At 52.9% G+C, this 243634-nt stretch overlaps 61 protein-coding genes across 61 annotated transcripts, besides 1 other annotated feature; 36 read left to right on the top strand and 25 right to left on the bottom strand.

The window, feature by feature from the left end:
- Nucleotides 1-12635: 12635 nt before the first annotated feature.
- PODANS_1_2440 (uncharacterized protein) lies at nt 12636-14012 on the bottom strand (the record flags this gene model as incomplete). The annotated part of the gene is made up of 1 exon (XM_001912404.1): nt 12636-14012. The coding sequence occupies one exon, from the start codon at nt 14010-14012 to the stop codon at nt 12636-12638; it is 1377 nt and encodes a 458-aa protein (XP_001912439.1).
- Nucleotides 14013-15106: 1094 nt separating this feature from the next.
- Nucleotides 15107-17488, top strand: PODANS_1_2430 (uncharacterized protein; the record flags this gene model as incomplete). The annotated part of the gene is made up of 1 exon (XM_001912403.1): nt 15107-17488. The coding sequence occupies one exon, from the start codon at nt 15107-15109 to the stop codon at nt 17486-17488; it is 2382 nt and encodes a 793-aa protein (XP_001912438.1).
- Nucleotides 17489-18177: 689 nt separating this feature from the next.
- On the bottom strand, nt 18178-21928 carry PODANS_1_2420 (uncharacterized protein; the record flags this gene model as incomplete). The annotated part of the gene is made up of 2 exons (XM_001912402.1): nt 18178-21447; nt 21566-21928. The coding sequence occupies 2 exons, from the start codon at nt 21926-21928 to the stop codon at nt 18178-18180; spliced, it is 3633 nt and encodes a 1210-aa protein (XP_001912437.1).
- A 3325-nt stretch (nt 21929-25253) lies between these two features.
- Nucleotides 25254-27119, top strand: PODANS_1_2410 (uncharacterized protein; the record flags this gene model as incomplete). Its single annotated transcript, XM_001912401.1, has 4 exons — nt 25254-25357; nt 25456-25710; nt 25763-26172; nt 26224-27119. 4 exons carry the CDS (start codon nt 25254-25256, stop codon nt 27117-27119), a joined length of 1665 nt encoding a protein of 554 aa, XP_001912436.1.
- Nucleotides 27120-27975: 856 nt separating this feature from the next.
- On the bottom strand, nt 27976-31608 carry PODANS_1_2400 (uncharacterized protein; the record flags this gene model as incomplete). The annotated part of the gene is made up of 2 exons (XM_001912400.1): nt 27976-30017; nt 30084-31608. 2 exons carry the CDS (start codon nt 31606-31608, stop codon nt 27976-27978), a joined length of 3567 nt encoding a protein of 1188 aa, XP_001912435.1.
- An 856-nt stretch (nt 31609-32464) lies between these two features.
- PODANS_1_2390 (uncharacterized protein) lies at nt 32465-34644 on the bottom strand (the record flags this gene model as incomplete). Its single annotated transcript, XM_001912399.1, has 5 exons — nt 32465-32895; nt 32939-33446; nt 33502-33760; nt 33820-34479; nt 34544-34644. Coding segments are annotated over 5 exons (1959 nt in total), but the record flags the coding sequence as incomplete, so codon positions are not given.
- A 1414-nt stretch (nt 34645-36058) lies between these two features.
- Nucleotides 36059-36542, top strand: PODANS_1_2380 (uncharacterized protein; the record flags this gene model as incomplete). Its single annotated transcript, XM_001912398.1, has 3 exons — nt 36059-36180; nt 36232-36450; nt 36512-36542. 3 exons carry the CDS (start codon nt 36059-36061, stop codon nt 36540-36542), a joined length of 372 nt encoding a protein of 123 aa, XP_001912433.1.
- A 1332-nt stretch (nt 36543-37874) lies between these two features.
- Nucleotides 37875-39885, top strand: PODANS_1_2370 (uncharacterized protein; the record flags this gene model as incomplete). The annotated part of the gene is made up of 3 exons (XM_001912397.1): nt 37875-37994; nt 38140-39716; nt 39777-39885. The coding sequence occupies 3 exons, from the start codon at nt 37875-37877 to the stop codon at nt 39883-39885; spliced, it is 1806 nt and encodes a 601-aa protein (XP_001912432.1).
- An 873-nt stretch (nt 39886-40758) lies between these two features.
- On the bottom strand, nt 40759-41697 carry PODANS_1_2360 (uncharacterized protein; the record flags this gene model as incomplete). The annotated part of the gene is made up of 1 exon (XM_001912396.1): nt 40759-41697. One exon carries the CDS (start codon nt 41695-41697, stop codon nt 40759-40761), a length of 939 nt encoding a protein of 312 aa, XP_001912431.1.
- Nucleotides 41698-43110: 1413 nt separating this feature from the next.
- PODANS_1_2350 (uncharacterized protein) lies at nt 43111-44541 on the top strand (the record flags this gene model as incomplete). Its single annotated transcript, XM_001912395.1, has 1 exon — nt 43111-44541. A coding segment is annotated over one exon (1431 nt), but the record flags the coding sequence as incomplete, so codon positions are not given.
- A 4190-nt stretch (nt 44542-48731) lies between these two features.
- On the bottom strand, nt 48732-50155 carry PODANS_1_2340 (uncharacterized protein; the record flags this gene model as incomplete). Its single annotated transcript, XM_001912394.1, has 2 exons — nt 48732-49590; nt 49662-50155. The coding sequence occupies 2 exons, from the start codon at nt 50153-50155 to the stop codon at nt 48732-48734; spliced, it is 1353 nt and encodes a 450-aa protein (XP_001912429.1).
- Nucleotides 50156-54673: 4518 nt separating this feature from the next.
- PODANS_1_2330 (uncharacterized protein) lies at nt 54674-57367 on the bottom strand (the record flags this gene model as incomplete). The annotated part of the gene is made up of 2 exons (XM_001912393.1): nt 54674-56283; nt 56344-57367. The coding sequence occupies 2 exons, from the start codon at nt 57365-57367 to the stop codon at nt 54674-54676; spliced, it is 2634 nt and encodes an 877-aa protein (XP_001912428.1).
- A 731-nt stretch (nt 57368-58098) lies between these two features.
- On the top strand, nt 58099-59602 carry PODANS_1_2320 (uncharacterized protein; the record flags this gene model as incomplete). Its single annotated transcript, XM_001912392.1, has 2 exons — nt 58099-59411; nt 59464-59602. 2 exons carry the CDS (start codon nt 58099-58101, stop codon nt 59600-59602), a joined length of 1452 nt encoding a protein of 483 aa, XP_001912427.1.
- A 1997-nt stretch (nt 59603-61599) lies between these two features.
- PODANS_1_2310 (uncharacterized protein) lies at nt 61600-62950 on the top strand (the record flags this gene model as incomplete). The annotated part of the gene is made up of 3 exons (XM_001912391.1): nt 61600-62059; nt 62112-62429; nt 62487-62950. 3 exons carry the CDS (start codon nt 61600-61602, stop codon nt 62948-62950), a joined length of 1242 nt encoding a protein of 413 aa, XP_001912426.1.
- A 5409-nt stretch (nt 62951-68359) lies between these two features.
- Nucleotides 68360-69941, top strand: PODANS_1_2300 (uncharacterized protein; the record flags this gene model as incomplete). Its single annotated transcript, XM_001912390.1, has 8 exons — nt 68360-68397; nt 68454-68562; nt 68626-68774; nt 68836-68892; nt 68947-69093; nt 69143-69568; nt 69628-69654; nt 69884-69941. The coding sequence occupies 8 exons, from the start codon at nt 68360-68362 to the stop codon at nt 69939-69941; spliced, it is 1011 nt and encodes a 336-aa protein (XP_001912425.1).
- A 3105-nt stretch (nt 69942-73046) lies between these two features.
- Nucleotides 73047-74030, bottom strand: PODANS_1_2290 (uncharacterized protein; the record flags this gene model as incomplete). Its single annotated transcript, XM_001912389.1, has 1 exon — nt 73047-74030. The coding sequence occupies one exon, from the start codon at nt 74028-74030 to the stop codon at nt 73047-73049; it is 984 nt and encodes a 327-aa protein (XP_001912424.1).
- An 837-nt stretch (nt 74031-74867) lies between these two features.
- PODANS_1_2280 (uncharacterized protein) lies at nt 74868-76359 on the top strand (the record flags this gene model as incomplete). The annotated part of the gene is made up of 2 exons (XM_001912388.1): nt 74868-76247; nt 76303-76359. The coding sequence occupies 2 exons, from the start codon at nt 74868-74870 to the stop codon at nt 76357-76359; spliced, it is 1437 nt and encodes a 478-aa protein (XP_001912423.1).
- Nucleotides 76360-77418: 1059 nt separating this feature from the next.
- Nucleotides 77419-78167, top strand: PODANS_1_2270 (uncharacterized protein; the record flags this gene model as incomplete). Its single annotated transcript, XM_001912387.1, has 2 exons — nt 77419-77472; nt 77529-78167. Coding segments are annotated over 2 exons (693 nt in total), but the record flags the coding sequence as incomplete, so codon positions are not given.
- A 261-nt stretch (nt 78168-78428) lies between these two features.
- PODANS_1_2260 (uncharacterized protein) lies at nt 78429-79850 on the bottom strand (the record flags this gene model as incomplete). Its single annotated transcript, XM_001912386.1, has 2 exons — nt 78429-79340; nt 79392-79850. Coding segments are annotated over 2 exons (1371 nt in total), but the record flags the coding sequence as incomplete, so codon positions are not given.
- A 3902-nt stretch (nt 79851-83752) lies between these two features.
- PODANS_1_2250 (uncharacterized protein) lies at nt 83753-85127 on the top strand (the record flags this gene model as incomplete). Its single annotated transcript, XM_001912385.1, has 4 exons — nt 83753-84007; nt 84065-84296; nt 84410-84978; nt 85038-85127. Coding segments are annotated over 4 exons (1146 nt in total), but the record flags the coding sequence as incomplete, so codon positions are not given.
- Nucleotides 85128-89991: 4864 nt separating this feature from the next.
- On the top strand, nt 89992-91208 carry PODANS_1_2240 (uncharacterized protein; the record flags this gene model as incomplete). The annotated part of the gene is made up of 2 exons (XM_001912384.1): nt 89992-90121; nt 90178-91208. 2 exons carry the CDS (start codon nt 89992-89994, stop codon nt 91206-91208), a joined length of 1161 nt encoding a protein of 386 aa, XP_001912419.1.
- Nucleotides 91209-92193: 985 nt separating this feature from the next.
- On the top strand, nt 92194-94327 carry PODANS_1_2230 (uncharacterized protein; the record flags this gene model as incomplete). Its single annotated transcript, XM_001912383.1, has 3 exons — nt 92194-92414; nt 92491-92602; nt 92678-94327. 3 exons carry the CDS (start codon nt 92194-92196, stop codon nt 94325-94327), a joined length of 1983 nt encoding a protein of 660 aa, XP_001912418.1.
- A 1757-nt stretch (nt 94328-96084) lies between these two features.
- Nucleotides 96085-98022, bottom strand: PODANS_1_2220 (uncharacterized protein; the record flags this gene model as incomplete). Its single annotated transcript, XM_001912382.1, has 2 exons — nt 96085-96557; nt 96612-98022. 2 exons carry the CDS (start codon nt 98020-98022, stop codon nt 96085-96087), a joined length of 1884 nt encoding a protein of 627 aa, XP_001912417.1.
- Nucleotides 98023-101133: 3111 nt separating this feature from the next.
- Nucleotides 101134-102048, bottom strand: PODANS_1_2210 (uncharacterized protein; the record flags this gene model as incomplete). The annotated part of the gene is made up of 3 exons (XM_001912381.1): nt 101134-101547; nt 101609-101766; nt 101832-102048. Coding segments are annotated over 3 exons (789 nt in total), but the record flags the coding sequence as incomplete, so codon positions are not given.
- A 351-nt stretch (nt 102049-102399) lies between these two features.
- On the top strand, nt 102400-103779 carry PODANS_1_2205 (uncharacterized protein; the record flags this gene model as incomplete). The annotated part of the gene is made up of 1 exon (XM_001912380.1): nt 102400-103779. The coding sequence occupies one exon, from the start codon at nt 102400-102402 to the stop codon at nt 103777-103779; it is 1380 nt and encodes a 459-aa protein (XP_001912415.1).
- Nucleotides 103780-104084: 305 nt separating this feature from the next.
- On the bottom strand, nt 104085-110588 carry PODANS_1_2200 (uncharacterized protein; the record flags this gene model as incomplete). Its single annotated transcript, XM_001912379.1, has 2 exons — nt 104085-104352; nt 104419-110588. The coding sequence occupies 2 exons, from the start codon at nt 110586-110588 to the stop codon at nt 104085-104087; spliced, it is 6438 nt and encodes a 2145-aa protein (XP_001912414.1).
- Nucleotides 110589-111428: 840 nt separating this feature from the next.
- PODANS_1_2190 (uncharacterized protein) lies at nt 111429-111699 on the bottom strand (the record flags this gene model as incomplete). The annotated part of the gene is made up of 3 exons (XM_001912378.1): nt 111429-111482; nt 111544-111592; nt 111659-111699. The coding sequence occupies 3 exons, from the start codon at nt 111697-111699 to the stop codon at nt 111429-111431; spliced, it is 144 nt and encodes a 47-aa protein (XP_001912413.1).
- Nucleotides 111700-112383: 684 nt separating this feature from the next.
- Nucleotides 112384-112995, top strand: PODANS_1_2180 (uncharacterized protein; the record flags this gene model as incomplete). Its single annotated transcript, XM_001912377.1, has 1 exon — nt 112384-112995. The coding sequence occupies one exon, from the start codon at nt 112384-112386 to the stop codon at nt 112993-112995; it is 612 nt and encodes a 203-aa protein (XP_001912412.1).
- A 467-nt stretch (nt 112996-113462) lies between these two features.
- Nucleotides 113463-114992, bottom strand: PODANS_1_2170 (uncharacterized protein; the record flags this gene model as incomplete). Its single annotated transcript, XM_001912376.1, has 1 exon — nt 113463-114992. The coding sequence occupies one exon, from the start codon at nt 114990-114992 to the stop codon at nt 113463-113465; it is 1530 nt and encodes a 509-aa protein (XP_001912411.1).
- Nucleotides 114993-115392: 400 nt separating this feature from the next.
- PODANS_1_2160 (uncharacterized protein) lies at nt 115393-116049 on the bottom strand (the record flags this gene model as incomplete). Its single annotated transcript, XM_001912375.1, has 1 exon — nt 115393-116049. The coding sequence occupies one exon, from the start codon at nt 116047-116049 to the stop codon at nt 115393-115395; it is 657 nt and encodes a 218-aa protein (XP_001912410.1).
- Nucleotides 116050-116426: 377 nt separating this feature from the next.
- Nucleotides 116427-118191, top strand: PODANS_1_2150 (uncharacterized protein; the record flags this gene model as incomplete). The annotated part of the gene is made up of 2 exons (XM_001912374.1): nt 116427-117460; nt 117516-118191. The coding sequence occupies 2 exons, from the start codon at nt 116427-116429 to the stop codon at nt 118189-118191; spliced, it is 1710 nt and encodes a 569-aa protein (XP_001912409.1).
- Nucleotides 118192-120103: 1912 nt separating this feature from the next.
- PODANS_1_2140 (uncharacterized protein) lies at nt 120104-123079 on the bottom strand (the record flags this gene model as incomplete). Its single annotated transcript, XM_001912373.1, has 3 exons — nt 120104-120500; nt 120557-122193; nt 122249-123079. The coding sequence occupies 3 exons, from the start codon at nt 123077-123079 to the stop codon at nt 120104-120106; spliced, it is 2865 nt and encodes a 954-aa protein (XP_001912408.1).
- A 4624-nt stretch (nt 123080-127703) lies between these two features.
- On the bottom strand, nt 127704-131198 carry PODANS_1_2130 (uncharacterized protein; the record flags this gene model as incomplete). The annotated part of the gene is made up of 1 exon (XM_001912372.1): nt 127704-131198. The coding sequence occupies one exon, from the start codon at nt 131196-131198 to the stop codon at nt 127704-127706; it is 3495 nt and encodes a 1164-aa protein (XP_001912407.1).
- Nucleotides 131199-132041: 843 nt separating this feature from the next.
- Nucleotides 132042-133081, bottom strand: PODANS_1_2120 (uncharacterized protein; the record flags this gene model as incomplete). Its single annotated transcript, XM_001912371.1, has 4 exons — nt 132042-132281; nt 132341-132628; nt 132687-132885; nt 132948-133081. 4 exons carry the CDS (start codon nt 133079-133081, stop codon nt 132042-132044), a joined length of 861 nt encoding a protein of 286 aa, XP_001912406.1.
- A 2501-nt stretch (nt 133082-135582) lies between these two features.
- PODANS_1_2110 (uncharacterized protein) lies at nt 135583-136281 on the top strand (the record flags this gene model as incomplete). The annotated part of the gene is made up of 3 exons (XM_001912370.1): nt 135583-135682; nt 135742-135830; nt 135889-136281. The coding sequence occupies 3 exons, from the start codon at nt 135583-135585 to the stop codon at nt 136279-136281; spliced, it is 582 nt and encodes a 193-aa protein (XP_001912405.1).
- Nucleotides 136282-137458: 1177 nt separating this feature from the next.
- On the top strand, nt 137459-138974 carry PODANS_1_2100 (uncharacterized protein; the record flags this gene model as incomplete). The annotated part of the gene is made up of 4 exons (XM_001912369.1): nt 137459-137477; nt 137600-137709; nt 137763-137888; nt 137943-138974. 4 exons carry the CDS (start codon nt 137459-137461, stop codon nt 138972-138974), a joined length of 1287 nt encoding a protein of 428 aa, XP_001912404.1.
- An 873-nt stretch (nt 138975-139847) lies between these two features.
- Nucleotides 139848-141042, top strand: PODANS_1_2090 (uncharacterized protein; the record flags this gene model as incomplete). Its single annotated transcript, XM_001912368.1, has 2 exons — nt 139848-140476; nt 140571-141042. The coding sequence occupies 2 exons, from the start codon at nt 139848-139850 to the stop codon at nt 141040-141042; spliced, it is 1101 nt and encodes a 366-aa protein (XP_001912403.1).
- A 1374-nt stretch (nt 141043-142416) lies between these two features.
- On the top strand, nt 142417-143181 carry PODANS_1_2080 (uncharacterized protein; the record flags this gene model as incomplete). Its single annotated transcript, XM_001912367.1, has 1 exon — nt 142417-143181. The coding sequence occupies one exon, from the start codon at nt 142417-142419 to the stop codon at nt 143179-143181; it is 765 nt and encodes a 254-aa protein (XP_001912402.1).
- A 3123-nt stretch (nt 143182-146304) lies between these two features.
- Nucleotides 146305-147342: a sequence feature (transposase pseudogene).
- A 288-nt stretch (nt 147343-147630) lies between these two features.
- Nucleotides 147631-150467, top strand: PODANS_1_2070 (uncharacterized protein; the record flags this gene model as incomplete). The annotated part of the gene is made up of 8 exons (XM_001912366.1): nt 147631-147690; nt 147767-147853; nt 147939-148023; nt 148078-148154; nt 148220-148353; nt 148414-148772; nt 148831-148921; nt 148976-150467. 8 exons carry the CDS (start codon nt 147631-147633, stop codon nt 150465-150467), a joined length of 2385 nt encoding a protein of 794 aa, XP_001912401.1.
- A 1408-nt stretch (nt 150468-151875) lies between these two features.
- PODANS_1_2060 (uncharacterized protein) lies at nt 151876-153343 on the top strand (the record flags this gene model as incomplete). The annotated part of the gene is made up of 3 exons (XM_001912365.1): nt 151876-152134; nt 152196-152454; nt 152512-153343. The coding sequence occupies 3 exons, from the start codon at nt 151876-151878 to the stop codon at nt 153341-153343; spliced, it is 1350 nt and encodes a 449-aa protein (XP_001912400.1).
- A 1587-nt stretch (nt 153344-154930) lies between these two features.
- On the top strand, nt 154931-157179 carry PODANS_1_2050 (uncharacterized protein; the record flags this gene model as incomplete). Its single annotated transcript, XM_001912364.1, has 3 exons — nt 154931-155133; nt 155200-155859; nt 155916-157179. 3 exons carry the CDS (start codon nt 154931-154933, stop codon nt 157177-157179), a joined length of 2127 nt encoding a protein of 708 aa, XP_001912399.1.
- A 1047-nt stretch (nt 157180-158226) lies between these two features.
- Nucleotides 158227-158676, top strand: PODANS_1_2045 (uncharacterized protein; the record flags this gene model as incomplete). Its single annotated transcript, XM_001912363.1, has 1 exon — nt 158227-158676. The coding sequence occupies one exon, from the start codon at nt 158227-158229 to the stop codon at nt 158674-158676; it is 450 nt and encodes a 149-aa protein (XP_001912398.1).
- A 2741-nt stretch (nt 158677-161417) lies between these two features.
- Nucleotides 161418-162941, top strand: PODANS_1_2040 (uncharacterized protein; the record flags this gene model as incomplete). The annotated part of the gene is made up of 2 exons (XM_001912362.1): nt 161418-161908; nt 161987-162941. 2 exons carry the CDS (start codon nt 161418-161420, stop codon nt 162939-162941), a joined length of 1446 nt encoding a protein of 481 aa, XP_001912397.1.
- Nucleotides 162942-163414: 473 nt separating this feature from the next.
- On the top strand, nt 163415-163651 carry PODANS_1_2030 (uncharacterized protein; the record flags this gene model as incomplete). Its single annotated transcript, XM_001912361.1, has 1 exon — nt 163415-163651. The coding sequence occupies one exon, from the start codon at nt 163415-163417 to the stop codon at nt 163649-163651; it is 237 nt and encodes a 78-aa protein (XP_001912396.1).
- Nucleotides 163652-164734: 1083 nt separating this feature from the next.
- PODANS_1_2020 (uncharacterized protein) lies at nt 164735-167196 on the bottom strand (the record flags this gene model as incomplete). Its single annotated transcript, XM_001912360.1, has 3 exons — nt 164735-166717; nt 166777-166933; nt 166979-167196. 3 exons carry the CDS (start codon nt 167194-167196, stop codon nt 164735-164737), a joined length of 2358 nt encoding a protein of 785 aa, XP_001912395.1.
- Nucleotides 167197-177207: 10011 nt separating this feature from the next.
- Nucleotides 177208-179192, top strand: PODANS_1_2010 (uncharacterized protein; the record flags this gene model as incomplete). Its single annotated transcript, XM_001912359.1, has 3 exons — nt 177208-177479; nt 177546-177741; nt 177798-179192. 3 exons carry the CDS (start codon nt 177208-177210, stop codon nt 179190-179192), a joined length of 1863 nt encoding a protein of 620 aa, XP_001912394.1.
- A 1597-nt stretch (nt 179193-180789) lies between these two features.
- On the bottom strand, nt 180790-185466 carry PODANS_1_2000 (uncharacterized protein; the record flags this gene model as incomplete). The annotated part of the gene is made up of 2 exons (XM_001912358.1): nt 180790-180885; nt 180958-185466. 2 exons carry the CDS (start codon nt 185464-185466, stop codon nt 180790-180792), a joined length of 4605 nt encoding a protein of 1534 aa, XP_001912393.1.
- A 3223-nt stretch (nt 185467-188689) lies between these two features.
- PODANS_1_1990 (uncharacterized protein) lies at nt 188690-189716 on the top strand (the record flags this gene model as incomplete). Its single annotated transcript, XM_001912357.1, has 3 exons — nt 188690-188934; nt 188994-189290; nt 189350-189716. The coding sequence occupies 3 exons, from the start codon at nt 188690-188692 to the stop codon at nt 189714-189716; spliced, it is 909 nt and encodes a 302-aa protein (XP_001912392.1).
- Nucleotides 189717-190073: 357 nt separating this feature from the next.
- PODANS_1_1980 (uncharacterized protein) lies at nt 190074-191709 on the bottom strand (the record flags this gene model as incomplete). Its single annotated transcript, XM_001912356.1, has 2 exons — nt 190074-191549; nt 191599-191709. The coding sequence occupies 2 exons, from the start codon at nt 191707-191709 to the stop codon at nt 190074-190076; spliced, it is 1587 nt and encodes a 528-aa protein (XP_001912391.1).
- Nucleotides 191710-192907: 1198 nt separating this feature from the next.
- On the top strand, nt 192908-194664 carry PODANS_1_1970 (uncharacterized protein; the record flags this gene model as incomplete). The annotated part of the gene is made up of 3 exons (XM_001912355.1): nt 192908-193701; nt 193771-194059; nt 194110-194664. 3 exons carry the CDS (start codon nt 192908-192910, stop codon nt 194662-194664), a joined length of 1638 nt encoding a protein of 545 aa, XP_001912390.1.
- A 3092-nt stretch (nt 194665-197756) lies between these two features.
- Nucleotides 197757-198506, top strand: PODANS_1_1960 (uncharacterized protein; the record flags this gene model as incomplete). Its single annotated transcript, XM_001912354.1, has 1 exon — nt 197757-198506. The coding sequence occupies one exon, from the start codon at nt 197757-197759 to the stop codon at nt 198504-198506; it is 750 nt and encodes a 249-aa protein (XP_001912389.1).
- Nucleotides 198507-202231: 3725 nt separating this feature from the next.
- PODANS_1_1950 (uncharacterized protein) lies at nt 202232-204745 on the top strand (the record flags this gene model as incomplete). Its single annotated transcript, XM_001912353.1, has 1 exon — nt 202232-204745. The coding sequence occupies one exon, from the start codon at nt 202232-202234 to the stop codon at nt 204743-204745; it is 2514 nt and encodes an 837-aa protein (XP_001912388.1).
- A 2398-nt stretch (nt 204746-207143) lies between these two features.
- On the bottom strand, nt 207144-212601 carry PODANS_1_1940 (uncharacterized protein; the record flags this gene model as incomplete). Its single annotated transcript, XM_001912352.1, has 4 exons — nt 207144-208776; nt 208833-210255; nt 210336-211885; nt 211937-212601. 4 exons carry the CDS (start codon nt 212599-212601, stop codon nt 207144-207146), a joined length of 5271 nt encoding a protein of 1756 aa, XP_001912387.1.
- Nucleotides 212602-214679: 2078 nt separating this feature from the next.
- Nucleotides 214680-217375, top strand: PODANS_1_1930 (uncharacterized protein; the record flags this gene model as incomplete). Its single annotated transcript, XM_001912351.1, has 2 exons — nt 214680-216403; nt 216460-217375. 2 exons carry the CDS (start codon nt 214680-214682, stop codon nt 217373-217375), a joined length of 2640 nt encoding a protein of 879 aa, XP_001912386.1.
- Nucleotides 217376-217701: 326 nt separating this feature from the next.
- PODANS_1_1920 (uncharacterized protein) lies at nt 217702-219324 on the bottom strand (the record flags this gene model as incomplete). The annotated part of the gene is made up of 2 exons (XM_001912350.1): nt 217702-218991; nt 219052-219324. 2 exons carry the CDS (start codon nt 219322-219324, stop codon nt 217702-217704), a joined length of 1563 nt encoding a protein of 520 aa, XP_001912385.1.
- Nucleotides 219325-220145: 821 nt separating this feature from the next.
- Nucleotides 220146-222023, top strand: PODANS_1_1910 (uncharacterized protein; the record flags this gene model as incomplete). Its single annotated transcript, XM_001912349.1, has 2 exons — nt 220146-220211; nt 220392-222023. 2 exons carry the CDS (start codon nt 220146-220148, stop codon nt 222021-222023), a joined length of 1698 nt encoding a protein of 565 aa, XP_001912384.1.
- A 723-nt stretch (nt 222024-222746) lies between these two features.
- On the top strand, nt 222747-225965 carry PODANS_1_1900 (uncharacterized protein; the record flags this gene model as incomplete). The annotated part of the gene is made up of 3 exons (XM_001912348.1): nt 222747-222955; nt 223056-223143; nt 223245-225965. 3 exons carry the CDS (start codon nt 222747-222749, stop codon nt 225963-225965), a joined length of 3018 nt encoding a protein of 1005 aa, XP_001912383.1.
- Nucleotides 225966-226481: 516 nt separating this feature from the next.
- On the top strand, nt 226482-227130 carry PODANS_1_1890 (uncharacterized protein; the record flags this gene model as incomplete). The annotated part of the gene is made up of 2 exons (XM_001912347.1): nt 226482-226769; nt 226825-227130. 2 exons carry the CDS (start codon nt 226482-226484, stop codon nt 227128-227130), a joined length of 594 nt encoding a protein of 197 aa, XP_001912382.1.
- A 635-nt stretch (nt 227131-227765) lies between these two features.
- PODANS_1_1880 (uncharacterized protein) lies at nt 227766-231794 on the bottom strand (the record flags this gene model as incomplete). The annotated part of the gene is made up of 2 exons (XM_001912346.1): nt 227766-231605; nt 231672-231794. The coding sequence occupies 2 exons, from the start codon at nt 231792-231794 to the stop codon at nt 227766-227768; spliced, it is 3963 nt and encodes a 1320-aa protein (XP_001912381.1).
- Nucleotides 231795-233764: 1970 nt separating this feature from the next.
- Nucleotides 233765-235162, top strand: PODANS_1_1870 (uncharacterized protein; the record flags this gene model as incomplete). The annotated part of the gene is made up of 1 exon (XM_001912345.1): nt 233765-235162. The coding sequence occupies one exon, from the start codon at nt 233765-233767 to the stop codon at nt 235160-235162; it is 1398 nt and encodes a 465-aa protein (XP_001912380.1).
- Nucleotides 235163-237444: 2282 nt separating this feature from the next.
- On the bottom strand, nt 237445-242189 carry PODANS_1_1860 (uncharacterized protein; the record flags this gene model as incomplete). Its single annotated transcript, XM_001912344.1, has 3 exons — nt 237445-239508; nt 239568-240161; nt 240225-242189. The coding sequence occupies 3 exons, from the start codon at nt 242187-242189 to the stop codon at nt 237445-237447; spliced, it is 4623 nt and encodes a 1540-aa protein (XP_001912379.1).
- Between the last annotated feature and the right edge of the window lie 1445 nt (nt 242190-243634).

Here is a 243634-nt window from a genome sequence, read left to right as displayed (position 1 = left end):
TGGCAGAAACGCTGCAGTTGCAAATGAAAGCAACAAGCCCAAACCGCAGCATGCGAGCCACGAACTCCAGCAACCAGCCGGTGGTCGCCGTTTACCAGTTACGGATAATCGTTACCTTTTTAGCTGCCCGGGGCCTCCGTTGAGTCCGGTATCGAGAAACCAAGTTGGTGTCAGCACGGCGGCCAAGACTTCCCAAGTCAGGCAAGGTTCTCGTTAATGAATTACATACGACACTGCACCGTTTGAAGGGAGACGGAGCAACTGTGCCGGTATCAGGAAATCTCGAAAAGAATCTTTGTCATTTTTGATAGAAATAAAGACTTGTTTTCGCCGAGGCCGATTCTCACGTTTTCAAGATTCGAGCCTCTGTCCTGTTTGTTTGTTACTCTTTTTGACATTGGATGGCCGCTCGTTCAGGCCTCCTGATCGCCCAGATTTCAAGTCTACGGGGCGGCGCCGAACTGCCACCAAAACGCCATACAGCAAAGCCTCTTGAGCCCGTTCTTTCTTTTTTTCCCTACCTGCCCTCCCTCATGGCTGCAAAACCGAGACAGCCGGGTCGCTGACCCTGGTGAAGATACGGAACAAGGACGGTGCTTGGTGGAGAGACATGGAAGTGCATGTTGAGAGGTTGAGAGAGTGGGGGTTTGCATAAACCAACCTCTAAAACTTTGAACACAAGCACGATGCAAGAGACACAAAGATCGAATACAAGGACAAACACAAGCACATGTCGACTTTTGGAAGTGCTCTGTATACTTCGTAACTGTCGGTGATTCTTTTCTTGTGCTCAACATGCCGAATCTGCGCCAATGCATTATCCACATAAAACCAGCTCCAAAAGTGAGCAGGTGGGGCTTGGGGGGCTTACGTCAGGAGGGGGTGTTCGGGAACCACTCTGATGGAACGTCCTTCAAGATCGTGGCTCTTGGATATCACTACAAAACGGCGGAAACCTTTTGGACGGTTTTTTCTTGATAGGACACCTAACCACTAATAAGGCGTACACTATAGACCCTTCAGATCAGAAGACGAGCTCAGATAGAAATCATTCCGCCAGCTTAGAATACCTAGCTATACCCAGGAGAGTGGTGAGGCACAGCCGCGTGGAGAAGGGAACATTGTTCATTCACCTCGGCCATTATCCAATGCCATTGTTTCCACAAGGTCTGGCCTTACGGAGTCCGTTTCTGGAAGGAACTTCTTTGATGTTGCTCTCCCTACACACAGCCTGCTCTTCTGTGTTTCTTGGGGCCTTGTTTCCTAGTTTATCAGCCGCTAATGCGGGCAGCATCACGTCTTTCGGGCACACCAACACCATCGCAGCCAACGACCTGAGCAGATGCATCTCGCGGTTCCAAGATTTGGTTTTCTGCTTGCTGCGCGTATTCATTGAAGCTTGGCGTGTTCGCGTTTAATGGACAAAGTGGTTGCCGGCCAATGGGACGGTATCAGGGACGACTGCCCCCGCCCGAAGGAGTTGAAGAGGCGGGCAGCTGCAAAACGCAGGTCAGGAACCGGCAGCAGCTCGGAGATTCAATAGCCAGGGGCTAAAGTGGCATCAGCATCAACCTCATCTCGAACATCATCCTCGAGATATCGATAGCAGCAGAAGCGCCCAACAGTCCGGGTCTGCAATATCGAGGCCGTGGATGCAGCCCATAGCAGCTGCCAGTTGAGGTCTGACAATGCAGAGTTTCCAGACGTCAGGGCCGTGGTGTTCCTTGCACAATGCATATCTCTTGGGAAATGGCGGGCCGGCAGCCAATCAGGAGCCCGTAACGCGGTTCTGCACGACGTGGGAGATCCAATTTAATTCATGCGTGTCATGGCGAGCCCAATCCACCACAGGCTCCAGACTGCTTCCAAAACATTCACTGCCCATTCTTCAGAAACACAGCTGTCAACTGTAACCGGGACATGACAGGTAAGCGCGCGGAGCTTGGTCTGCCCCGTGTTGCGGCCGGCCTTCCCGAGTGGCCCGGGAAGGCTCACGATGCCCGAATGATCTCTTGGCCCCGAGCATTCTCAAGCCCAAGGCCGTTTTCGTCGACCGCAGGTGTGTCGCCATCGCATCTCACCTCTCCCAGTCGGTCTGTTTACCCAGTCTCATGTGCCATGGCGGCAGAAACAACAAAGACGCACGACACGCTTTGGGTGACCACCATCGACCACACCGCCGACCCCTCTACTCGATCGATCAGACAAATGCCACTCGCCCAGCTTCTGCTACAACAAGAGTGTCTGCCAAAGTGCCAGACAGCTAGCCAGCCGGACCTTGCCAACGGCGGGCACACCCGAGCCTCAACACGACAGAACTCCTTCTAACGACTCGCCACCATATGTCGTGTCACCGAGGTCCAGTGAGGTTGTGAATGTTCAACCCGCCTTGTGTTTGGCCAGATTGATTGCCGCTGCATTTCCGTGGTACAACGGGCGCTTTGACGATGGGCGGGTGCACTTGTACAAGTCCTCGTCTCTTTGATACCATGATACCGACAACTGGACTTGGGTTTTTTATTGTCAAGAGACAAACACCCACCCCGCAATATCCAATCCCGTCGCCCCTCGCCTACAATCTAATCCCGCATACGGGAAGCTATCACAGCCATCACAGCCGGCATCAGATTAATGTTGCTTGTGGAGCTAGCTGCTGGCCAGCAGTACCGTCCACACGCGTGTAAGACATGCTGACGCTTGACTCACTGCCGGACAGAAACATTGGCATCAGAGGTAATCCCAGAAAAGAACTCTTGGTGTATTGTGTCGCAAAGCCACGAGATTGAGGGTTTGCTTACGTACCTGGAACCTGTCCTGCCTTCTTAATATTGCTGCTATTATTTTGTTTGTGCCAGGGCCACGCCTCTTGACGACAATAGCGGAGCGGGTTTTATAGTGTCAACCCCCAGATTTCTCGACGGCACGGGACGGATACATCCATCTTTATCCCTCCATCTACCCAATTCACTGCTCGGGATTCTTCCCGCCATCTGTCTAGGTACGGGTGGGCAGCTTTCGTAATGGTTGCCATACTTACCGTGAAACCGGAAGTTGATTATCAAGAGGGTTTTGGATTCCTCGTATCTGCATCTCCTTTTCTTGCCTCTTTTGTCCCTCTTCCATACCAGGATCGCATGGTGAACAAGATTCGGAAATGTTCAGCAGTCCAAAGCAGCAGATGATCTTCGATCTATGGCTGGCTGGCTGAGGAGCTATCGACTGCAACAAATGAACAAAGCACGTTTCACCACAGGCAGCACCCACCTCGAAGAGCAAGGCTCCAAAGGAGAAGCGAGCTTATGCATGGGTTCGGTGATAGAGCCCGTCTGTCGGTACACAGCCCAAATGGTTGCCTCTTGATTGCGCAGAATGCTAAGCAGCTGCAAAAATGAGAGATCACTTTTAACCGTCAGGGAGTCCGAGAAAAGGCCGTGGCCGTTATCGTGTCCGTGCGTCTGTCTGGCAACAACAAACAAAACATCCAACCGACAAACCTGATTTCTTAAAGGGCTTTCATCAAAGATAATCACGATGGCGACCAACAACAAAAACAAGCACTCGGACACCAATCGCCCGTCATCTACAAAGATGACATGAAACTCGAAAATCGAGCTCCTGCCAGCACACCAAGGAGGGGTAATCTGAGCTGTGTATTGCGATTGGCCGTACCAACAAACTGGACGAAGACCCTCAGCTCGGCCTCTGCCGATTGTGTTGATAAGTTTACCAGTCGGAGGGTGAGACAAGCTCTCTTATCAAACTTCACGGCCGGGCGGGCAGCTGAGTCTTCGATTATGGTATCATCACCAACTGCAGTGAGCTTACGGTCTGTGACAGTTGCGTCATTGGTCGAACGACTTTACAATTAAGCCCCCTGCACCCACACAAGCCTCGATCACTAAACAATGGATTCTCTTGTGGTTTGGCGTTCGGCATCGCCCGAGCCCCCCCTCCGCTTTGAAGATGCAAATGTCATGATCTCGATTCACTGATGTAGGTTTTCCAACTTTCCAACCTCACTTGTTGTTCCCGACTATTGACTCCAGGATCGTCAATAATACCGTGATGGCGGGTTGCAGACCGCAAGTTGCTCCTACATCAAACCCCTGGCTTTGGGATCTTCAAGGAAGCTGGGCGATGCCCTCTCTCCAGGCAGAAACGGGGGTCTATTCGTCATCTGATTATCCCGATCTGGATCTAGATCTTTACCAACAAACCTCGCTGGCGATCTTCTGATTTGGTTCTCTCCGCCTTCCCCATGATTGGAAGTGACAACGAAGCCGCCATCAAACCACCCCCCGCGGCATCGCTTGCCAGTTTCCCCGCGGATCCGGCGTGTGGATCTGCCGCCCACCGGACCGCGACTAACCCAACCCAACCTCTCTGACCGTACGGACCGCCGTTCCCGAGGCGGTGAATGCCATTTTTCTGAACACAGCAAAAACAGCCCATGTCCTTGTTGCTTGCTTGTGCATGCTTGTGATTTTTTTGATTTTTTTTTTTTGCTATGGAGTATTCCCTCACTTTTCCGAAAAGAGAAGGACAACTGTTCGCTACTCCACAACAGAGGTGGCCGGGATCGGTGGAGATTTTGTCGGCAACGGGTTTGGGTTTTGCGGGCGGGGAACTGTCATCCGAGAAAGGGAAAAGAAAAAAAACTGAAGATATATATTCATGCAATCACCAACCCCCGAACCTAGTTGTTCTCTGGAGTTTTTGCTCTCTTCTCCAATCAAAACTTTGCCAAAGGATGGAAATCTCGGTCATTCTTGACTCACTGACTTGCAGGTAGGAGGGGGGCAACTGGTGGGTAGTATGATGAACTTTCGTTCGCATGCAGAGCAGATTTTAGCCTTGCATATCGACGTTGTTTCTTTTCAATGGCCCCCTCCCCCCCGGCAAAGAATAGACACATGGCTGTCGTTGAGTTGATGACGCCCTGCCTAGACGAGACCTAGGAATGCAACCTGGAATTTCTACACCGCAATTGTTCAGCAGTGGTCCTATTTCCAGCTCACCAAGAGGCTGCGGAAGGAAGCAGTGAGGACTCGACCACATGTCGAATCTCTCACGAGACCTTTGAAACGAATCTTCAAAACGGAGAAGAAAGTTAACGGTCCGAGCGGGCCCCCACAGGAGAGGAAACGAACTCGGCAAACTGTGGGGTTGAAGCCTCGCTCACACCAATGGAAACGTTGAGTTTGAGGGGTAAGTGGGAATGTGGCTTCTAGAAGGTCGGTGGAAGGAAATTGCCTGCAGCTGCACAGCAGTGGTAAGGCTGAGCTAGCCAGATGGCAGGAAAAAGCTTTGACCAATGAGGCTGAAGCACACACACACTTCTGTGCACAGAGTTCATCGTGCACAAAAGCAGGACTTGTGAACTGTGTGGGGTTGTGGCTCAAATTGCTCGGGGTTCCACAGGAACTTTGTGTTTCCTTGCTTTCCGTTTTGCTGGCAAGCTCTGATTCTTGCTTTTGAAGAAGCTTAGCGGCCAAGTTTATCAATTATTGTCCAAGAGACTATTAGCAACTGATTGCTTTATGGTGAATTTGGACTTTTCTCCCTCTCTTCTTGGGGCTTTTAACGATCAACCCTCTAAAATCTTCGATCCATATATCCACCACCACCGTTATTTCATGTAGGTGACACCGGTGTAGAGAGAGAGACATTACGGTTCGGGTTCCTACAAAAAGAAAAACTATCTCGAAGAGGTCTGAGAGCTTTGACAGGAGGACACGCAACTCACACACGAGAGAGCAAAACAGAAGCTTATTCACAGTATCACCAGCCGTTGGAACAAACATTGTCTCGAACATGGTGCGACGTTGATAAACTCTAGAAGAGGGGAAGCCTGGTCGACGATCAGAACAGAGAATCAACGATACTATCACCGGTATTATTACCAAGTCTTTTCTTTTACCCGTTTTTGCGATTAGAGCCCGTTTCACCACCAACCCGTCCTTTCCGTACCGCTGCCAAAAGACCTGGCTTTTCTTTTTTTTTTTTTTTCCATGCCGCAGCACGTGTCTGTTCCTCCCCGATCTTTCGATTTCCCGGCTCTGAAGGCATAACACGGAGACAGGTATACCTGGGCACAGAGGGCAAACAACGGGAACAAGGACGAGGGTCACTTTCCATGCCAATTGATCAATCAACATCGAGAGAGAGTTTTCATATCAGGTGCCTCTATTGGATATGGGGACCGGTACTTGGACCCCCTCTCATCATCAAATTTACCAGCTTTTCGGTTATGGAGCTCAGACTGCTTTGCTTACTGCACTTCGGTCTGGAGATGCAGCAGCTCGGAAAGTTTTTTTTAAGTTTTTTTTCCTCTCTTGCGTTTTGCATCAAGCAACAGCGGCAAAGCAAGCACGCACACCGACACGGGAAGAGGGTAGCAAAAAAGGAAGTGATAGTGTTGAAGCCTCAATTAGGACACAAATCAGCACACGCGCGTCTTCGTCTCGGGACTTGCAAAAGAGTAAGAAAGGTTTCATTGCAGACTTGCTGTGCGGAGGGACCTGCCTGCCTCTCGGCCGCCGTTGCATCTCACCCGACATGTACACACATGGGGGAAGCCCAAAGCGCTTGCATCCTCAACATGGGGATCCATGGATCGATCTGGCGGATATCCAACATTCCGTCTTCTTATTACCCCGCGACCTTCAACCTCTTGGCCGGAGGAAAACGGCTGACTACTTTGGGAGATGTGATATTTTTCCGGTGCAAGTGGGGCGGGCAGCACGGAGATCGCAGGGCTGTTGGTTGAGGGAGAGTGGTGCCATTAGTCTGGCGGTATGTTGCGTGTTGCCGGCGGCGTTTCACTCAAGTTGAGTGGCGTTGGATAGGGTAGCCTGCTGTTTTTTGTTGTGAATCATCACGGTCACATTTGATGATTCTTACACACTCTTTCTCCCTTGCGCCAAGCCAGCCACTCCGGGACCTTGCGGCAACCGCCCGGCCCTGGTTCCGGAGGGGGTTCTCTCCACTTCTCCGGAGAAACACTCGGGCACCGGACCGGAGACAGGCCCGAGCGCGGGGACCCCAAAGGTTTGCCCTGCAGATGGCGGTTTTTTGCTCTCTCTTGACACCGAAGCCTAGTGGTGTTTTCTCACGTCAACTTTCTCGTCCTCGTTGATACCAACAGCGGTTCAGCAAAGGGAAAATGTATCCGAATTCATAACGGCACGGCCTGGCTTATAGCCGTGAAGCTGGCTGCCTCTTCCGGATCCAAAGTTCTCGGTCAAGAAAAGACTGATACGGACATCTGCCCGGTGAATTCGACGATTTGACAACAAGCGGGCGCTCGGACGGTGGGGAAATAAATCATCACGATACATACTCATCCAACCCGTGTGATGGGTTCATAAATTCATCAACATCTTTCCAATTGGCGGGGTTGTTGATTCGAAAAACCACTTTAAAGGTTGTTTTTTTTGGACATGGGGGTTGGACGCGCGACGACGCGCATGTGCACGTGAGCTGCATTTAGAATGACGCGTTTGTGCAGGAAGCTTTTTTCTCTCCGGAACAGAGGAACGCGAAGCGAGTGGTGGTGGGTGAACTTTCGGCGTGTTCCTGCTTGAAGCCAAGCCCTCCGCCGTGGGAGGTCGTCTCGGGGCTGTCCAATTGCGACTTTGGAGGAGGTTGGGGTTTGGGGGATGGGATGGTTGCAAGGGACGGTTCGGGTTGTCTTTTTTTTTTTTTTTCCATTTTTCATTTGTTTTTTTTTTTCAAAAGAGGGATTGATCTTGGGCTATCAGACCGAACTGGGAAGATGTTCGTGGGGAGAAAGATCAAAGAGTGTGTCAAACTACGACCAACAATGTTTGACGATTGGTGATTTGCCATCGAGGCGGGGGGGCTTGCAGAGGGGTGAACGAGGCATCTCATGACTTCTGTACCGTATCCTGGGGATCGTCAAGCACAAGCCGAGGCTTTCTGAAGCGGCGAACGTGAGATGTCGAGCTTCGATCACGAGACGGAGTCATCACTCGGTTGCTGACCCGTTTGAGAGGCATACCAGGGCACAGTCCGTTGTCGACACCACATCGCCGCACATCTTATCGTATGTAGGATTTACCAGGCGCCTGTCCGGGCGTTCGCAAATCCCATCACAAACCCTTCCCGACGCGACAGTGGAAGACATTATCTCGAGATGTTTACACAACAACAACAACACCAACAACAACCTGCCGTTTACGAACATGTGTGTTTTATTTCCCGGGACAGTGGCTTGCTGCTTGCCGGGGAGGCGCCAGGAACCAAGTTTTTGGTCCACGGTGTGTTGCGTTCGCAAAGCACAGCACTCCGAGATATTGAAGTTTCAAGATTCAAGACCCTCTCCCCCCCCCCCCCCAATTGAAACCTACTCCCCCCGCGGATGGGCTTGGCTTTTTTCTCTTTTGGAGCAAATGCCCCGCCATTGAGGGGTCGGATCTTCAGCTCTTGTCGAGACTTTCAATGCCTCTAGATGCACGTTCAGCCTGCGTTTTGGGACTGCTTGGGATAACTAATGTAGGTAGTGAGACGCAAGCATATGCCCATACAGGGACACGCCGCAGAGTAGCATCCAGGGCCAAACATCGAGATCTGGGGATCAACCCAAGCGGATGGACGGTGGCCAATTGGTGGTTTTGAAAGGGGGAAGGATTCAGGAGTTCGAGAACCCCGCCGGCAAGCTGCCTCCGAGGGGGCGTTGTGGTTTACGAAGTTTACTGTCTGACTTACATATGGACCCCGCCGATGGATTGCTTCGACGGAGATGAGAATTGGGAGAAGAATTGGCCGTGCAGATACGATGATGACGATGGGCGTCATCTCTTCTCGAGGCCATTAGCGGAGACCAATGGTCAAGATAAACGCTTCCAACTTCCAACATTAACAACCTCATGAAGATATCAACCGACTGGCTCAGCTAACCGCTATCCAACAACATGCAAACAAAACCCAGCCCCTCGGAACCACCCACTCGACAAGTCGTGATCAACAGCGAGGCAGGTAAGGCTGAATCTTGTTTTCTCAAGGTGTGTTAGCATGCACGACAGGAGGAATTCCCGCTTTGGGTGTCAAATCTCGAAATGTTGGATTGGGGGGGAACCAATCAGCGCCGTTGAGTAGATTGGCTCGGTGTAAGTTGTGAGGCACTTTACGCGTGAGAGAGGGAGAGATGGGTGCGCGTTGTATCGCGACAGACAGACGCCGCTTTATTGCATTCGGATGGCTTGATGGGAGACATATCGGTGTCCAGTCAGCGTTTGAGGTTTGGTTGATTTTGCTTGGTGTTACGTTGACAAGGGAGGGGGGGTTATTTACGGAAAGCTCACACTGCATTTTGTATCTGTAGGCGAGAGCGAGAAAAAACGGGGGGGGGGGGGGGTGGGATCCGGAGTGGTGGGTTTGAGGAGCATCATCAACCACTTCAAACCTTGGGCTTGGGGATGATGATCTTGAAGACGAAGCGAGACGATGGTGAATTGCAGTGAAACACCACCTTCACCGGTATCATGACCGTCTTCACGACGCAATACCTTCATCTTGATGCTCCCATACCATCTTCCTGATCATGGATACTGTCATCTCCGGATTCCTGCACCCAAGACAAGACAAGCAAATTCTCCGACTGGCAACTGGACGCTTTTGGATGGCCAAATTTTATCAACACGACAACGCCCGCATTCGCATCCCTTTCCATCCACTCCCCAGCACCGGAAACCTGGAACGGATCTTTGGGCACGTTTTGTCAATGTTTCTTTTGAGGCACGGGGCATGCCCATCTTGCAATCTCGGCTGTTCTTGAAGCTGTTCGCGGAACGGCGGGTGGTGGAGATCGATCATGTTAGTTTGCGCGGGGGGGGTGGTTTCCGGCGTACCGTTTTCTGGGGTTAATCTCAACAATCAAGCAACAGACAGAAGCGTTGAACCTCGAAATCGCAGATGCGTTTTATAGATTCTACCCAAAGAAGAAAAATAAGAAGTATCAATTGTCGGGTAGACGCACATTCTCAAACTTGTCCAGACACCGCCTCATCATCTCATGAAAGAACCGCATTGCTTGGATGAGATTAGACACCAAAAACGGGCCCCTTTGCCCCTCTTCTTGGTTGGGACGGACAGACGGACGGCGGTCGGTCTGGGGTTCAGCTCCCCACACCGTATCAGAAAGCAGTTGTCATCTCGAGCGCCTAGATCGACCGACCAACAAACTTGTGCATTGACCTTCATCTCATCTTTTCCCATCCCTGGCTTGGCTTCGAGAAGGTTCAGGAGGTTCGATAGGATCGGCTTGGCAAATCTTTGGGCTTATCAGGGGGTTTTTCGTGATGTCGACGTTGAGGCGTTTGGCAAAAGGTAAAAAGTGAGGCTGGATACTTGCCTCGATGTCTTGGAGTGGTAATCCGTGGTCCACAACCTAACCGCCTCGTTCCCAAGTAATATATATATATATAAAAAACATTTGTGATCCCCCCAAAAGTTTAAACCCACCATATTCCTAGAGTCAGTTTCTCCTGGGAAAGGGTTCACAACCCACTGGGCTGAACTCAACCGAGTGGATGACCGCCTGCCTGCCTGCCCGCCCACATTGTCTCAGAGCCATCGTAGATACTGTATGTACGGACGAGGATCTACCAAACGCCCCAAAGCCACATGTTTCTGTATGTTCCGGCCCGGCTAGCAGCATGCGCAGCTTTTACGTCAGCGGTTCGTGGGACACTTATGAACCCCTATTATTTCTGAACCTCCTCCCTCACGTCGGTGTTGTATGTAAGCTAGGCCTTGCTTCGGGATTTTCTCCGCTTCAATGGAGATGGAGCATCCTTGAAACCAGATGAGGTGCTACGGGCGTCAAGGTGGGCGGCTGTCCAGTTGTCGTGGAAGGCATCTGTAAGGAGATGTGATGGATGTTATGCTGCCTTCCGACCTGCTGTGTAGTGTGTCTTTGAAGTCTTTTCTTCAGCTGAGAATGTCAGGTCAGCTCCGATACTTCTTTCAGCTTTCCGTTATCAACCTCCAGGGTTGAGGGATCTAGGAGACTTGCATCAGCTGCATATTATGCTGTCCCAAGCTCGAGGTTCTATGGTTCTGGGAGCTTGACGTCTGTGAGAGGTTCAAGTTCAGATGTGTGATATGCAGCCTCCCGTTGTCCGTTATCCCGAGCCCGAAGGCTTTTCCCGTTGCCATCTGGCCGGCCCGACCCCGAACTGTTCAAATGGGACGGGCGGGAGGGATCGGAAGATGCATGTTTGGGTCAGGTGGAGCTGAGAGGTGGTGATTCCGTGGTTGAAAGAGGGGGGAGGCGGGAAAGGGGTGATGAAGGAAACGGACATGAAAATGCAGCTACGCAAACCCTACGGACGAACGAGCTAGGTCGAGGGAAGGAGTATGTAGATACCCGCTGAGGCAAGTCGATCATGACGCCGAGAGAGGTTCAATGTTGTCTGGTGTGGCTTCACACTGGTGTAAATACAAGGTCTCGAGCTCGGAACACATATGGCAATGCTCGAGCTTTGAACCAGTGCCAATATAGCTAACCAAATATTTGCCCCTTCATATCTCTCTATGAGGTATCAAAGTATACAGCGTCGTTTGGCGTACTCGAGCATATCGTTCCCTCGGCCTGCATAAACAAAACAGACCCGGCATGAACCCGCTGGAGTTCAGCGGCTGATAACAGCTGAACGGCACGAACAGGCTGGCTAGTCGACGCCTTCAACGGGTCTAAGCAGGTGTGAACTGGTTTGCAGTCTGTTCGAACACGTTTGCCGGTTACTTGCGCCTATCGTTCGATCTCCTCGGCCGTGGCCTGAACGTTGAGCGATGTGCATCGACGGCCACCTAGTAGCCAAATTTTAACGGTTTGATGGACTCGAAAGGACGGTTTCAGCCATGCATGCTCTGGTGTTTAGGTACCGCTTGATGGTAGGTATGGCGTCGCTGTCCTCAGAATGGTAGCTTGGACTCTCCACCTCATGATATGTACAATCCGAATGACAATATGAGCGATTCAAGTAGGAAGTCGAAAGTCTTGCCTGTTAGCTTGCCCCTTCCATCTCTATCTACCCGCCTTCTGTTCCTTCCCTGTATCCGCAACCTGCCTTTGCTCCTACTCCTTCCCTCTAAAGTGCCCTTACCTGGCGCTCCTTCCCTTTGTCCTCTTCTCCTTCCTCAACTAGATGGGGTTTTTTGGTCGAGGGAAGGAACAAAGCTCTAAAAATGGAAGGAGGTGACCCAAAAGTTGGGAGGGCTGAAAGGGGGATTTGGTAATGTGTAAATGTGTAAATGTGTTAAAGGGGAAATGTGGTAAAGGGTGGAAAACCTGGTCATTGTGGACATTTTGACTACGGATCGTATTCACTTGGCTGTTTGTTTGCCAGAGTCAAGTGCAGACAATGTGGCTTATCCCAGGTTAAATATCCACTCATGGAAGCCTTGACCTTGAGTTGGACTGTCATGGAAGACTTGATGAGTATCTCGCAAAGGCATGTAGAGGGAAATGTGTTTCGAGAATTTGCTTGGTGCCGTCCCCCTCTAATACCGGGTTGTTTCTCTTGTCATTAAGAGTGAAAAGGGTAAATTATCCAAAGATGGATGTATTCTTCCAGATGTATTGCTTTCTTTCCGAAATCTATATATGCTCATGTATCATCCTCCTGCTTTGCCAGCACTTTCCTCCTCCGTATCAGCTCAGCAAGTGGTACATCATCATCATCATCATCACCATCTCCCACTACCCTCTCTCTTGCAACATAGTCATCTTCCACATCCTCATCAACTCCATAGTCCCACAGCCTATCTCCATCACTGTTCTTCCACCCCGTCTTCCCAGTCCACTCCCTCTCGTCTTCATCCTCTTCCAACTCTCTTATTACCCCCGACTGCCCTTGAAGTTGCTGTATCCTCCGCCTCCTTGCAAAATCCTCCTGCTGTCTCCTCTCAAAAGCAGCCTTGATATCCTCCCCACCATAATAGTAATCATCAGGCATTTCTTGTTGTCCCTGCTTCTTATACGCCCACCCACCCTGCTTAGCTCTCCTCTCCTTCTCCATATCGGGTGGCGGCCACATCCCCTCCCAGTCATTAAACCCATTCTCCTCATACTCCCACCCCAGCCCTCCCTTCTTTTGATCAGCCAACTTCGGACCACCGCCACCAACAGGCAAAAACCACCTGAGAAAATTCGCAGTCCCCATCGCCTGGCTCATATTGCTGAAAAATCCCAAGTCGTAAGGGAACTCGATCCGGGACAGCGAGGCAGGATCGAAGTCGTCAGTCCAATAGTCATTGCTCGACGAGGACGATATCTTGGATATCAGAGCATTGTGACGGTCGAGCTCCCACATTTCGATCAAGGTGATATTCATGACCCATGATTTGAGGGTTGTGACGAGGAGGATGAACAGCGCGAAGAAGGTGCCAAAGTTGGCGAGACAGAGGAGGGTTATCGAGATGAGGCTGAAGAGGGAGGGGCCGAGGTAGGAGGGGAGGTGGCGGTCGGACCAGATGACGCTGATGCGGGTGTAGAGGAGACTCGAGAGGTATACGAGGGCGATGTTGGTGTAGAGGAGGAACCGGAGGAAGTAAGGGAAGGTGGTGAGAGAGACACAGTTGTTGGTCCAGGGGCAGTGGTGGTCCATACGGGGGATGCAGCGGGCGCAGTGGCGGCAGTGGTGGGCTCGGGGAGGTTTAAAGGCCTGGCATTTCTTGCAGAAGCGTTTATTCTGGGTTGGCTTTTGGTCGTCTTTGTCCTCCTCCTTCTTGTCCGAGGAGGGGGAGAAGACGAAGCGGCCTGGGTCGACTGTGCAGGCTTTGTAGTATGTCCACCAGAGGCAGAGAAGGAGAGCATTGAAAGTTACATTCTCTCGAAAGGTGAGAGGTCCGGGACGTAGATCGGGGGAGGTGTTGAAGAGGTACTGGGAGAAGTACCCCTGGAAGGTTATAAGAGCGACGACGGAGGGGACGTAGAGGAGGTGCAAGCCCGGGGTCTGCGGACCGGCGAGGGGATGTGTTATCATGGTCGAGAGCTTTTAGTTTCTTCCATTAGCGACACTTCTTTCAGGCTGAGGTGACAAGTATATTCGTTTGGTGGTGTTGTTGCCTTGCCCTTAAGAGCGAGCTTGGAAGCATCGGATGTTGTACGAAGGCATCAAACCAACGCGCTGGGAGACGCGCATTCCCAAAAAAAAAGTGTTGGCCAACGTCACTTGCCAAGAAAAACGTTGTTACTAAAATACGCTGGATAGCCGCTAAAATAGGTGTCTCTTGAGGTACCCTTTTAGCGCCTTTCAGGGGCTAATTACCAGTGCACCAGAAATATGGACCCGTTGGTTAACGTCCTGAACAGGGGTCGGTACACTTAACTGTCAAGACATCATGCCAATCTGACATTTGCATTTCATATTGAATTTCAGGTGGACTTACACATTCATAGTCGCTCCTTTGACCAGTTTCACACTGATTCGACATTTTTCAGTTCACTCAATGGGTGATCTCGGGCGATAACACCTGGTCATTATGTCGAGCCAGTTGGCGGCCTTGTGGTATAGAAACCATTTACACAACACAACACTTTCGCGGTTTTGAATGAGTTCACAAGCTAACCATCTCATCATCTCATGACAGCGCCGTTACCTCCTTCCTTTGGCTCATCAACAGCGTGGAGGATCATCAAATCATCGGTAACTAAGTCTTTCATCCCAAAATCGTTCAACCATTCACTGACAAAAGACCAGAACAACCCCGCCTCTCATCAACCCTCATCCTCCTCATCGCCTCCCTCACCTCCTACGCCATAAGCCACTTCTCCGGCTGGCTCCCAGGGGCCAACGGCCGCTTCGATGATGAACTCAGCCTCTCCTCCACCGGCAACAAAACCAGGCCAATATCCCAACGAAACTTCCCCAAGAAACCACGACGGTACTTTGTCCTCATCCTGATCGTCTGCATCATCCTCCGACTGGAATCCTTCCACCGAGTCACCGCCGACTTGCAATGTTCCAAGCCCGGGCTGGAAGCCTTTCTTCCGGTTCTCATTCTTGCTTATCAGCTGTACTCTTCTCCTCGCCGACCACGCACCTTTGACGAGGAAAGGGATGACTTCACAAGGACAATGTATGAGGCCATTCCCGATTTTTTGGCGAGGTCGTTGTACATCCTTGTTCCTTCTACGCTCTTGATTTCGTTTGGAGCGTACCTGGCTTTGATCTCGGAGCCTAGGTCGACGCTGTTTTGCTCGCCACAGCACGACTGGGCGAGGTTTGTGGTTCTGGTTCAGTGGGCGGGGGTTGTTCTTGATGCGGCGATAGTTATTATTGCCTGGAGAATTCTGGCCTGGGCTAGAACCACCAAGTCGAGATTGAGGACGTTGGCGGGAATCTTGCTCGTGTCTGGCCTAGGAGCTGGCATTTTTTGGGGGTTGAGTGGCGATGGAGTTGGGAGTGATACCCTGTTTTGGTTCGATGTCGTTATTGATGGGTTGACGCTTGCAACTTTGCTGGTATCCAGCAGTCTTCTTGCACCCGAGGGCGGGGCCGTGCTAGGTTTCGCCGGAGTTGTCACCTTCATCACTGGGTTTCTCATATCAGTCCAGCGGGTCTGGACATTAGGGAGCTGGGAAAATGTTTCTGGCTGGCAAACATGGGGAGCGGTGGTGGGCATGTCAGCTGGGTTCACATTTTTCTTGCACGCGACTGATATCAAAAAGGTGATGTTCATTCACAGGGCGTTTGTTATCATGGCTTTGATGGCCGTGGTGATCGCCGTGAGCATCTTCACCCCCATCAAGATGAGCAAGGGCATGGATAGCCATCCTTTGGGCAAGCTCATCTACGATTCAAGAGTGGAGTCGGACAGGTGGTTGATTCACGCAAGTTACAGCGATTCACTGCCATCGGCGGTACGGGAGTATGGGGAAAGACATTATGGGAGAGATCCGCCAAAGGGGTTCGACAGGTGGTGGGAGTTTGCAAAGCAAAAGAAGTCCCCAATCATCGACCACTTCAAGCAGATGGGTGACGATATCCTACCTTTTTGGGGGGTGCCACCGGCGAAGCTGAGAGAAGACACAAGAAAAGCAGCCAAAGAGATTGATATGGCGCTGCTTCAAATACAGAACGGGACGGCGAGGCACAACCTCCCTACCGAGAATCCATATCAAACCATCATGGATGAGCTGGTCGACTTGATCAAAGATTTCGTGGAACATTTACCAGACCTCGAGATGGCAATCAATCTCAACGAGCGGCCGAGGGTGCTGGCACCTTGGGATCAGATTCAACGGCTAGCCGCTGCTGGGATGAAGAGAAAGAAGGCCTCGAGCCTATTGCCAGGCGGCAGCTCGGGAGGCAGCGAATACGGAAAGAAAGATATGCCCAAGCCCAGGCTGACCGAGGCTGTTGATAAGGACGAGCTGCTCAAGAACACCATGTCACCGAAAGCCCTTCGAGAACTGACATCCTTAAGCTGTCCCACTGGTACCAAGGTCAAATCAGGAGTTCACTGGGACATCCGCGATTTCTGCTCCTCCTGCGCCAAACCCCAATCCAACGGCCAATTCCTTACCAATTTTGGCCTCTCCCTCGAACTCTGCCACCAATCCGACCTCATGAGACTACACAGCTTCTACATGACCCCCGCCGAAGTCCCCCCCACCACCTCTCTCCTCCCCATCTTCAGTCGGTCCAAAACAGACAACTACGCCGACATCCTCCTCCCCTTATCACACCCTCCTCAAACCACCCCCCTTACACCCCCCAAGACCCCCCAACCCTGGTCCAAAAACCACCAGAAACTGTATTATCGCGGCTCCATCTCCCGCCCCTATTCCGACAAACCCCTCCTCCGCGGCGGCCAAGAGGAACGCCTAGTCCACCTCACCAACCTCCCCCCTTCCTCCCCTTCCACCACCACCACCCGCCTCATCCTCCCCAACCAATCCCGCTCCCGCGCCCACTACCGCTCCGTCTCCACCCCCCACCTCAACACCCTCCTCCCCTTCGACACAGCCTTCACCTCCTACTCCCCCTGCCAACAAACCCCCTCATCCTGCCCCCTCGACTTCCACCACCTCACCTCCTCTTCTTCCCCCCCTGATCCCTTTTCTAGTCAATACATCCTCACCCTTGACTCCTCCACCTCCCCATCCCCATTATTCCTCCCCACCCTCTCCTCCCCCTCCAACGTCCCCTTTTTGTCGACAATCTTCAAGGAGTGGTACACCGACCGTGTCCTGCCCTGGGTTCACTTCGTCCCGGTAGACATCCGCTTTCACGGCCTGCACTCCACGCTCGCGTATTTCACCGGGATTCAAGGCCAGACTAAAGAGCATGGGTCGACAGACGGGAAGTGGATCGCCGAGCAGGGTGCTAAATGGGCTGCTAGGGCATTGCGAAGGGAAGACAGGCAGGTGTATCTGTTTAGGTTGCTGCTCGAATGGGGAAGGTTGGTGGATGATGGACGGGATGAAGGGGGATTCAAGATTTCGTCGTCGTAAGGGTTAGATTAGCGGACGGTATGGTATATACACAGGTACAACGATGTAAATAGACAGATCACAAAAAAAAAAAAAGCCTGTATAGAAAAAAAAGTCTTCTATTCTGAATCAAATTCACCCTCTTCTCCTCCTGCTTTCACGAACAACCTCCACGAAAACAGTTTTCGCTACCCACACCAAAACCATAAAGAACAAAAAGTGTATAAACATTACGAAACCCCTCCTCTCCTCCTCTCTCACCAATCATCATCATCATCCTTCTTAGCCATGGCCTGCTTCCTAGCCAACAACGCCTCCGCCAACCCCCCGGCCAAACTGGGAGTCGGCGTGTTACTCCTGCTCGCCGAGCTGCTCCCCCCTTCACTTCCATTCAGACTCATCCCGCTATCCCTCGCCTGCAATCCAACCGGCTTCCTGCTAGCAACCGGTCTCTTCGCCGGAGGCTGAGGAGCGCCCGGTCTAGCCGGGGGAGGAGGGGGTGGTCTGGGAGCCGCAACGGGGGGAGGTGCCTGCTCCTCGACATAAGCGGCGGGAACCCACGCTTGCCCCGCGTCTGTCTTTGCTAGCCACCAGCCTGGACACAATAAGTTAGTATGACGCCAGAGGCGGGAAAGAAAGACGGGGAAAAAAACTAACCATTATTCTCCTTTTGCACAATCTCAATGAGTTGCCCGGTAACGATCGACATCTCATTTTCCTTGGTCCCGGCAAAGTCGTACAGGACCTTGGCCATAATCTTGGGCTTTGCAGCAGGCGGGGCAGGCGGTGGAGGAGGCGGAGCGCGGGTAGCAGACGAGTTGGACTGGTTGCGGGTATGGGTAGGCAGACTGACCGCAGCTTGAGCGGCCGCAGTGTGTTGGTACCGGCCGTGGTGTCGGCACCGGTCTAGAAGTAGCAGCGGGAGTAGCCGCCGGAGTGGCAGCAGCAGAAGCACCTGGCCGAGGCACAGGTCTGCGGTTGTTGTTGGTGACTCTCGATGGTCTGCCTCCTGGTCCGCCGGGCCTGATGAGCTTGCCCTTGGTGATTGGCTTGGGAGGGACAGGCTTGCCCTTGGGCGTCGGCCGCGAGACAGAGTTGGCAGGCTCTCCTTGCGAGGTGTGCACAGTGCCGCTCTTGTAAAAGTCAGCCTGGGTGGGTGCGTCCTTGAGCACCTTGACCAGCTGCATCTTTCCTGGCTTCTTGGCGTACTCGATCGTGTCGGCAATCTTGAGGTTGAAGCCAGCAGGCATCACTCTCTTCATCTGCGTAAACATCTCGGTCTTGAGAACACAGTTGAGAAGAGGATCCGCGTCTTGCTGGGAGCCAACGCCCAGAGAGAACCAGTCGTCCCGGGCTGTTGAGGCACCAATGAACTTGATGGCGCCCAATGGGAATGACTTTTCTACCACAATCTGGGGCTGGTTCTGAACAAGCATCTGGGCAACAACATAATATTTGCTGTTGGTGACGATGATGATTCTCGGGCTGGCCTTGCTGGATCGACCAAACTTGGCCTCCAGTATCTCTCCGCGGCAAGAAAACACGACCTTTTCGTTGCTAGAGAGGTTGATCGACTTTCGGATGTGAGCTCCAGGTCCATTGCTGGCGTTGATACCCAGATAATCACCCAAGAACCGTCTGGAGCCCAGGATGCTCATTCTTCTCCGTTCCTTTCGACCTTGCAGAACCCTGTGGCCTTCATCCCGGAGCTGCAGATATTCGGCACCGACCCGCTTCTTTCTCCAGAATCGCTGGATACGGGTAGCAGCCTCTGCCCTGTATGCCAGATATGCACGCCACATGCGCTGGATACGGGTTGCCATGTTGTGCCAGTACCGATCGCGCATATGTTCGAGGGCAAAGAGAGTCTCGGGGGACTTGATAAAGGCCTTTGTGACACCAAGCTGCCATTCCTCCTGCGGAATACTAGTGTCCTTCAGGATCTGTTTGGTCGCCGCTTCATATGAGCCCTCCCACGTGTACTCGCCAGCGTACGAGGTGGCAGGCGACAGCAGGAAGAATCGATCCACAAACTTTTCAAAAGACTGACGGTATGCAAAACCAGCACGACGAATTCGTACGTTCTCCTGCAAACCAAGGTACTTGATCTGATGCAAAACATTGGGGACGGTGTACTCGGTGGGCGATTTGTTCTCGTTGGGCTTGATAGTGCGGATGTACGATGGCTGACATTTCATGAGCGTATCCACCAAGGCGTTGGCCGAAGTCTTGATCCTATCACCGGCTGTTGGGGGTTGCTTTCTGTTGTCTTGGTCAACCTGGTTGGGGAAGAGCTCGTGTACAAAACGATTCTGACTGGCTTGGAACATGTTCAGGAGGCCCTTGAGAAGGAGATCCTTGTTCTTGTCAGTGATGCCGTCCACGGTATACGTCACATCACCAGCATAGTGCTTGATGATGAAGTTGCCCTGGCGAGGAGTGAGATGGGCATTCGACATGCCGTTGATGCTCTGCATGAAGGTGCGATCGCAAGCGGCAGGGTCGGCGTGAGCAGTCTTGGTGGCGTCCTTCATGGCAGAAAAGATGCCCGGAGGCCTGACAGACTCGATGAGATCGCACACAATCTTGTTGTCAAAATACTTGATGGGTGTCCACTTGATCTGCTCTCTCGCGTACTCTTCCTGCTCGGCCTTGAGTGTGAGCTGAATGAAGATCTGTTGTAGCTTTTCGTTGACGTAGTTGATGCAAAGTTGTTCGAAACTGTTCTTCTCAAAGATTTCGAACCCATAAATATCGAGAATGCCAATGGAGTTGGAAGTAGCTTGTCTCGCTTTCAGAGACTGATTAATCCGTTCCACGATCCAGTCAAACAAGTTGTTGTAAATGGCCTTGGCCAAGGCATCTCTGGTAGCCGTTGCCTGGGCCACGTTCGAAGGCGATTCGATTACTTCACCGTTCCGTGGTGTCAGAATGCGAATGGTGATGGCGTGTACAAGTTTCGCCGGATCAACTTCGAGGAGATAGGCCAAAAAGTCCACCACAGACTGGTCAGAGACAGTCGCATAGCCATCATCACCTTCCCGGAACACCAGGTTGCCCGTCCACAAAATGGCGGCCAACATGCGGAAAATGTTGTCCTGTTCTGCTTGGGAAAGGCCAATTATTTTCATGGCGTTGAGCGTATCCTGGTACTCGGCCAAATCATCGATTCCGTCCACATTGAAGCACTTTGATTTGCTGGTGTAGAGGTATGTTTCTGGCTTTTGGATGCCAAACATTTGGCGGTAGTTCTCAGAGGCGCCCTTGGTGAACTGGTAGAAAATGTGAAAGTTGCGCTCGTTGGTAATCTGACCCACGACGCGCGACTTCTCGAGGAGGTAGTTGGTGATGTCGGCGCCAACTGGTTCACCCTGTGCGTTGAAATGGATTTGCAAGTACTTTCCGAACCGAGAAGAGTTGTTGTTCCGCAATGTCTTTGCGTTACCAAACGATTCGAGCAAAGGATTGGTAGCCAAAACCATGTCCTTGATCTGTTGAATATCTCCTCCTGCCTCACCCCCCGAGACGTTCGCGATGTACTGCATGATGCGCTTGGCCGCCTCTGTCTTGCCAGCACCAGATTCACCCGAGATAATCACACACTGGTTCTCCTTGTAGGCCTTCATGTTGTAGTAGGCAGATTCGGCAATAGCGAACACATGTGGTGGCATCTCCAGTCTGTTTTTTCCCCGATAGCTGTTGAGGACCTGGTCGGTGTAGATACCGAGATCCCGAAAGGGGTTGACGGATACCAACACATGGCCAATGTAGGTGTAGATCTGACCGCCCTCGAATCGTTGCTTGAGATTGTCGTTGATGGCCTCGTTCGACACGGTACGCAGCAGGGTCAAGTCGGAGACACCAATTTCCTTCTTCTTGGTGGTGTCGTACGTCGCCTTCTTTGGCTTGGCCGAGCTGGAGGCTCCGCCAGCAGAGCGCTCGGCCCGCGCAGCCTTGTCTTTCGCGCGTCTCGTTATACCCTGGAACGACGGGCGTGGTTAGTGAAGCTATTCACGAGTTTGGACGGGGCAGAAGCATGCCGGCGCCGGCTCCGAAAGCGCAAGCTCTGAAGGCCGTGCTCGTGGTTGCTGGTGCTCACCATGGTGGGCGTATCATGCAGATGCGACTCGAAACGCCAGGAGACGGGGTTGGATTGTAAGAATGATCACGGTTGCGGGCCGTCAGGGCAGGGCCGCAAGATGCGCGGACAACAGATAGGTACTCAGTAATAGGGGCAATGGGCGAGTCCCGTAGTGGCTTGGAAGATGTTGCAAAGGAAGTGGTGGTGTTTGGAAAGTAGTTAGCAGCTGCTTTCCAAGTGCCTTGTCTCCTTTTCCCAAAGTCCGAGGATCCTTGACAGTGTGCAGTGGTGCCTGACAGTGACGAAAGCCCGCCAGAAATTGGTGGGGTTGTTGCTGTTGGCGGGCAGTGGAGGGGAGCTGCCCAATCACAGCAGCCCATTTCAGTAATAAGCCCCGCCACAGCACTCGTGTCGCGATATGCTCAGCCACACCACACACCTCAGTTCAGCAGGTTTGCGTGGAATCTCCATTCTCACCAGAAACTGCCACGCAAGCCGAGCCATGCCAATGCAGGCTCTTTATCTCTCACCGCGCGCGACCTGCCAGACGCCGCTCCTCACCGTTGATAGCGACCTGGGGAGAGAGACTATGGCACGTCGATTCTACACTACCACATGCCCCATCATAGCCTCTGAGACTACGAAACTGTACCCCACGAGAAGCCCATAGTACAGTACTAAGCAGAGTCCACTGCCATAATTGCTAATCTCTCAGACCTTCTTTCATCTGAAGAGGTTCACCATGACACAGGTGCGCCCTGCAGAACTACTCAAGATCCTCTCCACTTCGTTTGCAGGCTGACTCTGGATTTATTCGGCGGTGTCAATCCACGAAACCTGGATCCAGAAAACCGTCAGAACAAGAACTCGATAATGGACGAGGACGAGGAGACTCACTCTTATACCCAGCAGCTGTCCCGAGGGTCTGGCTCAGTGCCTCTCGGTGCTGTCTGGCGTTCAAAAAAATCGTACGATTCCCCACGTGCGGCAGGACCCGGATCCTCTCGAGGCGCCCTCCAAGGCCAGGATAAGATGGTGTGCACCTGGCATGCCACGCGTTTGCAAACAAGCTTAAAAATGTGGATTGTCTTTTGAAGATCTTGATGTCTCAAAGAACATCCATAGATGCTTTCTTCAGCATCGCCGAGGGATATGCTGGTGTTGTTGTTGACTCGGATGAAGTGGCTGAAGAAAAAGGGTGAAGCCCCCCTCGACGACCAACACTCCTCACGTCTCCCACACCACACAACACCAACCAAACGCCCCCGGAAATATCTTTACTTTCTCCGAAGCTTTCTCTCTCCTTTTCTTCAGGCTTGTATCATTGCTTGAAGCGGGTGCCGGTACTGCGTAGCGGGACTAGGCCAGGGCATGTTTCAAGGTCTTGGGCTTGACGGCCATCCCTTTTCGATGCCGCAACCTTCCATCCGATTACGCCTGCATCTCGGTGTCGCAGAGCTGTCCGAGCTCTTGATGTGCAATCCCTCCCTGCACCTGTTCGTTTGAGGCTGTCGGCTAGCAGGGAGTTCTAAATGCATATCCGGTATTGGTGAGGCACCACAAGTCTGAAGCGCTCGTTCGAAGGAAGCGCCTTGTTAGAAACCAGAAATCCCATCCAAGATCGGCATGGGATTCTGTGCTACGTGAACATGGCGTTTGCCGCAGCTGGGCTTTTTGCAACATCCAACAAGCTCTTGATGATTGGCCACACGAGTATGGAATCAGCATTCAACAAGCATGGGCTATGGTCTGTATCTCGGGCCTGCTCGTGCCTCTCTCTAGGTCCCATGATGATCAGCCCGGACATGACAGCGACCTGGTATGGTGGTACATTTACAATCCACACTCCTTCAAGGACACATGCCTGGTCGACGTATCTGAACGAGGCCCCAATGTGCTCACTTATATTTAGACCTTTCTAGCCGGACAGGGAATCTGGACAACACGGTGTGGAACTTTATTCACTTCGGATGATAACTCACGGCCAAGATGTGATGTGATGGGGTTGATAACTGCTAGTCTTTCCTATGACCTAAGCATACATATCCGCTCAAAGCATGTGTAACCATTCAGGAGACGGCGGAATGGAGCACCTACATACCTCGGTGCGAAGATTATCGATGCAGAAATGCAAGTTCTGCAAGTCACAGAATGTGATGTCAAAGACACAGAAGCTCGCTGATTGGTGATTTGGATTCGGCAACATGCGACGGCCTGGAGTGCTCGCAACGTGCCACACCCCAAAGCTGCCTAGCGGCCCGTGGCATCTCTCTCGGAACAAATCGAATTCGATGCTCTCGTTCGAGATCCCAGCCGTTTAAGCGCCCGCGAGGTCTTGGTATCAGAATGCCCATGCCTAAGAATAGGTTGCGGCCGCCGCCGCCTTCAACATTGTCTCTCGTCTTCTTTTTGTGATTTACTCTTTCAATTTCCGTCAACAACATCTGTTCTCTGGAGTTTCTCGACAAATTTGAACACTTTCAACATCGACATTTCTTCAACCGTCCAAACGAACCAACAGCTCGCCAAGCCCAGTGCGGTGACCCCTTTCTCGCCCTTGGCAACAGGACGTTCTCGACACCCCCTGTCAAAACCGAAACATCAGGGTCGCCTCCAAGCTCACCCCCGGTCAAAGCGCCTCTAACAGCTTTCGTCTCAACTTCTGCGCGCCTACCGCCACCAACTCCTTGCCATCTGATAGCAGGCCTCCCCAGAATCTCAGAACCTGACACAGCTCGGGCAACCGCGAAACCATCTCCTACGTCTGATCTCCAAGCATCTTCCCCAACTACGCTGCCGTCTTGCCCTCGCCGCCGACCCATTGCTGCCGCCTTCAACAGCCTGTCTTCTGGCCCCACTACGCGCCTGTCGTTGTACGCTGCTGCCCCCTTCAAAGACAGTTTAGGAGAATTCATCTGGAGGAGGCGAACGAGGTTGCCAGAACCAGTCTAGACGTTTCAGACTTTAACGCCTCTGCTGCTGGAGGAAGTGACTTGTGAGAAGGGCACGGCTTTGGTTGTTGCCGTGACCTCGCCAGGCCCCCTACCCTTGCCCGCCCTCCACTCTGCCTCCACCCTCACCAAGTGGCCCCCTGCTGGACCGCCTGGTGTTTGTGTCCGTGTGCGCTGTGGTGGTAAAGGGTAGTGTTACATCACGTCTTGGTTCCTTCTTTTTTTCCTTCCCCCTGTTTCCTGGGACCGTCTTTTATGACCTTCCCACCACCCACGTATCACCTGTTTCTTCCCCTTCTCTCCCCCTCTCCTTCGTCGTCTCCCTCATTCGACGAGGTAAAAGAAACGAGCCCTCCTCCGCGAGCGACTCCCGTTACTGTCCTTCCTTTCACTTCAGCTGCTGGCTCAGAATCGCTCTTTTATTCCTTTTTTTTTTTTCATATAGCAGACTTTTAGTGTTTGTCTTTATTTGTTCTATTACCGCCGCACTATCGGGTCTCCTAGTTGGTGGATATACATACACATCACACGATTTGGGAGGTGTTAATAATCAAGAGGAAGGAATAGAGGAGAATATCAAGGGTGTGATTTGGACTCGAAAACCACAGCCGCGCCTCATTCCGCTGCCAGACACATACCGAAGGCTACAGAGCCCATAGTCGACGTCACCACGGTCGCAGGTCGACATCACAACAGATCCTATACCTTGAGTGTGTCCTTGTAATAGGTCAAGAGGGGGAAACCAGTCGTCAAAATGGGCGGGCTAGTTCCACTGCTGAAGAAGCAGCTCACGGGGTCGAAGATTCTCTTTCACATCCTCTTCTGGACGTTCCATTGGGGCATCTTTGCCTATGGATGGTATGCTTTTTCAGATTTGTTCTCGGGAGGTGTTGGTCGAGTGGAAAGGGGTTGAGGAAATGGTGGGAGGATACTGAGCTAACGGTTGTGCTGTTTAGGTGGAAACAAGCAGCTGATGCCCGTTTGGCGGGTCTCAACACGCTGCAATACTCTGTCTGGCTTTCTCGTGGTGCTGGTCTAGTATTGAGTGTGGACGGTATGCTTATTCTGCTGCCCGTCTGCAGAACTATCATGCGTTTCATCAGGCCAAAGATCAAGTTCATCCCACTCGATGAGAATATCTGGATGCACAGGCAGCTTGCCTACTCTATGCTGTTGTTCACCATCATCCACACAGCTGCCCATTACGTCAAGTGAGTCTGTCATAAATTGCGAATAAGAGGGTTTTGAGCTGACAGTGTACAGCTTCTACAATGTCGAGAAGACCCAGATTCGTCCTGTAACCGCTGTGCAGATTCACTACGTTCAGCCCGGTGGTGCCACTGGCCACGTTATGCTTCTCTGCATGCTCCTGATGTACACAACCGCCCATCACCGCATCAGACAACAGTCTTTCGAGACCTTCTGGTACACTCACCATCTGTTCATCCCATTTTTCCTCGGTCTGTACACCCACACCGTCGGGTGCTTCGTCCGTGACACAGCCGACGCCATTTCGCCATTTGCCGGTGATGAGTACTGGGAGCACTGCATTGGTTATCTTGGCTGGAGATGGGAGCTCTGGACCGGTGGCTTCTACCTCATTGAGCGGTTGTACCGTGAGATTCGTGCCATCCGTGAGACCAAGATTACCCGTGTTGTCAAACATCCGTATGGTGAGTAACAACTCTGTCCTGATATTGAGAATCTGACTAACAATCGTCAAGACGTCGTGGAGATTCAGTTCAACAAGCCTTCCTTCAAGTACAAGGCTGGCCAGTGGCTCTTCCTCCAGGTTCCTTCCGTCTCCAAGTATCAGTGGCATCCGTTTACCATCACCTCCTGCCCATACGACCCCTATGTCTCTGTTCACATCAGACAGGTTGGTGACTTCACTCGCGAGCTCGGCAACGCTGTCGGCGCTGGCGGCATCCACGCCAAGCTGTATGAGGGTGTCGACCCCTTGGGAATGTACGACGTCGCTCTTGCCAACGGCCAGAAGATGCCCGCTCTCCGCATCGACGGCCCCTACGGTGCCCCCGCCGAGGACGTCTTCGAGAACGAAATCGCCGTTTTGATCGGTACCGGTATCGGTGTCACCCCCTGGGCCTCCATCCTCAAGAACATCTGGCACTTGCGCAACGGCCCCAACCCCCCCACCCGTCTCCGCCGTGTCGAGTTCATCTGGGTCTGCAAGGACACCAGCTCCTTCGAGTGGTTCCAGACCCTCCTCCTCTCCCTCGAGGAGCAATCCGCCGAGGCCGCCCGCGTCCCCGGTTCCAGCGGCGTCGAGTTCCTCAAGATCCACACCTATCTCACCCAGAAGCTCGACATGGACACCACCCAGAACATTGTGCTCAACTCGGTCGGCAGCTCGGTTGATCCCCTGACTGAGCTCAAGGCGCGGACAAACTTTGGTCGTCCCAACTTTGGCCGCATCTTCCAGAGCATGAGCGAGGGTATCCAGAACCGGACTTATCTCAACGGCCTCGAGGGCAACATGAGGACGACGGTCGGTGTTTATTTCTGCGGTCCCTCGGCTGCTGCTCGTGACATCAAGAAGGCGGCCAAGGCTGCCAGCAGCAGTGAGGTGCGCTTCCGGTTCTGGAAGGAGCACTTCTAAATGTACATTGACATTGACCTGACACATATCAATAATACGGAATTTTTCACACCGACACGTCGGCGTACGGTTGTACGATCAGGGTTTCTGGATGGGATTTTGGTGACTGGGCTTTCAGGCGGCAAGACTATGCTGTCCTCGTGCCGAGGAAAAAGATACACCAAGTCACACGAGAAACCAAAACTCAAGAAGGGCTACGACATCACTCACCAAAGATAACGTCTTCCCTTTTTATGTCTATGGAATTAGGGGATGGGAACAGAGATGATGAAGATGGTTAATTTTAGCGGGCACCTTTATGTGGATTTTTTTTTATATCTGTTTGTTTTTTTATTCTTCCCATGGCGGATCTTTGTTGGATATACCTTGTCAAAATGAAAGTATATATCACACATACATGACTGAATTGCAAAGCCAATTTTGCATACCATACATGAAAGAAAACAGCGTCTCTGTACAACTTTGCTAATGATGAACATGACATGTCCAAGACGAAACAAAACGGCCAAGACATAGCCGCGTGGTTCGACACTTGAAGCACAAAGTGTCACAGAACAGACCCACGTTATCGCTGCTGGGTTTACATAATTGGCCGAGGACAAGATGGGACGATAGACTGACAGCGGCGGGTAGCTAGGACACCGGATGGTCATTTCGCCGAACACGCAAAGCATGACAAATGGCTGGTTGGCCGGCTCCTTTGATATATTCCATAATGTCATCGTGGGCAAAACAGCAACGTCAGAATGAACGGTAACATTCGAACAAACAAAAAAAATAGATTTAAACGATATAGCAAACAAAAAAACCAAGACAACAACTACTATCCAATAAACGCCTTTTTGCCTTTCCCACCCTAAAGCTCCTCCGGTTCCCCTTCTTGATCACCCCCAAACGACTGCTTGATAGCAGGATAATAAATCGTTTTATCAATATGATAGGGTTGCCAAGCCACCCCCAAGCCCCCAGTCGTTGACTGCCACCACTTCTTGAGAGTCTCCTTCAAACCCGACCTAACCTTGGCCGGCGCCTTGGGATCCTTTCTATGTCTGGCAATCTCCAACTCCAGCTCCCTCTCCTTCCTCTGGATCTCCTCCAGTTCCTTCTTCTCCCTTGCCTTGGCTTCTCTCAGCTTCTTTTCCCTAGCCTCTTCCCTCTCCCTCTTTCTCCTCTCTTTCCTGGTCTCCTGCTCCCGTCTGGCAGACTCTTGGGCTGCCTCGAAAGCCAACCTCTCCTCTTCTCGTTGACGGAGTTCCTCTTCGGTAGCACCGCCAAACCAGCCATACCAATTCGGCTTGACGTACTTCTTCCACTCTTCCCCTTCCTTGACCTCCGCTTCAACGCCTTCCCGTTTGGCCTTTTCCTTGTCACCCTTAAAGACAGGCAGCTCCTTGGCCTTCTCGGTAAGCAGCTCAAAGTAACCAGGCGTGTGCTCCTCCCAAACCTCCGGGCCTGGCTCTTCTCCCGCACGAGTCCACGACCTCTTAAGCGTCATCCTCCTACCGTTGGGGCCCAGAGGAGCAGGAGTGATAGGGCCGGGGAAGATCTTGTCAATAACCTTTGTAACTTCGATATCATCCGCATCCTCTTCCAGCTCCTTCTCCTTCTCCTTCTCCAGCTCCCTTGCTCGTCGCCTAGCCCGCTCCCTAGCCTTCTCCTTCTCCGCCTCAAGCTCCTTGTGCCTCTTCTCATAGTCACCCCCGCCGCCAAACCAAGGCACGGTGTACGAATGCCCCTCGAAACTTGGGACCGTAATCTTTTGTGTGTAAACTGTCCCCTCGTAACCAGAGTGTCCAATCACCCAGGGTTCCGACGGCTGCAACGATGGGAACTTGAAGCCCAGCGCCCCCAAGATGGTGTACCAAACCGCGGACAACAAGTACATGACAGCCTTTGCAACATTTGATGCCGCGGTTAGGAGCCAAATGATGACGTCGAGGATGAGAATAGCCACAAGTTTAGCCAAGGCTAGACCCAACTGGGGGATGATCCAAAGGACGGGCGCAAAACGAGACAGGAGGTACAGCACGAGGAGGGAGACGCCCAGCTTGACGAAGCGATCCCACCACTTCTTGAACCAAAGGGCGTCCTTGTATCGGAGCCATTCGAGAAGGGTGGGAGTGCCCTCGGCGCCCAGACCGCGCGGATCAGTGCGGCCCTGGTAGTACACCACCTGACTCTTGAGCAGCGTAGAGATGGACTCTCCCTCCGTGCTCGTCTTCAGCCTCGGGTCGATTTCGCCCATCAGCCCGTACCTCTCGCACTTGGGCCAGACAACAATTTGCACCTTGGCCAGGTACGGCGGCGACCTCCACACGATGTCTCCCAGGCCGGGCTTGGAGTCCCAGGTTGGGAACCCGCCGTACTTCTCCACCTTCTTGTACAACAAGCTGGGGAAGAAACCGAGCACGGCCCAAAGAACACCCCAGAATCCTAGCTGCTTGGTCTTCTCCCACAACGCATACGTAGGGCGGTAGTTTGCTGGGTCTGACTCGTAAATCAGATTCTCTTTTGCCCATTTTTGCTTCTCCATCCCTTCGAGGCGGGCAACGGCGAGTGAGGACTCGTGATAGACTCTATCGTCGACATTGTTTTGGTCAATGGCCCACGTCTGACCCAGGAATGGGGCAGTAATCCGGAAGATACTCTTCGAGTGAGCCATATGCAATGACAAGAACCCGGCTTCGGAGACAATGTCGTGGATCTTTTGATGAAATCCCCAAAGAGACTTGACCCGACTGTTGTTAAAGTTCCGGTCCATCAGCTTCAACAGCGGGAGCAACAAAGTTGTGATTTGAATGCTGAGTTGGTCAACATGTTCCCAGAACTTGGGAGTGAGCTCCTGGTTACGCATATACATGTCGATGCATTCCGACCGAAGCCTTGTGCGCCGGTAGCCTAAGTTATGTCATGTCATGTCAGTCATGTCCCCCCCTTGATTTTAAAAAAAAAAAGGCAACTCACCTTCACCCAACTCCAAAGCCTTATCAGATGCCTCCAACATCGCTCTCGATTGCTCATCAGCACCAAACAACAAATCATCAAACACCTGCCGCTCCAAAATCTTCCCAATCACCCCCGCGACAACCAACTTCCTCTGCACCGCCTTGGATAGCATCACATCCCACCCCCCCTCAAACCCATTATCCTGCCTAGCCACCTGACTAATAAACCAAACCAGATTCTTCGTGCTCCCCACCCCGCCCGTAGTCCACACCTTATCAATCATCTTCACATCCAGTATATTCCCCCCATTCGGCACCTCCTCCCCAAACCCCAGCCCCTCCCCAAAGTACTCCTCCGCAAAGTGCGACGCCTTGAGGTACAAATCCTGCCACACAGCCCCAAACCACTCATTCCCCGTCTCGGTCCCATCCTGCGGCATAGGGAAATTAAACCTCAACCTCGTCGGCGCCCAAGCCCCCAACAACTCCCTCCCCACATCCCTCCCGCACGGCCGAACCCTCACCTGCCCCTCGACAACCTCCTCCAACCAACTCCTCACCCCATCCAACACCCTCCCATCCTTGGCCGCATCCGCCGGGTCCCGCTGCGGATCCCCATGCACCTTGACAAGCGGCTCATGAATAGCAAGCTTCTCCGCCCTCTGGTTCAGCACAACCGGGTCAGCGTCATTGTTCCGAAACACCTTCTTCTGGCTCTCCGAAAGCTTAGGCTTGACGCTCGTCTCGAGGTCGCCGAGTTTGAACCGGAGCCGGTCAGGGATGTGGTATTTACTCTCGAGGATAGCCTGCTGGGCGGCCCGGTGGGCGTTCCAGTCGGCTGTGGTCATCTTGCCGGTGGTTCTTTTGCCGGTCGGGTCAGAAAAGCCACGCCTGCCTTGGGAGGGGGAGCGCCGGCGGCTTGAGCTGTCTGTCGAGCCTGCAAAGGTGATTCTGGCTCCTTCGGGGAAGGTTTGGTTTTGGGGAGTGGCACGCTGAGGGTTTGAGGGGGTGCGGCGGCGCTCGGGGGTTTTGCCTCCGCGGAGGTGGGGGGATTCTGGTGAGTCGTCCATGGCGGCGGCGGTTCTCAAACGAGGTTGTTGCAAGAATCGTCGTGATGATGATGTAGAGAGTGCGAGGCTGGGTTGTGCTTCTTTGATCTCTGGTTCAGGCTCAAGTCCCGAGACGTGCTGTTCGTCTTCAAGCGGTGATAGATGTCTTTCCGAGGGTGATGAAGAAGCAGGATAAACACTGGCCGCCTCTGGGTCCTCGTCTTCTTCCCCTTCCCAGCTGTTGTTGCCGTCTCGTCTTCTTTCCCCAGCAGACTCTAATCCCACCTCTTCTTCTTCTTCTTCTTCTTCTTCTTCTTCTTCTTCTTCTTCTTCTTCTTCTTCTTCTTCTTTCTCTTGGCTTTCAAGATGATGATGATGATGATGATGATGATGATGCTTCCTCTCCACGTTTTCTCTCGACGCAAGCCTAGTCGATCTTCTCCTCGGTGCAGGATCAACACCGGCAGAAACCAATTTGGCCGACCGTCGAGGCATTGTAAGAGATTTTTAGAAAACAAAACCAAACCGCAACGAATGGCCTCTTGTTTAGCCTTCAAAGAAAAATACACATGTAGCTCGAGGGAGCAAGTAGCTCAAAACGGTGGACACCATACATTGAACAAAGAAGCCAATTGTAATGATAAGAAGACTTGTTCATCCGGAGTAGGAAATAAAGGGGCCAGCGCGTGCAGCCGCGTGCTTTGTTGTGTCGAGGAATGCGGACTCCATTCCAAGGGGTTGAGTGCGTGTGTGCCATGGCTTCAAAGGGTGGCCGCGTTCGGAATACTCGTAAACAATTGAATGACATGCACAAAAGGGAGACAATGGGCGACCCTCATTTTGTTCTCCTGTACCGAGGGCGGGTACCTGTGACGATTGTAAGCCAAGGGCAAAAAGAAAATGGCATGGGAAGTGCTTACTAGCTTCAACCTAGACTTTGCTTGCCGGGGAATCGAGCATAGATAATCCTTCTAGACAGAGGTGTTCATTGACAACAGCCTGTAGTAAATTCCATCGGTCTTCAACAAGCCTCAGAATATGAGAGTCCAGCTCCCAAAACAAATCAAGCTTGAAAAATTTTTCCGCTGATTCTCCGTTGCGCGCGATGACCTATATCAATACATATACACAGAAAGAAGCCCAAGTGTTATAATAATACCACGCTGATTTGCCCTGTCGTACTGAAGCAGTGCCTAAACGCTCCGTCCAGAAACACCACCGAAACTGAAGCCATAGATTGATCCGCCCACCCATTTCCTTTTCCCACAAATAGACAAGGAACCAGAAACAGAATAAATCGCCACCGCCCAGATACATGCCTTGACGCCAAAATAACGACTCCTTGAAGATTCTAGTAGACTCTCGTGAGGTGGACATTCATGGTCAGCCTCTCTACCTCGGCGCTCGCTCCATTTTCCAGCTTTTGACCCTTCGGCAGTGATGCCACGACTGTAACGACAATCATGTTCGTGCCCAGAGTTAAACCCAAGTCAAACACCATGGCGTTTAGTGGCAGCGGATCATCAGGTGCAGGAATCGGGGTGGCTCTGCCCACCATCTGTCCATTGATCTGAACGATGAGCTTGTACTGACGTCCCTGTTGTTCAAAGGGCGCCAACCGGGGAACCAACTGCAGTCTGCTGTGGCTAGCCGGCAAGTGGAAAGTGACACTCTGCTGAGCCAGCTTTGGGTCTGCTGGAAGTTCCATCCGAAATCGGCGGTCCCCTGGAACTGTTGGATGTGTCCGGACAAGAACACTGGGCAACAAAGAGTCGGCAATACCTGTTCTCCAATTAGCAGTGTGCTCATCGAGCCAAAATAACACATCGAAACTCACCTCTACCAGGAGCGCGAACCAAGTTGTCCCACAGAGGAGGTGGCGGTGCAGGCGCAGGTGCTGGTGCAGGAGGCAGATGGCCATTTTGAAGTGCTTGATGCGACCCTGGGTAACCGTGCTGCCCATTCATCATCATCATGGGACTCGGAACATGTCCATTCGGCCGTGGAACCATACTTGGTGGCCCAGGAGCGATGACAGGGGGGCTCGGGGACCCTCCAGCTGAGGGTAAACTCATAGGTTTGTCCAGCTGGAAGCTGGCAGCGGTTGTAAATGACGCCTGGGGTGGAATAGGGCCGGATTCGCTAGAGCGGTTGGTCGGTGGTGCTGGTGACCCTGTTGCGCTGCCTTTAGACCCGCCGACATGGATCGTGATCTTTTTGGCACCCAGTACCGGAGTATCCTGACCCGAACCAACCTTGAGCTTAATCTTGGGCTGCTGAGGTGGTTCCGGGACTACTGCCTTCGCCGCGTTGAGCTCATCATAAAAGGCTTGCTGTAAGGTCATGGGTTAGCACTGCTAGCTGGCAGACCGTCTTCAATCTTCATACCTTCAACTCTGTGGCTAGGGTGTGGATTTCACTGCCATCCTCATTGTAGAAATGAGCGTTGGTCCAAAGAAGGCTGGCCTTTTCCTCAAAAGCTGCCCAGCTCTTGAAGTCGCTGATACCAGTGGCAGCTTGTCGACCATGAATGCCCTTGACGAGTTTTTGAAGCCCCTTTAACGACAACGGAGAGGTAATGACGGCAAAATAATCCTTGAAGCTGCGTGGTGGGAGATTGATAAAGTCCAAGAAATGAGGGCCACCGCTGTAGGAGCAGAGTTAGCAAGGCTCGGTGCACAGAGTCGCATGACAGGTGTTGCTTACTCTTCGTCTGGCTTTCGAATAAGCTCCTCCACGATTTTCTCCTGCGCGTGTTGGAAGTTCAGTCCCTTGTACGGGACGCCCTCGAACTCATGGTCTGCCTTGGCCCTCCCACTTCTGTCACGTCTCCGCACCGAGTCGGGCCCACGTTTAACGCCGTTGTTGGAATCCCTTCGCTTCAGGATGATTTTTCTCGGGTTTCCGTCGTCCTCGTCGTCCTGTTCGTCTTCCTCGTCGTCTTCACCCGCGTCCTCGTCTTCCTCGCCTTCGGCATCATCTTCGCCAGCCGCGTCCTCCTCGCCACCCCCTGCGTCTTCATCCATGAAATCCGTCGACTGCAAATCATCAGGTATAGGCGCAGCAGTGCAACTATAGCCCTGTACCAACTTGTAGGCCGGGTTCGTCTTGGTCATGTAGTTGCTCAGCGCTTTTCTGACACGCTCGGCGTCCTCGAAAATCTCGGAATTCTTGGGATAATACTCCTTCGCATTGGTGACCATTCGCTTGAAGTAGCTTTCGAGTTCAGACATGTTGGCAAAGTCCTGGTTGTGGAGTTTGCGCTCAATTATTTTCAGGGAGATGGGCATGCGAATGCGCGCATAGTAGTCCTTGTTCTTCTCACGGGGGAGGAGATTCTCAAAGTAGCTAGCCACAAGTCGTCCGCTGCGAAGCCATTGTTGTTAGATGTCATATATCCCTAGACCCGGGAAGACAAGCCTATACTAACCTCTTGTCCTTCGTTCTGCGGATGGTTTCCAAGAAAACAAGGCCGTAGGCGGAGGTCGACTCGGGGCTTTCGCCCTTCAGCAGGTCGTACTCTTGTGGAGGCTGTCCCCATGGTTAGTTAATGGCCGTGTTGACATTGCATCCCAAGTTCCAAGGTGTGGCAGATGTGCGCCACGAGCAACGGGAAACTCTTGGAGAAAGACGTACCCTTGGGACCTTGCGTCGTTTGGCAGCTCGGTCGTCATTCTCGGCGGCGCCCGTCGGGCCCGCTTTCCGTTTGTTGTCCATTGCGCGGTGGTGCAGCGGATCAGATTTGGCAAAAAACAGATCAACTCGATGGCAGCTGTCGCGATGGACGTGGTGCAGGCGCCTCAATGGGCGACTTGTGACGGAGGGCGGCGCGCAAGCTGTTGCTCTGCGGCTGTGGGAGACGCGTAGCAATTGTGCGGGTGCAGGTGCGGGTGCGGTGCCGTCTCGTCTCTTTGGGTGGGCGCAGCGCAGTCAAGTCAGGAGTCCCGCAGCCCAGCCAGCCCCCTGCGATGGATATACCTAGGTATGGATGACTTAGGTGATGGACGGGGTGCAAGTCGTGTCGTGTCTGCGAACTGTAGGGAACGAATCACTGCAGTCCAGGCAGCTGTCCAGGAGCGGTGCAATTTTGGCGCTCCAAAGGGCTGGGAATTCAGAGTTTTGCATACAGTTCAACCTCCAACTGTCAGCAGGCGCTCCTGTCCCAAAAGTGTACCTGGCTTCGGGGAAGGTACCACTGAGCAGGGGCCCACACGCGCATGGACCGGGGCTTCCCTTGTTCCTCGCCTGATATGTTAGGCATCTTGAGTTGAGTTGCTTATGTCATCCGGCACTTTGCACCTTTGAACAATGCGACAACGAGAAACAGCCCACAGGATGGAAGGGACGGGGCAAGAGCAACCCTTGGATGCTTCTTCAAATACCTATCTATTATTCAGAGTCTAGAGTAAGCCTATTGTTTGCGAGAGATGTCAAGCTATCACCATGCCACTTTCTCTACCTTGTGGCCCGTGCCAAGCTGCCAGTGGGCCGGAAGGGTCAAAATTTTAGCGTATGGCAAGTGCGGCAGGGCCCTTCCAAACACATGAACCGATTTGTTTACGTTCGGCCTCTTTCTGTTCCCCTCCTCCACCAGCGAAGTCGCACGCGTCAACACCGACACTCAACGCGCAAAACGACAGCTGTTTTTTCACCCGAGCTAGCAGACGCTCCCCCTTACTTCTTCCGGTCGCATTACCAACTTTGAATTCTAGAGGACCACTTTGCCTAGCCCATCTCCAGTTGTCGGCCTCCTCGATTTGGCCCGATATTACCCCACGTACCCAAAGTGCAGGGCTAGACACGACTATCGCGCGACCTTGATACTTTTTCAACCCAACATCACTGCGCCCTTTTTCCTCAGGACGCCCTTTCGATTCTCGAATATCTTCTCGCGACATATATTTGATTTTTAAACTTCCCGGCTATCCCGACATCAACCTTCAAAATGGCGACACTAGATGAGATGGGCATTGACACCTCCCGTCGCAACCCAAGCCCACGCCCGCTGTCAGACAGCGAGCGGGCACGTCTGGAGGAGTTTATTGAGGCGATCCACTACTCTACACGGTAAGTAGCGCCGCTGGATGTCAACCGCGCCATATTGTCGGTTCGATCAAGCCTAACATCTGCTAGCTACAATGACAACGAATACGAATACCGCCACGTGCAGCTTCCCAAGGCTATGCTCAAGGCCATTCCCAAAGACTATCATGACCAGTCCAAGGGCACTCTGAAGCTCCTGTGGGAGGAAGAATGGCGGGCGATGGGTATCACACAGAGTCTTGGGTGGGAGCACTACGAAGTACACGAGCCAGAGCCTCATATTCTCCTCTTCAAGTGAGCACTCCTGCAACCATGAGTCTCATGCCAAGGACTACAGGCTAACATTTGGTTCCAGGCGCCCACTGAACTACCAACCTCCGCAGTGAGGAGCTACGAGGTCACAAAGTAATAGTAGGGGACAGCTGTACGATTAGCGCTCGGGGCCAGGCCCACAACCAGACACCGATCATCACCTTATTAACTGGAGAGGCAAATGCTGCCCGCTGATGTGAGGGCAGCAAGGCTTCTGGCTATCATGTCTCGGGACACGTACCTGGGCGTTGACAGTCGACTTTCGATCTTGAGGCGCCACATCTGCGAAGAATTTACGAACATTGATAGGCTCTGGAATATGGAGGAGATGAGCGCATGGGTTGAGCCGCGATACAGGAGCAAGATTTTGGACGGCCATTGGAGGGCCGAGGCAGAAGTGGCTGGTGGACATTGGCCAGGGGGCGACGAAATAATGAAAACCGGGACAAAGCTGTCCGGACATGCAGATGATGGATTGTTGGTTATGTAGCGATGAATTAAGAAGAATAATCAAACTTTCAGGCCCGTATGGGAAGTTTCATCGAGACAGGCGTCATGAGTTATATACACCCTTGATTAGATGCCCCCCCAGTTGGTGATTGATCGCGGGGTTGAGGCGATCTATCAAAGTACGGTTACATCCCGTTCCAATGCGCCACGCTGGCAGTTTTGGGAACTGAATAAGGAAAAGGCAGGACAATGAACACTCTTGCATATCGCGTACGAGCAAGCGCCGGGCCACAGTCCGTACTCAGAAGGATGCACTGATACGCTGCCAGTGCTCTCCTCAGATCCGGGAACCAAAGAAGGCAACAAGTGTCAGCCGGTTTTCGTGATTTGCAAGCAATCCGATCGTTCGTCGGCAGATCGACATCTGCTGATTTTCATTCTGGCCACATTTCCTCTCGCAACCCCCCCCCCCCCCCCAGCCACTACGGGCAAATTCCTGTTGGCCATATCTTCTAAAAGAACAACATATTATCCCACTGACCACCTGGTCTTTACCACTTTCTGCATTTACTTCGTAGCTGCTGCCACAGGATCACATCATTCCTGTCCACTTCTTCTGCGCATCCCTTCTGTAATCTTTCCAGAAAACGCCAAGCGCACCGTCGATCGCCCTTCCCGCTCGGCCACAACGGCCTCCCGATAAGACCTCTTATCGCCAATTGCCATCTCGGGACGCTGACGTCGGACCACATATCATATAAAACGTCCACGTTTCAGGCCCGGGTCTCTGGACAGCATACCAGACCACCAAGACAAAGACCGTTCGGTTACACCCACATAGAAATTACGGATCACGAATATTCTCATTCGATAGCAGCAACATCCAGCCGACCATTCTGCCCAGACCGTCCCATTTGTTTCGAGGCCTTCCACAGGTTCCCCCCTCCTCCTTCACCATGAAGACGGCCGCCCGTCTCTTTTATCTTTCAGTCTTTGCGCTCTGGAGCCCAGAAGTGCAATGCCAAAACTCACAACCTTCGGCATCACCACCAGCGCCACCTCAAGATGCTTGCGCGGTACGCTTTTCTTATCAGCCCTTGCCCCTTTCTTTTCTGCCGTGCAGATGCATTAGCCCCACCATCTAGATCCAGTTGCGCTACTGCCGCTGTTGCAACGGCGGCTGATCTTCATGTATATCATTCTAACGGTTCCCTCTGGCAGATATCGCCAAAAGCTATCGTGAGCGACGCCTGTGCCTCGTACTCGACGCTCGAGCGGCTCAATCGCAATGTCAAGCCGGCCCTTGACGAGCTCACCCAGACGACGGACTTCTTCAGTCACTACCGGGTGAATTTATTTCACAAGAAGTGCCCGTTTTGGAATGACGAGAATGGCATGTGCGGGAACATTGCCTGCGCGGTAGAGACGCTGGATAACGAGGAGGATATCCCGCCAGTGTGGAGGGCTAAAGAGCTCGGAAAGCTCGAGGGCCCGAGGGCGCAACATCCTGGCAAGGCGGTTCAAAAACAAGAGCCAGTACGACCGCTGAAGGGGAAGTTGGGTGAGGGGGTTGGGGAGAGTTGTGTGGTTGAATACGACGACGAGTGTGACGACAGAGATTACTGCGTTCCCGAAGACGAGAGCGCTACGTCCAAGGGGGATTATGTGAGCTTGCTGCGGAATCCCGAGAGGTTTACTGGGTATGCTGGCGATGGCGCCAAGCAGGTGTGGGATGCGGTATACCGAGAGAACTGCTTCCAGAGAAGCTCTTTTCCCCATTATGCGGCGCTTGGAAAGGATACCTCGGCTCGTGGACCAGCGGCGATGGATTTCAAGGCTGTTCTTGACGCTGCTGGGCGCCAGCATGTTCTTGAGCAAACCAGGGAGCACAACCCCCTCACCCCGTTCGTTGCCAACACCGGTCTCGAAGCCGAGGACGAATGTCTCGAGAAGCGTGTCTTTTACAGAGTCATGTCTGGCATGCACGCGAGTATCTCGACCCATCTCTGCTGGGACTTTCTCAACCAAACCACCGGTCAATGGCAACCCAATCTCGCCTGCTACAAGGCTCGTTTACACCAGTTCCCGGACCGCATCAGCAATCTCTATTTTAACTACGCCCTCCTTTCCCGCGCCATCGCCAAACTCGGCCCCTATCTCACCGCCGAGCAGGGCTACACCTTTTGCACGGGCGAACCGGCTCAGGACGCCGAGACGCGTGAGAAGGTCTTGGCTGTCACCACCAAGGCCGCGAGCGTGCCTCAAATCTTTGACGAGAGCCTCATGTTCAAGAATGGAGAAGGCCCTTCGCTCAAAGAGGACTTCCGCAACCGCTTCAGGAATGTCAGCCGCCTGATGGACTGTGTCGGGTGCGACAAGTGCCGACTGTGGGGCAAGCTGCAGACGGCTGGGTACGGAACTGCGCTGAAGGTGTTGTTCGAGTTTGACAATAACGACCACCCGCAGGTTCCGGTGTTGAAGCGGACGGAATTGGTGGCGCTTTTCAACACGTATGCCAGGTTGAGCAGCTCGATGAGCGCTATTCAAAAGTTTAGAGGGATGGTTGAGGCAGAGGATAACAAGGGGGCTAAGAAGGTGGTTGTGAACAAGATTCTGAGTGTGGGCCCTATCAAGAAGGCGCTGGATGAGCAGGATGTGGATGAGGTGGAGACCAAGAGAGAGGAGAGGATCCGCCGGGAGCCAAAGTCGAGTTCGGAGGCCATGGCGGAGGAGTGGGAGAATATCAAGAAGGTGACGATGTTTGTGTTAAAGGGGTGGATCAGTTTCCCTGCCAAGGCGTAAGTTTTTTTTGTTTTCTTTTTTTTTCTGTTTGAAAACCAATGCTAACGGTTCTCTAGTTGGGTTGTCCTTTCTCAAGAGGCTGCGCGCTTTTTGCAGTTTTTCCTGGGCTTGCCGGTGACTCCAAGGACGTGGACGTTGGAATTCCCTAGAGTGGACGAGCTCTAGAATGGCTGTGATAGCGGTGGTCTAGTGAGTCATTTTTATCATGCGTTGGGGTATGGTATGGCTGTAGCTATATACAAGTGGCATGCCTCACTCTGGCGTAAGATGCTGGAGATGGGCCCGGACTATTTCTTGGTTGGCTGCGGGATAGCTGGCTGCCTGTGTTATTGGGTTGTGACGTCTTGAATGGAGCCTGGGAGTTGATGAATCGTTATTGGCATGGCAGCAATTGGGTGGGCGTTTGTTAGTATATATTTTTGGGCAGCGTTTGTAACTAGCAGGTGAAAATTCAGTTTGTACCGAAGATGTGATGATTATATTTGACTTGTGGTGCAACCAAGCAGGAACTGAAGAGAGCGCAAGTCTTCCATCCCTTCCCTTCAACATGAGTATGTCCTAACAAATACAGGCCAGCTCCAACCATGCCTTCAATATGAAGATGCTCCCAAGAACAAACTACCAATCCCACTGCCCGCCCCAAAGCAAGCCCTCCATCCCGGCAGACACAAGCTGCTCGTCCAACTCCCCTAGGTTATTATCACCCCTTTTTCCGGCTCACCCTTCATGACCTCTTGCAAAAACTCCCAAGCCTATTTCTGCTCGGTTGTTTTCTCGTCTAGATCATTTACTTAGTCCTACATCCCCCAAACAACCTGAAATCACTTCTCACCTTCTCACCTTCAAGAGGTCATTTCTAGGAAACTTGTGATGTGATGGCAATCAAGAAGAACGTCAGTATAATGTGGTTTATGAATTGATCGCTTATTAATCTTCTACTAGCTATCCCGGCGTCTAGCATTTGTGATCCAACCTGCTCCCTGACACTTCCCATCACCGCCTCGATACATCTGCCGAGCGAAATCATACCCCGTATCATCATAACCCAAGCAAAGCACTGTGCTTCCTCTCCCTCCTCTCCTCATCCTCCTTCCTCAGCGGAATATTCGTCACCACATTCCCAATCTTGACCTTGATGCTGTGGATGGTCAATTTACCCATTCCGATGACAGTCCGGATCTCGGGTTTTGCAAAAACCTCTTTTGTGATACGCTCGAGATGATCCGACGGCTTACCCAGACACCAAGCAATCGAAAAGTGAAAGGCGTCCGCAACATCCTTCCCCTCTGCAGCCGAGGCCCACGAATAGAGCTGGGGCTGGCCGTATATATTAGCAAGCTCGTTAATCTTGGACAAAAGGTACACGAGCTCATTATTTCGAGACGGGCAGACCACTCTCAGCACCAGAAACGCCCGTCCGCTCTCCGAGGTAAAATGCCATTCCACCCTCCCGAGCCGTATCTCGAACGGCTGGTCTCCAGCGAGTATCTTTTGAAGATCGGACAGAAACTGGTCTTTCTGGAACGTGCTGAGATTAAGAGGACGGGAGAGGCTGATGTGCAACGGTAACGGCACGCCTAGGTCACTCTCCAGAAAGCTGGTTATTTCTACTTCGGGGTCTATCTTGCGAATCTGTGATCGGACTGAGTATATTAGGCCTGATAGCATGCGCTTGAACTCTGGCGGTGGATGCCATTCAATGTAAACATGGCTGGGCCAGTTCCCAGGGATGTGTGGTGTTTGTCTGGTTCGACCTTGGTGGAGGGAAGGGTCATCAAAGGTGCGGGCTGTGGAGGCGTAGAGGTCGTGGAATGATGCCGGGAGAGGAGGCAGATCCGGAGACGGGCCGCTAGATAGGGCCGTAGCCGTTCCGGTGCCAGATGCACCTAGTCTTGGCTTTTTGGCTGGCGGAGGAGCTGGGTTGGCCGTGTCGGCGTCCGAGTCCGAATCGGATCCGTAATCCACCAGCGGCGGCATGGCAGGTGACGCGGCTAGCTAGGCACCGGCGGTGGCTGGGGTCTTCAAATGGGCAAGAATGCAGCATATGGAGATGAGGCCGGTGTGAGAGGTTGGTCAGACTCTGACAGACCCAAGGCCGTGTTTCGATATCGATGCTGCAAAGGCCCAGGCTGTGTGAGACCTATACGGACTGGAAGGTAGCGGACGGCAGCCAATAACGGCCCGGTGTTTGGACTTATTCCTGCAGGGACCTGGGACCTGACTGTTTGAACTCTATGGAACACTTGTCGGGGAACCGGCGGAGGCAGCGACCATCTGGCGGATTTTGTCTCCGGATTCCATTGGCCAGTGCGTCTACAGTTTGACTCCCCCAACCAATCACAGTCTCAAACCAACTGCCTTTGGCATATTCAAGGGCGTCACCACTCGTCGACGGGTAGTATGAAAGACCTATGTATAGGTGGGCTGACCGGCATGAAGAGTTTGATAACGGGCCATATCACGCATAATATGGGAGATGGTGCAGAAGTCTGGGTAAGGTTGAAGAATAGCTCGTTGCCTATCCCGGGCATCACGCTGACGATCCCTTGGCTTGGACCAGTCTGGAGCTCAGGTCTGGACCACCTGTTCGTTGCATCCCCTGGCTAATTAAGTCTGGTGACGTCTACTACCAAAGGCGAGGTCCTTCTTCTGCAGCAGAATCCAGAGGTTACACATAACTGTTTTGAGTCTGGAACTACTGCAGGAGGGAGAGGCCCCGCGCGCCGTTTCTCCTGCCGAAGAAGGCCGCTTTGGAAAAATGATCATAAGGACACCTGGTCGCACAGCGTCGTCTGCAATTTTCCTCTTGTTCTTTGTGTGTATCTAGGAATCTGGTCGATATAAGACTCTCATTGTGTGTTTTACATCATTCCACTGTTCTTCTTTGTTCTTTGGTTCACATCTCGACCCAATCTGGAAATATATTCACCTCCCACTTACACGGACCCAAGACCCCACTGAAACAGCTCCCAAGACCCGCCTACCAGCTTTGCGCCCTTGCCGCTAAAATGCCAGCTGGGAAGACGCTGGACGAATTTGGCAGGGATGAATATGGCCTGCCAGGAGACAAGCAATGGGTAAGCTTGTTTTTAGATGTTCAGTTCGTTTCCGTCTGCGAGATGAGTGGGTAAACCCTCCGGAAGCTCGGGGGTTTTGGTCTTATACGTGAGGTCTTTTCATAGGATGGCGTCAGCGGCAGCTGCTGTGCTGGCGGCTTGGTTTTCGTGGACGGTGACGATCCTGACCTACACTTGCGTCACTCCCGGGATTCCTTGGCATCACTTCCAAGTTCCTTGATACCAACTCCGGGCCCTAATAAATAGCTTCAACACGAGATTTCGACCTTTGAACAAAATCTTGAACAGAATACTGAATAGAAGAGTTACATAGGCTTCAAAATATCTCTTAGAGCCACTATATGAGCCTGAACCAAGCCAGGTTTGCGCAACAAGATTTACACCCCTGCCACCATCGCCACCAGCTTCAACAAAGTCGCCAACAACACCAACCCGCTCGGCAGTTGGCAGCATCCGACGAAAGTTTCAGCACACCAGGAACGTATCTTATACCGAAGGTGACGAAGAAGAACAGCCTTTTCTCCGTCGTCTCCTGAGCAGAACAAGCAGCATCCGAAGCACCCGCAGCAGTCTCAGTCTGAACAGGCAACTCCCGCCCTCACCACCAGGAGTAGACCGCACCCTATCCACCCGCTCAGCCATTCCACTCAGACCAAGCCACAACCGCAACTGGTCCCAAGGCACAATCCTCTCCCGCGCCAACAGCGTAGCAACTTCTACACCAACATCCCCCAGACCCCCCAGCAAAATGTCCAACCAGTTCTTCCCCTCCACCACCACCACCACCACCCGCAACCGCTCCTCCTCCCTCAACCACCCCCCACCACCCCCATCAGACGAATCCTTCCCCATCCGCCGCGGCAACTCCCTCCGCCTCAAAGACCGCTACCCAGGAGACCAATCCCACCGTCCCCTAGCTATGCTCTCCTCCTCCCACCGCGCCGCCAACCGCCACGTCCGCCCCACCTCTTCCCACGCCCGTCCCTTTGCCGACCCAATAGACCAGCTGGACCAGTCCTCCCCCTTTTCCCCCTACCACCACCCTGGCCCGTATGACCCCACGCTGATCCCGTACAACACCAACAAGAAGTACTCTCCCCTGGAGGCGGTCAAATCCTCCAACGAGGAGGCGATCAAGGCTACGCCGGTGGAGTATGTAAAGGACAGCTTGACGAAGCATGTGCCGCTGCAGGGGACGGCGGTCGTGCCGCCTGGGGAGAGGGATGTTATGACGGGGAGGAGGATGGGGGAGTATCAAGAGGGGGCTGATTTGATGAGGGAACAAAGTGCGGGCGGGGGCGCGTATAAGAGGTGGCCTGGGGTGGAGTACAGGGAGGGGGATTTGAAGGGGAAGGGGGAGGGTTGGTATTCTGGGGTTGGGGCTGCTGAGGAGGATGAAAGGAGGCGGGTGGCTAAAAAGAGGGGGGGGTATTTGGCTAGGAGTATTAGTGGGGATGGGAAGGGGGGTGCTTATGAGATGCAGCAGCCTTCTCAGAGGGGTTTGATGGCTAGTGGGAGTGAGGAGAAGGATGGGGGGGTGAGGCGGAGGCAGAGGGTGGTTGATAATGAGGAGGGGACGGCCATGTTGCCGGAGCAGGTTGTTGGGGAGGGGTCGTATCGGGGGGGGTTGGAGAGGAGTAAAAGTGGGAGGGCGAGCGGGGGGTTGGGGGAGAAGTTGAAGAGGAAGATTGGGAGTTTGAGGGGAAGGAAGGAGAGGAGGGTTGGTGATGGGGATTATTACTGATGGTTTTGATCTGGTGAGGATTTCCTTTGCTATGGTGTCTCGGGTATGGGTTTTAATATTTGGATTCTTTTTGGGTAAAGAGAACTGGGAATACACAGGGATATATGGAGAGAGATTTCTTTTACGCGTCAACTTATTGAGGAGTTACGAAGGCGATGTATTTATGTAGAATATTTTACATATCATTGTTCCTTTCATCACCCTTTGTTCGTCGTGATTCAACCTGTAACCAACATTCAAGATGCACTGTGGAATCACCGTTGGATGATATGATCTGACACCTAGAAGTTCATTTAAGAATCGTTGACTTGCTTCTTACAATAGCATTTCGGTGGGAACGGAAGAAAAGTTTGAAAGAGTGAGCAAACCTAGGTGGGTACCTCATCCAGATATGTACCACAGCATGATCAAGCAAAGGGGACTGCTCAAAACGTACTTTACTCGCTCCCTTTATCCTCAAGACACAGCATGCAGAATTGAACCGAAGCTTCTTGCTAATATCAGCTATCTGTTCACTGTCCGTGTGGGCATTTTTAAGCCAGTCAGTGGTCCGGTCCCTCTGTCCGTCTCCGCTTGCCGGTGTCTCGAGAAGAGTCCAGGGTCTTGCCAAAGTCTTCGTATATGGATAGCAGTGCGGACTTCTCCTCCTCCAAAAGCCTTGATTGTATCCAACAGCTGGGTTTCCTTCTCCTTGTGACACTTCAATTCCTCCTTCACCTTTCTCAACATCCTCATTGGCCACCCTAACCTTTTCCCTAGCCTCCTTCTCAGCACGCTTCAGCTCCATAACTTTCTCCTCGCCGACTCTAATCTCCTTCTTCAAGGAACAAAAGTCGGTCTGGTTTTCTAACAGTTTCCGTACCAAGACTTCCAACTCATCTATTATTTTAATTTTTGTCTCGAGCTGATGCTTCCTCCAAGACATCTCACAAGATATCTCATGACTCATGGCGTCAATCCTTGCCTGGAGCTCTCTTTCACGCTGTTTTGCAAACTCCAGTTCTTGGAACACCTTCAGCCGGTCCGATGGGCCAGGCGGGCTGTTAGTTAACCCCATCGGCATGCTGCGCCGTTTTACTTACTTCCTCAGGGGGTCGGGCAACCCAGTGTAAATACTCATTAAATGGCAGGTCTTTCTTCTTGCAGCGCTCTCTTTCGAGGAGTTTTCTGAGGTCATTGTTTGGAAGGTCTGCTTCCCGTTCTCGTGACTCGTCCCCCGTCTGCGCAAAAAGCATAGTCTGTTTTTCCATTCAGGAGCAGGTATCGGAATGGGACACTCGTACCACCAGTCATTGCCACACTGTGCGAAAAGGCACTTCCTAGCATGGTTTCTGCCTGTCATAATCGTCATCTATCAACAGCTTGTCTCAAATTCATTGACGGCATATCCTTTCCAAGAACCTTTCAAGGTGCCCAGCTACGCGACATCAAGACCAACAGGCCGGCTTGTGTGCTGGCGATGAGTGTGTACAAACAAAGAAATATGAAAGATGAGAACAACCTACATGCCCAGTAGACTTCGAGTGCATCATTATCATCAGGGTAGCGGTTCACGACTAATAGCCATTTTCCGTAACTCTCTCCAGGTGAATGTTTATGATTTTTGGTTTGTCGGGTATCCGGTTGCGAAGGCGGCGCACTGACGACGTTTGCGTCGGCTTCGGCTGAATTCTGCTGAATAGAAGATTAGCTGAGTCCAGTTATTCACATTCCCTTCGAAGAATAGGCTTTGGTTTTGTAAATTAGAAAGTAACACGAGTCGGGGGCGAAGTTCTTGTCGTTGTGAATTGGGAAGGCATCACCACAATTGGACGTCTGGCTCTGGATGACGCATGATAACAACACAAGGCCACTGGCCCGTAGGTCAAAATGACGCCATGATCAAAATGTTCGTTTGAAAGGCCGGATGCGTCGAGAGTCAGGAAGACACGTACCTGCTGCTTCATATTGTCTTCAGCAAGAGGGAAAGACGACAGAGAAGGGAGTGCCTCCCCGCCCGGGTGCAAGACGACGGTAAGAATAAGAGAAAAGAAGAGAAAGAGGAAGAAGGAGATTCCTCCATGGCCGGAGATTCGATCCGAATTCACGAGATTCCCGTTTTGCTGTGGTCTGAGCTGATGTCAGGAGGTGTCAAGCCACAGACGTAGTCCTGGGGAAAGAAGCTTGGGACAGGTGGGTTTGGAGCAAGTAACTCTCGAACCTTTCAAACTTTCCAGTGAATAATGAGATTCGGACACACATCTCAATGGCCAGCCAAGCCGCCTGACCCATCACGGCATAGGAGACCCAAGGTTGGTGGTGTAAGCCATCACTAAGGTACCAAGCACAACTCCGAAGTAGACCTGACTCGTGCTAACAAGCCACAAGTCATAAAAGTCACTTGGCAATTGATATCCATCCCTCAGTTCTTAGCTGGTGGAGAATTCTCTGAACAGCAGCAACACTTGCGCGACCCGGTCGTTAAACATTTCCCCCAAACATCATGACCATACATACTCGCTAGCCCTTGAAGGGTTACAAAAAGCTGCTACATGAGCATAGTCTTCTCGAAACATGGCAGCCCAAACAGATTGTCCATCTAACTAAATACCTGTTGTTACATCCTAGAACGGTCTTTTGCTTGGAGCTGTCGATATATCTTCACAGCTCACATAGGTAACGGGTCTAGAAAGACACTTAAAACTTACCTAACCGTCCGGATGACTTTTTGAACCCTTCTTCGTTGGTAGTACTAAACAACCTCCCTCAGCTTCCCTATCTTGCCCACAACTCTTCCACAATTTTCCATTAAGTAGGAGGCAGATAATATCAAAGAAAAAGCCCCAATGGTCCATAAACTCTTACAAAAAACACCTCTCCAGATAAAGCCACTGTCCACATGGAAGCTCAGGTGCCTATACCCACACCCATTGACATCCTGAACCGGAAGAGACCTTCCATAATCATACTCTATCACTTCAACCTCGCTAATCTCCTCAACTCATCCTCACTCACCCACTCTCTCACCACCCACGCGGGCATGCCTCACAAGCGTGGGGGTCACCGGTTCCACAACAGAACCCATCTAAATGATCGTCCTCGCTTCAATCTATCACTTCATTTGCGAGATAGGTAGATAGGTAAGATACCCAGCCTCGAAAGCCATCAGTATCTTGATCCTAGCCGGCAGCAGCCAAGTTGAATTGACACTTGTTCCTCAACGGCCATTGGCAACGGTTGAAAATGCCTGAGCGTTTTGCCCCACCCCCCTTTTCCCCAAAAAGGGGTCAATTCTTGGCTCAGGTTTTTTGTCGAGTCAGCTTCGAAGACATACAAACTCTATAGACAATCGGGCAGATCACTGTAATCCCGCAAAAATGTAGGCAGCAGCATGCAACATCTATTCATTGCTTCTCTTCTCTTCCCCCAAGTATGCACACAATCATCACCACCTCCATCAACCGCTTTTGTTTTGGCCTTCCCAGTAGTGGTAGTTCGTTCTCCTTTGCTCTCCATGTTATTCCCATTTCCATCCCATAAAATTCCCAAGCAGCCCGCCACGACTCCATGTTATATTCCCCTCAACTCAATCATTCAACCTTCATTCATGCAACACATGACATAAGTGTAAAAACAAACAAACAAAAACAAAAAACCAGCTCAAAATTATGTTTCTCTCTGTCCCCTTTAAAACCCCCCCCACCCCCCCCCCCCAAAAAAAAAAAAAAAAAAAAATAGAAAAAAAAAGACGCCGCTACCACACAGTCAAATACCAACACTTTGCTGAGGGTATATATATATAAAGAGGTAGTTGGTTCCCAAATAATTTCCCACACACCTTTCCCTTTCCACCCACCCACGCCTATACTGCCTGAAGCGCCGACACGCCTGCTGTTTGCTACTTGGATTATTCAAACAAGACCGATGGATGACTGATGAATGTGATAAAACAAAAGGAAAATGGTTATGTGTATTGTTGTAAATACTTCGTTGACCGCGGAGGGTCTGTCGTGACGTTATGAAATTAGTTCGCCTTGGTGTGGCGCAATGACGATTCGAACAATTCATTGACGTGCAAGCTCGACAAGATTGCTAGCCCGAGAACGGTGGGTATCATGCTGCAGAAAGCGGCGAAATCCGTCCTCGGTCCGCGCTTCTTGTTTTGCCGAGTAAATGGTTGGTGTGTTTGGAAGAACAAAACCCATGATGGATTAAGGGAACCGTGGTCCTTGGTTATGTGGCGGTTGGAACCGTTGGTTTTGTTGATTTCGTTGCCCGTTTTCTCCGCGAGCAGCCACCCACTCGGCATTTCCACTTTGGCGGACAGGTAAGTCAGCGGAGACAGGCACCTTGGTATCGTCGTTGGTCGGGGTTCCTCGCTGGCTGCTGGTATTGACTTGTCCTGGGACAAGCTCGGTCACCGCCTGTGTGATGGACGCCACCACATAGCTCCGCAATTCGCGGTCCTCCCTCGAGTCCTCCTTTTCCAGCCGGAACCGATCCTCTTTGGGCATGTTGGCCCGCCTCAGGTGCTTGATTTCTTGTAATATATATAGCAAGACCTCTTCTGGGCATCGGCTGCGGTCGTTGTAGCATTCCATCTTTCGCACGTAGCGTCTCGTAACATCGGTGGCACCGTCGATGGAGAAGGCGATGCAGTAGGACATCTTCTTGCCCCAGCCCTCCGTGTAAAGTCGTGGGTTGTCCCAAGACTCCTCGCACGCATCCACATGAACCCACCGCTTCTGATGCTCCGAGTATACCTCGGTCCATACGTGGTCCTCGGCATTCCATACCCAGCGTACTCGCCCACCGACTGCCCGGCAAAGCATGCTGAAGCAGTTAGCCCACTCACCGCAACGTCCGCGTCTTGTCTGCAGCAAGCGCCACACGTCGCTGTACCGGGGAAACCTCTCATATGCTCCACAATGCTGGCTGGCACACTGGTAGAGCTCTACGCGCAAAGCGCCACAAGCTTTCTCCTCCGGCATGGGTGGGGTCATACCCTTGGCAACTGTTGGTGAAAGGCAGATGGGACATGGAGGATTGTTGACCCATGTGAAGAACTGTCTCTTGAACCATCTAGAAGATAGCGTTAGCGATTATTTGGGGCAGGGACCTAGAACATGTCCGAGACGTACCTGAGAAGTGCGCGAATGACGCAATCTTGATAGCCCCATTCTGGTTTCCTCCCATCGCCCATGCTCTCAGCCTGCGCTTGCAATACTTGAGTCTCTTCTTCCGCCTCGCCGTATATTCTATCCAATGGAATGACTTGAAGGGCCTCGTCGAGCAGACCCGGGTTTTCATATTTGGTGGGGGTCGCTGAAAGCGAGATAAGCAAGTTTCTAAACTTAATGGATGCTGCGTCGTTGGGCGCTGGTGCTCGAGGAACCTTGGGAAGGTTTCGGACGGCGGAGTATGATGGTGGAGGTGCTTGTGAGGAGCCCGAGGCATAGGTACCGTCGGGGCCAACGGATGAAGCCCTAGATGAGGATTCGGACCGCGATGATGTTTGAAGTTCGTTCAGGCGCTTCGTCCGCAATAGTTGCTCGAATTGAACTCTGAGGTCGTGAGCCCATTCCTCCCCAAACTGGCCCGAGCCCGGAGGGGCACTTCCCCGGTCGGCAGCCATGATGTAGTCTCGGCGACGGAGGTGTGTCGCAGCCGTTGTGCAAAGATGCGTTTGACAGTGCAATAGCTGTAGTTTGGTTATAAGCAGCGCCCAATGTGCGAATGACGGTTATAACGAGTGCGCAGCAATCAAGGGGGTAGTGTTGACTACTATCCACTTTCAGGCTCCCAGCAACGTCAGCAGCCCGCAATCGTTTGCTGAAGCGTCGTCCAAATATCGCCACGCTTTCGTGGACCAGTCGTACACACGGCACGCGTCTCTGTCTCGTTGCCCGTTCCTCGTCTCGGGCGTACGTCGTAGCAAACGTTGTCGTCGTGAAGAGGTAGAGAATTCGATGATTGCCGGTGGTGTTGGTCTTTCCTTCCCGGCGCCTAATTGCGGATTGCGAATTGTCGCTACGTATTAATGTCGTCCTCCTTTCTTTACCCACTATAGTCGACCTTTAGACCTCGCTGTTTGACAAGCAGGCGACTCCTTGTCGGAACAGGAGCGGATGCGGTGTCGTGGTTTGAGCAGTTCGAGGAACAGGCCTCGCAGGCTCTGGGAGTGACGAGGAGATGTGTAGGGTAGGTACGGATTGGTTTGAAGATGGCGGAGGGCCAGGCAGACAAAAGACAGGGTTGCGGGAGCCAGAGGGTGGCCCGGAGGAGACAAGGGGGGATAAAGCTGAGGTGCAGATGGGGGGTGGGGATGGAGACAGTGTGTGTGTGTGTGGTGTGTGTGTGTGTGGTGTGTGTGTGTGTGTGTGTGTGTGTGTGTGTGTAATGGATGGCTGGCATACGTATGGCCCTCCTAATCGCACACTCCGAGTGTTGCGTGGCAGTACATAAACGATTTTGTTTCCCCTTTCGGGCCGCCTGGTCTGGTTCTGTTCAGATCAGAGGATTGTCTTTTCTACACTACTACGAAGACTGCAGTACGTATGCTCAAGAGTCAAATGTCTTCTGCCGAGGGGGTGTCGATGCATCTGGCATCTGCGCTAGGGAACAAACAGCAAGTGAGGGAGGAGGGGGACGCACGGAGAAGAGGCGTCTTGGGTGCCAGACTGGACTGGACGCGCGTTCTCACCCACGCCCGGGCCAATCAACGGCCGTTGCCAGATCCCTCCGCCCCCAAAGACGTCTTGCACACGCATCGGCCTCCGCCTCAAGCATCACCCAAGAGAACACCAAAACGCTGCCAGATATCAGGGTCCATCCATTCGGAACGGAGTCATTTTTCGTTACGATTTCCCCGTTCCTATATATCTACACTTTCCCTCTCGAAATCCTCCGGAAAACTGAACAACAGATGATCGCCTCGCTTGTCGCTGGGTTGCAGTCAGACACTGAAGATGATCCACAGTCTAGGATGACGAGGCGTGGCTTATTAGCCTCTACCCACTTCCCGATTGTGGCTGGGAGATCTAGCCCAGCCAATCACGGTCCTTCCAACTCTTTCTTCCTTCTCATCATGCAGCTGTAGATTCCAGAATGGTCATCTTCGAATCCGAATGCCATTGTCCATTGTGTGTGCAGGTGTCCAACATTACACAACCGAATCGGTCCCGTGCTATTAATACCGCCAAGCACTCTGTGATATCCTCACTGACCATTTACTGTTGGGCGGTTGAAGCAACAGGCAAAAAGGCGTCAACACTTTTAGCAACCGTTTGGCTTTGCTGCCTCCACTACCTAACAAGAGCCGCTTCCCGGCACACTGTGCCAACCAGGATCATGAGTGTACAATGTGATATCCAACATTTGATCTTTTCCACCTCCTCGACGCTATAGTTCATCTGTTCTCGACTCGCGACTGCTGACACGGCGATTCAACATGAGCTGACGCCTTGTTGCCACTCACCAAAACTTCCTTCCCCAAACGGGATGAAGAAAGCCATCGAATGACCTCCTCGAGGTTACTCAAGCATGGACCAGCACTGACGACTTCCAGTGCCCCCGAACCAGTCCGGTCATCAATCAGTCAGGAGACGGCGAGAAACGAAAGACATTAGCAGCCTGGATCAACCGTTCTTGTGCTCCACAGGTCGCAATGAGGCCTACACGAATACGTTGATCTCCAACATAACTTGGGGCAGCAGAGCATGAGAGGATCATACTGGTCAGCGCTCACTTGGAACCAAGTCGTCAACACAGTGTAAGAAAGAAGGCTCAGCCAGCCGGGAACACTGTGGCTAGAGAGGGGTGTGTCTGCAGTGGCGTTCAGGGCAGCGATTACGCGGCGCCTTGACCCTCTTCATCTGACTTTTGCAGATGGCCGCCACGCCGTTTACTCCCCAGACAGCCAGACAACATGATGAATCAACCATCTCGTCAGCCTTCTGGTCTGCCAGCCTGCCAGCCTTCTACGCCTTCCAGACCACTGCACGTCGCTCATTCGTTGCCGAGGTCGTCTAGGGCCACAACAACCTGTTTGTGTCAGCCATCTCCTGTTATCTTTCTCTTGCTTCGGATGTCTTGATAACCCCCTCTGCTCTCGAAAATCCGGGCAGACGATGGGTAGGTGCTGCAGAATCCAGATTGATTAGTCTCGGTCTTGGCACTTTGTCACTTTATAAGAAGCCGTTCGATGGCCCACGCACCCGGCAGACTCGACCGCTCCCCTTTAGGAGCACGCTTGTAACCATGTGTCTTACGTGGACGACCTCTTGCAACCTGACACATGATTTGGGGCAGGGACCATATCCCAAACCTCCCCGAATAGCACAGGAAGGTATCAGGATGATTATATTGTTCGTGGGGTACACGGGAGCGGTAGTCTCCTGGCTTTGGGGTTGATATGACTGGCATGCAGATTGCCCGGTGTCATCTCATAATGGTGAGCGTAGAGCTGTCGGTCCAGTTTCGGTATGAACGGCTCGTCCGTCTCCTTTAACATCCCGTGCTCCCGTTCGGGCCGCTATACCACGTCTTCCCGTCTCAATCTCGGTCATATCAAGGTTCATACGTGGAAGGTTAATCATTCATGTCGAGCTCGGTCATCCAGATGCTCCTTTCGGCCACCACTTGCTGTCGAGGGCTTCAGAAGGACCTGAACCCCAAAGCAGCACCAACATGATCAAAGACACCGCCCGAAGCTCTACCTGGCTTCTCAGTAACACACCAAGATCAAGACTTGAGAACTCAACACCGCTCCTTGTACGCAACTCTCCCCCAACAACCAAACTCGCTCCTAACCTCTTCTTGGCTCCAACATTCCCCACCAGGCCGCAACCCCAAACTGGATCAAGAAGCCATCAAGCAAACCCACATTCAGTGAACAAGCAATGGCCAGGACAGGACGCGCGTCTCTCTGAAATTTCTTCCCAGCCCACCCGACCCAGCCAGCCAACCAACCAACCAACTCGTTTGGCTCAAGAGCCTCCTCCCCCCTCGTCGTGGCACTAAGACCGGAAAAGGAACATCTTACATACCCGGTCCTGCTGCTTGCTTGTTCGGATGTGAGCCTCCCCGCTCCGGCCTGACCCGGTCAGGGAGTATGGATAGGTTTATGAAAGATGGTCTATTCACCTGCTTGAGGGATACTCTCAGGATGGAGATCAAACCCACGGACCCTGGAGACGGCGAATTCAGGTCAAGTAGCTTGTTCACCCGGCCGAGATGATGTCTACTGTACTGAATAAAAATGTCTCGGACAAGCCGGCAAATACCTACGCAACGTAGACATACAAACTAGTGACACCACCTCGACCGTTGTCGTAATACGTGGAAGATGATTGAATGATGATGCCCCATTATCAGCAGACAACCAACCTGCAGTACACGGTGATACTACTGCTTTTATCCTTTGACACCACCGCCCCACCTCCCTCCCTACCTTGCTCTGGTTGTTCTAGACCTACCTAGTCCACTTGATGAAGCGGGTATACTTTTCCCTAGGTTGCTCAAGTTCGAACCGAGAGATGCTGTGATACATACCTACCTCTCTCCATCTACGACTAGTAGGAAAGAAAAAAGGCCGAGGGGGATGTTGATGGTCCGGCTCCCCGACGGCTACAAGGTACCTAGGCAGTGTGGGGGTTGGAAATGTGAGGTTGAGGAGGTATTAGAGTAGTTCAGAGGATGGAAGTGGTGGAGGAGGGAGATACCACTAATGTTTGTCCTGCCCCCCCCCGCCGGTCCCCCCCCAGGGATAAGGTAGATGGGTAGTTGATTTGTGTGCTTGACTTGAGGTCAGACAGACAAATCAACAGAACTTGAAGATGTGACTGACTGGCAGTATCATCAAGATTGAATGAAATACCTGCATCAAAGCATACCAACACGCCATCTTCTACATCACGCACACCAAACAGATACCATCTAACCAGCTCGATTATTCCATTACCTAAAACTCCCATCTTTTTAGAAACTCGGAAAGCCATTTATTTACAGAAACCATCTACATCTCTTGTGCAATCCCACACACTGTCCTCTGACCGTAAAGGCAACCTATCGCAATGCCTTCACCAGATCTGGACAATCCACCCGGCTCATGTCCAAGACTACCCCCTCAACGTCGTCGTAAGCCTCCTCACATTCACCTCTCCCACTCCCCCTCCCCAAAATACCTCTCCTTACCCCCATCCGCCTCCACCGGCCTCTCCACAACAGCAATCTCACTCTCCTCCTCCCCAAGCCCGACAACCCCCAATATCGGCCTAAATTGATACGTAAACCACCACCTCGCCTTCTTGTCCTTTTCCGCAACCGCCACAGTCCCATTAGCCCCCTCCTCCTCCTCATGTTCCTCCTCCCCCTGTCTCAACTTCATCAGCTCACCCCCTTCCTCCTCATCATCCTCAAACTCACTCCCCCCAGCTGTACTCGCCCAGTCATCCTCCCCATCCAGCTCCATCTCCTCCCACCTCGTCTCCCCATCCTCCCCCTGCACCATCTTCTTCACCACCTGCGGCCCAATCACCTCCCTCCCTTCCATCTTCCCCCCCGCACCGCTCCCGTCAACCCTCTTCCTCTTCTTGGACCTGTCCTTCTTCCCCTTGACAACAGTCGCACCCTCGGCAAACTCCAAATCTCTAGACAAGTCCAGCATGAACAAGCTGCTCACACCCCAAAGCCAGATCCTCTCCCCTTGCCAGACAACGCCCTTCATGACGTCCCTCGTAATCCTGAACCGCTCGGGGAGCTTGGGGTACGCGTTCCTCCTCGACCACTCGGACAGCACCCCCTGGAGGGCGCTGAACACAAGGACCTGCTTCTGGATGGTCACCACCAATAGGGAGTAATCATCCCTCGGAGAAAACGACAACACCACAGGGGCAGAGGAGAGCTTGGGAAGGAGACGGGCGTTAGGGCTGCGGGTCCAGCGCTCCGCGTTGGGGTCCGCCGAGGACTCAGAAGAGGACTCGTCTGACGAAGAGTCATCGGATGAGGCCTCGTCATCAGAGTGGTGGGCCGTCGTCGTGCCGTTGGTCAAAGGGGCGTCCCCGGGGACGCGTAATACCCAGGTGTCCATGTACCCGGCCAAGTCGGCAGCGGCGAGCATTTTGCTGTTGGGGGAAAAGGTGAGTTGGGTGATGTTCCTGTTGTAGTTGCCGAGCCCACCAAGAAGGAGGTTCTTGGAGATCTGACGTCTAAGACGGGCGAGTTTTGAAGGAGACGAGATGGTGTAGCTGCCGTCTTCGGTAGGTTGAACCTTGGCGATCATGACCTTGCTTCCATCCTCAACCCACGAGATCCATTGCTTGTTGGGCGCAATCTGGACCTTGGACGCGCCTTGGCCAGAAGTATCAAGATCGATCTTCTTGATCTCGAGTGGCTGGCCAGTGGCGTAATTGAGCTGGAAGACTTTGATGTCTGTAGAGGTGGCGGCAGCGAGGAGCTTACCATCTTCGCTGATGGTGGCGGATGAAATATGAGATTCGCCCCTGACCAAGATCTTGGCGAGAAGCTTGCGGTTCTTGCGCAGGCTCTGCGAGGTGAAGTTTTGTGTGGCGGACGCGTCGTGGAGGATTTGCTGGGCTGGGCTGGGCAGGTGCCAGAGTCGGACTTCGTTCCCCCACCAGCTGAGCATGAAGCGTGCCTTAGGAGCACTCTCCACGGCAGATGCTTGTGGAAGATTAGGCAATGTTCTATGGTTCTCGTTTCCGGCCATGCGCAAGGGCATCACCACGGGGTTGCCGTCGGGACCTGTTATCATGAACTTGTCAGTTTGCAATTCGGGGCAACGGTTATCCGATCAAAACATACCGCCAGATACCAGCACGCTCATGCCCTTGCCCTCGAAAGAAGCCATCGCCTTGACATCATGCGTGTGATATCTCCTGTGATACTTTTTGCTCCACCGGCGGTTTTGCCCAGGAACCTGGATGAACACCGAGGTCTTTCTGTCCATGCCGCCAGAGAAGATCTTGGATCCATCAGAGGCAACAGCCAAGCTCAGGACATCCTGGCTGTGACTCTGGATTCTTTGCGCCTGAGTATAGGTCTTGCCATCGTAGATGCGCACCTGGCCGGTCGAGTCGCCTGAGACGATGTCGCCATTGGGAAGGCACTTCACAGCCCAGACAATGATACTCTTAGGACCTCCCGAAAGATCTGCGCCCAGGGACATCTGTCTCACCAGCTCCCCGTTCCGGATGTCATATGCGCATATTGTGCTGTTGGAGCAGCCGACGACGACGACGTTTCGGTTTTGGAAGGTGATGCTGACAAACTTGACCTTCTTGGAAGGTGTTCTGATCAAGCTCTTCTCGAACTTGAGATCGCCGTCCTCGATCGAGTAGAGAACCAGGTTGCCATCAGCGGTGCCTGCGACAAGCTTCCGGCTGGTGTTGACAGTCGCCTTGTTGGGGAGTGGCTGGACACCCAGACACCAGATGTCGCCGTGCTGCCCGCTCGCGTGTACCTTGGCTCTGGCCTTTTCCAGATCCCATTCGGTGATCTCGTTGCTGTACCCAATGCTGAACAATCTCGATTTGCCGTAGATGATCTTGCCATCAGTCATCTCCTCATCAGGATCCGTAACCCAGACTAAGCCATCGACGCTGCGGTCTTCACCCCCAGGAATCACGAGTTCTTGATGCCACACGCCATTAGCGGGGTTCCAGATCTCAATGTCGCCATTTGCCCTTCCTATGGCCAGCCGGACCTGGACATGTTTCTGTAGATATTTCTTGCCGGCGCTGGTCGAGGGAAGCGAGGAATGTGTAAAGGCGACGGAATTGATGGCTTGGGGAGGATATTGCACAAAACGGCACCGGTGGATATCCATTTTTCCGACTTGGTCGTCGGCCTCGGGCGTCGGCGAGGGGAAAGGTAAGAAAAAAAGGGGTATATCTCGGCGCGCGCAGCTGGTTGAGTTGGTTGACAATTCTGCTTTTCTTGGGTTACTGCTATTTGGCGGGGCGCTTTCCTCTGTCGCGACCAGTGAAGCTGCCTGTGAACTTTTTTTTTTCTGCCGCTTCAATCCGTTAGCCAAGCTCCCAGTCGGTGAAGTCGGTCAGTCAATTAAGCTGTGGTTCGTGCACTCCAAGTGGGCCTTTCAACACCACCGACCCTGCTACAGAAAACATGGATCACAAAGGTGACACTCGTGCCAGTAAATTGTTCGGAAAACATGCCATGCCCACCAACCCCACGCTGCAATCGCTCCCGTTTGGAGGGGTTGTGTCATCGTCCACACACCGAGGCATTCCGTCGAGAGGTTGGAGAGAAACGGAGGTTGAGAGGCAGCCAAACAACCTAGAGATTGCTAGTTCTCTTACTTTTCCCTTCTGTCCTTCTGAAATCATTGTCAATTTCACCAAGCCACCCAACGCCTCCTAGAGCCAACACGTTTCAAAAGCCAAGAGGCGCCGCATATTTCAGTCTCCCTTGAACGGTCACCTGCCTGTGGACCTACCTACCTTCTTACCTAGGAAGCTTGTTTTTGAAGCACACAATTTTCCACCAGAACCCAACCTATCTCAGTCTTTCCTGTAGCAACAAAAGTCATCATACACTATGATTAACTTCAACAGCGGTTCACCCTACCCAGAGGGTGTCATCTCTTTTCTGGATACAGATTTGTACAAGCTGACGATGCAATGCGCCGTCCTCAAGCATTACAGAGATGTACCAGTCACCTATGCTTTTACCAATCGGACCCCCGAGAAGAAGCTCTCACGGAAGGCTTTCAACTGGCTCGAGGAGCAGATCAGGAAGCTTGGCAATATTTCCTTGTCAGCTGAGGAGCTCCAGTACCTCAAGCAGCACTGCCCATATTTCACCCCTGAATATCTTGAGTTTCTCTCGGAATTCCGCCTCCGGCCGAGGGAGCAAGTAACAACCACCTTCTCGCCAGGTAGCGAGGACACTGGTTCCGAGGACGATATGGGAGAGTTGGACATCAAGATCAGCGGTACCTGGCTGGAAACGATTCTGTACGAAATCCCTCTGTTGGCATTGACCTCTGAAGCCTATTTCAAGTTTATGGATACCGATTGGACGTATGATGGGCAAGAGGAGCAGGCTTTTGAGAAGGGTATGCGCCTGCTCGGGGCCGGTTGTGTGTTTTCAGAATTCGGCACCCGTCGACGGAGAGACTATCACACCCAGGCTTTGGTTTTCAGAGGCCTGACCAAGGCCAGCAAGGAAGCGGGAAAGAAGGGCTGGTCTGGAAAGCTGTCAGGGACCAGCAACGTTCACCTTGCCATGCGCTTTGGCATCCCCCCGGTGGGCACCGTCGCTCACGAATGGTTCATGGGTACTGCTGCTATCGTCGGTGATTACACACTTTCTACCGAGGAGGCTCTCTACCGCTGGGTTGAATGCTTCGGTGAGGGTGTTCTCGGCATTGCTTTGACCGACACCTTTGGTACCCCCGAGTTCCTCAAGGCTTTCAGCAAACCCGTCAGACATCTCGGAGAGCCGGCTCCCCAGCACACGGACCGCAAGCCCAGTGTTGCTGATTCTTTCATCTCGGCGGTGACCTCGGCCACCAAGCCGGCCAAGACCGAAAAGACATACGCCGATGTTTTCACTGGTGTCCGACAGGACTCAGGAGACCCCAAGACTTTCGTCAAGGTTATGCGCAAGTTTTATGATGAGCAGGGAATTCATGACAAGAAGGTCATTGTCTTTTCCGACTCTCTCAACATTGACCGGTGCTTGGAGTACAAGCAAGTATCAGAGGAAGCGGGTTTCCAGCCCACATTTGGTGTTGGGACATTCCTGACCAACGATTTCGTTCACACAACGACCGGAAAGAAGTCGACCCCTCTCAACATTGTCATCAAGCTGAGCTCAGCGGCAGGTAGGCCCGCCATCAAGATCAGGTCAGTATCAGTCTTGGAGGCCCAATGAAATGTGGCTAACAGGAACATTTAGTGACAACGTTGGCAAAAATACTGGCGACAAGGAGACCGTCCAGCAGGTGAAGCGCCAACTTGGCTATGTCGAAAAAGAATGGCAAGAGGGCGATGAGTCGGCGAGATGGGGCCGCGAAGACGACAGCACCAAGCAGTGATTTTTCTGCTTTCCAATTCTGCTGTGGGCGGTCGTGCATGGGCATGCATTTTCCAGGGTTAATGGTCGGTATCGATATGGGAGGTTATCTGCTTTTTTATTAGTATGGTTAGTAGGCTTATACCTGGGATAGAGCGGAAGAGCTACCGAAGAACTCTACAGACATTTCCATTGCAAGTTCATCCATTCTCGTCTCCGCGGAAACCTTCTTCGCAGCAAGCTTTGTCGCCGTTGTCGAACAACTAGTACCCCACGTTTGGCAGCCGTTATCTATGACGTGCAGTAGTTTGTCCGGAACGGCGCAAATGAGTGCTGGAGACAGTGTCCCAAATGTGAGAGGAACACTGCTGACTTATAAATTCGATACAGTCTTGCAATAGCAGTGGTGATTGGAAGGTCCAGTCTGATAAAGGTTTATGCAATGGCACCCTGCCCCAGCTGTGCCATTGCCACAACGGGATGTGGGGAAGCAGACAACTTCATGGTTCATATTCCTTCTAGGTGAAGTACGGATAATTTTATGACATTAACATACTAGGTACGGAAGCCAGTTAATACCAATGGCTCCGGTCCAGCTTTACTTCCTGCTCTTCGGGTCTTCACAGCCAATATCGTAGGTACACATTCAACAACCAATTGATCCTCGCGTTGTGGATTGAAGATGCATATCTGGATGATTGGTTACACAAACTGCAGGGACGCATCATCCCACCTCACTGATACACAGATGCCGCACTCGAACCGTTACAGCATCAATCGGGTCATTATCATACATTCCTTCAGACACAATTACTCGGCTGTTTTATGTGATTGCACCTGTCATACAGCCAATGAATGGCTTTACCATGAAAGCAACATCTCCCACTCAATCCCATCTCAGAACATACTCGGGCGGACCGACCCTCAACATTGACAACTCTCAGCCTCAAGTTACATATTACCCCACGCCCATGAGGCTTTCCCCAGGGACAATGAGCAATCCGCCGATAAATGACGAGAACCAAAGAGCTACATCCGATAACGCAACCACCCAATAGGCTCATCCCCGGCCTACCTCCGAACCCATGCCGTTGGCTGCAAGCTACATGCAGCACAGCTTGCCTGAGGCGCTTTCGAACCACCACTCACATCTAAGAGGGAGAACCCTATGTCACCATCACTGTTACGGCATTTTAGATCCTTCGACATTTCTTATCAACACCCATTTTTGGGCGCTTGTTATCTATCTGCCTGCCATATGGCTTTTGGTTCAACCAATGGATTGCGGGTAGAGAGTTACGGTGCTTGTGATTTGGCCACTATCTCTCTACCATGGAGGGAGAGAGGTTTTCGTTTGTGATTTTGTGATTTCATCACATTTTGGCATTGTTGGCTGCGGGTGTTTGCAAAGTATTGATAAGTATTCAAAAGTTTCCCGTTTGGTGGTTTACTTTATGGTACATAGTTGAAGACGATATCTCAGTTTTACACCATGGCCGACCCAAACAGTGAACCACTACCCAAGAAGAACGGATTAGATGGCGGATCAGAGGACGAGACGGTGGCTGCGGTTGAGAATGGAGTTGTTGTCAATCATTCCGGGTACAGAGATCAGTTGAAGAGGCAGTACAGCCTTTTGGGGTTGGCAGGGATCGCAGTAACGGTTGACAATGCCTGGGTAGCGTTGGGGTCATCCATCTCGGTCTCTATACGTATGTCCTCATCATGACCAACTCAAATGCAATAAACTAACATTGTCTCAGTAAACGGCGGCCCACCAGGTCTCATTTTCGGGCTGATCGTAGCCCTCTTCTACTACACTTTCATCGGCCTAGGACTAGCAGAGGTATTCCCCCTTTTCTTCCGCCATAACCTCCAAGACAGCACTCTAACATCCCCCAGCTCGCCTCCTCCGTCCCAACAGCAGGAGGCGTCTACCACTGGGCCACCATCGCCGGCGGCCCCAAGCACGGCCGCTTCCTCGGCTTCCTCACCGGCTGGATCAACTTTTACGGCTGGATGTTCGACCTCGCCGCCCTGGTCCAGATCACGGCCAACATCACCGTCAGCATGTACGTCATCTACCACCGCGACACCTACTCCTTCGAGCCCTGGCACGTCTACGTCGCCTACCTCCTCGTTCTCTGGATTTGCATCTTGACCGTCATCTTTGGCAACAAGCTCCTGCCGTACACCCAGAACGCGGGCATGTTCTTTGTGATTGTGGGCGGGATCGTCACGATTATCGTCTTGGCCGCCATGCCGAAGCAGCGGGCGAGTAACTATTTCGTCTGGGGGAGTTTTGACGAGAACAACCTGACGGGTTGGCAGGGAGGGGTGGCGTTTTTGCTGGGGGTGCTTAATGGGGCTTTTACGGTGGGAACGCCAGATGCGATTACGCATATGGCTGAGGAGCTGCCGCATCCGAGGAGGGATTTGCCCATTGCTATCGCTTTGCAGATTGGGTTGGGGTTTTTGTGTGCGTTTTTCTGAGACGTTTGTTTTGTGATGGAGGCTGACTGATCAAACAGATGCCTTTTGCTTTGCGATTGCGCTTTGTTACGCCATTACCGACCTTGGGATCCTTCAAGGGGGGATTAACACCTACCCGCTGGTGGATATTTACCTTCAGGCGACTGCTGATGGGGAAGGGAACCAGAATCTGGGGGCAACGTTCGGGTTGCTGTTCATCATCTGGTGTGCCTCGATGCTTTGCTGCATTGGCACGACCTTGACCAATTCTCGGATCTACTGGGCTCTGGCTCGGGATAATGCTGTGCCCTTGTCGTCACTGTTCAGCAAGGTCAACGAAAGGCTCAGCTGCCCGGTGCCGGCGACGTTGTTTGTTGGTAAGTTCTCTCTATCACATCCCTTTTTTCCACCGTCCACTAGGTAACCCCCCACAGCCATAATAGCCACAGGCATAGGCGCCATCCCCCTCGGCTCGGAAGTGGCCTTCCTGAACCTAGCCGGCTCCTTCATAATCCTCACCACCGTCTCCTACGCCATCCCTTTTGCAGCCAACGTCTTGACGGGTCGGAAACACTTCCCCAAGGGCCCCTTCCACCTCGGCAATTCCGGCTTCGTCATCAACATCCTAGCCGTGCTGTTCATCACTCTGTTCGACACCTTCTACTGCTTCCCCTACGCCCTCCCCACCAACGCCGAGATTATGAACTACAACTCTGTTATCCTTGCTGGGGTGGTGGTTATCACAATGGCTTGGTGGGTCGTCCACGCAAGGAGGAGTTATCCGGGGCCGAAGGTGATGGGCCTGTACGTGGTTCATGATGATCAAGTGCTGCACGGGGCGGCACCTGGTGGTGGGCAGGAAGCAGAGGGTTTTGGGGAGAAGAAGGGGAAGGAGTAGGAGGTGTACCTGTGAAAGAGTAGAGGTTATGCAGGTCACCTTGTATAGCAGCTGAGAACAAGTGCATGGTTTGTGTTGAGACACAATTTTGACGAAGTAGAAAGATGTCTATCCATATCAAAGTTTGGATGCCGCGTTCTGCCTATGAGTGAGGTCAGATGCCACTTTTGTATTCTTGTTCTAAAACATTGCGGAAGTTGATCACGCTCTTTATCTCGAAGTGGGAGAGTGACTATGAATGTCTGGCGATTACAAGCTGCTTCCATTCTCGATAACAACAAAGTTGTTTACTTGTCAAGTTCCAGAGTCAATGGATTGGAAAACTAGTGAGTCCAGGAAGGGCCATTACGTCAGTAGAAAACAGCAGGTGGCTGGGGAAAGAGCACCTCAAGTGCCTGCCCTGAGTTACACCCCGGTTACCAAACTGAGGAAGGAGCAAGCGATGGAGAACGGAACAGCATAGAAAGAAGTAAATCAACGAGGAAAGAACGCACAAACAATTTATACCTACCTAATCATATGATAACCTCTTCCCGATCACCGCTAATATCTACATTTCTCGAGATCGCCGCTAATTAGACAAACGTTGTTACTTCTAGTTTTCAAACCAGGGATAGCCACAAGCCTAAGGCAAACTCAACGTCTTCCCAAGGCTATGGTATTATGGTACCCCAGTTTCGACATTTGAGTCATCTATGGCATGTGATCAGTATGATCTTCCCACTCCAAAAAACAAATCCAATCGAAAGTCTCAAATCACAACATGTATCGGCCCGTCAAGGTCGATCCATAAAGAGCGAGCGTCTCGACTCCCAACTGAACATGAAGCCAAACATCGCGTCAAGTTAATCAGACTGTGAAGGGCTGGGCTCAATCTTTCCCCGAATGACGACCGATCTGGCAGCTCAACCGCCGCAAAACCTGCAGAGAAAAACCGGCCCGAGGCCTGTGAGCCTCACATCAAAACTCTCACCGGCTGGTTGCCCCCGACGTGCTTACTGGTGCGACACCACCTGTCATTCATTCTTCAACTTCCGGTTTCCCCGGTAGGTATCACAAGAAAAAGAAGGTCAGAGTGAGACAGACAAAGGGCCGTCCAAGCCAGCAAAGGCCGCAACTACACCGCATATTATGAATAAGGTATGTGACCATCCGTCCAAGTCACTCGCTCACTCCTCGTCCTCTTTATTTCTTTCTGGCCAAAACAAAGAGCTAGAGCAACAGGCCCTCCAGTGCCTCACCGAGGCGAGGCTGGTCTTAGCTTGCTCCTTTGCCGGCCGAGTCACGTCCACACAAGATGTGGTCACATACATCCCGTACAGTATGGGGAATACATTGACCTCGTAGCTACCCGTCACAACGCCTCGAAACCTTACAAGGCTCTGTGGCACGTCGGCAACCGCACAACCTTCGTCATGCCCGCCCCTCGTACTTTCCAGTAACGAGTGTCACCTCTCACAGTGTACAGCGCAAGTCCAGGCAGCCTCCCATCCCATCCGAGTGGCCGTCGATATTCCGAGAAGGGCAAAGAAAGTACCGCAAAGTACTTTGCATACCGGTATGTCAGTAACACTGTGTACCTACCTTGGGCTCGAGCTTCCCCCCTAAACTGAAATAGAGCACAGTGTTAGTCCCAGCCTGGACCATCCTACCCTACCCTACCCACAAGGAGCCTCCCCCAAAGCAGAATCGCTGAATCTACTGGCTCAACTGCTGATGCAGACTCCACCACACCATCCATCGCCAGAAGATAGCTTCCCACCCTACCACACCACCCTCCTGTGTTACAGCATGGAGAGGGGGGAGAGCAGGGGGGGAGGAGAAGACGCTGTTGTGCCCCAATCTGGCATAACGGCGGGCAATCTAACCACCCAGACTACTGGGACCGGCCCCCAACACCACTTCACCGGGCATGTCCTGCTGGTTACCCGTGCCAGTCCATTATTTCCCTACTCGCTGAATCGCCAAATCAACAGGTTTAGTCAACCATGCCGCCACTAGTTCCACGGTTCGAGAACCAACAGGTGGCAATGTGAGTCTGGTGACGGCACCGCGCCGCCATGTCATGCGGGCATGACTAGTAGGTTGATGTTCCAAGATGTCGACCTCGAGATAGAGATATGACCCGGTGGAGCGGTCGACCCCCGGCAAGGTGTGATGGCTTGGGAGACCGGCATAAACTGGGTGTGGGAAGAGGCCCCGAAGGCAGGCGACGTCTCGGCCCGGGGTTGCCTCTGTGGACGCATTCTCTGGCATCTGGTTAGTTGTTCAGCTTTTATGGAGGGTGACTGCCACACCTCACCTACCGTGTTTGCTATTCTTGGTGCAGTAGTCTTGTCATCACGTCGCGCAGAATTGGTGGACAAGCATCTCTCATACTTTCATACTTGTCGTCTGATGGATAGGAGCCGCGAAATGTGGAGCCGAGCCAGTGGAAACACCGCTGAAAGGAGCTTCCAGGCCAAGCCCAGGGGTATGTCCACCCAAGCTGATTCGTCATTTTCTCTATGCCGAAAAGTTTCGGGGCGATGGTACAACACGCTCGGCAGGTTTGGTTACGAGACGACGCTGTTGAATTGAGAACAAGGTCTACACCCCCCGAAGGGCCTCGCTTCACCCTGCAGCTGCAAGTAATAGAAAAGGCGGTCAGCATAGCAAAACACATGCCGAACTTGCACATATACAAGATGCAGGACTCCCCCACTCTTTCGTGCTCTTCTGACCATCCTGGGCTGCCAGCGCCGCCTCTAGTGTAGGCTCGGCCGGTGAGAAGTGAGGGGCTCATCAGACTAAGCAGGTTTATTACGACGCAATGAATCTCCTGCCCTGACGCCGCTTAGTTAGCCAATGCTAATTGGTTCGGGACCGAGAGGTGAGGGCATACCAGGTTACAGGTAGCCCAGTGGACAAACCTCAGAGCGCACAGCTTTCGGAGACAATTCCGACGGAATCCGCGGGTCGTCGGTGAAGCGTGCCAGTCCGTGATTCAGGGTTCACGGGTCTACGACATCCACCGAGTGGGAAGCAAATCGACTGGGCTGGGTGCTTGAGACAGAGAGAGAGGTCAGGGAGCCATTCCCATGCCACTCATGTCTCGCTGTTGGAGGAGAGGGAAGAAAAAGTGGGACGACCCGACAGGTCGGTAACCAATCAGAAGAAGAGGTTGGTTGCGCAGGCAGCTAGGGTCAAGGGGCGACGCTGGCCGCTTGGCAGGAGCCCAGCAGGTGGAGTAGGGAAAAAACAATCGGTGCCCCCAACCGCTGGAAACGCCAACTTCGGAGCGAGCAACGTTGGACAAAAGCGGCCCTGGACAGCTGACCGGGCCTTGATTCCCTTTGAGGACCTTCAACTCCCACCGTCTGGGCTTCGGTGAGACTGGGGGCAACCCTCTTCAGGGCATCGGATGAGAGAAGGCCAAGGGAAAAAGGCAGCTGAAACAAGGGATGGAGCGGAGATGTCGAGGACGACTTGAAACAGGCTGGCATGTGGTGAGAAACATGCAGGTGTGTACCTGCTTTTGCAGCCTCGCAGGCTTGCTTCCGAAATGGCGCGAAGAAGCGGCATCGGAAATTTGGCCGCGATGATCTGAGTGGGTGAGTGGTGAGGAGCTGGAACGCATCATGATGGCATGGTTCCAGCCCACGTTGCATGCAACTCTGTTTTGGAAACCTGATTAAACTGCGCACCTGGCCAGCCAGCAGCTTCCCAACTTCGTTACGCGCTTTTTCTCAGAAGTGCAGAAGTGAGTGCGTTTATCCGAGATAAGGAAACCGCAACACGTCAATCTGTCATCTTGGAAACAGCGCCATCCGCAAGCGGCGGCCCGGTGAACTGATCATGGTGGTGGGCGACCAAGTTGTGGTTTCGGATCTGGGAACTTTTGAGCCGTCTTTGTTACAACTCGTTCAAAGTTCTCGGATGGCCTGACCCGACAGGCTGGAGCCGACGTTCTTTGTTCATCTTGATGGCGATAGTCTTGTGGGATATGGATACAAGAATCTTGGAGCCTTGCTTTGTTGGTTGCCAGCCGCTCCACCTCGGGTCTGCTGGTGAAGCGCCATGCACATGCTTGGCGATGTCACTCGGTTGGTCGAGTCGCTGAAACAAAATGAAGAAAGAAGCGGAGGTGCCGCCGGCACGTCAGCGGGCATTGGTGAAATCAAGGAGGTGTCTACGCACATTGGAACTTGGAGTGCCGGATACGGGAGCGGGAGCGATGGAGACGCCCGCAAGAGGGGCTACTTCCAAACCCGAACCGCTGGAACGGTGCAGCAGAAAACGTGAACGATGGAGAGAGGTGGCAACTTTGACAGTGCGCATCTCGTAGGTATTCTCCAAGAATCATCACAACAGGACCTCAGGTACCTTGACGGGAAGCAAACATAGGTAGAAATAATACTCCGTACCTAGGTAGGCAGGGTATTAATATGGCCTCGGGACCTTCTACCTGGGAGCTTGCAACCCCACACCCTTACTTTTACCACCTAACCCACCCGGCCCCCGACACACCCCTCCGGGCAGCTCCTGCAACCGAGCTAGGTGTTCCCGCGATACCCTGATCCCCCGGAAAAAGCAGACGAGTAGAATTTGGAAGGAAACAACAAAGCAGACATAATGACAAGATCATCAAGGCCGAGTTCCATTCTATGTACCCGACGGTTCTGTCATTGTTTTTTTGGCTCCCCTGCTCCATGCCCTGCGCAGGCAGTGCATCCTGTCCGTCAGCCCCCCCGGCTCCCGCACCACCCACTGCGACGTAGCGCCTTCTGGTTGCTTTGCTTAGGTTAATAAGGCACGCGCCCCCTGCCACCGGTCCAAGAGCTTCTTCCTTCCATTCTATTTGCTCCACCCACCCTCTTGAACAGTCGGGTGTCATCCGCAACAACTGCAATCTCAAATCGTCGAGCAGTGCCACGGCTCCTGCAACCGCGCGCTGGTCTCAGCTAATTTACCGCTCTTTATCATCTTATATCGCATTCCCTTTCAGCTTAAAAAACCACACACACATCGCTCACCGTACCACTTGCTACCGGCACCACGGCGAATGTTGGCTTCAAAAAGATCATTTGCTACTGGTGAGTTGTCCCATCTTCTTAGCCGCCAGTGACTGCATAGGAATTGTGGCGGGCCCGTGTCTGAGAAGCTTCCACGAGATATGCCCTCGTCCCTCACGCGTGCTCGTGTCCACGATAAAGTTCAGCTAATCCAGCCAGTGGCCCCTCCGATTCCGTATGGATCGCTGTGCTCGGCGGTTTTAAATCTCTTGTGTCTGGTCTTCTAACCTCATTTTTCCAGCTCTGGCACACTTCCAACATTTCAAATAGCAACCATATACTCATATTCACGACCTACCGCCCGTTTTCTCTTTGATCATTCGGAAGCTGTTGGATTGGGCTGATTCACAGCGGGATGGCGATGGAGTCCCAGCCATCAAGGTCCTTCTATAAGTGAGTTTCCTGTGTGCGTCTGATGACCAAGCCGGCCCGACTAACACCGCCCGCAGTGGCACCGGCTCATCACAACAACATGAGCAAAACACACAAGTGTACCAGGAAAATGGACGATGGTATGGCACCAACAAAAAGGGTGCTTACATGTTCCCCGTTGATGCGGTAAGCTGAGAGGTCCCAAGTTCGCGTCCATCCGTTCACATGATTGACTAACCACTCGACGTGAAGGATGAGCAAGACCGCCTAGACATATTTCACAAGTTTTGCTTGGTTGCTCGCAAGGAACTCCTGCACAAAGCCCCGGTCGCGGTAGAAGAACCATCAATTCTTGATCTCGGCTGTGGCACGGGCATCTGGACCATCGAGATGGCCGAGTAAGTTGCTCACATCTCATGGTCACCTCATTTATGCTTCAATACTAATTTCGTGATGAAGCAAATACCCGCGTGGCAGACACGTTGGCATGGATCTGAACTTGATCCAACCCGAATTGTGAGTTTATGCTGTCTTCCCCTACCCAAGTCATCCACACTAACAGATCGTTAGCATTCCCTCCAATCTCACCTTCTTACAAAGGGATATTGAATCAGAGTGGCCCCAAGAGCTGAAAGCAGGTACTTGGGATCTTATCCATATGCGCACGCTCAATGGCAGCATTGCAAGCTGGCCGCGGTTGTACGCCGAAGCCTACAGGTGAGTCTGCAACAGCAAGTTGTATCAAGTCTCTGCTAACCGCTTCCAGGCATCTCAAACCATATTATGGGCACATCGAGCAAGTTGAAATCGACTTCACGCCACGTAGTGATGATCCCGGACTTGTCAATGGCTCCTTGATTTCGCAGTGGACAGGAGAGCTCCTGACTGTCATGGACAACTTTGGCCGATCCATGCGTCTCGACAGCAACGTGACCACGCAGCGGCTGGCCGAGGTAGGGTTCGTTGACATCAAAGAGGAGGTCATCCGGATTCCTTTCAACCCATGGCCGACAGACACATATTCTCGGGACATTGGCCGTTGGTTTAACTTGGTTATGAAGCAGGGATTCCAACCTCTGTGTCTGGCGCCCTTTGCGAGAGGACTCAACAAGTCGTTTTCCGAGATTAACGACTTTGTTGAAGAGGTCAAGGCGGAGGTGAGTAAGAAGGAGAAGCGTGTGTTTTGCACAATGTGAGTTTCATTAATGACCCAGACGCGAGTCGACGGCAATATGTCTAACAGCTCCCTAGGCACATCTTCACAGCGAGAAGACCACAGTGAGTCTCGCTCGTTTGCTTGTTTCTACCACCTCCCTCAAACCACTCGGGTACAACAAGAGCACCCCTGTGGGATAACCCACCCGCTTACCTCGGCCTTGCTGCACCTTCGGTCGTACCTACATTCAACCCGACGGGAGCGCCAGGGCCGGAGTAATGCGATAAATGAACCACGTTCTCCCCTCCCAGTTGACCATTCAATGACGTGTGGCATTCTAAAACATTACAGGGGGGACAACCCAGCTTCCTCTTCCCAGACCTCCAGGTCGCGAGCCCGCCAGCACTAAGGCACATGTTGGCCCACCCATCTTACACCCGCCAGCAACCAGCATTTTCACTCGAAAGCAGCTCTCTAACTCGCCGATTCCGTATGCACGTCGACCCACGGGGTGTCACATTTACGCACCGCCATTCATATTACGACACACTACCGTGTATATATATCTATACATGATCTGGCCTTTTGCGGCCAATCCTTTCAGCTCCTTTCCTCGCCGACTTGACGAGCAGCAGTGCTTTTGGGAACCTTGTGCGATTTCGAGGTGAAAATGGCCAGCACGTTGCGTTCTTCTCCAACCCTGCCCAGTCGCACGTTATGGGACTCTACTCGCTTATCTACTGAGCTTGACATTGATGGGAGTTGCCGAATGGGTGGCTCGAAGGCCCACCATTGGTTCAGATTTGTCGAGGTTCTTCGATCGGCCTCACAAGCGCTTTGTCTTTCCACTGTTCAGCGTTGCTTTCAGCCAAAGGCGTTTAGGGAGTTATAGGGGATAGGAAAGCATAATGGAGGGCTCGAGGATGGAACAACAGGGGGGGTGTGGTACGTGGCAGGTCGGCATGTGTGGGACATCCCATGTCTGTTGGTTGGCTACAGAATGGATGTTTGCCATGTATCATCGAAGGTCTGTTCACTTTTCGTCACCCTTGGGGCAGCAGCGCGATTGGATGTCGCGTATATCCAGGTTACACAACAGACTTGAAGAAAAGCGATTTGTTACTGTAGCGACTATGGCAAGACTTACACCGAATTCGCCAAGCACTGGAGTCCAGGAGCCCTATCCTTTACGTGAAGCATGCCTGTCTATCATGGCCGACGCTCCTTGACAGCACCTATCTAGCCAACTTCCATAACCATGAGATGACCTGTTTTGCCCCAGCCACCCTCGATGTTACTCTGCTAGTTGTTGACAATCTGACAGGCAGATACGAAGGGGACATTGGCGATCTCGACGACGGTGTTTGAGTATGCACGACCCCCTCCTCGACGACCAATCGTCATGGTTGGTGTTTGGAAATGGTGGGTCGGCTCACACGCTCTTTGGTTGTTGGTTGGGCTTGTTGAACCCGACAGACTGGTTCCAGCGTTCTATTACTGTGTATTGCTGACTTGCCAAGATCGGGTGAGAAGCTGAGGACGGTGAGGATGGTGGGGGGGGGGGGAGAGTCAACCAGCCCGGGACAAGGTTGGATGGTATGCGAGGGTGGAATAGGACGGCAATTCATGATAGGACACGGCTTTTGTGATGCAGCGGACGGGGGAGGGGGGAGGAGTGGGTCGATGCCTGTGTACCACACACGCATCTTCGTCCCCACACACACAGCCTGAAGGGACGGAGGATGGGGGGGCGGGGTGGGATATACCCGGGCCAGTTAGGCGGGTGGTGAGAGTGAGATGGTTATCTAGATAGATGATGGTTAGGTACGAAAGTTATATATCGGGGTTGTCCAAATTCCTGATCTAACGGCCAAACATATAAACAACGCCCTGTCTGAACAAACCTTTCCCCCCCTTTTCTCACTCATTTTGTTTTCTCTTTTGTTTCCCCACGTCTCTCTCTCTCTTTTCGCGCCCAAATATAGCCTAGCTTTGTCCTTGGTTGCTCATCCGCATGCTACCCGATTTTTGCATCTTTGACAGTGCGGAGAGGAATACAGTTGACACCGTCTCCAATTTTTGAAACGAGATCAGATAATTTGGACAGCTCATCAGCCAAACCAAACTAGATCAGGCCGGGCAGCCGAGCCTAGTAAGCCCTGGGTTTTTCTTTTCTTGGATTATGTTACCATCTGTGCCAGACAAAGTGTAGTTGTGGAGGAGGAGCCTGGAGGGGGGCAATGTTATTGGGTGTTCCTAAAAGGGTTATAAGTTTCGAGGCGACTGGAGCTAGAGGGGTGGTTGAGATTTTGGAGTTTGGATAACACATTGCTGGGGGTGTAGCGTCGTTCTTGCGGGTTCAGTAGTCGTCGAAGCGCGCTTGATTAGAAGGGTTTCCGGGAGAGAGGAATATCGCAAGGTCAGATAAGGGGGAAGGAGAGAGATCGGTACAGCCAAAAGGGGCAAGGCGAGATCTGCGGAGCCAACTGCACTTGGGATATGTGGACGCTGCCGAGGTAGGTACGGATGCTAGATAGTTGATCGTGAGATAGCCTCATATATACTCAGAATCAAGATCTCCGTACGCCTCGCTACCTTGACGTTCATAAGTTCGACATGTGTATCCTGGTTACTTTCGACAAAACCAACCAGACCTCTAATTGCGTGGAGGATATGGGATTTAATAAGCCTTGTGATATTTTAACCAGAGCGGTCGGTGGTGCAAGATATCTCTAAGGTGCATGACTAGGCTCTCTCTCAAGTAGGTGAGTATTCCCCCAGACACAACGCACCTAGAGAGCCATTAACATCATGTTTTACAGGAAAGTACCTAGCCATAAATCAACCAACTCTCCACGTTGTTGATAAAACCTCTGGGTCGCAGGGCGAAGAGGGCATCAAAGTTCGGCTCTATCATAACAAAACAAGACAGCCACAGTCGAGACCACCAGGAGGATGATGGCTTCAACAAGCAAACCACTGCTAGAATTCGTTATTTCTGCGTCACGAGGAAGGAGCAACCTGTCCTGGATGGGACGAGCAACAACAACATCACCTGGTCGCTCCTTCCCTGTCGCTCCTTCCCTGTCGCTCCTTCCCTGTCGCTCCTTCCCTGTCGCTCCTTCCCTCCATGGGATATAAGTTCCGACTTTGAGAGAGCAATCGCAGACCAGGACGTGCCTGGTGGGGGAGGCGAAGTGGCCCAGCGGTATGAGGAGACGTCCAGATTACCCTGACCCATGAGGAACCGGATAGAGATTAGGCAGCGCTGTGGATGACTCAACTTGCGGGTTCGAGACCGGAGGCGGGCGCGAACTTTTTTGACCCTTTTTTTATACCAAAAAGCCGAACTCTCGATATTGTTGAAAGCTTGAAATTAATTCGGGTGCAATGATGCCTGCTAAAAAGTCGCGAAATGATTAAACCTTTCCATTATCATTGCCCAGAGCCCAGAGCCCTGATGCCCCTTCCAACCATTCCGTCTCGTCGCCTGTATCGTCGTCGACTGTCCTTTTTATGATTCCTGCTTGACCTCTGCATCATCAACCTGCCCTATACCCTCACCACCATCTTCACCACCATCCGTTCCACTCCCAACCCCCTTCTCCTCCTCCCTCTCCCTCCTCCTCTTAACAACCCACTCCCCCAACTCCCCAAAAATCTCCTCCTTCTCCCTCGGCTTCAACGTAGCCGCCAACCCACTAGTACTACAAGCAACAAACACCCTCGCCCCATTCCACTCCCCCCCCCCCTCCACCTTTCCCATATCCTCCCCCCGCTCCTGCCACCCATACCTAAACTCCTCCTTCTTGATCCCCCTCCCATGCCTCACCCTCCACACGCTCTCCCAAATGCTCTTCCCAACAATACACACCACCTCCGGCTTAAACTTCCTGATTTTCTCTTCCAGGACCGCAACGCCAGCATCCATCTCCTTCTTTGAAAGCTCTGCCCCGTTCCGTGTCGGTCGGGGGACAATGTTGGTGAGCCCGAGGGAGAAGAGGGAGGGGAGGAGCCGGTCTTCTTGTGGCGCGCAGAGGCGGGGGGTGATGCCGGATGAGTGGAGGAGGCGCCAGAAGAGATTTGTCGGGTGGGCGTAGGCGTGGCCGGTGGAGGAGGTTAGCAGGCCGGGATTCAGTCCGACGAAGAGGAGGATGAGGTTGGGAGCGATGGCGTCTGGGAGGAGGGGGAGCGGGCCGGGTGGGGTGGGGAGGGGTTTGGGGCGTTTGCGTTTTGAAGGGGAGGATATTGATGATGGTGGTTCCGAGGGGGAGCGTTTGAGGGGGGATGGTATGGATGGGGAGGGTTGGAGGAGTGGTGTTGATGAGGAGGAGGTTGATGTGAGAAGCCGGGGGCTTTTACGGAGGGGTTGTTGGAGAGGCATGGATTTCTTTTGCTCAGGGGTGAAGATGAATTCCGAGAGTTTGAGACGGCCGGCGAAGGTCGGGGTGGGGAGGTTGTCGGTTGCTTCTTCTTGGGGTGATGATGTTTCGGACATTTTCTATGGTGAGTATGGATTAAAAGGTGCGCTTCGGAGGCGGGATATCAGTCACTGAGTTTGAGGGAGGAAGGCACAATCGGTCTCTTGGCGTGAAATTTCGGAGATTGATTGAGTTGAGTGAGTTTGGATGAGATTATCAGAGTATCCTGTAGATGGTTTGATGAGCATGGAGGTTAGGTAAAGGAGAGCTCTGAATGGCCACCACCCCGAGGCAGCAACGCCACCTATTCAACCAGGGCCTTGACTACTCATCTGCCAGATGATCTACATGCCCTCACAACACACTGCAGACACAAACATGACATGCCGTTCTCTTCTCAGTTTTCGCTGCCGTGGCACTTGTCACAGAGTCGTCTGAAGCCATTCTCGTGTTCAACATCGTGTTGAGTGTTTGACTGCGGATCCGGACCAAAAAAGAAGCCGGGGGAAGCTGTCGCCCAGCAAGGACGAGAACGGGAAGCATGCCGCGAAATAATCAGCCAATCACATATCGCCCTGCCACCACAAGCCCCTGGATTTGGGGCGGTGTGTCGATTGTTCGCGGCGGGGTGCTGTGGCGTCACACTGTCTCGGAGCTGACAGCGGGGCAGGAGCTACCCAACAGCTGAGGAAGAGCGCGGCGGGGTCCTGTCGTTGCTGGCGGGTTGCCAGGAGGTCGAAGCCCCTTTCGGACTTGTTTTCTTGCTTCGCCCTCTTGGAATAAAAAGCACCCCCTTCCCTCAGAGGCTTCTTTCTTACTTTGGACACTTTTAAACTACTGCAGCCGCTTACCAACTCTATTCTTACTTCTCCACCGTTAACTAAGCTCGACTGCACAGACCTTTGACCACAGCAATGTCGGCCCAAGAACCAACACCGGAGCAGGTCTCGCAGCTCAAGGCAAAGTACGAGCTCGCTGCCCAGGATCAGGTCTTTACCTTTTGGGATTCGCTCTCGACTACCGAAAAGGCCTCGCTTTTCCAGCAATTGTCCCTTTTCGACCCTACATACATCAACACCATCTTCGCCAAGACCCTTGCACCCCTAGCAGAGGATGGGAAGCCAGCGTCTCTGGAGCCCCTCCCCGAGGCTGCCCGGGCCAGCATTCTCGACTCAGACCCGGCCGATATCGAAAGATGGTACAGATCCGGTCTCGATCTGATCGCCACAAACAAGGTGGCCGTGGTTCTCATGGCCGGTGGGCAAGGCACACGGTTGGGCAGCTCTGCGCCCAAGGGCTGCTTCGACATTGGCCTACCCTCCCACAAGTCTCTGTTCCAGATCCAAGCCGAGCGTATTCGCAAGATTGAGGAGCTTGCCCAGAAGAAGTCCGGCAGCAAGGTCACGGTCCCGTGGTACGTCATGACCTCCGGGCCAACCCGGGGTCCTACCGAGCAGTTCTTCAAGGAAAAGGGGTACTTTGGCCTCAGCCCCGAAAACGTCTTCATTTTCGAGCAGGGAGTTCTCCCCTGCATCTCCAACGATGGAAAGATTCTGTTGGAAAGTAAGAGCAAGGTTGCCGTTGCCCCTGATGGGAACGGCGGTATCTACAATGCATTGGTGGAATCTAAGGTGCTGGACGACATGAAGAAGCGCGGCATTGAGCACATTCACGCTTACTGCGTGGATAACTGCCTTGTCAAGGTGGCCGACCCTGTCTTCATTGGCTTTTCGGCGAGTAAGAACGTCGACATTGCCACCAAGGTCGTGCGCAAGCGCAATGCCACTGAAAGCGTTGGGTTGATTGTACAGAAGAATGGCAAGCCGGACGTGGTTGAGTACAGCGAGATTGATCCCCAAATCGCCGCCGAGGAGGACCCAGAGCAACCCGGTGTGCTCAAGTTCCGTGCCGCCAACATTGTCAACCACTACTACTCGTTCCGCTTCCTCGAGAGCATTCCCGAGTGGGCCAAGAGCCTGCCACACCACGTTGCCCGCAAGAAGATTCCCTATGCGGACATCGAGTCGGGCGAGCAAGTCAAGCCCACCAAGCCAAACGGTATCAAGCTGGAGCAGTTTGTCTTTGATGTGTTCCCCATGCTCGAGCTTAGCAAGTTTGCTTGCTTGGAGGTGCGCCGCGAGGACGAGTTCAGCCCGCTCAAGAATGCCGCGGGCACCGGCGAGGATGACCCGGATACTAGCAGGGCTGATATTACTGCCCAAGGCAGAAGGTGGCTTGAGGCTGCTGGTGCCAAGGTTGCGGGTGGTGTTGAGGTTAGCCCATTGTTGAGCTATGTAAGTTGTTGCCACCAAAGTCCTACAAGAAAAGCATTGACTGACTACAGCACAGGGTGGTGAGGGTCTTGAAAAGTACAGCGGCCAGGAGGTCAAGGATATGCTGCAATAGAGCGGCTCTTGGATTTCTGGAGGTCGACTGAGCGTGGATATTAATGGCTGACCGGGCGTTGGAAGACTGGAAAGGGAAGGATTATTATTTGGAAAAATTAGCACTATGTGAAACCGATCATACAGCAAGCGTGTTCTTGTTTAATAGCCCATCCAGGATAATGGACATCTGTGGCGCCATTTTGCGCATGGGCAACAAAGTTGGGATGATGGTGTCGGCCGTTGCTCATCGATGATCCCGGTGGGAGCATGAACACAAGTTCATGGAGCCCATTCTGGACCAAGCATGGCTTAACACAGCCCAGCTTGAGAATTGATTTCTTGGTCCATAGTGGCGGGTAAAAAGATTCATCTGGACATGGTGTTGTTACCGCAAGGCTGGGTTTGGATGTCCTATACCACGAGGTCCAGAAATCTTGTAAGCCCCCACACCCAAGACCCTAGGTCTCGCCGCCGCCGGGGATGTGCCGAAAGACGCGGATGCCCCTGGCGGGATGCTGTCGGAGTAACTAGATTGGGCTGTGGTGGCCCATTTTTCAGCAGGTCTCGTGGGCGGTTTGTAGTGCTTTTTTGACTGGTGAGCCAACGGTGATCATCTCGACCGAGAATGCGTGGGGATGGGAGATTCCTGGCAGGGCGTTGGGAGTTTTTCTGCCCTTGCTGATCATTGGGGCTTGGGGTTTCTTAAATACTTGAATCTATCTCTCTCAGAGCTGCCTATAGCTCTGCTGTTCAACCAACGTTGCACTGGTTTTGTCCTTGATATCGCAACCCAACCGCGGGGCAGTTCTGTTCAGACAGCTTGGATCTTCACCAGCATCATCTGAATACTACAGGGACGGTTCATCTGATATCGACAAATCACCTGGATTTTACAGCAATTTGTCCTTTACTTATTGACTACTGATACACGATTTTTTTCAATCTGCATTTTGTTGTTGTTGTATTTCCTGGTCGAAATCTCACCCCTCCGCCAAGAAAGATCTACAATCACCAAATCTGTGCCTCGCTCACTTATCTTCCTCAACTTCAACCTCACCTCTTACCCTCACTCCGATAACACCCATCCCCCCCCCCACCTTTCCCTCCTCCAAACCGCCAAAATGCTCGCCTGGTATGTCCTCCTTCCACCCACCCTCCCAAAAAACAAAAACTAACCCAACTCAAAAGGTATCAAGCCCGCCTCGCCTCCCGCCCCCTCCTAACCCAATCCCTCACCACCTCCCTCCTCTTCGGCATAGGCGACATCACCGCCCAGCAACTCATCGAGCACCGCGGCCTCGCAAACCACGACCTCCTCCGCACAGCCCGAATGGCCTCCTACGGCGGTCTAGTCTTCGGCCCAGCAGCAACAACCTGGTTCCGCCTCCTCCAGTCCCACGTCAGGTTCCCCTCCTCCCCAAACCGCACCATCCTCGCCCGCGTGGCCGCCGACCAGGGCCTCTTCGCCCCGACCTTCATCGGCATCTTCCTCTCCTCCATGGCCGTCCTCGAAGGGGGGTCCGTGACCGAAAAGCTCTCGTCTTCGTACTGGCCCGCCCTGTCGGCAAACTACCTTATCTGGCCGTTCGTCCAGCTTGTCAACTTCAAGTTTGTCCCGCTCCAGCACAGGGTCCTGTTTGTCAATGTCATCAGCATAGGGTGGAACTGCTATCTCAGTTTTCTCAACAGCTCCGCGGGGACGGAGGCGGTGCCGCCGCAGGAGGAGGCGGTCAAGATGGCGTAGAGGGATTGTTTGGGGAGACAAAGGAAAAAGCAGGCAGGGCGTTAGGGATGGATCACAAAGCAGAATATTTAGTTACATCATGATTTACAACAAATGATTTGGCCAAAGTGTAATGTCAATTGTCTTTACATTAAAAAACTTGTCATCTTTGCCGATACTACCTCGAAACGCGCTTCCATTCATGACTGCCCGAGGCTTCACTCCAGCTCAGAATTACTGCTTCGCTTTCTGGCTAAAGATGTGCTGCTCTCAAACCCGAATGCTATCACATCAGAAGCACGACGGCCTACATAATCTTCTCAATAAAATAATGGTACGGGTTGGTTTCGTTCCGGCTACCCCAATTACGGCCCACTGAGCAAATGCTCAATAGCACCCTGAACACTGCCGCCACTCCTGCGCAAGGCTGCCACGTTTCTGTCAAAGTCAAAAAATCCCATGTCGTTCAGCTGCCGCAGTTGCTCAGCATATCTCTCCTCAGGTGGTCTGTTATCAACAGATGCTGGTGGCGCGCCAAATGCACCCAGCCCGCCCAATCCGCCCAATCCGCCCAAACCTCCCAGCCCTTGGAGGGCTTGTCTCATCTGAGCGAGCTCTTCGGCAGACATGCCGAATGGGTTGGCAGCACCCGCACCAGCACCCCCCGCTCCCGCTCCCGCTGCCGGAGCGCCGAACAGAGCAGCAAAGGGGTTGACCGGCGGCGCCTGAGCACCCTGCGCTTGGCCGTCTGGAGAGGCCCCCGCCGCGGCCCCAGCAGCTGGTGACGCCGGGTTCGCCTGACCAGCACTCTGAGTCGAGGGCGTTGCCCCTGCAGGAGGTGCACCCCAGGGACTCATACCGCCAAACAGGGCAGCAAAAGGATCGTTTCCAGAAGCACCAACGGCGCCAGGGAGATTGTTAAAGAGGCCAGGAAAAGCACCAAACGGATTCTGGGCGGCATTCGCACCCTCACTACCTGCCGCACCAGCCGGTGTTGTGTCGGTGACACCGGGCGCTGGGAAAGCCGCAGGCCCTTGACCTCCGGCTAGTCTCCGCATCCTGGCCGCCATTCGGATTGCTTCGGGGTTTGTCATCATCTGTCGGAAGGCCGGCGACTGGAGCAACTCGCGCGCATTGGGCACATTGGCCAACATTGGGTTCGACTGGATCATGTGGTCAACAAAGGCTGGGTTGTTGAGGGCTTCGTTCATGCTCTGTGCGATGGCTGGGTTGGATAGCATGTCGGCCATTTGGTCTTCGCTGGGAGGCGCACCCATCTATTACACGCTGTTAGCCACGCCTGGCAAAAGATTTAGAGGGAAACTTACACCACCGTCAGCCCCGAAGAGATCCCGATTCGGCAGAGGGGCATGGCCAGCAAATCTGGCGCCTGTGAGTCCGGCGAGAATGTTGCTGGCTGGAGTTCCGGCAGCCATATTCTGGGGAACGGCTGGTGGTGTTGGTGTCGACGTCGACGCAGAGGACGAGGCAGCGGCATTGCTTTGTGCCGACTTGACTAAATGGATCGTGTTAAGATTCTTGATCTTGTAGACGCTCAGGGCATCCGCATCCTTGAGGATACGCCCGGAGTAGATAAGGCGCTGGTTGGCGGCTGGGATGTTTTCGAAGTCGGGGCTGGCTAGCTTTGTCTTGAGGTCTAACACGGTGGCCGACTCGGACATGGTGATGGTGTGCATTTTGTCGTTGGACGCCTTGACCTTGAAGGTGATCTGGGCGTCGCTGCCCGCCTCGGTGTTGTCGGCCATGGGCGAAGGTGAGGATGTGTGTCACTAAGTGATGGGATGTGGTCGTTCGTTCGGGGTAAAGGGCGCTTGTCGCGATGACGCCTGATAACGGATTGTAGCTCGGAGCGGGGTTGGATCCGGAGCGGAGGTGAGTCTTTCGAGTGCGATCCGAAATTAAATTGTATGGATGGTGTTGATCAAAGTCGTAAATGACACTCGCTGTCGTTGTTGAGGAAAGGGACAAAAGTACGGAGTAGAGCTGGCAAGAGCTAGGAGGTGTTGAGGCGCCAAGGTTGATCATGAGGGATGGAGGTGCTTGCCTCCCCGGCCGCGACTTGCGACAGCCCACCCACCAGTGGCGTCCACGCCAGCGCTATCGGGATATCGCCAGGCTGCCGAGCGCACCTGCCTCGGCGCGCCTATCAGCACGCGGGACGGAGGTGGTGATAACCCCACCACCATGTGGCTCAGCAAGCGGGAGCTTTCTTTGACGTTCTGTCCAACCGCTTATATGGCTTTGGGCATCACGTGAATTCTCTTTTATATATGCTTCTCAGCTGATTATACTATCCTTCGACAGTGATATCCAGACCAGACAGGTTATTAATCTCAGCTGGTATCAATTAATCCGTTGAAACAGATCGAACTAGCGGGATATGTGGGGTTCATATTAAAGCGGGGTTTTACAGACTGTAGGTTTCCTACTTTCAAAGCTCCACGTTACTTGTTTCAACCCAACACACTACACTTCATACAGACATTCTGATTCTGAAATATCCAGACCATGTGAAGCACTAGAGTGAAAAGAACTAGGCGGATCAGCCAAGTGGCAGCTTGACCTTTCATCCTCCATCGGACCGAGAAGTTCAACTTAAGCCACCCAGACACGCCGTCTTGTTTTGAAACGCTCAGCCTTACCATTCATTTTGATTTGAATTTGAGAACCTGAGATGGCATGGCTTGCTTGACACAAACTAGGCACCCCTTATCGGCCCTTGAGGTGGTACTTCCTCGTACACAACACTCGGTCGGGTCCTACTATCGGTGCTGATGCACCTGTCGGTGGAGCTCTCGGTGTAACACTCGGCCGCCATACGAGCACAGGGCTAGGCGGTTTGTGCACTTTCCTCCCCGGTTGGGAATGTCACGGCGCCGGCGAGGGCACGGCCCGGTCGGTACAGACCGTGGGGTGTATTTTCACGTGGTTGATCCCAAAGCGCCGTACAAGAGTTGTGAATCAGGACTGGGATTAGCTGAAACACGATCGGTGATGATAGACATATATGGACTGTGTTGTGCACCTGGACTGACGCTGAGGGCAAATGTTCGACTCGGCATAGTTGAGTGGCTAAGTACTCTTCGGTACGACAGATATGGCCCTTCGGAACGGCCCAGAGCTCAAAATGTGTTTCCGTCCGGATTCTAGCTGGTTTTGATGGGCGTGATCTTGGAAGCATGTGCTTACCCGAGCATCCAAGTGCTGTGGCATCGTCAAAAGGCACTCTGCATTCCCCTTCTATGGTTATGTTTTGGTTGATGTGGCTCTGACTCTCTCTATTTCTCCGAATCCAGCCTCACTCTGAGTTGTCTTGAATAGACATCTTGAATTCGGGATGGCAAACGAGAAAACATCAACCCCCTGAACACGTGGAGCACTGAGGGTGCAGGTGACCGGCACTTTACCCTTCACCGGCGTGCATCACAGCTGAGGAAGGGTGTGGGAGAGCCTGATCGTTTATGCAAGGAGCGTGCCCTGTCTTTCTGCGTGAAACTATACTTGGGAGCCGGCCGGCTGCAGAAGACGACATGTACCTCGAGATATCAGAAGCCTCACCGGCCATCTGGGCATGTGGATGCCCAGCAGCCACAAAAAGAAGCCGACAACTTTTTCGTGCTGACATCACCGCTTGTGGGAGGGCGCCAAGGGCCATCGATGCCCTATTCCAATCTTTTGGCTGAACTGGTCACACTCTCTGCTGCAGGTCAGCCATCGGAACAACTTCCACGACGTGGTTGAAGTCATCCAGGGCCCAAGCGCGGGGCAGGTGAAATATTCCCCACCCTATCACTCAGCATCTGACCCCTGCGCCTGGGTATGACTTGCAGCAGTCCTAGCAGGGCTGGGTTCGACCTGTTACACATTGCAGTTGGTACATATACAGTTGGGCTGGACGAAGAGCTGGCACATACAGAAGAGGTCTGTTGGTGCGAACACCTGATTGGGCTGACCCACAGTCAATACAGCCCTCAATTGAGCAAAAGTTGAAATTTTCACCGTCAGGTCTGTGAGGTGAAGAGGCTGTGTTGGGGTTTGGGTTACGGGTGCTGGAGAGAGCGGGGGTTGGAAAGCTACTCCGTAAAAAACCTTCGTTAGGCAAAAGATATGGAAGTCTTCTGGAAGCCCGCCAAATTGATTGCGCAGGTGATGACTAACAGGGATTTAGGTTTTCGACCAACTTCACTTTTGGCACACCTCGAAGGCAGGATCTCACCCACAGCCACAGCAATCCAATCCTTTTTCTCCTGTCTTGACTCCTCCAGGGACATCTTTTTCTATTATTCATCAAAAGATACAGGATAACCCCCGCGCCTTGCTTTGGCCCAATATCAGACTTGCATAGGCACACACACGCGTTTGGTCGAAGATGCCCGAGCAAGACAGACAGGACGACATGCCACTCCGGAGACGTCTGAATTGAAACAATTGACGACTCGGTGACTGGCCAGAGACCTCATTCTTCCTCTCCTCACTCGTCGATGGTGCATGGTGGGCCATGGTCAGAGCCAAGACAGCTACTTATCGTCATGTCTCTAGGTCTAGGGTTTAGGTTTTGCACCATGCGTACCTAGTTGCAACCAAGATGTCGATACTACCATGTGCGGCACATGGAAGAGACGAGCGAACCGTTGTATTCTGCTAGCGATTCCACGAGCCCTAATCCCCCGGCATCCCGGTCCGCCGTTGAGGTGAGCCTCGGGAGACGACAGAACAACGGCGAAAATCCTAGGCGAGATGGAGTCGAACGGTGCCAAGGGCTCAACTCACCAAGACCCCATTCTCGACCATCTTCTCACCGACATGTCTCTCTCTCTCTCTCTCACTCTCACGTGTCCTCTTGACCTCAAGCAAGAATTGCCATTTATAGCACCCAGTTCGCGCTTGTTTACACCAGCCGTGCTTTTGCTCGGCTGGTCGTGTGCGCTCACCGCCGACTAACGAGATGATTGGATGGCCAGCGTTGGAGCTACAGGAAGCCGTGAAAACGGCAGCCAGCGTGATTATCCGTACGGAAATCGGCAGCCAGAGCCCATGGTGGATTCGGAGCGAGTACTCCTTGGTGAATCTCCAACTGCCGCTAAGAGGGCTCCTCGTTGCTACCATCCGGCAAGAAACACCAAGGTCAAGCTCAAGTGGCATGGACCCGCGGAACCGTGGACGGAGCAGGAAAATCATCATGTTACATCTCAGTCTCTTTTTTTCTCCTTCACATCCCGCGCTGGATCGTCTCAGCTGGTACTCGTCACCAGAGATTCAACACCCGCCTTTCATATCCCTGCTGCATTACTGCCACAAGCTGTGGTCTTGTTCCGACAGATGGCCCATTGTATCCTTGATCGCCCGGTCATCGACCAGCCTCCCCCCAGCAAATTATGTCATGCAGCTTCCCTTTTCTCAACTCAATCTTCGATAGCCCTGTATGGCTCCACCGAGCTTGGGTAGGCAGGCAGGCGACTCACCTCGAGCTGCTTTCCCACTCGTCCCATCAGCCATGTAGCTAGGTATAAGAATAAACTCCGGGAAAGTCGTCGTCCACCCCCTTGATGCCCGACCGCAGCTCCCGACACCTCAGAGGTCAAAATGAGCTGGCAGAAGTCTCTGTCTCAGAAACGCGGATATTTCCTTGTTCACCTGGTTCTTAAAGAGTAGACATCTCTGTGGTTGATTTCCCTCTTTGCTGTCCACGCACCAAGCACTACTACTACACTTTCAGACTTACAAACTCGATCAGCAACAGAACATCATGTCTTCCTCCCGAAAGTCTCGCATAACAAATGCCTCCAATGTCATGTACACCAATGCCGTGTATTGGCCGAACAATAGGCTTTACAAAGGAGACACCCCCGGCGCCCTGAACTACGGATGCATCAACAGAGTCTACTACGCTTTCGCCAACGTGACAGCTGACGGAGGAGTTTTTGTAAGTTCATCCTCCTCGAGTGTACAAAGACAGACAGGCTGACACAGGGTTTACCAGCTCAGTGACGAGTGGGCAGATGCTCGAGCACCTTGCGATGGTGTTCAGGGTGCTCTGGGATCGTTGATGCATCTGAAGCAAAGATATCCTCACTTACAAGTTATTTTGTCTATTGGCGGAGGAGCTTCAGCTGAGACATTTCCCATTGTGGCGTCAAGCACTATACTCCGTGACAACTTTGCCCGCTCGGCCCGAGGGCTGGTGGAAGCATCAGGCCTTGACGGCATTGACAGTACGTGACCCCCAACCTTTCCTGCACACAAACTTACAGCTTCACCGCTGCTCGCCTCTAGCGGTCAATGATGACCTCATTTTATCCCGCGTTCTTGTAGCTAACCAACCTAGTTGTCTGGGAATATCCTTGCAATCCGCAGCAAGGCAATGACTTCCTCGCCCTCATGGCAGCAATTCGACTCCATCTACCCGAGGACCATTATCTGCTTACCGCTGCCCTGCCTGCAGCCCGAGCTGTCCTTCAGAACATCGACCATGGGCGAGCATCCGAGTACCTTGATGCAATCAACCTCGTTGCCTACGATTTCTTCGGTACATGGACTCCCAAAGGTGGCCACCATGCCCAGCTGTATTCGATGAGCAAGGATGAAGAATCGGGGGCGTCCGGTGTCCAGTTTCTGATGGCTTCGGGAGTTCCTGCGAACAAGATCCTTCTGGGCATTCCATGCTTTGGGCGAAGCTTTCTCAACGTCACAGGCCCGGGGCACAAGAATAGGGGTGCTGGGGGTGAAGATGGATCCTTTGACTACAGTCAGCTTCCCAGGAAAGGCACCAAAGAGCAGGTGGACAAGCGTGCCGTGGCAGCACAATGTGTTGGTGGTGATGGCGGGTTCGTTACCTACGACAATCCGGACACGGTGAAGATCAAAGCTACATTTTGCAAGCAGAAAGGTCTCGGAGTAAGCCTATAGCCAACACTCTCTCCCCTGGTGAAACATAACTGACCGACTTTACGCAGGGACTCTTCTACTGGAGCGCACCCTCGGACTCCAAAGACAGCAAGAGGAGCTTGATCACAGCCGGGTTTAGGACGCTTCACAGTTCTTGAGGTTCCGCGGAGGTCGGTGAAGACACCACCAGTGGCAGCTGCAATCAATGCAGAGAACCACTACGACATCGCTTCTTACCGCCCGCGACTACGGCATTGGACAGAGCCGCGGGCGTTTGATAGGCCGGGTTTCATTGGTTATCTTGGGCGGAGGCGTACGACACGACTCCTGCCATGGCATCTTTTTTGGGATCTGTGCAGGAGGGCTGCATGGTTGCTGACGGTTCTGATGTTTGTTTTCTTTTGTTTTTCTTTTCAGGGGGCTTGGACTTGGCGTTTACATCCCGGGATGATTGATGTCTTGCATATTCTGGCTTGCGCGAATTTTGTGTTTGGACAGGTAACCACAGGGCGTCTTTGGAACCTTGACAAAATGGAGGGTCAGGAGAGAATGGCATTGGGTCGGGCTGTACGATGTAGATAGTTTCTTTTTTTGGGGTTGTCTAGATGGACGGTTCGGTCACGATAGAGGAAAAGGGGGCTTCTGACGCTGGCGTCTTCACAGACAATCGGATAGACAGGCGGGGGGGAAAATTCACATGGGCTTTTTGGCAACCTCGTATTTCTCGGGATTTCTCCGTGGTTCGTCTCTTCGGCTACATTGTTGAAGCGTAGGGCTGTTATCGCTGATATGGACTACCTATAGGCCATCAACGCCACATATGCAACCTCTAAACGGGCAGTCTCCCGACTGGCAGATATTATGCTGGGCGACAGAGTCCGCACAGCTGGTATGGGATCGGAAACCGGAAAGACGGTTTCTTTCCAATCGCTTCTCAGCCACCAACCATGATCTCACCAACAACGGGTTGCGCCCTATGGGTCTTTGTGTGTGTCAGGTACCTACCACCTTCTCAGCTGTGCCTGCTTTTACGGACACATGCATTTCAACCCGATGACCGCGACCTGGCTCACGGGATCGGTTTTCCTTTTTAGCGTTGCATGATTTCCCCCCACGAAATCTAACAGCCGAGTCGGGTTCTCCGCGCCAACCTTTTTTCTTGATGATGATGTCTGTCTCGCCTTGTTCTTTTCTCCTGCAGACCACACACACACACACGTCTCTGTCTGTATGTTTCACAACGCAACAAGAAGTTAACCAAACCCGAGTCCGCGGGCCATATTTACCGTTTCCTCTTTTCCATTTTGGCCCTATCAATCAATCAACAACAGCCGACGCAGCAGACCGGTAACTCTACCAATTGGCAGAGCAGGTACGTGGCAAACGTTGGAGACCTTGTATGTTTTGAAGAAGGAATCGCACCCCCCTCGTATAAGGTCTCTGACGATAACAATCGCCAACCATCGCCAACCATCAAATCGATTTCACGAGGTTATGGTTTGGATAACCAGGGTTGTGGTGAGAGTTGAAGCTGGGTTGGGCATCATGTTGTGCAGTTTTCTTTACTTTGACATTGTCATCCAGTCCCGTGAGGGAAAGCTGACTTGAGACTTTTGGGTCGTCATTTTACACTCGGATAGGCAGGTAGCTGTCATCCACTGGCTGCCCGGCTTACCTGCGTCATCTCGTATCACGCTTGCTACACAAACACGTACCTCACTTTGGAACCACCTGGGTTAGCTATAGTTCTGGTCAGGAACCCGAAGTGATGGAGACCTTGCCACGATACCTGTCTGGTGGTTTGTGAAAGCGGGCGTAACTCCAGGGCCAACAACATCCGAAATCGAACGCTCGAGACCTTTTTGTTCAACAAAAGCTGAGATCTGATGATTTATCGGGGAAGTCTACCCGGAATAATCAACAGCACAGCCGCTTCGTATCCTGATGATGATGACGACGAGGACGACCCAAAGGTGCACTTTCTGGGTGATCTGTTCCTGACTTTCTTTCGGCAACTGCTTTTACGGGGGATGCCAACTGCCGAAGGTTGGACAGGCCAAAACGTGCGTCATGGAGGAAGCCGGTCATTCTTGAGAGAGAGGAGTAGGTGTGCCACTCGATTCTGACTGCGTAAGTCTCCTTGGCTAGACGACTATTGTGTCTGTCTTGCCTGTCTTGATGATGGGGCGGGAGTAACAATGTTACTCCTCCGGAGACTTGGCATCATGGAGCTTGGACTGAAAAGGGGGGAGAGTGACCCCTGAATTGGGGGGAAGGGGTGTGGACCCTAACCCTGGTTGGCCTCAGAGTGAGTGCTTGAGGTAGGGAGGTGGGTTGACTCAGGTCAGTCATCATTTAGGAGAATAATGTATCATAGTAGTTGGGAATATTGTTGGTGTCGTCTAAAGGGGCTTATTACATTTAAGTCAGATGGCTAGGTAGATAGCCCCGAGGTTGATGCTGCAATGACGAGCCATAAACAGCCAATCTTTCGGTGACCTGAAGACTTCAAGTTGTTGTAAGGGTTCTAGTCATAAATCACATTCAATCTGTGCTGGGCATGACAAACTGATTGACAACCTGGCACTGTTATGACGTGACAGAGACTCATTTCTAACCTGACCTCTGGCTTGATCCAGAGGAAGATATCAAGATAAATGTGAGAAGCCTGTTGCTGTAGCAGAGTGTAAAACTTGTCAAAATAGATCGTCATCATTGTTTTTTTGACTGCCATTCTCAATACTACTACTCGGCATATACATTTGACACCCTAGGCTCTTCTGAACACTGTTCCTCAAAGATCGCAGAGCTCAGTAATAAAAAGGTTTCGCAGTTTACCCACAGCCCCAGATCACCCCACGAGGTTTTCGAGATCTTGGTGTCATGGTCAACCAGAGAGGCAATCGAGGATGTACGAATCCACCTTAGGCCTCCTCTCTGCTCTATATATCGATGAAACCATCTCAGCCTTTTGACAACAGCCTGCCCAGGCGTTCCTACCTTTCTTACAGAATCTCGATGATGCCTTGATCAGTGTATCTATACGGACCGCTACCTAGGCATGCCGTCTTCATCATCAATAATGAAATTCTATTGTTATTCCCATGTATGAGTAAACCCTCTTTCTTCTTTCAACCTCACATCCTCCCTCATCATACACATCACCACATCACATCTCCAACATCTGCCTCTCTCTCACCACCAATCCCTCTCCTAACAACAACGGTGGCCTGGCCCTGTCTCGCCTCCCACATGCAGAAAATCGACTGCTGGGAGCCATTCGGCGACGCGACGAAGGATGTCCCCCGAGCCCCGCCGTTTGTGAAGAAAGGCGTCCATCACTGTGAGTACCCTCTTCCTGCTGTGAACAGCAAGATTGGAGAGTGTGATAAAATATCAAGGAATTAAGCGATGGTTGAGATATCTTGAAAGATTGCCAAGAAGTTTGGAAAGCGAGTCAAAAGGGGTGTTGGTCATCTTTCGGTGTTCCACAAGTATCTCTCGAAATCCTTCGAAGCCTCATCATTATCTTTTAGGATTGTCCAAAAGCTAACATGTATCCAACCCTTCAGGCCGCTGTGATCTCCCTCTTGAGCGTCGCATCGCCGGTCCAGCATCCAAGCGGCCCGAGAGCCCGTACTGGGGATGTGCCAAGTGGCAACCGGAGGGCCAGCACGGAGCATGCGAGGCTTGGATCTGGGAGTGAGACATGGAAAATGCTCATCGGAAGTGGGAGAGAGAGAACGGATCTGAGCCGTGCGTTACAAAGCGGTGGCTGGCCGAGACAGCCGAAGGAGGTGCTCCGAGGATGGTGGGTTGGGGAAGGTTGCTGGAAACGGGAGAAAGAGACGGAGTCAGATGGGGAATGGGAAGGGGTTGCGCGATATGTTGGGTAGTATTAACGTGAAGGCCGAGGAGGTTGAGGACGACGATGATTTCATTGATCGGGATAAGGACTCGCACTGGGGAAGCACGTCGTGGCAGCAGGTGGAGGGGGATGGAGAGGAGGACGAGGGGGAGGAGGTAATCAGTCAAACACAGGGTGGAAGAGCCGAGGACGACGATGATGATGACGGGATGAGCATACCTTCGACTATCCATGGACTCCGACCTCGGGGAAGAAATCGACAGTAAAAGCTCACCATTTCATCGACTTGACTACCAGTGATCAAGAAGATGAGCAATCTGACCACAGGAGGCTCAGAGCTCTTCAGATGGAGGTAAAGGCTCTGAAGAAAGAGAACGAGGTTCTGAAGGTGGAGGACAAGGCCCTTGCGAAAGACCTGGAAGGTGAAAAGGAGGTTGTTGAGCTCAAGAACAGAGAGACTGCCATTCTAAAGGAGAAGGTGGAGGCAAGGGAAGATCTGATCAGGCAGTTGAAGGGGGAGGGTGCTGTCGTTAAGAAGCAGGAGGAGTAAGTGCCCGTCGTTGGTGACATGGGGACGGTGAAGCTGGGAAGCATGGTAAAAGCGGTGCGTGGATTTATGGCAAGGCATTCATGGTGGTTAATCCGAGTGCATCTCTGAATGCATACATGCAACGCACCGAGGCCACGAAGCCCGGAGTTTTGGTGCGCTGCCTGTTTGTATTTTAGCCGACAACACCTCCAGCTAAGGTGAATGAGATCATATCATGATCAAGCGGCTTATCTGCTCTCACTCTACAGCGTTGATTTTGTACACTGTTTCCAATGCTGTGTCGATCGTATGCAAGTGTGCCTTGAGAAAGCCTGAGCTGAAGAAATATTGATGCAGCTGCACCACCTTTCTGTCCGACCCAATCACGAAGATGGCTAAGCTCCGATGACAGGCTACAAAAGCGGGCTGTCACATCACCAGGCCGTTTTCTCTTCAGTGCCCCCTTCGAATCTACAATCATGACCCCACCTTTTAGCGCCAAGTTGCTCAATTTCATCTGTGAACAGAGCAACTATCTGGTCCTATCTTGACGAGCTTCGCTCCCACTTGTTTCTTCTCCTGACTTCTCACGGACAAACTCTCCTCGATTGCCCAAACTGTCAGGATGTACTCACCGCCATCCTCCCAGTCAAAGAAAGAATGTCCTGGTGCGCACCGGCGCAATCATCGAGAGTGGCGCCCATTTTCTGCGCTCGGAAAAGAAGGACTGCTTATGATTGATGGCGTGTTTTATTGTAAGCTGTCCTCCACACCTGGCGATAAGGAAGTGAGTCCATCTAACCGGCACCAGGCAACTGCAGGGACCGCAGCAAGTTGAGCGTGAAGCAAGTCACAGGCAATAAGAACAATAACCAAGGCAGATGGTACTACGGCTGCCCAAACTGGGATCCGATCTCGCGAGGTGGTTGTGGCCTTTACTCCTTTGAGGATGAGTTGGAGACAAAGCACAGGGCGTACGAGAGGGAGTTCAAGTATGAGCCTTGCGAGACAAGCTGGTGGATTGACCCTACAAGGCTACCTTTGGAGGGAGAGGCCTCGTCGAACCATCTACATGGTATTCGGCAGGGACAGTGGGATAATTACGACGACTTGAGATCGAGGAGTCAGCAAGGCCGAGAAAACGGGGAGGAGGACGATGAGGACGATGAGGACGATGAGGAAGACGATATGCACACTGCCCTTGAGAACAGCCCTGCGCCAGCATTTATCTTCCAAGCACCCCACCAATGGAGTGGTTCCCGCTCGAAGAAGTACCAGCAGATGTATCTGGTACCGGTGCCAAATGACGGCGTGTCAGTCAGCTCTGGGACAAGTACGGTGCTGAAAGGCTTTGAAAGCTTTGAGCTTTCCTCTCAACGGTCTTTTCGGGACACTGCAAGCAGTGTCTGCTCTACCCCGAGCCGCAAAAGGAAGCTCGGCCTTGGCCTTGGGAACATGCCGACGCCGACAAGCGGATCAGCGAGGACGCCCAGAAATAGTCTTCTTATTACCAGAGAATCGAGGACGGGAAGCTCCTCCAAGCGCCAAAGAAGGGTAGAGAGCGATAAGCTTCCGCCTACACCAACCACCAGCCGAACAGTCAACGAAACAGTCAACGGGCTGTATACGCCTTGGGTACCATCTATCGAGGAGGAAGATGAAGACATGTACGAGGAGGGCCAGGCGGCTGCTCCGGTTATCAGGCGTCTCTTCACCTCACCCAGCCAGCAGTCCTCGTTGGACCCGGCGTCAATCAAGCAGGTGGTGGAGGCAGTCATCATGACATTGGATGAAAGAGACCGGATAAGAAGTAGCCAAGCAAGCGCCGTTGAGGATGTCTGAAGGGGAGGTGCTGTTGTTCTGGAGAGGTCAGTAAAGGTAAGGTAATGGTTTCGATATGTTTGCCTAGGTTCGTAGCTGATAAGATCAGTATGTGTTCAAGAGGAGATTTCGTGCATTGCAGGTGCATATAAAACTGCTCCCATACATGCATGCTCTTTCGATAAACAACAGCGGCATATTGGACTGGTATCGTGCCAGAGTGACGATGTTTGCCGCCGCCGATGCGAAGGTTAATTGAGCACCGGGAAAAGCCAATTACGGGAGCAATTCATGATGAGGAGTGCTCAATTTAGCTGACAATTGATGAGCGCGTGCATTGAGTATAGGGGAGAAAGAGCACAGACCTGGGTTCCATTGCCATTTAAATCGACAAAAAGTCGCGTGTCGCGTTCACCCCTTCCTGATTTAAAAGAATTAAAATAAAAAGGCAGGGAAGGTGGTGGGATGCGGGACTTGCAGAAACCTTGAATTTTGAAATGGGCTTGGCGCTGGGTTGCTCGAGGAAAGCACTCCCTAGACGCTGGAATTGTTGACTTTGTTTCCTATTCGGGACCGTCAATCGCGTTTTCGGCGCCTGTGATTGGCTGCAGTTAGACGCGGGCAGAGCAGATGGGCGGAGCCCTGGCACACGACGTGGGTCCGTTTTTTAGATGATTGTGCTTTCTGCACCAGAAGGTACCCAGGATCGCGGTCGGCACGCTCTGCAACATATCCACCCCCTCTTTCAAAAGGGCCTTCCTTTCTGCCACGGATTTCCCTGTCTTGCGCGTCGACACGTTCACCGACCTTTCTCTTGCTTTCTCTCTCTCCTCTGTTGCCTCGTCCGTTGCTCTCCGGCACAGCTTCACCCTTCCGCACCAGCAGCACGACGACGACGAGAGACTATCTCAAGCTTTGCGACGGTCCCATTGTAGCATGCCCTGCTGACTCGGGCACGCCTCTCACGATATACCCCCATCCCCGCCCCCCCAAATACCAATTGACAATGGATCACCAAGCTCCTTTACCACGCGCCTCCTCGCCGTCACCAGCTCCTCGTGCCCAATCCCCCGCTGTGTCGGGCGACGAACAGCAGCCGAGCTCTCCCACCACCGCCAATGCCCTCCCCGCAATTCCCCAGCAGTCGTCACCCGAATACAGACCAGAGTTTTTGAGATCAGTGGGGGAGAACGAAAGACACCCCAAGGGCAAGAGGAAACGCACCGCGTATGTGACACCGTCGGGCTATGGCATTATTTGTCGAGTAAAGTCCTCGATTTACTGACAAAAACGCGTTCTGCAGTGCCAAAGACAAGGCGATCCTCGAGGCGGCCTACAACGCCAACCCTAAGCCTGACAAGGCAGCGCGTCTCGATATTGTAAAACGCGTCTCACTTAACGAAAAAGAGGTTCAGGTTAGTGCCAGCGAGGAACAGGACGCGTATCGGTTCTCTGTCTCTGTCGAATCGGCACTAATATGTAGCGGCTAGATTTGGTTCCAAAACAGAAGACAAAACGACAGAAGAAAATCACGACCCTTGTCGCCGCAGGAGCTTGCGGCCCTCAGATACGGCGGCATGCAGATCCTCTCTTCTGACCCCGCCCCTTACAACACCGCTTTTAGTTCCGATATCACCAACACCTCGCCGCTTCAGTCATTATCACGACCCGAGCAGGAACCGACGTCCCCCACCCAGCCAGATAGACCTGTATCTCAAGCTGGGGAGGAGGCCGAGCCAGTGGCCGAAGTACCCCGCGAGACTAGCAAGTGGGAGGAACCCCGGGACAACGCTAAGGAACTGGCTACCCCTGCTCCTAAACCAAGACCCGCTCACGACCAGTCTTCAGCGCTGTCACAGTCCTTCTCGGCGTCGGTTGGTTATCTTTCCAACAGGTGGAATACTGGCAACTCATTCACGACACCGGCACCAGTGACGGCTGGTCGTGATGAGCCCTTCTCGTGGGTAACACCTATGATGCAGCCTATCACCGTGTCTCCTAACCCGGGCTACAGCCTCGAATCCTTCTCGTCGTCATGCCCACCAGCGTTCTCTGCTGGCTCAATCCTACCCCCACCAAGCACACAACCCTCTCGTTTCCGCATCTCCATGTCGTTGGAAGGCAAGGCCGAAGTTGTAGCCTCGACCATTTCACCACCGCGTCCCATTGCCGCTCCACCAACCCCTGACATGCTGCAGTCACTTCGCTCTATTCGGCGGCCGAACCTGCAGCGAAGCCACAGTGCTTCTCCTATTGTCACGCTGCCACCCATTTCAGTTCTCACCAGTTCTCTCACTAGCCACAGCCCACTACCACCTCGCCTCACTCGTGGAAGGTCAAGAGATGTGCACGCCTGGGAGTTTGCCTGTGATGCTGAGAACCGCGAGGATGCACTTACCGCACAAGCCAAGAATGAGAGCAATGGCTCCGCCATCGCAGCTATCAGCATTCTGAGGTCAACCAGCTCAACCGGCGGCAGCCCTTTTCAGCAAAGCAGCAGTGCCAAGCGCAACGCCACCATCAGCAAGGCCACTCCTCGCCCAGGTGCGGCCAAGAAGGCAAAGCTCGGTAGAGCGTCGAGCAGTGTTGCGAGGATGCAGTCAGTTCTGGGGCTTAGCGAAAAGGCCAACCATGACAACCAGCAGGTCGTCAGCAGCACTTCGGAGAAGATCAAAGTTCACGCACGGCATTCCCCATCAGGTCACGATTCTGATAAGGAGAACTGGAGCCCTGATGAAGACGGCAACCCGCGTACTCCTTATTATTCTCACGCCCAATCAATCATGGGATCCGCAACCACAGGTCGCCGCCCTCTCCCCTCTTCTGCTACAAGGTCAGAGAAGGATTATAGGAAGCATCCCCGCCGCACTCCGACAAACAACAAGACGGCCCCGAACGACCGAGCTAACACCGCGCCGGTGAAGGGCCGGGGTCAGAGACGTGATAAGCGGGCGGCCCAGGACTCTGTTTTGGAGATATTTGAGGATGAAGAGGCTGAGAACAGGAGCCCTGCTTCTTCGAGGGCTGCTCTGGACGACGAGGTGGAGAGGTTCATGAGGGGCAATGTGAGCCCGAGCAAAAAGAGCGATGTGGATGCCGTGGCTGGGTTGTTGAGTTTGAGTCAGGGGAACTGGAGATGATTGGCTTGCTCCATCACCTTCCCACTTTGTATATGATCCGGATGGGCTTTCCAAAACAAGGCGTTTATGTTGGTTTCCAGTGGTTTTGGTACTCTCTTGTCGGATCGTTAGGTTGGCATGGCTACTGGACAGGCGGATGGATTGGGGAGTTGTTGTATTTGTTTTGTGATACCTGCCCTTTTTCTGTTTTTTTTTTGGACCGCAAAGAGGGCGTGCGTGTTTCATTGGGGATTTGGAATCGCGTCTGGGTTATCGTTTTGTCTCTCCGGAGTCCGGAGGGTACACCAAGCTTTTTGTTTTGGGGCGGCTACGGATGGCTATTGTCATTTATTCATGTTACACTACATCAGCTGAAAAATAGCTGAATATGGAGGGGCTGTGGGCGGGTTTTGGGGAAAATGGACAGCGAGCACGGCGGATATGGAATAATTACTTAGTGTAATGAACAAGAACTTTTGGGAGCACTCTATTTTTGAGGGGCTGTTTCGTTGTTGACTTTTTGTGTGTGAGGTTCGAGTAGAAAGAGGAAGCTGAGAAAAAAGGGGGAAGTTTGTTTAAGCTTAAAGGGGATGGTGACTACTATGACGTATCAGAAACCGAGCTACTGGGTAAGGGGTTTTGTTTAGATTGTCGAGGGGTTGACTTTTGTGTTGGAGGGGTTATTGCCGTCGGAGAATAAAATTATATCCGAGACTTGGACTGGCTTCTGATTAATATCAGATTTGGGGGGGATGACCATATCATTTTTGATACTATCACCCCATTTGCTGCAACAATGGAAGCTGGATGGATGTTTTTGTTGATGTTTTGGAAAGCTGTTCATCCAAACTAGACGGACGCGTTAGAGCTGCATAAAGCGTTTCGTCTTCTCGCGCCTTCGGTATTCCAACACCATCACCACCACCCACTCCCATCTCATACCCACACAGTCATACACATCGCCCCCGGCAGTAGCAAACGGCTTTAGCCAAGCCCAGCCACCAACTCCAGAAAGCCCAGAAATGGCATGATATCTTCAGCGGTCCACTCCCCACACACACGCACACTGTCGAAGTACATACCCCACAATCACACTGCATTGCAGCATGTGGGGACCGCCGAACGTGGGTTTTTACTAGGAAGAAAAAACTTGCATGAACGAGAAAACAGGGTGAAATGGTAACGGTTACGTACGTGCTTGGATGGATGGGGGTTCTGTCTGCTGTTTCTCTCTTGTGACCTTTGAGAGCCAAGTCTCAGAGCTGAGGGGTTGGACTGGTTTTATTTCTTGGAAGAATGGACGTGGCCCGTTCGGACAGATGGGCGTTGTTGAAGATCTGTCTTTTGCCAGCCCGTGCCAGCGAGGCTTTTCCCTGCCTGAAGTGTGTGTGAAAAGTCACTCACCCGTCTTATGATAAATAGTTGACGATAGTAAAAATAAAAATATAAATGTTCGTAAATATGTATATATATAATGTAACTGTCAAGTCCATTCGATGCGATGCATCTCGAACAAGACATTAACAATAAAAATAAAAAGACAAAAAAAATATTGTAAACCAACTCTTTTCGAGTCCATGTCATTTGTCTCCCGAAAATTACTCCTTTCAAACGCCGTCCCCCCATTTGTTGGTGGTTTGATGATATCCAAATCCCACCCAGTCCGTGAAATGCCCCGTAGGTTGTAGTAGTCAGTCATATCATGCTTTCTCTCTCTCATAGCCAAAAAAAAAAAACACGATGTGGTATCTTTCGCACGCTTCTCGCTCGCTCTTTTATCACAATCCCAATAAACTCATTTGCCTCCTTAGAGGGCTCGCCGCACTGCTGCTCTCCTCACTAGCGTAGCAGGCAGAGTCCGTGTCGATATCCCAGCAGTCTTCTTCTTCTTCGTCCTTGGTTGCACCCGTCTCGAAAGCCTTCTGGCTGGCGGCGCGGACGTTCCATCTGAGAGTTCGTGATACGCTGTCGAACCACTCGGTGTCTGTTCGAACCACCGTGGGGAAGGGGTACTGCGAAGCCGTAATCGTAACATGGTCGCCCTGCTTGAGTTCCACACGGCCCTTGCCGTCGAAGGCGCAGTAGGCTGTTGCGCGGCTGTGACGGGGGACGGAAACCCGCAAAAGCATGGTGTCCGACAGAACCATGGGGCGGAAGGAGAGGGTGTGTGGGCAGATGGGCGTCAGGAGAATGGCGGGGATATCCGGGTGAACGAGAGAGCCGCCTGCTGAGAGCGAATAGGCCGTTGATCCTGTCAAAGATTAGAAACCTGAACAAAAAGTTTTGTCAAGTGAAAAAGACTCACCAGTAGGGGTGGAGAAGATGCAACCATCCGCCTGGACCACGGTCAAAAGCTCATTGTCGCCGTACAGCTCCAGGTTGGAAACATATGGTGACGGCCCTCTGTCAATGACGAGCTCATTGAGCACCTCGAATTGCTCGCCCTCCTCCATGTCAACGGATCCGTCCCTGTCCCTATACACGGTGCAGGTAAAGCGCATCCGTAGGTTGACGCGCATTCCAGCCTCGCCCATAATCCGGTTAAGGTGCTCCTTGTACTTTTCGAATTCAAAGGTCGTCAAGAAACCCAGACTGCCCAAGCTGAAGGACAAAACGGGTGGCACAACACGCTGGAAGAGCCATGATGTGAAGAGAACGGTTCCATCACCACCAAGGGTCAGAACAAGATCAAACTTCTCAGGCTGGCTCCAGCAAAGATCAGGGGTCCAGTACCGGAGCATGTCGTTGAATTTCTCGTTCTCTGCAACAATGGAGGGCGCATCGAAACGCTTGGCGTGGCGGAGTTTGGCGTCCACATAGACATTTACTCCCACATCAGCACCATACCTGGGGGTCCGAAGCAGCCACTGGGTAAGCTCGCGGGTGAGGAGGACCAGCTGGTTATCGCGGGCCTTGGTAACAATCATGACACTTCGCACAGCACGCCTGATGGGCCGACGCTGCAGTTGCTTGGATACCTCCCGGACACCAGTGGCGGTTTGCACCAGGCGAGAATGCGACATGTACTCGTCGTTCTTGATCTCCTCGAGAACCTTCTCAAAGTCGACGGCGTCGTCGAAGCGGTTGTGGTAAAAGCATGGCGACTGTAGCGAAGGGAAGGCGGTTGCGGGAGTCATGTACTGGCTGGCGGTGCTGCGAGCGCTCTGCTGAGCAGCCAGTCCGTTGAGCGCATCGCAAAGCTGCTGGGAGGAAGAAGAAGTGGGCCGGTTGTCGGCCATGGTGTGAGCGGAAAGCATGCCGGTGAGTGAAAGGGGCTCAGGTCTGTTGTGTCGAGCCACCGAGGCCAATGCTTTCATAATAGTCTGTCTCGGAACAGCCTCGATCGAGAGTGCGTTCTTGCGGTGGCCGCGAGCTGGTGCTGGGGGAGAAGTGAGGCGGTTTCCCTGCCCATGCAGGGGATCGGAATCGGTAGTCACCGAGGAGCCTAGAGCAGGCAGAGCGGATTTGGGAGGGTTCGCGAGGTCAGCATGTCGGACGGGAGGGTTGGAGTCTTGAGTCTGGGGGAGGACGGCGCTTGGGGGGGACGACATCAAGCCAAAAGAAATATTGGGCCCCGTCGCTCGGTCGGAGATGGCGGACTCGCCCTTATTAACTCCATCCGACGGCCGCTGCAGCGAAGGAAAAGAAGGCTCAGCGGGGTGAGGGTGACTAAGGGCAGGGTGAATCGCGGTAGGCGAAGAAATTGGGCCGGACATGGTCGCTGGGCGGTGGGGTTCGTCTATTTTCGGCCCGTCCACTGTTGTGCAAAGTCCCTGCAAACGACTTTTGGGTTTGCGATGTGTGCTAGAGCGTAGGCACTAGTAGGGGCACTTTAGCCAGGTGCTGGTACCACCAATCGAGACGATGTGCGCCGGGCACCCCGCGGATCAACAGCTTGGGATTTTCGTCTGGCGGCGACGGAACCTTTTCCTGCGGTGCGCGAAGACCGGATCTCACAGAAACCCAGTGTAACACGCCGTGCTGCAGCGGGGATGCAACCGATGCAGCTATGCAGGAGAGAAACCCGGGGGGAACTGTCGTTCGACGTCACAGGACGCAAGAGACCGGAGTCAAAAGTGGGATGCTGTCTGGGCAGTTGTCAATTGCTTGACAATCAGGCGTGGCCAGTTCGGCTTCAGTCCGAGCAATCAAATCAATGAGCCGGACGGACAAGAGGCACAAGGCACAACAACAATCGAGTAACCTGTGGGAGGCAGAGAGGGTGTGTCAGCAGGTCCGGGCAGATGGGTTGCATTTGTTGTTATCCCTTCTCTTTCTTTGACCCTCGTCCGAAGTCGAGGTGGTCTCTCCATCTGGAACACGCCTCAGCCAGGGAATCCATTGCGGCACTGTTGTCTGTGCTGGGGCATCACAAGGACCACACCACCTTCTTCTCTTCGTTGACCACCGGATCAACAGGGTCCTCAACCGCATTGTGAGGGGGTCTCACCTTCAGGGTCTTGTAAATCCCCCACTTTCGGCAGTCAGTGTCCGTGTCTCCTCAGCGGATCTGACCTGTAAATGTCTTGGAAGCGTGGAAGCGTTGCGGTGTCGGGACGCTGTGCAGAGCGGGGAGTCTTTTCAACGGAGGGGCTGGTGGCGGGTGCGGCGGGGTCAACTAGGACGAGGCCCGCGGTTGGCGGTTTCGAAGGTGCTTGTGGCGTTGGTGTCCCCGTTGAATGTAGGCGATTGGTGGTGATATGGCCTGCCAACTGGTGATCCAAGTGTAAATTCGCCGTCCACGTGAACTGTGGTCTCTTCAAAAGGGTGATATCTTCTTTTCGATCGAGTCCAACAGACGGTCACCGGTCTGATCTGATCTGATCTACCTTTAACTTGTGAAAGTCGGGAATAGCTGGGCAGGTAGGTGTGCCGAGTTCGAAGTCAATGCACGAGATACCAGTGTGACGCTTGCAGAGAACTCGCAGAGCTCAGCGCTTCAGTGTTGATGCTCACGGAGCTAGAGAAGGGGCGAAGAGGGACGGGACGGTTGGGTCATCAATATGAGGACTGAAGACCAGAGAGAGGAAACAAGCCCACGACAAACTCGTCGATGGTTTATAATATGTCCCTGACTGTTTGGACAGGCCCCAGGATGGGAGATGGGATGGCGTGGCAGGGGGAAGATCGAGAGCTTCGTCGAGGAATCGGGGGTGCAGCTGAAGATCTTCTGAAGCTTCATGACAGGGGTTTTGGTGGGGTTTTGGTACATTTCAGGAGGTACCTCTGCCACTCTGGGGTCGTTGTTAGCCTCAGTTGGAGAAAGTACGTACCACTTACACTACCATCACCACCACCAAAAAGAACTTCGATAATGCGAGAGAAGGCGCATATCACAGGCACGGTCGAGAAGTTTTGGGCAATCCAACCACTCGTATCGTTTGTTGCTGGCGGTAGCTGTGATGCTGTTGTCTTCTGCAGTTTCGAGAGACGCTGTCAAGCCAAAAAGTGCAATTCAAGAGGTGCCACAAACTCATTCAACGCCAGGTCCATGTTTACATTCAAAATGGGAACCACGGAGGGAGAGATCATAGGCTGACACATACGCCGAAGCGCTGTAAGCGTAAGCACCCACTTGAGACTCGCAGGCGGATAGCACGGCAGTACGGAGCGTAGCTGCCAGAAGGTCTCGAGCGTGAGAGTCTCATCATGCCTCTGCGATGCTGGGCTGTTCAGGAGGCGAGAAGCCAGGGGAATGTTACCGCAGTAGTGGTGCGGCAGCAAAACATCCCCCTGACGGCACGGCTTCCCGTCACTGGTAACCCTGGGGAACCTCTGGTTCGGCCCAACCGGTGCTGGAGATCCTTCTGCAACGGTCCGCTGAAGCGTCCAAGCAGCCGCATAACAATCCACCATCTCCTGGTGCGAATCCTGCGTTGTTGGAATGTTTGGAAACTTTGACAACGAATAAGAGCGGGACATGCTCGCCGTGCTCGTCTTGACAGCATCTACTGGCCCACAGCCTTGACGCATCCATCACCCTCCAAGCGCACATCAAGCAGGGGCCGCCAGCCGTCTTCTTGTTGGATACCTACGGCTGGGGAGCGCCGTGAGCGTCCGGACGGAGCATGAATCGCGAACGACAAGAGACACAAGGCGTTTAGCTCGGTCTCAATGTCATCCAGTGGTCCACCTGCAAAGCCCCTCTACAGGCGTCCAGCGCGCTGCGACTGTGAGAAAGCCCCCAAATAAAGAGCCCGAGGAGCCAGCATACGCCCGGTTCTGACGTTCCATTCTCAAGACCCTCCCGAGCCTCCCAAGCAGAAGCCGCCGTCAGGTGGTGGTGAGAATGGCGGTGTCAGGGGTTCTGGGTTAGGGGGTGCTGAAACAAAGGCCCCGGCCCGCTAACGGGCCAATCCCCAAACATGGCCGTGCGGGTGGACCCACCAAATGTGTTTGAGACGTCAACTCAGGGCTTCCATCACAAAAAAGAATAAGGGGAGAGATATCGAAAGATGGTCAAAACCCCAGCAAGGGGGTAGATTGTTTTTTTGGAGATGTTTTTCCAACACCAGATGCCGTGGCTAACTGCCGACCTTTGAATTGTAGTCGCCTAGCCGCGCAACACTTCAGGCTGTCTCTTGTGAGCCATGCATTCCTTCCATACCTCCTATGCCATCTCTCCGCGTCCAACTTCATGATCCCGCACACAGAACCCGTCGTTACGTCGTGAAGCTGCTGACCTGTGCTGATATTCGCATGCCGAGTGATCGCGCGGCTCGGTTGAGGAGCTCATCATCTACCATCCCACAAGTATTCTCTCTCTATGCAGCGCTGAATCTTGAACCGCGGGCCGCGTTGCTTCTTTGGATGTCCTGAACGCCGCCTCACTTCCAATGGAGATCAGATGCCACCTTGTTCTCCATGGTAGACCGCAAGAAGTGGCGCAGATCCGGGCCGTTGGTGTGTTCGTCGTCGAGCACCATTTCCATCCCTTCCTTGGTCGGTACTGGGCGACAACATACGTCCTTGGCCGTTTCGTAGACATCATCCCATTCCTTGACAGTAAAGTCTCCTTCACTCTCAGCAAGCAACAGCTCATCGTGAGACGTAAAAGCCAGCACATGGACAGACTGGGCAATCTCGACATCTCGTGGTGATGGATCAACCACACTTCTCTTGGTACCATCCTGGGGAACAATAGCAACAGCCGTCGCCGTCGCCGTTGCCCTGATGGGTACACCTGCCGACAAGAGCGCGAGAACAGCTGTTTGAAACAGGGCTGGCATGATGGAAAAGTTCTGCCACAGAGGTCAGTATGTCGAGAGAACCGGCACGTGAGCAAGACGAAGTCGTTCTTACCAGGCTGGCCTGAACAAGCTTGGTGTTCACATAGTCGTTTTCTGGCGAGTCTTCGACTTGGAGGACAATCTGGATGAGAGAGCGAGGGAAGTTCTTGACGAGAATGATCTGTGAGAGTGAGGATTGGAGAATGGACTCGAGGTGACGTTCTCTTGTGCCTATATAGGAAAGTTCATGGTGAGAAAATGATGGAGGGGTAGTAGGAGTGCGGAGGGGTCCTCACCTCCGACCCCTGCGGCCGGTCGTACGATAACGTCAACGTGTGCCTCATAGGGATGCTCATCTCTTCGCTGAGCTTCGATGGGTCCGTTGACTGAGGCCGTGACTGTGTATCCGGCATGTGAATATTTTGCAGACCCGTCGGCTCTTGGGAGCACACCGAGAGCGGCTGCCGGGGCTGTCGATGTTGTTGATACTGTCATTTTATGTCTGGTCAAGAACTAGACAAGGTTACGATGATAGCAGGCGGTGATCTTGTTTCCTTCGTCTGTTTGTAGTGAAAGTTTTCCAAGGCTGCCAATGAGAAACGGTCGTTGATTGGATTCGCAGCGCAGTGATTTCGTGGGATGAGCGGCACTTCCCCAGTAAAAACTGCCCCGCATTTTAGTGCTTGCAGGGGTCAAAGATTGGGCTTGCAACCTCAACGGCTGCACATCAGTCAATCTGAGCCTTGCCTCGTTCAACTACGAAACTCACTTTCATCAGATATCACTGAAAGGATTTTGGCACTCATAATTCTGGCACCACATTTATCAACTAGGGAGCAGTGTCAAACAGAAACAGCAAAGGTCATGTCATCTTCAACCCCACCAGCTGGAGCAGCCGTTGGAACCGGACCCCAGCCGGAGTCGACGTCAACCTCCGGGAAGCCAAGCCCGGGCCCGAATCCGGCGCCTAGCATCCCTAACCTCCTGGCCCGTAAACCAAAACTGGACGAGGCTCGCCGGCGCCGGCAACCCGAAGCCGGCAGTCTCCAACCCGTGCCGGAAACCCCGCCTCTACCTCCTCTACCAGACTTGTCAACTGTCAAATTCCAGACACCCACTCGCCGCATCCTCACTCCCCAAGATCACAAGCTGTTCCTCGCCTCCCCAACTTACACGTTGGTGGTCTCCTTCATCTTCCACCTCTCCGAATCCGTAGCCGACAAACCCATTTCATCTGTCTCTGCTTCCACCGTCACACCCACCGTCCAAGCCCTCCTGGACATCCTCACCGAGATCGAAGAGCTCTGCCGTTCCACCCCCCCAGACGACACCACCGGCTCCCGCTTCGGCAACAAAACCTTCCGCACCTTTCTCGATAAAGTCAAATCCCGCACCCCTCACTTCCTCTCCCTCCTCAACCTCCCACCCCAACACGCCAACGACGCCAGCCCCGAACTCTCCACCTACCTCCACCACTCCTTCGGCAACGCAACAAGGATAGACTACGGCTCCGGCCACGAGCTCAACTTCTTCCTCTTCCTCCTCTGCCTCCGCCTCCTCTCCCTCCTCCCAGAACCCACATTTCCCTCCCTGGTCCTCCTCGTCTTCCCAAAGTACCTCGAGCTCATGCGCCTCGTCCAGCTAACCTACTACCTCGAACCCGCCGGCTCCCACGGCGTCTGGGGCCTAGACGACTACCAATTCCTCCCCTTCCTCTTTGGCGCCTCCCAGCTCCTCCACCACGACTTCCTCACCCCCAAATCCATCCACCAGACTTTGTCCCTCGAACAATTCGGCCCGGAATACCTCTACCACAACCAAGTAGCCTTTGTCAACTCGACCAAGACGGTCCAAGGGTTGAGGTGGCACTCCCCCATGCTGGATGACATTTCTGCCGCGAAATCCTGGACAAAGATTGAGGGCGGGATGAGAAAGATGTTTGTGAATGAGGTGCTGGGCAAGTTACCGGTGATGCAGCACTTTTTGTTTGGGGGGTTGATCCCGGCGACGGAGGAGATGGGGAAGCTGGCTGAGGAGCAGCCTGAGTTGACAGAGGAGGAGATTGAGAATGGGAAGCTGGTGATTTTTGATGATACAGAGGGCAAGAGGCATGTGCATCAGCAGGCGGTCGGGTGGGGGGATTGCTGCGGAATCAAGGTGCCGAGCTCGCTGGCGGCGGCGGAGGAGATGAGGAAACGGGGGGTGATGGGTGGGGGGCAGTTGAGGAGGATACCTTTTGATTAGGTTTAGAAGGACGAGGTGGGAAATATGTATTTTAACGTCTCAGGGCATCTAGGACCGGTTATGAGAGTCGGTCGGAATAGACAAAAGTATATGCTTTAAGCATCTTGACATTATACTGATACAAAAATAAAAACCGTTCATTTCTCAACTCTTGGTGTTTCTGCCATAAAACAAGTTCACCCGCCCATAAGTAGTACCCCTATGCCCCCAAAAGTCCAGAGTGTACGTTACAAAAACTGACCTCCCCTTCCTTTTGCCCCCCCCCCCCCGCCGCTCACGTGCCCCCATCATCTGTTTTACGCCCGCTAAATCGTCTCCCACCCCCCATTATTGATATCCGCCTCCAGCTTCCTCGCGATATAACTCGGCACCCCGTGCCCCAACCACAACCCCCTCAGCATGCTATCATACCTCTTCTGATGCAAAAACAGCTGCCGCCCAAACCTCAGCCCAAAGTCCACCTCGCCATACCGGTCGATATACGGCGCGTGGCTGAAGCTGCCCGACTTCCTAAACAGGTACAAGACGCAGCACTTGCGGATATTGATAAACAGCCCGATATTCTTTTGGCACCTAATTTCCCCCTTTGGTCAGCATCACTCACTCATTGTACAATGTTTGGAAGAGAGAAAAACAAACCTCCACATATGCTGCTGTGCCCCCCCAACCTTGCTGTTCTTCCTCCCCTCCTTGACATCCTTCGCACAGCACACCGCCTGCCCGCAAAAAATCTCCCCGCAAAACAGACAAATCGTCGGGTCCGTAATGTCCTTCCCCTTTGTCGGACATTTCCTGCGCGTGCACTCCTCGATCAAAAGGTCATAATTCTTTGGCAAGCCCACCAGCTCAAAAATGCCAGGGTGGCTCACCAGCGCCGCCGTCGACAGCCCTTCCTCGTCCTCCGAGTTGGGCGCAACAACACTGTGCTTGATCCACCCCTCAACCAAGTACTTCGTCGCCGGAACCGGCCACCCGCTTGCCGGCCCGTCTTCAACACTAAAAGCGCTGAGCATCTCGTCAAAGCTAGGCAGGCGGAGCATTTCAGTCAGTCTCTCCAGCTCCGACAGTTCCGGCTGGGGCGAGACCCTCGAGTTGAAATCAACTCCAAACTTGACGTGCAGCAGCAGGACGCACTTTCTCAAAAAGGTCAAGGCGTACTTCTTGACAAACGTGTACATGCCCTCCAGGGTGTCCAAACCCTCCTGGGAGAACCCCCCGTTGGTGAAGTCTTCCCTGGACAAACCTCCTTGCGCCTCGGCCGCGACGTCAAAGTGGAAGATGAGGTCGCAAAACTCGACAAACCTCGCCAGGGAGGGGGACATGGTCTGCTTGCTGCGCGTGATGTGCTGGAACCACTGGTAAAAGGGCATGTTACGCGCCATTTGGTACGTCACCTTGACAATCTCGGCCAGGTAGCACAAGCGGACGAGGTGGGCGATTTCAAAGTGCTGCGCGTGGGCTACGCCAAAGACGCTTTCACAAAGAAAGACGAAGAGGTCTTGTCTGAGGAGCGCGGGATAATCCGCCAGGGGGGTGCGTGTGTGCTCCGTTTCTTGGTCGGTGTACTGTCTGATGAAGAGTTGGCAGTGCTGGCGTTCACTGTCGGCACGATACTCGGTGTCGATGCGGTTTTCTCCATTCTCCTTCAAGCCACCGACGGCGATAAACGAGGTGACCGTCTCGCTGAGGATACGCAGCTGAGTGAGGACCTGCTCCGGGATTCTTTCCAAAAACGTCTGACCGTATTCGGCCTCAACTCCACGCTGTTGAATTTCCACGGCAGAAATCGAGAACCCTACCGAGCGTGCGAGCACATCACTAGAAAAGAGCTCAGCACTGTCGGCCTCGGGAAGATTGTCCTGGTGGCGCGAGCGAAGACCGTTCTTCTTCAGGCTGTCTCTAAGCCGACGGTAGACGTTGACCAACTCTCGCATGCTGCTGTGAGCCTCAGGGGTGGCACCTCGACTACCACTGGTCTCTGGGGCAGAAACGATACTGAACGTCTCGCTATAAGGGCTTGCCGTCGGCAACGACGAAGCACCCACATGAACCCAGGCATCGTCCAACAGCTGCGCCGATTTCTCTGCCAGGTTGGTGACCATGTACGTCTGTGTGTACGCTGCAAACGCGTCTTGGACACCATCAGGAGGCCGAGCAGCCCCGAGCGAATAGTACGCCGAGTGCAGTTGCTCGTTAAGGAAATCAGAAAAGGACTTCTCGGGCACCAACGGACCAGGATACGACTCTTCCTGTCCCTTCCAAATAATAGGAAGAAACGCATTGCCGAGAGCCTTGCACAAAGGACACACAAATTCCAACCTGTTGGTGTCTTCAGGTGGGTGCCGTGCAATCTGCTGATTATGTCGACGAATGATGGAATCATAGTAGGCCTCGAAACAGCCATAGTGCATAATGTGGCCACAACCAATAGCTACCGGACCAGGCCGGGACAGATTCGGTGGGAACCCCTTCCCAATGCACTGCCGCTCTGCCTCAAAGACCTCGCCGTGCTGATCCACCTTTTGAACCTTGTGTCTGTTCTCACCGGCAACACCAAACGGACGAATATCCTCCACTGACCGATCAAGGTTGTCAGGCGTGTTGAAAGCCTCCCTCACAAAGTCAGGATCCTGGAGATCAGTCTGCCTCAGGATGTTGCTCTGTGTGAAATACGCAAACGTGCCATACAACCGCCGGTCATCCGTCTCTTCCTGGCACAAGATGCAAGTTCCTGCTGGGTATTTCCAGAACTTGCGGTGCTCCTGAGCCGGCGGAAGACGCTCATCTTCCTCGAGCTCATCCACCTCTCCCCAGTCAATATCCTGCTGGTTCTCCATGAAGCTCTTCTGCTGAGCCTGAAATTGCGCCATGACTCGACGCTGTCGGTCCAGCGCCGCCTTCTTCTTGCGCTCCCGCTCCTCGTCAGCTGACGCGGCTGCAGGCGACGATGTGTTCATGCGGTCCAGCGACAGACCGAGACGGTCACAGGCAAATTCAAAGCCCCGTGGGCGCTTTTGGCGCATCCTCCGGAGCACCAACTCGATCTTCAGATGACATCCCTTGTACTCCTCCTTGGACGACATCATGTTCAGGAGAGACACGATTGTCTTTGACTGTGGTGCCTCGGGAACGAAATGGCGAGCTTGCTGATTCAGGGCAATGCTGATAAACGAAGGCTGCTCTGGCTCCTGCTCGTCATCCGTGACATTGTCCTCGGCGATGGCAATCAGGACGAGGTGCAGAAGAACCTGCAAGAAGGATTCCACTCGAGTGGCAGGAACTCCTGGTGTTAATTTCGAGTATGTGAGAGCATACAGCAGCGAGTAATAGACAATCTGCGCAAACATCCCGGTGCTGGTGAATTTGCCCAGTCCGGCAAACACACCCGACGTGACAGGGCGAGGCTTGGGTTCGTAGACAACATCTTCAATGGGCTTGCCAGTCTTCTTGGCAATCCACTTGCGCCAGGCCATCTCCGCCTCCTCTCGTTGGTTCTTGTTGTAGTGGGCGATGTATGGATCAACCTCTTCGACATGCTGTGGTTTGAGTTCAAAGAGTCCAACGTCAGTCAGCCCCTCGGGAGATTTGAAGGTGGCCATCTCATCCAGTATCCGGTGGAAGTCTTCTTGCTCCTGGAACTTATCAGGAAGCTTTGCGCAAATATCCGAGAATGAGAGCGGCTTGAAGCACAGAACGTGAGTCAGATCCCTGCGCATGGAAGCGATTTGAGGGTTCTTCTCTTCATCATTGCGGACCAGAGACGTCTTGTCGCTGAGCAGAACGATGAGAAGATGGATCATGTCCTCCACGACATCCAGATGCTGACCATCGTCTTGACTCTTGGTCTTTTGTTCAAAGATGCCCTTGACCCACTTCTCCATGCCGAACCGATCGATGATAGACGCCAGCACGCGGCTGGGATCACAAACCACCAAGGCCGTCTGCAACAAGAAGATATCGCGGTGGTGGGACACATCTCTCTGACCAACACCGCGGTATGTTCCAGCTTGGTGACGCAAGCTCAACCCGTTCCTGACCCACATGCCCGCCTTCATCTGAGCAAGCCACGCGCACACTCGTAGCGGGTAGTCAAAGGCAGCCATGAGGTAGTCCTCGGGAGTAAACTCTCGCTTTGGCCACACCTTCTTGCCCATGGAGCGAGGCTTCATAGTAAGCTCCTGCGTGGTGAAAGTCAAGAGTGCCCTGAGCTGTTCCACCGGCATAGCCTTGCCACATTCGATCAACCAAGACAGAGTGTAGTGAAGCGCATGGTGGAAACTTATCGGCTGCTCCTCAACAACAAACTTGACCACCTCAATCTCGTTATGTGTCGGGTCAAACTCAAAGTCGCTGAGTGTCTTGAACCGAATTTCATCCTTGATCTCCGATCCGCTGAACCGGCTGCGTTCAGCTCCAATGGAGTTGACAATGACCGACTTGGCCGCGAGGCGAATAGCTTTCTCCACGTGGACAAACTCCTGCTCACTGACATTCCGGAAAGACTCGGCAAACTGCCGGCATAGCCTGTTGATTTCACGAGTGACCAGCGAAGCGCTGATCCAGCTGTCCGTCTCGTATTCGACGTGCTCACCCACCGCCCTGACGTTAGGACAGATGCCTTGGTGCAGTTTGACGAGGTCCAAGAACTGCATCATGTACCGCTCCTCTGTCCGAAGGCGCTCTTGGACGTTGGGGGAGCCAAAGAGATACTTGAGATCAAGGAAGAAATGATACATTCTGCGGTTGGTGACGGAACCAGTGTCGAAGGCCAAGACAGCGCTGGAGTCCACATCCCAGGGGTGCCCGACTTGCCGAGTCGTCAGGAAGGTGTATAAGATGGCCATCAAGTTTGTCAAGAAGTTGCCACGCTCCACGACCTCGGCCGTGATGGATGGGGTGGTCAGCATTTGTAAGGATATGTTGATGATGGAATGGTCCGGCTCGCGGTCGCCGATGAGATACAACTGCGCAAGCGTGGTGTAGAGTCCGGCGAACCGGAGACCCAGGATGCGCTTAAACTCGGGAATTGTGACCACAGTCGAGATGTACAAGGATCGCAGGTCATTCCGAACCTTCTTCCACATCCTGAGGTCGAACAGAATCATCCAGTCCAGCCGCACCCTCTCAAACAGGTCCTCGGCAACCGGGATTCCTTCTTCTTCCACATAGCCTGTGGGAGTGGCAAGCCAGTATGAACCGGGTGCTGGGGCTGACTCTCCGGTTTTGTTGTTGCCGGGTGTCTTGGGTATGTCGAGACGAGGCTTGAAAGACACCGTAGGAGCAATAAGCGGCTCTGCGGTATCAGAATCCGAAGGAGTGAGCTCCCTTTCCCGAGCAGTTCGTCTGGGAGCTGGAACTGGAGGAGGCGGTGGCGGTGGTGGCGGATAGCCAGCAGCTGTAGCTTCATCATCTTCTAAAGCGTTGTCTTGACGCCAGTCTTGCATGGGAATATCGCCGCCCTCTGTCCTGGTATCGATCATCATGACATCGCCGTCGTCATCCCCGTTCTCTTCCATATCACTCCCAAGGGCGTGCTCATATTCCTCCTCGTCGATATCAATTCCGTCGTCATCATCATCAGAATCGTCTATGGGCTCTCCCACACGGGCGGCAGCTCGAGCTTGCACCATGATTCTTATTTGCTGGGCATAGAACTCGTCCTCCTCAAAGTATTGGCGTTCAGTCATCTCCTCGTCATCCATGCCGTCCTGTCCAACATTGGCGTGTGTAGCTCGACTTCCTCGGCGCCATGGTTTGAGCATCTCCTCACAAACAACTTGCCTAAGAATGTTGTGGTCGTTGCCGACGCTGCATCCCGAGATGTCTCTTAGCCAATCCACCATCGTGCTGACCATCTGCTCTCGGAACGTGTCTCGAGCTGAGCGAATTGTGACAGTGACCCTGATCCTTTCCAAAACCTCGGCAACTTCTATGAGTTTTTCGATACTTTGGTCGTACATCAACAGACTTCTACCGATGCCGTCCGTCTCGTAGGCCTTTGCGAGGCCGGTTGCCAGCGTCGTCCCGCATGCTCTCGCCACCTGGTCTTGAACGTCTGCAACCGTATGCTTTTCGTCGTTCCAAAGAAGTACACACCATTCTTCTGGCCTCGTTGTGTCCCCGCCGCAGTATGTTGAGGATAATCTAGAGTTTACCTCGTCTCTCTCGATCGACTCGACCGTCTTTGTTTGCCGGAGCTGCTCAGGGGAGCACGAGATGACATCGCACATGTAGTCAAAGACGCGGCCGATCGTCATTCGGATGCTGGCGAGGAGGTCCTCCGGCGCTCCAGTGTTTGCTTTCCCCTTCCCCTTATCCTCCCCCTCCCACACCGAGTGTATCGTGCAAAACACGGGCCTCTTCCACGCCTCTGCATCTCCACAGTCACAACACCCACTGTTTCCAGGCGAGATGTTGATCCTAACCATGTGCCCCGTATGGTCCGTCGCATCGAAGCATTTGCTGCAGAGGCAGCAGGTATCGTCAGCGCTGCATGTCCGGCATGCGTACGAGGCCTCGCCCTGTTTGAAAATGTGTCCGCAAGCCTTGCCGCGCGCAGCCTCGGTGTACTCTGCGCCTTCGATGGCGCCCTGGGCGTCTCGCATTTTGAGGGTCCCGTCAGGTCGGGTTGGGCCACCGGTGGGGAAGAAAAGCTCCATGTAGTCGTCCCGACCGCCAGCCATGGACCAGAAAAGGTCCTTGAGCAGATCTCGGGCGGCATCCTCAGAGTATCGACACCGGTGGCGGTAGGGCAAGTTTCGCAGCACCTGGCAGAGCTGCTGCTCTTGCGTCGACATCATGTCGGCCATGATCGGTGAGCCGCCTTTTGCGTTTGTGACGTCAACTCTTATTTCAGGTCGGATACGGTGGTGGGCATCGAGTAAAAGAGGTGGATTGATTGTATAGACGTGTACTGGTGTGTTTTGCGCCGTTGCTGAATCTCGAAATGGGGCCAACAACTAACGGTGGTTTGTTGTCTTATCGGTGGTGGTTGATAGAGGGCTGCTCCCAATAAGTGAATGGAGGGGAAATCGTGGGGTTCCAAACGTGGTAGATCGAAGTCGGTCAGGGGTGGCGTGCTGGGGCGTCACCAATTTCCAAGGTCCAGGCGGTTCAGCTGTCTCGGCGCTTGGGTGCAGTGTTTGCATGCACGACTATCACAAAGGAATTTGGTTGTTGGTGTAAGCGGCTTAGTTGGGCTGTCCTCTTGGATTCTTAAAAGAGTGCTCTAGTGATGCTCCAAGTTTTAAAGACTTTAAAAGCTTGAGCATTACCAAAAGTGGATTATTGTATCACCCACTGGGTATCACAGAGAGATCCGTTCCACCGAAGCATGATTAGGTACTTAGAGATATGTTTGGACGGAGCATTATCTCATACATGGCACAACTATTAAGTCATACCCAATCCCTGAAGCTCCCGAGTTCATCCCACTACCTCCCCTAATCACCGTGACCTGCCAGAGCCAGCTTTCAGAGATGATGCACCATTGCAATCGCCAAGCAATGTTCTATTCCAGGTTCCTCTACAGCCGTCTCCGGTCTAGAATTATACAAGGTCGGGGCCCCTCCTCATTTTCCTGCCTCGACTAACCGCTCCTCGTTTGGGTCCATGCGGTGGTGTGTGTGGTTTCCTTCGTCTGCCATCCTTTACTCGTCGTCCTCAGACTCGGCGTACTTGTGGCGGATGTCCTTCCATTGGCGCTGTTCCTCTCAGTCAGCATTTCCCTTCCCTCATTCTGAATAGTGTGGCATGTCGACGTACCCCCCGGTTGTGGTGGTCCCAGACCTTGTTCATGACAGTGTCGTAGCCCCTGTTGACATGTTCAGCATGGTTGTTCTTTGCGCGGGTAGGCGTTCTTGTCTAATCGGCGGCATACATGTTGAACGCAAAGGCACCGGCAAAGACGGCACCAAGCATGGTGGCGTTGTTGCGGAAGATGGCGCTATAGCTGGGTTAGTATCGGTAGTCGTCGGCTCCGGCGTGTCTCTCTCTCCCGGACGGGTAGGGCAGGACTTGCTTGTAAATGGCAGACTGGGAGCATCGCGCACATGGTCAGCACTGAGTTGTTCATTTCTCTTGGTACGGGGGCAGCTCTCACCATTTTGTCGGTTCTCGAGGCGACTACCTGGGTCAATTGAAAGACTCGGGTTCCGGGGTTGACGTCGGGAAGGTGGATGCGAGATCGCGAAGCTGGTCAAGGCCGGGTGTTTCGATGCGATTGAGCAAGCAAAACTGACTGACCACTGAATGGAAGCCGGAAACACCGCACGGAACTATCCGGCTGCCTTCTGATTGGCCAAAGCTGTCTTCCCAGGCTTGACAGGGCAGAAAGCTTGGCGGGGACTGAACCCCGCCAAACATTTATTGCTGGAGCAGAGAGCGCAGAGAGCAACATGGCGTCTTTCATCCACATCTGACAACTCGACCGTTTCTCGCAACTCATGCAACGGTACTGCCACGCCGGTGTGCAGCAGGTGACGGGCCTCGTCAACCTTTTTCCCGCCGAGACTTATTCTGAGTGAACTGGATCCGGCCGTTTCTGTTTCTTCCATCACATTGTCGCCCATCAGCTTCATCAGATCAAACCCCACCTCCACAACCATGCCATCCCAACCCACCAAATCCGGTATCGTGACCGACGAGGCCAGCGGCGAGCGCCACATCCCCGAGTCCGTCCGTGCCGATGGTAGCACAAGAAAAGCAATCAAGATCCGCCCCGGCTACCGCCCTCCCGAGGATATCGAAGTCTACAAGAACCCCGCCGCCGAGAGCTTTCGCACGCGCGGCAAGGGCCCCCCTCCCGGCTCGGAAGGCCTGAAGGACGAACCAAAGCCTGCTGCGTCCGCCTCTGCGAATAAGAACGCTAAGCGACGTGAGGCGGCCCGCAACAAGGCTCAAGCTGCGGAGGCTGCCGGTGCTTCGGCGAAGGCCCCCGAGAAGGCCCCCGAGAAGGCCCCCGAGCCTGTAGTGGAAGAGCTCGACTCCGAGGTGGAGAAGGCGAAGAAGGCCCGCAACCTCAAGAAGAAGCTCAGGCAGGTGAAGAGTCTTCAAGAGAAGCAGGAGGAAGGTGCTGCTCTCTTGCCTGAGCAATTGGCGAAGGTCCTCAAGATTAACGAGCTTATTCGCGAGCTTGATGCTTTGGGCTTTGACTCTGAAGGAGAGCCCAAGAACAAGGAGGCCGATCCCACCAAGGACAAGACCGCCGACGACTGAGACCCCTACCACTGGGACTACGGTTATCAGAAACTCATATCCGGCTCAGTGTTGGATCACGACTAGCTTTTGCAGGCCCGGCCGACATATCACATCAGCAAACTCGGCCAGTTGGCAACGAATCACTTGGAACCAGGAGGTGGAATCCAATTCGGCCAGTTGGAAGACCTGAGATGCAAACGATCACAGTTTTATGTGGTCCTGTGCCATATTTATTATTCTGGCACATATCTACGCCTCGAGCGACTTGACAACAAGTCAGTTGGGAGGACATATAAAGGAGTGGCATGAGCTTTTAGGGGCTTCTCAACCTTACGATGAAGTTCCCATAATCAAAGGAGCAGGCCAAGCCGAAGTAAAGATATGGAGGGGCTAGCATCAAGCAATGTTGGATAAAAGCTGGGGTATCAACGGTCTATACAGTTTTACATAATGTACATTGATATACAAAAACCTTTGCCTGCTTCTCAGGCAGGAGATTTAATCGACCCCTCCACAGTAGGAGGCTCAGGCTCATATGTCCTCGGGATCAAGTGCTCAGCCATCTTGATCGCCCCTTCCATGTCCCCCTTGTGGAACTGGAACAATCCCTGAATGGCCGCCGTAGACGTGTGTCTTTTAGGAACAGCAGGATCTTTCTGGTCGCCACCAAACAGCCCCAACCCATCCAATCTCTCCAAGAACCTTTCCCTGCCCTTGTGGTCAGTGTCAACATCCCCATAGTACCTATCCCACATTTGACCGGCCTGATACCGCGACGCCTCCCCAATCCTCACCATCATGTCCACTCTCCCCGGTCTGATCAGCGCCGGATCAAGCTTGTCAATGTGGTTCGTCGTTAAAAACGCTATCCTATCCTCGCCCGCCGCCAAGCCGTCCAGAGCGTTCAACAACCCAGAAGCAGTAACACTCCTCCCAGAATACCCATCCGGATCCCTCTGCCGCCTATTCACCAACGCAGCATCCACATCCTCCAACAACAAGATACTCTTCTCGGGCAACTGCGTCAACAGCTGCGCCAGCAAATCATCCGTCATGCCCATCTCGGACAAATTAATCATGGCAACCGAGTAATCCAGCTCTCCCGCCAGCGCCTGGATAAAACTCGTCTTTCCCGTCCCCGGCGGGCCATAAAGCAGATATCCGCGCCGATAGGGGACACCCCGCTCCGTGTACCACTCCTGAGCAGCCATAAACTCCTTCACATCCGCCACCAAGCTTTCCTTCACCCCCTCGTCGAGAATGACGCTCCCGAGAGGGCGTTTGAGTCTTGGCTTCCCAAGCACGGTCCACTGCATGTTGCGGGCCGTGTAGACAACTGTCTTGCCCTGCTGGAAAGACTGCGCCAGCTCGTGAGCCTGGGTGAAGACCTCGGCCAGGACATGGCGGTGCATCCAGAGGAGGGTAAGCGTCAACGTCTCGTGGGGCTCGCCCGTCGCGGTGGTGGCGGTGGAGGCTTTCTCGCGGTTGACGGCGATGTACACCCCTGGCTTGTGGCGGACGATGTGGTGCCCGAACCCTGGCTGGACGCGGAAATCGGCGTGGGTGCGGCCGTTGCCTTCTTCGCCGGCGACTTTGGAGAGGGATTTGGTTGTTGTTGTTACAGACAGTGACCGGAGCCGGGTGAGGCGCTGGGCGATGAAGCCCGAGTTGTCTCTTGGTTGGGCTAGCCAGGCCAGGACCCAGGAGTAGGATGGGTCGCGCTTGGAGATCTCGATGTTGACGAGGAGCTGGCGGCGGAGGAGGGCGGTGCCTTGGATCAGGGCGCGGCGGCCAAAGGCGGCGGCTGCGCCTAGGGAGGCGAGGCCGAGACCGCCGGCGAAGACGGGGTTGGTGAAGAGCTGGTCGAGGGGGAGGAAGGAGGGGGCCGCCGCGGTGGAGGGGCTCGTTGATGGCGGGGCTGAGGGGCTATATGGTGGTGGTGATTGTGCTGACTGTGGTGATGGCGGGAACGGCAGGCCCGCCGCGGGCGGCATTTGGGAATTGGGCGCCGGCATGGTGGACGGCTACATTGCGCGGTGAGTCGGGGATGGATCTGGTGGGTTGCAAGGCCACTTGCGGGACGGAAGGCTGAAAGTTGAATTGACAGGGCCGGGAGAACTTGAAATTTTAAGTGGGTCCACGCCGTTGCAAGCCGGCGCTTCGGTATCCATTCCGCCGGACCCAAGACCTCAGAACGACATTCGTTGCTTCAACATAGGATGAACACAAGACCACCAGAGGGATATATTCCTTAGGGCCTGTTCCCATGGTCAAAGATGGGTAAACACTTTTGAACAAAGGAGAAAAGCCTCCCAGGAGTCCCCGGAAAGAACATGATAATATACAACATGTACACAGGATATGGATCTGCCCCAGGTTTCGACATTCCCAACCCCCCAGTTTTCTATTAACCCTTTAACCCAATCTCCTTGGTTTTTTGCTTCTGGTACCACCGAACTTGATTCTTGTCGAATCCGACACCTTGACAATCTTATCCCTCAACCCCTTGCCTTCGTTGCCCATCAGGACCTTGACGACCGCCTCTCTCCCGGATCCGAAACCGCGCAGGATAACCTCCAATTTGTGAATCTTCTTCGTCAAACCCTTCTGGTTCATCTTGTCGATCACATATGCTCCCAGCTGGTACGCCGAATCGTAGTGCTTGCGTCCGGCATGCTTGAAACCGAGGTTGCCGCAAGATAGCGAGATGAGGGCGTCCCGGTTGGGCTTTGTGAGAGTGACGTGTGTGTTGTGCTTGTGCGAGTAAATGTGGAAGTGATATGGCTCCAGCTCGGTATCCTCCTCCAAAGGATCCAGATTGAAATCCTGTGTCAGGTCTCCGCTGCTGCTGTTGGCTTTGGAGGGATCGGCAACGTTCTCCATGAAGTTCCTCGTAAGGGTCATCATGGCGTCCGACTGTGATGCTGGGGAAGAAGGGTTATCAGCCCGTACAATGGGCGACTGGGAGAAGAGGCGAGCCCATTGCGGCGCGCTGGGAGCTGGGTGTCGAGGTTTGGTCAAGGTCCGAAGCATGCCCTGTGCCATGAGGCGGGGCGTCGAGAACCGACTCATCTTTTGTTACCAGTTGCCGTCTGCTGGGTTTCAAAGAGGATCGGAACGGCTTGTTCGGTTTCGACTCGACTCGGGGCACTAGCGGATTGGTCGTGGGCGGTCTTCGGAGACACGGGGCGCAATTGGAGGTCGCTCACTAGGTGATCACTGCTGAGCGCAATGACCGCCTTTGGAGCTCGAATTAATTTTAGGACCCCTCGGTGGCGGCCGACTGGAGCGCCGAGCCGGGAATTTGCCGGGGTCTTGGCAAAGATTTTGGCGGGCGGCCAAAGAATTCCAGATATTGAAGCATCTTCTTGTTGCCGCATCCCATCCACTTTGCATGGGCCCAAATCCCACCACACTTGCGCGCTTTCTTTCCTGTTACACTCTCGCTGATGTCGGCTGTCGGCTTCAATATTTCCACTTCTCTTCGCGCCTGTCTAGGGCCGTCCTCTTTCACAGCAGCAGCAACAGCCGCAGTAATCATGAACGCCTCCCGGCAGATCCAGAGGCTGTCGCCCGCCGCTCCATTGCGAGTATCGGGCCTCCGCAACATCACCAGCAACAATACTGTTGTGCCAGCACAGATTCGCCTTCTCTCCAGCCAGACCTCCCACACCCAGAACGGGCTTCGGCGGCCATCTACCCCTCCTTCGCTCCAGCAACAACCCCTCCTCCGATCGACCTTCCTCCCCAGTTCGCTCAGATTAGACACATCACCACCATCACACAGCCGCTCGTTCCATGCCTCTTCCAGATCACTTCAGGCCGAGAACGCCAAGGCACGTAAAGTACCAGTAGAAGAGAAGGAGAAGGAGCCAGAGTCCAAGGAGGAGGGCAAGGAGGAGACCAAGGAAGAGGCCAAGGAGAAGAAAGAAGAGGGTGAGGGCGAGGAGTCAGAGGGCAAGAAGGAGGAGAAGGGAAAGAAGGGCGATGCGCCACCTCCCCCACCACATGGCGATAAGACTCCATGGCAGGTGTTCCTGGACACGATGCAGAGCGAATTCAAGCAGTCGAAGGAGTGGAATGAGTCAACCAAGGCCCTGTCCGCTGGCGCCACCGAGTTTATCGAGAGCGAAAAGGTCCGCAAGGCCCGTGAGGCCTACGAGGCCACGACCGGTGCCGTCACCAACACTGCCGCGACCGTTGTCAAGACCACTGCTGGTGCCATCGGCAAGGGTGCTCAGTGGACCTGGGAGACCCGTGCCATGAAGGGTGTAAGAAAGGGTGCCAACATTACTGGTGAGGTGCTCGACAAGGCCACCAAGCCAATTCGTGAGACCGAGGCGTACAAGAATGTCAAGGATGTGATCGACGACGGAAGCAGTTCGAGATATGGTGGGTGGATCGAGAAGGAGGAGCGCAGGAAGCGGAAAGAGGCTCTAGAGAAGCTCAGGCCACAGACCGAGATCCATGAGGAGGACCCCAAGTAAGTCTTGTTGCTTGCAAAGTAGCAAGCATACCAGCTAACAATACTCCCTCAGTGCCGGAACCAACGTCACTCTCCACAAGGACGCCGCCTGGAAGGAAGCCTGGCGCGACTTCCGCGACTCCAACAAGATGATGCAGAGCGTCTTCGGCCTGAAATCAGTCTACCAAGAGTCCGAGAACCCCCTTATCTCCACCGCCCGCAGCATCACCGACCGCGTCGCCGGCTTCTTCGCCGAGAACGAGACGGCCATGGTCATCAAGAAGGTCCGCACCATGGACCCGGCCTTCCAGATGGAGACCTTCCTCCAGGAACTTCGAGAGTACATCCTCCCCGAAGTCCTCGACGCCTACGTCAAGGGTGACGTCGAGACGCTCAAGCTCTGGCTCTCGGAGGCGCAGTACTCTGTGTACGAGGCCCTGACGAAGCAGTACCTCCAAAACGGCCTCAAGTCTGACGGCCGCATCCTCGATATCCGAGGTGTGGACGTCCTCAAGGCGCGCATGCTCGACCCTGGCGAGATCCCGGTTTTTGTTATTACTTGCCGGACGCAGGAGGTGCATGTGTACCGCAACGCCAAGACGGGCAAGCTCGCGGCGGGCATGGAGGACAAGGTCTCGCTCGTGACATATGCTATTGGTATCACGAGGATACCTGAGGATGTCAACAACCCAGAGACTAGAGGGTGGAGGTTGATTGAGATGCAAAAGAGCGGGAGGGAGTGGATTTAAATTTGCTTCTTCTTTCTTTTTATTTGGTGTTGTTGGCCAAAAACAAAACCAAAAAAACAAAAAGCAAGAGACTGTATTATACGGGATAATGTTCAGCAAGGGACAGGAACCATTTCTCGGCAAATGTATAGAAGGGAAGGGGGGTAGGTTGCGCGGCGCCTTGAGCATTTTCGACACACACACCACACATGAAAACAAAAACGAACAACAACACCACTCTTAAAATTTGTTGGCGTGGGAAGGGATGGGGGGTGGGGGAAAGCGAGCATCTATGTGTTGTTTTTTCCATGATGCGGACATTACTTGTAGTTTTTTTATTGTACATTAGGGAGAAAGGAGGAAGCGAGAGTCTGGTGGGAGTGTTTGATGGTGTGTGAGCAAGTTGGCTGGGCCAGATGAGAGGGGGGGACAAGCAAAAATGGTGGTAGGAGGAGCTCACCCCGAATAGCTGGGAAAAGAGGGAGGATCTCAGTATCTTTTGCCTTTCTGGGTAAACATTCTCATCCATATGTACAATTGTTGTGTATGCATTAATGAAGGCTAAAAGAATGACCAAAAAAAGTGAAAAGAGATATTCAGCGGCACACCACTTCTCTCTTGGATTACAATCATTGATCAGCTCACACATCTGTCTCACCCAACACAAAATCAAGACAGTAATAATTCATCTCATTAAACCAAAGACACGTATAACTAAATCAATAATCCTCCCCCGCCTTATCCCACGATATCATTATCATAAGAATTAAACCACCAACTCAACCCTTCCTTACACCCAACCATTTTCTCAGCCACCATTATCACGTTATAATCACCCCCCGAAAGAAGACAAAAAAGGAGAAGAAAAAAACACGAAACTTTATCTATCCCATGAAACAGAATGCAAATAAGTTAACCCCATTTCTAAACCACCCCCACCACCCCGGCTCTCTCCCCCCTACCTATCCCACCTCTAATATGATTGTGAATAAAATAGCTAACACTCCCCTTTCAACCCCTCTATAGATGCACAATGCTGCAGTCAAAAGGTATGAACCCCCCAAAAAAGATGCTTGATCACCCACTCACTCCTCCACTTCGGTAGGAGACCGACTGACACCCTGCCCAGAACCACTCGGCTCACTTTTGCTCTGAATCCTCCTCGAATAAAACGGGAAGTATCCCCTCACTTCTCCATCCTTCTCATCATCCCCATCACCACCCCCCTTCTTCCCCTTCTTCTCATCATCATCAAAACATATCCGCTTTCCCTTCTCGTCCTCATCCTCCTCGTCATCACTCTCAGGTGTCCGCGGCGAGATCGACTTCCAATCTAATCTCGGTTTTCTTGGAGTTGTGGTCAATCCCATACCCATCATTCCCACGGTTGACGGGACTTTTCCCCAGTACTGCTGCTTGACATCCTGCCCTCCTCTCTGCTGCTGCGTTTGTCTCACACCCAACGAGGACGACAAAGGCAACCCGCCGCCGGGTGGAAACAGCGGATATGGCGTTGCCGCCGCCCCAGCAGGAACCATAACCACTGGCGTGGCAAAAAACTGAACGTGGTGGTTCGGCGGGATGACCCCAGGCGGTGGAACAAGTCCACGAGGAAGGGGGGCAACAGGTGAAGGAGGCGGTGCAGGAGTAGTAGTCAAAGGTACAACCCGCGGGCTGTCGTTTCCAAATGACCGATCCACTACCCTTCCAACAGGGCTAGACGGAGTGGTTGTGCTAATGCGAGGCATAAAGGTCGGAGCACCAGGGTTCAGCCTCAAGCGGCTCGACGACGACGAAGTGTCCTACACGGGGTTAGAAAAGGCCAGGAAAGATAGAACCCCGAGCCACCAAAAAGTCCATGTATCTAGATATATATGTCACGATATATATAGAGCCCGATACATTCCCTTCAGTGCAAACAGGATTCTATCAATCATACCTCTTTTTTGTGCCCGTTCACCGCACCACTCGCTGGTTTGGTGTTCTCCGAGCCGACGGAGCCGTTTACAGCGCTGTTCGGATCTTTCGTGGCGTCTCCATTCGTCTGCACACTTGGCTTGTTTGTCACTTTCGCGAGCACCGAGTTGGTAGCTTCAGCGCTCAGGTCATTGACGATATTCGGTGCTTTACGTCCCTTGACCGGGGACTTGGTGCCGTCCGGAGTCGAATCCTTGCTGTCCTTGGGCTTGACAAAAATTTGCTTCGACCAGAGCTCGGCATATTTGCCGTCCTCTTGCAGGATCAGCTCCTCGTGGCTCCCCTGTTCGACAATCTCTCCTCCGCCAACAACAATAATGCGGTCAGCATTCATGATAGTGGAAAGTCGATGCCTATCAAAACAACGTCAGCACTTTAGCCCCTTGTCTCCCATTTCAGCAAAACTTACGCAACAATAAAAGTGGTCCTCCCCTTGCAAAGGGTTCTCAATGCCTCCTGAATTTTCTGCTCAGTCTCGGTATCGACCGCACTGGTAGCCTCATCGAGGAGCACAATTGCCGGCCTCTTCAAGATGGCCCTTGCAATCGCCACTCTTTGAAGCTCACCCCCAGAAAGCTTGACACCACGCTCCCCAACCCGAGTGTTGTAACCGTCCGAGAATCCCATGATTTGTTCATGGATACTAGCAGCCTTGCACGCCTCATGGACCTCCTCATCTGTCGCCGTGAGCTTCGCATACCGGACATTGTTCATGATGGTGTCATCAAACAGGATCGGGCTTTGCGGAACAATGCCGATTTGTCCTCTCAAGCTGTTCACGTCGTTAGCATTACCCTCGTATCTAATCAGCTCGTTGGTACCATACCTGAACAAATCCACATCCCTGATATCCTGCCCATCAATCGTGATGCTTCCCTTCGTCACATCATAGAACCGATCCAGCAGCTTCAGAATCGTCGACTTTCCCGCCCCCGTTGCCCCAACAAAAGCAACCGTCATCCCGGGCGTGGCCTCAAAGTCGATATTCCTCAAGATCTCCTTCTTCTTGTCGTACGAGAAGCACACATTATCAAACTTGACCCTCCCGCCGGTGAAATGCAGTGGCGGTGCCCCCTCCTTGTTCTTGATGGTCGGTTTCGTCTGCATGATCTCCAACAGCTGCTCGGCGTGAATAAGATCCTTGCTTATCGTCTTGCCCAGCCCAGCAAAGAAGGTCAGCGGCGCCACCAGCTGAGCCCAATACGTCAGCAACATGATGAACTTTCCGGGTGTGACTTGGCCATGTGTAATCTGGTAAACCGCCAGAAAAGCACCAGCAAGCAAACCCGACAGTAACACCAAGAACTGGAAAGCATAAGCAACCACGTAGCCAAAGTACACCTTCTGCGACTTTGCCACCCGATCCTTGACAGCCTCCGAGTATCTTGCCTCCTCATGTCCAACTTGGTTGAAGCAGGTGACCGTTGACCATCCCTGAATACCAGCCTGTCTGACATAGTGTTCCTTGAACCAGGCGCTGACCTCACCCCTCCTCGCAGACTTGAGCTTCGAAATCATCCGAGTGGCAATATACAGAAACACGGCCGCGGTAGCAATGGTGATGAAGCCCTCGTACGGTCCAAAGGTATACGACAGGTAGATGAAGGCGACTGTCATGTCGATCAGCATGGGAACGGCCTGGAAACAAATCGATTCGAGCATGTTGGAGATGCTTTGACCAGACTGAATGGCCATCATGATGTCGGAAGAACTCTTCGAATCGTGGAAATCGGACGAGAGGTTAAGGACGTGGGAGTATGCCGCCGTGCTCATAGCATCGAAGGAGTAATACTCAACCGGAATCCAAAGCCACTGTCGCAAGAGGGAAAGACCTGCTTCGGAAGCTACCAGCTTCAGACCAGCAAATATCATGACCTCGGTCCAGGGGTTTCTGTCCACATCACCAGCCAAACTGTCCATAATGATGCCCATCTGCCGCGGGATCAAAACATTGATGGCGTTCATGGCGAGCAAGCAAACACCAACAAGAACAACGCGAACCTGAAGCGACCGATGATTGACAGGCCAAACGTAAGGGAAGAAAACCTGCATCCGTGTCACATTAGCTTCACCTCAGCATCCACAAACTATTCAGACATACCAAGAAACTCTTCGCGTATGTAACCCAGTTACCCTTCTCCTTCAACCTCTTCTCCATCGCCTCATTTGCCTGCCTCTCCCTCCTCTCCCACGGAGACTCAACCGCATCAGTAGTCGGGCTCTGACTAGCATCCGTAGAACTATCCGACGTAGCCCCATACCCATTCTGGCTCCTCTCCTCCCCATCCGACTCAACCCCGTTCACATGTCCATTCGTCTTGTTGAGCAAGCCCTGCCTTTCCATATCAGTAGCCTTTTCCCTCTTCACATTCCAAACCCCCTCAAAATAAAACATCAATACCAACCCAAACGCAGCCCATCTCGCCCCAGCCGCCGAGAAATCAAAAATCTCCCTGAATCCCAACCCCCCAGTTTCCACCCTAGTCTTCCAAGTCAACCAAACCAAAACAGGTTCAAAAACCATCCCCATGCCCACACTCCCCATATACGGCCACAGCACCACCGCCTTTTCCGCCTCCCAAAGCCCCGCAAACTGCACCCCAAACACCAGCGCGCAGCTCAGCAAGCCGATGATGACATCCTGCTCCGCCGGGGGGAACTTCTCTTCGGCAACCGCCACAAATAGTAGATATCCCAGCTGAGCAAACCAACTCAGAATGCCCAGCATCAACAGCCAAGAGATGAACCTGCGACGGGGATGGTCCTTGGACTCGGCGGTGGACCGGGTCTGGAGAGTGCAAACCGCAATGGTGGACGAGATGGTGTAGTAGATGAAGACAGCGGCTGGGTATCCGTAGTGAAGCGAGGCGAGGAGGTGGCGGAATATTGGGCTCTCCTCTTCTGGGACGTCGGCGTCGTATGGGTCCGCCATTGTGTGTTGGGTTTATAGAGAGGGCTGGCTAGCCTCGGCCAATAAAAGAGATTATATATCGTTTGTTTGCTTGTTGCTGTGTAAACTGGTCGTTCTCGAACGTGCAATCGAGATAGCAACACAGAGCGGAAGTAAAAAGATGGATTCCTTTTTCGATCGTCGTAGAAGAAGTTAAAGTTATGGTATACGGTAAGGCAGATGGAAGCCTAAAATGACACGAGGATGTTTTTTTTTGGCCTTTTCCGTGCTGCCTTTCGTTGATTGTCGGAGGTGTTGTATGTTTGTATGTGTGTGTGTGTGTGTGTGTGTGTGTGTGTGTATGTGTGTGTGTGGTTGGAAAAAGTAAGCCGTCCCGTCGAGATAGGTAGGCGAAAGAAAGAGGCAACCCTTCCAGACCAGATCCTTCGGCCTTGCCTGACTTGATGATTCAGACCCGTTCGCTGTTGCCGAAAAGTTGCAAGTATGCGTGTTCCACAGCTCAATCTCCTCCGTCGGGTTACCCTTCCTCGCTCTTTCCTTTTGAAATCGTTGCCACAAACACCCGCCGAGAGGACCTCAGAAAGTGCAAACCGCGGAGTCTTGTTGCAAAGTCTCAGTTGAGGAAAGATAACACCACCCGCCAGGCAGGTACACGCAATCGAACAAAGGACCTGTCTGTCTGTGCTAAGCTATCGCCCGAGAGTGAATACTCAAAGAAGAAAGAACCCGTGGCAATGGAAGATCTGGTCTTCTCCGTCCGAAAATCTGAGACAACAGAAAATAATGCGATGGTAGTTGTTGTCTTGTGCCGTGTGAGCAATGCAGAGAAGAAAGCTTGTCTAGATAGGGGAAAACTTTCAACAGCCTTGGACTTCTCACTCCGGACGCCCCCCCCCCCGAATTGTCTGAATAGCCAAATCGCGTGTTGACCCTGGATTGGGCCAAAGCAAAAGGTACAGTGGGTTCCCCTGGCTATGTGTTCCCAGTCCCGCGGAACCTGCTGCACATGCAAGACGAGAGAGAGAGACAGAGAATGCAAACAAAGCAAATGTCCGGGGTCCCTCCTCTGCTGCTTGCTCCGCTTGTCAACCGACTGGGAAGGTCTGACAAGACGCACACACACACACCACACAACACCTGTCGCGTAAGTCGTGATCCACAGAACCCGGCTGTGTGTGTCAACTTATATTTCCCGTCACCGCAAGGCTAACAGAACAAACAGTGGGACAGGATAGATGGGAACTGGTAGAACCAATTCTATCATCCAGCGAGATTGCTGGGTACGTGCTGTTGAACTGACTCTCACACCCCCCGTGAGAGAGAGAGCCTCTCGGATTCTTTGCCGCTTACTCTGAGCCTCCGAAGCCGGTGCTTCCGTCCAACTGCAGGGACAGCTCCTCTCTCAAAATAGAGAGGTTTGCCTCGACCGGCAGAGGTGACAAATGCAAGCACGACAGGAAGAATTTGCCGCGTCCCTGTGAGAGCTTGGGCCAGCTGGACAAAATCCGTGGTTCTCCTTAGGTATGTGAGACCGTCAAGCGGACAAGATGTGGTACCAGCGTACACAAGAGGTCACCTCGAACGACGACGCGCCGCCCAACCCGAACACGAATCTGGTCTTCTGGCTGATGCTATGGGCTTGGAGTATGATAAAGCGGCTCTATGTTTGGCGTCGGTGTGGAGGGGCAAAAAGTCCAGGCTTAAAATATATTGGGAAAAGATCCGAGGACGGCTTGTTGTGGCAAGGTTGACTGGAGGATAAGGTGACTGAGGGACCGAGTCGATGAGTTGGAAAAGTATTGGGCGGTGTAAGAGGAGGGTGACCTTTGGTAACGGCTAAGTTGGCTGTCCACTGCGTAATCCCTCAGCAAGAGGCTCCCCCAACAAGCGAAAGGGGTCACAAAACGGAAAGCTTGGAGGCCGGTCGTGATGATGGGAGCGGCACAGGAGTCTCACACACCTCGGCCACGTTGTGTCCCACGGAGCCGGTTCCTTCTTTCAGACGAGACTTGGACCAATGCGGCTGAGGTCAACAAAGTGGGTTAACATAAGCGTTGTTGTAAGGTTTGTAAGGCTCGCGGCGTTGGCTGATGGTAGCCCGCCTTTGTGGTGATCATGAGAGCTTGACCGAGCTTACAAAACAAGATTGGGAAGGGGGAGACTCTCGTGATCTGTCACTTGAACATTGGAAGAGACGGTGTGCGCCAGCAAGCGCTAGCGAATGCGTGTGCGTGCCCCGTCATGTAATTCATATTGCTTTTTTCAATATTCGAATTCCTTGGGGCCTGCCAAGATCGGGAATCTTGGGTTGGTTTTGCCCCTGTCCGGATTGTTGACTGCCACTCACACCACTACGGTGAGGAAGGGAAGGGAACATGGGTTGGTGGCATGGGCGCCAGCCGAATCCAGGATCAGCACATCGGCGGTGTAATCAATCTGGAGATCGATCCTTTTCCCTGCCGCGGCAGGCGAGCAGCCGAACTTCGGGCGCCGTTCCCGACAACAAGTCCGAAAGAAAGCACAGTCCACATGGGGCCGGAACCTCGCTCATGAGCTCCACAACCTCCCGCTGTCACAAACGCCTATCTGCACTAAGAGTTTTCAAACTCTTGAATGTGATTTGTTTCCAGAGTGGCGGAGAGAGAAGAGACGGCTTAGGGTTTGCTCCTTTGTGAATCTTTGTACCAAGTGTCGGATAGCTAGAGTGGTATCCACATTCCAGTAATGGAAGCTTTCCCACTGTCCTGGGCCACGTTATCACCGCCCTCACTATCACACGCGCCTGGTGTCGTACTCATGCGAATTTATATGGACCTTGTGTCACCCCAGAAGCAGTCGGCCAGCAAAGGATTTTTGGTTGCATTGGCTCATCATCATCAGCATCACGAGGTCGTCTAGACTGTGTGAACCTAATGGCTCGGCAGTTGGACGAACTCGGTGAGGGGTGACAGGTTCCTCATCGTTGGTTCCGTGGCGATCATATGGGTTGTCACCTAAAATTGGAAATCGATATCTTTGCCGTTACACATGCAACGAGATAGGATATATGGGCCTTTAGGAGATGCACAAGTCTTCACACCATATGCAGCCGCAGCGCTGCCAGGAGAAAGGGTTGTGTCCAAATGTGGGGTACTGCATTCGAAAAGGAGGTGTGCTGAGAAAAAGGTCTGGTGCTTCCAACCAACCCCGCCGATATGGCATTGCTCCGGTACTGTGTCGTGGCCGGGTGTTTCTGAGGGGTTTCTGTCGGAGTTTTCGTCTACTATGATCAGTTCGGACCCGCACCATGTGGAAAGGTGATCGGAGGATAACATCCACGAAGCACAAGTTTGCAACAAGTTCTCGACCATCGCAGCCAAAGCCCGATGGATGTCCCGGGCTTCGGTGTGGGGCTATCGGCGATGTGGGTCTCGGTGTGTTCCGTTTCGGAGGACCTCGTCCCGTCGGGAGTCGGGGAGGTGGGTCACATTGAAATCTGGGTCGGGCTCTTTGGGACTCCGGATTTGGTAAGGCTTTGAGACGCATAGTCGGATCGAGGATCGACGGTACGGCAAAAGAGAGAACTGACAGCTTCTTCCTATCCTTACCAATAGGCCTAGGTCGGCGATAGTCTTGAACACTTGCAGCTGCACAGGCTCAGTGACGCTATCCCGTCACAGGAGCGTGGGTGCGTGTAGGTGCCCGATGGGAAATAGTTGACCACAGCGTCACCTGAACGTGTCCTGGCTACTGCAGGAGGGTGAGACCGGGCCTTGGTTATCGAATATGTGGCGTCTCTGCATTGAGCCCACGGCAGATGCTCTCACGATGAGGTGATTCCCGCTGCGCCAAGAAGTGAGAAATCCAGGAATTACAACCTGTCAAAAGTCAGTTTCTAAATTTCACTCGGAAGGTGCGGTGAGGATATACGATTGGGGGAGGTTTCACATCGGATTCAATGCCTGGGTAGGTACTCAGAGCAGCGGCCATGGACATTGCATTATCATATCTCTTCATATATGAGATGAAAAGCATGAAAAGCACGCTCACTCACTTGCCACTTCCTTCTCAAGTCCTAAAAATTCAACCCAAGGTCACCGCCGCTGCCTTGAGGTGACGTTCCTGTTCTGTTTTGGGAAGGAGCTTGGCACATGTTGTCCGACGCTGGAAGGGGCGACTCGAGTGCGATGTTCCCCAGACTTTTGGCACAGTCCCGTCTCTTTGAGGCTGAATGCAAGTTTACGGCGAGAACTGTCACTTTGACTTCATTGCAGATACCGTTTAGGTGACAAGATTATAGCCCAGGTGGCGGGCAAGAGACGAAGCAGGACTCTTGAAGACAAGACACTAAAGAACAAATCTTTTTCATTGCCTGCTGATGCACACATGCCTTGCTCTGCCTTGCCTGCTCGCCTTGCCTGCTATCCTCCGCACTGTTTTGCCCGGCATAACTAAACCTAGCATAATACCACCTATCACAAACAACAACAAAAGAGAATCCCAAAACGCCCAAACCCAGCCTTTGCCAAAGTTATAATACCCTATTCGAAATACAAACCCCACCAGAAAAACAACCATAATATCCTTACAATCCCTCCCCCTCCCTTGAAAAATGTTGTTATCCTTGCCCATTGTTCCCTACCTAGCCCAGTTATGCCCCACGAAATTATTCAAACCCCTCAAAAACACTTTCCGTCCTTCCCCCCCCCTCAACCCTCACCGGCAGCCCCTCCAGCACCGTAACATCAACCACCTCCCCCTCCATAACCTGGCCAGCCTGCTTCTGCCCCTCAAGCACATCGTGCAACCGGTACAGCTGCCCGCTCTTCGCCTCCAGCTCCCCCTGCAACCTCTTCATCTCCCCCATCAACCTCTTCCTCTCCCTCGCACCCACCGACTTGTCCAACGAGAAATACCCCTCATTCACCCTCTTGAGCTCCATCTGCAAGTGCTCAATCTCGTCTTGGGTCTCCTTGATTAGAATAGCGAGGGCTTCCCCCGGTGACATCGAGGGGCGCATGGTCGGCTCGTCGGTGTAGTACCTGTCTGAGGCCGGGACGGGCTTCTCGACTGAGACGGTCTTCTTGCCGCGTTTGAGTTCTTCGGCTGAGAGTTGAAGTTTGGTCGACAAAAGGTTTTGGGTGGTTTCCTTGGCCGAGGCACCATGCGCCGCGATGCGGACACAGACGTTGCAGTTGCCTGATTTGTGGTTGCAGATACCGTCCAACACGCGCCGGGCGTCTTTGCTGAGGGAGGGGACGTTGCTTTGTTGCTTCGAGGAGGCAGCTTGCTGCTGTTTGTTCCCGCCGGACAGGGTTATGTCAGGCATGAAAAACGCAGAAGTCATGTTGGGCTCTACCGTCCCTGTGTGCTGCTGCTGTTGAGTCGTGGTGTTCTCTGAGTTCCGGCGCATCCTAGACTCCGGCCGGGTGGCCTCACTCGCAACAGACCGGCGGGTGTTGTTCTGCGTGATCTGAACAGACTCGTCGTCGAGCGGGCTGGCAAAGCTCATAGCTGACCGCACGCTGAACCGACCGGTGTCTTCCTCCAACGGGGCAAACTGACTAGACTTCTTAAGGATACCAGGAAGCGGTTGAGCAATCTTGGATGAAACAACACTGTCAGATTTGCTCCGCTGAAGACTAGGCAGCTGGGGTAAAGAGTAGTCGGTAAACTGCTGGGTATCGCCTTGCTGCTGTCGACGCTGAAGGTCCTGATATGTCTGCTTGAGCTTGGCAAGCTCGCCCTCCATGACACTGGCAAAGTCCGTGTCTTGGGCGTTCATGTGGAGCTCGGTTGTGGGATCCTCGTCGATGTGCATGTTGCTGCTCTTGCCAGTAAAGTCATCCACATCCTTAGGATCAACAACCTTGACCTTGGTCGTCCTCATCGCAAGCGCCGTAAACTCCTGCTCAGCAATCTCGGCAATTTTGGCGGTGAGCAGCTTGACCTTCCTGACGGCGGCTTCCCGGCGATCAAGCTTGCGCTGGAGCTCGGCTTCCTTGATCCTGAAATCATCTCCCAAGCGCACACAATCCTCATTGTCGTTCAATGACTTGCTGTTCAGCATCTGGCTCAGCCGAACGACCTTTTGCCGTTCGTCCACCCACTGGTCTTCAATCTCCTTCTGTTCCTCCCGCAAACGCCGGTTCTCATCCTTGAGGCGCTCGTTGTCGATGGAAATCTCCATGTTCTCATCCTTCAACGTACGGATACGGGTCTCCCTGTCGTTGAGGTGGCTGTCTTTCTCGTGAATGTCGTCCTTGAGCTCCTCCATCTGGTTGGTAAGACGTTCCAATTCCACCTCGAGGTCCGCATTCAGCTGAAGCACAGCGGTATCCGTGGTCAGACCCTGCATGCTATCAATGATCTTGTCACGGGCGCTGATACCCTTCCTAAGATCAGTGATGTGCTGGTCCCGGGCGGCAACCTGTGCCTGAAGCTTCTTGTTCTCCTTAAAGTAGGTGTCATTGTTCCGTTCCATACTTTTGTGATCATCGACGAACATCTTCCTTTCCCCCTTCAGAGCCTCGTATTGCTTGCGAACCGAAGCAAGCTCCTCACGAGTAGCCTTGAGGTCCTTCCGGACCCCAGCTAGTTCCCTGCGAAGCCTATCGTTCTCTGCTATCAAAGTCGCATTGTCATGCATGGCCTCATCCCGTTGTTTTTGCATGGCCTCGGCCTCAGACATGAGTATGCCATTCTCAAGCTGCAATGACTCTTTATCCTGACGGAACTGCAGCGAGTACTGGAGATCCTTCTGTGATGCCTCCAGCTCAGCTTGCAGTTTAGCAGCCCTCTCGCGAGCGATCGATGCCTGACGCAACGCCTCATCACGCTCAGCAGAGAGCGCGGCGCTGTGGATATCATTCATACCAACTTGCTGACTCGCATGGTTGAGACGATCCCGCAGCTCCTGAATCTGACCCTCTAATTCCTGGTCATGCCCATTGCTGCGCCTAAAGGAACCGTCCGTGTCAGAGCCGATAGCGCTGTCCGAAGGGTGCCTACTCTTGAACCTCTTGAGCTCAGACTGGAGATGGTTCACCTCGCGCTGCAACTTCTCTGCCTCACGCTGGAGCATAGCGTCGTGATCCTGGAGTTCGCGCACCTCGTCTTGGAGCTTATCCATTGACACAAAGATTTCCACGTCCTCCTCGGGAATGCTCACGGAGTTGAGAGCGCCGTGACCATTCGCCGACTGGTCAAACCTAACACCAGTCTTGGACTTGACGAAAACAGGAACGCCGTTCTGCATGGTGCTGAACTTGAGAGTACCGGATGTCCAATCAGGAAGGTGTCGGAAGCCCGGCAGGAAAAACGAACGGCCTTCTTCGAAACTCTGGCCTTGGAGAGTGTCGGGGTTGGGCTGTGCAGTAGAAGGTTCCCTCATCAAAGACTTTCGTGGCGTCATGTCGCGCCGGCTGTTCTGCTTTTCGGTGCGGATCTTGGAAACCATGTCTTGGATAGACCTTTTGGGGGCCTCAGGAGACATGACACCATCCAGGTTCTGGAAACGGGACCGGCGCCCATGCCGACCTGGAGACATCGATAATGAGAGTACTGTAGAGCATTCAGATTCATTTTCGACACGGGCCTGCATATCAGCCCGGGTTCGTTTTTTCCTCGAGTCCAATGGGTTGTCAAAAGTCTGCTCCTCGGTGACCTCTCTGGCGGGGGGGACATTCTCCTTCCCACCGTTGGCTCCGTTTGTGAGAGGCTTTATTACTCCGGCAAAGTCGAACGTCTGGGTCAGCGTTGCCGTGTCCTTGTCCTGGTTATTGGTCTTGTTGTTGAGAAGTCCGCTCCATTCGGGGAAGGTGCGCGCGATGGCCGAGGTGTTAAGTACGGTGTTTGTATCACGAGGTTGCCTTGAGGAACCGAACCGGCCAGATCGGGTAGCCTGCCTCTTGGCCGGGTTGGTGAAGTCTTCGCTGAGCCGGCGGGTGCCCTCGCCGTCCGGACTGAAAGAAAAATTGGAGAGATTTCGGGTGAGTTCCTCGGTCGTGGTGCTAACAGTATCGTGGGAACCTGTGGAGGATGGCGGGGAGCTGAAGGGGTTGTGCTGAATGCGGTGCTCGAGCATCTCCTTTTTTAACCTAGATATATGCCGTGGTTTGCTAGATTGATGATGATTTGACCTATTGCTGTTGACGTCCATGTTGGGCTAACTGCTGGGAGCGCGTCGAGCGCCGTGTCGTGGGGGGGATGCAAAAGATGGGAATCCGAGCAAGTGCAACAAACGGAACAGAGAAAAATAACACTGGAAGGGAGGTCGAATGTCAACAATACGACGGGTAACGTCCGGGCCGCAGGAGTTGCTGCAAAGTAAACAAAACTCAGGCAAGCGCTTCGGGTGTCGAATGCAGTCGCAAGGCAGGCAGTCGCATGCTGAAAGCCAGAGTCGCGTTGCAGGGCAATGGCGACAGGGAACGTCGCGAAGGGCGGGCTCTCCTCATGCACACAGCAGGTGACGGTGACAAAGCTGGGGGAGACGCGATCAAGACCCATTTGTTTACAAGAGTACAGAGATACAAAATAGGGCCAAGTGGGGCAGCAACGGGTAGCGTAGGTGGAAGTGGGGCAAGAATGCGCCGGCACTGTCAGAAGGAGTGATTTCATTGGTGCCATGCCTTGGCCCAGCTGCCACCAGACCGTTTTTGGTGCCATCGGGCTGCGACCAAGTCTCAATTCCTGATTCAACACCACTCTGACTGGATGAGAACCACTGGCCTAGATCAGGAACCGGAGGCTTCTATAGCAATCAATTTTTATCGTTTTGCAGTAGTGACGAACAGAGAAAAAGGCTCATGTTCTGTCCCAGTATTTTCCATAATAAACATAATCGCTTGCCAAATACACGACATTTTGACATATCGCCCCAGGTGGACCACAGGGAATCTTTCTAGAAGTGATGTTACAATAGGGCTGACTGCCCAAACCCCGTCCATTTTCATTTTGCACCAAGCGGAATCCCATATCTTTTATCTTCCTTATATCTCCTTTAACGCTCTCCGGCAAGTCTCCTGCTCTGCACCTCACCCAGTGCCTTGGTACCGCTCAGCATTGTGACCACAGCAACAGCGCCAATGACAGGCAGGGCCTGGAAGAGGTTCCAGGTGGTATAGTAGAGGAAGAAGACACCCTCCATGGCGAGGATAGAGCCAAAAAAGGTGGCGTGTGAGACTGGGGCGGCACCAATGGCCTTGGAAAGGTGGTTGAGGTTTGCGCCGAGGAAGATCCACTGTGTTGAATTCGATATTAGTGGCTGTCTGAATTAGATCAATGGCAGACAAGACTTACGCTGATGAACAGAACCGGAACCGTAGCAAGCACAAACAGCGCAAAGAAGATAGAAATCACCTTTGGCGGGCTCGTGGGATCAGCGCGGAAGATGTGGTGGATCTCCTCCTTCTTGCCATAGCGGACGGGCTTCTCGTAGGGTGGGAGGGGGACATTGGGGTCCTTCTGTAGCTTGACATCGAACACGGGGGCATTAAGAGCCTTGGAGGAACCGAAGGAGCCGAGGATAATCGAGGCCTCGAGGGGTCCGTCGCTGTGCAGGAATTGGACGGGAAGGTCCTTGTGAGTCTATGCCGGTCCTCGTCAGCATTGGTTGTCGAAATCTCGATGTTTCCATTTGCCTTACAATTGAAGCGACCGCCTTTCCACTTTCCTTGACCGTCAAGGGGAAGGGAGCCTCAAGCCCAGTCTCCTTCTCTTTGAGAATAACAAACGCTTGATGCGGGCGCTTCCCCTGACCATTGTCCTTTGCCGTCAAGCTGATCTTTAGTGTATCGGTGCTGCCGAGCGAGAGGGGCTTCGTAACGAGTGTCTTCGAGGTGAACCTACGATTTGTGTTAGCTTTCTACGGCGGAACTTTACTTGGCGTTCTGAAGGTATTGTATACCTCTCCTTGCTGCCAGCATCGCCAGCCCGCTTTGCGACAACTGAGACGCTGCCATCATCGAACCCCCAAGATGTAGCCTGCGCGACGCCAGCCAGGAGCAGAAGCGCTGGCGCAAATGATTGTGTGAACCTCATGATAGGCTATCGGATATATGTGGAATGTGTCGTAAATCGGTGCAGCCCGTCGTTGCGTGAAGCAACTTTACTGGGTGACGAGGCTAATGATGGCAATTGGAGCTGTCACTTCCAGTGCCTCAATGAACACTTGTTCAAGCTCCATGCTCCATGCGCGGCGCTACGGCCAAGTGCCAAGACACCGGGGAAATCGGATGGGATGTGGCCTGTGCGCCTTCTTTTTCTGGAATATTCAACATTGATATTGACCAAGAGTCTTGTTGCTCAACGTCGTGGAAGTAAAGGATTCCTCTCTCTGCTTTTTTGCTCCATCATGAATGTCAGAGTTCGTCTGTATGAGTCTTGCCTTCGAATTCAACAACATGGCGGTTGCAATATTGTCCTCGCAGAGGGAATAAATGTGTCCCACTTGTGCCTTGGAACTTCCCCGTCCAATGTTGCAGCATGATCTTTCCTACCAATGCATTATGAATGAACCCTGTAGTCTACAAAACGCAGTTAATTCTCACAAGGACTGTTAATCAACATGTTGTAATATTCTTTGGCGGTCATATTGCTCGCAAACAAAAAAAACTTTCCCAAATGGGTTGCTCACAAGCGTCTCACAGTTGCTGATTGGTCGAGTTTTTCTCTGGTGGGTGGATTAAGAGCAAGCTCGGTGTTCGACAGCATTCGTGATCGTTTCCAGGCCGTATAAGCAGCCAGACACCGAATGGAAGACCATTTACGATTCCTCGGTTTACTTATAGTCCATGAGATCAACTTGTGGATGGCCCCCGATACGATACCATTTGACGCAAAACCTGAAGCCCGTGGACGATATCATGAACGGAGGCATACGCAACTCTGTCCGAGACACCAATCAATTTGTGCATCGGGGCTTGCTATCTCTCCGCCCGACCAACCTTTGTTTGCAAAGTCATGATATATTGGCTGGCAGGAATATCCCCCGCCTTCCTGTTCAGTTCAAGGCGGGGCTATCTATGTTGTGGTCTTGCATGGAGAAACATGGACTTCCGGCATGTTGCAGGCTGGTTACTGCAGGCAGATATGCATACTCTCAAAAGCGATTGGGAGTCAGTCTCGAGATGCAAACACACCAGGATCCTGCCTAGTGTTGGCCACAGATCACGGCACTTAAACACGAAGTCTGGGCGCGCGGGGCGTGGGGATGGATGTGTGGGTGACCATCGAGGTTGGATATCAAGAGATTCTAGAACATGAGGGGCAAACTGAGGTGATAGACCTCGTGGTTTTTCCATGACCAAAGCTCTCTCGTATAGCAATGAGAGCAGATCAGCTGAAGCACTGACAGATAACACAGACGATGCTGAAGAAAAAGAGTGGCAGGAAAGCTTCACTTGATCGGATGGCAACTGACAGATTTGACACGGAGGACTGGCAAAAAGTGAAGGCAAAGTGCACACATAACGCTAAGATCATGGGCCGCCTAGGGCTTCGGATTTCTGCTTCCGTTTTAGAAGTTGCTTGCTTCCACTGTGAGGGGCACAGATTCGGATGCATCCATGTATTTGGAGGTGCCGCACGAAAACGCAACATAACATGGATTCGGACATATGAGCCTTGCTTGGTATCAAGGAATGGCACTGCATCGGACGAGCCGTTGCCTGTCCTCGGGGCGTTCAGTCCGCTGAGACGGTGGAGCCGAGCTGCCCTTCTAGTGTAGTCGAACCATCGGCTTTTCGATGAATGACAGAAACGTCGACACTTTTCAGCGGTGTGTTGATGGTGATGTTGCGTCGCCCGAGACAGCTCTCCCAAAAGTGGTCAATCTGTGCCACAGAGCTCCCCCAGTATTCAATTGCGGTGGCCCAATTGGAAGTTTTTCTCCTCTGTGTTCGGCTTGTTGCGAGTGCTCGGGCTGCTGATCCCTGCGACAATAACAAAGAACATGCCCGACAGGGATGGCCGGTCTAAACCTATCAACGGCTTTGGCGGGTGATTAAGCTGCCAAGGGGACCAATCCTCTGTGACCTTGGGGCCAGCCACGGCCTAGATAGTCCATCGTGGGTCTGGGGTCGCTGGGGCCCTTTTTACTGAATCTCGGTCGCGTTTTCCTTCCTGTTATGCCATCCCCATCTCCATCTGCGGACTGTCTTTCGTTCCCGATCCCTTTAAAAGAGCTGTGTGCTGTCACTCGCTAAGAGCACTCACGTCTCTGGGAATTGTTTGTATTCTTGCCCTCGTTCGTATATTTTGGCCGCCTCTCCTCGTCGCAACCGGTGCTTTAATCTCCTAGAACGCCGTTAATATTACGAGTCACCGTCCACGCCTTCTCCTTTTCCTCAGGTCTCGGATCCACCGCAGCTGTAAGACTTGACCTCACCTTTCCACTGGAATGCGGACCCCGTGGCCGTGGCGACGTCGGCCCTGTTGTGTTCTTCCGATCAATTGCTAAACATAACCTCATTCAGACCGCCATCTTGCTCCAGCATCCCTTCGCATCTTACCAGCGTGTTTCCTTGAGCTCCTCAGTCACAATGGTCAACTTCCGAACAACCGTCCTGGCCTTTGCCGCCGCCGTCACCGTCTCAGCCGACTACGTGATCGACCCAAATACCATCCCTCTCTCTGCCAGAAGTATGTTTAACGCGAAGTAATTGCTGTCGGGAGACATGCTTACCAGGTAAAATTTGCAGAGGCCTGGTGCAACGACCAAAGGAGCACTTGCCCAACCATTTGCCGTCAAACCAGTGTTGGCCAGCCCCTCGTCAACGACTGCGATCCTGTATGTGGCCTGGGCTGACTCGATCGTACGAGCTTTCGGCGCTGACAAAACCGTGTAGGAAACCCTGAATTACGGCTGCCTCTGCAGCGACAACAAGCAACCAAACATGTCCGAGTACACCCTCACCCTCCCCTACCACGTGTGCACAGCTTGGGGCACTCAGTGCGTGAAGGACTGCGGCACCAACAACCTGTGCTCTGCTGCTTGCCGTGAGGAACATCCTTGCGGTGCCCAGAACCCCAGCCGTGTCAACGAGACCAAGACGGCGACCACCTCGGCGGCTGAGGAGACGGCGACCCCAACTGATGGAATTGCGGACGGCTTCGGCGATGGTACCCAGAACAACAACGGCAGACCAGGAAGCGGCGCTGGTGCTCTCGCGCTCGGCAATGCCTATGGTCTCGCTGTTGTTGCCACTGGTCTGTTTGCTGGCTTCACTTTGCTTCTTTAGAGACCGACAATTGGCGTGGTCTGGTAAAATGCGTGCTTCAGGAATATAAAAAGCGGTTTCTCTGGTTTGCTGTTGGTGTTGGTTGGGGTTGATGTGTATAGGAAGAAGTTGTGCGTTGACGGTGGAAGGAGCTGAGCCTAGGAACCAGGAACATACTTAAAAGGGGTTCCAGGAAGGTGCGATGGGAGGTGTTTAATATCCTTAATGTCTAAACTACTACACTACAATTCATTGGTCGTTTGGAGAATTTTGATAGGTGAATCCTTTTTTATTTTTTTGGCATTGGACAGTTCGTTTCACAAATCAAGGGTCTGGTTACACAGTACCGCATTGCTGCTGTTTCCCACGCAGGTGTATAACTCGACTCACTCTAATGTCAGCAGGCTCGAGGCATAACGGCTGGTACCTCTTATTGCCGTCTTTTAGTCGGGTGATTGTTTCATCTGAAGGTCTGGCTCTTCATCCCATGTGTGATGTTCACACAGCCACTTGCACTCATCCACGCACATCTTTCGATTCTGACTCGGGAATTCCAGGAACAAACACGTCTTGAAACACAAACGCTGAACTCTCACAAAGATCCACGAGCCGTGTTGCACAGAGTAAACATGAAGCTCGTCATCCGTCCTCCATGCAGCGGCAGATGCCCTCATTTCACTCACTGCAGCCTCACCGCCTGCCAATTTTCACGTGCAAAAATTCAAATCTCAAGCGAGTGGGGCAGACCCTTCAAACCAGCTGGCAGAGAGCAGTCTGTTGAGATTTGATTCGCAACGACACCAGCGTTGTCTCTCAACAACTGAAGAGACCGGCGCCTACAAAGTGCTGCTATTTCCTGGACTACCTTTTGCTCAAGTGGACCCCTTCACTGGACCCGGGCTTGATAAACGAGCAAATCCCGTCCACCGACCTCCGACCGCCGACCAAACCTTGCTCCCGGTATCTTGACAAAGTAGTTGGTGGCAGCCGCCGTCTCTTGACTTGTTGATTTTTCCTTCATTTTCCTATCAACGGCCACGAGTACCCTATCACCGAACCGGCACCGATCCTAAGAAACATACCTCTAAACTACCGTCGCGGTTGTATTTTTCGAAACGGCTTCTTTGTACCAGCCATACACCTTAATCGCAGCCCTTGGAGCGTAATCAATCCCCTTTCAGGGAGGTTGACCGACACCATGGTACTAGACAGCAGCAGTGCGCGCAACCCCCTTGTGATCCACCTTTGCATTGACTCCCCATACCTGCATTTGTGCTTCCCCCGCGATCTTGCTCCGAAGAAGACGATGTGGCTGACGGCGATGGAATCTGTGCAACAGGAAGGGCCGCTGCCGAGTGTGTTTCCGAAGAAGCACTCATCCACCTAAAATACTACAAATATTCCGCCGTCGACAAGTCCCCCATATCAAACTATGTCCTCAAGCACTGGGTATGCGCTCTATGCCCCGCCTCCGACGAGAATACTAGACTGAGACCTTGTAGTGGAATGCGTTTGTGGAGGTTCTGCCATTATGGGTCGCCCCAAACATGGTGACCCTTCTAGGCTTCTTTTGCATCTTGATTAATGTCGCCCTTTTGGTCATCTATATGCCGGATCTCGTGGGACCTGTGAGATACTTTCCAAGGCACTGGGTGTGGGAAACACGAGCTGACGCTTTTCAGGGCCCAACATGGTTATACTTCAGCTTTGCGCTCGGTCTCTTCATGTACCAGACTTTCGACAACGTGGACGGCAAACAAGCGAGACGTACCGGCACATCCAGCGGACTGGGAGAGCTCTTCGACCACGGCATTGACAGCTTGAACTGCACCTTGGCCAGCTTGTTGGAAACCGCCGCAATGGGTCTCGGGACCTCCAAGTCTGGTGTCTTCACCGCTCTCGTACCTTGCCTGCCCATGTTCTTCTCGACATGGGAGACCTACCACACGCACACCCTCTATCTCGGAGTCATCAACGGACCGACTGAAGGACTCCTGCTTGCCTGCATGTTCATGATCCTGTCTGGGATTTATGGACCGGCTGTTTGGACCGAACCGCTGGTTGATCTCGCCGAGGGTCGTGTCTACCTACTTAGTAACCTAGGTTTGACAAAAGACACTATTGGCGACCTGTCGATCCGGGACATCTGGGTGGGACTGATCATCTTCTCGCTGCTGGCCACCCACATTCCGTTTTGCGTTTTGAACGTCGTCAAGGCTCGGAGAGCTCGCGGCCAGCCCGTGGCTCCCGTCTTCCTCGAATGGACCCCCATGGCCATCTTCACCTTTAGCATCGGCGCCTGGGTCTACAGCCCATACTCGTACATCCGCACCGACAACCACCTCGTTCTTTTCTGCATCATCATGAGCTTCGTCTTTGGCCGCATGACGACCAAAATGATTCTTGCACACCTTACCAAGCAGCCATTCCCCTACTGGACCGTCATGCTGTGGCCGCTTGTTGGTGGCGCCGTCATGGCCAACCTCCCTCGCATTGGACTTCCGGCCGTCTCAGCGGAGTATGAACACATGTACCTGGTCTCTTACTTGGGCTTTGCGGCGATTGTCTACTTCCGCTGGGCTTATCTCGTCACGACGAGCATTTGCAACTCTTTGGGCATCAACTGCTTGACCATCCCTTACGAAAAGCAGATGGAGAACAAGAGAAAGGCAGCCGGTATCATCAACGGCTTGCGCCAAAGAAGGATTAATTGAGAGGGAGAAAGCATGAGGAGTAGTAGAGAAGAATGAAACCTTCATATGCATCGGGATCGGGAAGAAGAGCAGGACTGTCTTCGTTAGCAGCGGGTCGGTCGTGGGCTGGGATTTGACTTTCTAAAAAGGTGGTTGGCATTGCATTGCATCCTAGCATGGCGTTTTTGCGTGTGTTGTCTGTCATGATGGCGTTTAAGCCCATGCCTCAACGGTCAAGGGGTAACGGTTCTTGGCGATATCCTCTGGAGAGGGCCTGGAGTAACTTCTCTGCATATATACCTGGATGGGATTTCTTCCAGCACAGATGTGCTGCTCGAAGCAGGTCGGGTTGTTGTCGTTGTGTCGTAGTAGATAGCGAGAGGTTTATTAATCGTTTTTAATGTACATAGTAGTAACAGCGAATCAACTACGCTGGATTTCCATAGAGATTAAAGAGTTAGAAGAGAAGACAAATGAATGAATGATATGGGTATGGATGAAAGATAAGATTGATATGATAAACGTTGGGGAGTGCCAAGCGGGTGAACCTGGAGGTTGGATGGAGACCGTGGACCTTCCCCACACTGTGCTTGACCCCCCCCTGCGTTGGGCGTGTGCAGGGGTCACTAACGGTTAGGGGTAAGAGCCGGGGAAGCTGACGGCTGCTCTCGACACCTTTCCATAACTGAGTGCTTCAGACTCATATATATAGTCCTCTGCTGAGCTTGAGATTCGGACCGCTTTTTTTTTTTTTTTTTTAGCACGATGAGGGGACATACAATGCGGATTCGATAGCACCGATTCAAGCATCTGCTCACCCCATCCAGCCCATTCCTTCCGCGTTGTCATCATCATCATCATCAACTGTTGTTGCTCTCACCACCACCTGTCAAGATGACACGCCTCACGCTATCCCATCTCTTGTTGCCCTTTCTCGGGGGCACAACGGCAGGATATACCACACTCTCGGACGACACACTCCGGCATATATCCTCCCCCCTTTCGGCGTCATCGCCGTCGGAACTGGACCCGTTCGATGGCTCCCTCCTCTCACCAATCTTGATCCCCCGCGTCCCGAGAACGCCAGGACACGCGGCTGTTCAGGCGCATTTTATTAATTACATCAAGTCTAACCTGTCGCCGGAGTGGACAATAGAGTGGCATAACTCGACGTCAAAAACGCCGGCAACGGGGGAGAAGCTGGTGCCGTTTCAGAACTTGATCATCAGGAGGGATCCGCCCGGGATGACGAGGGAAAGGGAAGGGGAGATGGAGAGGTTGACGCTGGCGGCGCACTATGATAGTTTGTATCGGCCGGAGGGGTTTATAGGGGCGGTGGACAGTGCGGTGCCTTGTGCGGTGTTGTTGTGGGTGTTGAAGGAACTGGATGGGGCGATGGGGAAGAGGTGGGGGGAGTGGGAGGATGATGGGTTGGAGAGGGGGAAGGGGGTGCAGGTTGTGCTTTTTGATGGGGAGGAGGCTTGGGTGCAGTGGAGTGGGGAGGATAGTCTTTATGGGAGCAGGTGAGTGATACTAAAGGGGGGAAGGGGGATGTGGCTGACGTGAAGATAGGGCTTTGGCGGAGGATTGGCAGAATGAAAGGTATGAGGATGGGAGTTCGAGGCTTGATACGATTAGTTTGTTTGTGTTGTTGGATTTGTTGGGGGCGGCGGATCCGACGGTGCCGAGTTTCTTTGGGAAGACTCATTGGGCGTATCAGAACATGGCCAAGGTGGAAGAGAGGTTGAGAGGGTTGAAGTTGTTGGAATCGGAGCCAAAGGCGGGAAGGTTTCTTCATGACTCCGAGAGATCGAACTGGAACTTTGCCGGGTATGTCGAGGATGACCATGTGCCGTTCTTGAGGAGGGGGGTGGAGGATATCTTGCACATTATCCCAACGCCGTTTCCTAGGGTGTGGCACACCATGGATGATGACGTCAAGAACTTGGATGTGGCCACGGTGAAGGATTGGGCAAAGATTGTGGCTGGATTTGTGGGAGAGTGGATGGATTTGGAGGGACACTTTGAGGGTGTGGTGCCGGGAACGGAAGATGAGAAGGGTAGGTATTTTGTGAAGGACGAGCTCTAGATGCCCATGATGATACCTTGCACAAAAACAAGAATTGAGAGCTGATATGTCGGTGAATAGAGAGCCCTGCATTCACGGTGTTGGTGCGGTCGTCACTGGTCTGGCTTGGGGCTGGTTGCTTGGGACTGTTGCTCCTGCCGTGAGATATCTGGGAAGGAGCGAGCCCACAGTTCATACAACCGAGTTGAGGAACACTTTCCGTCAACAAATGGCAACCCCTCCATGGTCCTATGACTTAATGGACGGGATAAGAAAAGAGGTCCTGACCGCTCTAGAGTTCAGGTTCGACTCCAGGGCGGGTCATTTCAGGATCAAATGGGTCCGTTGCCCTCATCAGATGGATCTGATCTCAACGAGCGAGCACAAGCAACAAGAAACCGGGCACTGACGCCATATCTGCAAGAAACCGAGGACCGATGCCATATCTGATACTATACAACTGTGAGCAGACATGGCCTAAGAATCAAGGGCTCTCTCTACTCTGTCATCCTCATTGAGATGACATGATGCTGAGCAAGAGCAAGAATAACACCCCTCTTAGCCCAGCTGAAGAAGGGATTCTAAAGAAATTGTCCCCTGCCCTGAAAGGGTCAGTGGTGATAATAAAAAACAACCCCATACTGCCAGCCAGGATGGCGGTAACTCAAAGGAAAATAAAAAGAAACCAAATTAAAAAACCAAACTGCAAACCTACAGGGTTTTCGTAGCTGACACCCTTCCAAAACATTGGAGAGGTGTCAGTGAGCTTTTTCGCATTTTTATACTTCTATCTTTTTTTTTGAGATTGACTATGTTCCTTCTTGCCCAATTTCTTTCTAATAGATAATAAAAAGATATTGTGAAGGTTAACCTAGACTGATATTTTAACCTAATGTAAGTAGCACAGTCCTATGGTATTGAAGGCGCACTGTATGATCCTTGTCCCGCTTGGGTTTGTGGGGCAACTAGTAGGGGTTTCGACCCATGACGACAAACCGTTGAGTCTGCGTGGACTGTGCGACAGGTCTTTTTGATTGTTCTCTCTTGAGCAACATCTTTGTAACACGAATACCTTTAGCTTTCAGCCTACCTACAATACTGTTGTTATATTGCCTACCGCCAGCCTTGATCCCGCTGTCTTTTTCTGTAAAGCTATCCTTGACATCAAGCATCCCACACAAGAACCAGCGCGTCGCATTGCATCGCATCGCATCGCATCCAAGTCGCAAACTCTATCCAAAGACCCCAAGACCCCAAGACTGCACTGCCGTCATCCCCAACTTTCCAGTAACTGCCGGTGTCGCACGCCCCTCACCTTGGAGCGCATATTGCTCTCGCCTTCAGCTTGAACTCTTGGGCTTCAACCGATAAGGTAGCACCTCCTAAATTAGCTACATGGCATCCGAGAACGAGCACCGCGCCCAGGCGCAACATGAGCCGGCGCAAGCAGCAATACTCGACAGCAATAAATCCGAATCGCTAGCAAACATGTCTGTGGCAACCAACGGCCAAGCACCTCCCCGACGTAACCCCCTATTCGACGACGACGACGACGACGACGGCGACGATGTAGCCTCCACAACCTCCTCCTCCAACCACGACACCGTGACTGTAACCTCCCCTCCATACTGGCACTCAACATCCCACCCCCCAAACCACCCTGCCTCGAACGGTCTCCGCCCTTTATCCACCGCCTCCATCGAATCCGTCCTCCCACCCGGGGCGATAACCCTCCAAGACAACGAATCCGACCTCCCCTCCTCCCACTTCCCATCCACATCCCCAACCACGCCTCAAGACCGCAACCGCTCCTGCTGGGCGAGATCGGTGACAATAACGGATTACATCACGATCAACACTTCCTCGACCAACATCGGGGCTTTCACAGTCTGGAATATTTCGGTAGAGACGCTAGAAGGGCCGAGGATAAATATTAGGAAGCGATACAGCGAGTTTGATGATTTGAGAAAAAAGTTGATCATGACGTTTCCTGGGTTTGAGGCTGCGGTGCCGGAGTTGCCGCCGAAGAGTTTGGTCAAGAGGTTTAAGACTGGGTTTTTGGAGAAGAGGAGGGGGGGGCTGCAGTATTTTTTGAATTGTATACTGTTGAATCCTGAGTTTAGTGGGGCGCCGGTGGTGAGGGAGTTTTTGTTTAGTTGAAGGGGATCAAACTGGGAATGGGGTGGGGAAGGGGGGTTAACATAAAGAGTTGGATAATGGGATGGTATATGGGGGGGGGTTAAAGGCTGGTTGAATCCTGTTTGTTGTTTTGGGTCCTTGGGTGATATGCGAGGACGTTGGGCTCACGTTGAATATCACAGGATTGATGTGGATAGAGTCTGACGAGTAAACTTTGGATATCACACGGCGCGGCGCGTGTGTTTGCCAGGAATATAGTTTGGCATATTTGGCCGGGCTGAAGAAAGGGAATGGTAGGGGGGAGTACGCCAACCTATAATCCTGCAAGGAAAAACAAATCATCTTCCCTTCCTAGGCAACGGAACGATTTTGGGTGGTGGTATTGATTGAGAGGTCTTCAAGGCCGCCCTTGTATATACAGACAACAGCGCTTGGTGATACTTTGCGCGCCGTGTCATAATTTTGTACATATAATTACGAGCTGGGATCAAGGTCACGAGTTTCTGCTCATTGACATCTGCCTTGATAAAGTCTTTAAGGTATGCCCAAGTTGCAGGCATACTTAGAGTAACACTAATGTCAAGTTCTTGTTGGACTAGGCTGAGAGACAGTTGCATCAGATCGATGATATGCGTGTATACTTTATACATATTCGACTCGGCATGGGGACGATGATTCGAACTTCAAATGTTCTGATATCACGGGCAAGGCCGGGACGAGAGAGGGGATGAAATAACAACATTGGCCAAATTCCAACCTCTAAACATCATTCGACACCTACGTCCATGAAAGATATATACGCTTGCTGATGACTACATCCAGCCTAATATCACTCACCTGAAGCCAGATACCTACCCTGCAACCGTTTCAAGATGAAATTCCAACTGATATCCTCGGCAAACTGATACCCTCGGCACTTGCCTCCCTCTTGAGCAACAATGCCTTTGCTCAAACCCAGTTCCCAAACACCAGAGACCTACTAATCATCCGCACTACTACCATGGGGGGGGGGGGGATACACATTCCTCCTCCGGGTGGTCAAGCTTCAAACCTCTCCCGCAGCGTCGACAACCCTCTGAACCAGGAATTCTACAACAAACCCCCAAGGTAGGCCAACCTGGTCAAGAAGTTATGTTCATACATACCACTCCTCACCCACCCCATCAAAACCCCCTACTACACCAACCTCACCTATCTTACGCCGAGGACGACCCGAATAATCTTCGCCATCGAAAACCCCGAAATGAGCTCTCTGCGGGCCGGCATGGGCCGACAGAATGGCCAAGTAACAAACATTGGACAGTTCGTAAAGAATCTTCGCAGCTGGACAAAAGCTGTTGGTGGATAGATGGCAAAAGTACATACGTACGGGGTCAAACAGAAACCCAATTTCGGGGTGGAGGAGGAGAAGGAGGAGAGTGGACATCGTTTCGAAACCACTACTAACCCGGTCAGCAAGCTGCAGAGGGATTTTGGAGCCTTATGGGAGTGTGGAAGGTGGTAGGTGTCGGACCCATGAAAGATGAAATGCTGGCTTTCGTTTATGATGGAAGGATAGAGAGGTGTGTGTGTATGCGGGTGAGGTGCTGCTAGCAGCTTGCCAGCAAAACTTCACACACACGGCTTTCATATTCATCCGAGAGTCCCGGCCACGGCTACGGGGGGGCTTGATTATATCGAACAGGGAGGCCGAGTGGGAGGAGGCGTGATTCGCCAAGAGTGTCTTGTCAGGTTCACCAACACTCCATCCATCCATCCATCCATCCAGTGGCCTCGGTCGACAAGCCCTACTGCCGCTGGGGAAGTACGGCTGCCTACCCCGGGGACGATGCCACCACCGACGCAAGCCTCCCACCATGGAGAGGAGCCCAAGGGTCATGGGAGACTCATTCTGGTCTCTGTTTGGCCACAACGTCCCCTGACTGCAAAGCGAGTCGAAAGTGATTCCACCCGGAGCAAAGGCTATCCGGCGGTAGTCGACTCCTCCCACCCCCATACTACCATCCCATACCCCATAACCGTCTTGTTTTGCTTTTCCCACATGATTCCCCTATTTCCCGCAGTCCTCGATATCCACAATACCAATACCCCCAAGAAACACTGACGCAAATAGTGCAGACATTTGTCGAGCATGATGACGGGTTCACCATGCAAATATGGGAACCCTACCCACGCTGCCCAGATCTAGATCGTACGGCAAACACTTTGTTAAAATGAGCCAGGACTTGTCGATCCCCGCAAAGGCAGAATTGCCACCAGTTAGCATGCCCGGCACCGACATCGTTGACGTTGGTCTGCGTATATATGTAATGAAAGGGAGGGTTTCGCGAGGCGGAGAGGGTTGGTTGCCCAGAAAAAGAATGGGAAGATCAGATCTCGAGGACCCTGCATGAGCCCTGACCATCGGCGTGTTTTGATCGGTTGGAATCCACACCTGGCCCTCCCAGGAATCTTGTCGCGCGCACCAGCATCTTTCTTCGTGTAAAGGAACCCGGCCAGTTAGCTACACTCTGTAGCAATCACGAAAGGATTTGGAATCGCTGCCGCCACAAGTTCTGCTCATGCCGACTCGGGCGTTGGATGCCGGCACCGAGGGGGCTGGAAAACTGCTTAGGTATTCAGCCTTCCCGATAACAAGGATCTCGACTCTTTCTGATAAGTGTAGCTTCGTGGGTGGTGAAAGGTGAATGGCCCACGAGTACCCGCTTGCAGGGAAGACAGTTCGAGATTCCACCCTAACAAATCCCCTACAGGCTTGGCGATCAACAGTTAAGAACGGGGGGTTATTGGAGTAATGGGCTTCTGCTGAAAGCGGTGCGTCGACAACACCGAATTGTTAGGCCCCTGGGCCCTGTAACACAGAACAGTTAGCTGACTAGCAGGGGTTATAAAATAGTAGTCTGGGGAGGGCTAGGGGGGTGAGATGGCGTGTGTGTCCAGCAGCTCCGGCCACAGCAGGGGTACAAGCCGTGCCTCTCCGCCCCCCGTGCTCTCCCAATCCTCGACACGACCCTTCCCCGTGCGGTGGTCGGCGATATTGCTTACTGTGGTGCAGGGGTAAGTTTTGCCTTCTTGTCAAGTACTCGCGCTAGTCAAGGTCCACCCTGACGATTGTATTCTACAAAATAATCACCATATCTATAGCTAGTATTTTGTATGCATACCATTCGCTGCAATTACTGCCTCACACCGACTGGGCATCGAATCCAACAGCGTTTGAAGGTAAGATTCCGGAAGCTCTTGCCAGGCCTCCTCCACGTACCTCTTCAACTTCGCGTACGACGGCTTCTCCTCAAGGCCGTATTTATCCTCAATATAATCCTTCATCCAATTCCAATAGGATTCAATAGGGTTTAAATCTGGGGAAAAAGGAGGCCAATCAACTACTCTAATCTTCCTATTCTCAAGATCCTTCTTCGTACCGGCCGCTCGATGGCCAGGTGCGCCGTCCTGCATAAAAGAAAGCTGTAAATGGTGTTGCTCGAAGGTATCGTTAATAAATTCGTGGACGTTAGGAAGGATATTCTTTCGGTAAGAATACTCATTGATCGATCCCCATTCCTTTTCCCAGAAGATACCAGGGCCTTTAGTTAAGCCGTAAAAGCAGCCCCAGAACATCCACCCTCCTTTTCTCTGGTGCTTTTCAACGATACAAGTAGGGTCCCATTCCTCGTCGATTCGGCGTGTAACATACTACTTACGGTGAGGACCACCAACTACCCAGGTTTCGTCACTCCAAAGGATTATACGCCATTGTTCGAGAGTCCAGTCTTTATGTTCTATAGCCCAGGCCAGTCGCTTTTGCTGGTTGGCTTCTGAAATAGGAGGCTTCTTCCGAGCAACTCGACGGCGAAATCCGTGGCGGTAAAGGGCGTTGCGAATCGTAATCCAGTTAAGAAGGGAGTTGAAAAGGGCAATAGAAAGCTCCAGGAAGCTCATCCGACGGTGTGCCTTTGATTCACACACATACCGAATAAGCTCGAGCTCTTGATCGGCCGTAATAACGCGTGGTCGGCCAGATCGTGGGGCGACCTCGGCCGCCGGGGCTCGTATCGCATGGCGGATTTGGTATTTCGTATAACCAGTGGTTTCTTGAATTCGGGGTTGGCTAAGGTGGCCGTCGAAATAAAGGGTACGAATTCGTTGACGCTCTTCAGTAGTAAGGTGGCGATTGGGAGCCATTGTGGTGCTGGCTGGCTGGCTAAGTGGTGTTGAAAGGTGGAAAATACTGGTTTGGAGGAAATTGCGGTAGAATTTTGGCCGAAGTTGGCCTAGCCAAAAAAACAAGGCCCTGGGCGGTACTTGACAAGGGGGCAAAACTTTTGTACGTAACCACAGTATTGTTGGGAGCCTTCCCATCATCTCAAGACAAAACAGATCTGGAAACCACCCAGAAAGAAATTTTCATCAGAACCATCCCTCTCCAGGTTTTCCTCCTCGTCGCCAGTCAGGTCAACACCAGGCAGCAAAATGAGCGCAAGCACAGCTGCGGCGGTGTCGTGCGTTGAGTGCCAAAGACGAAAGCAAAAGGTAAAGTCTGGTGAAAGCACCCTCGCAACGGCCCGCGCTGCATTAGAGTCGGATCGTTGGATCGTTGGTTAGGTAGAGATTGACTGACAGCTCGATCCAGTGCAACAAACAGTTCCCCTGCAATCATTGCCTGAAGCGAGGAGTCTCGCACCTCTGCCGCTTTGTATCCAAAGGGGTCGGTTCCAAGTCAAGCAAAGAGGATACTGTTATCAACGACAACCAGCTAAGGTGAGTAAAGGACGGGGAAGCCCGTTGTGTCTCTCGTTGCTAACCCCTATCTTCCACGCGCCGTCAGGACATCGAAGAAGCGGAGTTTAGACAGCCCAGACTACGGTGACGCTTTTGACGGAGACGCAGACTTTGACAATCAACACTCTGCGGCTGAAGTCAGCGATGCTCTGAATGCCCTCGGCTACATGCCTCATGACCATCATCTGGTCCTTGGCAATGGAAGCGGCCCCAAAGTGAGCAGCTTTTTACCACGTTCCGTGCGCGCTGGAGACTGCGAGACCGACTGACCATTCAATAGCCAGGTAAAGATGTTGTCGAGGATGAAGCTGAGCCGTCCGAAGAACTCAAGGCTGCCCTTGAGTCCATGCCTGCAAAGCCCTACACCGATTGCCTTGTCGACAATTGGCTCAACGGTGCCAACCACCATTACTAGTACGTCCCTGTCCCTGTTAACATCGCCGATGTATCGCACTTGTTGACCAGTTTCCCAAGTGCCCTCTACCCGTCCGAGTTCCGAACCCAATATGATGGCTGGTGGGCAACTCCGCCGAACAAGGTCTCGCCAGAGCTTACCAGCTTGATTCTGCGTGTTTGTGCATGCTCGCTGCATTTCATCATCGATGATAGTGTCAAAGAAAGGCTCGAAACCGAACTGAAGGCCGACGCCGTGACATTCGCCCAACGCATGCACAACGCGGCCGACAAGCTCAGCACAAGCATAGCGCCAGGAAAGGGTGGTCTGATTCACGTCCAGCAGCTCTTTTTGACAGCGTTCTGGTACAAGTCGGCAGAGAAGTGGACTGAAGCATGGCACGCCCTGAGCAGAGCGATTCGTGCTGCCAACGAGATTGGTAATCTTCCCCTCGGCTGAGTCGTTGTTTTCTGGCGGATGAACTGACAGTGAAATAGGCTTGCACAAGGACTCTTTGTCTGAAGGTATGTCCGAGTTTGACCGTGAGATGAGAAGGCGTCTTTGGGGCGTCCTCTACATGTGGGATTTGTGAGTATGCGTCTATATCCAATTCGGAGTACCTCTACTCACAGCTGGTGACAGTGCCCTTGGCTCCATGCTCTCACGCCCCCTACTTGTCAACCATGCCGATTGCACTTTCGTAATGCCAACTCTGGCCCTCGAAATTGATCCCGAGCGGCTCAACCAGCCGTCGCCCTTCCGTCATATGAATTTGCATTGCCAGCTGTGTCTTGCCATGGCAGCCGAGTTTGCTCCTCGCGCCGATGGAAAAGTGGATGAGGCCGACCAGGCCAGAAGACTGCGCGATGTCGTCTATAAGTGGTATGAGGATCTTCCCAAAGAGTACTCCCGCACGAATCCCGACACCCAGTGGGATGAGGAGTTTGATTGGGTTGTCTTCCAGCGCCGATATCTCCATCTGATAGGATACATGTCTCTCTTCAGCCCATTGAAGGCATTCGTCACCCGAAATTCTGGCAAGCCTCTGACGAAGCTTGAATCCGAGCTGCGCGCGGCTGGTGTCCAAGCCGGCCTCGATCTGATGGATGTGTCGTGGAGCTTCTTTGAGAACATGGTTTCAGCCGGTGCAAAGTTCCACTATGCCATCTTTTGCATCTTTGATGCCACGACGGTCATGTGCTCTGCTTTTGTCCACGATGAGGCCCGCACTCTGCCACAGCGCGAGACGGTGCTCGAGGCTATCAACAAGGGTCTCCACATGCTCGAGGAGTCATACGCCGAGTCCAAGACAACGGCAGCCCTGTATCGTATTCTCAAGGGCCTCATCATCAACCTGCCGCTCAGCCCTCAAGAAAAGGGAGTAATCGGAGCTCCGAAACGCAGCAAGCGCACAAATGCCAACCAGACAGGCGACAGTACAGCTGCCGGCTCATCGAACAATGCGTTGGCTAGAAGAATTCTTTCTGATCGTATCTCCGAGGGCGTAGCTCAAGGATCGAATACCGATGGGACACTGGTCGAATCTCAGCTCGGCTCAAATAGCTCTCAACTCGGTTCGAATGGCTCGGTATCGGTGGTGTCGTCGTCATCAAACAACATTCCTTCACCCGAGGTTCCGTTGCGCTCAAACGCCCCCATCCCGTCTGCGAATGGACAGGTTTTCCATGGCTATCGGCCAATGGATAACCCACCACCTTCCAACGGCCATGATCACTTGAGCCATATGCATGCACCAAACATGCAGCCCTCGCCATACTATGGCACAGTCGACCAATTCATGCCCTCAAGCGCAGGCATGGTCCCTTCGAATGGATATTTGGTGACCGACAGCTTCGTACCCAACAGCGGCTTTGTGTCATCGAATGACCTCCAGTTCAGCAATGACCATCATATCTTCCACTCCGGGCCGCTTGACCCCCTTGGCTACACCCAGCCCGCGTGGGAACCGGCCCCTGATGCCAATCCAAACTTCGGTCTGCTCCAAGGAGCGATCCAGGAGGTATCGGAGGATGCGGTGCCTGCTGTGCCCAGTGTGTTGGAGTATTGGGACTGGCAGCAACTTGATCTTGGAAACCCTGGGTATTGGGGGAACCAACAGCCGCCACGGATGTGAACATGGGATCCGGTGTCTCCCTTTAATCGAGGGGGTCTGGCGCTGAACCGGAGACGCAACTTTGCAGCTGGTGGACTAGGCTTTTTTCGGGTGTGGTGTTTTTTAAGCGATGGCGTAGGCGTTGGCTTGTCATGACAGTTCTTTTAGGAATTCGTCGTTAATCGTTGAAAAAGAAGGTGTTTCTTGGATAGAATGACGGGCGATATGGTAAGAAGGGACCTGGAATTTGTTGGAGAGAATCATTGGGGGAGATATTGGCGCCCAAGCTCGGGTTCCTAGACATGGATGGGAAAGTGGCCGGTTTTCGCATGTCTTCTTTGAAAATAATTATTTTATCGATAGTGTCGTTCTGGATTTGTTGTCTTTCTGTCGAGTTTCCTTGAAGTGGTAAATGATTGACAGTTTGTCTCCTTTGGGGGATCGTCGGTCAGAAACCAGGCGAGGGAAGGGACACATCATAATTCGGGGCCCGACGATGGACACATAGGTTTCTCGCATGAATAAAAGCCAGAGCTGAGAGACAGGTGCCCCTCCGAGATGTGATATGGTCAGGGTCCGTAGTCCACCAGCGCTCCGAAGACTTTCGGACCCAGTGGACCCTGGATCGGGATTCGAATTGGTTAGATTTCGGGTTTCACAAGCAATAACGGAGAGATGGGGACCTGCCTGCCGACCTGAGTGATGACTGCATCGAATCGAGATCGTGACTTTGGTCTGTCGAAGCCGGCAAAAAGATTCTAGATCTTCGATAGGTAGTCTGGTTGTGCCATGTGGCTTGAAACCTCATACGACCGTTGTTCTAGCCACGTGTGAATGGAAGCGAATGGCGTCCTGGGAACTAAGTGTGGGTGTGGTTCAAATGGGGCCACTGTGGACGACATCTTGCCCCTTTTGAAATCGGACGAGGGAATATTGGAAGCTGAGGACTGGCCAAGGCCCAAAAGTGAGCTGATGGAGGCTGCAAGTTCAGAAGTTCAGCACATTGCGAAGGCCCAACACCGGCGGGCAGTTCAGTGGGTCCTTCCCACTATGCACGTTATCACCATCAGTTATCGGTGGGGGGGACTGGCCGACATCACTGCTCCTTCAGTGCCACATTGCGAACAAAAAATGGAGACTGAGACTTGAAATCAAGGCCGCGGCAGAGACCAATGCCTTGGAAAAAGAGCCAATAGGCCTTGAATAATGGTCAGAAGATCTTTGAACGACGGTCAGAAATCATTCAATAACGTTGAAAGACATGTATATGGCATTTTATTGCTTTATCATACAACATATCATCTACTTTTTTGTACGTAACGTGTGAGATCGGTGGAGTTGCCCCCGGGAATACACAAGCCATGAGCCGCTGAATACAACGAAGGCGGCATAACTTCTCACCCAAACAACCCCAATGCACGGAAAAATAATGCGACTTTGGCCACCGGCATCCTCCTCCTTAACGGGTGAGCTCCGGGCATACCTTACCAGAGGGGTAAAAGCAGCTTCTCCACTTCTTACAAGATCAACCTCTCGATCTTTGACTCAATCAAGCCGTCGGTGTCTCACATCAACACCATCCTCAAAGTTGAAGATGTCATTGGCAAATGCAAATGCCGAGCAGGGAAATGGTCCTAAACAAAATGCCTGGGTTGGAAGTGCCGGGGCAGCTGGCTATGATCTGAGAAGTGAGTTGACATATGAGGTTCTGAATCAGATGCGTGAAGCTGAAGGCAAACGTGAACGTAGGCGATACGATGACAACACCCACAGCCTCCATGCTTACTGCTATTCAGAACTGCACACTGTTTGATGATGTCTTCCAGGAGGACCCAACTACTATCGATCTGGAAGCTCACTGTGCTGCCTTGACTGGCAAAGAGGCTGGTCTTTTTGTCCTGTCCGGGACCATGGGTAACCAGCTAGCTTTGAGATCTCTTTTGACTCAGCCGCCCCATGGCTTGGTGTGTGACTACCGTTCCCATATTGTCAAGTATGAGGCTGGAGGGTAAGGCAACTTGCACACATTATACCCTGATATCCAGTTTGCTAACTTTATAAACAGCGTCTCCGCCCTGACAGGTGCCACAGTCAAGACAATCGTACCAAAAAATGGCATCTATCTGTCACTGGAAGACATCAAGGCCAATGTCTACCTAGATGACGACGTACACACCTGCCCAACTCGTCTCATCAGCCTAGAGAATACTCTCAACGGCATGATCATGCCACTCCAGGAAGTCCAACGCATCTCGGCTTTCGCAAAAGAAAATGGGCTCAAAATGCATTGTGATGGAGCACGACTATGGGAGGCTGCGGCTTCCGGCGCAGGAAGCCTGAAGGAATTTGCTTCATGTTTCGACACTGTTACACTGTGTTTCTCCAAAGGCCTCGGCGCCCCTATCGGCAGCGTCCTCGTTGGAGACAAGAAGGTTATCAAGCATTCCCGCTGGGTAAGGAAATCAATTGGCGGCGGGCTTCGACAGTCTGGAGTCGTCACGGCAGCGGCCCGGGTTGCCGTTGACGAGACGTTTGGCAAAGGACCAAATGGTGAAGGGGGCTTGCTGCGGGATACGCATATTTTGGCACAGCAGGTTGCCAAAATCTGGACTGATCTCGGCGGTCAGCTTATCCATCCGGTACATACCAACATGGTCTGGCTTGATCTTGAAGATGCCAACTGTCCAGACGCCCGGGTTGATGAGCTTGGAAAGGAGGCTGGCTTGAAGCTCATGGGGGGGAGACTGGTGATACACTATCAAATCTACCAGAACCGCGAGTTTGTTGTTCCTCGTCTAGAATCCCTCTTCAAGACAATTATGGGAGAGAAGAATGGAAACAGCAAGGGCTTGAAGGGGCAAGAAGGAGAAAGGTCCATGTATCGGACATCGCAGTAAAGTGCCGACAAATAGGAAATTTACACATCCCGACACCCTAACAATGTTCACCGATGGATGATTATAAAAGCCGACTTGGATTGTTGATGTCGGTAGCCGAGATCCCTTGCCAAGTCTTCCTTCATGTAGGGCAAGGCCGAAGATGCGGGCCGAACTCTTGCTTCTGTCCATACAAAGTGAGTCCGGAGACGCCGGACTGCCCGATGATTTGGTAACGAGAACACAAAATGAACTCGGTCGAAGAGGACAAGACTCGCAGCTGAATGGTGACTAAAATCACCGACAGGGAATAAGGCAAAGCACGGCAGACCTCAGCCAAGAGGCTAAAGATACCGCCACTGACGATGACCTGTGGCTTTCTTTGAAGACTATAAGGGCCGTGAGGGCTTCCTGGGCGCACCATTTGTGTGAAACAGCCATTTTCCTTACCGCCTCGTGGTATGCGCCTCTGGATGAGGAGCATGCTTCCGCGTCTCTGCAAGCTCTTTACCCCGCCTTAGCCCCAAGGTCAAGAGACCCTGCCAATGGCTGACGTCACCGTGGATCCGCCGGTCCCAGCGAATGGAAGCGCTAGAATAGCTGCGGACCGGGCCTATGCCGGAGCATTGAGAGTGCAGAATGCGGGGAAAGCTCCAAACAAGCTCCCGAAAATCCAACGTCTTGCCGTCTCTATTGACCGACGGAATACAGCCTGGAGCGGTGGACAAGCAGGAATTGCCCGGTTGTGGCAGGTGCTACATGCCTCGAAAGAGCCTCGTGTGGGAGGAATGCACAACCGTTCTCGTCCGGGGCACACAAGCATCAAATTGGCCGCAATGGAGGTTAAGAGGTACCTGATCCGGAACACATCGAATCAATGGATGATGGATCTCAATGCGGCAGAAAAAAAAAGTTGGAGAAACAATGGGCAAGAAAGAGAGAGAGATGACGATCATGAGGAGCACGCCAAGGAAAGCCCACCTTTGACGACAACCTGGAAAAGACATGGGCAAGACACGGAACCTGGAATCTGGGATCGAGATCAGCGTGACTCTGCTGGTATTTCGTCCCAATTCTTCTCTTCGCTTGTCTGGCGTGGCCTGCTATGATGAAGTGGAAGGCACGGCAAGCTTATTGCAACCTTGACTGCATGCAGAACTGGCAGCTGCCCTGCAGAATTATTAAAGTGCTGATTTCTGGGCTTGACGACACCACCATTCCCAGACGCGCCTGCCTCTCTTGTGAGTGCAAGGTGGAAAGTATAGAAGAGAGCAGAAGCCCAAGACGGCTTGCCTTCTGTCCGATCTTGTCACTCCCATCCCCGGGCCCGTCCTCGTGCCCCTGCCGACCCTGCTCCTGCCCGCTCGTGCCCGCTCCTGCCCACTTTATATCTTGTGCCTGTCTGCCCCCCATATCGACCACTCCTGAGTTCCTTCCTGCCCACCCTGCCCTGCTTATTCCTTCTCCCATCACACTGTCCGATCGCCGAGTCAGACTTTCTTCAGCACTGACCGACTGAACAACAACAGCACCCTCACTCCACCCCTGCCTCTTCATCTCACAATTCTAGCCGCATAAGAACCCAACCGTGTGTGAACAGCCTTCACAATGGTACCGCCGGTGCATCGCGGCCTCGTGGCAGGCGCTGCACTCGCGATCTGGGCAACCGCAGTCGTCGCCACCCCTCAGGCTCTTTGGGTAAACGGCTCGGTGGTCGCGCCTTGCGACTCGCCCTTGTACTGCCAGGGTGATGTTCTCAAGGCCATCCAGCTTGCCCATCCCTTTTCCGACTCCAAGACATTCGTCGACATGTAGGTTTCATCGAAAACAATCTTGTCCATGCCTGTCTGAGACATGTTCTAACTGTGGAACGCCAGGCCCACTATCAAGCCTTTGGATGAAGTTCTGGAGGCCTTCAAGCAACTCTCTCTGCCCCTCAGCAACAATACTGAGCTGCAGAACTTCTTCCGCGAGAACTTTGCCCCCGCGGGTGGTGAGTTGGAAGAGGTTCCTAAGGAAGAATTCGAGACCGACCCTGTCTTCTTGGAGAGAGTCGCGGACCCGGTCGTCAGGGAGTTCGTGAGCAAGGTTATTGACATTTGGCCCGACCTCACAAGACGATATGCAGGTGGTTCCAACAACTGCACAGGATGCGCCAATTCTTTCATCCCCATCAACCGCACCTTTGTGGTTGCCGGTGGCCGGTTCCGTGAGCCGTACTACTGGGATTCCTACTGGATTCTGGAAGGTCTCCTGCGCACCGGTGGTTCCTTTGTGGACATCTCCAAGAACATCATCCTCAATTTCCTCGACCTGGTGGACACTGTCGGTTTCGTTCCCAACGGTGCCAGGGCTTATTATCTGAACCGCAGTCAGCCACCTGTGCTCTCATTGATGGTCAAGGTGTACATCGAGCACACCAATGATACAAGCATTCTGGAGCGCGCAGTGCCACTTTTGATCAAGGAGCACGAGTTCTGGGCCACTAACCGGACAGTTGAGGTTGAGAAGAATGGCAAGAAGTACACTCTCAACAGGTAAGTCTCTGCGATCAAGCCAAATGAAGGAAGAGAAAGGCTCACAACAAAAATAGATACTTCGTCAACAACAACCAGCCCCGTCCCGAGTCCTACCGTGAGGACTACATTACAGCCAACAACGAGAGCTACTATGCCGAGACAGGTATAATATATCCTGTTAAAACGCCCCTCAACGAGACCGAGAAAGAAAAGGTCTACGCCAACCTCGCAAGCGGTGCGGAATCTGGCTGGGACTACAGCTCTCGTTGGCTTCGCACGCCTCTCGACGCAGCCGAGGACAAGTACTTCCCTCTCCGTTCTCTCAACGTGCTTGAGACTATTCCCGTCGAGTTGAACTCGATTCTCTACCAGAACGAGGAGATCATCTCTTGCTTCCTCAAGCAGCAGGGCAACGAGACCGAAGCCGAGAAGTGGGCTGCCAAGGCGAAGACTAGAAGCCAGGCCATGTACGACGTCATGTGGAACTCAACCCTTTGGTCGTACTTTGACTACAATCTCACATCTGCCTCGCAAAACACCTTCATTCCTGTCGATGAGGATGTCAGAACTAGGGAGACTGGCCCGGCACCTCCTGGACAGCAGGTTTCGTTCCAGATTGGCCAACTGTTCCCGTTCTGGACAGGCGCGGCCCCCAACCACCTCAAGAACAACCCCTTGGCGGTTCAAAGGGCCTATGCGAGAGTTGCGGCGATGCTCGAGGAGAAGGCCGGCGGGATCCCTTCCACAAACTATTTTACTGGACAGCAGTGGGACGAACCTAATGTCTGGCCTCCCTTGATGCACGTCTTGATGGAGGGCCTTCTCAAGACACCACCTACCTTTGGCGAGGATGACTCCTCGTACCAGGCCGTTCAGGACCTGAGCTTGAAGCTCGCGCAACGCTACATCGACTCCACTTTTTGCACCTGGTATGCCACCGGTGGCTCAACCTTCGAGACGCCCAAGCTTCAAGGCCTAGCCCCAGAAGCGAAGGGAACCATGTTTGAGAAGTACAGCGACAACGCCACGAATGTGGCTGGTGGGGGTGGCGAATATGAGGTTGTCGAAGGGTTCGGCTGGACCAACGGCGTAGCTATCTGGGCAGCTGATACTTTTGGCGACAAGCTCAAGAGGCCAGACTGCGGTGATATTGAGGCAGCTAACATCCATGCTAGGAGAGGCGGCGGTCTTCTGCCTCCAGGATTCACCAAGCCTGACAAGAGAGCCGACAAGAAGGAGGATCAGCTCGAGAAGAGAGGCAGGTTCGCCGTCGAACTTGACTCGTGGGATGCCCAGTGGGTGAAGAAGTTTGGAGGCAACAAGGGCCAGAGAAAGTAGGGGACCAACAAGGAACGAATGGGGTTCATCGATGAAGATAAATAATGGTTCTTTTCATGTGTACTTTTTTCCTGTTCAGCCTGTTGTTTGCGGATACCACTTGACTTTAGCTGTATATGCAGAGATACGGAGTACCTTCAGCTTAGGGCGTTGAGGATGTGTACTTATCAAGATGTTAAGATGCTTATCTTGGGAGTTGAAATTCTACGCCTCATGGCTACAGCAGTGACCAAGCTTCTTGTCGGCACTGTGCATTTGCGGGGAAGATCGCAATTTCGTTTTTTTGCAGTTGTGTCGAGAGAACGCCTTTCCTCTCTTGGGCTAACGGTGAAGGTGGTTTGGCGCTATGCCTGCGTGGCGCCGCGATAACGTCCCAATGGTGTGTCTTGTCGGTCAGAGGATTATCCGCCGAAACCGAAACGTGATCCAGACTCCCGTGGATCATTATGCTCTCTGGTTGATGTCTCGGGTCTGGGACCTTATCTCTCGGTGAGGGAGGCAAAGGGTCTAGACAGTTTGGATTCTTCAGCTCTGCAGAGAGGGGGTATGGGTGGTTGCATGCATTTTCGCTTTCGTATGTATGTACAAAACCCCCCCATGCCCCATGCCCAGAATGATCACCCTAGGAGGAGGAAGAGGAGGAGAAATGCTACGGCGCGAACAAGGATGAGGATACTATCTAAACCAAAGAGAAATTGTGGACAAGGATGATCTGCCTCTGCTCGTCTAGGCGCGGGAGAGCAGCGGCGGGATATCACGGTCGCAGTGGTGAGAGAGGTAAGTGGTGGTGGTGCTTGTGGTGGTATTATTGATGTTGTTTGATGCCGAGGTTTTTTTCAACTCTTTTCTCCTTCCTCATTCATTTGTGTTATTTTCGCTGGAATTGAGGTTTTGTTTTTCTGATGAGGTTAGATGATGGTGGATTTGATCGTGCTGGAATAGTACCATTATTTTGCTTCCATCACGCAACAACGTCATTTCCTCCCCCCACCCTCACAGCTTGACTCTCTCCCGGGCGCGTCTGTCGAGGAGTGTTCACCATTTATTATGGCGCCCGGGAGTCGGTCCTCGTCGCGGCTATCGCAGCCGTTGCCGATGATTATCGAGGATGTGGTGCACTCTACCACGCCGCCGCCGGGGGTGCCGCCCAAGTCGCCGCGACGACCACCGGTTTCGAGGTCGAATTCGCAGGGGAGTAGTGTGCACGGTAGTCATCGGTCGAGAACGCCGCCGCCTTTTGGGGCAGTTTCGGGAGGGGTGGATAGGCCGGCGTCGGGGACGGCAAAGATGGAGGTTGCGCAGCGGGAGGTGGTGGGAGGGGGGGGGAGGGATCAGGGACCGGTGGCGAGGAAGGGGTGGTATAGGAAGATGTTTGGGGTTTTGCTGGTCGTAGGGGTGATAGTTGGGTTATCGGTTGGTTTGACCATCGGGTTCGCAGAAAACCGGTTCGTCCTTTTTTTTCTTCTTCTCGGTCTTCTTCTGCTTGCCATTTTATAACTAATATATCTTGTTCTATATAGAAACCAATCCTCCCAATCCGACTCCCCCTCCCCAACGAACCTCTTCCCCTCGGGGTCTTACACCTTCACTACTGCTCTTCTAACTAATACCTCCACCGCTTGCCTCACCTTTCCGTCTCTGGCCACCGCCTGGCAGTGCTACACCTCCCCAGAACAACAACCGCAACCACGGTTACTATCAGCAGCGATATTCCACTGGACGATAACCCCCTCCCCGAGATCAGGCTATACCATCTCCTCCACCCCATCCCACACCACCGGTCCGCAATTCCAAAACCTGACACTGACACACCTCGATATTAACCAATACAACGAACGTTTTGTCTTTTCGCTTATCTACCCCAAGCCAGTCACTTTGTCGATTCCTACCAATGGAACAGAAGGGGGAGGAGAGGAGAGGATACAATGCTGGTTTAACACTACTGTTTTGTCAGCGGCGATATACACCCGGCAGAGGGCCTCTTGGCCGGAGGATTTGGGGGGGGTTATTCTGACGGAGATTACGGGGAGGGCGGGGAAGGAAGAGGAGGAGAGGGTTTGGCCTTTTTTGGTGGAGGTTGGGGAGGTGCAACAAGGTGGTGAGGATGGGGAAGGGGGTGTGGTGCCGGATTGTTATAGGGATGGGAGGGGGGTTGACTTGGGGGGGTTGTTTGGGGGGAAAGATAATGGGACTGCTGGGGGGATTGATGGGGCGGAGGGGGAGTGTGGGTGTTGGTATAAGAATTTTGAGTTGGATGGGTTACGGGGAAATGGGACGGTAGTGGAGAGGTTGAGGAGAGGGAGGTGATTTCTGGGTGGTGATCCGAACTGGGACTCTGGTGCGCGATATACAGTCAGTTTGGTGATGCCGCCAGTGGCTCCAGAGATCTGTCGAGCAAGCTATCTTTCCAGCAAGGTATTTCTCCAGCAAGGGGCGGTTTTCGAAAAGTTGAGGAGTGATGATACCCACGCGGTTGATACTTCGGACTGCGAGATGGAGGAGATGCCCCCATTCGTTTTTATTTGTTGAGCTTTTAGCGGGTTATTGTCATTTCTGGTATGGGAGGTTGGGATCAAGTCATGGAGTTATAACAAGGAATGGCTAACAGGACAAGGGGCATGGGCAGGTACGCCAGGCAACAAGGGACACGTATGGATAGCATGGAGTTCAAACGGTATGTATTTTGGGCATTGATACACAGTACATAGTGTAGATATAAGTAAACGTATTTAATATGACATTTTTGTACATATCCTGCAGCTCCAAACCCAAGACTCTGTCCGTAGGTATGTTAGCTAACACGTGGGCCCTGATTTGTTATCGTGGTATTCTTTTCTTTTCCTTTGCGTGCATTGCAACCGCCGAGTATATCCGGACGCACCGGAAAACTTGTTTACTGCGTCTTCACTGTTCAGTATCCCCCTCACATGTTTCGGTGTTAGCAGGTCGTATTTGTAAGGGCTGTATGTAGTCCGAGCCTTGGCGATGCAAGTCAGGGGTAATCAGAGTAGGGGACTTTTGGCTATTGTTGTTGCTGTTGCATGTTTGATCCAAGATCTGTTCAGTCAGCAACGCACATGTTCTTGGTTTCAATATTTTGTTTCTTTTTTGTCTGTACACTGTGCCACATGTTGTGTTGCAGTCGATCCTCTGATGGACATCGTGGACCGGAGTTAACTGTGTTGGCGAGAGGCGGGATCGAAATGAAATATGTGACAATAGAGAGGCCAGTTGGTTGATCTTTTGGGGGCATATTCCGGGGCATGAGACACAACACGGGAAGCGTCCATGTGCTGGATTGTGCTGTGGAAGGATGATGTTCGGTGTAGTGACAGGCGAGGCTGGCAGGTGGCGTCTGTATGAATGGCTGGAAATGCAGAAGTTCCCGAACTGAAGCCGGAGAGTTTCATTTTCGTGACGTCGGTTACATTCGCGGCCACGATGCGGGGACCAATAGGTGGCTGTCTGGATGTAAGATCCCATACTGAAGGGTCCTAGAGGTACGATTGGAACTACCCCCAAAGATGCCATCTCTTCTTTGGTGGATTGACATGGCTCTGGTCAGTAATAGGCCCAGCTCTGGAGATACCATTGATAAACCCCATCTAGAATGACGAGCGCCGAGTATGTCCCTTGTAGACACAAGCCAACCGATCTCGCGGGAGATGTAGGTACAATTAAGCTTAAGTCCGATCCATCTTGTGGTAACCATGAGCTACGGCCCAGAGTTCGGAGTTTATTGTTGTCACAGGGACCGAAAAGGAAAGACGGAAGATGATGTAGGTGATGGGGAACTTCCCTAACGCTGTATCGAGAGGTTCGGAGGTTCTCCTTGTTCAAGGCAAAGATGGCTTGTCATCCGGGAGCAAGGCCGGCGGCTTCCCACAACATCATGTCTGTCCAAGACACAAGTAGGAAAGCTTGTTGTAACTCTGGTCACGAAAAATTGCAGGAGAAAAGTGGAAAGAGGGATCCTCGCGCCTGGTTGAGCGGGAATAATGTGGAAGGTGCCGCCACCCCTTGAGCAACCCAAAAGATGGAAGGCGGGCTGCCTGCTGAGATTGGACGTCGACCACGCTGACGCTTGAACTCCCGTTTCAACCAGACAACCACCACTCGAACTCATCTTATGCTATTATCGTGTTCATCTCTACAGGCACCTGTAGAGTCCACCATTGTCAACAGCAATTAGTATAACAAGCCATCGCCATCCTTATCCACGTCTCGGAGATCTGATCATGGCCGCCCCGGACAGGAAGCAGCCTCCGTCATTGGACCGACACCTCGAGCGGCAGATCTTCACCACCGTCGACAATGTTCAGTACTTTGTTCATCCACAAAGACTGGGACGTGTCGGAAACGCATCGAAGCTACGAGACATCGTACCTGTAACTGGCTTGACTCTCGAACAATACCAAGACGAGTCATGTATCTCAACTCTCGAGAGATTTGTCGTGGCTGATGATGTCTACACGACCGGATTCGGTCACAGGATTGTCACCATTGACCACCAGGACCCAACAGTTGACGCCAAAGCTGGCGCGGACAACAAGTTCCCACTACATGTGGTGCACGGCTTGATCCTTGAGGACTCGGAACATCCGGTGAGACCGGGGCCCTACTTCTTATACAACGAAGGGCTCCATCAAGCCTGGAGGCTCTATCCTGATAGCCTCCGTGCCTTCAACTTTGGTGTCTTTCCAAAAAGTCTTCACAAAGCTGAGAATAGGTATCTAGTTCCCCTAGTTTCCTAGGTCCATCTGTCGATATGGCAAGAGCATTTGGCTGACATGAGGTGTTCAACTAGTGCATTTGGACCTGTCACTGCTTTGTCTCAAGATGGACTTCACAAAGCCATAGCCGTGCCCAGCCGACTATACTACTCCGATCCTTCGCCCGAGAAGCCCCTGGCCGGTATGCGATTTGTTGTCGACGATTTTTTTCCAGTGGAGGGAGTAAAGACTACGTTATCAAGTGAATCATGGACGTCCTTCTATCCCCCCTCCTCAAAAACGTGCCACCTCATCAAACACTTGATCGGGTTGGGAGCCATAATGGTCGGCAAAACCAAAGTATCGCAGTTTGGCATTTTACACTCGGCCTGGGTCGACGTTTCTAGCCCAAAGAATCCCCGTGCAGACGGCTATCAAGAGGCATTGGGAAGCTCGCCCGGTGCTGGCTCGGCGCTGGCTGGCTACAAATGGATTGATTGCGCGGTTGGAATCGACACCCTTGGTGGCTTCATGGAAACAGCTGAATGGTATGGGCTTTTCGCCCTTCGTCTTAGCTCTTCCGGTGTACTTTTCGCTGAAACGGATATGCCCTCCATGCGACTGAGCGCCATTGCCTTCATGTCACGATCTCTGAAATCGGTCCAACAAGCTGTAGAGGCATCCATCAGTAGAATCGAAACCGCGTTAACACACAAGAACTCCTCCACACCGCCAACAAACATCGTTTACCTGGGCCACAGGTTTTCAAAACCAAATCTTGAATTATCTCTCCACTTAGCGAATCTCGTCGACATACCAACAGAGGAATTTGACATGGAAACAAGTTGGGCAACGCGATCACCACCAAAGGCCCCGTCTCAGGATCCGCTTCATAACTACATGGAAGACTGCGCATGGAAGGCCTACTGTCATGATTTTGGCCAGAGATACTACGAGTCTATGGATGACTATGCTTATAAGAATCCATCCGCCGAGACGAGAGATCTACTCAGGCTTTATTGGGATGATGCAGTTGAATCCGTCTGGTAAGAGGCCCGCGATAATTTTCTAATATCCTTGTCAAGTTTATTCATGAATCTATTCATGTCCGATTGCATCTCAGACCGTAGCTAACTCTTGGGAACGCGTCTAGGCGGGAAGTGGATAATCTTTCAAACGAGGACCGGGGAAACTGCTATGCTCGGATAAGAGACTTTGCAGAGTGGTTTGATAAATCGATGGAGTCTCTTGAAGAGCCGATTGTACTGCTGCCAACGGTGGCAGGCCAACGTCCAAGGTCACGGGTCTATTCTCCCAGCAGCTACGCTCCGACAGCTCACCGTATGACAAACTGGGACGACACCCTGGCTGCCATTCTGGAACGACCTCAGGTGATTCTGCCAGTGGGGAGAATATCCTTCTCTTCCGCTATCAGTCGCGCTACAGAAGCGCTACCCCTTTGCATTTCAATGATGGGTCGAAGAAACACGGAATTGGAACTTCTTGACTTTGTGACCAATATCATGGAGGGAAATAAGTTGCAGGTTGAGGTGGAGGTTGGGAAGGATGCTCTACCTCAGGCAAAGGAGACCTGGCAATTTTTTAAAGCGTCTGATTCGGATGGAGATGAGGAGGCATCGAGTGAGAAAGGTGGTGACAAAAGTCCGCCGCCTGGAGAATTGGATGGATCGGAGAGCGAGGGTTCGCCCGAAGATGATGAGCAGTTAGGGATACAGATGTCGCTTGAAGAAGACCATTAAGAGAGGGAAGAAGTTCGAGAGAGGGAAGAAGCCCTAAAGGCGGGGGGTTGAGAGATATTGCTTGGACCGGGAAGTTTATTTTGTTTTCTGTAGGGAATAGCGCTGTGGCTTTATGAGTAGCGGTGTTGGCAATTAGACAAGGGGTGTATTCAGGCAGGGAGGATGCTTAACTGCTGTCTAGAGCTTTGTCTATGTTCATCCGTGACGTGAGGGTGTCTGTTAAGGGGTGAGTATCCATGATTTATCCCGTGAATACTTGACCAGCTAGCTGAATTTGTTGAAGGCAGTAAAATACTGAACCGAAGGGGTGATATTTTACATGGTAGATACGCCTGGAATAACGAGCGAGTGGTGTTGCTGATTGAGTCATTACGTCAAGCAGGATGTTGTGGAACTTGGTCATGGTTGCACTTTTGAGGTTCTTTTCATCTCCATGTGCAAATATTACCCCCTTCCCGCAACATACCTATTGCAGCATCATCACGAATCTGTGAGTTCAATGCAAGGCGTCAATCACTTTGAGTTGCATGCACACAGGTTTCACTCAAGAATCACACAACAAGGTAAAAAAACAAACCCAGGCTTTTTCTTGGCTATCTCCCTGGGATCCAGCTCCCCCCCAGTCCTCATTATCCTCATGATCCTCATAATTCCCTGCCGTCCATCATCAATCATGCCGTTTTCCTTGTATCTGTTAACGCCATGCCCCAAACCACCGCCATAAACCTGCTAACTCCTCGCTCGAAATCTCAAATGCATGCTGATGTCTGATGAATTCCCCCCCCCCCCCCCAACTCTGAAATCTCGAGTCCATGCCCTTTTGCTGTCCGGATATAAACCCCCTTATGCACACCAGGAAAAATGCTAAATATGCTGTAAAACCTTCCAGATGACCCTGATGATGCCCTCGGACGGTGAAAAAGTTGACCAAGAAATTGCCCCCATATTTCCTTTTTTTTTTGTTCTTTTTTTGCTTCTCATTTTTTTTTTTTGCTGTTTTCTGATCCGTTAAAGACAGAGCCACACTTATCGAACAGCTCCCTTCCTCCTCCCTTCCTTGTGGACGACCTGGAATCAGACTGCTCACAACCACCGCCTAGAGTGGCCAGCAGGAACCAACTCCCAAATCTCACGCTCCTTGAGCTCCTCCCAGGCTTCGTAGTCGACCCGCTTGTCTGGAATCGGGTGGTCCAGGTCAAAGGGACGCAGCATAGGCGTGTTGAAGGACCAAATGCACTTCTCGACCCTTCCGTGAATCAAGGCATGAATCGACTTGTCACCCTGGTTCTGGTAGTAGCGCCTGAGGTCCCGTCCAAGGTGCCACATTCCGTTCTTTGAATAATCCTTTGGCCCGGGGAGACGCCGAATCTTCTCCCACTCCTTTGCAGCGGCGATCCTCTTCTGGGCCTCGGGATCGGTGATCTGCTTCGCGAGTCCGTTTCGACGGATATACTCCTCAAAGAGAGTCGTACTGGCTTCCTCTGACCACTGGAAATTGGCGTTAAAGCTTTCGGGAGGCTCACCGCCGCAGATCTCGGTGTCTTCCCAGTCGGAGATTGGGTGCTTGAAGGGATCCTCATGTTGAGGACCACCCTCCCGGTAATCAAACGCCTGCTCTGGCCAATTATGTTTCCACCGATAACGTGAGTAAGCGGCGGTGTTCCTGTGTAGGTTGGGTGGCTCGGGGGGGTACACCACCGGATCGGTCGGGGAGAAGTTCATAAACTTCAGCCAGATAGAATCGGCTATCTTGGCCGCCCCGAGAGCTGCCGTCAAGTGTCGACCTCGGGCCGGGTCAATGACATCAGTCAGTGACCCCTTCTTTATGTCCAGACCCTTGAGGTAATACCCAATAGCGCTTTGCTTCCAGCGGCGAAGGTCGCTGCTCTCCATGTCCCTGACGAAGGCGACCATCTTGCAGCCCCAACAATCATCGAGTTCGATTGCAAACAGGACGCGGGGCAGGAGTTTTTTGCAGCCTTGACATAAATACTGCCGACGCCAGTACCCGAAGGCGTTGTGGTTTTCAGCGTTACCGAGATAGAACGCTATACTGTTCGGGAGAGGGTAATCCGACGGCCTGAAGTCGTCGCCGCTGGTAGCTGCCATCAGATCATCGCAAAAGCGGTTCTGGGCTTCCTTCTTGATTTCGTCGTGCTTCTCCTTTCGGAGCTTTACGACACGGGCTGTGACTTGATCAAGGAAGGCTGGCTGGGCAACCCTAGAACTGCCGTGATTCTCTGCGATAATCTCGGAGCGAGCTGTGCGCTCGACTGTGCGCTGGAAGTCTGCTGAGAGCACGATACCGCTGGTCTCCCGCTTAAACGACAGCATAGCATCCCGCGCTTTCAAGGACCATAAGCAGTTCCGGCCGGGAAGACGACGGACGAAGCTGAAGAAAGAAGAGCTATCGCTCATCAAGTCCATCCCGATAGTATCCGCGTCGTCCCAACACTGCATCATAAGAGCTACCACGGCCTTTGGGGAGTGGAACGTGGGCTCGTTGTACGTAACACCAAAAGATCCAAGTCGTTTGCAAGTGTTGGGGCCGCGGAAGAAGAAAGGGCTGAAATCCAATCGTATATAGTGGATTGGAGCGTTACCCTCAGCATCCGTGGTCGCTGCTGTGACGTCGATGCCCGTCTGGTCTTCATCACCCACCGAGGTTGCTGCTGTATCCGTAGAGATCAAGCTGGTGTCGGGCTCAGTCAACAGGGATGTGTCCTTGCTGCTCGTCTGGTCTTCGTCCTCCGTAGAGCTGCTGTCATCCGCACTGCTGTTACCGTTACTATTCTGGCCGCCGTTCTCTCCAACATTCTCGCCCTCTACAGCGTTACTGGTGCGTAAGGCTTTGGCCTTGCCTTTGTTGTGGGGCGTTCTCGGATGCTCCTTGATGATCTTGATCAATGCAGGGAGTTTGGCGACGTCGAGGAGGTCGCAACGCGAGATGGCCAAGCTCTCAAGGTTGGGCATGGAACTGATAACCAGACCCACCATGTTGACGTCCAAAAAGGGTAGCCGGTCAAGGACGACGTGTCGGAAACTCTGCGGAATGCTAACCATGACCTTGACTAGAAGAATGAGTTAGCATGAATTTAGCTGAGGAAACATTGATATATCCTTACTAATATGAAGAGTCCTCCCGAAATCATCGAGATATGGCGTGCGACTCGGGGGCTTGGGGGAGGTTGGTGTGATGACCAGAATGTCGCTCCGTACACCAGCTCTCTTGATTTCTCCTCCATCGTTGCCGAATTTGGGGAGATAAACATCAGCGAAATTCTCCCCGGTGGTGTAGTCCCAGCGTTCCTGACATAAGGTTAACACTGAATATAGGTTGAAGATATTAGAGGTGAGGCACTAACCATGATTCGGTCGACATATTGGCCGGCCTGTTTGCATGTGAAGGCCAATGCCGTGATATCGCGCACACTCGGATGCAAGAGATTGATGATCTCTCTGGCGAGATCAATCTGGGTGAGGAATCCAATTAGTGGGTTCACATCGTTGGCGCCCACTTGCGTAGTGTCTTCAACCGAGATCATGTCAGGGTTGATCTATACAACAGTGTCAGTTCAGCAATTTTTGAACAGGGAAACTAGGACAAAACTTACGCCACCCAAAAACCCAGGAACTTTCGGGGCATTCTTGTTGCAGCTGTCACGAGCCTCAAACAACCCCAACAAGCCACTTCTCTCGTACTGGTTCCGAACTTCCTGCTTCTGCTCCGGCATGTAGTCAGGGAACACAGCAGGCAACATCTCACGGCGACCCTTCTCAAGAGCGGTGGCGAGCTCATACTTCACATGCTTGCCCTCGAGAGAAACCCAGGGACGATCGTAGTTGAAGTTCAGAGTTCCAGGCTTGTCAATGGGAGCACCCTGTGAAACTGTTAGCGTGGGTGCCGGCAAAGGATCAGAACTGAGAATTACATAAAGCTTTGACATCTCCCACGGCTTGGGGTATGAGGGAGACAGCTTTCCAGCAGAACTGGCAGAATCCTGGGCTTTCTTAGACTCATTGCTGAGCTTCCCATTGCCTCTGGGATGGCCAGAGCTGCTGGAGCCACCGTTGTTGGGGCTAAGTTTCTGGTAACCCTCTGGAAGCTCCAGTTGGGTAGCGCGTCTGTCGGCCTGGGCACTGGATTCACCCTTTTGAGTGGCATTCTTTCGGCCCTTCTGTCTGCTGTTCTTTGATTTCGCCATGGTATCGACTTGGTGATGACTCGGCGATGTCTAGAGCGAAGAGTTTTGCAGCTGTTGTTGAAAATAGTGAGCTTTTACTGTCCTGAATTGAGGAGGGCGTGGATAAAAGTGAAGTGATGGATGGTAAGTGAACCCAAAAATCTCGGCAGGGAGAAGGAGAGGTGCCAAAGAAACAGGGAGAGGTGAAAATTTTAAAATGAGCGTAGACAAAAGAGCAAGATGGGTGGAGGGGGGATAAGTGAAGTGTAGCAAAGGCTTCCAGCTAGAAGAGATGAGGAAAAACTTGATCAAGCCACCGCCACGGTACCCACAAAGGCAAACCGATGGTAGGAAGGAGCAGAGGGTGGTTGTGGCTGACCGGTAGAGGTGGTAGTGGCAAGGATGGTGGGAATAGGCAGGAAAAACGGTAGGTTTGAAGGAAAGATCTGGGGGAAGGAATTAGGTGAGGATGATACAACAGTGCCAGGTAGGGGTAAGGAGTGATGTGAATGAGTGAAACTTTGGAGTGAGCCGAGGAGAGAGGGCGGAATTTCTGAGGGTATGAAGTGGGAGAAAACAGCTTGTGATTATAGAAGTGAAGAGGAAGATGTAGAGAAGGAGAAGAGTTGGGAAAGAATGGGAGGAGGGATATGTCGTTCGAATACAGGGTATTGGGTAACACCAGGAGAGGAGTACAAGGTAGGAACTTACCGGAGAGTGGTTGGTGCAAAGATTTTTGGCTGGTTGCTTGATGTAGATCAAGCAATGGTCTTTGCTGTGGTTGTGAGTGGGAAAGAAAGATAGGCGTTGAGAGGGAAGGAGGGCAAGACTTTATAACCTCTCGAGGAGAGAAGACGGCTGGGCCAGACCCACTGCGTCGAGTTCACCTGGGCCCTTCCGCAGTGAATAAACAAAGAAACAGGTATCTTGACGCTCACACGCGCCTTATCAAGGTGGCTGGGAGAGATATCTAGATAATTCACCTTCAAGATAACCAGATAGACCCAGTTAGAATCGTTGAGATGTGCTCCCAGGAGTTCGGACAAAGGAGTCAGGGGACACTAGGGGCTACGAGAGCAACGTAAAAATCCCAACTTATCAGATTACGTGTGAATCCAGCTCTGTAGAAGGGCAGAGATAGGTGGCCTGGTAAATAAAACATCGGGTGAATACATTGCAGAGATAGGGACTCCTCTATTCACTTCGATGTCGAGCAACCTGAGGCCATCAAACCTATCTCTGCTCCTACGTTGGTTCCCCACTCTTCGATGCTCCCAACAACCTGATAACAAACTCTGCACAGACTTTTCTTTCCGGCGCCGTCATCAGTCTCAGAGATCTAGGTTAAGATGGGCCCAACCGCTTTCAAACTCTACCCTTATCTCGCAGATGACCCAGGGTCCGGGACCGGCCGCCACAATTCCGGAGGGCCGAACCCGAGGAGTCATAAGCGGGGCCAGGATCGTTACCTGCCAGGCTGGTTCAGACTCGCCGGATGGGTTCAGACTATGGCACACTCTCACTAACGGAATGCCCCTTAGGGAAAGGAAGGAAATGGCATGATGCACATAGCAAGATTGAAAAGAATATCTGTACGAACTGGAAAAAGGTATGGTAATGAAGTATATATAGCTACTCTCCATGACACTCAGAAGGCAGGCCTCAAGTCCATGAACTGCTCAACTATCATCAACCAAGTGTTCTTCCTTGCGAACTGCGTTTGGCTGTCAACTCTCTCAGAGCAGCAGGCAATCGTTTACTTCGTGAGAACTACGTTTTATAGCTAGGTACCAATGCAGAGAAACAATCAACGGCATTGTGCAGTACTTACCATACAATAAGTTCAACCGCAAAGCACATCATAACAACATTCTTTAAAGGTAATATGCTATGATCAATGCCCCTGATATACTTTACTTATAGATATGGTCCGTGCTCGTGCTCAGGGGCACCTGTTGACACAGACGTCCCTGTAGCAACCACAGCAGGCAACTTTCCATGCACCTAACCATCAAAAAACTATAAAGGAGGTAGTCAAGAAGCAAACTATCTCTATGTTTGCCACAGAGCAAACTATAGCGGGGATCGGGTAGTGTCCGATAGCAACCAAAGCACTGGCTAGCAACAAACGAATTGTCAATCACACACCCACCCCCCTCAACCGAACAACCAAGCGATAGACAGATCACAAGGAATGAGCAGATTTCTGTTTGGGAGGGCCAAACCAAAGAAACAAAGGCCGATAACGGGCTGCTACCCCATTGGTAAGACTTGCTCTGCTGTCCCACACACACACCACTACCTCTTAGTGGGAAACGTGAGAACTTGGGGCTCCCTATTTGTGGGTGTGCTTTTGCTCAGCCGTGAAGCAACTTTGCGATGAAGTAAATGACCAAGTAAGGGCAGGAGAAGGTGATGTGAAAACAAGAGCTCGTGAATACTAAAACGAGGTTGTGAGGGTGATGGCCGTCAAGAACGTCAAGAAGGTTTGGCTTTGCGGTGAAAAAGTAAAATCACAACCCCAATCTTTGGCAAGCTCGTGAATATGGAACCCCGCTTCATGCCAACCAAGGAGAAGACAACGACAGCCCGTCTCCCCCCTCTCCCGTATTACTGGCGCCTTGAACGTTTCCTGCTACTCGAATTAGCTTCAATTCAAGACACCCAGCATTCTGATTTCAGGTCGCGTGCTGCCCATGACCGATAAAAAACGTAACCACTTGTCCCACCCTCACGCGGGAAATAACTGAGCGATATTTCTATCCATTGGACAAGACAAATCATGTATCACTTCTGGGCCGATGGCAACCTAGACTTGAGATCGACAGTTGCTGATCTAATGGTGAGACCTTCGACATCAAAGTCATGTGTGCGGGGCAAGGGTCGAATCAATCGTGGGCCGGATAACGAAAGAAAATGGAAGAATACACATGAACTGAACTGAGACTGCAGGTACTCGCTTGTCTCTCCTCCTAGGTGCAGGAAAACTGTGCAGCAAGCCTGCATGAGCGTTGATGCGGCATGACAGACGAAAACTGAGAGGTCAGCTGTCTCCGAAGTTGTTGGCTTGGGATGGGGATGAGATGGGATGAGCAAAATATGAGATCCCACAGGTTGTATCTCTTGTTCTCTTGTTGTTGGTGGCAATCGATGTATCAGAAGAAAGAGTAGCTGTTGTTGAGCGGGACCATGATTCGAGAGATCCAGTAAGTTGGGGGACACAGTCACCGTGTAAGTCACCATTTGCACGGTACAAAAATCACGGTGCAGACCTCGATCTCCAATATTTTGCCGGTCAGAAAATGAAGACGAGAATCAAACGTCAGTCACCTCATGTCACAATCTCAGAACGGAAATCGCGATTTCCTACAAAGCAGCAGCACATACAACCCGCCAAAGTCACCTCATGCGCAAGATGGATGATTGGAGGGGTGGAAGGACGGATGAGGAGGGGCATATTTCTACACTACCTTATGTGGGTGGTGTCTGAAGTGGGTGTATCACAAGATCTGGCCGTCAGAATCCTCGACCGTCTTGTTCTGATCCGATCATGACTGTTTGTTACTTTTGTTGACTGTTCCGGTCCGCGTTACATGCCCCGCGCCCCAACGCTGAAGATCTGCTTCTTTTTGTGGTTCTTTACCCTATCCAGCCTAGCGAGTTTCCGGCATTGAAACATAAAATCATAACCTATACGCTCTTATCAGCACGATTTACACTATATGTCTGGTTGTGTTGCGTTGGGGCAACCGAGGGAAATTCTGGAGATTGAAGCTGACCTGGTTTCCGAACCGAAGGCTGGCAGGAAGCGGTTGTGGGTTGATGGCGATGGCTACCAACATCACCAACCACTAGCTTAAGTGCGCTTGTACATAGTGTGAGATTGTGCAGGGCGGGAGGACTAGGTGCGGATGGTGAGATGCATGTAGGGACCCGCTGGCCATCCTGAGGACGGATTTTGAGACACTTGCTCTCTTCGTCATCAAACAGTGGGGATGTTTCTCGTCGGCGGGTGAGCTATCGGAACCGATAAGAAGGACAGGATTCAAAGGGTCGGTGAAGATGAGCCCGAAGCGCTTTGTTGAGATCGAGTCGCGGCCGGCTATGTTCGAGTCTGTCTAGGTCAACAATGCCGGAAGCAGATGCCGGGTCACCGAATCCCAGGACTCGCAGCAGCTGCTGTCACCTAGGTATCAAGCACCAATAATTGTGGCTAGTACTGAGTCACCACCAGCACAAAAAGTAGTGTAGCAGTAGCCGTAGTGTCCTCGTGAAAAATAAAGCTCCGCTGTGCGTTGCAAACCGGACTTCCACAAAAATACGCTATTTTTTGGCAGCCTCACACGCCTTCGATGCTCGTGCGCCAGTTATTATAGAAACTGTATTTTTACTTTTTTAAATAAATTACCAGCAACTTTCAACGTACAAACATAATCTACATAGATATATAGCCCTGATTACCGCGATACTGGCCCGAGCGGTCTCGCTCGCCAAAAAAAAATCGTATTTTTGTGGAAGTCCGGTTTGCAACGCCCAGCGAGGCTTTGACGTAATTCTCGCGGCCGTAGTAGAAGCCCATCGGGATTAAAATCGCCAAACGGCACGCCTATTTCCCTTTTTTTCCACAACACATTTGGCTGTGCTCAATCTATTTTCTTGCAAGTCGTGCCAGACGCCATATTCAACAGACGAATCAGATATCCTGTAGCCGTCTGTTTTGGGTGATGTTGGAAAAGGGGAGTGGCACGGCTTGTGTTCGCGATCCACTGATGGCCACAAGAAGGTGTTCAGTTCAGACACGGCCCCACCCGGGCAAGCTGCACGCTGCAAGCTTGTGTGCGACCATGAAGAATCATGCGCCCTTCGAGGTGGTTGCATGTGTGGAAACGCCCGGTGGTTTCTCTGAGTCTGAAGAACGACACTGGTTGGACAGAGGGGCTGCCAGTCAGGCCACGAGGAGGGGGCGGCGGCATTGCGTCGACATGAAGCTCAACTTTTGCCATCCTGTTGCTTGAGGATAGCCCAGAGGGTGTGAGGACCTCACTAACCGATGAAATCTCGAAATCGAGCCGCCGTCGCGATGTCAGAAAAGCGGTCAAGGCGGTGATGGCCCTACCGTGGTAACCCCACGACTGACAAGACGCCACTGGAGCGGCTTCGGCTTGCCGATGTTGAGGCTGCTTTTCCCCCACCCGTGAACCCCTGCTGTTGGCGTGGATATTGCTTGAACCTCATCGCTCGATTTGGCTGCCGAAGACAGGGGACGGAAAACCACAGAAAAAATATTGATAGGAATATCGGCCCAACTGAGCATCACAATGCATGGCCAACAATAAAGAGAAGAAGAAGCTACTTGTTATTGTTGTGGTCGTTAAGTGAGCTTACCACCCTATTACTCTACTAGCCACTTACGCTATATCCCGCTTTAGCATTAACACTTTATATATATAAAATAATTTAACTACCTAGTTCTTATTTATTTATTTTTCTAGTTTATTTTTTTTATAAAAAAAAATCTAACTTTATATATATTATTTAAATTGTTAGAAGTAAAAGATTTTCATAATACTTTTATATTGTTAATGTGTAGGTACTACTAAGTGCCCTACTTACTGCCCTACAGATTGATATTACAGTGGGCAGTACTGCTATAAGCAGTAATGGAACTTCCCGGCTTGGATCCCTTTAGAATATCCTTTACAAGGGACCCTTGAAGGCTTACAGGGCTACTGTGGCCTGAGGCTTAGTCAATGGATACTAGAACCTTCCAAAGTGGCTACAGGCTTACGTAGTAAGTTGCCACAATGGTGTGATTTACAGGGCACCTTTGCTACTGAAGGTTCTATAGATTTCCATAAGTCTACACTAGACCCACCTAAGCCCACTAAATACCTAATGTGGTATAGGGGCTTCCAGGGCCTACAGGACCCACAGTAGGCCTACGAAGGCCTATATATAGACCTCTCCTCTCTCCTGTAGAATAGTTTTCTTTCTTTCCTTAAGGGCAAAAGCTTAAGGCTAAGGCCAAAGGCCAAGGCCAAGGGTAATAAAGGCAATTCTTATTCTTTATACCTCACTGTATTACAGTGCTTTACCTTCCTTCGGCACTGCCGTCGTATCCTCCCGCTTCCGCTTGCGCACTGCTGTATTTTACAGCAACCCTGTATAGGTTCTATATTATAGGCCTATCAGGGCTTACCAGCTAACATATATATTATTGAAAAATATTTTTATCTTTATTATATAATTGCGTATTGATCAATAGAAAAAAGTCTAGGAAATATATTATAAAAATGTATTTCAAAAGCTTTTATTAATTTTGAAAAATATTTAATAAAGTAAATTATTGCTTTAAAAAAAACCTTAAAAGTTTTTATACTTTATAATTAAGTTCGTTACTTTGTTAATCACTACTATTAATAAAGGTAATATCGAAAACTAAATTTTGAAATTTTTTTATATATACTAATTATTTGCCTGAAATTTAAATATTTATGTCACAGTTAACCCAACAGCAGGCCGCGCCACATGTGGGGCGCAGGACGTCCCTAGCCAATCATTAGAGAAGTCAGGAGACAGCCAATCAGGGCTGGACGAAAGTGCTATGGCGCCAAGACACACGAGCACTCTGCAGGATGCAAGATGCTACGAGTGATCAAAGGCATAGCACGACGAGCACTTTGCAGGATGCAATGTGCTATGGGTAATCGGGGCCGTAGCAAGGCGAGCACCTCAGGGCCCCAGGATCTATATATACGGAGGAACTGGCTGGTGTAGATAGACAGTTCCGCAGTATGCAATTCACAGTTGTATTCACGGCATCTTGTGTTTACATCGAGACATCTTGTTGTGCACTGTTTAGCTGCACCGAACCAATTGTCAGAAGTTACCTTCAACCAGTATCCCTTTCAGAGGTTCTGTACAGGGTTCGTCACATCTACTAATTAAAGTTTATATCATTAATATTACTATTTTTAAAACAATCATTAATAATTAATGATTATAGCTGTAATGAAATTAACGAGTTCGTATAAAAATATTATATTTATAGAAAAAAATTTTACTTATAGTTTATGTATTTTTTTTAAAACTTTCTAACATTTTAATTTTAATCTTTTAAAAATAAATCTACAACGTTTTTCAGTAAAATTTTTTTTATCAATATAATTTTTAAAGGTATCTAATAAAATTAGGGACTATATAATATATATTAAGAAATAATGAAATATTCAAAGTAAGTACTTATATATAAAATGCATTATAAATATTTTTTTAATTTAAGTTCTATACAAAACCATAATTATATTATAATCATTTTAAAATATATATAAATTTTTACGTAAGGTAAAAACGAAATTTCAGATTATGTTAAAACGGAACTTTGTAATTAAAATTAAGTTTAAAAAATTAATAAAGTCTATAAATAAAAAATAATAACAATTATTTTTTTTAAAGTTAAAGCAAAAATATCCAAAAAAAGTAATATAATTAATCAATGAAAAAAGTTAAAATGAATCTTAATAATAAATTTATTATTATTATCGATATTATTAAACGTAAAAGCTAAAGTTAACAAAAACTTCGATAAATTATAAAAATATATAAATTTTTGACTTAAATAATACAAAGGCGTTTTATTTAATTTAATGTAAAAAGTAAATATCTATAATATAAATCCGCAGTATTAATGGTCTTATATAGAAAATGTAGATCTTACCCATGCGTAAATGCCTGGTGGCGCAATACCATCCACTTATTGTCGAGGTCAACGTCGAGATGTTTAAAGTGCCAGGTTCATCGATGCAGCGAATTTGAAACTAGTGTCCAGCTTTTGGGTCCCTGACCATGTGCGATGCGCGGCAGCAGTGGGGCCAAGGCTGTCAAGATGATCTGACGCTGGAGCATAAAAGTTTCTTTGCACCTCTCACATTCCAGAGCTGCTGCTTCACAACAATCAGAGGCTTCCGAGGTCATCACCAACAAGAGGCGCCAAGGCACTCCGACACCAGGAAGCTGCAGTGAGGGAGTGAGCCCCCTTTTAAGGAGTCGCTGAAATGTTTCGTCGAGGTTGTGGTGTCGTCCGAACGGGCAGATGTCATGTGGAGCAGCGCGAACGCCATCTGGGGCGTGAGCATGGGCTAGTGAAAAGGTGAGTGGGAATGGGTGGGGCCATGGTTGATTACGTTCTCATAACGTCGGCACCAAATTTTACGGGAGTGGAGCTCTGGCAGACGGCAAGCGGTAAACGCCCCGCTTTGCAACGTGCGAACCCTTCTTTTGTGATGGTCAAATTACAGGACCGCTATCGTTGACTTTTGAAGTGAAAACGGAGACAACTTGGCAGCTCTGACTGTTCTTGAGAGATACCCACCTACAGCGGAGGGACAAGAGGAAAATCTCTGTTTAGGCGGTGGGTGTTGACGTGGGAATAGGGGCTGGCTGACGAGGTGAGGTCGTGGATGGATGCCAGTGTCCAGACGCAAGGCCCTGATCGACAAGCCTGGAGAACGGGACATGTTCAGGGAGGGATACCGCAACAGCAAGTCACCCCTTCAATGCGCAGGAGACTCCCTCAGGCGGTTCGTGATGCAAATCAGGCGGGTTCAATGGTGTCCTGCAGCGGGCTCCCTGGCACAGAAACGACATGTCGGTACTTGTCGCCAAAGTACCTCCTGCATGGCTGACCAGGACCCCAGAAGCGCACTGGCCAGTGAAGATGCAGCGAATGTGGACCATGGACCTTGAGAGCTCTTGGTGGCTGCAGTAGGCGCGTGTGCAAAGGGGAAAAAAAGGGAAAACTGGATCCCTGTCTAATAACGGTTTGAAGCAATTTCGTGTCTCCCAGCAACTGAGCATCGTTTTGGATAAGACGGTGTGCCTTTCTTTGTCTGCCCAGCAGCTGGTCAGGGAGCGAGGGCAGCGAGAGGGCAAGGGTTGTCGCACAGTGTTGCTTCCGCTTTGGGTCTGGCCAGGGGAAACGGACCATTCACTGTGACTGGAGTCACTGGACCTGATGGGGGCGATTGGGGGGGGGGGGGACTGGGGGGTGAGAGAAGAGCGGACGGATCGCACAAGAGTCCTACCGTTTCCCTACACAGAGCACGACCGACTGCCAGTTCCGAAATAAGTACCCCCAGGAACCATCACACGGCTCGCCTTTCCATTCTCCTCTCTCTCCTTCTCTCCTTCCACCCACCAGCCAACACCTCGACTCGACGAGTTTTTCTGCCTCGTCCAGACCAGTGCAGGCCACGCGTGCTTAATATTTCTTGCGAAGTCTTCTCTCTCAGTGATACCCGATACCCATTTTTTCTTTTTTCTTGAGATACCCAGATACCCTGCTTTTTGCAACCACCCATCACACAATCAAAAATGGCCGACACAACAAAGCCCGTTGAGGTCCCTGCGACCACCGCTCCTGTCGCCGAGCCCGTTGTCGAGACGAAGCCCGCTGAGGCCACCCCCGACGTTGCTGAGGTTTCCGAGACTGCTCCTGCTGTCGAGGCTACCCCTGCCGCCGCCACCGAGACTGAGGTCGCCGCTGAGGCTCCCGCTGCCGAGGCCGAGGAGGCCAAGAAGGAGGAGGTCAAGCCTGTTGAGGAGGGCCACCTCGAGCACAAGGGCCAGGGCGCCAACTTCCCCAAGTACGTTTCAGCATCACGCCAGACTCGACAGTTCTCGAGTCATCAGTGACTAACATCCTCGATTAGGAACTTCCTCTACACCAAGACCCTGTTCTGGTTTGGCTCTGAGCCCGTCAATGTCAAGGAGATCGCCAGCTTCAAGGCTGAGAAGGCCGCTGATGTCGCCCATCACGTTGCCTCGTGGGCTGCCGAGACCGGCAAGGGTCTCCTTTTCTACAGCGAGAAGGGTGACAAGGCTGCTCCCAACGGCGCTATCCAGCTTGTACGTCTGTTCAATGTCCGATTCAAAATGTTTCAAATCCTAACAGAAAATTACAGGCTGAGGCTACTGAGCCCGTTGTCGATGGCACCAACAAGTTCCACTTCTCTTCCAAGGGCCACAAGCACACCTTCAAGGCCCCCACTGCCGCTGACCGTGACAACTGGGTTGCCCAGCTGAAGGCCAAGATTGCCGAGGCCAAGGAGCTTGCCGCCACTGTCACCGAATCTGAGACCTACAAGAAGACCCTTGAGAGCTTCAAGCCTGCCCCCGTCAAGAAGGAGGAAAAGGCTGCTGAGCCCGCCGCTGAGGTTGCCCCTGCTGCCACCACTGAGGAGGCCGCCGCCGCCGTTGCCGAGGCTCCTGTTGAGGCCGCTGCCGTCGAGACCCCCAAGGAGGAGGTCAAGGAGGAGGAGAAGAACGAGGAGGTCAAGAAGGAGGAGCCCAAGCGTCGCTCCGCCAGCCGCAAGCGCACTTCCATCTTCGGCAGCCTCCTCGGCAAGAAGGAGGAGAAGAAGGCCGCCGAGCCTACTGCTGAGACTCCCGCTGCCACTGCTGAGGAGCCCGCCGCTACCGAGGCCCCCGCTGCCACCGAGGCTCTTGCTGCTGAGGTTGCTCCCGCTGTCGAGGCTGCCCCCGTGGCTGAGACCACCACCGAGGCTGCCCCTGCCACCACTGAGGCTGCGGCCACTGAGGCCAAGCCCGAGGAGAAGGCTGAGGAGAAGAAGGAGGAGGTCGCTGAGGCCCGCCCTGCTGTCCCTACCAAGCGCTCCAGCATCTTTGGCAGCCTCCCCTTCGGCAAGAAGAAGGCTGCTCCTGTTGCTGAGGCTCCCGTCAAGGAGACCCCTGCTGCCACCGAGGCCGTTGCCGAGACTGCCCCTGTGATCCCCGCCGTTGAGACCACTGAGCCCCTCTCTGCTGAGGTCTCTTCCCCTGCCAACGTTCCCACTGAGACCACTGAGGTTGCTGCTGCTCCTGCCGAGACCAACGGCGAGACCAGACCTGCCGTTAAGAGCGACAAGCGCAAGAGCTCTCTCCCTTCGGCCTCGGCAAGAAGAAGGAGTCTGCTTCCTCTGACGAGGAGGGCGAGAAGGTCAAGTCCCCTTCTGCCTTCTCCAAGTTCCGCGCCACCATCAAGGGCAAGGGCAAGGCCGACAAGGTCGAGGAGAAGAAGGAGGAGACCCCTGCCGCTACCGAGGCTGTCGCCGAGGAGAAGGCTGAGGACAAGGCCGAGGAGAAGAAGGAGGAGGAGGCTGTCAAGCCTGCCGAGACCGCTGAGGTTGCTGCCCCCGTCGTTGCTGCCGAGGAGGAGAAGCCCAAGCCCGCCGAGGCCGCGCCTGTCGTCACCGCCACTGCTTAGAGAACGAGGCGTATTCCCCTCGAGCAATCTCAATGTCGGTGAAAGACGTATGGAAACGAAACCACGAAAACATAGAGCGAACATTCATGAATGACCACCGCATAATCATTCCATCACACGCAACCCCCCTCGCTGAGAGATATTTAATACACACAACACACCCCCTTATACCCTTGGGTTTTGTCGGAAACGGATCTGCATTTCAGAGTCAAGATACCCGTCAGGACTGAAACTCCATCTGGCTGTCAACAATCACTTGGTCCGTGGCACGCTTTCTTTGCCGTGGCCCTATTGCTCAGATAGGACTCGATCTTGATCACCTCCCGTCTTTTTTTTTTACTGCTTGCTTTGCTCGTTTTTGTTTTTGGCTTTGGTGTTTTCCCACTGGATGATGTTGCGCGCGCAGTCAGAGTTTTTCCTGTTATTTTCTCTTTTTGATACCCAAAGTATACCCCCCCTTTCGGTCCGCATCAAGTCAGTCGTCTGTTTATTGGCTTTTCTGGGTCATGCAAGGGAAAGCAAAGGAGGTTTGTGGGAGGGATGATGAGGTGGGCTAAAAAGGGGAGAGTGTGCACACACTACAGTGTGGTGGATTGTGTGAGTGGATTTGGTCTTGGTGTGGTTGTTGGTTTCGTGTTTGTTGGTGTGTGTGTGATGATGGATGTGCACGATGACGGATGAGCATGTGGTGTGGTGGTGGTGGTGGAGCGGAGAATTTATTCTGTCTCTTGTTTCTTACTGCGCCTTTGTGTCTGGGCTGTCTTGAATAAGGGGCGGCTTTGCGGGGGAGAGTGCAGGATGGGAATGGGAGTTTAAGAGTATGAACACTTTTTTAATAGCTAATTAATATACCTCTCGCGTGCTGAGTTCGTCTCTATCTCCTGTTTCTTTGCTGCCTTGGTTCTTTGGGACATGTGCTTGTTTTGTGTATGGCACTTTCCATGTTTATCTCACCACACTCTTGAAGATACGTTACATGTCAATTCAAAGTTAGAAAATGTCTCTCTTCTATCTCATAGCCCAACTTCTCTGGGTATCTCATCACATGAAGTAAACAACACCAAAACACCCCATTACACTAATTAATCCCTTTTCTTTCCAATTACTCTGCATATGATAAGTATCATAGGCATCCAAGAAGCCAACCCCTGCCCAGCTGTCTGTCCACACCCAACCAGATCCCATTGCATGCCTGCTGGTACTATCCAGAAAACCAGGCCCAGTACAAAAGACCCAACCAACATTACCACTTGGCTTCCACTCCGTTCATGACTTATGTGCAAAATCCGAGCACAACTATAATCCCTACCCTCCCCCGTTTAGTCTTTTCCCACCATCTTGCAAGAAATAAAAGCGCGACACATCATCATCCTCCAACCGTCTCTCTCCTCTCCTCCCCAGCATAAGACCCAACAAAACCTCAAAAAAAAAAAAAAAAAAAAACCTTGTCTCCAAAATGGTAAAAAATAGAATTATGCCTCAAAAGAAAAGAAACGCTGTAAACCAAATTCACCCTCCCTCCTACTCCTTTCCTCCCATCCTTCCAAAAAAGAAAAAAAAACTTGAGCCGCAAAAAAAGGTAGGTATCATATATCATTTGCCCCTTTCCCGCCCCATCCCAATCACAAACGTAAAAACAATATCCCGGAATCATCCATCCGTCCCATTTTTTATATCATCATTAACAACAATTAAGCCTCACAAGACAAAGTCTTGTACTTTGCCACCAGCTCCTCGATCTTTGGCAGCAACTCTTGCAGGCGGAACGGCTTTGATATTACGTCGTCCTGTTGTTGTTTTCTTATCAGCATCGATACTCACAGAGAAAAAGAAAAAAATGAAAGAAAAAAAAAACTTACAACACCAGCGGCCTTTGCATTCTCGATCTGCTCCGGCCGCGCATAAGCCGTCACCGCAATAATCGGCACATGACCCGTCAGCACCCCCTTTCTCTCCAGCCGCCTAATCTCCCTCGTGCACGACATGCCGTCCATGACGGGCATTTCGAGGTCCATCAGAATGACCGATATGTTGCGCTCGCCCTTGTCGTCCTCATTGTCCTCGTCCTCCTCGTCGGCCATTTTCACGTCTCCCATACCATCAGGAAGAATCTCAGAGTCTTGTCTTTGCGGGGGAGGTGGGTGCTCGTTTTCTGCTGCGGCCGCTACCTTGTTCCAAAAACGGGATTTGCTGAGCTCGATGAGAGCTTCGCCGCCGTGGTTGGCGACGCGGGTGTTGTTTCCTGACCGCTGGAGCTGTCGTTGTAGGACCTTTTGGTTCACGAGGTTGTCCTCCACGATGAGGATGTCCATCGACGGCGAGTTGTTCTGGGGTTCTCGGACGGGTTTGGGCAATGCACCAGCCAAGGCTGGCCCCTCAAGCACCATTGTAATTGGTTTTGGCTTCGGTTCTGGTTCTGGTGTCGATTGTCCTGGCTGTGGAGCCGGCTCATGAGAGTGGTGCATTTGTCGTGGCGGTGTCGGCCGGGGTGTCGGCGCGGCGGCTGAGAGGTTGACCTGGGGGTGATCGGATTTTCGGCTCTTGATGTAAAAGGCAAATGTGCTGCCCTCACCCTTTTCGGAAAAGACACCAATTTGCCCGCCTTGCAGCTCGGTCAGTATCCTGCAGATGAAGAGTCCAAGCCCAGAGCCGCCGTATTGAACGTGTGTTCTGGGGCTTGCCTGAGAGAAGCGCTGGAACAGAATCTTCTTTTCATCGTCGTCCAGCCCTGGCCCGGTGTCCGTCACAGCAAGATGCAAGTGAATCTTCTCTCCATCAGCCCAATCAGGCTCATCAGTAAGATCTCTCTGATCAGGGTGCCTTGGTGGGATGTAGGAGAGCCCGCTTTCTCTCTCCGCCTCCCTTGATGCTCCAAGCTTGATCACGATCGAGCGAGTTGGTCGTCCTTGTGTGAATTTGATGGCGTTCGTCATTAGATTAATAAGCACCTGGCGAAGGCGGGACGGGTCGAGCTTGACCCAGTCAACCTCCAGATCACGGTACGAGTCCTCAATAATAAACTGCCCCGTGATGTCGTTGGACTGGAGCTCAGCCTCGAACATCCTGAGCACATTTTGCACCACCATGATAGGCTGTACATCGACAGGAGTAACCAACAGCAGATTGGAATCAAGTTTCGAAAGCGTCAAGATGTCGTCAACAATTCGTTTCTGGTGGCTGGCGCACAGCGAGATGGTGTTTGCTGCCTCGACACAACTTTCGACAAGCACTGTCAATTCACCCAGAGTTTGTTCGACTGGACCATTCCCGTGCTTGAACTCGTTGAGACTTGACGATATTTCATCGGCGCATTGAAGGATGGCGCTCAGAGGATTCCGCATCTCATGACTTGTTATATCGATGAAATTTTCTTGCTGTCGCTTCAGTTCAACCGCCTCATCTCGCCTCTGTTTCTGAAAGTCTTCGGCCCATTTTTGTTGTGAGATGTCCGTGATGCAACCAAAAATGCTCTTGAGCTCGCCGTACTCGTCTTTTTCGGGGTAGGCGCTCATCAATGCCCAAATATCGACCGAGTGACCGTCAATCAGCCGCTTGGAACCCCGGAATCGGAACTCATGCGTCACGGCCACCTTTTCGTCCAAAAGTTTGTGCCAAACTTCCTCCACGCCCGGCCTATCCTCGTCTCGAATGCTGTGCATCCACGAATCTGGACCGCTCGTGGCCCGTTCGTTGCCTGAAATCCGGTATATCGATTCGTTTCCAAAGGTTATTTGGCCCTGACCATCGGCAATGAACAGACCGACTGGTCCAAACTCGGCCATCCTAGTGAAGCGATACTCGCTCTTGACGGCTTCCTGAGTACGGAGATGTAACTGCATCGAAAGTTCCTGGCGGTCCAGCGCAGCCAACCGGGCCGCTCTCTGTCCACGCTTGATCTCTTCCTCGAACAGGACCACAGACGCCATGGACGTTGCCAGTTGGCGTGAAAGCAAGTTGATAAAGAGTTTGTAGTTGTCGTCGTAGCGTCGTCGAGGGTTGATACCCAACACGATGAAGCCAACCACTGCATCCACCGACGTTGTTGGATGAACTGGAAAGATGACAATTGTGGTGCATGGGTCTCCAAAGCCCTGCCAGTCAAGCCCCTGGATGAGCTCAACAGGAAACGTGCCGTCTTCAAGACTGAGGATGACGGGCATGGCTAGATCGGCCATCGACTCGCGCATGTAGTGGGCAAATCCTTCATCGCTTGACCGTAAGTTTATCGAGGGCACAGCGCAAGGGTGCCCTTCGGGAACGCCAATCGAGCCTTCCAGGTTGATTACTGGGGGGTGGCTGAGGTTGCCGGAAGCCATGGACCCAACCTCGCTCTCACTATCTTCACTGACCGAGTAGATGAGAGCAAAGGGGACATCATAGGGGTTGTATTCGAGACCCTTTTGAAGCTGTTTCCAGAATCCCTTCACATCCCTGGCCTGTGACGTCTTGACACCGACCTCTCGCAGCGTCAACATTCTGCGCTCGCTGACTTTGCGCCGCGTGTTTTCAAAGGCAGGATTGTATAGTGCCACCACGGTGCCGTCGCTACCAACCAACGGAATGATGGCCCAGTTGAAGAAGGTCTCCTCGAGGAAACCGTGGCGAGAGATGAAAAGACCATCGTCGTGCTTCATGGTTGCCCGCCCGTCGTTCCAGGCAGCCTCGAAAACCGGCGCTATGCTGTCCCATATCTCCGACCAAACGTCTTTATACCGGCTTCCCATGAGCTGAGGGTGCTTTTGACCCGCGAGCGCAATGTATGCTTCGTTGTAGATGGCAACAAAGTCTGGGCCCCAATACAGCGCCGCAGGGTGAGGACTCCCCATGATCATGTTGGACATGATGCGCAGGTCATTAGGCCACGTTTCCACGGGTCCCAAAGAGGTTGACCCCCAATCGACCGATCGAGCAAAATAATGATGAGGCCCAAGATTTGGGTCGTCTAGCGGTATTCGAGTCCAGTCAAAGATGGTTTGCAGCTGAGGCAGGGGCGCAGACATGAGCGGGGGCGGCGTCACGAGCGCCATGTCGTCGACAGACTGAACCACCGTGTCGGCAATCGAACCAGCTCTGCTCCGAGGCTCCGAGTAAGAACGAAATTGGGACTCGGCACCGGGTCCAAAGTAATCACCCCGTTCTCTCGGTGCGAACACATCACGGCCAGTCCAAGGACCGCTTTGAGCCCATGGATGCTGTTGATTCGTGGAGCTGGGCGGCGTGGGCGTCTTGGACTCCAAAGGATGGGCGTTTCCACGGACCACACGAAATCGACGTCGGAGGGTGGAAGCTGACCAGTTCATCCCCGCCCACGATGGGGGAGAAACCGTGCTTCCATCGAGCGAAAGCCGGTCCGGCACAAGAGTTAGAGCCCAGGATTTGAAGTGTGAAAACTCAGTAGTATGCCCCCCGACAGACGTCTCGTTCTGCAAACGCTCCAGCAGCTCAGTAGACGCCTTGAGCGCCGCATTGACATATATTATACGCAGTTGTCCAGGGCCGAAATTTGCTGGTTCATTGAGGTCGATCATAAACGTCGGCCGTTCGTCTTGTTCCAGCAACTCGACAACCCCTATGCCTTGGAGTAATCCGGCGATATTAGATGGCGGCCAGCCATCAGGGCTCCGTGACGGGTTCGATTGCTCCGCAGACGACCAACTCCCAGGGGTGCCCGACGATCTCGAAGGACTGGCGGTAGTAACTGACTTGGGAAGACGCAAAGTAGTGAAGCCCTCCTGACCCTCTTGAGTTCCCATCATCGACGCCGCTGCCTCGGGATCTGCAAATCCGGATGGATAGTTCATTCTCGTCCCCCTCGCCGAGTTTGAGAAAAAGAGGGGAGATAAAAGGTTGGGATTTGCAGTGGGCGGCTTCCCGGTCAGGTTGGGCGGGAACGATGTGAGGCGCGGCTTCTTCAGAGGAGATCCTAAAGGTCGGGTTGGGCGATATTCCGCGCCGGATAGCCTCTTTCCCAGGGCGCCTGGCGGTGCCCTGGAGGGTGGCTCGGACGACGCTGCCGACGAGGGAGACCAGAATCCAAAATCGGCTGAAACTTGCGGACCTAAACCCAACAATGATCGGGTCAAGGAGAATGGCGTTGATACGTCGGAATCATGCCGGCTGCTATTCGAGGATGCCGTCCACTCACTCACAACCTCGTCGATGGTCGCCCCGGTCTCGTCAAACTGCTCGCTGCTGTCGTCTTGGCAAGAGAAATAGTCGACCGGTCCGGGATTGTCTCGACGGGACGAGGTCGCGGCTGGGGGGATCTGCGCTGGCGGGAGAGCAGATACAGGAGGAGACTGCTGTGAATCCAAAACGATTGTGGTGGGGAGAAGAGGAAAACACTGCTCGGTCCTATTCTCCGTCATGCCCAAGTGAGCGACAGGTCTATATCAGAAGTCCCCCAGTAGCCCAAAGGGGCGATTTCCTCGGGCAAGCTCGCACGCAGCACCAACCTCAATCTACGAAGGAGAGAGCGGCGGGAAAGTTTATCAATGTTCCGCCACCTACAACCGCGACCGACAGAAGCCGTAGACGGACAACCAAACGGGGGTTGATCCTTTTAGATACCAGACGCTCCCGAGCAGCTGGCCATTGACTGTTTGTTCCAAAGACGGGATGAACCTTCCCTGTTGTTCTTTTTGACGTTCTGGACCGTTTTATTGGGATGAAAGACTCGTTCGAACGCTCGTGTTCCTAGCAATGAGTGGAGAAGTGAGTTGATATGTGCTGTCGCATGCGGTAGCTTGGCCCTGGATACTTTGTTGATTCGTGTTTTCTTGTTGCCGTTGGCGAGTTTTCTTCGCTCAGCAGTGCCTCGAATCAAGCAGCGATCTCGCGGTGGTGAGCAACCTAGAACCTAGACAAACTAGGAATTTTTGACGAGGAGAGGGCACAGGATAGGATAGGGTTTGCACTTTGGAAAGTCTCGGGCGGGCAGGTGGTCATGCAAATCGAAAATCGAAATCGAAATCGAAATCGAAAATCGAAACTGGTAGACTGACTAAGAAAAGTAACTTTTTGGGGAGTGGGAAGCACGGCGAGCGGTGGACTCTGGGTGTCGTGGGGAAAAGCGACGTTGGAGAATAACAGACAGAGCCCAACCGTGCCTGGACTCTCTCTATGGATACGCTGCCTCTGTCTGGTGCGCTTGATGGAGAGACAGACAGCCCGACAGGCTGAGAAGGCCTGCTTGAACCAATGAGTAGCGCGGGGATTCAGCGTTTTCAGCAGACTTGTTGGTGAGGAAGCTGGTCCTTTGTTCACTCCCGCTGTTGCTGTTGCTGTCGCTGTTGCTGTACCCGTACGGATCCGTAAAACGGTGCGTCAAAAGTGGACTGATGAGGTTTCGAGAGCTTCCCCAGCAAAGCATGATCGAAGGAGCAGGGGTAGAAAGGCCCATCGAGGTCTGGCCCTAGGTTCGTGCTACAACAACACCACAGGCCCCTGCAATTTACGCCGTATTTCACGTCGCCAGCCAGCCGATACGCTGATACCTACTCCGTGCGCTGGCCGTTCCTGCCGAACACATGGAGTGCAATCGGGATCTCTGCCTGCCATCGCAACCCTCATCCTTCTGCCGAGACTCCATTACCATCCATTGGCAGCCGGCATCGTGAGCTGAGCCCTCTACAACGGGTATGTTGTATGCCCTCCTCAACCCAATACTCAAACGACAGCCCGGCCCCCCGCTTATGTAACGCCGTACGGGCTCCGGTGAGCGCCGGTGCCGATCTCATGTTCCAGAAGGGCCTATTCCCGCCCTTCCGCTTGGCTCCCTCTGAGATTACGAGTCAACCCATCACAAGCCAAGCAGCATGTCTTCCGTGTGAGGAAATGGCCTGATGCTGCTGGCAGGAGGAGGAGCCAGCCAAATTCCCATGAAGGGTGAGAGCGGCATTTTAAAATCCCATCTCCTCGATCCCTCACAGTCGCCCAGATTCTCTTGTTTTCGTCGTGTCGTGGCATTTGACAGTTTTTGCAATGTCTGCCACTCGCTTGTATAACTGATTTCTTTAGTGGGGGGCGTGAGGTTTTTCCAATGTAATGCTACCCCTCCAGACCGCCCGCCCGTGGCATTTGTCCAAGACGCGGCCGTAATCGCAAACTAACCCGATGTTGTGCATTATCTCGATCTGAGCAACAAAAAAGGCCGGTCCGAAAACAAAAGGTGCAGACCTCCGTTTCTGCCGAGGCCAGCCCCGGCCTTTCGGAATCTCGATCGGAGTTTGGTATCCGTAATACGTAACGGTGCCTCACAGCAGTGTGGAGGTTTCGCATTCGCGCTACGGAGCTAATTCCGAGCTGAAGCTGAAAATCCACATTGCAGCTTTTCCGGCCATCCACAAATCGTTTACCTACAGCATTGAAGAGTTTACATGGATTTCTTCCTCAGGGTTCCAAATGTACCTTGGAATATTGAGACATATTTGGAAAACACTCACGACAGGAGCACACTGTCAATAGATTGAGTGCAGCACAGTTCACGATGCCGACCAATCAAGAAGCCAGGAGGGGTGCCCGAACGCACGGACGCTGAGACCGCACCGGCACCCACTGGCAAGTTCCGTTGGCGCCGCCTCCCGTCCGCTCAGCTGCTCAACGGCAGCACGGCAGCACGGCAGCAACGGCGACCGACATGCCGCGGAGGGCAGGCTTTCGGGTGACGGGTGATGGTGATGATGGGTGATGAGAACTTGGATGCGACAATGCCCGGCGCGCGCCTGTGGTGGGCACACAAATGAACACACCACGAGGAAGAACTGTTTCGATGTTCTGGCCAACCAGAGCTGGGCACGCCATGCGCCCGCCAAAAATGACACGGCACATCCACAAACTCGGGAGGGCTTCGCACTCTTATCACTCACTGACAATCTCACTCACCTGTTCAACCATGAGGTGAGTCTCTCTGGCGAAGCAGTGCTTGGTGGGTGACACCAAGCTATTCTCCCAGCTGCCGAACAATGTTCACGTCACCCCTCGCAGCCCGGCAGCATCCCGGCAGCAGCCCTGCTGTTCACCGCGAGACGCCGCTGTGATTGGGCGAGGGGTCCGACAACTGGGCGCTTACAGCAACGCCGCAACGACGCTTGCTCGGGTCTCTCATTGGATCGTCAAGCTGTGATTGACCGACCAGCTGCATCTTTTCAGGCTATCGCCTCTGGTCTGGGCGGCAGCACAGCACGGCATGGACACACAAGAGAGGGGGATGGACGGCTGGTTGGTTGCTTCCAGAGACCCCGAAAATGCGATGGGAATTGCAGCTTTTAATATACAATCACGGTTCGCCTGTCTCTTTTCCCCGCCTCTTATTTCTGCTCCCCCCCGTGATGTGCGATTTGTGAACCCCAAGGCGACCTTTGCGACACTCTTTGCGATCGCCAATTGAAGACGTGGGTTTTGGCGGGCAGTGTGTGTGTCTCACCGGGGGATCGACTGCGATTGCGACGGGAGATCGATGTGAGGTAGCCTCACGAGCCGGCGATTTTGCTGGGTTTTTTGTTTGGAAGTGGGACGACATCGACATATATATATTCAAGTCGACGGCGCCGAGCCTCGGGTTAAAAAGTCTCAACACCAAGACGATTCACAATGGGCTACCGAATTCTCCACCGCCCATGGCGAGCAAAGCGGCCTCTGTATTGGGGCATGGTTCCCGAGCTCGCCGGCATCATTCCTCTTCTTGTTTTGTTTGGTGTTCAGCAACCGGATGCCTGGAGGACGCTCTTCTGGCGCATCGGCTCCGACTACAAGCTCAACTCGAGCCCGACGATGATTCTGTATGCCTATGCCAACCATAGACCGCTCCCGACCATTCCGTTTGTCTGGTCGCAAACGTATGTCTTTCTTTCATCCGCCCCAGGATCATACTTTCACATGCTAACCTCTATGCCAGACTAACAACCTTCAACGTGGCCATCACTATCGTCTCCCTCTTCATCCTCCTCGCCAAGATGATCGCCGCCATCATGAAAATTTTCTACCCCATCATCGGCACCGCAGTCGGCGTCTCCCTCACCGCGCTCTACGCCGTCAGCGTGTACGGACAGGCCGGACCAGACTACGCCGACCCGAGATACCCGAGCTGGACACCGTGGTACATCCGCAAATCGTGCGACCTCGCCATCCCGTACAATGCCGTCAAGAGTTGCCAAATGTCCAAGGGGGCGTTTGCCGTGACGGTGTACATGCTGTTTGTCTCCCCCTATCTTTCCCCCATCACAATCAAAAAACTAACAGCGATATATATAGCGCGGTATACGTCATCCAGACTAGCTTCGCCATCTGGGCCATGTGGCCCAACAAAATGCTCGACATGATGGACGACAGCGACGACGAGGAGGAATACGGCTATAACTCGGCGCAAAAGGACAAGGGGGTCAGCGTGGAGATGACCACGCCGGTTAGTCCTGAGGAGGGGGGGAGTGGGGGTGGGGGGTATTATGGGCATTATCAACAACAGTTGCAACAACAACAACATCAACAAATGAGTGGTGCTGCGGGGGGGAGTAGCAGTGGTGGTGGGTTCACGCATAACCCCGCGCCTTTTACGCCGAGGACGCAGGCTTTCCATACCCTGGATCGGAAGTTGCCTTTGAGGGTTGATACGTATCGGTGAGGGGAAGGAAAAGGGGGAAGTGTATGATATTTTTATGTGAGGAAAGGAGGAGAATACCCCTGCGAGAAAAAGCAGTCCTCTCTTTTTTTTTTATGTCGTCGACACAGTGTTTTTATCACATTTCTAATTCTTTCTTGTCTCTGGTTGAGGTGGAAGGGAGACACTGGGCAGGGTCCGTTCGTTTCTTTCTTGATCTTGAGGGACAGAGAACTAGGTCAGGGTATGAGTGATAGTGCTCAAAATACAAAAAGGCCATGAACAATCAATCATGACATCGGAAGTAAACATGACAACATTCTCATTTTGCTCCCGCCGGGTAAGCTCAAAACTTTTCACATCTCATAGTCTCCCCCCCCCTCACGACTGCAACTTCTTCCCCATCCCCCCATACGTCACCATCTTCGTGACTTGATACTCCCCAATTCCATACAAACTCCCCTCCCTCCCAAACCCGCTCTCTTTCACTCCTCCAAACGGGCTCGCCGGATCAGAAATCAACCCCGTGTTCACCCCCACCATCCCAACCTCCAAATGCTCCGCCACCCGGTGAACCCTCTCCAGATCCCTCGAGAAGAAATACCCCGCCAACCCAACGGTGGTGTTGTTTGCAATCCTGACCACCTCCTCCTCGGTGTCAAACGGGAACAGCCCCGCCACCGGCCCAAACGTTTCCTCCGATGCCATGGCCATATCAACCTTCATCCCCGAAATCACCGTCGGCTCGTAAAAGTTAGGTCCCAAATCCGGGAGTTTGTTTCCTCCAAGCAAAACCTTGGCGCCCTTCTTCTCCGCGTCCCGGACGTGTTCCTCCACCTTGGAGATGGCCTTGTGGTGGATCAGGGGGCCATGCGTGGTGCCATTTTCGAACCCGTTACCAACCTTGAACTCCTTGACCTTGGCGGCGAATTTCGAGGCAAACTCGTCATACACCCCCCTCTGAACAAAGATCCGGTTGGCGCAGACACACGTCTGTCCTGAAGAGCGGAATTTAGAGGCAATCGCCCCCGCAACCGCAAGGTCAACATCAGCGTCGTCAAAGACGATAAAGGGGGCATTACCCCCTAGTTCGAGGGAGAGTTTTTTGAGAGTAGTCGAACATTGCTTCATGAGCAGCTTGCCCACCGGGGTCGAGCCGGTGAAGGAGATTTTGCGGACGGTAGGGTTGGTGGTGAGTTCCTTGCCGACTTCGGGGGTGTTTTCGCTCGCCGTGACGACGTTTACCACTCCTGGGGGCACACCGGCGCGGTGGGCGAGCTCGGCGAGGGCCAGTGGGGTGAAGGGGGTCTCACCGGGGGCTTTCACCACCACTGAACAACCCACTGCCAGAGCAGGGCCGATTTTACGGGTGATCATAGCCGCGGGGAAGTTCCATGGTGTTATCAGCCCGCAGACGCCAACCGGTTCTTTGATGGTGATGACGCGGTTTCCTGGGATGGAGGAAGGGATGGTATCCCCGTAAATACGGGGGGCCTCCTCACTGAACCATTCAAAGAAATTGGCCGCGTAGGTTACTTCGCCTTTGGCATCGGCCGTAGGCTTGCCGTTCTCCCAGGTGATGAGGGTGGCGAGGTCGTCGGCGTTTTCGACGACGAGGTCGTACCACTTGCGGAGGAGCTTGGAGCGCTCACGGCCGGTCTTGTGCCGGAAGGACTCGAACGCGGTTTCGGCGTGGGAGATGGCGAGGCGGGTGTCCTCTGCGGTGAATTCGGGGCAGGTGCCGATTAGTTGCTCTGTGGCTGGGTCGTGGACTTCAAAGGTTTTGCCGGATTTGGCGGGGATCCATTCCCCGTTGACATAGCAGACGTTTTGTTTGAAGAGGGAGGGGTCTCGAAGCTGGGATGTGTCAGAGGGTGAAGTGATATGCGAGCCGAGGTACACTCACCTTAGGAGCCATTGTGGATGAGAGACGTGAGAAGGAGGTGAGAGGTGACCGGAACTGATGAGAGCGGGTTGCGATGCGGGCTGTGGAAGTAAGAGCTTTTTGAAAGAGCATTTTGAGATGATGGTGTGTGTCGTGCAGAGGAGAATGCACAAGAATGAAAAGAGGACCTAAAGGGTCGGCCCCGGAAATGCAGAAGCGATAGGGATGGATGACGCTTGAGTGGATGGAGACTTGGTTGCGAGTGCGGATGCGCCTCGGGACAAGCTGGCTATCTACGGCTCCGCTATGGGTTGAAACTTACCTTAGTTTCTACATACAGTCACTAAGAAAGTGGTGAAGCTGTCTCTTTTGGGCATTCTAGATTCCCCATTGATCAATGACGTCGAGAGCGTTGCATGACAATCAGACGACCTCCGCATGCCCCGGATGCAGTGGAGAATGCCTCGGCGCCTAACATCGGCCCTGAGCTTGTCTTGACTTCAAACAACCCCAAAGAGGAAGTCGTGAGTTTCTTGAAGGGGCTTTGACTATGATCACCAGCTAGGAAAAAACCCCAAGAGCAATATCTCGTCGTCTTGAGGTTTCTTGGCTACAATGGCAGAAGGACAGCTACCCCACACTTGACGACATCAAACACCCCGCCGCCAAGACTACACAGAAACACCATGTCCCGAACATACCGACGATATACCTCAAGCAGAGAGCTGCCGAGGTTGTTTCTCCCAGGGCAAGGATACTCTAGTGCCAAGTATCTCAAGTCAACCCTCATCGTGTTTGATCCTAGACTGCACCTGCCTCTCACAGAGACGCTCATCAATGTTTCTGTTCCCCAACTCCTCCCATGCTGCCCCCGCACTGCCCGCGCTGAGTGCTGGCCCCTGCAATTGACCACTTACAAGCATTGCCTTCCTTAACCAGCAAAAGATCTATTTCCCCAGAACAATCCCCGTTCGTCTCACCGTACCGACACATTCCAAGTGGAACATCTCCAGAATCCCGGATCCCTCCCCCAGAAGCACGAGCCAGATGTTCATTCCACGCGGAGATTCTTGTGGAACCTGGTGATCACTCCTGTCTGGCCTCATTTTCCGGGGCCTATGCCGTACTCACCCTCCATGTCGATCACTCAAGCCGAATTGGTTTTGATCCATTCAGGGTGCAGAGTGGTGATCAAGTGAACCATTTAGCCTGACACACGACATTAGTGGACTCGTGTGGTGTTGGGTGTTTTCATGTATTTTTGCTGCTGCTGTCCGCTTCAAGATGAAGGGAATTGCCCGCAATGTCTGGGAGATGCTGTTTTTGAATTATGCGGTTTTCCAACATGAAGCAGGCCGTCTTCTTTTCTCTTTTGACAGGTTCACTTGTCCAAGGTCAATTCCCAGTCGCTACGTCCATCACGTCTGCCAATGAGATCCTCGACGGCTTTGTGAGCTTCAGCATCGAGTTCTCTAGCTTTCCTGACTTTGCAGGAAACAACTCACATCCGAACACCTTTTCGGACAACCTCTTGGAAAACATCAGACACCTGACCGGCACGAAGCCGTACATCCGAGTAGGAGGCAACACTCAGGATTATGCTCTCTACAACGCCTCTTTGCCATATGCCCTGAATGGCACTTTCAACCCCAAGCGGTCTCTCGATTATCCGACCACCATCTACATTGGTCCCTCCTACTTTGAGTCCTACAGCACCTGGAAGGATGTCAAGTTCTCTCATGGCTTCAACCTTGGCCTTGGTGCCAATACTTCAGAGGGGTGGCAAACACTCCTCGACACAGTCCCTCTCGCTTGCAAAGCACTGAGTGACGGGAAACTCTATCTATGGGGTTATGGCAACGAACCGGATTTGTTTTCAACCGCTGCCCAAGGCCCAATTCGACCTCCGAGTTGGAACGAAAGCACCTATGTGTGGCAGTGGCAGAACGGAACGAGGACGATACATGCGCTGGTAAGGCAACACTGCCCTGACCTTGCTCGTGAGAGTGAATATGGATATATGGCACCTTCTCATGGAGGCGTTGGTAACAGGCTAAAGGCGCATGTGAGCTGGGCAGCTGGTTTAAATAATGGCAGGAATGTCAGGTTGTATTCGACGCACAAGTATGTTTCTGGTCCAGCTACCTTTTTTTCTTTCCATATCAACTCACTACTCCCCACTAACACCCCCAGCTACATCTCGGGCGCCACAACCCCAGGCGTAACCCTCCAATCCACCCTCCTAAACCACACCGTCACCGCCCGGTCAGTGAACGCCCAAGCAGCCGAATACTACCGGATCGTCTCCCTCGATCCGGGCGCTCCACCGCCCATATTCGGGGAGACAAACTCGCTATACAACCAAGGCCGCCCAGGGCTATCCAACACTTTTGGCGCGGCACTCTGGGTGGTAGACTTTAACCTCTATGCCGCGAGCAAAGGATTCAAAAGGGTGCATATGCACCAGGGGACTAACTACCGGGTTTGTCTCTCTCAAATAACTTGCGGCAAATAGTGTGTTGACGGGGTTAGTATGCATCCTGGCAACCAATAGAGACGAACGTTACGAGCATAGGGACAAAACCCCCTTACTACGGCAATATCGCCACAGCTGCCGCCCTGGGGAGACATGAGAAGGTGGAGGTGGTGAGCATTCCGTTGACTTGGCACCGCGAGGCGGCATATGCGATTTACCATGGTGGAATTTTGTCGAGGGTTGTGGTGGTTAATATGAGGGGGTATAACACCACGGTTGACGGGGAGGGACTAGTTCCACTTCCCAATCCGCCAAAGAGAGGGAGCGTGGAGTATTTTTTTCAACTGGGGGGTTTGGGGAAGAGGGCGGGGGTTGATGTTGGGGTGACGGTTGGGTACAGGCAAAAGGTCAAAGTGCAGAGGTTGAGGGCTAACGGGAGTGATGCCGTTACGGGGATTAGTTGGGATGGGTGGAGTTACAACTATGAGCTTGATCAGGGGAGGCCGGTGAGGATGGGGAATGTTACTACGGGGGAGGAGGTGGAGGTTGATGGGATGGGGAGGGTGAAGGTTGGGGTTGAGGATTCGAGCGCGGCTTTGTTGGTGTTTTGAGGGGGTTTTGCGATGATGGCTAGATTGATGCTAATGACAGTCCTGAATTGATGTTTGCCATTTCAAATTTTAGTTACGTATACTTCTATCCTGAGACTATATTATATTGTATAATACTAGTTGCAGACTACACGGGGTATAAGATTTCAAAGCAACCCCGGTTTTCTTTGATTTGAAAGATGATCCCCAATCGAGTCTTGAAAGCCACGAGGCTGTCAAGAGCATGGGGCAGTGCCAGCCTCGACTTATGAACCGGGGCCAGACCGGCGATGTTGACAACCGAGGGTTACCTTAAAGAATAAGCGAACGGTTTGAACGGGCGCTTAAACCTCTTTAATAAAATGGTTGTTGTTGTTGTAGTTGTTGTAGTTGTTGTTGGTGCATTTCACATAACCAACATTGACGCACAAAGCATTACAGGGTTTATCTCACACGCATGAGCGTCGTCAGTGGGATACCTACCGGAACCGAGCAACAGTCGGAATGAATTTTATGGTAGCTACCATTCGGAACACAGCCTGCCATTTGGTTTAACATGACCGTGACCTTGTGTGGTAAACCAGGTTAGGTGGGAATTTGGTTTTGGGGCTCTGGGGTTGAGCCAACGACCCAACAGGCCGGGAAGGATAGCATCGTCCAACGAAACAGGACGGGGAGCGAAAAGTCTATCTTGCAGTTGCGTGTTAAATTCTGGCCGGATGGGACACGGATAAATCTCCCAAGTTTGTTGAACTTATTCCTGAATTTTGACCGATCACTGAACAAGGCCATATGATTCTCAACAAACCCTTAGTTTCACAGTCCAAGCCGCACAACAAAAAAGAAAGTTATCTCGACTCCGGGGCAGCAGGGCTTAGCAGAGCAGTTTTTTTTCATGGTCTGCAGACACAGGTCCCCTTTCGAGCACTTTTGTTTGAGACCTGGTTCCTGCAAGATAGATCTGTGCAACAAGAACAACAACAGCAATCAGTGTTGAAGGCGGCTGAGCAAAATGTTTCAAATCTCTCTTTTTCACACACAACTTCCGAATGGCCAAGTAACACAACAAAGAGCCAACACGATCATTCTGTGTTATGCATCCTCCCTTTTGATGTGTGCTTAACCCCGGCATGCCCTGCTCGGGTGATGGAACAGGCACCACCCAACTGATATCCGATTCCCAGTTCATCTCGGCATAGAGGTATTCATCAGATCGCTTTCTGGAAATGGCAACCGGTGACATGGACAAGAAAGAGTAGTTTTTCGGGCTCAAGATATCATCCATCCGATATTCCTCGCAAATTCGGAGATGAAACTGAACCCAGGCATCAAATACCATCCCCGATCACTGCGGCACGTGGGGGTGGGTGAACAAAGTGGCTACCAGTGTGATCTGAGTTCCGACCTTATCACTGCAGTAGGCAAGTCTCAACTGGAATGAATGGTATTTCGCCCCGGTAGCTCGGTAGGTCCGGCATCTCGGTCGGTATTGGTGGGGAGGTAAGGGAAGGTGTAAGCCTCGCAGGTCCGGCAGCCGAACTGTCGGTGTCGTCGGGTAAGGTAGGTGGTCTACATGCAGCAGAGAAGACCCCAAAAAATGTGGCGGCCCAAAATCTATACCACTCACCTATCATCTCGTGACGAACTTGCATATATGTTAGCTTTGAAGCCTTCAGCTTCCTAACCTGTCTGGCCGACTTTCACAAAACAGTGAGTTGGGTAACATGTCCTAGTTCTTACTGAGAATTGATTCTGAATCCTCACCAATCCTCTCCCTTTGGCCAAGCAAAGTGGGCTCAGAGCGAGGTAAATGCCAAGCTCTGACAAACCATCGTCAGGCTCAGAAAACAAATGCCGCTCAGCTGGGGGAAAATGCCCAATGTGCATAGTCCAAAGCTATGCTGACTGCCCCAATCGACCCAATCATCACGGATAACCCAACCAGACGGGCCCGATCATGGCCGAGTTACAACCTCTGGCCCTTCTCAAAAAGGAAATGCGGCTTACAATATCTTTCGAAGCCGACTTTTTGAAGGTTCTAGTCCGGCATCGACTGGGCTGAGATTCCCCAAAATCGAAGAACTTCCAAAAGGGCGCCACAAGACGCTAGATGGGTGTCTGACTGACGAATTATGTTGGAGAGTAGCACACCACCTTTGGACAATCATTTGTCTCACTTGGTTGCCTCGAACCCGTTTGCTTGCCCACCTTCTTATTCTTCTATCGTGTTACGGCAGATAGTTCTGTGCAGGTGGTGTTACCGACAGTGTGGGTTGTGGTTTTCTGGGCAGATGTGTTTTGTAGTATCAAAACTCAGGCACCAGAAGTAAAAGCTTTGGATATGGGCTTCGGAATGACACTGTCCCAGCGGCATGCGGAATCAATGAATTGCGATAGTCATCCATGGCGGTGACCCGTGCGTGGCCTCTCACTGCAAGACAACGCACGCCAGCTCACAGACCGCGCCTGGACATTGAAAGTCTCGGAAGCCGACGATCTTGACCACTCGTGGGCCGTTCCTCGGGAGGTCGGACGAGGCTTTGGGATGCCGCACACACCAACGAACAAAGTCCCGCTTTCCCGGCCCGCTCTCTCGGTTTTGGGCTCTGTGACATGATCACTTTTGACGGACTCCCCGCGCAGCTTGCCAATGGTGTGCTTTTGCGTGTGGGAGTGTGGTGGTGGTGGGAAGTCTTTGCGGTGCTGAGAGGTTGGTAGACGCTTGCCCCGCGGGCTTGTTGAGGTGTGAGGAAAGAGCCTCCCTTGAGATATATAGGTGACAGGCAGCGGCCCTTCTCTGGCCACGGGATGTTTCCTTTTCCTACTTGGATCGACAGGAATGACCCGTCTTGTCTCTGATAGACCTCATACGAAAACAAGTTTTGTTGATCTGAGCAGAACGCTTGGCTGAAGCATCACTTATAAACCAAGCCCGTCGTCGTTCAGTTTCACTGTCTTCCACATTCCCCAAGACCGTCCTCGATATCGTGTACCACCCAAAATGACTCGCGAGAATTACCACGTTATCCCCCTCGACAACGAGGAAAGAGGGTCGAGGAGATCAAGCTGCTCACCACTTGGCTTCATCAAGTCTGTTGGTCGGTGGTGGTCGCATGACAGCAAGAAGGCGACCCCCGAACCATCCCCTGAGAAGAAATACGTCCACACCCCGACGCATGCGGCTTCTTCTTTCCTCAAGACAACCACAACAAGAGACATCCAGAGAGCAAATGAGATTTGGTGATGACACTCGTCATCTCTCGTTCAACAACAACAACAACAACGACAACAACAACGACAACAACAACGACAACAACAACGACAACAACAACAACAACAACAACAACAACAACAAAAAACTCCCCGCCACCACCCCATCAGGAAAGACAAGTGCGGCTCAACTCGGGAGAATAGAGAACGACAAAGAAGGGAGGATGAAACTTTTCCTGGTCGGGACCTCATCGCCAGAACGTTTCGAACGTGACACGGGCCACGACGACTTTCAGAAAAGGAGGCCATCATCGGCGGCCGTTGCAGCAACTATAACGGGCAGTCGGGAACGGCACAGCACTGTTGAATCGTGGGTCGAGTTGTGGAGTACGCAGCTGGTCAAAGAGCTGACGAGTTCGGGGTGGGAGGGAGAAAGAAAGCGGGGCGGGATGTTGGTTTCACGGTTGTGTGGTTTGAAGGCGGCGTATCCGGGGGATTGGGACCGAGGCGCGACTTCGAGGTCGAGATGCGGGTTCCGGCCCCTGCGAGAGACCCTCGACGCCGTTTATTCAGTCCCCTCCCCTCATCGTCTATACTTAGAGCCATCTCGGGCGTGGCTGCGGGTATCGACGATGGTATTCCGCCGAATGTGACTTGCTGTTCGCATGTAAATGCCGGAGGAGACTGGCTGGCCATCTGAGGCTCTGGACAACCTATGGTGGAGCTTCATGGGCCGCAGGAGGTCGAGCATGCCCCTGGAAGGAACATCTCCCGGGCCATGCATCTTGGCCCTGATCTATGGTTTGAAACATAGTTGCATGTGAAGACCAATAATGGTCTTGGGTTGTTCCCAGAGTGATGGAACGATTTTTGATAGGAAGCCGTGGAGTCAGGAACCATACGCCGTGGATGGGTAGATTCAGCTCGGTCAATAAACAACCAACCTTTTACGCACTGCTCATGCCTATGCCAATGTGGACTGGTCCAGACAAAATAAGGGTTTTGAGTAATCCGTGGCGAAGTTTCCCGATACTTTTGCTGAAACAGCATCGCCCGTGGTGCGCCGTGGAGAGGATCTCGTCAGAACTTAGGGCCAGAGACGGTTCCTGCTGCAAGAGCCTCAGTCCGAGCTCTCTTTTGATCCTCATTGACGGAGACTTGCTCCTTTATTGAAGTCTCAGATCCTGATCAACTGCCACTACCCCGGACATATCGGGGGCTTTGTCCAATCACTGCCATGAAGCCGTGAGACTTGATTCCCAGATGGCCAAGTGACACGAGAGAACCAATATCGACACAGCTCACGAGAAGCGGTGCCAACGCTGTGATAGTCTAGAGAGGTGTTCTGCCAGTATAGCAGACAATGATTTCTCCTCTCTTCTGAGCTCGAGTAATAGTTGAGCGCGGGATGGATTTGCACAGGTAGGGCAAAGAGGAGAGGCGACCTCTTTATGCCGCTCCACACTCAGCTAGACTCGGGCCGTTAAGGCTTTTTGCGATCCTGCCACGAGAACAAGCTTGAACTTGTGCATTGTTGACAGGCAGGACCTGCGCAAGTGTCGGGCTTCTCTGGGTAGGCCAGGCGGGGCACTCTGAGTAAACTGGTGACAGGTTACTGTACCTGATCGGGAGCAGTGGGTGGATCAGACGGGTGTTGGGGCGTGGCTCAGCCATCCGGAGAGTCCCTCGAAAATAGACACTCTGGTTGGCCCGCCGCGGCTGTATATCATGCACCTTCGCGGCAGTTGCATCGACGGTGGTGTGCAGGCTATCCAATCCTGGCGACGAACTGCGATCAGCAGGCGATGCGGGAGGGTTCTGTCCTGCGAAGACGGGTTCTTTTACTCGTTGCCTGGAGGAGTAGATGGACTCCGAGATACAGAGAGAAAGCCATTTCCGTTTCAATGCCGTGCTTTTGGCGGTGACCTTTAGTCTGATGCTGATGCATCAGATTTAGCTATGTGGTGTTCGTCCGTGGAGGAGGAATATTGGAACCTCGCAGATGAACGGGTCAGCCTCGGTCGGGTCATCCTCGACAGAAGGATCTCAACGTAAAGATATCGGCAAAATGATCAGTGTGCGCTCTGGAGATAATCGCCATGGGGGCTGCTTCTGGCGATGCTCGGAGATGATGTTGGACTTGTCACTGTCGATTGCATGTGAGCACTAACACTTTTGTACGAGGGCGCTAAATTGGTGGCCTGTGGAATTGTGCCGCCTTGGCAGGGCACCTCACCACGTGAAGGTCATGGTTGGCTTCAGGTTCTGCTCTTTGAAAAAATGTTGCCTCGCCGTTCGCAGACATTGTCACTGCAGCGGAGAGGACATGAAATCCTTCGCCCGGTAGAGTTTGCAGTGGCTCTCGCGAGACCAGGGCTCGCAGTGCTCTCCCCAGGCCTTGCCTGAGTACCCAGACTGTAGTGCGCGGGGGCGGGGGAGGGGGAGGGTTCGCTGTGATATTTGCTTTCCCTTTTGGAATGTTTGTCACCACCAAGCATCAATATTCAATTTCTACACTAAATGGAGTTTGCAGTCATATAATGCAGTTTGCTCTCACACAATCAAATGGAAATTTCATTCTTCTTCTTCTTCTCAGGAGGTTATCAGCGTCTCACTCAGCAACATCTTCAGCTCCTCCCACCTCATCCACCTGCTCTGTCTGTCGAAAGTGGGGTGAGCACAGTGCGGAAATAGGGAGGCTGGTCGAGGCTCAGTCGCTGAAGTTCGGTGTTACCACGGCAATTTGGACCGAGGTGATGGTGGAGGATTCACCCATTGAGGTCACAGTGTGCGCCTGCCCTGTTATCAGATCTCACACTGCCTCGACCACGCGGGGTTTGGATTGCGTGCAGCTCACAACACCTTTCCCGCCGGCCATCGAGGGACCGGCGAGATTCCTTCAACTTCATCCATGATGAAGACGGGACAGCTTCCACAGTTGTCACAATCCTCTCCATTGACAAACAGCAACTGACTTTCATTTGATAGGACGTTTAAGCAAGTTACCTTACCGTTGGTGCCTCGAGCTGGGCGATGATACACAGAGAAGCGGAATTCCAATTGCGGTTTCTATCTTTGCTGCGCCCTTTCTCCGCTTACACATGCAATCGAGCTCACTTTAGGCGCCCCCAATTACTTCTCCTCTCTCTGTTGTTGAGGAGGCCAACAGTGCCAGAAAGTGACTATGCTCGGTCTTTACTTCAACGCAGACTGAAGGTGGAAAGATATCGGTCGTCTCATGGCCATCGTCAGCGTTTCAGTATCAGAGCTGGATCTTTTTGGGCCAACTTCCAGGTAGGCCTGCAGGAGCAGCCTACGATCTCGTCCCGCCGTGCATGCCGAGTTGGTTCCTAGGTTCTGTTCCGCATACTGCCGCCTTGTATTTTCTACTGGCCACAACGATCATCGTCCATCGGAGCAAAGAAAGAGTTGAGACTTGAAACTCATTGTCTCGAATCGCTGGGCCCTTTCAATATTGAGCGGGTGCCTACTTCATTGCTATGGCCAACTCCGATCCAGTACTATCACCTACCTCGCAGCAAAGGTCCATCCTGCTGCAGCTTTCCGTCTGTGGTACGATCGGGTTGCTCCCACTAGTGGTATGCTCGGAGTCGGAGCTGAGCATAGGGAACTGGAAAAGCTCCAAGATCGATGCTACCTTTCATGTTGAAAATGGGAGCCTGCTGATCTCCCGAGGATGCCATCTTGTAACCCACTCTCTTCTCTACGTCACCGTGTACGACACAGTTGGCCAATTGCGGCAGTGTAAAATAAGAACTCGCAAGTCGATACCGGACAGGGCCGGGGTTGGTGATGTTCATACTCCCCAGGTCCAACCAGCCCTCTTGGCGAGCCGGGGGATACCCCAGTCCGGCCTGCACTCTGTTCACGTCTTTGCAGGTTGGTGGTGGTCAACGCCACACTAGGCGCAAGAGTTTGAGTACCACCCACAGGACTCCCAGGACTGTACGTACTTTCACATTGTCCCGGTCGTCCAGGCGAGGCGTACCCGCCGCCGGGTGTGTTCGTCGTGGACTCGACTGGTCGAGCGAGGGGGGGCAGGTGGAGAGTGGTGGCAGCATGCGCCGCTTCGGTCTATTACACTGTCCATACCCTCTTCATGAGCCCGCCCCCTCGGCCTTCTCGCCCCGATTCTGGCCTGTTTTCTCCCTCTCATTCCTCTGGCCTAGGTCGCTGCACTGTTGGACCTACCTGTCAAGACCAGAGTGAGATGTGGTGAGCCAGAAATTCCGTTTCCCTCCACCACTTACTCCTTTCATATATGCATGTCATGTACCACGCAACGGGCATCGTCTCCTCCCTCCCCTTTCCCCCGTTTTAGTCGCTACGCTGCAGTGGCCCGGACTGCCAGATCAACATGTTGCCCCGGTCCCCTTTCAAGATCAGGAAACTGATAACCCAGAAGAAGGCCGAAGACGGCGAGGACATTGAAGGCTCCTATTTCAACCACGACGACGAGGAGATGGACACCCTCAGCAGGATCAAGACATGGATGCCACCAAAGGGCTTGATGAAGAGGTCGAAACCGAGCATCGATATCAGACGGAGTGAGGACCTTCACAACATCATTGGAATTCCACCATTACCAGACACGCCACAGTCGTCAACAAGTTCTTTGTGCAATTACGACAATGGCACGGAACATGTGGGCTCACGTTGCTCGCCTCCTCGCCGGCCGACGCGGAGTCCCCTGGCGAGTCCTCATGGCAGCCCTCAAAGAAGTCCTCAAAGAAGCCCCCAGAGAAGCCCGCTGCTTTCACCCCAGCAATTGGACGATTCGCCACGACGACGCGGAAGAAGCCCAACATGTTCGCACTCGTTTCGGGACTATCCCCAGTTGACACCGCCCTCATCACCACCTCAACAAGCCGAAATGTTTCCCGAATCGCCTTCAATACCGGCCGATGTTGCGGCGAAGGCCAGCAACGAGACGGCCCCCAGGTCAGTCCTCGACGCCGGGCCATCAGGAACACCGTCATCACAAATGGACACACCGAAGCTGTTTTCCAAGGACGTCATGCAGCTCCTCCATGAGACAGAGCAGGCATTCAAGCCGCAGCAATCGTTCAGCGATGCAAAGCTTACGGACGCTCAATTGGCAAAATTCGCCAAACCGAGGCAATCAACTCCCATGTCGCCAGCAATGGCTCGCAGGAAATCACAGAGGCGGAGTCAAGGATCGAATTCACTGAGGTCGACAAAGTCGGTCAGATCGGTCAAGTCGCCCATCAAGGCAACAGCCAAAACTCCTCCATCGCCGACACCAGCTCGGCTGCCATCTACCTCGCGGCCAAAGCGAGCAAAATCCAAGAAGGCCCGAAGAAGGCCGGTACAGCCAGCGAGACGGCAGTCTTCCATGTGGCAACTGACAGAAAGCGCCAAAGACCTGTTCACAATTCGCATTTTCCACCGCCTCGAGGCCGACGAGATGCTTCCCGAGAGCACGTTGCGAGAAATCAGAATGAGCCGCGCCGCGCAGTGGACGAGATCTCCTGAATTGGGTGTTACACACGTCGACAAGAAGAGCACAGCCACTACCCCGGCTCCCATCGAACCCCTGAGCCTCGACGAGTCAGCAGCGGCGGCCGAGGATTCGGTCGCACCACGTGCATCTGCTGCCAACAAGGGGTCAGAAATCAAGCGGGAAGACTGTCAAACATCCAGAGCGGCCCAGACACTGGAGCAGGCCAGGGAAATCGAACCGGAACACAAGGAACCGGAACAGAAACCTGTGGAGGAGGATGGCGAGCAAAGGCACGATTCGCCCACTGCAGGACTGGAAGATGACGAGGAGGAGGGAGACCTGCCGATCATGATTATTGGCGACGAGCCGGTGACGCCAATGACGCCTGTGCCAACGCAGGAGAAACCCTCGATGCATCGCCGACTTCCGAGCAAGACTCTGCCGCCGCTCCCGACGATCCCCGAGATTATTGCAACAGGACCTGATGACGCTAACATCATCCTGTCACCAACCTCGACGCCGCTGCCGCCCGGAGTGACGACCAGGGCCAACACCGACGACTACGTTTATCTCGACAGCACCCCTTACACCATGACCCACCCAACCTTTAGGCACGGTCCGGTCCGGCTGGCCAAGGCCGACCTCCCGATCGGCAAGCTGGCAGCCGCTGTGGACGACACTCTGGACTGGACAGCCTTTCAGATGGCAATCCTGGGGGGCGCGGGCGACTTCTTCAGCGAGCCAACCGACTACTCCAAGCCCTCGGACATGGAGCTGGACGAGCTGGATGAGATCTACAACTGGTTCACCGGGTTTGGGTTTGTTTCCGCGGGTGGACTCGTCACATCTACGGAGCGACGACCAAGCGCATCAAAAGAGAGCAGCAACCGCCGACCCAGCGAGGGCCGCGCACTTGATGCTCATTCCGTCGAGCCTCGAACACCCGGTCTTTCCCCGTCATCAAACACCTCGTCAACTCCCAACAGCAGCCCCCGAACCGTCATCATCAGCGGACAGCGCAGTCCCGGGATAGTGAGGATCGACCCCCCCATGGGCGACTCACCCTCCAAGACTGGGTCCAGCGCTGCGAGGAATAGCTCCATCGCCAGTAGAGTGTTGGCCCCGCCAGAGTTTCACAAGAAGCACCGGAGGAGTGTGAGCAGTGGGACGTTTAGCATGGGCCAGTCGTTTTCGGATAAAGACAAAAATGTGAATGGGCTGGCGATTGATTCGGCAAAGAGGCCGAACAGCACGGACAGCATGCAGAGCCTGCCGCAGAGCCCGATGATGGAGTTGGTGCTGACGCACGATGTGCATGGGAACGAGGTGCCGGTGCCGATGGGGTACAACATGAGCCATGATGCGAGGGACTTTTTGGTTTGGCATACCGAGCATGTCTCTCTTTGATTTCTTTTGTGTGGTTTGTTTGGATATTATCATTTACAGGGAGTTTTACTTGGTGGGATGGGGCAGGAGGCAACTCTTTGGATGGCGTTTCATTCATATTTTGGAATATTGGATAGGTAGGCAAAGGCAAGGCATGGGGTTTATCCAGGATTTGGGGTGAGATACCATTACATTCTCTCGATTTTTTTTGATTTTTTTTTCCACCTGGGAGGGGAAGGGGTTATTTTTCTCTCGTCAAACCAGCATTATCATGGAGTATTGCATGGGATTTTATTTATCATTTCTTTTTTTCGACAAAATCAATTTTATGTATATACTTGACATTCGACATATCTTTATCACCACTATTTACAACAAATCTACCTTTTACAAAACCTTTTATAACAACGTTAGTCACAGTGAGGTGTGCTATCCATCTTGGTGACCGAGCCTTACGGTAGGTAGGGGCTGTGAAGGTGGTTGGTTGATCACAACGCACCCACCCAAAAAGAGATGCGAATAAGCATGACCGCAGCCAGTGGGCATACCGAGTGCGCGGAAATCTGACAGAACCTTTGCCGCCCTACCTACCTCTTTGTCGGGAATACTAGATGCGAGATTCCCCGAGCGCACGTAATCACTGGGACTGACTGTGGCAGCTGTTATCCCATCTCTTCCGTCTTTCCGTATCCCATCATCATCCCCCTGGTGTGTGTGTGTGTGTGTAGCACCTCACGTTTGTACTTTTACTCTAAACCTGCTTTTGACAAAGGCTGTCAACTGTCTGGATCGGTGAGATGGCAGTTAGATCGGATAGGGTATCAAAAAGGGCAATCCACTTGTGGTTGCACTTGTCTATTTTCCATGTCTATTTCTCTTCACGGTACCAACAAATGGCGTTGCGTTGCGTTGCGTCGCGTCGTCTTTTATTGGGGGCTGTGTCAGGTCTCTCTCTCTCTCTCTCTCTCTCTCTCTCTCTGCTTTTACTGTCTACCTACCTTATGCATACAAGTGGGTGCGGTGGTGCATGATGTGCCGTTCAGGGCTGAGTCTTGTCAATCAGAGATAAGGTGAGAAAAAGAAGACACACACACACACGCATACACATCGGGCGTAACGGGCGGGAGCTAACAATGGGTCAAAGATTTCGGGGAAATAAAAGCCGGTGAAAGATTTATGGGAGTTTATTTCTGACACTTGAGCTACCTACCTTGCACCCCGTCACCACCACCACCACCACCACCACCACCGTTGGATCTGCAGAGGTGAGGTCACGGCGGGGTTATGAAGATGTGAACTCACGGCACTGTTGTGCGATGGGTTGTCAGCATATAGGGCTGAAGAGAGGTAAGGTGGGGAGGTGAGAAAGATGTTTTGGTTTCAAGTTAGGCGTTGGGCGGATTAGGATAGGTAGGTAACGTTGTAAAGGTTAGCCAGCCCTACTACATGTCGTTGGTCCTTGACGTTGGGGTTGCGGTGGTGGGATAGATTGTAATGCGGGGTGTTGGATGCACAGGGCTGAGTGATGGTTGTATTTTCGGGGGGCGAGGGGGGATGTGATTTACCTGAGAGTGTGACCGTGGGGTTGCGGTAGTTGGGGGTGGTTTTCAGTCTTGTCATGTTGAGATTAGGTCTAGATGGAATTATAGAGGTCTCTGTGGAATGTGTAGATCCACTAGTAGGAGTCTGTGAGGCGAGAAGGACATGGGCGTGATCATGATATGATCGAGTCGTGGTAGGTGCCCGGACTACCTCACAGCCTTTACCTCTGTGTTCTGAACAGCCAAAGCCCACCTGTCACGGCATGGTGACTATGATAGGTCTCCGCTTTACGAGCCTCGTCCCCTCCTGGCCTTGGTCTTTTCGGTGATCAACTGTTTGGAAAACCGAAACAGGTACAGGCAAGACAAGGAACGGACACAAGGCTGTGGACTTCACCCAGAGTCACACCTGAAACGAAGCTGAGCCTTCAACGTACCTTGGACCAGGCTTTGAGGCCTTTAAAGACTCCCATGCTCCGTATCTGCCGAGGTGATGTTATACAGGGACAGCATTCTTCCGGTCCAGCCTGACTGGAAACTCCCAAGCACGACCAGTGTAAATACGACGAGATGACACGCCTGTGCTCTTCCTCAAAAGTTCTAACATGTGCTAGCATGGTCGAACACAACAAATCTCAGCAAAGGAAAAGCCACTCCATTGCTACATGTACCAGTGCCAAGTTCAGAACCAATCTCGGTGTATATTGCACTCAGATCAATAAACTAAAACACGCTTTAAACTCCGTCCATATCTTCATGTATAACAAGCAACGAAACCCGATTTTATTCAACCCATTAAACCCCCCTTTCATCAAATCCCATCCTTCATATTCTTTATACATAACCCCATCACTCATCCCATCATATCTCATCCTCCCCTAAACCGGCGTCCCCATCTCCTCCTCAGACACAGACTTCCTCCTCCGCCCACTAAACAACCTCTTCAACCCCCCAGGCTTCTTCTCAAACACCGGCCCCTGACCACCCTCAGCCAGCGCCCCTCCTTGTTGCTGTTGACCATGATCAGACTGCCCTCCTCTCCTAACCCCCCGTTCCACCTTCCTCTCCTCCTCCTCATCCTCCGGCTCCTCCCCCTCATACTCATACCACAACCTCGGCACCACAAGCCGATACGGCACCGTGCTCCCGCTCGGGTCCTTTGGCGCAATCTCCACATTAAGCGTCACTTCCAGCCCGCCCTCCAAATCCACCTCCAACTCCTTCGCATGCTTCAGTTGCTTGGCCGACAAGCCCGTCGGGATGCGGCTAAAAGGCTTGGGCACAAACTCGTTGTGGTGCTGCTGCGAGGCGGAGGCATACCCAGACGTAGCAGAGCTGGGGTACTGAGCAGCGCTGCCAACGACAGTAGCCGACTTGCTTCGGCCATGATTGGGGTTGTGCTGCTGGTACGGCGGCGGTTGCTGATGCGATTGTACGGGCTGCGGAGGTTTGACGGTAAAGTAGCTCTCGTCACCACGGGCATACTCGCTGTTGTGGGACTGGGTTGAATAGCCAGAGGGATAATCACCCAGACCGCCTCGTAACCCGACGCCACCGCTAGGATGGGCACCAACCCGCTGACGCAAGGTTTCGTCATCGTAAATGGCATCCTCGTCAGTGTCAGCACCCCAGTTTCCATTGATGCCACCATCATCGCGTGGCTTCTTCGAGCTGCTGCTGAGACGGCGGAAGAGACCGCCCAGACGGCCCGACACAGAAGAGCCAGACATTGTGCGGGTCAGCTTGTTTGATCGGGCTGTTCCTGGTCTGCCTATCTCATCTGCGCTAGCAACACCCCCGCGGCTTGACAGCCCTCGTAAGAAGCTGTTGGAGATGGGCGGGCGAGAGCGATCTTTGACGACGCTGTCGGGACCACGGAAAGAAGAAGCCCGAGCCTTGCCGGATAGTCTCCGTAAAAGACCAGGTCTTGGGGCGGCAGGAGATGGCGAACCGTCAGGTGTCAGATCGTAAGCGGACTGAGTTGGCGTGGGCTCCGGTGTATGACCAGGTACATACGGCCGAATGGCACACCAGTTGCGATGCGGGAGCAAGTGCTTGTTATTGCGGGGCTTGCTGTCTACACCGTGTCCGAAGATGGGGATCATGTCCTCGTCTGTCTCCTTGTCAAAGTGATGTACCTTGTTCCGCTTGTTGAGAACATCGGCCAGCAGGTCGGGTGGCGGAGTGTTGACAATGGCTGACGAGATCACGTTGGGCATATACCTGAAGTCCTTGTGCTTAGCCAGGCCGAGCTTGGGGTTCGAGTAGAATTGCCCGATGGCGGCGAGGTGAACATCGCCGCTGAGGATCGTGATGCGAATAGACTTGTCGGCTGCCAGGTCTTGCAAGTCCTCAATCACGAATTTGCGCTCAGCCTTGTGGCTCTTGGCTGTCCAATGGTCGTCCAAATCGTCGAGAACCTCGACTCCCCCGTCAAAGCGGTTGAGCAGGCCCTTGAACATGCCCATCTTGCTGAGTGCCTTGATGGGATCCATGACGCGGGAAGTCAAGCTGTGGTATGTCAGTACTCTGAAAGGCGCGGGATTCTCTAATAGCGCGAAACTTACATGTTCTCGAGCCAGACCAGTCGAGGGTAGGCAATTGGCACACCAAGGAGGACAAGAAGATGCTCAACCTTGCCCTTGTCAATCTCCTGGTAGCAGCGGTCCATAATCTTCTTCCAAGTGTCTTCGTTGATGACATCCTGTCGTGTTCGTTCGGTCCGGGCATCGACAGCTAGCAGGGCAACCTTGGAGCCCAAGAACATAAACAAGCTGCGGCTGAGCTCGTTGATATAGGGCCCAGGCTTCACACCCAGAGTCCAGCTGGGTTCGTGCCTTTCGGTTTCGGCGGGAATGCTCTGGTGCTGGAACAGCATGTAATACTTGAAAGCAACATTGCCAAGCCCGGAAAATACGGGGGAGTTCATGAAGTGATGGGGGTACGAGCCAAAGCCGTCAATGATGTCGTGATCGTCATACATGTTGACCATGGGAATTTGCGAATTCGCCATGCTGAACAATCCCTGGGAGAACCACATCGCATAGCGCTCCATGTAGTAGCGCTCCAGCTCCAGCTGCAGTTCGGACGAGAAAGGAGCATTGTGCTTTTGGATGGGATTCTTAATCATCAACCAGTTGCGGAAGAGGGTGGTGTCTTGCATGCACCTGTCGTTGTAGATCTGATCACCACCGCCAATCATGACATGGAAAGGCTGGCTTTGGTGGGCATTAAGCACATCGCGCCACATCGGATCAGGTCCCGTGAACTCGTCGGGGTTGACGCTCATGCTGAAGCCGTTGCAGCTGTGGAACATGATGTTCATGGTCTGGCCCTTGGCTGGGACCCAGAAACCGGTTGATGGGCCTCTGTTGATTCGGTACGCGATGCGCTGCTGCTTGTCTCGCAGCTCGATCTCAACATTGAATCTCCAGAAGGTGTAGCCGTGTTCGGCATGCAACCTAAAGCCCCGGACGTCCTTGTACTTGCCAGCCTTCTCACCGTCCATCTCCGCCCGCTTCCGCCGGGCAGCAAATGAGCCAGGGGGATCGGCCGAACCACCCGGGAGAGGTCCCTCAGGTGGACTTCTCGTCTTTTCGAAAAGCCCATCATCGGTCTCATCTCTTGATACATCACGTCCTGGCTCGAGATGGTCGACCGGCCTGACATAGAGAGTCTCGCCCTTTCGGCCCAGCTTGGGATGTCCCGCAATGGGGTCGACATACTCAGCTGCCAAAGGCTCATCGCCCGGAACCTGCTTTGGTGGCAGTGGCAGAAGCTCGATAGGCTGAACAAACAGTCTCAGCGTTGGGGCGATGTCATACGATGAGTCTTTGTCGGTGGTCACAATCATGATGGAGCCCCTCCAGATTTCACGATCAACGCTGGCACCGCGGGTGGAGCGGCTGGGCACACGCTCATGTCGGATTCCGCAATATCTCAGCAGAGGACCGCACTTCAGATAGAGAGGAGGCTTGAATCGCGTGGGCGCTGTAGAAGGAATACACGTCAGTACCAGGATCTCAACACGCTGACGATAACGAACGGAGAAAAGCAGGGGATCGATGTACTGGAATAGGACACTGCTGCTTTCCCTGAGAATGCATCACTACAAATCGAAAAACAGTCGAGGCTGTCTCGTGAATCATTCAGAGTCAAAGCAGCAGCAAGATCCGCAGGGCTCGGGCTGAAGGGTCGTAGCCCTTCCCAGCGTCTCCCTCGATTGCCCTTCTTTTTGAGGTCCTGGTTCTTGCTGGTCAAACGCCGCCCGACTTCACCTTCAGACAGCCGACTGAGATCACCACTTTGGACTGCGCTGATGTTGGGGTAAAAAGCTGACGAGGTAGGGGTCTGCGTACCGTTTGTATCATCATATTCACCCTCGAACGCCTCAGCCTTCTTTGGCCGGCTGGACAGGCTGCTTGCCCGAGTTCTTGACTTTGGCGACTCCCACCAGGTCCCGTTACCTGCGCCACCCTTCTCTGCGGTCGAAGGTGGTACGTCCTCGAGGTCCAGCAGAGCGCCTGTGAGAGCACCAACTGTGCCCTTTTGCCATTCATCCAAGTACGGTGTAGGTTGGTAGAGACCATCGCCAGGAACATATCTGTCGCGGCCGTGGTAGACAAGATTGGACACATGGTGCCCCCCCTCGTCATCACTTTCGCTGTCACTTCGGTTGTCTCTTCGTGCTGAACGGTGGGCAGATTGGGAGGCATTGTCTACAGCCGGTGCCGGTGCCACTGGAGCCGCAGGAGATACTTGATCCCGAGAGATAGCGCCCACTTGCTGTGCGCCATTCGCTGCAACTGTGTTGGGTGGTACTCGGCCGAGGATCTGATCGGCTTTCCTCTGGCTGGGCGTCTTTTGGAGTTTTGCGGGACGCGGGGGGTACATTTCATCTTCGTAAAACTCGCGGTCAGCGGCCATAGAGTCTCTTCGCCCGTGTGAGGACGATCGGACTGATCCCGTCCCCGTGCCATTGAGGCGCACAGGTTCTCCAGGAAATCTAGGGGTGACTGGCGTTGTGGGAACGACGTGAATTGTTTGTGTATTCGAATGGCTGCCTTCCAGAGGCTTGCGGGCCTCCTCTACCTCAGACTCGGACACAGATACTCTCCTGGGCCAAGTGTCATTTGGGTTCGCCCGGTTCTTTTTGAGCTTGTTGCTGCCGCTCTTGGGCGGAGAGGTCACTGGCAAGGTCTCTTTTGGCGCAACATCTCCAACATCATTTGGCAACTTTATATCACTCTTTGCGGCACGTTCACGGAAGCTGAGATTCCGTTGTGGGATTCCTGATGACTGACCTGGTGAGGCTGCTTGCGAGTCGGAAGCCTGTCCTCTCGGGGATCTGTCGGTTGGGGCGCTGAAAGGTTGTCCATCTTCTGGGGGGTTCTGAGAGAGGGGTCCGTTCTGTCCGGGGGTTGCGCGCTGGGTTGTCGGCCTTGAGGGGGTTCCTGGGGTTCCTGGGGTTCCTGGTGTATCTCCAGCCGTCAAAGAGGTCCGCCGGGGTCGGCGTGCCGATTGGGTGATGTTGTCGGCATCGTAGGTCGTTCCACCGGTTCTGTTGCGGGCAGCTCTCTCAGCAGCCTCGAGGCGGGCGCGTTTGTCTTCTTTGGAAATACTGTCGAGGGTCAGTTCCAGCCTTTGAAGGGGTGAACGGTCGTCTGCCAACATTCTGGATCGGTCCTGCGTCGAGGTTCTCCTGGTACTTCTCTGGAGGTTCTGCTCGGCAGCAGATGTCCTGCGAGGTTGGCCATTGGATCGGTGTGATCGAGGTAGCGCGGATTCGTCCAGCGTCTTCTGCGCTCTGTCCAACACCGGGTGATGCTCCGGACCGGCGGCCTTGTAGTAATCGTCAACATCCATATTCCTATTTCCACTGCTCGAAGGCGGGTAACGGTAGTTTGCGGCAGTACGGGGGACGTCAGGAGCAGCGGGAGGAGGGCCCGATGCTGCTGCTGATGATGCTGCTGCTAATGCTGCGGCGTAGTATTCTTCGTCCTGTTCCAGGTTGCGACTCCTTCTCTTTCGTCTGTTCTCTACGAGCTCGGGTGGATATTGGTTGGCGGCGTACGGTAGGGATGGCGGACGAGGAGCAAGTCCCTGACCCTGAAAGCTCGAGGCGGTTGGCGATGCGAAGGGGCTCAGGGTGGATTCGGTTGGCGCATCTGATTTTGTAGTCTGAACGGATGCGCGGTTCGGTCTGACCTGTGCCTGGGCGCCAACATCCAATGACTGGCGGTTATCATGAGTCTGGGGCTGGTCATCAGACAAGCGACGGGCTTTCACCTGGGGAGCCGGGAGCTCGCCCCAATAAGGGTTAGTGGTCGACGACATGTGGCCGTTGGGTTCCAGTCCCAATGTGAGGCTTCGATTCGAGTTTGGCGATTGTTGGCCGTCGGCGTTGCAATCGATGCCCTGGTGGGGTGGGTAGGCTGACCGCTCCAAGACGCCTCGTTTCGTTCACGAGAGCTGCAAGGTCCCAGAATAGCCAATGTTGTGCAGACACATGCGTCCTCGGGCTCTGGGGTTTCGCGACCACCTCACTTGGGGGGCATTTGCGAGTTATTGTATGTACCGAGAGCTGTCCTGGGATGGGCCTGGGGAAAGCTTGGGATGCTTGGGTGGGAAGACCTCAAGCTTGGCAAGTTGGGCTGGGGACTCGGAGAGGCTGTCCAGGGTTGTTCCTGCCGCCAGAGCGTCGTTTGCAGGGGTATCGGGATGCTGTCAGGCTGCTGGGCCAGTGAGAAGCCGTTCGTTGCCATCCACTGGGCCACATCACAGCTCCAAAAGACCCGCCGACAGGGGTTCTCAAAAATCGAAAGGCGGGAGAGACCGCAACCTTGGACGTCGCTGGCTTGGCAGTTTGATATTATCGAGAACATGGTGTCGTTCAAAATGTGGTGGTTGGTGTTTGATCCGTGATCCCGTCTCCACTGGCGATCGAGTGTTGGCAACATGTCAGGCACAGGAACAAACCTTCAGATGGAAGCTTTGACGGCTTCGATGACCGGTTCGGATGACACCATGTCTCAGGGCGGGCAGCCATTGTCTGCTCTGCTTGGTGATGCTGCTTCGGCATCTGGCAGAGCATCCACTGATGGATAGGGCTATTTGGTCTTACCATCACTCGGTTTCTACAACCTGTGTTGCCGGCCAATGACATGGCCGGGCTTCTCGGTGAGCTCGATCCAAAGTGCCAAAGGCAACTGGGGCTGTGGAGAGACAACACCAACCTCTCCTATTCACGACAGCGCGGCTCCGGAGCGTCACCACCCCATCACCTCACCACACTTACATATATATACCGAGTAGGTACCCGCATCAGTCTGCGTGTGCCCATCCACATGCGTTCGTCCCACTCGAACGTGTTTGTCTTCGATATCCACCTCATGGAAACGGGAGGCTGAACGGTTATCCCCACCTGTGTGCCCACACAGTGAGCTCATGATAAACTATGTGTACTTTGTTGCTGGTTTACGCCTATTTATTTTGTTTCTTATGAGTACCTTTCATGGTCTGAAGAGGTTGCCAGTGCTAGGTATACAAGTCCTCAGCCCGCCTCCGAGACACTCGAGGTTTAAAGAGGAAGGCTGAGGGACAAAGGATAAAGACCGAATTGAACTGCCGATTGCGCTGCTGATGAAGAAATTTGTCCACAGGGGCAAAAGACAAAGAAGACAGTCAATTAAAGAGCTGATAGTTTGTAGAGATTTCTCCCAACACCATGCCTCGTGAGAATTGCATTCAGTCAAGTTAAACAGCTTTCTTCACCTTCAAGATCTCAACAATATCAAAGGTTGACACCTTGACGGCTGGACGTGCTGCCGTCTTATTGGTCCGTCTTACACCAGTTGACCCACAGTCCCTTAAAACAGCCAGTTGCCAAGCCAGAGGTGAAGGGGAAGTGGCACGTACCACAAACTGCGACGTTGGCATTACGAAGACTGCCTGTGTTCGCCTGGACGACTGGTTGATCGGGTGAGACGAAACAATCCTCAAGGCCACCTCTCCACTACGACAGAGGAGACGCCCGAACGAACCTCCAAAAGCCAGCCCCAGATCAAGAAGCAAAACCCGGGGTGGAGAGGAAACGGCCTGTCCGCCACCGAAGGTTGTGTTTCCACTCCTGAAACGCAGTTGCTGGTACCACACACAACATCCATTGCCACCACCACCACAACTGGCCAGCGACTCGAACGGCTTCGCACTCCCTTCGTTTCGAAGTCTCGTTCCAAGCGCGCAACACTCAACAACAACGAACCATTGCTCCAGGAGTCCAGTTCTTGCGCGACCATTCGACATCGAGTTGCGTGTCCACATGTCAGTCGGCGTTTTCCGTTAATCTCGACATCTGCACCCTTCCGGGGATTCAACGAGGTGCCCCTGAGCCCTCGACCTTCTAGAACGAGACGATGAAGATTCCATCGGCCACGGCTCTGCTGGTCCTTGCTGCCTATGCATCCGCATCTCAAGTCCTCCCCAGGAATTACGACGCAAACGACTATTACGTCCTTCACCTCGACGCCCAGACATCCCCTATCCAGGTAGCAAGGAGCTTGGGGCTGTCGCACGAAGGTCCTCTTGGAAACCTCAAGGACCACCACATCTTTGTCGCAAGAAAGGCAGAGCACGATATTGTCAAAAGGGAGCTGACGGAAAGAAGACGGAGGAAGCGGTCGATCGGTGGTTATGATGTCTTGGACGGTGTCCTCTTTTCCGAGAAACAAAAGTTGCGAAAACCATGGGAGAAGCGCATCATTCCTGCACGACGACCAGAAGCCATCCCCAAGCCGAAACCGCAGGTCGGGGTAGACTCGGCGCTCAAGGCGCAGGCAGAGGTTGCACAGGCACTCCAGATCCAGGACCCTATCTTCAACGAGCAATGGCATCTATTCAATACGGTCGAGGTCGGACACGATGTGAACGTAACAGGTCTCTGGCTGGAGGGCATTACTGGAAAGAATGCCACAGTGGCCATTGTCGATGATGGGTTGGACATGTACAGCGATGATCTGAAGGACAATTACTATGCTGCCGGATCTTACGACTTCAACGATAAGACGGAGGAGCCGAAACCTCGTCTATCAGACGACAGGCATGGAACTCGTTGCGCCGGCGAGGTCGCAGCCGGTAGGAATACCGTGTGCGGTGTCGGCGTTGCCTATGATGCCAGGATATCCGGCCAGCGCATTCTTTCTAAGCTGATCTCGGACGCCGATGAGGCCGTTGCTATGAATTACGACTTTGACCACAACCAAATCTACTCTTGCTCATGGGGTCCCCCAGATGACGGCAAGAGCATGGATGCTCCTGGTATTCTGATCAAGCGTGCCATGCTCAACGCTGTTCAGAACGGGAGACAAGGTCTGGGGTCAATCTATGTGTTCGCGAGCGGTAACGGTGCCATGGCGGAGGACAACTGCAACTTTGACGGATACACAAACAGCATTTACAGCATCACGGTTGGCGCCATCGACCGAAAGGGGCTGCACCCCTACTACTCTGAGAAGTGCTCGGCTGGTCTCGTCGTCACTTACTCCAGTGGCAGCGGTGATGCGATCCACACCACCGATGTTGGCCAGAATGCATGCTCCAACACACATGGAGGGACGTCGGCGGCTGCACCGCTCGCGGCTGGTATCTTTGCTCTTGTGCTTTCGGTGCGCCCGGATCTTACCTGGCGTGATATGCAATACCTTGCCATGGACACGGCCATTCCTCTCAATGAAAACGACGGAGATTGGCAGCCCACCACCATTGGCAAGCGCTTCAGTCACACTTACGGCTATGGCAAGCTTGACAGCTACGCCATTGTCCATGCTGCTAAGAAGTGGAAGAACGTGAAGCCCCAGGCTTGGTTCTATTCTCCTTGGATTCACGTCAACCAGCCCATTCCCCAGGGTGACAAGGGCATTGCTGTTCCCTTTGAGGTTACCGAGGACATGCTCAAGGAGGCCAACCTTGAGCGTCTCGAGCATGTCACTGTCACTATGAACCTCAAGCACGCCCGCCGCGGCGATGTGAGCGTCGACCTGATCAGCCCCAACAAGGTTGTCAGCCATCTCTCCACCACACGCAAGTTTGATGATTCCACCGAGGGCTACGACGACTGGACTTTTATGAGTGTTGCTCACTGGTACGTCTCCCCCTTTTTGTTTCCTAATCACTCTTGGCACTAACCAACCAAAACAGGGGTGAATCTGGTGTCGGCACCTGGACCATCATAGTCAAGGACACCAACGTAAACGACTTCACAGGCAGCTTCACGGACTGGCACCTCAAGCTCTGGGGCGAGTCGCGCGATGCTTCCAAGGCCAAGGTTCTCCCCATGCCCACAGAGGAAGACGACAACGACCACGCCAACCTCGCCACCACCACCGTCGGCGCCGTCACCACCACTGTCGCCCCTCCCGTCGGCACCGGAAACCCAGACGGCAACCCCTCCGTTCAACCTACCGAAGTTCCCAGCCGCCCGATCAAACCCCCCCAGCCGTCAGAGTCTACCGGCACGGATTCGCAAGAGGCCGAGCCAGAAAACACCCAGGCCAGCAACTGGTTGCCCTCATTCCTTCCCTCGTTTGGCATGTCCAAGGCTACTCAAGTCTGGATTTATGGATCCCTCGTCCTGATTGTACTTTTCTGCTCCGGGCTCGGAATTTATTTCTATCTCGCCCGCCGCAAGAGGTTGAGAAACAACCCGAGAAACGAGTACGAATTCGAGCTTCTCGACGAGGAAGAAGCGGAAGGTCTGGCTGGCAACAACAGCGAAAAGGGGGTCGCTGCGGCGGGGGCAGGGGGCAGAAAAGGGAGGACGAGAGGTGGGGAGCTGTATGATGCTTTTGCTGGGGGGAGCGACGATGAGGATGAGTTTGGTGGTGGTGCGGGGGGTGATGAAAGGGGTGTTGGGTATAGAGACCAGCCTTCTTCGGGTGGGAGTTCGTCTGGGCAGAGGAGCTCGAGGTCGGAGTCGGGGGAGAGGTTTGATGAGAAGGGTGGGATGAGGAGACATAGTGATGAGGAGGAGGAGGATGAGCAGCATGTTATTGGGAGTGAGGAGAGTGGGTCGGAGGGGGAGGAGAGTGAGGAGGAGAGGCCTTTGAGGAGGTAGACAGTAGCTTCGGGGGAAGCAAGGGGAAGAAGAAGTGCAATGGGATGGAAGGGGGAGTTTGTTTGGCTTTTTTGAAAAACCTGTTCATGGAATTAGCATTGTTAGAGCAGAATCATCACTTGGTTTTGTTTTTGTGTATGTCCTGGCTGTTTGTAGGCTCAGTGTTTTTCTTGTCTGTAGTTGGCGGCGAATTGTGTCTCTTTGAGGAAAACGGTACAGAATAGAGGGCTGCTTTCTTGTTGATTGGGACCTGAGGTTGATTGTTTGGGTATGTCACGAAGTGGATGATGATGTTCTGGTAGAAATCATTAGGGCATTCTCGTCACCTATTCACCACCCAAGACAGCCTGTTTACAAAAACACCATCTCAATTGCCTTATAAATATCGCTGTATTGGATAAACCCCCAAGACACAGGCCGCAAACCAACTCAGTCGGCCTTCTAAGCCGCAGTTGCACCGCACCCTCAGCCTCCATCTCCTGCACATACTTCTCCCACGTCTCGATGGTACTCTGGTAAAAGTCAATATGACTGTCCACAAACCCCCCAAACTGCTTCTTGAGCTCAATCTTCTTAATATACTCAAAGCTCTCCACCTCCCTCCCGACCTGCTCCCCAAAGTTCTCCGACTCGGTCCTGGCGTTTTCCACCGCCCTGGTCAGTTCGTCGATCCGGAGCTCCAACTTACGGAGCCGGTCTCTTCGAGCCTGTTCGTGATCCACGCCCCTGACGTCCTCGATTTTGCTCCGGATGAAGCCGCCCGCGCCGCCGAGAGGACCGACATAGGAGTGCCCCGACGTCAGGGAATCGCGCTCCGATGTGGCCTTGTTCAAGTATTCGATTAGCTGTTCGTAGTCGAGCTGTTTTTGCTCCCGAGCCTTGATCAGACCCTTCAAGGCGCCCGAATAGGCCACCATGTCACGCAAGGAGCCGAGATAGTCTTGATCGGTACTGTCTTTGAGCTTTTTGAGCCCCGTGGCGGTATCCTCCACCGAGGCCGCAAAGGCGTGAACAGCTGATTCAACCCCTGGCTCGAGAGTGATGAGCTTTTGGAATTGCTCAGCCAAATCCTTGTGATCCGTCTCGAGGTCGGCTTCCCTCCGGACAACGCGCGCGACAACCTTTTCCACGTGGGTCAAATCTTCGTCGAGCTTGTCGGCCTTTTCTTTGGTATCAACGAAACGACGATCAGGCTTTTGGGTTTTGGTGAAGGCGTTCATGAACGAATCTGTAAAGGTATTGAGGAAGCCGTCGCCTCCCGCCTGGGGTCCTGGACTCCCAGCCTCAAGAGGAGGGGCTAGGGATCCCCGTGCTTGACGGGCATGCATGGTTGCGTTCCAGTCATGGCTTTCGAGGAAAGTGTGGAAAATAGGGGCTCGGCGGAGGTCGGGATGCAGTGCTAATCGGGAAAGGAAGCGCTGGAACGAGTATGCTCGTCGAGCAGTAAAGTCGGGGCCAAACCTGTCTCCCCGCACATATTCCATGCGCTGCTTGTCGGGCAGTGGCGGGATGGCGGATGCCTGGTATTCTTGACATAGAACTCTGTAGAGAAACACGAAATCGGTGAAACGACGGCGAACGGTGGTCACGGGTCGTTGGAAGGTAGAGAATGTGGTCTATAGAGTAGCACCTTGGTCAGTCGGAGGCCCTGGATCGATGGTTGTCCCTAAACATACATTGGTAGTGATAAGATAGGACACGTAAGCATCCTTGGTGCCGTCGTTCTCCTTGTGAGGGTCAGAGACGGTGCACTCTAGGACTTCATCGCCATGGTGACTGTGATCGCGACCCCCCCTCCCATCACTGCTTGACCTCCCGGTATCTGGAATGGTCTTGGAGAACTCAGGACTGGTCATATTGTCCGGTGTAGAAGAACTCGGACCGGCGTGGTCGTTTTGTTCACTGTGCCACGAGATGTTGGAAAAGTTGTCTTGGTCAATGACCGCCATGATGGTGGATGGAGGGGGCGCAGTGAGAGTTGCGCCGGCTCTAATTCGTGCAGATGTCGGGTGTGTGGACTGGTAAAACCTGTGGTCGATGACTGAACTGGGCTTAAAAAACAGATGGAGAGTGCAAAAACCTCGAATAGAAGTGTTGTTGAGCCGAGAGCTTGTTCGTGGTGGTTGTTACAAGACGTTAGGTTTCGCAGCCACTGGGCGGATTGACGTATGATGGCGGGGGTTGCTGTTGCTTGCGGCAGGGCTGTGGTAGGCGTTCGCGAGCCTGTGGTGGGAGCTTCGTGAGCATGCGGTGCTGTTAAGGTGTTGGGTACCTCTGCCGGCGCTGTTGGCAGTTTGGAGACTGCTGGGAGTATCGCTGGTGTTGGCAGAGAGGATCCCTTGCCCTGAGCGGTAAACGCCAAGAGAAAGCTATGACGACGCTTCAGTGGCTGCCGGCGCCAGGCACTCCATGTTGCCCTCCGGCAGCGCAACTGCCAGCGACATAGGCGGTGCTGGCCAGGAAAGACCTTGAGCATGCCATTGTAAATATTGACAAGGAATCTCATCTTGAAAGCACTTCCTGCCTTGCAATTAAGCTTTATTGCCTGGGGTGCTCTTCTGCAGCCACCTGCTCTTCCTTGTTGCTTCCTCAGCGCAACCCACCAGAATAAGACGGCGCAGTGGAGATCCCGACAGAACTGGAGAGGTAGGATTCGCATTTAGCGCCATCCATTTTCCCAGTCGCGCTTTTGGAGAACCCAAAGTCTTGATCACGCGCCAAACCGCCGCATTTAGCCTTCGTCTCGCAACTGATTATCGCGGCTATCAGGATGACTGAAATGGATATTGATACTGGCGATGACCTCCTCACAAAGGTCGCGCTGGATGCGTCCATGGTCTAGTGAGTATTCGTACAAGTCGGTCGCTGCATCTCGTCGGTCGCTAATACCTGCAAATCGCAGCTCTGCCTGGCCTGCTCTGCTGCCAGAACTGGTTGCGCGCATCGAGAAGGTGGGCTCATACGGCCATGGATTGTTCTCTAGACCATGTTGGTAGGCCGACTGACCTCCGTTTAGATTGCCATCACCGAATTTCCTATCCCCAGACTGCCTCCTTCCAGAGCGCCTGTGCGACCACCGTCCCCCCGTCTGATTCCCCCGATACCCTCGTCCGAGCCGACCGAACTAGCCGTCGACTCGGTGCCTTCTTCGCAAGAAACCAACAAGGAGAACTCCTCCCCCACAGCCGCGAGGCCATCTGCCCCGGCGCCTCCGTCCACAGCGTCCCCGCCGGCGCCCGAAGCCCGAGCTGAGCCGCCAGCAACGCCCGACACGCTTCCCAAACCAGTCCAGGATATGCTTGATGAGATCACTTCGGTGTTGAAAGAGAACTTCACCGAAAACCCACCTCATACGATTCAGCGCCTATCTGAGCTTGTGCTTCGCCCACGACAGCACTACAAGAGTGTAATAGCATGGCTCCACGCGCTTGATCGTGTGGTTCATGTCACCAGCGGCGCAAATATTTACCCCTTACCTGCGGCGATACCAGACATGAGCGGCATGGGTATGTCCGTTAACGGGAGCGCTGGAGCAACCTCGGGCGTAGCAAGTACGGTTGGCACGGACGAAGCGTTGGGAGGCGCACTGTTAACACCTATTCCGTGGTTAACCAGCAGAGTGAACGGTGGGCCTGGCAGCGACACCGGGAGCGAAACTGGTGGCTCGTCTCCTCTGTCCGCTAGTGGTATCACAGGAGGACCAGGGGCTGATCCCTCTCAACACCTGCAGCTTCAACAGCGCCAGTTACAACAGCGACAAGCACACCAACTCGATGGCAGGGTGCGCACAGAGAGTACCGAGACGATCGAAGGGCCCAATGGAATGGGAAGAATCGAGACGGTGTCCATTTCAGTCAATGGTATTCCCTCTACAGGCGCCGGTGGTGTGGGTGCAGTTCTCGCCCAGAGGGGCGTCACACAGGGCGAGCTCTTGAGGCAGGAGCAGCGCGCCGGCGTGGTCCCCATCAGCCAATTAGCAAGACAGCAGCAAGCACAACAGCAAGCGCAGGCTCAAGCACAGGCTCAGGCGCAAGCCCAAGCCAACGGCTCGCCTGACGAGGATTCAGCCATGAGCTCAGACCCTGAGGATGAAGAAGAGATTCCCCACGCCAGGGGTCCGGAGGAGATAGGGGCGGAGGATACTGGCCCCTTACCAGCTGGCACTGGGCAATTTACTGTGGGGACAGCGGCCCTCGCTATCGGAGAATCCAGAGGCATCAACGTCGAGGCTGCCGTGGGACGGCCACCCGACCAAACAGGCCTGCCGGGATCGAAGGCTAGTGATAGTAACAAGGAGGAAGCTGTTGTTCCCCAGAGCCCAAAGAGAGAAGCAACCGATGAGTTGGAAGGCGGTGGAGCTGTTAAGAAAGTCAAGGAGGACAAGGAGGAGGGGGACAAGGAGGAGGGGGACAAGGAGGAGGGGGACAAGAAAGACGAAGAGGAAGTCAAGAAGGATGCGGAGGGAGACTTGGTTCTACCAGACTCTGCCCCTCCGGCTTCTGAGACTGAAGATGTTGGGGATGAAAAGAAGAATACGGCTGGGAGGCAAGTGGGCGATAGTGCGGAGAGTTCGAGTTCCCCCAAGACGGAAAAAGGGGACGAGGAGAAGAATACCCAGGATAGTGGAGGTGATATCAGCAGTGCCTAGAACTTGAAGCTATCAGGGGGCGGGGCTCGTCTTGATGATGGTCGTCGAAAGTATGAATCAGCGAGTACCAATATGGGCATCTTTTCATCACAGTCTAATCGAATAGTCTTTTAATAGACAGAAGCATGGATATTGTTTTTTTTTGGGAGGCGGATTGGGACCAAAAACAGCGGGGCGTATTGCTGTCTTTTATGTAGGATAGTGCGGATGAATGCCAGATTTGATCGTTGTTCTTCTGGACTTGTGTTTTAATCAGCAGACGGCCATATATGAACAATGTAGTTGGTATGTTGGACAATCAACGGCAGCCACAATTCTGTGCTCCTGAGCACATATCTCAGGGGGATTAGGGGGAACAGTGTGCAACGGACGGTGCAAAAAGGGCGTGCGCACGGTAAGCAGGTACTACGGAGGTTGGGGCGATTTAAACTCTCCAACCCGTCGGGGTGTCGCCCCACTCCATCCCCCCGGAGCGCGACAGCTCATTTTCTACACAAACTCGCAGCTTCGGACAACCAGACGGGCAAAAGAGCTCGTTCTTTCGTTCGACGCCCAAGGTCTTGGAAATACAAACCAGGAGATGAATCAGAGAGATGGGGAGGCCGTCAAAATGGGACTTCGAACAACACAAGGACACGCTGAAGCGGCTGTGGGTGGATCAGAAGATGAAGTTGCCCCAGGTGAGGGACTACATGAAACTGCATCATCAGTTTGCACCTGTGTATGTTTACTAGACCTTTTCCTTCTTATAGCCCTTGTACCCCCGTGGCTTTTTGCTGTATGGTGAATCCACATCATTGTGGATTGATTGGGCGACAACTCGAGACTGGATGCGCATCTGCCCACCATCTTGTCCTGTTTCTTTTCTCCTTTTTGTCCCGGTTGCTACTCCGTACTGCAGCTTGGCCGTTCTACGGAGTGTCAACCCTCTCGTTAATCACAAATAATAACTTGACACCACACCTTCATCTCACTCACTCACTCACTCCCTACTCGCAAAACTGGCCATCATGTTTTCTAACCCTCTACCAGTCCCGCTGCTTACTTTAAGAAATTCCACGAGTGGGGTTTTGAAAAAAAGTTCAATCCGATTCTAAAAGACGAGAAGCTGCAAGCCCGGGTCAGAGAGCTGTGGGCACAGAACTATGGCGGCGACGACATTCTTCGCATCACCAGGGAGGAGGGGTTTGAGACTGACAAGGCTGTCATCACGAGGATTAGGAGAAGGTTTGGCATGGTTTTGAAGATGGCTGGTGGGTATGGAAACCCGAAGCGGACATTGGCGAGGAAGCAGAGGGAGATGATGAAGCAGAAGGCAGGTCAGAAGGAGGGTCAGAGTCAGAGAATAGTAGTGTGGAGAGGGAAGAGGATGATGATGGTGGCGAGAGCAACTGCAGTGGTGATGACGAGTCTGGTGACAGTGATGAAGATGAGGATGAGGAGGGTGAGGAGGACGGGCCTGGTGAGGTTGAACAGCAACTGCAGCGAGTTCAAGAGCACACCAACAGCCTGAATAGCGCTCCGGCGAGTGGCTATGGCGAATCTTCTCAGACCAACACTACAGCTGGGGCCTATCATGACCACTGGAATACAGTCTCGAACCAGCCCTACTGCGGTGGAATGCGTCAGTGGGATAACAACTACCCGTTGGGATATGCTCCTCCTGTACCAACTACTCCTACATTATCGACTGCTGCTGGCTGGGAGAACCAGCAGCAAGGGTCCTCGTTTCCGTCCCAGCCTGAGCAATCACAACAACAGCAAGACCAGAGTCAACAACAAGAGCCTCGGCAAACTGGTTCTCAACCGCCTGACGAAGCAGAGCTTGCTGCCAGGAGGGAGCAAAGAAAACGACAAATCGAAGCGGAAGCGGAAGAGCTGTGGCGGACGAAGAAACGCAGGCGCCACACAAAACAATATGGCTTTCTCCCCCCTGATCCTGCAGGCCCCCCTCGCTATCCGTCCGAGACAACGCTTACAGAAGCCAAAGAGATCCTCCAGCTCGACAAGGCGGCATACCTGGGTATAAGAGAGAAGTTTTACAATATTTGCATGAGCCATGGAGTTATCAAGAAAACGCTCATGGGTCCCGAGCGCTGGAAGCAGTTCAAAGACCGGCTGATTAGGGAGAGCTTGCATCTGCGCGCGGCCATGTGGGACCAGGAGAACATTGAGCAGAAGAAGTTGGCTGTTGAAATTATCTGCAACGACATCACCAAGCGCGTCCGGATCACACAGACCAAGGTTTCTGTTGCCGAGGCCAAGAGGCTTCTCGGGCTAGACCCCGATGCGGGGAGAGAGATTCGTGCCCAGCTGTACAACATTTTGGCGGTGGAGCGGTTCGGTCCTGTTCTTGAGGAAGGCATCGAAAGGTTTCGGGAGCTCAGGCAGAGGTGGATCGACGCGAATGAGGTGTTGAAGGAGGCATGGACTAATCAGGAGGACCCTGAACATGCCCGCAAGGTCAAGGCGGTCATTGCGCTTGGTCGTGATGCGGAACGGAGATATCACGCTGATGTTCACAAACGGGGTATCGATCCTCTGCGGCAGAGGAGTCCCACCCCTGAACCGACAAAGAAGCCGAAGCCTCCCAAGCCTCCCAAGCCTCCCAAGGAGCCCAAGGAGCCCAAGGTCCCGAAGAAAAGGGGTAGACCTAAGAAGGTTGTTCCTAGCGTTGAGGATCCTGAGAATGAGGCAGCTTCTTCGAATGCGGATGCGCCTTTGCAGCCAGGTATGAATCAGGGTCAGGATTGGCCTATTGGGGGAGCTGTTCTTTCTGAGACTCCTGCATCAACATCGGCTGCTGCATCTGTTGTTGCTCATTCTGTACCAGGAGCTCCGGCTGCAGCTCCTGCTCCCCGGCCACGGGGGTCACGAAAGAATGCTGTGCCCGCGCCAGCACCCGTGTCGGCACAAGCACCAGAAGACCCGAATATGGTACCCGGTCTCAGGCTTCCTGCGAAGAATCGCCGAGGCCGCCCTTCGAAGCAATCTGAGGTACAGACGCATACACAAGTACATTTTGCTCCGCGCGCGGATGCAGAGCCTTCACCAAAGGATAACGACCAGGCATTGATGGATTCTCAGCTGGGTTATGGTGATGGCTATGTTCCCGACGACACACCGGAACCATATACAGATGATGAAGTGCCAGAGGTGCGGGCGCCTGCGCCGCCGCCGCAGCAGCAACCCGAACAGATCGAGCCCGGCTTTGTTGGTCCCTTGACGCTCAAGCAAACGCAAGACCAGTGGTTGAGAGAACAAGCGTCGCGTCGACAGCAGGAACAAGCTGCTGCCCATGCGGTGGCGGCGGCCCCTAGTCAACAACAGGCACAGAACCAGGCGAGACAGAACCCACAGTCACAGCTTCAGCAGCAACTCGGGCAGCCCCAAATCCAGCAGTACCAGCAACCCCCGTTCCAACCAGCCACGCCCGGACAATCTCAGCAAGGTTCACTTGTGGCGAGTCTCCGGCAGATGTATCACCAACCTCATCAGCAGCAACAAGCTCAGATGGCTGCTCAACGGCCACGAGCTCAAACGGCCACACCAGTTCAACAACAGCCCCGGATAGCAACACCCATCCAGCAACCCCAGCCACAAATGACAGCACCACCACCAGCGCCACCCCTAACCAAGGGCACCTTCCCGGTTTACTTCCGACTGCACAGCGCAATCAGGGGATTGTTCCCGGGGATGAGGCCGCAGTGGATTCATCTACTGTCATCACGCAAGTACAGCGACCTGAAGGCGGCGGCCGTGGCCAACACTCCGGGAGCGATGTGCTACAAGATTGAGGGGATTGTCAAGGACGGGAGTGGGGGGGAGCTGCCGTTACCGGTGACGGATGACACGGAGTTGGAGACGTATCTGGAGCATGTCGAGGGCAATGGAGGGGGGGCGCCGATGTTTAATGTTCATTTGTTTCCGGGGGGGATTTGATTTGGGGCTGGGGGGGTGTGATGTTGTCAGTTGGGAAAGGGGATTCAAGTTTTTTTTTTTTTTCGGGGGGGGGAAGGGGTTGCAACGTTGTGGTATTGATGAGTTGGGAAGGGGGTGTAATGTAATTGTGTAGAGGGCTGTGGAACTGAGTAGTCATTGAACTATATTAACATAAACTGAACCATTTCCATGAGTGCCTCCTGTTTACGAAATGCGTACGGGGCTGTTAAGGTGAGTCAACAGAAGTAGGGTTAGGGTTGGGGTTAGGACCGCAGGAACCTTGACGACCCTGTTCTGACGACTGTCCACTACCCAACCAGCCCCACACCCATTTCTCGCGACCGACTGCCAACTCCCCGCGATTATTCCCAATTATCCCAACCGGCGACTTTGTTTTGTTTTTACGACCCGACGATATCCCACCACCGCCCGAGAAGAACAAACAAACATCTCGGCTTCGTACGCAGCAACCAAACAATCTTATTATTTCCCAAGACACGAAATAAAGCAATTAAAATGTCCACGGCCGACAACAACGACACAATGGAGCTGGACGAGCCCCAGCAAGAACAACCCGCCACAACAACAACAACAACAACCACCACCTCCTCAACCTACGCCAACACCTCAGCCATGCAAACGCACACCCGCGCCACGGCCGTCCGCTCGATCGAAGGCTGGATCATCATGGTGACCAACGTGCACGAGGAGGCCGACGAGGAGGCCATCCACGACATGTTTGGGGAGTACGGCGAGATTAGGAACCTGCATCTCAACCTGGACAGACGGACGGGTTATGTCAAGGTATCTTCTCCCCCCCCCCCCCCCCCTTGCTCAAAAGGTTGGCTGACAGAAACAGGGCTACGCCTTGATCGAGTACTCCACCATTGAGGAAGCAAGAGCCGCCATTGACGGGGCGCACAACACGCCCCTCTTGGACCAGAACGTCCAAGTTGACTTTGCGTTTGTGAGGCCGCCTCCTGGGAAGGGGAACAACCAGCAGGGCCATAATGGGGAGATTAGAGGAGGTGGGAGATCTGCTGGAGGAGGTGGTGGTAGGGGGAGGGATAATAGGGGGCAGAGGAGTGGGAGGTCGAGGTCGAGGAGTCCGGGGGTGAGGGATAATAACAACAGGAGGAGGGATGACGATGAGGAGGACTTGTAGAAGGGAATTCCCAAGCAGTTTTACAGGACAAGAAGGGAAGATGGAGACAAGCTGTAAGCTCTGCTCTATAGAAAGCCGATGTGTTTACTGCCTGTCTTGGGTCGAGAGATATAGACCAAGAGACGGAGGGCAAAAACACAGTCGGCATCCTGAGGCGGTTACGCCATGGTAGGTCTGTCTGATGCATGTTCAAGAGCCAATGCTGATCAAGATTATAGAAACCAGATTGCAAAAGAGTAATATTAGCAGTAGAGGCTCAGATATACACTTCACTGCTGGCCTGCGTTTACCCGAGTGACCTGCAGGGCAACATTAACTGGATTGCTGCTGAGTCCTTCAAAAACCCCAAGGCGTCACCGCATCCTCTTGCCTGCCGTAAATTCGGCATTCTAACCCCCCAATACAAGTCGCGCTTCGTACCCTCTAACAATTTCGAGCATCACCCCATCCAGTCATATAATGCGGGCTGCCTCACAATGTACCTCGGGCTAGCGTTGATCTCCCATATTATCCCCTCCTTTTCCCGCAATCACCTGTCCCTGTTCAGCTAAAGACACACAATACCGTGATCAACTCCGAGACCCTCGATTTGCTAATTAATACCTCATCAACATATACATGCTGTCTACCCTCTCTTATTCGGAGATCCTCGTGATGTTTTCCACCCGAATAACACTGTTCTGCCTCGCGTTGCGCTCCACCCGGTAAAACGTGTCGCAAAAGTCCTGGCACCGCATGTGCTTCAAAAACTCCTCGTCGTGGGTGATCACAATCAGCTGCAGGTTCCCCTGCGACTGCCTCGCCTTGATGATCCTGTGCAGGCTGCTCGCCAGGCTGCGGATGTTGTCGCTGTCGAGGTTGGTCGTCGGCTCGTCCAGCGCGATCAGGCCGCAGTTGACGCCAAACGACTCGGCCAGCGCCAGCCGGATGATGATGCTCGCCAGCACCTTTTGGCCTGCCGAGCACCGCCCGCGCATGTCCATCTCCGTGTCGCCCTTGACCATCGAAACCCGATAGTTGTAGTTGCGCTTGCCGCCGCCTCCCGAACCGGCACCCGACTCTACGTCGGACCGGATCTGGATCGTGTCAATGTCTGTGCCTTGGTACGTCTCCCTCCAGAGCTCGCCGATGATGCGGTTGATCTCCTCCATTTTGAGAGAGTGGAATTGCATAATGGCATGGTCGAGAGCCATGGTGCCCCGGCCAAGGTCGTCAATAGCTGCCTTGGTCGTCTCAACCTTGATGTGCGATTCCTTGTACTTGGCCTTGGCGCCCTTGAGGTCGAGATCATATTCTTCTTGCAGCCGGCTCAGCTGGTCGTCCTTCGACGCCACGCTGCCCATCAACCGTTCCCGCTCCGCCGTCAACAGGCCTCGTTGATCTTCGAGGATGCGCGCCTCGAGGCTGAGACGCTGGTAGTCTTCCTCGGCTTTGCGGGATTTGAGCTCCTCAATCTCCTGTTGAAGAGCGACACGCTCGCGGAGGTTCTTGCGGTAGGTGAGATTGTCGGAGATGTTTCTCTTCTTGGCGTCGCTGTTGTCAATCTCCTTATTCAGCTTGTTGATCTGCACGGTCAAATCCTTCATCTCAGCCTCAATGCTGGCAATAGTTGCCTCCAGCGTGGTAATGGCGCGCTGGTTGGAAGCTAGATTCGAGGGGCCGCCACGCTCGAGATACTCTTGGATTTCACCGTTAATCATCCTGAGCTCACTGACAGTGCCCCCGATAGCATCGCGCTTCTCTGTGACGTTTTGCTCCTTGGCCCGACCGTGTTGCCGCACTTCGTCAAGGGCAGAGCGTGCGGTGGCCATCTCGGGCTCGAGGGCTTCCAGATCATTGTCAGCAGTCTGAACCGACTCGCGGAGCTGTGCTTGTTCCTCCTTGAACCGACGAATTTGGTCTTGAAGACTCTTCTTCCGCTCAAGTTGCTGGGCCGCAGTGGCTATCTTGTGTCTCAACTCAAGCCTCTCCACCTCGAGCTGCGAAGCCAAATCCTTGAGTCGCTGTCTCTCGACAGTGAGCTTGTTGAGTCTGGTCTGCGCGACACGAGTCTGCTCCGCATAGGTGGTCTGCTCCTCGTTGATTTCGTCGGGACTGCGTGTGGTCACGCTTGAAGATTGCTGCGACCGCTCGACCTGCCTCTCGGCTTCCTGGATGTCTTTGTGATTTTGAGAAATCTTCAAAACATTCTTGCTGAGGGAGTCCATCTCCCGTCGTTGCTCTTCCGCCTTGCCAAAGGCGAGGTCCTTGTCCTCCAGCCGCCGCACCAGGTCTTCCTTTTGGGTTGTGCAGACATTGAGCTCCGCGGACAGGGTAGGCACCTCCTTTTCGAGACGTCCATAGGTATCATACTGGGCACGCACAGCTTTCAACTGCCTCAAACGAGCAGCGAAATCTGCCTTGTCCGCCTCCAACTCCTGCTTCACTTCATCGCCAAGTGCCTTGGCAATCTTGTTGAAGACCCTCCGCTTTACGTCTTCCTGGTTGTGGAAATCTCGGTCGCAAAGGTTGCACTTGTTGTGCTTTTCGGCAACTGTCTTGACCTTGGTGTAGTAGGTCTTCATCTCTTCAGTCAACTTGAGATCGGACTCGATCTGAGCAAGCTCCGTCTCTACGTGCTTTGTCTGCGCCTCGTAGTTGTCGATAGGGGGGTGCTCAGGGTCGTTCTCGTCCCTGGTGGCACGTAGTGCTTTCAAAACGTCACGTTGGCAGCTCTTCATCTCTGTTAAAAGCTTGGTGTGCCGGTCCCGAGTGGTGGACAGCTTGTACTCGACCTGCTTTAGTTCTTGCTGCGTGGCGTCTTTCTGTTTTCTGGCTTCGGCAACAACACCGTCCTGCTTTCTCAAGGCGCTCTGAAAGTCAGCTTCGACAGTGTCCGGTGTCCAGTTTGCGCCCAGAAGCGCCGACAGCTGCTCAGACCAGGTATTCTTGAGAATATCAAGATCGCGCCGTCGGTCAGTCAGCTGCTTCTTGCGCAGATCAAGCTGTGCACGCTCAGACGCCAGTCTGGTGCATTCAACCAGTTCCCGCCCGAGCTTGGCAGCTTGAGTTTCCAGTTGCCAGATCTCATCCTGGACCTTTTTGATCTGGTCGTCGAGGTCCGCAGATTGTTCGTCGGCCTTTGCTGCCTCAATCCTTGCCTCGACTTCTTTCATTTCTGCACGAAGAGCAGCCTCAGAGCCCTCGTCCACGTCGAGAGAACCAAGTTCGCCTTGAACGGTGGCCGACTCCCTCCCAATGGCCATGATGCGTTGTTTTGCTGAGGCCCGATCCCGGTTCAGTGATTGTTTCCGGCCTTCAAGCTCAGCAATGACAGAGCTCTTCTTGTCCAGTTCTTCAGCATTGCTCTTTTGGAGCCGCTCCAGCTCGCGCTTTTTGTCGTTGAGGGCCTTCTGGATACGTTCGTAAAAAGACTCGATCAGATCACCGTCCAGGTCTCCATCGTAGCCGCGAATCTCGTGGCGCTCGGCCGCCTCGTGAACCATTCGATCTCTTGTGGCCAGTTGGCGCTCATACTTGTCCTTATCGGATTGATGTTTGCCCTGTTCGGCAACTTTGGCCGTATGCCTGTCCCGAGACTGCTTTAGATCCGCTTGGAGCTCCTGTTGCTGTGCCTGCTTCCTATCTCTGTCGGCCACAGTCCTCTCTATTGTCTGCGCATACTCAGCCAGAGTGTTCCGCAGTACATCATCACTATCCGGCAGTTCTTCGATACGGCTCCGTAGTTCCCTGATAGCTTCGCTCTTGTATTCGAGCTTCTCGGTCTTGTTTTGCAGGTCGTTCACAATCTTCAAGAAACTGTTGGCCTGTTCGTGCTTGTCCTTGATTTCCTTGGCCTTGGCTCCCATTTGCTTGAGGATATCGCTGCATTTTGTCTGCGCTTCTTCAATCTCCTGGCTCATTTGTATTATGAGCCTGCCAACCTTGTCGGCTCTCTCCTTGTTGACCTTGTCTTGCGTCTCTTGAATTTTCAATTCTCGCAGCTCTTCTCCCTTTCTCTTGCGGAGCACTTTGAGATTGTCGATTACCTTGGTGTATTTCATGGCCTCGAAGATTTCATCGAACCGCTTCTTCAGAGCCGAGGGTTCGCTCATGGGCCACATGGACTCATCCTGGTGGCAGAAAATGACGGCCTCAAGCACGGCTGGCGAAACACCAAGCTTCTCTGGGACCAACTTGTCCAGCTCCATTACTCTGGTGGAAATGACATGACGGTCCGAGGATTTTCCTCCAGCCTGGCCCCTCAGAAGAAGACTGCCTTCCAGCGTCTTCATCGATCTTGTGGTCTTTTTGACTGTCAATTGCACATTGCGAGTCAAGACATACTGCTCTCCTATGGTTGATCTGAACGACACCTTGACCTGGGCGCGCACATCCTTTTCGCCTTCCAGCTCAGGCTCATGGATAAAGGCACCGCCTTTACTGTTGGGCGGGAGCTCACCCGTGGTGGCATATTTGAGGCATTCGATCACAGTCTAAAACACATCATCAGCATCGACGCCATGTTGTTGGCACGGAATAACGGCAACGCAGAGACCCACCGTCTTGCCCGAACCATTGTACCCGACAATCAGGGTGAGCGGTGTGTTAAAAGCGATGGCCTGCTGCTCATGGGGACTGAATGAGCGCACGCCCAAGATGGACAGCTTCTCGATCCTCGACATGGTGTTTCTCGCGTAGGGATCGAGGGTCGAAACAAGTCAACCTAAATCATACGATGAAGGGTCCCACGCGCTAGAGATCGTTGGCTGATTTTATGCATGCAGCGTGGTAGGTGCCTCTTGGCTTGAAGAAAATATCTTGGGAGGAGGGTTGCGAGAATATGCGATGGAGTCGTGCGTGATGTGGAAGAAGCCTCTTGGATGGGAAAAACCATCCTGTCGTCTGCCGGGCTAGGTAGATGCAAAGCGCGTACCTGTCGCGGTCTTTGGCAGAGGCAAGGGTTGCGAAACACGTCCTCACGTGGGATCTGAGCTCAGTGGAAATCAGGCAGCACTGAGCAACCGGGTAGGCGAGTGCAAGGACAGACCCCGGAGGAGCGGCCTCAGCTCCGTGTACGTTTTTAAAGGTACCGCTGACAAAGAGAGGAGGGGTTGGTATCTCTGAACCCGCATGCGCCGGAGCACCATGGTCCTAGGCTCAAGGCTTCGTTGAAGATCACCATGGACACCCCCCCCCCCCCCCCCCAAAAAAAAAAAAAAAAGAACCCTAGAATAATTCGTAAAACCACAAGTATAGGTTCTGCACGTGGACTTCCCCGAATCCGGTCAGCAAGGACCAACCGTGAATGCCACGGCGCTGACTGGGCGGCCGTATCCCCCAATCAATAATTCGGGCTCTCGGAGGTGCCACAGGGACGCGGGAACCCTTCTCTGTACCGCCTTATACAGGCCAGATGATGTCAGTTTTGCTAGAGCTACACTTACGATTGCGGCCCTGGAAAAGTCCCTGCTCATCACAAACACACTCTCACACACTCTCACACACTCCCGGCCTGCCAGGTGCCTGCGGTGCCTCTTCCGCCACGGGGTCGGCAAGGTTCATGAGGTCTCTGGTCTATATAGAGATACAGACAGCATCTTGGGGCGAGTCTCGCTTCGGCTGCGCTGACGTCTCTTCCCCGAGTCTAGACCGCTACAGATTGGAGGGAATATCTCGCAACCAGTCAGCTCCAGTCAGGGCACCACTGGGCATTCTGTCGGCAGGGTTTAGCGTCGTCACCCAAGTCCCACGTCGAGGACACACCATCCCGGTCACGGTTCTGACATTGAGCGGTGGCAGGCCTGGCAGCTGAAGCTCAGGCCATGTCTGGGGGGGGCAACGGGGGTGCGAGGGGTCCGCTGCGAAAGAGATTCCCATCCTGAATTGAAGGAATCCCATCCTCCCTAAAAAGGGTTCCCGCGGCCGAGTTTTTGCTTTGCTGCTGCCATCATCAAACCAGGTGTTGCCTCTCCTTTTACAGCCAAACCTTGGCTGTCGCCCTTATATCCTACCTATCTTCCCGGCTTATTATTCGTCTCAAATCAACCTACCTCTCGCCAATCTCGCATATACTCATATACTCGGACGGTGGTGTCGTTGATGTTTTTTTGACCCCTCAATACACCCGACAAAAGTTCTACTTGTCTCGCGACCCGGCAATGTGCAGCGCCAGAAGGGGTCCTCATCGATGCGCTGCTGCGTTGCTTTACATTATTTCCTAGTTGGTCAACTCGCAGCCTCCCCCTAAAAAGAGAGCCTACGAACCATACACCCCTGCTGCGACCCAGCAGCAAACCACACCACTCACACCAACTATTCCGTACTATTTACCATGTCTCACGGGCCTCCTCCCTCTCTGTCGGGGAGCAACTATTTTGGCTATGGCACGGGCTCCGTGGGCGGCGTTACTGTGAGCAACTACTATTCTTGACGTTTTCGCAAGCAACAACAGCAAAAACTCTTGTCCTCTAATTTTGTTTCTTTGTCTTTGTTCTCATTTTCGCATGTCACGTACCTATACCTATACCTGTACCTGTACCTACCTATACCTTGTCTTCATCCGATCACCATCACCAAGCTTGAGTTCCTCCAACATATGACGAAAAAATAGTACTCACCCCACACTGACGCCTGTGGCCGATTGGTCGTGCAGATGAGCGGTGATCCGAACGACATGATGTCGCTGCTGGACAGTTCCATGTTTTCCCCATTTGACGACAACATGTCCATGAGCCTCGACGCCCAGCAGCCCTTCAACCCCTCAGGCCCCGCCGCCGTACAGCCCTCCCCGTCAGCAGGCCTGGCGCCGTCGGTCGACCTGCCCTTCTCCCCGGACGACTCGTCATCCACCGCAAACGTAGGCGGCGGCGGAGGAGGAGGAGTCGGGCCCGGCGCCGGCCCCCTCCCCGTCGCGACGTTGGGATCCGGAAGTGGGGGTGGGAGTGGCGGCTCCAACACCACGGCCAACACGGTCACCGAGTTCACCAAGCGCCGCAACTGGCCCGCCAAAGTCGTAGAAGAGCTCCAGGACTTCCTCCACATCCTCGACGCCAACGGCCGCATCAAGCATGTCTCCCCCAGCGTCGAGAAACTCACGGGCCACAAGCCGGCCGACCTCCTCGACGTCTTCCTCAAAGACCTGATCCACCCCGACGACGTCGGCGTCTTCACCTCGGAGCTCCACGAGTCCATCGCCTCGGGCTCCCCGCTCCGATTGTTCTACCGCCTCCGAAAATCCGACAACAAGTACGCCATCTTTGAGTCCGTCGGCCACGCCCACATCGCCGCCGCGAAGTTCGCGCCCAACCCCAACAACCAATCCCCCTTTTGCCAGGCCGTCTTTATGATGTCCCGTCCGTACCCGACCAAGAACGCCGGGTTTTTGGACTCGTTCCTGGAGCACAAGATTGAAAACGAGCGGCTCAAGCGCCGGATAGCGGAGCTCAAGCGGGAGGAGCAGGACGAGGTGGAGGAGTCGCACCGCACGTGGCGGCAGAGTCAGGAAGAAAGATCGGACATCACCCCTTCTGACGCGGACACGTCCACTTTATTTGGTGGTGGGGGCGCCAGGCCGACGGCCACGTCGCCGATGTACACCATGTCTGGGAATGCCGCCGCCTCGACCGACATGCCGCCTCCCAACTTGCCCGCGAGCGCCAGCGCGGCTGCGGCTGCTGCTGCCGCGGCGGCGGCGGTGAGTCTGACGAGGGAGGCGCTGGAGGGGATGACGGGGAGCAACAGGCCGGATTCGATCAGGGACAAGATGGCGCGGTACGAAGGCGGGACGCACGTGGACACGATCGAGATGCTTACCGGGTTGCGGTACCAGCAGGGGGAGAGAAGCAGGGGGATCACGACGGGGAACGCGAGCCCGACGCTGGTGAAGGGGGATGCGGGGATCGCGATACCGGCTGACAGGGACCCGAGGGGGGGAGGGGGGGATAAGAAGAAGAAGTTGAAGGTGACGGAGGAGTATGTTTGTACTGATTGCGGTAGGTATCTTCTCTTTCATTTCTGTCTTTTCTTTTTCTTTCTATCTACGGTGAACTGATTTTTATGACGCTAGGAACGCTTGACTCGCCCGAATGGCGCAAGGGACCCAACGGTCCGAAGACGCTCTGCAACGCCTGCGGTCTGAGGTGGGCGAAGAAGGAGAAGAAGAGGAATAAGGACAATAGCAATAACAGCAATGGGGGGAACGGTAATGGCAACAATGGCGGTGATCATCATCAGATTGAGAATGTTGGTTAAACACACACAAACATCTACCTGCGAACTCGTCGCAATCGGTTATGGTGTTTTGTGCAACCCTTCTCCCCCCCCCCCCCTCCCTCCCTTCGCTTCAGTTTGGTGGGTGAGAAAAAATGAAAAAGCAAGGCAGGATGCATGTAGGGTCTTTCTTTTCCTTTCTTTTCTCTCATCACTTTAGCAGTGTCATTTTCCCTCTTTTATGGGGAGGGATGAATGGATGGAGGGGTTAGTTGGGTGGAGTGGGTTTTTCTTTTCCTTTCATAAATAGAGGGGTTTCTTTTCTCTGGGCGGTAGGAAATATATCATGGAGGGGCGGGGGTTGTGGGAAGGGGAGGCGTGTGATTCAGTACACACACACACTCGATAGTATTCCGGGTATGGAAAGGAGGGAAGGAAGGGAGGGAGGGAGGGGTAAGGGGTTATTCATTCATGGTATATTACGGGGGGGATTTGTTTGTTGCTGTTGTTGTAGTTGGAAGCCGTCTGTCTGTCTTGTTGTGGGGAGGTTGGGAGGCATCATTATCTGGGTGATATATATATATATAAATTAAATGGGGGTCGATGGTGGTTGCTTAGCAAGTCGTTATGTGGTGTCTGTTGCGATTTTATGATTATGAATTCTGGGAGATACTGACCTACCTACCCTCAACAAGGGGTAGGGCGAAAGGAGTGATCCCCTTTTGGCCATGGGCTGCTTGCTGGCAATAAAATTGGCTGTGTGCAAGGCATGGTGTAGCCAGTGTAAGACAAGAAGCAGGAACTCGGCTGGTTTTCTTCTTCCTTTGCATACTCTGGCGTCTCACAGTCTTTGCAGGGAAGGTGTCTGGAACATGGACACGAGGAGGAAAATTTTGCAAGGTTCTTCCTTGCTAGAATGACCTTGTGTGGTTGCAGTTGAATATCGGATGAGATCTGAGTTGGTGTCGATGGAATTCAGCGTGTCGTAGGTAGCATGTTCAGTTAAAATTACATTACAAGGAAATCCCCGAGAATAAGATCTACTACGTATACAGGTTTCCTAGCTACTATTTCCCCTTCCCCCTTCTCAACCTCCCAAGAAACCAATTACAACACATATTGCCCCAAATATCAACAAGAGAAAATAGTCTCGCTCCAATAAGAGCTAGCCCCTGAGGACAACCCACGATACCAGCAAGCCCTATAACATACGCTACTTTAGATACACACACATACACACACACACACACACACACAAGAAAGTTGTCCGTCAAGGACTACAACAGCAAGCGAGCAACGCAGACACGCAATGAAACACGCCCAAAAAAAAAAGCAATGCAACGCTTCTTTTTGTTTCTTCTTCTCCTCTTTCTCATCTTTCTGATTGTTGGTGTTGTTGATGTTATTACAAGGACATATAATGATTTCTCCTTCTTTCTTCGCGCGCTTTTCTCCTTTTGTAGTAAAGTTGTCGTGTGGTGATATAGGTATAAGTGCCCTGTTTTGAATCCTCCCTCTTGTTTGTGTGTGTTCGATCTCTCTCCCTCTCCCTCCGTGTACATGCTTATGCCCCTTCGACCCCTCGAGATGGGTAACTAGTATGATCAAAAGCTATAAACGCGCTTGAGGGCAGAGGGGGGGAAAATGTTCAGTGACAAAAAAGAAAAGGCGCAAGAAAAGAACAAGAAAGCATCTTTAAAAGTGGTAAAGACAACACAACATAAAAAGAAGCGAAAACATCATCCCCGATCTTAAAGAAAATAAACAGCGAGATTAAAATAAAAAAGCTGACAGCGTAGCAAAAACAACCTTTATTCGCCATTCAAGCATAAAACCACCTGCCCTGTGTTCCCTTTGCGTTCCGGAAACCCCCAAGCGCCCAAGAGAATAATGAAAAAACACAAAATTCCATGCCATGCAAAGTCTCGTCGAAATCGCAGAGAGAGAGAGGGGTGGAAAAGGTTTCATGATACAGAAAATTCTCAAGATTCCTGCCCTTGAGCTCAACTCTCGACAACGACAACATACACAACTCCCCGACTACTCCCAGCCGAGTTTGAACTGACACGATTCGCACATCCTTCCATCCGTACATGGGCAACTAGCCTCCATCCTGCCAGCCCCCTAGTTCAGCTCTCCGGCTCTGGCTTTGCCCCTCCTCCGGAAAAAGTCCATAACTTTTCGTGCAGGCCCACTACTTCCAGAGTGGTCATGTCCCCGAGTGTTTCCATCCGAATCCCACGCGTCAACAAACCGCTTGTTCTTCTGCAACACACCACGGCCGGGCCGCCCGCCGCTAGCAACTCTGCGTCCGTCTTGTGCCGTGTCTTGTGGCGAAAGGTGTGGCAACTGTGGTGCCGATCCAGCAGGCCTTCGCATATTGTTGTCGATTGAGTGGTCCGAGCTGCTATTCATCAACGTCTGGCTCTGGTACCCCTCGACATTAGAAGGGCGACGCCCGTCGTATTGATTTGACGAATATTCCTGTCGCTGCTGCTGCTGCTGCTGTTGTTGTTGTTGTTGTTGTTGTTGTTGTTGTTGTTGCGGCCTTGGTTGCTGCTGGCCGTACTGATCGTTAGATCTTGGTGGTCCCTGAAGCTGAGCATACATTCCATCAAGGGTAGAGGCATCCACATGCTCCCGTTCCACATCTTGCTCGACGTATCGACCATACTGATCAACCGTGGGAGGCTCTTGAATCGGCAGGTCTTGCTGTGAGTCCAAAGCAGGCGAAGGCTCATCTTTTGAAATGCCCATCGATTTGAAAGAGAAACCGCCAGGCATAAATGAAAACCGCCTGTTCTGCTTCTCCTGCTGCGAGCCTTGGGATCCGGATATGCTGCCGGATCTCTTGTTACCAAGGCCAATAGAGTACGACCGGCGAGATCGCTTCGAGTCCATAGACACCCTAGGTTCCTCGGCACCTGCGAGCGCATTGTTCATGCTGACGGGCGGGTATCTCTTGTTCTTTTCCTGCTGCTCCTGCTGCCGCTTGCGATTCCTACCTCCAAACAGCGAGCCGCTGCGGCCAAAGAGTTTGCCACTAATCTCACCCATCGTGCTAGATCTCTTGTGTCCCTTTCCTTCCTGGCTGGTGTTGGTGAGGTTCGTACCCGAGCCAGAAGGTGAACCCTCGAACCCCGAGACACGGGCGAATTTGGGAGGAATGGCGCTGATGCTGGGCCGCCCGTACTCCATATTTTGAGCGTCTCCCGTCGATGGCATGCCGTATGAATTCTTGCCCCGGCTAGGTGGTTGCTGAATTTTCCCATGCGCATTTGTATCGGCAAGCTCAGGCGGTGCTGGCTGGCCATACGAGGAACGGTTGCCTGCAGCTCGGGAGCCCAGGGACTGCATGGAACCTCCAGTGTTGGGTCTCGCGTTCGTTGTTGGGGCCGCGGAACCGAAAAAGGCAGTCTCCGAGGTAGCACGGGCATCGCGACCGCCGACGCGCTGTACAGCAGTAGCACCCGAGTTGACGTTGCGGTGGGCGCTTGGGGGTCTCCGCGAAGACACCGGCGGCTTTCCATAAGCATCTTTGGTTCCCGCCGGGTCTCTCGAATTTTGTTTGTCGTTCGGTGAAGAGGACGAACCAGGATTCTGGTCCACCACCTCTACGGCACCCTGGCTGCCAGAGCGAGCGCGTGTGCGGCCACCAGAAGACTGCGTACTTGCAGCCTCTCCTCGTTGCGTCTGAGTGTTCGGGGCAACATATTCCACCTGGACTGTCCGGCGCTTGTTATCGCGTTGCTGCTTGGCGTACGCCGCCGCCTCGGCTTCGGTATCAATGGTGCCCTGCTTTGTCGCCAATCCACCCAATGCAGGAGGAACCGTCGTCTTCTTTGATGCCTCGCGAACAGAGGCGCTGCGTGCCAGGCCTGGCGCATCGTCTTCGGACGGAACTGTAGTGTTTTGAATCTCGCCAGGGGTGGTGGTGCTGGATGTGATGAATTCGACGACATGTGCATACTCGCTGAGCCAACTATGACGGGCGACTTCGAACAAATCGGCGCGCTTGCGGGGGTTGGGCACTAGGATTCGTCGCAGCAAGTCTCGGGCATGAGGTGTGACGTATTCGGGAAACGTGAGCGGGGTGTTGACAATGTACTTGTACAGAAGGTTAATGTTATCACCCTCCGGGTTCGCCGGGTCGTCGTCGAACGGCAGATACCCAGCGAGCATGGCGTACTAGTTTTGGATACCAGTTAGCAAGCGGTCCAACTGATGACTTTTGCTCGGTTGCTTACCAGTATAACACCACAGCTCCAGACGTCCACCTTTCTGCCTGTGTATAGCGAGTCGCTGACAACCAACTCTGGGGCTGCGTAGCATGGACTGCCACAACTAGTCTGCATCAGATCGCCTTTCCTGGATCCGCTGGGCTTGACTCTGTCAAGACCCATCCGCTTGACAAACTCGCGGTCCGTCAAGTTGAGCTCCTCTTCTTCGCTGAGTTCCTCGGCAGGATCAAACGTGTTGGCGAAGCCAAAGTCGGTAATGATGATGTTCCGGTTGCGATCCAGCAGAAGATTCTCCAGCTTCAAATCGCGATGTACGATGCCCTTCTTGTGCAGATAACCCACACCGGACACAAGCTGTGCAAACAATCTACGGGCAGCATTGTCCTTGAGATAGCGGTGGTTCAGAATGTAGTCGAACAACTCTCCGCCGGATGCGTACTCGAGCACAATGCCGTAATGTCGCTCCGACTCTTCCATTTTGTGCAACCTGACAATGTTTGGATGAGTTAATTGCTTCAAAATGGCCACTTCGCGCATGATCTTGGCCATACGAGAAGGATTGCTTCCCAGCTGATCTTTCTTGATCAGCTTGATGGCCACCTGCAGCAGGAAACATGATCAGCACGACAAACCACGGATAACCCGTACGACAATTGCACTCACTTGAACACCACCCTCCTGCTTCCACCCGAGCTTGACCTTTCCAAACTCTCCCTCGCCAATTGTATTACCGAGAATGTATTCGCCAAACTTGGTGTGCTTTTCTCTTTTCGAGTGGTCGTGACGACTCCTTCCACCTCTCCGAGCCTCTTCGCCATTGTGTCCCGCATTCACGATGGGAGGAGGTGCTGCATCGTCGTCAAGCATGGCCGCGGGTTGGTGCGGCTGAGCTTGTGCCAACCGCTCCTTTTCTCGTTCAATGTCCACCTCCGGCTGCGAGATAAGTATGCTATTCAGGATATCGCTGGCCTCTCTCGACGGGGCCTTGGTCGAGTTTGTGGTAACAGGTGGTGAGCGAACAGCTGCAGGTGCCGATGGGTTTGTGCGGGGGTCGTAGGTGCTGTTTGCCTGGCTGCTCGCCCGGCGGTGGTTGCGTGAGTTCTGCATGGCAGCCTCGTCGGCTGAATCCATCCTGCCATTGGTTTCGCGGCTCGAGTCACCGTGTGTCCGGCGAGACGACGAGTCAGTGGATCTTTCCGAGGTTGGAGCGCGTCGGGAGCTGGATGTCCGGGGAGGGACAGCGGCGGCAGGCATGGTTCGCCTTTGATTAGAAGCCGAGAAGTCGGGAGAAGCCGTAGATGCTGCCGCAGACACGGGCACTGGAGCGGGCGAGGCGCCGGCGACGCGAGAGCTCATCGGGGAATTGCGGTCGGCAAGATGGTCGTTGTTGGTGGCACTGGGTCTCCGCGAAGGGTGTCGCGACGAGGAATCAGCGGGCGATGCTCTGGAGGGCTGCTGGCTGTGATTGGCATAGTACTCCTGTGTTGGCGATGGATGGCCAGGCGAGTACTGGCGATTGAGAGGCGATGCAGTATTCAGGGGCGGCGTCTGCAGGGCAGAAACTGACGTCGGATGGTGCGGCGGTGCCTGGAACGCACCAGACATTTTTCTCCTCCGCCAATGCGCAGACAAAGCAGGTGCGAGGTGCAGCAGCAATCCCAATGTTTTGGTTTGGACTGCGTAATAAGCCGAAATGAGGCGGGACGAGCTCAGCTGCACTGGAGCGGGTGGGAGGCAGGAAGCCGCAGTCTGGCGGACCCAGGGGGATGGAGATGCGGAATAGGGTAATGGGGGAGCGATGGGGGGGTGGGAGGGAGTAGGTACTCCGATAGATAGACAGACAGCAGTTTCAAAACGTCGGTCCCTTTGGCTTTTTGCTTTGGCAACAATGCACCGTGGGGTCGCAACAGCCTGTTTGCGTCCTGCTTTCAATGTTGAGACGATGGAGTTGTTGGTGGTCAATGACCAAAAAAAGTCGCGATGATCACGATGCCAGTGAGAATTGTTATCGAGGACCCTGCCGTTTGAGCTGTTGATCGCTCTGGATGAATGCTGCGCTGCGTCAACGTGCAGCAGGAGGTGTGTGTGTGTAGTGGTGGTGGTGGTGGTGGTTGTGGTTGGCGGTGACGCGACTTCTGGGAAGCAAAAAAGCACGGGGACAGGCCTGGTCCTGGGCAGCTTGTTTACTTGCGCCGCAAAAAAGAACAATGCACCCTCACAACAACGGGCCAAGGGGGCAGACTCGGGGCACGCCGAAATTGACTCGGGACCTTTTCCGTGAGCTCCCTGTCCGGGACGGGAGGGAGGAGAGGAGTTGGGATGGATGGAGGGAGGAGGGAGGATGGAGGAGAGGAGGGGTGATGAACGAAGGCTTTGCGCGGGACGCGAAGAGGGAATCTCGAGGCGGTGGGAGATTCCAAGATGGAGGTTCACTTTCTCCCGCGGCTGCGGTGGTGCTTGGTGGTGTTGCTGGTGCCCAGCTTTCTCCCACTCGGGCAACATGTGCCCTCTCCTTGGCTTGATTGGGATTGGATACAGTGGGAATATCACGGCTCCAGTTGGACAAGACGAGCGTTTTAGCGCCAGGGTGAGAGGGTGACGGCCAGTTGAAAGGTGGATACATCTCATGTGCACCAACCCACGCTGGCCTAATGCGTATCATTTTCAATCCCAAGCATGATCCAGAAGCACAACCCTTTAATTCCCTGACACCGACGACAATGGAAAGGAATGAATGCCGTCGGCCCTTGGGGGTTTCGTCTTGTCTTGTCTCAGATCAAAGTCACAAAGCCCTATGGGATGACCACCTCGCGCTTGTTTCTACGTCCAGAAGCGCCTCTCGTTGCTTCTCTCGAGATCACATTGCTTTTTCGTGGAGCTATGGTACAGCCTCTTCACTTACACAGCACTTTATACAAGAGAGGCATTATCTGCCCTGCCTTGACCACGACCTTGACCTTGGCCTGCTGAGATCAGCTCGCCGAATACCGGCTCAAAAACTAGCCTGCGACAGCATCTCGCCGGCCAATTTTTAGCCGGCCGGGGACCTCTTGCGCTTTTCTTCGTCTCTCTAGCCGGGACCACCATTCCACCATTCCCTCCGGCTTGATATACAACTGGACGTGGATGATGGTTCATCTTCTTGACGTACGATGACTTGGGTCTTCGGAAGTCGAGGTTGGCATTTGCCGACTCACCGTCTGATGTCTTGATGGCTAGGTATCCATGATAGAAGTCCAATCTTTGCTCGGATCCTGTCAGGGCAAGCAAGGTTGTTTCGCAGATCATGGTGGTGATGCCAAGGGTGCGTCTTCAAGCACTGTGTGGTACCTGACCCCAAAACAGCCTAGCAACTCCGTACCTGGAGCCAAGCACCCGCAGGGATCAAGGGTCTGCGTTTGCAATGCACGTCTGCCATCGCCCTTCGTCACCTATCTCTCAGCGAGCCCTTTGGTGTAGCTTCGTAGTCAGTCATGACCAGTGATATCAACAGGTATCAGACATCTTCATGCATAAGATTGGATGGTCGTATATGGTTGGATCTTCCCAAGTCCGTTTGTCGTTTGGTTCGTTCCTGTGGCGTGGCGCCATCACCATTCGCCGGCGCGTCTTGAAGAATCGCGCCTTCAGACGAGGGGCATAAACTCTACCAGCAGCATAAAATAACAGATCGCGATGTGAACCGATCGCCACGCACCCGCGCTTCTTAACCCCACGATGCCGCCGCGGGGCATAAACATTCCGGTCGCATTCTAGGTAATTCCCTCTTTCAGCCTCTTGCGACTGACTCTGCTTGAAACACGTCCAGCAACCAAAGGTCGCACCAAGGACACCCGAGCCCCCCGTGCTGATGGGCGTATTTCTCCCAATCCATAGTCGCTACCATAACACAGAGTCCAACGTCAACATCCAAACTTTGGAGAAGGAAGACAAGGCATTGACTCCGGAGATGAGCCGAGTTTCTCTGTTGGAAAGTTCCCTCTTGGTGATGACCTGTTCCAGCCTTGCCGGGCAGATACAACACACACAACACCCACACATAAATATAAAAGTACACGTCAATATCAACCAAC

Source organism: Podospora anserina, chromosome 1, assembly GCF_000226545.1.
Source record: "Podospora anserina S mat+ genomic DNA chromosome 1, supercontig 1".
Classification (NCBI taxonomy): domain Eukaryota; kingdom Fungi; phylum Ascomycota; class Sordariomycetes; order Sordariales; family Podosporaceae; genus Podospora; species Podospora anserina.
This window is presented reverse-complemented; position numbering and strand designations above follow the sequence as displayed.